Source organism: Ovis aries, chromosome 3 (assembly GCF_016772045.2).
Source record: "Ovis aries strain OAR_USU_Benz2616 breed Rambouillet chromosome 3, ARS-UI_Ramb_v3.0, whole genome shotgun sequence".
Taxonomy (NCBI): Eukaryota; Metazoa; Chordata; class Mammalia; order Artiodactyla; family Bovidae; genus Ovis; species Ovis aries.
The window spans coordinates 103,948,432-104,169,276 of record NC_056056.1 but is presented as its reverse complement, the minus strand read 5'-3'; the positions used below and the strand labels follow the sequence as shown (position 1 = coordinate 104,169,276).

At 49.9% G+C, this 220,845-nt stretch overlaps 7 protein-coding genes, 2 long non-coding RNA genes and 1 other non-coding gene across 18 annotated transcripts; 5 read left to right on the top strand and 5 right to left on the bottom strand.

Moving 5' to 3' along the window:
• Positions 1-21,067: 21,067 nt before the first annotated feature.
• Positions 21,068-41,403, bottom strand: STARD7 (StAR related lipid transfer domain containing 7). Of its 2 annotated transcripts, XM_060413977.1 has the most exons (9): positions 40,623-41,403; positions 32,225-32,433; positions 31,186-31,235; positions 29,849-29,959; positions 29,684-29,766; positions 29,177-29,276; positions 23,920-24,004; positions 23,710-23,781; positions 22,853-22,943 (listed from the first exon to the last, which is right to left on the bottom strand). In XM_060413977.1, exons 1-8 carry the CDS (start codon positions 40,952-40,954, stop codon positions 23,747-23,749), a joined length of 1,005 nt encoding a protein of 334 aa, XP_060269960.1. In that variant the 5' UTR covers positions 40,955-41,403; the 3' UTR covers positions 22,853-22,943; positions 23,710-23,746. The 2 variants fall into 2 exon arrangements, with proteins under 2 accessions (XP_014950006.2, XP_060269960.1); XM_015094520.4 differs by lacking the exon at positions 23,710-23,781 and having other exon boundaries at positions 21,068-22,943.
• A 79-nt stretch (positions 41,404-41,482) lies between these two features.
• LOC105614683 (uncharacterized) lies at positions 41,483-52,774 on the top strand. Its single transcript, XR_003588756.2, has 3 exons — positions 41,483-41,524; positions 43,256-43,393; positions 52,094-52,774. It is a non-coding gene; the product is annotated as an uncharacterized LOC105614683 (long non-coding RNA).
• Positions 52,775-57,586: 4,812 nt separating this feature from the next.
• Positions 57,587-70,316, bottom strand: TMEM127 (transmembrane protein 127). 2 transcript variants are annotated; one of them, XM_004006168.5, is made up of 4 exons: positions 70,171-70,316; positions 69,430-69,747; positions 60,686-60,850; positions 57,587-60,001 (listed from the first exon to the last, which is right to left on the bottom strand). In XM_004006168.5, exons 2-4 carry the CDS (start codon positions 69,671-69,673, stop codon positions 59,694-59,696), a joined length of 717 nt encoding a protein of 238 aa, XP_004006217.1. In that variant the 5' UTR covers positions 69,674-69,747; positions 70,171-70,316; the 3' UTR covers positions 57,587-59,693. The 2 variants fall into 2 exon arrangements, with proteins under 2 accessions (XP_004006217.1, XP_060269961.1); XM_060413978.1 differs by lacking the exon at positions 69,430-69,747.
• Positions 70,317-70,496: 180 nt separating this feature from the next.
• Positions 70,497-77,310, top strand: CIAO1 (cytosolic iron-sulfur assembly component 1). The gene is made up of 7 exons (XM_004006167.5): positions 70,497-70,777; positions 71,693-71,841; positions 72,291-72,402; positions 72,513-72,601; positions 72,846-73,047; positions 74,119-74,206; positions 75,005-77,310. Exons 1-7 carry the CDS (start codon positions 70,639-70,641, stop codon positions 75,243-75,245), a joined length of 1,020 nt encoding a protein of 339 aa, XP_004006216.1. The 5' UTR covers positions 70,497-70,638; the 3' UTR covers positions 75,246-77,310.
• Positions 77,311-78,290: 980 nt separating this feature from the next.
• On the bottom strand, positions 78,291-104,040 carry SNRNP200 (small nuclear ribonucleoprotein U5 subunit 200). Its single transcript, XM_027967104.2, has 45 exons — positions 103,866-104,040; positions 103,178-103,341; positions 101,484-101,655; positions 100,441-100,633; positions 99,907-99,962; positions 98,673-98,771; positions 97,884-98,036; positions 97,679-97,778; positions 97,342-97,478; positions 96,673-96,756; positions 96,402-96,575; positions 95,945-96,082; positions 95,579-95,734; positions 94,713-94,883; positions 93,447-93,640; positions 93,110-93,233; positions 91,974-92,123; positions 91,628-91,738; positions 90,716-90,847; positions 90,364-90,552; positions 89,868-90,065; positions 89,085-89,237; positions 88,892-88,972; positions 88,539-88,622; positions 87,830-87,936; positions 87,563-87,681; positions 87,129-87,283; positions 86,823-87,012; positions 86,477-86,650; positions 85,404-85,564; positions 84,909-85,136; positions 84,419-84,610; positions 84,159-84,337; positions 83,872-84,023; positions 82,923-83,031; positions 82,084-82,192; positions 81,409-81,598; positions 81,147-81,311; positions 80,853-80,974; positions 80,442-80,585; positions 80,173-80,349; positions 79,647-79,807; positions 79,484-79,565; positions 78,765-78,857; positions 78,291-78,682 (listed from the first exon to the last, which is right to left on the bottom strand). Exons 1-45 carry the CDS (start codon positions 103,908-103,910, stop codon positions 78,539-78,541), a joined length of 6,411 nt encoding a protein of 2,136 aa, XP_027822905.1. The 5' UTR covers positions 103,911-104,040; the 3' UTR covers positions 78,291-78,538.
• Positions 104,041-106,923: 2,883 nt separating this feature from the next.
• On the top strand, positions 106,924-106,996 carry TRNAR-CCU (transfer RNA arginine (anticodon CCU)). The gene has a single exon. It is a non-coding gene; the product is annotated as a tRNA-Arg (tRNA).
• A 9,526-nt stretch (positions 106,997-116,522) lies between these two features.
• Positions 116,523-118,600, bottom strand: LOC132659515 (uncharacterized). The gene is made up of 3 exons (XR_009600053.1): positions 118,427-118,600; positions 118,177-118,344; positions 116,523-117,150 (listed from the first exon to the last, which is right to left on the bottom strand). It is a non-coding gene; the product is annotated as an uncharacterized LOC132659515 (long non-coding RNA).
• A 9,334-nt stretch (positions 118,601-127,934) lies between these two features.
• Positions 127,935-132,637, top strand: ITPRIPL1 (ITPRIP like 1). 6 transcript variants are annotated; one of them, XM_042246489.2, is made up of 3 exons: positions 128,224-128,289; positions 128,479-128,583; positions 129,426-132,637. In XM_042246489.2, exon 3 carries the CDS (start codon positions 129,440-129,442, stop codon positions 131,081-131,083), a length of 1,644 nt encoding a protein of 547 aa, XP_042102423.1. In that variant the 5' UTR covers positions 128,224-128,289; positions 128,479-128,583; positions 129,426-129,439; the 3' UTR covers positions 131,084-132,637. The 6 variants fall into 6 exon arrangements, with proteins under 6 accessions (XP_042102424.1, XP_012029235.1, XP_042102423.1 ...); XM_042246491.2 differs by having other exon boundaries at positions 128,880-132,637; XM_042246490.1 differs by lacking the exons at positions 128,224-128,289; positions 128,479-128,583 and adding an exon at positions 127,935-127,953.
• Positions 132,638-136,325: 3,688 nt separating this feature from the next.
• On the top strand, positions 136,326-167,712 carry NCAPH (non-SMC condensin I complex subunit H). Of its 2 annotated transcripts, XM_012173847.5 has the most exons (18): positions 136,326-136,379; positions 143,720-143,963; positions 144,094-144,184; positions 144,871-144,963; positions 145,290-145,428; positions 145,912-146,036; positions 152,802-152,991; positions 154,331-154,422; positions 155,199-155,404; positions 159,123-159,271; positions 159,790-159,893; positions 160,200-160,322; positions 162,649-162,759; positions 163,907-164,080; positions 164,724-164,837; positions 165,162-165,250; positions 165,662-165,737; positions 167,233-167,712. In XM_012173847.5, the coding sequence occupies exons 1-18, from the start codon at positions 136,361-136,363 to the stop codon at positions 167,290-167,292; spliced, it is 2,199 nt and encodes a 732-aa protein (XP_012029237.1). In that variant the 5' UTR covers positions 136,326-136,360; the 3' UTR covers positions 167,293-167,712. The 2 variants fall into 2 exon arrangements, with proteins under 2 accessions (XP_012029237.1, XP_060269958.1); XM_060413975.1 differs by having other exon boundaries at positions 165,662-167,712.
• Positions 167,713-201,106: 33,394 nt separating this feature from the next.
• On the bottom strand, positions 201,107-208,749 carry NEURL3 (neuralized E3 ubiquitin protein ligase 3). The gene is made up of 4 exons (XM_027967102.3): positions 208,687-208,749; positions 204,814-205,299; positions 203,612-203,683; positions 201,107-202,721 (listed from the first exon to the last, which is right to left on the bottom strand). The coding sequence occupies exons 1-4, from the start codon at positions 208,712-208,714 to the stop codon at positions 202,513-202,515; spliced, it is 795 nt and encodes a 264-aa protein (XP_027822903.1). The 5' UTR covers positions 208,715-208,749; the 3' UTR covers positions 201,107-202,512.
• Positions 208,750-220,845: the final 12,096 nt, after the last annotated feature.

Here is a 220,845-nt window from a genome sequence, read left to right as displayed (position 1 = left end):
TCGAACTGACATCTCCTGCACTGACAGGCAGTTTCTTAACCACTGGGCCACCTGGAAAGCCAGGGCTCGGGTTAAGCTTAGGAACAGGCCCCATGGCCCCAGTCAGCGGATGAAACAGAAACTGCTCTTACAGCAACAATGCGGCGGGTGTCTTCCCCTTTGCAAAGAGCGCCGCGGGGCAGCCCCTTGAGGGCGCGCTGATGGGCAGACGCACTGAGTCACGCCACCCCAGTCTCAGCCGCCTCCTGGGGAAGGGCTCTCGTCCGGCTGTTGTGGGAACTGAATGAGCCACCATCCGAGAAAGCGATTTGGAAACTATGAAGGGCTGTCGCTGTGTAATAATGTAAATAATGAAGGGAGAGCAGGCTCCCGAGTGCGGGCGAGTGGGCTCCCTCTGCTCAGGCTCCCTTCTCTTCAGGGAAGTTGCAGTCACTTCTGCCGATACCCCAGTGGCCGGAGGTGGCCACCTGGACACACCGGACCGCCAGGAGGGCTTTGTCCATCCTGCGCAGACGTGGGCTCGGCTAACACCCCAGTCTACACCACACCCGGCAGACTTGTCAAAAACCTGATACCGGGCTTCCCTGGGACAGAGTCTGCCTGTCAAGGCAAGAGACCCGGGTTTGACCCCTGGTCTGGGAGGACCCTACGTGGCACAGAGAGGCTGAGCCTGTGCTCCAGGGCCCGGGGGCACAACCACTGAAGCCCTGTGCCCTGGAGCCAGTGCTCCACAGTGGGAGACCACCAGTGTGAGAAACTGCACGGCGAGAGAGCAGCCCCTGCTCGACTCGCTGGAGAAAAGCCGCGCAGCCACGAAGGCCCAGCACGGCGGCCCAGCACGGCCGCAAACGTGCAAATAAATCAAATGGTTACGACTGATACCATTTAACATTCGTCCTAAGTTACAGAAAATTCTTAGAACAATACAAATAGAAAACCAGAAGCCTTCGTAACTCCGGCAAGCCTCACAGGGAACAGTGAAACTTGGGATCATCTCCGCGAAGGAGGAGCAGGATAAGGGAGCCCACAAGAACGGGCACGGTGCCGTGTTCTGGGGGCACCCATGTTTCCACGCAGCAAGAGAGAGATGCAGGGGCTTCCCTGGTGGTCCAGTGGCTAAGACTCCGTGCTTCCAGTGCGACGGGCATGGGCTCGACCACTGGTCAGGGAACTAAGATCCTGCATGCTATGTAGCAAAAAAAAAAAAAAAAAAAGTAAAAAAGAAAGAGATACAGAAGCGAATGCATGCGTGCCTGCTCACTCTCTCTGTCGTGCCCAACTCTTTGTGACCCCACGGACTGTGGCCAGCCAGGCTCCTCTGTCTCTGGCATTTTTCAGGCAGGAATACTGGAATGGGTTGCTGTTTCCTCCTCCTCCAGGGGATCTTCCCGACCCAGAGATCCAACCTTCATCTCCTGTGTCTCCTGCATTGGTAGGCAGATTATTTACCACTGAGCCACCTGGGAAGCCCAGAGAAGAGAATAAATCATCATTATTTGCAGAAAATATGACACCTTGTCAGAAAATCCTAAGAGAATCATCTCACAAATACTGGGACCAAAAAGGGAAATCAATAAGGTAACTAGATACATGATCAGCATACAACAACTGTTTTTCTACACGCCAGACAAACCAGCGAGAAATTGTAACAGAATTTGGCCGTTCAAAATATTAACAAAAAACTGTAGGATACCTAGAACTGAGTCTAACAGGAATGTGTAAGACCTATATGAAGACAGCTATAAAATCTGGATGAAGGAGGTGATAAAGCTAATTATACAGATGATCACGTCATGCCCTGTAATAGGCATGTCTGACATAAAAATATTGGGCCCTACCTGACTGGATCTGTGAATGATCACAACACAATCAAAATCTCAAGATGTTCTCATGGGACCTAACAAGCTGGTTTTCATATTCACCTGAAAGAAAAATGTACAAAAATAGTGAAGAAAGTTTTAAAAATTAAAAGCAGAGAGGGGAGGACTTCTCTGGTGGTCCCATGGTTAAGACTCTAAGTTCCCAATGCAGGGGGCCTGGGTTCAATCCCTGGCAGGGAAACTAGGGTCCCACATGCTGCATGGTATGATCAAGAAAGGGAAAAAAAAAAGAACAGAGGTGGGAGACCTGTCTCACTTGATAGAAAAATAAACTAAAAAAGTCTAATGATTTTTAAAGAGTTGTTCTGGCCTCAGTTTAGTTCAATTCAGTCGCTCAGTCGTGTCCGACTCTTTGTGACCCCATGAATTGCAGCACGCCAGGCCTCCCTGTCCATCACCAACTCCTGCGGTTCACTCAGACTCACGTCCATCAAGTCAGTGATGCCATCCAGGCATCTCATCCTCTGTCGTCCCCTTCTCCTCCTGCCCCCAGTCCCTCCCAGCATCAGAGTCTTTTCCAATGAGTCAACTCTTCTCATGAATTGGCCAAAGTACTGGAGTTTCAGCTTGAGCATCATTCCTTCCAAAGAAATCCCAGGGCTGATCTCCTTTAGGATGGACTGGCTGGATCTCCTTGCAGTCCAAGGGACTCTCAAGAGTCTTCTCCAACACCACAGTTCAAAAGCATCAATTCTTCAGTGCTCAGCTTTCTTCACAGTCCAACTCTCACATCCATTCATGACCACAGGAAAAACCATAGCCTTGACTAGACGGACCTTTGTTGGCAAAGTAATGTCTCTGTTTTTGAATATACTATCTAGGTTGGTCATAACTTTCCTTCCAAGGAGTAAGCATCTTTTAATTTCATGGCTGTAGTCACCATCTGCAGTGATTTTGGAGCCCAGAAAAATAAAGTCTGATACTGTTTCTACTGTTTCCCCATCTATTTCCCATGAAGTGATGGGACCAGATGCCATGATCTTCGTTTTCTGAATGTTGAGCTTTAAGCCAACTTTTTCACTCTCCTCTTTCACTTTCATCAAAAGGCTTTTTAGTTCCTCTTCACTTTCTGCCATAAGGGTGGTGTCATCTACCAATCTGAGGTTATTGATATTTCTCCCGGCAATCTTGATTCCAGCTTGTGCTTCTTCCAACCCAGCGTTTCTGCCTCTTGATGGAAGTGAAAGAGCAGAGTGAAAAAGTTGGCTTAAAGCTTAACATTCAGAAAACTAAGATCATGGCATCTGGTCCCATCACTTCGTGGGAAATAGATGGAGAAACAATGGAAACAGTGGCAGACTTTATTTTTGGGGGCTCCAAAATCACTGCAGATGGTGATTGCAGCCATGAAATTAAAAGACACTTACTCCTTGGAAGGAAAGTTATGACCAACCTAGATAGCATATTCAAAAACAGAGACATTACTTTGCCAACAAAGGTCCATCTAGGCATAGTAATATACAAAAGGAACCAGTTAGAAATTCAAAGACCCAGTAATGATAAAGGCAACATTTCAAACCAACAGAGTGAAGACTGGCCTTTTTAACGTACAGCAAGAGTATATTGTTCATTAAAAAAAATTTTACCTATATCTCCTATCAGTCACAAAAATATACTTCATGGGAAATAAACCATTTAAATAAGATCCAAAAATACAAGCCTTAAGGAAAATATATACCACAATGTGTTTATAACTTGGGGTAAAAAAAAAAGCTTGAAGCAAAATTCAGAACACAAAAGCCACGTGTGAAAAAACCAAAAGATCTGACCTCACATTTACTAAAATTTTCTGTACAATTAAACTTTACCATAAATGAAGCTAAAGAGCAAGTGACAGTCATGGAGAAAGTATTTGAAAAACAAATAACAGACAAAAGATTATTATTCATTCATTCATAGGCTAATTAGGCATGCATACTGTGGCCAGGCACTGTTCTGGACGCTGGAAATGCTGGCATGGAAAACGGCAGAACCAGTGCTCTCCTGGTTCTGACATTTTCTAGGGGGTGAGGAGGGACCGGCATGAGGAAATAGACATACAGCAAGTCAGATGGTGGTTATGGAAAAAAATAATACAGGGAAGGAGAAAAGGGAGTGTGGGGAAGGCGAGGCACACGTCTTTATGTGAGCGTCTCCACAAGTGAGCAAGAACAGGCAAAGAACTGCAGCATAGGATTCTCAGACGAAGGGGACTTCCCCAGAGGCCCAGCGGCTGAGACACTGCGCTCCCCATGCAGGGGCCCAGGCGTGATCCCGGGTCAGGGAACTAAGGCCCCCATGCCAAACTGACAGAGATCAAAGGTCTCATATGCCAAAACTAAGACCCTGCACAGCTAAATAATTTTTTTAAATTTTTAAATAAAATTTTCAAAAATAAAATAAAGTAATTCAGGGGCTAAGAAGTGCAAATGCCCAAGAGGCATGAGAAACCCGCTGTCCCCACGGAAAGGGTGTCAGGGCACATTCTTCCACCAGCTTGGCACACATTCAGTGCTGGGAGTGGGGTGGGTAGATGAGTAACCTAGTGCCTTCTTGGGGGAGCGCAGCTTGGTATTTTCAGAGGGTGACTGGGCAGAACCTATCCAAATGTGGGAAGCACATGCCCTTTGACTCCAACCCCTCTTCTGGATGTCACTCTGAAAAGAGAGAACGGTACAAAGATTTCCAGCTCAGCGAGTATCTATACTGGGTGAAGCGGGACACTCAGCTTGTATGATTGCTAAGCACTGAAAGACCAGTGAGGTTAATCTACCACAGTAATACGGAACAAGCTTCCAGGGACTTCCCTGGTGGTCTAATAATTGAGTCTGCCTTCCAATGTATGGGACATGGGTTCGATCCCTGGCCAGGGAGCCAGGATCCCACATGCCAGGGGGTAACTAAGACATCGTGCCACAACCAGAGCGCCCACTGGCTTCACAGAAAACCCTCGCACGCCACAACGAAGAGATTCGTCGCCCACCACTAAACCTAACACAGCCAAGAATCAAATAAACAGGTAAGAAGGAGCAAGCTCCAAGACGACGTGAAACAAGTGAATTGCAAATGAAGGGTCATGCAACATGATACCATTTCTATAAAAAAACGAGAAAGTTCTGTATGCTCTATGAACATAAATATGTACGAAACACTCTAGGAGCCAAAGTGTGGTTATAAACCAAGGAAAGGCGCTGAGCCACCAGGAGGCTGATGCGGCTTAGCAGGAGCCTCAGAGATGACACTCCCACGGCTGCCAAGTGGAGTGGTGGGTGGGGCAGTACGTGCTGGGGGGAGGCCCAGGGTTTGCTAGGGTTTGCCGGGGTATGCGGGAGTGGGCAAAGAGAATGCTGGTGTTAATGCTAGCGAGTGACCAGGCCAGAGAGGAGCCCGAAGGCCCTGAGCAGGCCAAGCAGGGAGACTCTGGCCACATGGGCAGAAAGAGGCCCCCGGTGACACTGAGCCACACAGCTCCGCGCCCTGTGTGGGCTGACCCTGCCTGGGATGCCTCTAACCTGCCTTCCAGACGCCTCTGAGCTCTCACCTCTTCCAGGAAGCCTTCCCAGATCCTCAGGCTAAACCCAGGGTCTCACAGAGCCGGAGCTCACTTCTGCCCTCCCAACGCCTGGGCCTCCCTGGAATCAGGGAAGCCCTGCAGCTTCACCTTCCCTGCTCCCTGCTCAGGCCTGGCCCTGGCGGGTCCTCCATCAGTGTGGGCTGGGGGGACCAGTGAGCTGTCTGCCCTGTTCTGCCTTCATTTTTGCTTTTACCATTGGATACCAGGCCTCCCTGGGGATCTAGGAGCCCTTGTTAAGACTGAATCCCCATCTCTCCACAGGGCAAGGCCCTGTCCTTTGCCCGCAGGCCCCCTACCCCCAGCCGAGGAGCCAGGTGGGCGGGGGAGGCCTGGCAGGGAGCAGGATGTGACCACTCCCACACAGCCCAGGCTCTTTTTCCGTGATCAGAACACAGTGCGCCAGGTGGCTGCTTTTGCTGGGAGCCACCTTGCTTCTCACAGCCCCCTCTCTGCTCACATCCTGTTTCCACCCGCTGACACCCGGGGCCCCAAGCACTGGGCCCCCACCCCCGCTGCCTGGGTTTTCACATCGCGTTTCCTGGGTTGCTCTAGGGGCACAGGGCCTCTTGTTTTCCCCTTCTGGGGGCTTGAGGGATTTTACACTTGATTTTGCTCTCCTGACAGTGTCCACTGTGGCAGGCTCAGCTGAGGACACGCCAAGGTGGAGGGGGTGGAGCCAGTGACCTTGGGCCAGGCCCTTCAATGACCCAAGCCCCACTTTCCTCAGCTACCAAGTGGGAATCCAAGGGGGTGACCTCACATGGAAAAGCCAGTGACAACAGGGCCGGCAGGGGGGGGGGTCCTGGCAACCCCAAGTCCTGTCTCCCCAGGGACAGGGGCCTCGTCCCCCACACCCACCCTGCACACACTTAGCACACACCATTTGTTACTTTCCTGATGGCCCCAGATACCCACCCACACTGTACAGAACATGGGATGAACAGAAGAGAAGGGAGAAGTCGGTGAAACATTGCCCCCAACCCATCTTGGTTCGTTCTTAGGGTCCCTTCCTCTCTCTGGGTGGGTCTTTTGCAAAGCTCTTAGTGAGAAGGGGCAGGAAGGGAAACTCACTGCAGCTACAAGGCATGGAGGGGGCCCAGAGTGGCGTGTGGCCCCTCCTCAGGCAGCGTGGGGGCCCCTAACCCTCCTCCCCCTCTCTCATCCCTAGTCAGTCCTGCCAGCCCCACAGTGCACCTGCAGTCTCCCCTCCTCCAGGGCAGGCCCGGGGGGCAGCCAGTCCTGAATGGGGACACAGCCCCTCACACCCTGCGTGGATAAGCCCTGCCCGCCAGGTGCCCTCCAGCCCGCCCCACCCCTCCCCTTTCCCTCTGCCTCCCCCTCCCTGGAGGCAGAGCCACGTGACTCCACGCAGACAAAGAAATGTCACTTCTGGGTGAAGGCGGGACTTTCCAGTCTCGCCCTCTCTTCCTCTGCCTCTCCCTGGTGGAGATGTTCTCCGGCAGCGTCACCACACAAGGCAGTCTTCGAGGAGCCCAGCCTGTCTGTCACCATGTCATCTCCTGAGCAGCCAGGCAGCCAGCCACAGCTGGCGAGCTCACCATCCGCTTCCACTGGGACAAACCCACTCTGGGTGGCTCCCCTGCCCAATCCCTGATCTCCATCCCAGGGTGGGATCTATCCAATCCCTCTGCTTCCTGCCCCTGGCCACTGTGGCCTGGGGTGAAGGGGCTCCACCTGCCTGACCTGAGAGGCCCGTTCAGGACAACCCAAGCTTCCCCTGTGGAAGGGCGGCTGCCGCTGGACCTAACTCCAACAGGCATCCCAAGCACCTCCTCTGCCATCAGGCTGACCTGGCCTGTGTGTGAGCGTCACACTCACACTGGGTGAGAGCCCACACACTCAGCTGCCCACTCACAGTGTCACTTATTATAACCGAAGTCTGTTCCTGTGTCTCCAGCACCTGCCCACACCTGTAGGAACCAAAGACCCTTGCTTCCGCCCCGCAGCACTGCGGGCCCAGCCGGCGCACTTCCGCCCCTGCAAAGCCCTGAACACCCTTCCCTCCTGGCCCTTCCAACTCCGACACCTGAAAAGTCCTCATGTCCTCTTTATCCAGCTCTCAGCCCTGGCAGCTAAGGGTTGCTGGAGAAAACCGCCACCAGGTCAGACTCAGGGGCCCCCAACCCCCGCGGCCCTCTGCTGATCCCTGGCCTCCTTGCTGCCATGCTGGTGACTTTTAGCACCTAGAGCTGGGAAACCAGGGTAGGAAATTTCAGGTCGGATCTCCATCCCACAGCCCTTACCTAACAGTAAATTGTTGCGGTTTAGTCGCTCAGCCGTGTCCGACCCTCTGCAACCCCATGGACTGTAGGCTTCCAGGCTCCTCTGTCCAAGGGATTTCCCAGGTAAGGATACTGGAATGGGTTGCCATTTCCTTCTCCAGGGGATCTACATGTGTAAAATAAAACTCTAAAGCCAAGAGATGAATATGTAGGAGACATCTTTTTTACTTTGAGGGAGTAACGGTTTAAAAGTATAGATTATAGGTGAAAAAATTATAGATTCAACCACATAAAAATGAAAGCACTCAGGACTTCCCTGATGATTCAGTGGTTAGGGCTCAGCAATTCCACTGCCGTGGCCCCGGGTTCAATCCCTGATCAGGGAACTAAGATCTTGCAAGCTGCATGGCACAGCGAGAAAAAGAGACTTTTGTTTAATAAACAAGACCATTAACAGACGGGGGAGAAGTTGGGAGAAAGTATTTGCAATGTCTAAAACTGATAAGAATTGGAACTTCCCTGGCAGTCCAGTGGTTAAGATCACATCCAATGCAGGGGTTATGATAAGGGAATTAAGATCCCACGTGCTGTGTAGCACAAAGATAAAAATTAAAAAATAAAGCTGACAAACTGAAATTGACTATAATATTTAATTTCATGAATAAAATAATCAATTAAGGAATTCTAATGTAGCATATACAAGGAATTTTTGCAAAGCAGGGAGAAAAATAGAGGAATTATAGAAAAATGTCAATAGAGAAATGTATACAGCCATGATTGGCAACTCATACAAGGGTAATCTGAATGGTTAACAAGTCTGTGAAGAAACACTTAAACTCTCTAGCAATTAGAGAAATCAAAAATAAAATGATGACACATTCTTTTACAGGTTGGCCAAAAAAATTAAAATCAAAATCAAAGTTAGATAATACCAATTGTTGGCAAGGATATAGGGAAAGCAATGTGGCAGGATTGAGTCAAAAGTATATTCTGTATTAACAAAATCTCTATGTATCTTTTCTCTCAAAAAAAAAGAAAGAAAGAAAGAAAAGGACAGAAAACAAAAGCCATAAAACCATTCCTATAAGGGGTATAGGATAGTGTGGAATAGAGTGGAGAGGAGGGAAAAAAGCAGGGAAAGAAGGGGAATGACATTCCCACTCTTCCTCATACGAAATATGAAATGAACATGAAGCATGGGTCTATATGCAATAATACAGAACAAAACAATAATTGGAAATATACTCAGTGTCAAACATGACTCGTACCACATACCTTATATAAAAATTAACCTGAGCAGATCACAATCCTAAATGTAAACACCTGAGACCATAAAAAGTCTAGAAGAACACACGGGAGAACACCTCTGCATCCTTGCCTTAGGCAAAGGTTTCTTAGAACATAAGAGCACGAAATGCAAAAGAGAAAACTGATACACTGGGTTACAGCAACACTATAAGCTTGTGTCTTCTTTCAGAGACACCATTACAAAAAACAGAAGGCCAGTCACAGACAAGGACAAAATACTCCCAACAGACGCGTCAGACAAAGGACTCCATCTAAAGTAAGCAAATACACAGCTTACCAGTAAAGTGACAAATAATCCAATTAAAAGTGAGCAAAGGTTTCTGATAGACATTCCTCCAAAGAAGATATGCAGATGGCCAATAAGCATTAGAAAGAATGCTCAACATCCTCAGTCACCGAGGCGAGGCACACCAGAACCACAATGAGATCCCACATCGCACCCACCGGGATGGCTAACATTAAAAAACCATAACAAGTGCTGTTCAGCATGTGAAGAAATTGGAACTCTCAGAAGCTGCTAGTGGGAATACAAAATGGTACAGCTGCTTTCGGAAACCATTTGGTGGTTTCTCAAAAAGTTAAACATAGAATTACCGCATGACCCACCAATTCCACTACAAGGTACATACTCAGGAGAACTGTAAACATAGGTTCATATAAAAACTTGTACCTGGATGCTCATAACCCCATTGTTTATAAGAGCCAAAAAGTGAGAGGGGGGATATTCCAAGTGTCCAGCAGCTGATGAGCAGATAAATAAAATGCAGTATATCCATGAAGTGGAATACTACTCGGGCATAAGACGGAATGAAGGGACTTGCCTGGTGGTCCAGTGGCCAAGACCCATACTCACAATACAAAGGACCCAGACTTGATTCCTGGGCGAGGAACTAGATCCCCCATGCCACAACTAATACCAGGCACAGCCAAATAAGCAAAGGAAAATAAATATTTTTTTAAAAAGGGAATGAGGTGCTGATTCATATGATAGCATAGCTGAAACTTGAAAACATTATGCTAAATGGAAGGAGCCAGTCACAAGATATCACATACTGTATGATTCCATTTATATAAAAGGTCCATTTGATATAGTAGACACAGGAAGTAGATTACTGATTGGTTGTCTGGGGTTGGGAGGAAGAGGATGGGGGAGTGCTTGCTAATGAGTCTGGGAATTTTTTTTGCAGGGTAATGAAAACATTTCGAGTTAAATAGTGGTGACAGTTTCCACAACTTTGTGAATATGCTAAAAACCACTGAACTGTACTCATTAAAAGTGTGAATTTGATGATATAAGTATAATGATTCAATTATTAAAGGGAAAAAATAAATGTCTTACATTGCAAAAACTCCTATAGTGTAACAAGAAGACAAAAAACCCCCCAAAAAAATGAGCAAAAGATTTCAAATAGTACTTTACAGAAGACTCATGGATGCCAGTAAACACATAAAGATGCTAAATATCATTACTTATTCAGTTCAGTTCAGTTCAGTCGTGTCTGACTCTTTGTGACCCTATGAACCACAGCACACCAGGCCTCCCTGTCCATCACCAACTCCCGAAGTCCACATGAAGCCACGTTCATCGAGTCGGTGACGCCATCCAACCATCTCATCCTCTGTCGTCCCCTTCTCCTCCTGCCCTCAATCTTTCCCAGCATCAGGGTCTTCTCAAGTGAGTCAGCTCTTCGCATCAGGTGGCCAAAGTATTGGAGTTTCAGCTTCAACATCAGTCCTTCCAATGAACACCCAGGACTGATCTCCTTTAGGATGGACTGGCTGGATGTCCTTGCAGTCCAAGGGACTCTCAAGAGTAAAGCATAATAAAAAGACTGGCCACAACAAGTGTTAGCAAGAAAATGGAGCACCTAGAATGCTTATACACTGCTGTTGGGAATATAAAATGTTACGACCACTTTGGACAACGGTCTGGTGGTTACCTAAGCATATTTAAACATGCAACTACCATTTGACTCAGCCATTCCTCTCCCAGGCATTTACCTAAAAGAAAAAAAAAAAAAGAAAACAAACCTTGAGAACATATTCACACAAAGACTCATACACAGGGACTTCCCTGGTGGTCCAGTGGCTAAGAATCTGCCTGCCAATGTAGGGGACACGGGCTCCACCCCGGTTCAGGAATTGAGATCCCACATGCCTTGGGGCAACTAGGCCAGTGTGCCTCAGCGACTGAGCCCACGCACTTCCAGGGTCTGCATGCCGCAGCCGCTGAAGCCCATGCTCCACAACAGAGAAGCCACCGCAACGAGAAGCCTGAGACCGCAGCTAGAGCGTAGCCCTCGCTTCCTGCAGCTGGAGAAAGCCCAGGCACAGGAACAAAGAGCCTCTGCGCCTCATCAAAGACTCACCACTGCCGACACTTTTTTCAAATTTTGAAGACTTGCACATAAATGTTTATAGGAGCTCTATTTGTAACAGCCAAAACCTGGGAGCAATCCAAATGCTCCTCAGCAGGTGAACAAACTGATCCATCCGTTCAATGAACTAATTCTCAGTAATTTAAAGAAATGAACCATTAATAAGTGCAACACAGACAAATCTCAGAATCATTATGGTGAATAAAAGGAAAAAGCAGTACTTACGGTATGATTTCATTTATGAAAAATCCTAGACAACATAGTCTACTTTATGGACACAGCAGGTCAGTGGTTGCTTGGGGATGGGGGAAGTAACAAGGGACACAAGGAAACTTTTGTGGATGATGAAATATTCATTATCTTAATTGTGGCAATGATGTCACAGGTGTATCAGTTCAATTTAGTCGCTCAGTCGTGTCCAACTCTTTGCGACCCCATGAGTCACAGCACACCAGGCCTCCCTGTCCATCACCAACTCCCAGAGTTCACTCAGACTCACGTCCATCGAGTCAGTGATGCCATCCAGCCATCTCATCCTCTGTCATCCCCTTGTTCTCCTGCCCCCAATCCCTCCCAGCATCACAGTCTTTTCCAATGAGTCAACTCTTTGCATGAGGTGGCCAAAGTACTGGAGTTTCAGCTTTAGCATCATTCCTTCCAAAGAAATCCCAGGGTTGATCTCCTTCAGAATGGACTGGTTGGATCTCCTTGCAGTCCAAGGGACTCTCAAGAGTCTTCTCCAACACCACAGTTCAAAAGCATCAATTCTTCAGCACTCAGCTTTCTTCACAGTCCAACTCTCACATCCATACATGACCACTGGAAAAACAATAACCTTGACTTTGTTGGCAAAGTAATGTCTCTGCTTTTGAATATGCTATCTAGGTTGGTCATAACTTTCCTTCCAAGGAGTAACCATCTTTTAATTTCATGGCTGCAATCACCATCTGCAGTGATTTTGGAGCCCCCAAAATAAAGTCTGCCACTGTTTTCACTGTTTCGCCATCTATTTCCCATGAAGTGATGGGACCAGATGCCATGATCTTAGTTTTCTGAATGTTGAGCTTTAAGCAGTTCACTGTACTTTGATTACATTTCAGTGAAGTGCCAGCAGGAGGAAATACGTAACGAAACAAAAACAGACCAGGTAAAGATGTCACAGACTGAAACACGTTTACCTTTTTTTTTTTTTTAAAGGGTCTCACATTTATGTGATTTTTTAAATACAGATTTTTAGAACTATTATTTGGCTGTGTCAGGCCTTAGCGGCAGCAAGCAGGGTCTTCCTTGTGCCATGTGGGGTCTTTCGTTGCGGTCCACAGCCTCAGTGGCTGTAGCACACAGGCTTTAGTTGCCCCACAGCCTGTGGGATCTTAGTTCCCTGATCAGGAATCGAACCCATGTTCCCTGCAGTGGAAGTATACAGCCTTAATCCAGGGAAGTCCCTGGAATTTTTTTTTTTTTTCTTACATTTTCAATCCATTGTTGATTGATTCCATGGTTGTGGAACCCTGGCGATGTGGAGGACCAAGTGTAATGCCTAAATGAAAAATCAGGGTATGGTAATATAAGCCCATTATTTAGAGACCTGGAGGAAAATACCAACATAATCCGCTGTGAGAGATGAGCCTGGCTGTTCCTAGATAGAGGGAAATGGTAGGAGAGAGGTTTTCACAACAAACTTGGTAAGAACTATTTTTGATTCTTTATATATGCAAACAACCTACGAATCCACTGATGGATTGATGGATAAGGAAGATGTGGTATATTCATACAATGGATTATGATTATTCAGCCATTACTGATATCATTCATCCATAAAGAAGAATGAAATCCTGCCATTTGCAATAACTTGAATGGACTTTGAAGGTGTTATGCTAGGTGAAATGTCAGATGGAGAAAGACAAATACCGTATGATCTCACTCATACATGGAAACTAAAAAAAAAATCAGCAACAAACTGATACAGAGAACAGCTTGCTGTTTATCAGAGGAGAGAGCCTGGGAGGCGGTGAAATGGATAAAAGGGTCATCTGGATGGGGAGAGATCATTCTGGAGTACAGACAGATGTTGAACTACAATACTGTACACCTGAAACTTATACAATAAGAATTTCAAAAGCAAAAAAGAGAAGAATTATTTGACTTTTTAAACTATATGCATGAAAGCTTTAGATAAAACTACAAAAAATTATAATGTAGAGATACAAGTAAGCAGGGAAGAGACACTGAACCTTTGACTTGTAAGGATTCTAGATAATTTTTCTTCATAGTTTCATGTATAAAATAAATTCAATATCTTTTTAGTCACATAGTTATTGCTTTGGAAAATAAAAGAGTATGAAGGCAAAACCCAAAGCGTGTCAAGAATAGTCTGTGGGGGAAGGGGATAACTGGGAGGTTGGAATTGCCATATGCACTGTTACACATAAAATGGATAACTGATAAGAACCTCCTGTATAGCATAGGGAACTCTATTCAATCTGCAATGAAAGAGTGGATATATGTATGTATATATGTATATATATATGACTGAATCAGTGTGCTCCAAAGTGGAAACTAATACACTGTAAATCAACTGTACTCCAATGAAAGTTTTTATTTATTCATTTATTTTTATTTATTTTTTTTTTCAATGAAAGTTTTTAAAAAGAACAGGCCACACAGAGGGGCAGACCCTTGGTCCTCGGTGCTGAGCTGTTTAATTCTGTCCACTCCAGTGCAGTGGCCATGTACAGGTATAAGAGCTGGACCACAAAGAAGGCTGAGCACCAAAGAACTGATGCTTTCAACCTGTGTGGTGCTGGAGAAGACTCTTGAGAGTTCCTTGGACTTCGAGGAGCTCAAACTAGTCAATCCTAAAGGAAACCAGTACTGAATATTCATTATAAGGACTGATGCTGAAGCTCCAATACTTTGGCTACCTGATGCCACCTGAGCCGACTCACTGGCAAAAAACCCTGATGCTGGGAAAAAACGAGGGCAAGGGGAGAAGGAGGTGGCAGAGGATGAGATGGTTGGATGGCATCACTGACTCAACGGACGTAAGTCTGAGCAAACTCAGGAAGATAGTGAAGGACACGGAAGGCTGGCGAGCTGCAGCTCACTGGGCTGGAAAGAGTTGGACAGGAACTTAGCGACTGAACAACTAGCAGTGGCGTCTGCCCGGCCGCTTCACAGTTCTTTTGAAAGTCACAGCACACAGCGGGCCTTCAGCAATTCCTTGCTAACTATCTCCACACCCTGCCTTCTTTCTAGGTGCAGAAAAACAGCGATCGCACAAGAATCATAACAGGAAATGCAGGAATGATGGCTGGAAGCTGGGACATCCAGCAGTTGGGCCCTCCATCAGCCTGCCCACCCGGCTGGGTCTGGGGGAGCCGAGCCTCCTCCTAGACTGGGACCAGGATTGGCCCCTCGAAGCAGAAAGGCTGGAGGGAGCTGGCAGCAAAGCTGAGCTCAGCCCCCTTTATCTGCCCTCCCCTCCCCCCCACCTTCCGTCTCTCCCGGGCACTCTCCTCCCCAGAGCTGGGGCCCTAAGAAGCCCTCCTTCCTCCTCGGCCTCCTCTTCTCACCAACCTGCTGTACACACCCACGCAGCCGTGCTTGTCTGACCCACTTCCTCTCTCCTTGATTCATAGGTCTTGATGCCAGTGAAGGCTCTGAGGAGGGGTGGGGATGCCCAAGGAGACCGCAGGGAACCTTCCGCGGTTTTGATGGGCTTCCAGCAGCCATGGGTGGCCTGAGCGCGAGCTCCAGCAGGCGGTGCAGCCCTGCCCCCTGCTGCCGCTACAGTGACGTGCAGGGCAGGTGACCCGGGCCAGGCAGGGCAGTCGCTCTGGACGCCCTAAGGGGCCATTGCTTTCCCATGGGTTGTGTTTAAGATTTCCTTTTCTTGGCGTGGACCATTTTAAAAGACTTGTTGAATTTGTTACAATATTGCTTCTGCTTTATGTTTCGGTTTTGTGGCCGAGAGGCACGTGGGACCTTATTTTCCTGACCAGGGATCAAACCCACACCCTGCCCGCACTGGAAGGCACTGGACCGTCAGGGAAGCCCCCGGAGGGCCGCTGATTTTGAAAAGTCATTCTGAAGTTGAGTTCTCTGCAATCTTCCCTTGTTTGGGGTTGAACTGCGGCCCCTCAAGGTTCCAATGTTGACGTCCTAACCCGCAGCACCAGGGAAGGTGATCCCCTGTGGAAATAGTGCCATTGAGATGTCCTCAGTTAGGTTAAGATGAGATCATACTGGAACAGAATGGGCCTGCCACCAATACGACCCGTGTCCTTACAAAAAGGGGAAATCTGGACCTGGACACACGCACAGGGAGGAGGGAACACGAACATGAGGGCCAAGCGAGGCGGGGGGTGGGAGGGTTGCATCTTCAAGCCCAAGGAGGCCAGAGAGGGCCGCTGACCACCAGGGCCCGGGAGAGGCCCACCCTCCTGACACCTTGCTCCCAGACTTCTGGCCTCTTGAGCTGGGAGGCCATGCCTTTCTTGTTGTTTAAGCCACTAGCTCGTGATACCTTTTTTTCTTTTTTTGAGGTTGGGGGCGGGTTAGGATTTTTTTTTAGATTTACTTATTTTTTGGCTGCGGTGGGTCTTCGTTGCTATACACGGGCCTTCTTTAGTTGCGTGAGTGAGGACTATTCTCCAGGTGGGTGCACAGGCTTCTCATTGCGGTGGCTTCTCTTGCTGCGAAACAGTCTCTAGGCCCTCGTGCTTCAACAGTTGCGGCACATGGGCTCAACTGACGCGCAGGCATGTGGGATCTTCCCGGACCAGGGATCGAACCGGTGTGCCTTGCACTGTAAGGCAGATTCTCAACCACCAGACCACCAGGGAAGCCCGATACTCTGCTTGTTTGCTTTGCTTTGGTTTGTTTCTTTGGCCACACTGAAAGGCGTGCAGGACCTTAGTGCCGTGGGATCTTGTGAGGATAAACAAGGATGGCTCTAATTCTTTTGTGCGGCAAAGGGATCTCAGTTCACCAACCAGGGATCAAACTGGGGTCCTCTGCAGTGGAAGCATGGAGTCCGAACCACTGGCCTGCCAGGGATTTCCGTGGTTACTTTGTTAGAGCAGCCTTAGCAAACTAGAATATCTCCTGCCATTATTGCCTTTTTAACAAAGTCCTGAGTCTTGGGAGTGACTGTAGCTCTATTTCAGCTATAAATTGGCAAAGCCTGCCAAATGCCCCCATTTCCGCTCACTCCTTTTTCCTCAGCAAAATGACCTCTGAATTTTTACTGGGCACATGGCTGCTCAAAGAATAGCCTACTTGTCAGCAGTGGGGCGTGGTCTTTGGCCTAAGTTCTGGTCCCCAGCCTGTAAGTAGAAATGGTGTGCCACCCTGGAAAGTGTCCTCAGGGAAAAGATGGTCTCTTTTGCCCCTGCTGCCTCCTGCTGGCAGAGCACAGCCACAGTGGCTGGAGGAGGAACGGGCCTACAGGCAGTGAGCAGAGGCAGCCCCCTGCTCTAGCAATGCCCCTCTGCTAGGGAAGAGACTCGCGCCATTCTGGACTCCTCCTTTTACGATGAGCACTGACAAACTGTAATACATTCAGAAGGATAACACAATACTCGGCCTCACCCTCCAGATTCTGACGTAACTGATTTCAACCCCCTGTGAGGCAGGAGCCTGGGTCTGGGAGGACCCACGGGACTCACGGGGAGTCACCGTGTCTGGACCAGCGACATTCAGAAAAGAATATCAACATCAGTCTTTTCCCTCAAACCTGAACATAATGCTAACTCATGTGCTCAGCAGAGTTTTAAGACATGATAAAATGTGTTAACCATAAAAACATCCACACACTACTGCTTTCAAACAACCATGCTCTTTTTAGGTGAGGTTAGGCTCTTTAAAAATTAGGCTTCCCTGGTGGCTCAGATGATAAAGAATCTGTCTGCAATGCAGGAGATCCCCTGAAGAAGGGAATAGCAACCCACTCCCGTATTCCTGCCTGGAGAATCCCGTGGACAGAGGAGCCTGGAGGGCTACAGTCCATGGGGTCCCAAAGAGTTGGACACAACTGTGTGACTAACACTTTTCACTTTCAGGCTCTTTAAAAATAGATGATAAAGTTAGATCATTTGTAAGTTATCTGTCTGAAAAAGTTTTTAAGTTCATCTGCGGACCAGAATCAACTAGAATGAGGTCATTAAAGCAGCTATGAGTGTGTGTAGCCTGGGAGTTCCTTTGAAATGACACTCTTCCAAGTACTACTGAGGTTTATAAAAATAAGCACATTTTACATCAAAATCACTTCCATACAGAGCTCGTAATTTTTAAAATTTATTTATGGCTACACTGGGTCTTCATCGCTGCACACAGGCTTCTCATTGCAGTGGCTTCTCTGGTTGTGGACCACGGGATCTAAGCGCGAGGGCTTCAGGAGCTGTGGCCCACAGACTCAGTTGCTCCAAGGCATATGAGACCTTCCCCAACCAGGGATCAAACCTGGGTCCCCCGCACTCGCCGGCGGATTCCCAACCACTGGACTACCAGGAAGTCCCTTTCTTTAATTTTTAAAGATACTTCTTAAGGCTATTTGTTAGAAATCAGAGTTCTCAGGTTTTGTGAAGGAGGTTTTCATTTTGAAAAGAATTTCCAAACTCCTGTCATACTACGCTGGATTCAGAGACTAGTTTCTTTGCGAGTAGACATTTTTAGAAAATGCTACCTCACAAGGACCCCAAGAAAACTGCCCCACCTCTTCATATTAACCCATGTCTCACCCTAGTGGTGTACGTCCTGAAATTTCCAGAGGAGAAATTACATTTATTGCTTCTAATACTCATAGAAAGAGCACCATCAAACAACTGGTAACTGGATAATGGAGCTGACGGTAGGGCAAGACTAAAACCACATAAAATTGAACACAGGGGGATGAAAAGAAAGCCCACAATCCAGGTTCCAAGGTAAGTCAACAGCCCTGGGAAGGATTCGAACATGCCACCTATGAGAACCAGCCCAGTTTGAAGCCATTTGCCAGAGGAGTCTTTGTAGGGTCAAAATTAGGTCCACACCCTGGCTCTGTCACTTCCTGTGCGACTTTGAGCAGGGAAATTACTTAACCTCTGACGCCATTTCCTGCTTATAAAACAGGGACACCTACATCCTCGCAGAGCTGTCCTAGGTAGATTATAAGGGATCTTGCACGAAAGCATGGAGCACCGTGCTGGGCACAGCAGGTGCTCAGCAACCGTGCTATCCCAGCACAGCAGAAGCCAGCGGCGTGGCGAGGCAGGTTGACAAGCTAACGGCACTTTAGCTTGTTAGTAGCGTGCAGACCAAGGGAGCTTCCGCCCATGCCGCGTCCTCTGGGCTGCGTGACGGCTGTCAGCACCTGCAGTTCTGGGGCAAGTAGCCCGGGGTGGGGGCCAGCTATGGGAGTTCCCCAACAATTTGAAAACTACATTTCACTAAGGATTTCCCAGTGGGCGCGGTGGTTAAGAATCCGCCTGCCAGTGCAGAAGACACAGGAGACACGGGTTCAGTCCCTGGGTAGGGAAGATGCCCTGGAGGAGGAAATGGCAACCCTCTCCAGTATTCTTGCCTGGAGAATTTTCAAGGACAGAGGAGCCTGGGGGGTCTACAGCCCACAGGGTCACAAAAAGTTGGACGGGACTCAGCATGGGACAGGCAGGCACTGAATTATCTTAAGCACCCATGAAACTACATTACAAAGGGCAGACTGCCAACTTAGCTACTTAGCTGCTCTTGACAAAGGGCACAAATGCAACAGATACTTAACAGGATACTGATCTGGAGGGTGGGTTGCTAGAGTCATTTAGGGAGCAACCAAGGAAACTCTAATATGAACTATTAGATATTATGTACAACAGTTGATCTGTATGCTATCTGCAACGTAGTTTACACAGAGTATCTTTATTATTTAAAAAAAAGGCATGCTCAGGCGCTTCCCGGGCAGTCCAGTGGTTAGAACCCCATGCTTCCACTGCATGGGGCACAGGTTCAATCCCCGGTCCGGAAACTAAGACGCGGCATGCTGCACAGCAAGGCCAAAAAAAAACACCCATGCTCAAGTATTTAATGAAGTGTCTGCAATTTACTTTCAGATGGTCATGAAAAAGTGCTAGTCTAATCGGGCCACTGTAATGAAATGCCACAGACAAGAGTGACTTAGACAAGATTTCTCACAACTCCGGAGGCTCAACCATCGAGACTGAGATGCTGTTCTATTCTGTCCCTGGTGAGAGCTCTCCGGCTTTTCATGTTCCTCACACGGTGGAGAGGGAGATCACCTTTGGCAGCAATTAGCATAAAGGGTACCAATCCCATCACGGGGACCCACCCTCATGACCTCATCTAAACTAATCACTTCCCAAAGACCTGTCCCCATCACTGTTGAGGGTTAGGGCCCCGGCATGCACACACATTTTAGGACACAGTCCAGTCATAGCCAAGTGTATACAAGGAAGATAAAGCACACACTACGATAGGGCTAACAACCAGCAAAGGCAAGCGAAGGGTATACCAGGTTTTATTATTAGTTCTCTTTCAACTTTTCTGTATGTATAGAATTGTTCAAAATAAAAAGTTGAATTTTTAAAAACATTTTTTTGATGTGGACCATTTTCAAAGTCTCTAATGAATTGTTGCAAAACTGCTTCTGCCTCTGTTTCATGTTTTTTGGTTATAAGGTGTGGGGGATCTTAGCTCCCCACCAGGCATCAAATCCACACGCCCTGCATTGGAAGGCAGAGTCGACCACTGGACCACCAGAGAAGTACTCAGAAAGTTGGAGGAATTTTAAAGTTCTGGTGACATAAAGCCTCAGAAAAGCCGGCACATGAGCACCGCTTTCAAGAAAATGAAGGGTTCTTCCGCGGGAGTTTTCCAGTGTTGCTTCAAGCTCAGGGCTTGACCCTTCAGTAGACAGGATGAGGCCCACTTGGCGTCAATGTAAAGAACTTCCTGAAAGCTGGAGCTGTCTGGCAGCACAAATGCTGCTCTCAGTTAGGAACCCAACCACTTCTCCGTGCAAGTGTTCATGCGTAGCCTGGACAGCGGGCAGGGTGCCAAGCAGGGCGCAGGCCAGCACCCAGCTCTGTACGTGAGCGTTGCAGAGGCCCGCGTGTACCCACAGTCCATGCCCTCTAACAGGAGGCCTGCTAGCTGAGGGCTTCCCAGCACTGTGGAGGAGCCGCCACAGTCTTGGGCGTGCATTCGTGTTCACCTCATTGTCTCCCACAGGCAACATCACACACACACTCAAAACTCATCGTGTGCTCGGAGTCTTCAATGGAGCTGTCACCCGCACCAACCGGCATCCCAGCAGAACCGCCTGTGACCTCACTTCCCACCACGCCCTGGGCTTTGGGGCCCACTGCCCCTCTTCGGCTCCAGGGCTCCAGACCCAGGCCAGAGGCCCTGACGCTCTTCTACCACTGCTCCCACCAAGTCCATCCTTTTAAAGCAGAGGGTGTGGGCTACCAGTGGGCCCAGACAAGGAAGTGGAAATGGGTGGTTTGTTTTCAACTGCCAATCTGGTCACCTGGAAAGGCCTTACAGTCTATAGACAAGGTGGTGGGTGGTGTGCCAGTTACTGCCAGGGAAGACCGAACCTTGCTGCTTCCATATGCCAACTCTGCTGGCGGGAATACTCTTTCTGATCAGGAGAAATAACAAGCCCAGTATGCAAGACTTCCTTGACAATGTACGTCCGAAGACACATTGTTTCATACCAATCCTTATGTATTTATTCACGCATTTGGTAAAAACGTCAGTCAGGAGTGAAATCATTACAATGACGTAAGTACTGTACAAACCAACACCAAGTGCAGAGTCAAACTGCCAAAAAGCACATGAGCAACGCACAGCTCCTTTGCTCAAGTGTACTCACGGCACTCGCCCATTACCACCCGTCCCAACAGTCACAGGCGCTCAGTTCCAACGCAACCAGGGACTCATCCCTGGGGATGAGGAGGGAGACACAACCGATGAAGAGAAGCGGGACTGTCCGAGGCACCCCTCTGGTCTGCCAACGATGCAGAGACTGCAAGACGTCAAAGAGTGGGGCAGGCATTTCCTTGGCACAAAACTTAGGCCACAAAAAGGTTAAGGGGCTTAATCTCCGCTTTTGCTCCTCTTTCAGCAACACAAAAGGGTAGCAAGTGGGGGTGGGGGAAATCTAGTCATTCATATTCTAAGAAATAAGGGGGAGGAGGAGGATCTGAAGCCCTGAAGCCCATCCCGATGCTCCAAGTCAGACTGCAGCATGACCATAAGCCCCATTAGCCAGGCCAGGCTGATCCCATCTGATTGTGACTTTATCGGAACAGCGTGGTTTGCCTTAATTTTAGCTCAGAAGACGACGAAAAGTTTTTCACAGGGTCACATTAAGTCACATCCCCCTTATATGAGCATTTGGGACCGACTGCATCTGTCTGCTCACACAGCTTGTCTGTAGCTCTGAGAGCTTCCAGGGAGGTGCCCAACCCCCACCCCTCTGCCTTCAGCCTTCCAAGATGGCCTATTTGCAGGCATCAAATCAAACCCAAAGTGTAAAAATAATGCTTGAATCAAAACGGTGCTGTCTATACAGTCCAGACTATGGGAAAAAAATCCTATTCCATTCCCTAATTCCACCCCCCGTCTTTAACACAAAAGTTAAAAAAAACACAACACACAAAGCTAAACTGGATAATGTTTTGAGCATCTCCACTGATCCTATCAAAAACATTGATGACAGAGTCACTGTCTGACAGCGTTAGCTTCCCGGCGTTCTTGGCAAATGGGCTACAGGGGAGGCAGTGGCCCAGACGGACACAGCACATGAACACCGAAGAACTGGCTGACTCAGGGAAACTGCTTTGCGTGGGAACGGCAACGGGAGGCGGAGATCGACATTTCTTGGAACAAACTTTATGTCCCTAGAGACGGGAAGGTGAGGACAAGGCACTTACGCTGCCAAGCGACAGTTCACACCCCCCTCGACACCAGGACTGTGGCCCAGAGTGCCCCTGGCCACGACCCCTCACTGGAGACTCAACCATCCATGTAGTCCAGCTGGACCATCAGAACCAAAGGAAACCCACCCAAAGTGCTGCAGAACCGAGGATGAGAACGGAATGTGGGCAGAGAAAGCAAAGGATGCTGTCCCCTCTGGCCTGAGGCAAGGCTGGCTCCAGAGGAGCTCCAGGAAACACCAGTTTCAAAACGCGCGGCCCAAGACTGTGACCAGGCCCTTTCGATGCCTCCTCCTTCTGTCCCGATACAGAGCAGCAGGGCTCTGAGCAGTACTGAATCAGCCCGCAGTGGTGGCCACAGCAGACCCCTTCAAACCCACCCTGTTTCACAGCAGAGGGCGTGATGACGCCGAGACAGGACTGGAACCCGCCTGGCCCCGCTTCCCCCAGGGCCTGTCAAGCGTACTCGATGCGGGCAGGCCCACAGCTGCCCTCACTCTTGCGCTCAGAAGATGGGGCGGCAGCTTTGGCCTCATTCCCCACTTCCAAAGGCTTAGATGAAATATAGTCCTTCACTTTGATCTCCATGTTCTTGGCTTTCAGAGTGGCCGTGTGCAGCTTCTCCAGGAAATCTGGCATGCCTGTTGGGAGAGAGGGCAATCTGGGTGGGCGAGCACACAAACCAGCAGGCTCACTATGTTTTCACTGTTCTAGTCACTCAGTCGTGTCTGACTCTTTGCAACCCCATGGACTGTAAGTCTGTCCGTGGGATTTCCAGGCAAGAACACTGGAGTGAGTTTCCGTTTCCCCATCTCCTTCTCTAGGGGATCTTCCAGACCAGGGATCAAGCCTGAGTCTCGGACTCTCTACCGCTGAGCCACAGGCTCAAAGTGAGCAGGGCCTGCTTCTTTCCAGGTAGGAAGTCAGTGCCTCCTTATAGAGATCACAGCCTCGCTGATAAACAACCAACGTACAGGAAGTGAAAACCACCCAGGACCTCTGGGATCCTTTGAAAAGGGCTATTGATCAAGCCACCTAAGTCCCCAAAGGCTCTCTTTTATGTGATTCAAACATCACTTATCAGTGGCACAGCCAATTTTGCTGAAAAAATGTCGAACAGTAGAAATACCTAATCTCCTCTCCATTCCCCGCTGAAGGGTAAGACACCGCTTACAGAGAACAAGAGAGAAAATCTCATGAAGCTGTTTCTAAGGGAAGAGACTGGCCAGGAAAAATGCAATCACAGCAGTCACGTGCTGTTGCCTTTGTTAAGAAGGGTGGTGGCCCCTTTCTCCAGTGGACTGTCCTATAACCACATGTTTTAAGGCTTCCAACACGACCTAAGAAGAAAGTTTGTAAATGCGTTAATGTACACAGTGTGTATTAAGCAAACGTTCTTCGATTCACCTCTGGGCATAGGTTTCATTTTGGGACTCCAGAATGCTCATCCCTCCAAACTGCAGCCGGAGGCTTCACTACCTTCAAGACAGTATTCAACAATGAACTTGGAAGGCCTCCCGGGAGATAAGTGTTAACCTCCCTGAAGCCACTGAGAAGCTAGAGAAAAATGACACGTTCAGCCCAGATACCCAGCCCCGTGCACAAGCACCCACTCACCACTGGAAACCATCCAACTAACGCAGTAGCGAGGAAACACGGTCTGGGGGTTGTCACTATATGTCAGCAAGTAGTCAAAGCCGTTCTGGAAAAGAAAAACAGCAAAGATGAAGGTACCCAAATTAGCCCTCACAGCCTCCGTACCCAGTGCCACAGAATAACCAAGATCGGACTCTGGGGTGGAGAGCGACATTTTTTTTTAACCCTGAGCAGAAAAGAGTTAACACTGAAGGCCTGAGAGGTTACTATCTAGTGAGGTTGGCCCAATGGTGTCCGGGAACTTGGTGCCTGCCTGACCCCGGTCAATAGTTAAGTACTCCAGGGCTCCCCGTGCCTCCTCTGTGCAAACAATGTGCTTCCTGCTGAGCCCCTGCTCTCCCGCTGTGGTCTGGGATTGTAGGACGTGCTAGGCCTGTGTTGGTGCCTGTGTGACCAGCGCCCAGTACGGACTTTGGGCGCCGAGTCTCCACTGGGCTTCTCCAGGCAGAATCATCACACGTGTTGCTGCTTTTCTGTGGCTGGAAGAGGGTGTATTCCAAGAGCCCTCAGGGGACAGGGAGTGTGGGGAGCCCGCAGGGACTCCTCCAGACCCTGCCTGCATCTACCCCTTTTCATCCAGCTGTGCATCCTCCCATCTCGGGGATAAATCTTATCCGTGAGTACACTGTCAGCTGGGTCCTATGTGTCTTTCTAGTCAATCTTAGAATGTGGGGGTAGACCTCAACACCTACCCCACCATGTTTAAATATCTTAATCTCTATCGAAACGACATTAACTCTTACTATTATCACTATTAACACTAGCATCAAACATTTACATGGCACTTTCAACTACGTGTGAGGAACTGCTTCAGCTCCTCACAACAATCCTATAATGTAGATGCTGCTAATCCCCATTTTACAGATGAGGAAACTGAGCACAAAAAGGCGAAGGGACTTTGCTCAAGCTCATCCACATATTCAACCAGAGCCAAGATGAACCCAGAATCCTGACCACAGGGCCAGGCACCCATTCTCGCTGACTCAGCCCTCTCACTGGTACTGAAGACAAAGATTAAGGAGATTTACAGGGGTCCTGATCCCCGGAGAGGTCTGAAGCAAATATGCTCCACCCAAAGGGTAAGAGAGAACCACTTTTAAAAACTTCTTATTAAATTTGTTATTGTTTCTGTTTTATGTTCTGGGTTTTTGGCTACAGGATCTTAGCTCTCCAGTCAGGGGTCAAACCCAAATCCCTTACATTGGAAGGCAAAATCTTAACCAACAGACTGCCACGGAGGCCCCAAGTTTGCACTTTTCAAAGCAGACTGGCCACAGCTGTAGACAGCAGCACTGTGACTCAAGCCTTTACACCAAAGCCCACCTCCTCATTCCCTGGGTGAAATGCTGAGTCCTTTATGCATCTACTCAACAGCTCTCTGAACGTCTGCTATGTGTCCGGGCACTGTGCTAGGCACTATACGGGAAATAAGAACACGCCAGTCCTTGCCCTCGGGAGCTTGCAATTAATAGGATAGACAGGTGCTGTAACAGAGATACAGACTGGACACCACAGAAGTAAAGGGGAAGGAGAGGTGAAGCCTGCACACTGGGAACAGTGGCTAGGAGACTGTCTGAGCTAATACACATAAAAAACTTGATATGATCCTTCCCATAAAACACTTGCACTGAAAAGTCGAAGTCCTCAGCTCTCACACACTACTGCCTATACTGGAAAAAGTCAAAACTGAAAACAGCTGCCATCAGGAAGAAGGAATTAAATGGGTAGAAAGAACAGGGATGTAAGCTAAATTCCTCTTGAGAGCGAACAGGCCCAGAAATATGAGAACTTCTAAACGCTGAAGAATGGTATTAAGACTCCTAGAAGCAATGCTCACTTTCAGATTCACACCTGAAACTATATAAGGTGAGCCTGAAATGCAGCACCAGGAGACAGGGGAATTCCCGAGATTAAGTCAGGACTCTGGCCAATAAGAGGGTCCTAGACAAAAGTGACTGTAAAACAAACCAGATATGCCTAAACTTTTGAGTTGCTAATAGCATCTCTTTTTTCTTTTGGCCATACCGCAGCACAGCACGCGGGACTGAATCCAGGCCTCTTGAATTGGAAGTATGAGTCTTAACCACTGGACCACCAGGCAAGCCCCATCATTCCTTTAAAAAATAAAAACTTTAACCTTTGGAGGACTGCTTGTTGAAAGAACCAATTCAATATTTTAAAAACTAGTAAAATGAAGGAAACAGATCAGCATCTTTCTTATTTCCCTCTCCTCTGTGAACTACAGGAAATCAGACAGTCAATGTATAAACTTTCAAGTACTGGCTTCCCTGGGGGCTCAGCTGGTCAAGAATCCGCCTGCAGTGCAGGAAACCTGCGTTCGATCTCTGGGTTGGGAAGATCCCCTGGAGAAGGGAAGGCTACCCATTCCAGTATTTTGGCCTGGAGAATTCCATGGACTATATAGGCCATGGGCTTGCAAAGAGTTGGACATGACTGAGTGACTTTCAAGTATGTCATCTAATAAATGGAAATAAGCGAAGAAAGAGTTCATACAAATAGTATTTTGTAACTTCTAATAGTTGAGCTGAGTAATATTCATCAATCACCTCCAAATTCACAAAGAAAGGGATCAGAGCCTTGTCGTGGCAAAGGGGCTTGCTAACTCAGTGAAGCTATGAGCCACGCCATGCAGGGCCGCAAGACCATCGGTTCACAGCGGAGAGTTCTGACAAAACGTGACCCACTGGAGGAGGGAACGGCAGAACACTCCAGTATACTTGCCGTGAGAACCCCGCGAACTGTATAAAAAGGCAGTATCAGACATTATGTGCCTTTCAATAAAGCAGTCTTGCTCCAAGCAAATAACCTAAATCTGTTCAAGCCTCTAGCTCTAAGTACCCACATGCAGGGAACACAGGGGACAGAAAAACACGTTAGACGACACTATGAGAACATAACCAGCAAAATCCAGGACAAAGAAACTGCTTCTTCAATAAACACAATTCCAAGGGGGGGAAGAAGGAGGGAGAACTCAAGATATAGATGCAAAGCTATGGTGTGAACACATTTCAGTATCTGGATCTCATCTGAAATCCGGATTCAAATAAATACAAAAAAATTCATGGATCATCAGGAAAGCTTGAACACTACAGATATTAGATATTAGGGAATACGACATTATGTTTTCAAAAAAATCTCTCTTCTTTTTGAGATAAATACTAAAATATGTATAGAGGAATTCTTTGGTTCTTGTACAGCAAAACCAGAATCTGCTTCAAAAAAAATCAGGGTTGTGGCAAAGTGACCAGAAAGAGTGCAGATAAAACAAGTCTGGCCAAGAGTGTGGTCACGGCCGGAGTCGGAGGAGGACAGGGTCCGTGGTGTTGCTCTCTCCACTTCTCCATCTTTCGTCTACATCTCAAATTTTCCGTGATAAAAAGAGAAACTGGGGAGTTCCATGCTGGCCCGGCAGTGAGCATTCCAGGCTTTCACTGCCGTGGCCTGGGTTCAATCCTGGTCAGCGAACTGAGGTCCAGCAGAGCCACAGAGCACCACACCCTAGCTCAGGATCTACTTTCCATCTGGCAAATCCAAGCTCAGCTGCCTGGCTCTCAAGTATCTTCTAAACCCGGTCAAGGTACTCACCACTCCTCCCTGAACTCTGCCTTCCTCTCTAAGCACTGAGTCTCTCAACATCCAAGCGTCCCTCCTTCCTTCGCCTGCGGCTGAATCGTACACTCTTGCCTTCTACCTCCAGGGTCCATCCTGTTTTCCTCTACCTAGAGGCTGCTTTTTTACAAGAACCAACTCAAGTCTTACCTTTCTCCTAAGAGCTTGTCACAACGTGCTACAATACTTACACAGATAATTCATACTGTTCCCCCACCTCAGCTGAAAGAAGCTATTTACTGGTACAACACACTCCGCTGGGGGCCCAACTCTGCCTTAGCTATTTCACGGTCAGGGTTTCCAAAGGCAGTAAGGCTGGGACTCGAGGCACTTTTTTCCCCCCAAATAGGAAATACAAGGACAAGGTTCAAATTTCGCAGCAACATCAAAGAAAAGCATGAGGCATAACTCTAACTCCCACAGTCCCCAGCCTGCCCAGCAAGAGCAACATTATTGCTTCTAATGCAAGGACTTTGAAACACGTTTAACTGTACTTACTACACACTGGAAACAACACTTTCTACATTGCCAACCAAGTGCTTTCTCTCTCAGCCTCTCTCTCACATACACTTGTACATATGTAATCAAACAACAGTTCCATAACATATGCGTACATTCAGTTTTTATTTATTCCTTTTCAAGCACTAATTAAGGCTGTCTTCCACTGGCAGGTAGCAACTCATGGTTTGAAGAACACTGCTCTATGGAACTTCACCAGTGGTCCACTGGTTAAGACTCTGAGCTTCCAATGTAGGGGTTTGATCCCTGGTGGTGAAGATCCCATGTGCAAAAAGAAACCCACATTGCTCTAAAACAGTACAAACGTCAACATACAGCTCCCCGTAAACCACCACACTGACTGAGGCAAACCACGGTTTCTGTCACACTTAGAAGAGTCCCATTATATAGGTGGTGTGAATAAAACAAGTTGCTGAAAACAAAAGCATGGCTAAGAGAACAGTCATACAGCTCTAAAACACAAGTAACTGATGGGGAGAAACAGTGATTTCAAAGTAAACAGGACTAAAAACAGTAACCACCACAATCAATATGTACGCTCAACAGAGGTTTGGCTAAAACATCAAAACGCCACACTAAGCTGAAGAAAATATTCTTTGCAAAGAAAGGTCATAAAATGTTTGAGAGAGCAGACAGCATTGATAAGGAAACAGGAGTCCAGAAACGTGTCACGTGTTCTGCCCACTGCGGGGAAATTCTGACGGAACGGTCGCTCACTCTGGCTCCTCAGAATGCTGCCAACAAGCCTGTATGAGTCAGGGCCGCCGTCTTCTCATGACTGCCCCCCAGGTAACAGGAGCCAAGGGGTCATCACTACTTTGTCTCAAGGGTTTTCCAGGTACACCACTCCACAGGAGGGGTCCTGAAGTGTGGTTCCCAGGCCAGCAGCACCAGCCTCCCCTGGGAGCTTAAGACATGCAAATTCTCAGGCCACAGCCCAGCACTGTTTAAGCAAGCTCCAGTGGATCCGATGCAAGCCAAGCTGGAGATGCCCTCCCCAGTTCAGACAAAAGGCATTCCTTGAGAAAATCCCACTAACCCATCACATCTCGGACGATGCACGACTCACCTCATCAAATGACTTGTGTGGACGGATAACCATCTGGGACTCGTACGATCGGACCCTGACAAATTCCGGAGACTCTGGCACACTCGGGTGCTCCACAGCACTGGCAAGGAGAGAAGAGAGAGAAACTGAGGACCGTCTATACACAGGACCACCGGAGCTGGAGCCACGAAGTAAAGGCAGCCTCTTGACTTTTAAATGGCTACATCAGAAAAGGCATGAATGAACACACACCAGCTTCTAAAAACAGAGTGCGTTAACTCAGTGTTTCCTGCCTCAGCAGGCCTTGTGTTGAAGAGGACAGTGTCTCTTTAATTATCAGCATTAAGGAACCCAAGGATTACTCTGATGAAAGGTTTGCATCCCTTCAACCCTCTGAGACAGTCACATTCTCACTGGGACGCACGGCGCCCCGGCTTCACTCACAAGACAAGCAGACTCCCACCAGACACGTGTGAATGAAGGCCAAGCTGCAGGAACTTGGCAGGAGCCCCCGCTCAGCACGCGTACCGTGACACCAACACCATCACGTTGTTTTCCTCATCCACGCTGTACCGCCGAACGTACACATAATCCCGTGAGTACATCGGGTACTAAAGAAGAGGAGAGGTGGGAGGATCAGGGCTCTGTCTCATGTGGGCGCGATCAAAGCAAAACCAGAGGGACAATACTCACAGGAAAATGGGTCACCCAGTGAAGAACCTCAGAGCCACTGACCACATCCCTCTCAATCACTTCCAGCTTGATCACCAGGGCGTCCCACTTTTTCCTATATTCTGTATCCAGCTACAGAAAGAGCAAAGACCATGAAGACCCAAGAAATCCAAAACAAAGCTACAGAAGACTTCTCCGGAAGAGCGGGCCTCTTACCCAAGAGCCTTCTGAAACAGTGATCTGACCTAAGGGCGGTGCCCAAGTGTCAAAGACACAGCTGTGTTACTACTACAGATGAGTCCTTTAATAAAATCCCTTCCTGTAGGCCAATCCCATTACTTTGAAAGTGAATCTTAAAAAAAAAACAAAAACCCACAAGTGTAAGAAAAAAATATTGTCATAGACATGTCTAGAGAAAATACAGTAGACAGTGATAGAAATTTGTAAGGGTGAATTAATTCCAAAAGGTTTTAAACAGACAAAAAGTCCAAAAGTACGGGCAGACACCTCACACAAATACCAGTTTCATTATTTTTAAAATCTCTAACATCACTAAGAACCAAGGAATCTCAAAGTAAGACACGTCATACACATTCAAATCAACAAAAATTCAATACAGATTGACAGAATTCAGTGCTTAGCAGAAAAGCACGCACTTGTGTGTTAGCAGTGGGTATTGTAATCACCAAACTAGTTACCCAAAGTCCAGTAAAACATGAGAACTCCAGGAAGGAAAAAACAATTTTTGTAGAACTCTAGGTGATCCCAGCTCCCCTTTTCTGTATTTCCCCGCAAGGAAGAACAGTTTTGAACACATACTCTTATCTTTATTAAACAAACACCTTTACTATGGACAAGTTCCAGACTGCTAAGTCTTGACTGCATCTGTACACGGCAGGGGAAGGACATTGCTAAGCCAACAGGTAAAACTGGAATACAAAGATTCTATCAGAGTTGCATCAGTTAAATTTGCTGACTTTGTTATAATGGTACCATGGCTAGTTAGGAGAATATGTCCAGTTTTTTAGGAAATACACACTGAAGGGTTTTGGAATAAAGGGTATGTAACTTCCCCTCAAATTGTTTAGGGGGAAAAAACTATAAAGTCTTATAAAATATATTAAAGCACTCAAATCCTTCCTCTATTTGATCTTCCCAACAGTGAGCAGAACTGGCCTCATCCCCAGCAGGCAAACTGTAAGTCAAAGGCTCACCCAGAGGCTATCTGACGTGAAATGAGGGGCAGAGGGATGGACTGAAGCCAACATCTTGTAAGTCAGAGAAATCACTCATGTGGACGATGGCAAGAGGACTTCTAGGCTTAGCCGCTCCTCATCTGGGAGGAGAAACGTTCTCACCTGAACATTGAAGAACTGCCGTGGTGTCACGTCCGTGTAGGTTCCGAACACTAGGACAGAGAACAAGCAAGGTTTGCCACACTCATCACCGGCTCTATTCCTATCACATGACTGCATTCCAACGGCAGAGTACTGACGTGCACATCTTAAAGGCAGATTCAGAAACCAGAAGTCACACCGGGGCAGCGAAGTATGACAGAGACAGTCGTTAGCAGAGCGTAACAAAGACAAGGAGACGCTTGTCATCAGTGCAGTCGCTCAGTCGTGTCTGACTCTCCGCGACCCCATGAACCAGCACGCCAGGCCTCCCTGTCCATCACCAACTCCCGGAGTCCAACCGAACTCATGTCCATTGAGTTGGTGATGCCATCCAGCCATCTCACCCTCTCTCGTCCCCTTCTCCTCCTGCCCTCAATCTTTCCCAGCATCAGGGTCTTTTCAAACAAGTCAGTTCTTTGCATCAGGTGGCCAAAGTACTGGAGTCTCAGCTTCAACATCAGTCTCTCCAATGAACACCCAAGACTGATCTCCTTTAGGATGGACTGGTTGGATCTCCTTGCAGTCCAAGGGACTCTCAGGAGTCTTCTCCAACACCACAGTACAAAAGCATCAATTCTTTGGCGCTCAGCCTTTATAGTCCAACTCTCACATCCATACATGACCACTGGAAAAACCATAGCCTTGACTAGACAGACCTCTGTTGGCAAAGTAATAGCTCTGCTTTTCAATATCCTGTCTAGGTTGGTCATAACTTTCCTTCCAAGGAGTAAGCGTCTTTTAAATTCATGGCTGCGATCACCATCTGCAGTGATTTTGGAGCCCAGAAAAATAAAGTCAGCCACTGTGTCCACTGTTTCCCCATCTATTTGCCATGAAGTGATGGGACCGGATGCCATGATCCCTGTCATCAGGGAGAGGAAAAACAGCAGCACACCAGGGCAGTGCTCCCGGGACAAAACCAGAATGGAGAGTGTACGAGAACAGAGTGCCGGGCACCTGCCGGGGCGAAACACAGCCCCAGCAGCCGGGCGGGACTCACCTCGGTACTGGTAAAGGTGGGTGCCTGAAATGGGACGCCGCCACAGCTTGAAGTGTTTCTTATCCATCACCATCTCCCACGGCTGCTCTTTGCCTCCTGAATCTTCAACCCCTTCTGTCTGGGATTTTGGTTCTGGGGGGTGGCGCTCAGCTCCAGAGCTCCGAAACATACCTGACATTTCCTCCAACCGTTTCATCTCATCAATGGATCTGGACAGGAGAAAAACAACAGGCATGGTGGGGTGGTTGGAGTCAGCCCTAAAAAATGAACTAGCCACACAAAGACTTACACAGAGCGGTGTGGGTTTGAAACAGTATAAAGTGTAAGGAATAAAAATACGAGTTCCTGAGTCTGAATCCCAGTCTAACATTCATCAATGAGAATATTAAATCACTTAACAATCCCTATTTCTTAACCTATAAATTGAGGATGATAATAGTACCTACACTTCAAAGGTTGATTATAAAAATTAAATTTACGTGTAAAGTGCTTAATACTAGCCATATAATTAGCCCTCACATTTTATGCCTATGAAATGTCATTTGATATCCTTTGCCAGGTTTTAAATTCGGTTGTCTTCCTATCACATTGTAAGAGTACCCACATATTTTTCCTGCTTTATTTTAAAGAGAGATAATTCACTTGCTATAAAAAATTCTACTTTTACTGTATGGATATATCCTATGGATATATCACACTTTGTTTACCCATTCACCAGCTGATGGACATGCGGGTATTTTCTATTTTTTGGCTATTATGCATAATACTGCTACAGATATCTGCATACACCTTGCATACAGATGAAAGCTTTCAGTTTCTTTGGTAAATTCCTAGGGGCAGATTTACTGGGTCTGGGAAACTAACTTTTTGAGCAAGTGCCAAATTATTTTCCAAAGCAGTTTTTCCATTTCTAAATTCACACCAGCAATGTACGAAGGTTCCAACGGCTTCACATCATTGCCAACACTTGTTAATGTCCATATTTGTGATTCCAGCAATCCTAGTGAGTATAATGACTAATGACGTTGAGCATATTTTTATGTGCTTATGGACTATTTGTGTATCTTCTTCGGAGAAAAGATCTATTGAAATCTTTGTTTTAAATTGGGTTGTCTTTACTGTCAAGTTTTATTTATTTATTTTTTTGAACAGAAGCGATGATTTATTGGTAATGGAAATGAGTGAAATATTGAAAGTCTCTGGCGAGAATCAAGCAATTATCCAGGAGCTGTAGATCTGACTGCAATATGGTCTTCCAGTGTCTTTTGTACCTTTAGTGGCTTTCTCCTTTTTTGCCAACTACTCATTTGAAGTCATGCATATTTGTTGCCTGGACTGGAGTCCCAATAAAAGTAAAATATGAAATTCTTGTTGTTGGCAGGACATTTACATATGTAAGCTCTGCATGATTTGGCATGATAATGTTGAAGGGTCAAAATTAAATTATTTACAGGGAATACTGAAAGAGTATGAAAATCAAGATTACAATGGGCAGAATGTCACTGAAATTTTACTAAAATTCTAATTTTTACTGAGGAAAATCTTGGCAGTTATATTTTCTGATACTCCATCATTCATTCTATTCCTTAAAATGTTAAAAGAAAACAAGGGCACGCTGGAAATCAGTCCCCAAAACTACCCTGCGCTTGGCATGTTTTTTTAAGCTCGTCTCTGTATGTGTTCAGTAGCTTCAATCGTGTCCAACTCTCTGCAACCCCGTAGACTGTAGTCCACCAGGCTCCTCTGTCCATGGGAGTCTCCAGGCAAGAGCCCAGGAGTGGGCTGCCATGTCCTTCTCCATACTGTCAAGTTTTAAAAGTTCTTCATATATGCTGAACCAAAGTCTCCTGTTAAATATTTACAAATATTTTCTGACTTTGTGGGCTGTCTTTCCACTTTCTTAAGAGTAACTTTTGCTGTACAGAAGTTTTCAATCTTGATGAAATCAAATTAATCTATTTTTTCTTTGACTGTTCACATTCTTGGTGTTATATCTAAGAAACCACTGCCTAGTCCAGTATCTTAAGAACTTATGCCTATATTTTCTTCCACAAGTTTTAGTTTACATTTAGGTCTTTGACACATTTTAATTTTCGTGTAGAGTGTGAAGTATGGGGTGTAAATTCACTATTTCGCAAATGCATCTCCAGTTGTCCCAGCACCATTTAAAAAAAAAAAAAACACGGTTTTCCCTTTAATCTTTAAACAGCAGTTAGCAAAGCAAGACTGCTGGCTGACTCTGTCACTTTTACAATTCAAGACTGAAGATACCACCTACTGATACGTTCTGTCTGAAACGCCCTTTCTTACTCCTCTTTAACCTTCAAAACCCGCACAAAGGGATTTGCCTGGTGGTGCAGCGGCTAAGTCTCTGTGCTCCCAATGCCAAGGGACACAGTTCAATCCCCGGCCAGGGAACTAGGTCCCACATATGAGTTCGTATGGCACAACTAAAGATCCCATGTGCCGTAACCGAGACACAGTGCAGTCAATAACTAAAAATATTTAAAAAAAAAAACAAACCAAAAACATAAAGTTCAAGGTTAACTCCAAGAAAGGGGTAACCACACACATTTCCTTTTGTTCCTCTACAGAAGCACACGCACTATATTATAATTAATCTATCTTTATGCCTATCCTCCTTACTAGAATGGCTCCTAGCAAGCAACTGGTAAACATTACACACTCAGTAAGCGTTTGCAGAATAAACTGAGTAAAATAAATGTGCAGGGAGCAACTTCACTTTCACTTTTCACTCTCATGCATTGGAGAAGGAAATGGCAACCCACTCCGGTTTCTTGCCTGGAGAATCCCAGGGACAGAAGAGCCTGGTAGGCTGCCATCTCTGGGGTCACACAGAGTCGGACACGACTGAAGCGACTTAGCCGCAGCAGCAGGCCTCAATAATTCAAATTCTTATTAAAAGATTACATTAATACACTGCTTTAGAAGTCGAAAATTCAAAATCATACCAGTAACCCCCGATTAAAACTTTAGAGCCATCCAGACGGCAGTGCAGAGATCTGGGTTCTAGTCCCAGCTCTGTCAACTCAAGCTGTGATTTACAAGTCATTTTACCTCCAAAGGCTCCCCCGTTCCACCTGTAACATGAACACATTATTCCTTGAAGGTTTATTCCAATTCTCTGATTTTTTAACTTTGAACTTCAATGAAAAGTATTTATGTACGAGGACATTTGTGTTTTGACCTCCTGAAATCTTTTCCTACTGAGGAGAACCCCCAAATAGGTGAGATACAGCCCAGTCTCTTCTGCCCTAGCAGTGATCACGTTAACGCCTAATCCAATGAGGTTAATCAGAGGCTTCTGGTAAGTCTTGAGGAAATCACCCGAGGCACAAGACCTTTCAGATTTCCTCACTCATCTGGAGGGAGAAATGCAACTGATCTGGGGAAACAAAGCCAGCAACACTGCCCACAGCAAGGCATTCCTGTAGCGGGCCTTGGCTATCCTCCAAGCCAACTTGGGTCCTCTTTGGCCTTGCAGCAATGCTCTGTGTGTCCTAACACCTTTCTGATTAAACCCTTTTTGAAGAAAGTTAACCAGTATCAGTTTCTCTGTTTGCAACTGATAACCCTAGCCAGTCCATTTATATTGATGTTCTGATGAAAAATGTTTAACCATTTTTTTAAAGTTTCAATGTGAATTAAACATTGCAAAACAGGACTGACTGCTACCGTTGCAAAAACCATAGAGAAATAGGGAAGGAAATTTAGAGTAGGCAATAAGGTCTTACAGAGGAGAAAGCAAAAGTAAAGACACAGCTAGCTTTGGCTGTGAGAACAAGAATGCAGGCATCACGTAGACCAATCATGGCCTGCTGAGGACTAGTAAAGCACCCTTCAACGAAAGTTAAGCTGGACTCTTGAATGTCCTTACCACATAATGAAGAGGGACAGGAACGTCTTGAGAAAAATACATCAGAGGCTCATAAAATTATATAGTAATATGGTTTTAAGAAAATTAAACTATATGACTACAGGCAATATTTTTAATGGCCTTCTAAGACTTAAAGTGGTATGGAGTTTCTGACCCACTGCTTAATCAGCCTCTTAAGATTAAAGGTCACTAGGTGACCCTGAAAAAATCATGAGACTGAGTCCCTAGAGGGGATAGCAATGTCCTGGGAAGGCATGACACTCACTCTTTGTACAGCACAATAAAAACGCTAGAAGAAGGCTGCATCATGAAAACGTCAGTGATCACTGTCCCAGGTTTAAGAATCTCAGAGGGGTCTCAATTTCTAAATGCTGACATGCATTTAGCACATGCAACATCATCAGCACAGTCACTATTATTTGTGTGAAGGAAAAAAAAAAACAAAACCTCTATGTATCCCATTATTCTGCTGTGTCAAATCTCATTTGGAGGGGATGGTTGCCTACACCTTGTTATCTAAGAGGCTTAAGTAACAAGGGAGAAGTAAGGACAAAAGAGATTAAACCCAGAATAGCAGCAGAACCAGATTAGTAAGAGGATCAAAGAAAGATAGTCAATGCCTTCCTTTCTTCAAAACAGTCATTTCAACATTTAAGAAAGGCTGTATGGAAAGCTATGGAAACTGAAGGCATAAAATCATGAAAACAGAAAAAGAAGTATAATTATATTAGGCTCATCTAGGGGAATCCTACCCTAAGTGTAGAGTTTAATATAAGGCCCCAAAATGACTCACATGAAGCCATTCCTGTAATGAGTAATTTACCAAAGTAACACTGCTGTGTTTCAATGATCCCCTCCTCAAATTCCCAACTTACTGGGAATTCCCAATAATTCTCAAATTACTGTCAAAGTTAAAGACCTTGAAGAACAACTGTCATGGGACAAACCCAGAAATGAGACATCAGTAGCTCCTTGCAATTCTGACCCAACTGGATAACCATCAGATAATGAAGACAATCTCAAAAAAAAACAACCAACACCTCAGCTTTTACATAGTTCTGATTATCTAAGAACGTATGAGAGTAAAAACATCCTTAAGTGACAGTGGGGGGGGGGGGAGTCCCTTTAAGTCAAAAGGACTTTTTCTTGATCATTATTTATCTAATTAATAGCACAGTGAAAAGTTTAAAGGCTGAAATAGGAAAATGGCCAATTTTCTTCATGCAACTTTACTGGTACATATTTATTCAAATTTCTAGAGCAATGAATTGTAAGTTTTTTTAAAAAGAAGAGGGAAATTAACGGAACATCTTCCGCTAGTCTTTCGTATTTCTTAACTTGCTTTTCGTTCCTGTAATTTTTTTTAATGTTCCAAAATAATAAAAGAAATTACTATTAATATTTTTCCATAAGATTTGCCCTGTGCTCACAGAATGCCAGTCAACAGCAAACACAGTGGTTAAAAGTTATTTGTCTGGTCATTTAATTAAAGTCAATCAGGTAAGAAAGCATTAAAATAAGCGTTAAAATACCTGATTTCTATAGCTGGACCATCAATGAGCACAATTTACTTCTTTCCTCAAATTTTTGTGCTGATTCTCAATTAATGAGTTCCTATTTAAGATGTTCACATTCAAAAAGGGAGCCTTACAGCCCACCACTGCGTAACAGCCGCCGTATCAGAATGAGTGTGTACCAGGACAAGCTGGTACAGAAATGGCACAGAAGAGCCAAAGGCTGTGATTTAGGGGCCATGGGACAATCACGCTCTTCTTCCACGAACAATGAAAGAAATGCACATGTCCCGAAGCACAGTGGACTCTGCTCATTCTGGAGGCCACCCAAAATCATCTAACCAGCGCCAACAGAATCTAAGGTCTTCCAGCCTCAGCAGCGCATCCTGTAAAGCACCAAGCCTAAGCGCGGACGGGAAGGGAGTCTGGGGGGAGAATGGCTATGTGTATATGTATGTCTGAGTCCCTTTGCTGTTCACCTGAAACTACCGCCAACATTGTTAGTTGGCTATACCAATACGAAAGTTTAAAATATACATAAAAACCCCACCAAACCTAAAAAGGCTAACCGGTACCCAGAATATCTTATTCAATAAAATACTGGGAATTCCCTAGTAGTCCAGTAGTTAAGATCCATTGCTTTCATTGCCAAGGGCGTGGTTTGGATCCCCTAAGACCCAGCAAGCCGCACACAGTGCGCTCAGAATTAATTAATAATAAAATACAAATATGACAAGCTAGGAGAACAAAGACCTTTGAAATCACCGTACAACCTACATACAGTTGACAGCATATCACCTGCCACCCCCCCAATCAAGATAACATTTTTTAAAATCCTCAAAATGGACTTGAACAAATTTTAAGTATATGACTGAACTCAAGCATGAACTGGACATGGAGAGTTAAATGAGGGCCTTTACTGGAACAAGGCTGGAGAGGGTCAAAAAGGGCACCTTAAATGCTCTTACTGGCCTTTGTCTAAGCTTCTGTATTAACCCCAAGTGGGTTAATACAGAACAATACCTCTTTAGGAGCTGGATTAGAATCAAGTGCTTCAACTGTCTGATTTCTTTCTCCCACAGCGGGTAGTTGACTATGGACTCAAATGTTTACCCCATCTATTTCTTATCCTATTTCTCCCCTCCAGCTCCTGGAAACGGGAGACCTACTGAACAGAGAGGTTCTAAAACATATCATCAATAAAAATACATGATGAAAAAGTATGAAACCTATCACCCGGGCCCCAACACTACTCAACTCCTATTCCCAACAGGGCACCCAGAGGCCCTTTCCTGGTCTTTCTTTCCCAAACCAAATCCAACTAGGAATTTTTCCCTCAAACTTCATGACTGTGGAACATGGGTATTCCATCATCATCAAAAAATTCCATCATCATCAAAAACAGAATGCAAATTCAAACAGTTGACTGGTAATTTTACAACTAAAAAGTTACCTTCCCATATTTCTCACACCTGAGAACAAAATACCCCAAAACACTAACAGAAACTAGGCAGATCACCTCTCATGCTTTGATACCTTCACGTTTTTGAGTAAGGTTGTTCATGGTTATGAGTTTAAAATGCATCTGTAAAACAGTCCTTTTTACTGCTAGGAAAATTATTACCAGCTCTAAAGATACACTTTGCATTTACCGACAACTCACAGTGTTGCCTGGCATCTGGGTGCTACACTTCCAGACAGATCACAGTATTAACTTTACTGAAATATTTCCACTTTCGCCTAACCAAAAGTGTGAAATAACATAAGAGAAGACTAGAACAGACTTGTATCGGAATTTATCTGAGGTAGGGGGACTATCCGAGGTTCTTGAAATCAGTTTCAGAGTTCAGGGGGCAGAATATGTGGAGAGACACACATTTTTTGTTAAAATATATATATATATATACACACAGCAACACTGTAAAGCAAGACCCAAAGCAAGGTTTCCTCATGATTTTACATGAAAACTGTAAGGGCTCAGTTTAGAACCATAGATTAACAAATTCAACTAATGGTACCATACTTCTCACAGAAGTTTTTGATGATGACAACGTGATTACAGAGCCTAAGAAAACTGTCGGAGTTCTAGTGGAAGTAGCAAGAAAAACTGACCTAATTCTTCCAGGTTAAACTGTGTGGGTTACTGGTTTGTCCCCGGAGGGCAGAATCTCCAGTCTCATAATCCTGCCATGAGTCACAATGACAGAAGCGCTCTCCTGGCATTTCTCACGAAATCCCATTTGGAACAATGTAACTTTGTAAATTGGTTATCTACATCCTCAGGTCCATTTTAAAACCTGTTTGGTTTTTGCACCTTCTGTGCATGGGTGCTTGCTCAGTAGTCCTAATCTCTGCGACCCCAGGCCCCTCTGTCCATGCAATTTTCCAAGCAAGAATACTGGAGTGGGTTGCCATTTCCTCCTCCAGGGGATCTTCCCCAACCAGGGATCGAACCCACGTCTCATGCATTGGCAGGCGGATCTTTTACCACTGTGCCACCTGGGCAGCCTTTGCATCTTCCTGAAAGAATGAAAGATTACGTGAGCAATAGCTTACATGTCTTCAATACCAACTTCCCACGTTATTTTTAATTAGTAAAAAAAAAAAAAAAAAAATTGGCCGCACCCTGCGGCATATGAGATTTTAGTTCCCTGACCAGGGATGGAACCTGCGCCTCCCTGCATTAGAAACGCATTCTTCTTAATCACTGGACCACCAGGGAAGTCCCCTAAACGTTATTTCTATAGTGGCACGCTCCCCCAAAGTCCCCCTCTCCACTAGCCTACACCTGCAGTTATTTCTAATTCAACAAATCAAGTTAACCCGCAGAGGCAATGTAGAACGTAACTTGCATCGTCACTTCCAGTACCACCCGGTCAACGGGAGACAGTGATCACCAAGGCCGGCCCCAGGTTTCAAGGTTTCCACCTCCCAGCCCCCCCGCCCCCACCCCAGAGAGGAAGCACGACCTCGCCACCAAGCCCACCTCTGCAACTCCTCCTCCCGGATCCTCTCCTCGTCCCACACGAACACGCCGGCGAGCGCCGCCATCAAAGCAGAGGCATGGCCCGGGCGTCCACGCAGCCGGCGCCAGAGGCGACCGAGGAGGACGCGGCGCGAGCTCTCCGAGTACAGGCGGCCGTAGAGCTGCGCGATCTGCTGCGCGCGCCGCACGCGCAGGCCCGTCACGAAGCGGCACTGATTGGCTAGCAGGGCGAGCAGGCCCCCACCCCGCGCGCCCGCGCGCCCGGCCGCCGCCGCCGCCGCCGCGCCCACCAGCCAGGCGGCCAGGCCGGCCGGCGGCCTACGCGGGAACATGCCGCCCGCTCACCCCGCCGGGGCCCCGTGCACACGCCGCGCGCCCGGCGGAGCGCGACACCTCGCTCACGGCGCCAAAGGCACAAGGCCGGGAGGGTGCGGGCGCCCTCTCGCCGAGTCCTCCTAGTTGGCCGGCCCCGAAGTCGCCTCGCGGTCTAACAGGTCCTTCATCTCCCTCTGCAGCAACCGCTGGGGAGAAGTCTCCTTCAAGAGAGAGTCGGTCGAGGCACCGGCCGCGGCGTGGGCCCGCGACCACTGCAGCAGGCTCTCCGCGGTTCCGGCTGCAACGCTGGAGGGCCGACAGCGGGACAGCCCTTTCGGCCCCTGCCTCCTCGGCCTCCCCAGGCCGGCGCCAGGGGCCGGGGTACAGAGCGCGCGAAAAGCGAAGAAGCTGGCGCAGAGATCCCAAGCGTTCCGCGTTCACCACATGCGCGGCCAACTTGCACCCTACACCCAGTCTCCGCCTCCCGGCCCTGATTGGGCGCGGCCCTGACTCCGGGTTTTGATTGGTGGGTCCAGGTGCTCGTCACTGCCCCCTAGCGCGGCGAGCCTGGAACCCTCGCTAGCAAGGTAGGTGGCGCGGCGGCGAGAACTAGTCAAGGGCGGCTCGGAGAGTGACCGGCGGTCCCCGCCGCCGCCGCCATCTTCCGGCCGCCCGACCCCGCCCCGCTAAGGTCGGTGGCCAGGTGCCGGTTAGAACCCGGCTCAGTGCCCTCTCGATTGTTTTAAGAGGCTTGCGATCGTCGCCTCTAATTTGAGTCTAGGGGGAGGGTGGGATCTTGGCTTTGCGTCCGCGAGGCTCTGGAGATATCCAGATTGGGGACTGGGGGCGGGACAGTGTAGACGCCTTCGGTGGATGGAGACCCTGCCGAGCCTTCCTCGGCCTCCCCGCTAGCCTTCCCGGAAGCGCTGAACGTGCCAAGACCGCTGAGCACCGACCCTCTCTCTGCGGCACCTCGACCGAGAGCGGGCCAGTGGGACATCCTTCGAGCCTAGGACACTGTCAGGAGAGCGCGTGGGCAGGTGACCCACCTCAGTGTGGAAATGCAGTAGCCCTTTCTAAAAGGGCAGCAGAATGGAGTTACTTGGGCCAGATGGCCCTGGTCGCTTAGTAGCTGTCCTTCAGTCTTTGACCCGAAGGTGACAGCGTGAGAAGGTAAACAAGGTTCCTAAAACCTACTTGGCACCACCCAAGAACAGCCTGGCTAAATGATCTTGAAGAGTACTAAATGACTATTCTGTGCAGAACCTCATTAAAGCGAAAGGGCTGGGTGTCCAGTAGGAAAACCTACACGAAATTGTTTTATTTTTTTTAACTTATTTTAAGCTTATATGTTACAGTACTGTAAAAGGAAGTCATCATTTAAAATTTAAAAGAAAAAAAAAGGAAGTCTTCATGTGAGACACTGCTCATTCCAAGGCAGTGAGTGCATTTAGAAATTTCACACTTAATGTACCTACATGAGCAGTTTTATGTGGTCTTAATAAAAGATATTTCTCCAAAAAGAAAAAAATTGCTTTACTGGGAGCTGAAATTTAGATCCATCCAGACTGTCTGCTTTTACTCTGGGGATTGTTACTGATGTTTATTTTCTGTTGAAATAAGGAGAAATGGGTATATAATAGAAAATGGTATTTGATGCTTTGTGGAGCCAAACTTTTCTCACTGGTGGTAGGATAGCTGGAAGCGGATGTGAGGGTGTATGGTTAGGCCACTCAGGATGGTGGTTCACCTCTCTGTGCATGCCGGGCGAGACCTACATCCTACTCACATGATTGACCTTCCTACACACCTCCTAGGTACTTGCCCCAGGCCCAAGCTAGTGATAGCTTATCAAAGGGGTGGTGAAGGGCACGTCCTTTTGCTGTTTTCCCTGAAACACCTGAAATCAGTTCCCCTGCACCCGGCCGTCTCCCCTTCTCTTCAACAGCAAAGCCTGCCGCCATGTCCTGCACTGCATTTCACAGTGTGGGGTGTCGCTTCAGATCCTTGCTTGTGTAAGCTCCCCCATCCATTAAACCAATGATGTCTCTGTTGCTGACTCCGTGCTCTTCCGTTTGGAAGCTGGGCAAGCACAGAAGCCTTGTGGGTGCAGTCCAACAAAGGGGAAAGGCTGGATTTTCCTTCTCTCCGGCTTCCTTTGATTTAAAGGAGCTTAGGGCTTCTGCTTTTGTTCTTTTGGGTTTGTTTTTTTTTTGCGGGGGGGGTTGTTTTCTGTTTACCAAAATGAGTTCTCAGGAACACAAGCTGAGCCACTCCGATCCAGCCATTTTTCCCCTTTGTTGCCTCTTTCTGCTCAGTACGTAAACACTGTCAAGATCACTGTGAAGAATGGGACCTGAACTCTTCCTTTTTCCAGACACCACCCATCTCCTTCCTTTTGCAACTGTGGTTTGTTTTTGAAAGTGACGCCAAGCTGGACCCTATGGGGCTCCCAGGTGAGTAGGCTTTTTTGGTCTTCAGCTTCCAGGACCTTCTCTGAGTTCCAAAGGGGAAAAGACTTGCTAATCAAGGGAGGAGCAGTCACAAAAGGACCTGGGGCAAAATTAAAGGGACCAGAGAGATTCACCAAGATTAGCAGACTGGACCACCTCAGACCTTGTGTTGTTTTCAGTTGCTAAGCCGTGTCCGACTCTTTATAACCCCACGTGGACTGCACCGTGCCAGGCTTCCCTGTCCTTCACTGTCTCCCCAAGTTTGCCCAAATTCATGCCTAATGAGTCAGGGATGCTATCTGACCATCTCATGCTCTGCCAGCCTCTTTTGCCTTCAATCTTCCCTAGCACAGACCCTAATTTTGTCAGCAACCTCGCCCTTTTTGAAGCTTCCCGGAAGGATGGGAGACTGTTACTGCTTTGATCCCTATCACATTCTTTGCCTGACTGTATGGCCTCTCCCTGTTGGCCAGGGAGGGGAGCACAATTCTTGAAGTGCCAGCCTACTGCGTTCCCCCTTTGCCTGGCAAAGTAATGAAGCCACTTTTCCCTTCTCCTCCCTGTAACTCTTTCTCCATATTTCTGTTTGGTCTTGGTGCACAGAGAGCCAAGATTTTGGCATCAAAAGGACGACATGAACATGCTTGCTGTCTCCATTGCTGTACCTACCTATCCATTCAGCTTTAGAAGTTTCAAAATCCATTTCTCTACACCATTTTCTCTACCACTTTGTTGTTCAGACCCTAACAGCACTCTCTAGCCTAACCTCTCTTCCAGTCCCTCAACAAACTTTGTTTTGCCTGTGTATTCCCAGAGCAACGTTGAAAAAATATATTCCCTTGGTATATTTTTGACTTGATCCAAAATTCTTCATCATTAGCTTGTCTTATATAAGTTAGGTTCTGCCTATTAGACCCACCAAAACATAAAGCTGAGTAGGCATAATAATCCATAGTAAGTGGTGCATCCAGAATTGGGATGCGAGGCCAGGGGCACAGTAAGCCACACAAGCAGATGACCTAGACATCCGTGTCACCTAGCATTTCGGCACTGAAAACAGGAAGACACAGGGTACTACCTTCCAAAGAGTAACATAGCCGTTGAGGACACAACATAAACTGGTTAGAACTAACAAGATCCAACACAGCAGACAAGTCGACTTCCACTTGAGCCTCAGTGTACCCTCCTAACACATTAGCTAAATGACACACCCACAAGTGCCGTAACAGTTCCTAGGCCCAGCACAAAAGACCAAAAAGCGGGTGGTGACCCAATTCTGGGGCCCCTCTCCAGAAATAGTAGGAATCATCCTCCCACCTCATTAGCCTATGAAATTACCCAGCCCATAAAAACCACCCCTCCCCCCATATTTCAGGGCCTCTCAGCTGAGATGGCCCACCCTCCGGTCTATGGAGTATCTCCCTGAATAAGCCTGCTTTCACTTCACTATGACTCGATCTTGAATTCTTGCCTGCATGAAGCCAAAAACCCACCCTGGTGGCCATCCCGAGGACTCGCCTGGTGTCTGGGACGTGAGCATCCTTTCACCTACACCTTCTCTTTCCTGATACACATTGATGCCCCTCCCTCAGCCCTGCCTATGGCTGCGTAGAAGGTGGAGTCTCCTTAAGACCACCTGACCAAGGAGGAAAGAAAGCAAAGCTTGGGCTTCTCTGGTAGTACAGGGGCTAAGGCTCTATGCTTCCACTGCAGGGAGCGCAGGTTTGACCCCCTGGTCCCAGAAGTTCCACATGCCACTTGATGCGGAAAAAAAAAAGCTTGATTTGCTTATAGGTCAAAGTGTTGTGTGGGGGCAAGCTGAAAAAGAACCGCAGCTGCACTGCAGCCCCACCCTAGGGTGATCTTGAAAGATGGTGCCAAGGGAAATTGTCCCAGTGAATAATCCCTCTCACACTTGGTGTAAACAGAAATGCAGGCAAGGTTGGAATATATATGGACTTAAGGCACTAGCAATAACCTCAGCTACGCAGATGACACCACCCGTATGTCAGAAAGCAAAGAGGAACTGAAGAGCCTCTTGATGAAAGTGAAAGAGGACAGTGAAAAAGCTGGCTCTTAAAATTCAACATTCAAAAAATGAAGATCATGGCAAATAGATGGGGAAACAAGGGAAACTGTGACAGACTTTATTTTCTTGGGCTCCAAAATCACTGCAGATGGTGACTGCAGCCGTGAAATTAAAAGACGCTTGCTCCTTGGAAGAAAAGCTATGACCAACCTAGACAGCATATTAAAAAGCAGAGACATTGCTTTGCCAATGGAGGTCCGTCTAGTCAAAGCTATGGTTTTTCCAGTGGTCATGTATGGATGTTAGAGCTGGACTGTAAAGAAAGCTGAGAACCGAAGAATTGATGCTTTTGAACTGTGGTGTTGGAGAAGACTCTCGAGAGTCCCTTGGACTGCAAGGAGATCAAACCAGTCAATCCTAAAGGAAATCAGTCCTGAATATTCATTGGAAGGACTGATGTTGAAGCTGAAGCTTCAGTACTTTTGGCCACCTGATGTGAAGAACTGACTCGTTGGAAAAGATCCTAAAGCTGGAAAAGATTGAAGGCAGGAGGAGAACGGGACAACAGAGGATGAGATGGTTGGATAGCATCACCAACTCGATGGACATGAGTTTGAGTAAGCTCCCGGAGTTGGTGAAGGACAGGGAAGCCTGGCATGCTGTGTAGTCCATGGGGTCGCAGAGTGGACAGGACCAAGCGACTGAACTGAACTGATGGTACTAGCGCGGCTTGGCTGGTTGCACAGGAGGAGCCCAGGAGGAGAAAGAAGACCAAGGACAAGAAGGTGTTGGATACAGGTATGTGGACGGATTATGTGTTAGGGCAAGAAGTGAGCAGATGCCCACCAGAGGGCACCTACCGTGCAAGAGGCAGTAAATAACCAAATAGAAAGAATGACTCACCGATCGAGATCAGCCAGATGCCGTGACCACCTCATTCTGGCAATGAATGGAGTAGGCACAGGGGCAGGGATGGGAGCAACACGTGGACCCCAGAACACGGGCTCCCACTCACAAAGGCTGCTAAAGTTCCTGCCATTGCTGAACGTCCAGTCTACCAGCAACGAAATCAATGCTGAGCCCCTAGAATCAGTATTCCTCCTAGAACACAGTCAGCTGCTTGATGCCAAGTTGACTACAATAGATAACTTCCATCCTGGGAATGGGCCGCGATTCATTTTGATTGGAGTTGCTGTGTTCTGGGTATGGTCGGCCTTTTTTCGCCTGCCAGGTCTCAGCCAGCACCGCTATCTTGAGTGTTTACTGAGTGTCAGACACATTGTCACAGGGCCCCACATATCATCGAATCCAGACCAAAGGACCCACTGCACAGCCAAGGAGGTGTGTGACTGACACACGACCATGGGCCTCACTGGCCCTGCTGCATTCTGTACCACCCAAAAGACACCAGCCTGAACAGAGAGGGAGTAGCCTGTGAGGGCAGAGCTGGGTGCCAGCGCAGAGATGCTGCCAACTAAGGGTGGAGCAGCACCTTCCAGGACACAGCTGGCACTCTGTCGGTCAGTCAGTATGGCGCTGTGTCCCAACAGGAAGGATAGAGAGGCTCAGGAACCAAGGGGTTGAAGCAGGAGTGGTTCCATTTCCCATTAATCCCATTATTCCACTCGGGTATTTATGTCAGCAGAACTCTGAACTTTGAGGATTTTGAGGTCCTCTTTCCCAAAGAGGAAGTATTTCCATCAGGAGATACAGCAAAAGTCCCATGGAACTCATTCACAGTTGGCACCAGGCACTTTGAGCCAAAGGACCAGCAGGCAAGAAGCAGGAGTCGCCATCCTGACAGCAATGCCACATAGGCAAGTGCAGCAGCCGTGACCTAGAAAGGGCATGGTGACCAGGAGCTCAGCAGAGGTGCTTCCTGCCAGTGAGAAGAATAGGAAATGGGGAGTAGGGGAGGAAGACGATGAGTATTAGTTGGGGCCTCAAGCCCAGCTGCAGGGCTGTGGTTCGTCCCATTAACCATCCATTTCTGCTCCCAGAACTTACACAAATTGGGCCTGAGAGGCGTGAGGAGCAGCAGACGCGAGGATGCACGACCCGGGTTGTCCTTCATGGTGGAAGGTCTTCTGCCGCTTGCTGCTGAGAAGGGGCTGGCTTCTAGCCCCCACTTATCAGCCCTCTCCAGGAATTCCCCTCAAGTGAAAGGAGAACTTCACCCAAAGTCACACCCTCCACCCTGGGGATAGCATGCATCCAATGACTGGCTGAAGCTGGAATATAAAGGCCTGGGCCCCTCACCCCAACTCAGGACAACTCAAAAAGCCATCCCAGGACTCCCCTGGAAGTCCAGTGGTTAAGAATCCACACTTCTATTGCAGGGGTCACAGGTTTGATCCCTGGGTCAAGGAACTAAGATCCTACAAGCTGTGGGTGTGGCCAAAAAAAAAAAAAAAATGGTGATCCCAGCTTCAGAACTCTGTGGTCAGCTAAGGTCTTTATTAGAGCCCACCTTCTCCATCTGACAAAAGCTGCTTCCTCCCCTTCCTCCGTAGGTGTGAAACTCCCAATCCACATGCTAGTCTCTGTCTCCAAGCCTGCTGCCCAGGGAACCCTGCCTGAATCAGGCTCTGTCATGGAGCTCAGTAGAGTACACCTCTCCAGAGAATGGGCTTCCTAGGTGGCTAAGTGGTAAAAGAATCCGCCTGCCAGTGCAGGAGACGCAGGAGATGCGGGTTCAATCCCTAGGTCAGGAAGATCCCCCGGAGAAGGTGATGGAAACCCACTCCAGTACTCTTGCTGGGAAATCCCGTGGGCAGAGGAGCCTGGTGGGCTACAGTCCGTGGGTCACAAAAGAGTCAGGTGATTGAGCACACACCACGCACGGACGTCCTGAGAGCTGGTATGGGGAGTTAGGCCGTGGGCCCTCTCTCTGCCTGGCTGGGGCACTGAAACGCCCATCCAGCGGTCCTTCCGTGGTGTCCCTTAGCACACGCCCTTACCCCTGTTCTGTGCTTCCTTAGGTCCTAAACGGCATCATCCTAATTTCAGGATGTGGCAGAGAGACAGAAAGCACCTATTTATTGGCTTAGTGGTGGTGTGTGTGGAATTCAGTACACCTGAGGACAGGCATTCCTGGAGGTTTAATGGACCCACTCTAAGTGGATTAGGGTTGTTGCTGTTCAGTCACTAAGTCTTGTCTGACTCTCTGCGACCCCACGGACTGCAGCACGCCAGGCTTCCCTGTCCTTTACCATCTCCTGGAGCTTGCTCAAACTCATGTGCATTGAGTCAGTGATGCCATCCAACCATCTCGTCCACTGTCGTCCCCTTCTCCTCCTGCCCTCAGTCTTTCCCAGCATCAGGGTCATTTCCAATGAGTCGGCTCTTCGTATCAGGTGGTCAAAGGATTGGAGCTTCAGCTTCAGCATCAGTCCTTCCAATGAATATTTCAGGGTTTATTTTCTTTAGGATGGACTGGTTTGATCTCCTTGCTGTCCAAGGGACTCTCAAGAGTCTTTCCCAGCACCACAATTGGAAAGCATCACTTCTTCGGCACTCAGCCTTCTTTATGGTCCAACTCTCATATCTGTACGTGACTACTGGAAAAACCATAGCTTTGACTAGAAGGACCTTTGTCCCAAAGTGATGTCTCTGCTTTTTACTACACTGTCCAGGTTTGTCATAGCTTTTCTTGCAAGGAGCAAGCGTCTTTTAATTTCATGGCTGCAGTCACCCTCTGCAGTGATTTTGGAACCCAAGAAAATAAAATCTGTCACTTTTCCCTCATCTGTTTGCCATGCAGTGATGGGACCAGATGCCAGGATCTTAGTTTTGAATCTTGAGTTTTAAACCAGATTTTTCACTCTCCTCTCTCACCCTCATCAAGAGGCTCTCAGTTCCTCTTCGCTTTCTGCCGTTAGAGTGGTATCATCTGCATATCTGAGGTTGTTGAAAGAGTTAGCTTTTTTTTTTTAGGCTGTGCCGGGTCTCAGTTGCAGCATGCAGGATCATCAGTCTTCATGGCAGCATGCAGGATCTCTTAACTGTACCATATAGGATCTAATTCCCTGACTAGGCATGGAGCCCGGGCCCCCTGCATTGGGAACTCGGAGTCTTACCCACTGGACCACCAGGGAAGTTCCGAGGGTTAGCTCTGATGCCTGTGCTTTAGTCCCTTTCCCCCAAGAACTTGGAAATTAATTTGCTTGAATCTGATGCAACCCCTGGGCTCCAACTGTCAGGCCAAAAGATAGCAGTAATTACCTTCTTTCCCTTCAAAATGATGTGTAACCCAAAGCTCTATTCATCTACTATTTAGAATGGAGAGTGTTTACCGTATTCACCCACTTATTCATCAGTATGTGAAATCTTCTCAGGGCAGGCAATTTCCCCCTAATTCATAACCTAAAAGCAGTGCATGAAAGCATCTCTTTGTGTCATCAAGATGGGGCTGCACATGGAACTCTAAGACCAAAGACATCTCAGATCAACTCGTCCCAGAAGCACATCAAAATCCCTGAGGAGCATCATGCTCAGGCAACCTCCAGGAAGCCTTCCTTTGGAGCAAGCCCTCCCTGCCTCGTGGAGGCAAGAATCGCTCCCCTTTTCCCAGCTGGACCGTGGAGGGCTTGGAGCCCAGGCAGTGAAGTGGCACGTGACTCCTACTGCTGCCTGCCCTCCTAGCAACCCGTGCTTTTCTGGCTCAGCTCAGGTTGCCCTCATCGTCAGCCTGGCCCAGTTCACGGCGGGAAGAAACCCAACTACCGGGGCTGCTGCCCCTGGGAACAGACTGCTCACTGCAGTGTAGGGCTGGGATGGGACCAGAGGTGCACAACCGTGTGCAAGCAAGCCAAGCCCCGAGTAGCCCAGCTGGAAGGCCAGCAGGAGAGCAGTCACTTAGGACCATGAGACAGAGAGGCGACTAGAAACTGCATCTTAGCTTCCCTGGTGGTCCACTGGCTGACTGCCCCCTCCCAGGGCAGGGGGCCCAGGGTTTGATCCCTGGTCGGGGAACTAGAGCCCACATGCTGCAACTGAGAGTTTGCACACCACAGCTAAAGGTCCTGCGTGCTGCAGCGGGGGCCTGGAGCAACCAAATAGGTAAATGTGAAAGACAGAAAGAAACTGCGTCGAAGAGTGCTGGCCTGAAGCCTCTCCAGTGCCTCCTGCTCGGAACCCAGTGCAGTTCAGTGCAGTTCAGTTCAGTCGCTCAGTCGTGTCCGACTCTTTGCGACCCCATGAATCGCAGCACGCCAGGCCTCCCTGTCCATCACCAACTCTCGGAGTTCACTCAGGCTCACGTCCATCAAGTCAGTGATGCCATCCAGCCATCTCATCCTCTGTCGTCCCCTTCTCCTCCTGCCCCCAATCCCTCCCAGCATCAGAGCCTTTTCCAATGAGTCAACTCTTCGCATGAGGTGGCCAAAGTACTGGAATTTCAGCTTTAGCATCATTCCTTCCAGAGAAATCCCAGGGTTGATTTCCTTCAGAATGGACTGGTTGGATCTCCTTGAAGTCCAAGGGACTCTCAAGAGTCTTCTCCAACATCACAGTTCAAAAGCATCAATTCTTCAGCGCTCAGCCTTCTTCACAGTCCAACTCTCACATCCATACATGACAACAGGAAAAACCATAGCCTTGACTAGACAGACCTTAGTTGGCAAAGTAATGTCTCTGCTTTTGAATATGCTATCTAGGTTGGTCATAACTTTTCTTCTAAGGAGTAAGCATCTTTTAATTTCATGGCTACAGTCACCATCTGCAGTGATTTTGGAGCCCCCAAAAATAAAGTCTGACACTGTTTCCACTGTTTCCCATCTATTTCCCATGAAGTGATGGGACCGGATGCCATGATCTTCGTTTTCTGAATGTTAAGCTTTAAGCCAACTTTTTCACTCTCCACTTTCACTTTCATCAAGAGGCTTTTTACTTCCTTTTCACGAACCCAGTAGACCATCTTAAATACCACCTTCCATAAGGCCATTTCCACCTTAGGAAAACTTACCTGTTTATTTCCATGTGCAAGGAACTCCACTAGGGGTCATATTCCTGTCCTGTCTCTACCCTTTATTTACCTTCAATGAAAGTAAAAGATGACCATTCTGAGGACTTCCCTGGCAGCCCAGTGGTTAAGACTCTGAGCTTCCAGTGCAGGGGGTTGAGTTTGATCCCTAGTCAAGGAACTAAGATCCCACATGCTGCACAGCACAGCCGAAAAAAAAAAATAAAGACAAATTTTCAAAGTCCGTAAAGCTGCCTGTTGTGGTGGAGGTATGGGGTAAAGAGGGGCACTGGGCATGCATCGGGCAGCCCACCCCTCCTTCGTCTTGGAAGTGAGCTGCCTGCATTGTACAGAACCCCACTGCTCTTGCTGACGAGGCTCTACCCTCCAGAGCTCAAGGGCCAGGGCAGGCTTTCTCTTGGTCTCCTGCTGCCCTGACTGAGTGGGTCAGTTAGCCTCATTACAGGATCTGTAGTAACAGCCCACTTAGCAAACAAACCTAAAACCATATCCTCCAACTCAGCCTCTCTACCAGTAAAAAAGGAGATATTTTGGCCTCTGTTGGCCACTCCTTTATTCCTTAGACCCGCAGAGACACCTTAGTACAGCTTTCCTGACCCCATCATCTTGCCCTTCTCTGAATTCCCACTGCACTGTTTTGTTGTAACTCTAGAATGACCTTCCATCACTTGGGTTTCCCTTCCCTTCCCAGCTGAGAAGATCTCAGAGAAGACACTCGAGATCAGCTGGGGAAACAAAGATGAATAAGGTGAAAAGCTGGAGGCAGACACGGAAACAAACAATGAGGAGGCCATGTCATGAGGATGCTCAAGGGGACTTTGGACAGGGGTGCTGAGGAATGGAGCCTGACCCTGCAGGGGAGGGAAGGTTCAGCATGCAGCTCACCAGTTCAGCATCCTCTCCATTTCTGGGAACCACTGTGTCTCAGCTGCTCAGCCTCCATCCCACCTTCTCTTAGTGAGATACTTTGGTTTCCTTTTCATGGAACCACCCCTCCCTACCCCTCCTTCCTTTCATTCATATGATCCTATTCCCAGCATCGGGGCTTGACGAGTGACCCTCGACCAAGCCAGTCAGGGCATCCAATCCTCCTGGCCAGGAGTGTGAACCCTGGGTCCTAAAGCGTGAACCCTGAGACATTTGTAAATGGCAGGAAAGAAAAGCTCGCTGTGTCTTCAGCTGGACTTGGTGCTCGGAGGAAAGCCTGAAGCTAGCCGGTCCCTGTATCACCATCAGGGAAAAGCCCGGCTGGGGAACGAGTGGGGCCGAGAGGGAGAGAGGTGGTCCAGAGAGCCCCTGTGGAGCCCCAAATTCACTGCATTACTTGACTTTCCTGGTCCTCAGCCAGTAAATTCCTTTCTTGCATGACCAATTTGAATTTTGAGTCATTTTTTCAACTTAGGTAATATCAGAAAAAAGGTTTCAACATGAAGAAGGAAAAACAAGTGTTGGCGAGAATGTGGAGACATTAGAAACTTCATATGTTGCTGATAGGAACATGAAATGGTGTGGCTACTTTAGAAAACAGCCTGGCAGTTCCTCAAAGTCTTCAGCAGGAGAGTCAGCGTGACCCAGCAGTTCCTCTCCTAGGCATGCATAAAGGAGGGCTGAGAACATGCTCACAGCAAGGCCTGGACAGAAATGTGCATGGCAGCACTATCTACAGTAGCCAAAACCAGAAACCTGGGGCCCTTGCCTGACTGATGGATAAGCCAAGCGTGGTGGGTAACTATGGTGGAACACTCGCCACACCAATCAGTGAAGGCGTGCCATATGTTACAACGTGGATGAGCCTTGAAAACACTGTGCTGAGTGACAGAGTGAGTGAGTGAAGTCGCTCAGTCGTGTCCAACTGTTTGCAACCCTGTGGACTGTAGCCTGCCAGGTCCCTCCATCCATGGGATTTTCCCGACAAGCATACTGGAGTGCGTTGCCATCTCCTTCTCCAGGGGATCTTCCCGACCAGATACAGAAGGACACATAGCCCACTTACACTAAATGTCCAGAACAGGCAAATCCATTGAGACAGAAAAGAGATTAGTGGCTGTAAAGGGCTGGGGCAGGGACAGGAATGGGAAGTGACTGCTGATAGCCACAGGTTTCTCTGGGGGGTGATAAAGATGTTCTGGAATTAGTGGTGATGATTGCATAACCTTGTGAATATATTAAAAAGTACCGAATTATACTTCACGAGGGTGCATTTCACGGTATGTGAATTATGTTGCCATTTAGTCACTTCAGTCATGTCCGACTCTTTGGGACTCCACAGACTGTAGCCTGCCAGGCTTCTCTGTCCATGGGATTCTCCAGGCAAGAATACTGGAGTGGGTTGCCATCCCCTTCTCCAGGGGATCACTCCGACCCAGGGATTGAACCCATGTCTCTTGCATCTCCTGCATTGGCAGGTGGATTCTTTATCACTGGGCCACCTGGGAAGTCAGGTGTGTTAATTTTATCTTAATAAAAATTAAATATGACAAGAATGTTGCCATTTGGTACATCTAGCTGAAAGGTATATGGGAATTCCTTGTCCCATCCTTGCAACTTTTCAGCAAGTGCACATTTTTTTTCAAAACAGAGGTTTGTTTTTTTTTAATGTACATTTTTTAAATGTACATACTTTTTTTTAAAGTACATTCAAAGTCATTCTGTCTTGATTCCCCCAGAGTGGATATAGAAGGTGGCACCTCCTTCTGAGGAAGCTGGAGATTAGGATGACAAGAACATTAAAGTTATTCAGTTCTGCTCCTCATTTACAGATAAGGAAACTGAGTCCCAGAGGGCAGTGCTGACTCTGTGCAACCCCATGGACTGTAGCCCACCAGGCTCTGTCCATGGACTTCTCCAGGCAAGAATACTGGTGTGGGTTGCCTTTCCCACCTCCAGGGGATCTTCCTGACCGAGGGATCAAACTCCAGGTCTCCGGCACTGCAAACAGATTCTTAAACTGTCTGAGCCACCAGGGAAACCCTTTTAAGGTCCCACATCTTTTTTTTTTTAATTGGCTACAAGATGTGGCACGTGGGTCTCAGTTCCCTGGCCAGGGATGGAACCTGCGCCCCCTGCAGTAGAAGGCAAAGCCTTAACCACTGGACTGCCGAGGAAGTCCCAAAGGTCACACATCTCCTTGGTAACTATCTCCTCACAGGATGCAGATTGTTATTGCATCCTTTTTTCTAGAGCTGTTTATTTTTCTCCCAGTCTTTCATCCATGTAGGATGCTTACCTTGACTCTCTCCAATTTCTCATCATCTTTCTGAAGTACGTAGGTCCCAGGTTAGGGGATGGAAACCCACCACACAGACATGTGTATTAGCTGTTGAACATGTGTCAAAGAAGGCATCATTCCTTCAGAATGGCATTTCAGGACCTCTGAGTTATTCACGCAGGAATGCACACACCCCGGTGGCGCATGGTGTCAGCTCCCTGCCTGTGCCCTGGAGCCTGCTCCCTCCCCATCCCACTGGGGTGGGACTGGGGTGAGGTAGGTGGTTCCCCCAAACAGCCGGATGCACGCAGGCGGTGTGTGTCTTCAGGGGTGCCAGGCACTACTCAAGCAGAGCACTGAGCTCAAAGTAGACAAGAACAAAGTTGGGAAAGTCAGAAGCCAGGTGGACCCAGGAGTGGAGCTGAAAGAACAGGGCAGAGCATCAGAGAGAAGGGAAAGTAACTTCCTGAGAACAGAGCCGGGGTGATCCAGGCCGTTGGCCTGTCTGAGTGTGGGCCAGCCTGATTTCAAGGCTCAGCCCTGTTCGAAGATGGGACGCACAGAACTTCTGCAAGAGAGCAGAGCTGGCCGGTGGCCACCTGTCGCAGCGTCCGTCAGGAGGGCTGGGGGCCAGGGGGCGGGGGCGATTCCAGGCATTTCATCTTGTGTAGGCCGGTGCCAGCAAGGGTCTCTTCACTGGTGTAGGCCTCATACATGCCAACCAGCACTGTGGTGCCATTGCTGAACCCAAGATCCCAAATGTCACCATCCCCATCCGACCATTGGATAGAGCTCCAAACCCTCAGCCACACTGGAGGGGAAGGGCCATGATCTCGGATGGGCAAGAGAGACTCATCCTGGTCTTTAAACAAGAGGTTAGTGTGCACCAGCGGCTGCCATCTTCACTGTCGTTGGAGGGAGACTGCCTGAGCACGGAGCAGAGGCATGGAGAGCAATCACACCTCCACGTCATTGTCTGAGTCCCCTCGCCACCAGCCCTGCTGGCTCAGATGGTAAAGAACCTGCCTGCAGTGCAGGAGACCCAGGTTCAATCCCTGGGTCGGGAAGATACCCTGGAGGAGGAAATGGCAACCCACTCCAGTACTCTTGTCTGGAGGATCCCTGGCAGACTACAGTCTGTGGGGTTGCAGAGTCGGACACGACTGAGCGACTAACACACACACAGTCACCAGCCACCTAGTCATCCAGCCAAGTCACCTTTCAGTTATGGAACCAACAAATTCCATTTAATTATGATGGCTCTGTGTTAAGGGTTCGGTATCTCACAACCATGTTCTGACAATAAGGTTAACATTCCAGACCCACACAGGCTGGGTCCAGCCACTAACCAGCCCCCTCTGTGGCCGTCTCAGAACACCAGCTCGCTGTTCCCTAAAAGCCCTGTCCCTCTCTGCTGACTACCGCGTTCTCTCAGGAAAGCCTACCCATTCCTCAAGGACCATGTTAAGTGTCTCTGTCTCTATAAGCGCTTCCGTCTCAAGGCTGAGCCTACAGTCTCAAGGGGCATCCAGTGCCCCTTGCCAGGTTTCTGCCTTCCTGACAGCTGGGTAGGAGGGCCTTGGTGGGGACAGAAGCTTGTGACCCATTTAGTGGCTGAGACACCTGTGGGCAAGATGTCAGCTGGAAAGACTTTCTAGTTGAGTAAACTGCTCTCCCACAAGATGCAACAGCCTCTTCCTCTTGTCCCCAAGTCCTCTCCTTGCTGCCCTTCACCTCACACACACAGCCTTCTAGCTGTGATGGGTCAGCAGGAACTGGGGCTCCCGTGTTCCCTACCCCGGGGGCCCTGCCTTTCAGGGTCCCAGCCTCCACATGCTCTCAGATTCTCCCACTTGCCAGGCTGACCCTCCTTCCGTCACCAGTCATTCAGATAAACCCTCTTTTCTCTTCACAAAATCCTCCCAGGGCTCCCACTGCTCCTGGCCCCTGCAATGGGCCCCCATGCCTTTCTGGCCTCTTCTCACCACATCCGGGCCGCCAGTTGCTCCTCGGTGCTTTCCCTCAGCAGCAGTCCCCCCACCCCACTTCCAACACCCCCTCACACGAAGCTGCCTCACCCAGCCTCCCCTCTGGGCCGGCACTTCCCCAGCTGTCCATTAGTCACTTACTTGTCTTTCCACGGATGAGTCCATCTCCTAGACTAAGAATGTAAAATCTTTGGTGAACGGCCTCTGAATGTCATCACATTTCACTCACGGAGACTAAACAGTGCTTTTTATGCAAAGCACCTTTCATTAAGTGTCTGAAATGCAATGAGAGAAGAACACACTCCCAGCTCCTGAGAGACATGTGTACTCTCCCCAGTAATAATAATAATAATACTAATAAAAAGGCCAAGTGGGCTGCTCCTTCCAGGGAGCCCTGAGCTCTGTCACTGTGATGCACACTGGGGCCCAGGTTCCAGCTGTCACTGTGAATGGATAAAGGGAACGTGGGGAGCCCTCAGGGATTTCTATGGCTTCTAAAGAACGTGCATCTTCCTCTGCAAGTCCTGGCCCTGAAGTCTGTGCACACAAGGGCTGGACTTGTGAAGCCATGCTCTTCTGCAGCTCACGGGGTATAGAGGGAAGGGCTCAGGGTCTGCAGTCAAGACCTGGGGGGAGGCATCCTTGGTTCCCAGCCTTGGAACCTTGGGGTGGAAGTTGTCAGGGTTAGAGGGCTGTTTAGGTGCGGACGCCTCGCACAGAGCAAGCAGGTTCCAGTTCCCTCTAACCTTTTAAACGCTGTGGCACACTTCCTCAATTTGTGTGTGTGTGTGTGTGTGGCCATGCCCCAGAGGATCTTAGCCTCCTGACCAGGGACTGAACTTGTGCCCGCTGCCGTGGAAGCGCGGAGTCCCAGTCACTGGACCGCCAGGGAACTCCCTTCTGCAATTTCTCCTGCTTCTCCAGCAGGCAGGGAGCAAACCAAATTGGGGAAACTGGGACAGAAAAATGACAGGGAGCCATTGGCAACTGCATTCTTATTCGTGGTTTCTGGCTTTTTTGCTTTGTTTTGCTTTTTAATTTTTTTTTTCTAGGAAAAAAAAAAAAGAACACAACCAGGGGCATTTATATGACAACTATCAGTGTCAGGAGGGCAAGGGAAAAGAGAAAGAAAGGCTGGAGGCTTGGGGAGCGAATAAAAACTGGAATCTGAACCACGTGGAATGGCTCACAGGGTCCTGGGAGTGGGTCCTCGTGAGATGACCGGTCACTTTGGCATGCGTGTTCAGTGCCCGGTCTCCTGTCTGCCAGCTCAGACCCCCAGGGTCAGAGAGAGCTGTCCGCACCCTGGAAATCTTCCAAAGACAAACTCGCACGTTACAGCAAGATGAGACTGATTTGAGCTGCATGGCTGTGCTTAGGTATCACACATTCTTGCCTGAGAAGAGTCCAGAAGAGTCACCATGGGACGCTTTGGCATCACACTGAGCCCCAGGAGGCCGCTCACTCAGGCACAGGCACGGCTTTCACCGCCCACACGGACATCTGTCCAGACCCCCTTGGGCAGCCTGGCCACGGAAGGACAGGGGGCATGACAGTCCCTTCGAGCCACAGGTCAACAATGGTGTCCGTTCTCCAGTCTTACTCTATGGCCTGTGAAGGACACGAAGATCTGTGTGCTTTTCTGCTCAACCCTGGACACTGATTCCCAAGAAGCGTGGCCATCTGGATCCGCACCGAAGCGCTCAGGTTTCTCCCACTCGATGCCCTAGGTCTCAGGGCAGAAAACTCAGCTGATCCAGGGCCACGTGTGGCAAATAGCACAGCCGGTGACGGCCAGGCAAGAAAGAGCTGGTAGCGCACTATGAGACCAGAGCACATTCAAGAAGGGGAGGGGGTGTGCAGCAAGCCGCCGCCCCGAGTCACAGTCCAGGGGACCCGCCGAGCCTGAAGGACACAGGCAGGTCTGCTCGTCTTGACCAGGCGGTTCCAACGCCTCAGGCGGCAGGGGTCCCCTGGTTGTGGTCCTATGTGGAGGGCAGTAGGCTTCCTGCCCTGCTGCAGCCCCTGCTTCTACACGGAGGCCAGATTATGTCTCAGCGCTGCAGTTCTGAGGAGCACCACGCTGGCCAGCCAGCCAGGCCACAGTCCTCAGCCTGCCGCCGGGCAACGATGCAGCTCTGGGTCCCACAGGAAGGCCCCCAGGAGCCACGGTCACGGGGAGGGAGGGAGGGAGGGACGGAGGAGGGCTGCATTCTGCCGGGAGAGATTCAGGGAGCAGCGGCCAGGGACTGGAAGGGACAGCGGCCCCAAACACTGCAGGGCCGGAAGGAACGGGATCAACAGACGACGTTCTCGTCACTAGTTTAAAAAGAGAGTATTGGTGGTGCTGCTTGGCTGTTTTTCCCTTTTAAAACCACTCACATTTTAAAAGGTGATGGGGCTGGGGAGATGCGGCCCTCGTCACACTGGTCCTTTCCGGGCCTCAGGAGACCCACTGTCCCCACCGGGTCTCGGGGCACCAGCCAGGGATGGGGCGGGGCGGGCACGTGCTCTGCTTCCTGGAGGCCACCCCTTCTTCCCGCAAATACAGGACCCATGTGATGGGCAGTCCAAAGACTAAAGTGCAGAGAAATCCACAGAGCGGGCGGCCCCGTGCTGGGTTTTCCCAGAAGGGGCGGGAGAGGGGCTCAGTCCAGAGTTACCACTGGGGCACATATGGGGACAGCTATGAGGCGAGCCTGCGGGGCATGGTCCCCTTTCCCTTGGGCTCCAGGGATGCTTCTTCCATCAGGGACTGTCCACTGTCAACAGCACCCCAGGGAAAACCTCAGCCTCAGAGATCAGGCCTACAAAGGGAGGAACGTGTATGACCGTCCCTGGTTGGTAATGACCAGTGACCGTGGAGGGAGAGGCAGGTTCAAGAGGGAAAAGAGTGTGTTATCTAAAGTCAGTGAACCCCAGGTTTCGAGAGCGGGGATCCAGGAACAGCCCTAAAGTAGAGCTTCTCCCGGGGAAGGTTGGTGGCGGTGGTCAGGATCCTACCAGTGAGACCTGCTGGGAAAAGGAGCACCTCTGGGTGGGGGCGGCACTGTCGAGTGGGGAGGGCAGCCCAGGACCAAAGCCCACGGTGGGCACTAGGGTGTATAGGCCGGGGGCGGCTGGAACTGGTTGATGACCTCGTACTCTGCCGGGTAGGGCTCGTTCTCTTCCATCTCCGAGAGCAGCTCCAGCGCTTGCTCCTCCTCCTCTGTGGGGTAGTGGCGCAGGAGATTGGCCGCTGTGGCCAGGATGGAGGCCCCGCCAGCGCCAGCCACCAGGTAGAAGCTAACAGCAAAGGTGACGTAAACCTGGGACCCGTGGTACTTCTTATGTTGCTGCTGCTGGGCCAGGATGAGTTCGGAAGCCCAGTAAGAGAAGCCAATGACTGTGGCACACTGCAGGACTGGGGGGACAAGGGGAAAAGAGGGTTAGCAGGCACCCCGCAGCCTGGATGCTTGAGGAACCAGCTGCAGCCTTCCCACCCAAACCCAATTCTCAGAGGACCTGCCTGGCTCCACACCCTGTGCCGGGGAGCTTATATGGCCAGGGTGGGGGACAGAGGCCTGACCCTGCCCAGGCCGGTTAGATTCTCTCTGTCTTAAGAATTTGGAAATGGGCTACTAGGCCTGCTGGAGGTCACTGGATGCCTAAGAGGAATAGGTATCCGGAGTCAGTACTAACCCAAGTCAAATCAACACAGCAGCCCCGTCATGAGGGACGAGAGAAGCCTTTTACCAGCAGAGCAGCCTGGTCTACAGGAATGGGGAGGAGAGGGAATCTAAGACCATGCATTTCGGGGAGACACAGTGTTTCCTCTCTGGCTCCTCCTGGGCCCCATGAGCCCAGCCAAGCTTCAGATCCCGTTCTTGGAGAATGATGACAGTTCTTAGAAGTTCTAACATTTGCTCCCTCCAGCTCGGCCGAGTGGGTCTGCCCTGCCACCCCAGTGCTCTGTGAAAGGCCAGAGCTGGAACGAGCAATAGGAACTGTCTGCGCGTGGAAAGCCCTCGGTCCCCACTTGCAACTCCAGACAGGATGCCCCGGCCCCGTGGCAGTCGCTCCCGCACTGGAAGTGGCCTGGGCTTACCCGTGAGGATGTGGGCGAAGGCATAGCGACGGGTGATTTTCAGGGCGGGGTGCTTGGGCCCGAAGACATCCAGAAGGAACGCAGAGAGGCTGCACAGGATGCCCAGGAAGCAGAAGGCAGCAATGACCCGCAGGAGCAGGACTGTCTGGGGATTCATGCAGAAGTCTACAGGGGAAGAACCAAATCCTCAGGGCTCCCGGGAACACCCTGGGGCAGGAAGTCCCCACCTGGGAGGAGTTCTCCCCACACCACAGTCCAGGAGAGTTAGGAGAGGACCCAGGGGGTCTGCAGAGAAGGGGGCGGACCCTCTATTAGCAGACAGGACCCCTGGGTCACTGCTCCCACGAGCCTCAAGTCCTCCCCACTCCCCATCGGGACCAGTCCAAGCGCAGCACCCCACTTCAGTGGAGAGTGGACCCTTGAGCAATACGAGGGTCCACTCATATGTGGATTGTTTCTCAAGAGTACTATATGATCAGAGTTGGTTAAATCTGAGATGTGGAATCATGGATCCAGAGGCCAACTATAAATTACATAAATCATACACAATTTTCAACTGCTGGGAGGGTCACCATCCCTAACCCCACTGTTGTTCAGGGTTAACTGTACTTGCCACGCTCTTCTAATCATCTTTAAAGACCCTGAGGATTAATGTGACACACTAACCCATTCTGCGAAAGCGTGCTTCCAGCTGGCAGGAGAAGCCCCTTGACTTCTGAGCTGAGACAGCCAAAGGGACAGGGCCAGAGTCCCACTTGAGTCCAATCTCTATCCAGTCACTCATTCGTCCCCCTTTTCACTCAAAAAGACACTGAAGGGACTTCCCTGTCTGTCTAGCAGTTAAGACTCTGTGCTTTCACTGCAGGGGGCAGGGGTTTGATCCCTAGTTAGGGGACTAAGATCCCACATGCCACACAGGGTGGCCAAAACAAGTACATAAATAAAAAAGAAGCTGAAGCAGTTTAGAGAACCAAAGAATTACAAGCGAGAACTAAATACGCGGGGAAAGCTGGTAGACTGGACCTCCTTTTATATAACCCAGAAATGGGAAAACTAAGAAGCAATCAGATTTATACCACAAAAGCATGAAAGGTTCGGAAACTGACAGCACCAAATACCTTCTAAAATGAGGGCAAAGCCTTTGGGGGCTGCTCGCTCTAGCAAAAACGAGGGAAGGGACCAAGAAAAAGGAAGACGCTAAAACAGGAGATCCAACGTTCAAAGAGTAAGGAGTCCCCAGGGTCCTGGTGAGAGACCCCAGGACGACAACCGCACACCAGACACAGCGAGCAACCTACATGTTCTTCTGGGACTTTAATATCGTTCTTGCTTTCTTTAAAAAAAATTTTTTTTTATTCCATCTAGACTGCACTGTCAGCTCCCTTTGATATCTACACAACTTGCCGTAGTTCTAGAGACACAGACAGGATAAAGGCTGATCCGAAAAGAAATCATTTTAAGCTTTGATAAAAAGGAGAAAATGGGCCTTAACTTCCCCTATTTAGCCACCAGCAAGCTCTTCTTTTATTTAGACCTTGGATCACCAAAATGGATTTGGAAAATTTTGAAAAGGGCTGACGAGATTTACACTGTCCACTCCTTTCCTGAGTTTGGATCTCAGGCCAACAGGCTGTGGGATGGTGGTTATCCCGCTCAGGTGCACAGAGAAACAGCAGAGTGCTGGCTGAGAGCATGTGCCCAAGCTGCAGAGGATCTGAGCTCTTGGTTTGGAGCAGGGCCTGGGAATCTGAAATGCCACAAGCGGCATGGGCGGCTTGAGCCTTACAATCCAGGAAACACTGGATCCAAAGGAAGAGCTCAAAAGCTGGGGAGGGCACCTGAGCTCAGGCAAGCTGCCTCGAATCACCAGCTGTTGACTAGCCTCATGGGGTCACCTGGACTGAGGCCTGGCCTCCCACACGGAAGAACCAGACCAGATACCCAGGGGCCCTGGGCCTTTGCGACAGCGCATACTTCTGCCTCAGGCACAGAATTCACCAGGCAGATGTTGGCCGAGCCCACGTGACTCATATGCCTTGATCTGGCTTCAGGTCACCTGCCAAGCTGCCCTCAGAGCTATCTGTCACTCTCATGTCAGCTGACCATCTGTTTGGAGCCCACTCATCCAGCCTGGGTGATCGCCTGCTGCCAGGAGGCGGCCTGTGCCTAAGCTCTGCCAGCAACAAGGCCCAGCCTTCATTTAATCTGGCCCTGAGGGCCTGAAGGAGTCTAGAAGCCCACAGGGCCTCTCTGAAACAAAAGCTCCCAGAGACAGGCTGTGTCCTGGCTACACTGTGAACGTTGCTACAAGCTCTATGCCACAGTTCTGGGGGCCCACGCAGCACACGGCAGGGACCCGGCAGGACGCAAGTATTCTTCTAGTGTCTCCAAGAATAACTTCTGAGCGGCAGGGTCCACATCACACTCCGCTCTGCAGCAGGCCGAGTTCAGACTCCTCCCACGTCACTCAGCACGGCCAGGCCCTCTGAGCGATGCTTCAATCGTGCCACTCGGTTTTAATTCGACAGCTAGTTTTAACTGGAAAATGGAGCACCCAAGGCTTCAGAGGCCCTTTCTTTGGTGGCACAGTGACTACAGGATGTCCATATACTAGCATCCTTTTACAATGTCAAGGATCCTTTACACACGTCCAGGGGTCGTATGTTTCGGAATATCCTTATTTCAGTCACAAGGAAGACTTCCACAGATGCCCCTCCCAAGAGATAAACATCTTTTTTTTAAATTTAATTTTATTTTGGCCACACCACATGGCATGCAGGATCTTAGTTCCCCAACCAGGGATTGAATCCAAGCCCCCTCCAGTGGAAGTGCAGCGTCTTAACCCCTGGACCTCCAGGGAAGCTCTGAGAGACAACCTTGTTGGCAGTTTCTTGTGTTTCCCTCCAGGCATGCCTGCCTGTGCACATAGGTGCGGCAAATGTCATCTTGTTAAGCCTCACTCCACTCCAGGGGATTCATCATCTGGTTCAGATGAGGACTCAGAGGCCCCAGGAGGTTGTGACTTCCTGCAGGTCACACACAGCACAGAGCTAGGCTCCAAACCAGTGTCAGGCTCCCTTGCACTGTGATGCTCACCATCACCAAGCACCAGAGTCAGCCGCTTTACATTTCCCCGATGGAGCTAATCGATCAAATCCTGAAGAGCTGGATTTGAGTGAGAAGTCAAAAGGGACCGTGGATGCTGGCAGAGCCCCGTCAGCACCAGTGGCCGCTGAGCTCACTACGGAAACAGCTGGAGCATGAAATCTCTTGTAGGCCAAAAAGGTTCGGGTTGTTAAGCGATAAATGGAGCTCCTCCTGGGAATTATTGGGCCAAACCTGTTGGGTGTGATCTAAGCTTCAGCAACCATCAGAGCTGGTATTTTAATTAAAAAAATACATATACTGTGTAATTTTATTTATTTGTTTTTGGTTGCTCTGGGTCTTCGTTGCCATGTGTGGGCTTTTCTCTGCTTGTAGCAAGCAGGGGCTACTTGAGTTGTGGCGCCTGGGCTTTTCTCATTGCAGAGCCTTCTCGTGTTGCAGGGCACGGGCCTAAGGCCTTGGGTTTCAGCAGATGCAGCTCCCGGGCTCCAGAGCGCAGGCTCAGTAGTTGTGGCACATGGCAGGTGGGATCTTCCCGGATCAGGGATCAGGTGGATTCTTTTCCACTGGGCCACCAGGGAAGGCCAGAGTCTTGACTCTTACAAGCAGAAGGCAGGGGACTTCCTTGGTGGCCCAGTGGCTAAGACCTCGAGCTCCCACCACAGGGGGCCTGGGTTCAGTTCCTGGTCAGGGAACTAGATCCCACATGCCACGACTTAAAAGACGTGCATGCTGCAACTAAGACCTGGTGCAGCCAAATAAAGAAATTAAAAAAAAAAAAAAGCAGAAGACATATAAACTGGGCACCCAGTCTCAGTCCCACCACAGGTTACGCATCACCTCGAGCAAGTTGCCCTTCACATCTGCCTGCTCACCTGTCAATGGAAGCAATAACACCTGCGCCATCCGCACAGGGGCCCTTGAGGGCAGCCAGACCCCAAAGTGCCAGGAAGGAGCAGCCCCACTCCCTCTGTGCTGGGCGGCCACAGCAGTGTCTTCCTTGGCTGCCTTTCCTGCCAACACCAGGAACTGCCCCATCCACGCACCTCAGCCAGTGGGGGCTAGAGGATCAGCGCCACAGGGGTGATGACACGGCCCAGAGAAGGGGCTTTGCACCCACAGCTCAAATAGGTTTTGTTTTCACCTGACTGCCTTATGCCTTTCTCCACTCCAAAGTTCTGAGCAAACCTTCCGGGTCAAGGGGGAAAGCCAAATGGGAACTTCCCTTGGAGTAATGCTGATAGATATCCGAGAACCCTGCCCCACGTCCCCGGTGTGCTCTCATCAGAGGGTCTCAGAGCACACAGCAGAGACAGGCAGCGTTACGCCAGCCCTGCTTAGAACCCTGCTCAGGCTCTCCTGGGGTCGGGATCTCAATGTCTCTTTCTCTCCTCCCCTGCAATGAATATCTGCTTTGTTGAGAGGGCTGCCTAAGAGAAGCCCATCCTCAAATGCTGTGTGTATGTTATTTTATTTGTGAAGAGAAGTGGCAGGTGGAGCTGAATTTAAATTCCACCAGCGCTGCACGCACTACGCCCTGGTCAGACTGAACGCACCCTGTGCTCCAGTTGCGCTGTGGCCTGTTTACTTCGGTAACCATTGCTTGCCTGTCCCCTCCAGCGACTGGGGAAGAAGGCAGCTGCTGTGTAATAGGATCCCACAGACCTGACTTTGCCCAAGGTCACTGGTGAGTCACTGGGCTGGATTTGTTTGGAAGGCCCCTGCTCTTCCTGTCTACCTGCCCACGGCTCTCATCCCCTCCTGACCCAGAGAGGCAGCAGGCAGGAAGCCACTAGTGGCGTCTCGCCAGCTCCCTTCTGTTCCTTCTCCTATTCCCCCCTCACTGGCGTCCTTGAGTCAGTCCTTCCAGCATTCATCCACCCACTTTATACAGCTGCACCCTACTCTTGACTTTTTAGCTTCCAGACAAGACTTCTGACACAAGACTCCAAGAGGGCCCTCCAGTGCCAGGCCGGGTCGTCCCGCAGATCCCAAGGATCCTGGCCAAGCTGCCTGCAAGGACACGCCCCTACAGGATCTGGAAACGCCAGCTGCATTGGCCGCCACCCTTCAGACACGCTGGCCCTTCCCAGAAGGCCCTTGACCTTCCCATGGCTTGCTGTCAATCGTGATTCCCTCGACTTCACATCCTACACTCCCTTATTCTCCAGAGATGCTTCCTGAGCCTGTGGTCCCTGCTGCCCCCTTGCTAGGCGCACTTGAGGGGCAGAGAGGGGTTGAGGCTCAGAAGGAATGGCTTCTGGGGGCCCCTTGTCCCAGGCTGAAGAGCTGTGTGAGAAGGGGGCAGCCCTGGGGAGCAGAGGAATTCCCAACAGGATCTTTTGAGCCGCGGCTTTTGTAAAAGCCTTCAGGGCTCTGGGAATGAGGAAGGATGATGGGCTTTGACTCAGCCCGGCAGTGAGAGGGGAAGAGGAATAAAAAGCGTAGTTTTGCTGGGCTTGTGAGGAAAAACTCGGCCAGAATGGGGAAGTAAGAGGCCCGGGACAGCTTGGATGGAGGAACAGTCTAGTGTGCACTGAGGCGCAGCGGTGAGGGTGGAGTCCGTGCCACTCGGAGCAGCTGGGTGCCCCTCAGCAAGAGACCAGCCTGGGCCCAAGACCTGCGAGTGTGTGTGCGTACGGCGGGGGTGAGGACAGTCACCTACCAAATAAAGAAGTCGTCTAGGTGACACCACAGCCAGGCATGAAGGGTGCTTAGCGCGATGCCCGGTACTCAGGCAAGGGGCCAAGAAACGGAAAGGCATCATGCCAAAGCCTGTTGGCCCGCTCCACTCCCCATCACCTGCAGAGACCTGGCAGGGTCTGCCCTCCCTCTGGAAGCGCCTACAGGCACGAGGCCTGTACCCCACAGCTCTGCCCTCTCCTGAGATGGGGAATAGCCAGGCTTCCACACTAGGATATCTGCTAGACCCTGAGGCTTGGCACAGCCCTACAGAGTAGCAAATGACTGAAGGCCCAGCAGGCACCCAAAAGCCAACTGGTACACAGAAGAAGGGGGCTTCCCTGGTGGACCAGAAGGTAAAGACTCCACCTGCAACGCAGGAGACCTGGGTTCAATCCCTGGGTTGGGAAGATCCCCTGGAGAAGGAAATGGCAACCCACTCCAGTATTCTTGCCTGGAGAATCCCAGGGACGGAGGAGCCTGGTCGGTTACAGTCCATGGGGTCACAAAAGAGTCGGACACGACTGAGCAACTAAGCACGGACAAAGAAGAAGAAGAGAAGCAATCAGGGACCTTCAGATCCTTTACCACCTTCTGTGACAGCTCACGAGGCAGCACTGTCAGCTTTGTTACAGGACACCAAGCGCTCCCAGCTTGCAATGGTGGAGGAGACCAAGGAAGACCAGGCTGAAACCATTCGTGGGCTGAGAGCCCTAAACACATGGACAGGCAGGCACCATGTGAAGGTGAAGGCGACCTGCCTTATAAAAGACAAAATCCAGCTTGGATAATTTCTCCGAAAAGGTAGATACGTGTGTGAACAAAGGAGAACAGAACCAAGAATTTATTTCTGATGTGCCTTTGACAAGGATGTGGGCCAAAGTGGGATAAGCCACCATGAGGTCGTTGCTTATGACAGCTGGAGGAAAGCAAACGTAAACGAGACGGCATCACTTTACACTGGTGCCAAAAGTGAGGTGCACTCAACCCTGCCGTTCCCTGCTGTGTGCCCCTGCAGAGGTCATTTCACTTCTCCGAGACACAGTTTCCTGGACCTTTGGAATGAAGACATGGAATCAGATGGGCCCCTCCCTCCATTGCAGGAATTTTAGAAGCCTTCCTAGGAATAACCTGAAATAGAGCGGCATCATGAATTCCCTTTCAGCTTGGGGGCTTTCCAGGAAGCTAGCGGTAAAGAGTCCGCCTGCCACTGGAGAAGACGCAGGAGATTCGGGTTCGATCCCTGGGTCGGGAAGATTCCCTAGAGAAGGAAATGGCAACCCACCCCAGTATTCTTGAGGAGCCTGGCAGGCTACAGTCCGTGGGGTTACAGAGAGTAGGACAAAACTGAGCATGCACGCACACTCCCGGTTTTGATACGACATCAAGCACTTGAAATACCGACCACCAAGGGCATCAGCCGCCAAGGTCTGGATGAAGCAGCCCAAAGTGGCAGCTGTGCCTCAAAGAAGGCAAGTTCTGAGGAGCGTGCTACCAGAAAAGTCACCCTGACTCAACTCAAGCTTGATGGGCTTTTTGCCACAGAGAAAGCTGCATAGCACGTGGTCTCCATCCAGTGGGTAAGTGTTAGTGTTAGTTGCTAAGTCGTGTCTCTCTGTGACCCCAGGAACTGTAGCCTGTGAGGCTTCTCTGTCCATGGTATTTCCCAGGCAGGAATACTGGAGTGGGCTGCCCTTTCCCTCTCCAGGGGATGTTCCCCATCCAGGAATCGAACCAGGGTCTCCTGGATTGCAGGTGGATTCTTTACCATCTGAGCCACCAGGGAAGCCCATAGGTCTTAGTGAGCCAACACAGTGAAAGTTATCATCACAGTGATATCTGGAAACAAACCAGAAGCCCCCATCCTGTTCTCCACAAAATCATCCGAAAGCTTTGAAAACTCAAGAGAAATGCAAACCAGCGAGAGAACTCTCAGAGAAAGATAACATTAGGCCACAGGACAGGGTTTTTCAGCCTCGACCTGCACAAGTGGTGTATGATCCAAGGCACTCAAAGAGAACTTGTCCTTTTCACCAAACCCCAGGCAACATGAATCCTTAAACAGACAATGGGGCAACACACATCTGGAATGAATTACAGCCAGGAGTGGCACAAGGAGAAAACCTTCAGGAATGGTTCAAAAGGCCTTGGGGGTAATGAACTCTGCTGTTAATCAGGGCTGTTTGCAATCCACTGACCACTTTCCCTGTAAAAATCAGGCAGTGCAATACTGCCCCCATACCACACAGCCTGTACCTTCATCACCAGAGAGGAGGGCTGGGAAGGATGGGCCACAGACCTCCCCTGCATCCAGTAAAGATGATGGTCTGGTTCCTCTTTCTTCTGCTTCCCTGCCCAGGAAGCACCATAATGAACAAAGCAACCTTACCTCATTCCCTCACACTTGTGAGGGTTCCACGGGCCAAATTCCTATTGTTTTACTGAGGGTGGCAATGGAACTGACTTCTGGTTATTGAAAATACCGTAGACTCCCCTTTTCTCTAACAACAATCCAAAGACTGCAGAACTCACAAACATCTTTTAAAATCTGGCCGTATTTTAAAGTTCCTTTTTCTCAAGCTGACCACCCCACCCCCCGACAAAAAAACAACAAAAAAAATCTTCCTGTATCTCGGGCTCCTTAGAAGGAGACAGGTAATTGTGATGCCTAGCACCCTTATCTTCTCTCTGATATACTGCGCCCTTCCCCCAGCAGAAGCCGAAAATAGCAGTCCAGATTACCATGGCGTTGAGGAGTGGGTGCTTGGCTGAATAACATCAGAATTAATAAGGGGCCGGACCCCAAACAGAGCCACCTGGTGGGCAAGAACATCAGGCAGCAATGGGCTGTTTCCTTCAACCAGGTGCCTACCCCAGGCTATCTCAGCTCCAGTCCGCACCCTGCCAAGGAGGCCCGGGCGCCTAGAAAGAAGAGGGCTGGCGCGCAGCGCCCTCACCTTTCAGCAGGTCCGGGTGCACGTAGCCTAGGACGTCGGAGACCCCCAGCTCTTGGCGGGAACAGGTGCCACCGTGGATGTGCAGCCAGGCAGGCTCGGCGAGCGCGGTGCACAGCGCGGTGATGGACAGGGCACCCGGCAGGGCCGAGGCCAGACTACGCTCCGGCTGCTTGGGCAGAGCGCTGCCTCCCGGGCTCCTCCGCCGGCGCCCGCCGGGCAGCCCTGCGCCTCCGGGGGCGTACATGTCCGGGGCCGCCCGCCGTCGCTCCGCGGTCGCTGCTGGTAGCCGCCGACCTCCGCGGGGCGCACAGAGCCTGCCTGTCCAGGGGGAGGAGAGCAACGTACTGGGTTCGTAGCAGGTGAGGCTGGAGGAAGGCGGTCAGGGCCGACCCCAGGGGATGGGGGTGGGACCAAGGGCCGAGCAGAGACTGGAGAGCTGCAGAGGTTCGGGGGGCGGGGACGGGGTCCCCGGAGTGGAGCTGCGGAGGTGCGGGACGAAGACCCGGAGAGGGCTGGGGGCCCGCTGGACCTCGGCAGAATACAGTAGGGAGAGGGGCTCGGGCGGAGGTATCCGTTACTGGTGGAAGAAAGAGCCGGACTCGGGGTCCTGGCCAGAAGGTGCCCAGGGGCGGAGGGCCAAGCTGGGCCGCAAGGATCGGGGAACCAGGATCTGGGAACGGCGCTCTGCGGTGCGATCCCTGCCCAGATACGACCCACCCCTCAGCGACTTCTGATCCTCACCAGTCAGCAGGCTTCAGTGCCGGTATGGCGTCGCTCCGTCCCGGTCACGGGCTCCTCAGTTACCCCGACCCGAGCGATCTCAGGGCCCAAACCCGCAACGCCCGGACAGACCCCGGCCCGATCCACTTCCGGCTTCCTCCACCTCTGACCCCGCCTCCTCCGGCTCCCCGCCCCGTTCCCAGCGCGCGACACAGCCCGAGCGCGCCGCCGGCTCCCTGCGCAAGGCCTCATGGGACTGGTAGTTCCAGGCCGTGCCGTGATGCTGTTCGTTGGAGGTGGAGCCGCGGCTGGGGGAGTGGGGTGGGGAAAGGACGACTACAACTCCCAGAAGGCAGCGCAGCCGAAGCAGCGGGCGCTTCGTTTCCAGGGTGGACCCTGGCAGTCGGGCGCGAGGGGGTTTGCTCCGTGAGAACCGCTGTCGGAGCGGCTGGCTCTGCTCATTTTTGTCTCCTCCTGCGCCGGGCAGCCATGAAGGACTCGCTGGTGCTGCTTAGCCGTATCCTGGCGCACCCGGACTCCCGCTGCTGGTTCCTGGCCTGGAACCCCGCGGGAACCTTGCTGGCCTCGTGCGGTGGCGACCGCAGCGTCCGAATCTGGGGCAGGGAGGGTAAGCCCCGATCCGGCTGCACGACCCCTGCCGCCAAGGGGTCTCCTTGCGCTTGATGTGGGTGCCAGTCTCGGGGAGTACGCAGCCTGCGGGGCAGGCAGACCCTGGACGAGGGTCACGGGCCGAGGGAGAGGATGGAGGGGTTCTCTTCGAGTTGAACCTTAGCCACTTTGAGAATGGGTTTTCCGGTGAAGGAGTCAGCAACTACTAGAAGCTAAAATGTCAATAGTGAGTGAAGTGAAGTCGCTCAGTCGTCTCCGACTCTTTGCGACCCCATGGACTGTAGCCTACCAGGCTCCTCTGTCCATGGGATTTTCCAGGCAAGAGTGCTGGAGTGGATTGCCATTTCCTTCTCCAATAGAGAGAGTCAATAGAGAGACTGAAACTGTTAGGGAAATTGTGATAGTTGCTGAGGCAGGAAAATGAGAAGAGAAGGAAGAAAGTAGGCTTCAAAATAATTTGCAACAGTTGAAGAAGTTTAAATTTTATCCCAAGGGCATTTACCAGGTGGCGACTGCCAACACAAGAGAGGCCAGTTGGATCCCTGAGTCAGGAAGATCCCTTGAAGGCGGGAATGGCTACCCACTCCAGTATTCTTGCCTGGAAAATGCCATGGACAGAGGAGCCTGGCAGGCTGTGGTCCATGGGGTCGCAAAGAGTGAGAGGTGACTGAAGTGACTTAGGGCGGTCGCGCGCACACGCACACACACATGTAGGTGCTCTTAACAATGTTAAATCAGGAGGGTGATTCCTCAGATTTGTTTCAGAAGGATGCCTCCAGCTTTCTGTAACTTTGCTGAGCTCCGCCTCCCAGCCGGGCTCTGATGCTGGACCCTATTACCCAATGGCATGGCTCCTGCTTCAGTACATTCTTGTGGGCCCAGCTCCAGAACTTGACCTGTCCTCTGTTTTTAGGTGACAGCTGGGTCTGCAAATCTGTCCTTTGTGAAGGCCACCAGCGCACCGTGCGGAAGGTGGCCTGGTCTCCATGCGGAAATTACCTGGCCTCGGCCAGCTTTGATGCCACCACTTGCATTTGGAAGAAGAATGAGGATGACTTTGAGGTAAATAGATGGGACCAGGATTGTTGCCTGTTTGATCCCCAGGGCTGGTTTAGGAACTTTTTTTATTCTAGTGTTTATTTTTGGCTGTGCTGAGTCTCCGCTGCTTTGCGTGGGCCTTCTCCAGTTGTGGCAAGTGCAGGCTACTCTTTGTTGCGGTGCATGGGCTTCCTGTGGTGGCTTCTCTTGTTCTGGAGTGAAGGCTGCAGAGCTCCTGGGCTTCAGTAGTTGTGGTGGACGGGCTTGGTTGCTCCAGGGCGTGCGGAGTCTTCCTGGGGACCAGTGTTGGAACCTGTGTGCGTTGCACTGGCAGTTTTGATTCTTAACCACTGGACCACCAGGGATGTTCCTGGTTTAGGAACCTGAGCCAGCCTGGGTCAGTGGGACTGGACTTGCAAGGACCACAGGGGTCTTAGCTGGCACTGATTCCTGTCCCTCTTCACTGTTCGCAGTGTGTAACCACTCTGGAGGGCCATGAAAATGAGGTCAAATCAGTGGCCTGGGCTCCGTCTGGCAACCTCCTTGCCACCTGCAGCCGAGACAAGAGTGTGTGGGTCTGGGAAGGTGAGTCCAGATCCCTCCAGGTGCACTGGAGAGCCTGCCACCCGATCTCCGCGCCCCGCCCTGTGTCCCTGACGGTCAGCTTGTGTGCCCCCTTCTTTTCTTCTCCACAGTTGATGAAGAGGATGAGTATGAGTGTGTCAGTGTCCTCAACTCCCACACACAGGATGTCAAGCATGTGGTTTGGCACCCGAGCCAGGAGGTAAGAGCCGGCTATCTCGGTGGGAAGTAATGTAACGTGGAGGGTTGTACCCAGCCGCCTTCTGCTCTTCAGCCTCAACCTGGCTTTCCCAGGAATCTCTGTCTGTGACCAGAAGATGTCAGTGAGTCCCTTTATAAAAGCACATCCCTGGGACTGTCCTGTCCCGGGAGGGAGAAGTCTTGGAACCGAAGACACTCCCGGGCCCTACACACACTTACTGCGCTGTCCTTGGCCTCCCCCACAGCTGCTGGCCTCCGCCAGCTATGACGACACAGTGAAGCTCTACCGGGAGGAAGAGGATGACTGGGTGTGCCGTGCCACCCTCGAAGGCCACGAGTCCACCGTGTGGAGCTTGGCCTTTGACCCCAGTGGCCAGCGCCTGGCGTCTTGCAGTGACGACCGCACCGTGCGCATCTGGCGCCAGTATCTTCCAGGCAACGAGCAAGGTGAGGGCCCAGCCTAGGAGCTAAAGACCCATCTCTGCTGAGGGGCTGAGACACATGGATGAGTCACAGAAAGCTGGGCCCTTCATAAATGTGCATGGGAGGGCTCCAGGGAGAGTGCTGGAAGAGTCCAGAGAGGCTCTGGGGAAGGGGGGCCGTTTCATCCAGACTGAAAGGAGTTTTTAACATAAGAAGAGACTTCTGTGACTTCCGCTGGTTAAGACTCCATGCTTCCAATGCAGGGGGCACTGGTTTGATCCCTGGTCAGGGAACTAAGCTCCCAGACATAGCCACAAAAGAAAAAGCGGAAATTCTAGATGCAAAGACGACCACGTGAGCAAAGGCATTGAAAGTAAAGGCGGCCTAGGTTTACACCAGGAACAGGGATTTTCTTAGGGTAGATGGAGCATAGGGCATAAGGAGTTTGGAGAGAAATAAGGTAGGTTGGGCTGGGTAGCTGATGTTTAGTCACTAAGTCGTGTCCAACTCTTTGCAACTCAATGAACTGTAGCACATGAGACTTCCCTGTCCTTCACCATCTCCCAGAGCTTGCTGAAACTCATGTCCATTGAGTCAGTGATGCCATCCAGCCATCTCATCCTCTGTCGTCCCCTTCTCCTCCTGCCCTCAGTCTTTCCCAGTGTCAGGTCTTTTCCAGCGAGTCAGTTCTTCGCCTCAGGTGGCCAAAATACTGGAGCTTCACCTTCAGCATCAGTCTTTCCAATGACCATTCAGGGTTGATTTCCTTTAGGATTGACTGATTAGATCTCCTTGCTATCCAAAGGACTCTCGAGTCTTCTCCAAAAAGGCAGGATAAGTTGTCAGACATAGTGTGTAGCAAAAGGGATTTTGAGGAGCAGGACGTCTCCTTCTCAGAATCCTGCTGTGAAAATGCCAGTCTGGCTGCAGTGTCTAAGGCAGATCAGGGCAGATGGGGACAGAGGCGTGAGCATGAGGCCTCAGATGTGCGGATAGGGGAGGGCAAGTTAGGGTCTCTGCTGCGGTGGGGCAGGTTCTGCCTGAGGTGCCCAGGGCATGGATACGCCCAAGGCTCAAGAGAAGTCTGTCACACAGGGGTGGCGTGCAGCGGCTCCGAGGCCAGCTGGAAGTGTATCTGCACCTTGTCAGGCTTCCACTCCAGGACCATTTATGACGTCGCTTGGTAAGACCTCCACCCTACCCAACCATTCTAGAGATTTTCTGGAAGTCAGGGCGCTCTTTCATCTTTGGGAATACATGGGGATATAGAGCAGCCACCCTCATGTCATCAGATCAGGCTAGACTGTCTCCATGCTGGTTTAGCACTGGCTGGCCCAGGGTTCACAGGAGCAGGGGACAGACTTAGACCCAGGCTGAGGGTAGCTCCATACCATCCACAGCATCAAACCATTCAGAAATATGTATTCTTGAAACTGTGGCTTCATGGCTGGGGTTTTATGGTTTGGTAACACAACTTCTACCTTAGGGAGTCTAGGAAAGCCATACCATTCACATAGGAAAATCGGTCAGAGGGCAGTTCTTGCCCTGAGAATCTGTCCTTAGGAAATAACCCTAAATAACTGAAAAAGTTGACGTGCATCTAAGTTTTACTTATACTGTCAAACATTTGGAAATAGCAAAAATGGACTCAAGTAAAAGTATGGTAAAATTAAGTGACCTGTTGTATCAGTTTAAAAAAACGGTCAGGAACACTTGATTTCAGGGCAACTGCTTGTGCCAAGTGAGAAAAGTACAGTTCAGTTCTATGTAGGTTTTTAGGTTAATGACGTGGAAAGAAACCTAGATGGCAGCACTTGAAGCTTGGGGTGATGTTTGCAGCTACATGTTTGTTAGAGAGGCTCTAGGCTGAGACTTGGAGCTGCGTCGAGTTTGGGACTAGAACCAGCCCCTCGCCCCTGACTTGCCAGGTGGGGAGGGAGGAGCCACCTGCACGCTCACGGCCGTTCCCCCCGCCCCCTAGGTGTCAGCTGACAGGGGCCCTGGCTACCGCCTGTGGGGATGACGCCATCCGAGTGTTTGAGGAGGATCCCAGCTCAGACCCGCAGCAGCCCACCTTCTCCCTGACAGCCCACGTGCCTCAGGCCCACTCCCAGGATGTCAACTGCGTGGCCTGGAACCCCAAGGAACGGGGGCTTCTGGCCTCCTGCAGTGACGATGGAGAGTTGGCCTTCTGGAAGTATCAGCCGTCTGAAGCCATCTGAGCCACTTTGGCTTTGGACAGAATTGTGCTTCCCCAGAAAACATCCTCAGACTTCCCCAGCACCCAAGAGGACCAGGAGGAGCATCCTTGACCTTCCTTTATTTGGCCCTCCTGCATTCAGACTTGGGGAGAGGCTCAGGGCCACCGGACCATTCACTCTTCCCCCTCCTTCACACGGAGCCCCTTGTAAAGAGCTGCAGAGCATCTGTGCGTTGCACTTCAGATTTTGCTTTAGGGCAGTGTTCAGTTTGAGAGCAGAGGTTAAGTATACTATTTATAATCATCATATCTTTATGTAGCTCAGCCCTTTCTGAGACTATAAGCTTTATAAAATTATCCAAGTCCCAAGTTCTATTTTATGTTATAGGGACATTCACAATTTAAAAGAATTTCATGGCGAGTCCTTCTCTGAAGTAGGCCCTGTCTTCCCATTTTCTGGGTAAATCCTTGAGTTTAAGACATGCAGTCAGTACTGAAATGAATTCCTTAATGTAGGTTTATTAGAATAAGAGACCCCTCTGCTTTCCCTTAGAAACGCTTGCATACCTTCTGTGCCAGGTGCTGTGGTGACAGCGAGGGAGTGCTGAGAAATAAATGGAGAGAATGTCAACCCCAGCAGGGAGTTACCGTTGGCCACAGGTCATACATTCTTGGTGGGGGTGAAAATTGGGTCTTGGGCGAGGGGCAAAAAAATCCTAAAGGGACAGTATGTGCCCTCTCAAGAACCACAGTACCTAAATACTCTGGTCTGTCCTGTTAGATTTCCATAGTGGAGGTAAGCAGCAGCCCCTTAGGGAAATAATGCTGAAGAGAGGTAGAGAAACACGGGCACAGGCCGGGGGCGCTGGGGTCTCAGGCTGTCCTCGGACAGGCACGGCCAAATGGGTTTGACTTGAGGACCATCCTCAAGGCCATGGCCTTCAGTTCAGTTTCATACCACAGAAATCATGACCTTAGATTCTGAAGACAGCTGGGGCAGTATCTAGAGCTGTGGTTCTCGAGATGTGCCTGCCACTGGGCTTCCCTAGAGTGCTTCAGGGCAGGCAGAGAGCTCAGCACCTCCAGAGCAAGGGGATGGCACCAGATGCTGCAGTTGCATCTCCACGCCTTGCCCTCAGTGAGAATACTGCCGACTCCACTGAGAAGCCTCCTCAGTAGAACCAGTACAAATAAATTGCATTAATCCCCACCCTTGGGCATACAGCACTCTGTCGGAAGCCGGCGTACAGCAGCCGTGCTGCGCGTGGAGGTGAGGCTGTCCTGAGGAAAAGCAGGTGTGCAGTTGCGTGCTCCATCAGCCGTGTCCACGGCGTAACCATTTCTACTTGGAAGAAGTAGCAAACTGTAGTGTTTAGACTTGGCTATTTGGGAGACATTTTCTGGGAGATGAATGGAATGAGCCTGTCACTTCAAGGGAAACTGATCGTGTTGCCAATGATAAACAAGCTTTCCAGCAAAAATTCAAATTTGTGAAAACTCGTATTGACATCAGGAGCTTGACATCTTCTCGATGCTTAGGCTTTTCTGCGGGGATTGGTGGTGATAGGAACACATGATTTATGATGAAGTGTATTAACATTTGAAAGATTTGCATAATTTTGTGAATGAGCATTTTCCAAATGACTAAGGCATGTTACAAAGACACTCGTGGGCAAGACTCCTTAAAAGTGTGAGAGGTAAGTGGGTTTTAATGCAAGTGTTGCTCTTGATAAGTATGCTCATTGATAAGGTTTCATACCCACATCACCTTTTAAGAAACTACCACCTGTGTAGTGACGTAGTTATCTCATAGCCCCTATTACCTGAGAAGCCTGTTTAGAAACTTCTTCCAACTTCCTGTGTGAAGTCAGCTTTACATCAATTCACACAACAGGTTTTGGAAACAGCTGTGAGAATCCAACTGTCTTATTAAGCTGGACATGAAAGAGACTTACAAAAATGTAAAATGCTGTTCTCCCCGAATTTGTTTTTGAAGTTGTTCTTTATAAAATGTTAACATAATTAAGTTACTGTTATTTTAAAATGCGTTTACTCTAGTAAATAAACATCAGTGGCTATAACCCAAATGATAAAAGCTGTTTGGTTCATTTTTGTAGTGTAGAGGGGTCCTAAGACTAGAAAATTGCCAACCTAGGGAAATTACCCATCAGAATCATCTTCCAGTTTTATGCACATTTATTCCTAAAAAGGGGCTTTTCAGGTGGCTCAGTGGCAAAGAATACACTGGCCAATGCAGGAATTGTGGGTTTGACCCCTGGGTTGGGGGAGGAAATGGCTGCTGCTGCTGCTACGTCACTTCAGTCGTGTCCGACTCTGCGACCCCATAGACGGCAGCCCACCAGGCTCCCTCATCCCTGGGATTCTCCAGGCAAGAACACTGGAGTGGGTTGCCATTGCCTTCTCCAATGCATGAAAGTGAAAAGTGAAAGTGAAGTCGCTCAGTTGTGTCCGACTCTTAGCGACCCCATGGACTGCAGCCCACCAGGCTCCTCCGTCCATGGGATTCTCCAGGCAAGAATACTGGAGTGGGTTGCCATTGCCTTCTCCAGGAAATGGCTACCCATTCCAGTATTCTTGCCTGGAGAATTTCACGGACAGAGGAGCCTGGAGAGCTACAGTCCATGGGGTCACAAGGAGTCAGACACGACTTAACACACACAAAACAATATTCCCAGAAAACAACTGAAGGCAAGAATCTAGAAGAAAATTTATAGATCTAAATCTTGCAACTGCTTTAAGCACCCAGCTGGCACTGCCTCCTTATGGGAGGGAACACTGCCGATCTTGAGAAAGCGCTAACCTGCTGGTTTCCACCAAAGTTCAGGGTTAGCTCTGCAGCGATGCCGGCACAGAAGGGCCCACAGGCAGTCCTGACAGCACAGGGCACCAACACTGCCCTCTGCTGGCTGAACGGGTGCAGCCCAACTGAAGAGCAGCCTCCGCCTCGAACTGGCGTTCACTCTTAAGCAAGCTCACAGGCTGAAAAACCAATCCTTCGATTGGGGAAAGGAAACTTTTAATTTGGAATCACTGCAAAGACACATGGTTTCTCCAAGTCATTTTATTAGAACATGTGACTCAAAAGGAACTACAAAGAACATGCCTCAAAATGCTGTACAGGGTTTGTGCTCGACACCTACAGACACTAGAGCCAGGGTGTGGATGGCAAGGGAGCCAGGGGAAAGCAGGAGGGCGGGGTGGGCCCAGATCTCCTCCACTGAGGTCCCATACGCTGCACACGCCCCTAACTCGGGCTCAGCGCTCCTCTCTGTGCAAGAGGGAATGCCTCTGGACTCAATCTGAGTCACTGTCTGTCTCTGCTTCTTTCACATCCACGCTGAATTTGTACTCCTGGTCACACCCCATGTAAGCGTCACTCATGAAATACAGGGTGTAGTTGTGGGCGCCAGTGGCCGGGGCCACGAAGTCGAGTTTCACCTGGAGAGAGCAAGCACAACTCAGGGCCCGCTCAGATACCTGCCCCCTCTCGCAACCCGCTGGGGCCAGCGGACACACTCACCTTGGCCTTCTGCTGCAGGGTCAGCCTCTTGATGGAGATGAGACTGTTGGACTTGGCGTCTCCGATCACCACCCACCAACCCTCTTCACGTTTCTGTAGTGACCAAAACCCAACAAAGTCAGTGTGTAAAACCTGATGGCTGTGACACCAGGCAAAAAGTTACAAAGACAGGAAACCAAAAAGCAAGCTTCCAGAATTTTCGTACCAAAAGACAACTGGATACAGGGTTTTAAACTAAGGCTTCTCATGTGGACTCAAGTTTTAAGCAGACAAGTGAACTCATGTGTTGGTTCTGGCTCACTTCCTTGTCCCAGAGTGCCTCCTCCCGCTTAGTGCCCAACACTAGGTCCAAGACTCCACTATCAGACATCTAGTCTTTGAGGCCGGCAGCTGTGAGTTCCTCAGAGACCCTTTTAGGTAAAAGGCAGCCATGTCAGAGGACAAGAACATGTCAACGTGAGGTGAGCCTGCCAGCAGGGTGGATCCAAAGTAGGCCTTGTGCCAGGACTTCCCTCAGGAGCCAGTCACCTGAATTGCCTCAAAGCAAGAAAACTAGACTTCCACAAAAAGCACTCACAGCCCCCAAATCAACCCCCAGCCTTGTGGCATCATCACTGCTCTAGACCTCCCCACGCGGACGCCTAGGTGCCAACGCAGCACAGACCCTAGCCAGTGGCAGGGCCTCGAGGGGACCGCAGGAGGCCAGTCCCAGCACGTACCTGCGGGAAAAGAGGCGCGATCACAGGGCCCGTGACTTCCTCCTCCCGCTCCAGCTGCACCAGCACAACGACCGGCCCGCCACTGTGGGGAGACACCCGGGCCCATCACAGCTGTGCCCGCCGGGGCGCACCTGGGGCGGCGCACCTGGCCCGCGCAGCTCACCTGCGGATGGCGTCCTTGTCCACCACCTCGTAGGACAGCTCGATGTTGGGGTAGCGGTTACAGAAGCGGGCCACGTCCGCGATCTGGCTGTCCGACAGCTGGAGCAAGGCGTTGCGCTCTTCGTCCTCCATTTCCATGATGTCGAAAACACTCTCCACCCCCTTGGGTGGGCATCAGAGAGGTCAGGGAAGGAGAAGGCAGAAGACCGCAGAGGAAACTGGCTCTGGTGACTCATCCTCGGCCAGGTGACTCCGTGAGTACTCTAAACTTCCCTCCCCAGTGACTCCAGGCCAGACTCCAGCCAATGGAGCGAGTCCACTGGCTCCACAGAGTGGCCATTTTTATTCCCATGCTATCAGATCATCCAAAGAACACAGCTCACAACAGTCAGGCTCCCTGGCGCCTTCTTGGGTAACACCTTCAGAGAAGCCAAAACGAGACACCTCCCCTCCCACAACCAACCCCAGTGCAGGATGCCTGGCCTCCAGACTTGGCCACCCAACACTGCGATGCAGGCCCAGCTCACCTTGTCTGTGCAACGTTTGATGTGCTCGGAGGTGAAGTGCGGCAGCTGTTTCAGGTAGGAGTCCTTGGACCACATGGCTTGGGTGGCCATCTGGGCCAGCTCCATGGCCGCCAGGGCCGGGCTGAGCCACCCGTTGCTGGAGAGGACGTCCACACAGGCCTGGATGAGCCGGATGGCCTGCAGAGGGCCCAGAGAGCAAGAGCAGGCGTGGGCACTGCTGCCGCATGGGCCGCCCAGGCCTCCATGCCCGCGGCGCCCTGCCTCCATACCTTGCTGAGGATCTCCTCTGTATCCGACTGCAGCTCAGCACTCAGCTGCATGCGGGACAGGTGAGCCTGCAGAAGCAGGTTGGTCTTGACGTGCGGGTCGTTGAACTTAGGGTTATTCAGTTTGTGGGGGACCTTCTGGGCCAGCTGGAAAGCAGAAGAAAGAGCGGTTGGTGAAGAGACCCGCACTCAGGGCCAAAGCACCACCCGCCCCAGGCCCACAACCATTCCACGCTAAGGAGGAGACGACGGCTGTGGGTGGTGGGGGTTGAGATGTGTGTGGAGTGTGTGAGGGAGCTCGGGGCAGGGGAGTAGGAGTTTTCCTGACCCAAGAGCGGGATCCTGTGCTCTGGGTATGGGGGCCGAGTTTCACGCGGCTCGGAAGACGCACTCCAGAAGCCAAGACGCGCTCACCTGCCGCAGGAGGTTGTCCTCGTGGTGCCGGATGGGGATGTTCTCATACTCGGCCGCGTTGGAGATGATCTCGATGAGCCCTCGCACCTTGGTCTTGGCGTTCAGGGACATACTGAAGAGCTCTGAGAGAGGAAAGAAAGGACATTTGGAGGAGTCAAAGCAGGCAGAGGAGGAGCAGAGTTAACTGCTGGGCTAGCCCGGCTCCACCCTGCAATGCGTCCCTCTGACAAGCACACGAGGCCCTGAAAGCCTCGTCATGTCGTCCCCGTGGCTGCAGGCCCTGCCGGCCCTCACCGATGGTGGTGTAATTGATGTAATAGTAGGCGGCGATCATGCCCAGGTTCAGGGGCGCCACATCCATCTCGTCCTCGACGCTGATGCACTTGGACTGCTCCAGGTCACTCAGGGTCTGCTCCACGAGCTCCGACAAGTGGTCAGACAGGTGACGATGGGAGATGCCTGTGAAGGTGACAGGTAAGCAGGGGTGTCCCGAGGAGACGGTGAATGAGGGCTGTGCCAACCACCAGAGGATGATGCGTGCAGTGCCGCCACCGACCCTGCAGGTTGTAGTAATTGGGGTTCTGCGTCATGCGGCGGTACAGGAAGGTCCAGGTGAGGTAGTCCACAGCATCCTGCTTGTTCTCAATGGTCTTGGTGACGATCTCGGCATTGAAGTGGTCATGCATACAGTGGTCCAGGTGAGACTCCACCGGCAAAGGCTCATACAAGAACTTCTTGAAGAAATCCTACGGGAAAAAATGTCAATGACGGTACAGCACACAGTCAATGACAGTACGGTCAGAGAAAGGCCAAGGGCAAATACGGCCGCCGTGCAACAGGCACGGCTCGTACGAAACGGAAGAGACCAGCTGCACAGACAAGGTGAGCTGGGTCTGGACCTGGAGAGCTGGGTGTGTATGCCGGTTCCCCCGGCATCACTGGTTATTTCTACCACGGAGGAAGGTACACTGAGCCCCAAGGGCTGAGCAAGGCATGAGGAAGACAGACCCAGCCAGAGGGTTAAGATCTCAATACACAGAGTCAACAGCAGCAACAAAAATCAAAGGCTACAAAATTCTACACAGGGAAAGGCTTGTTACAAAGGCAATGTGGAAAGAAAAGAAGACAGAGAGAACATGAGGAAGTAAGTAAAGACGCCTATGGAGAGAGAGATTAAAGAATCTGTTCCGAGGCCCAGGCTCGGAAGCCCGCGCCAGAGGCCGGGGCTGACCTTCTTGGAGCCCTGGCACATGATGACGCAGCGGCCCTCGTCATCCTGCAGAGGGCGGTTGGCGTGGCCCACCATCTGCAGAACGTCGTAGATGGGGTAATCTACGTACCTGGAGACAGAGGGAGAAGAGGACTCAGGACACTGCCTCCCTGAAAGTCGAAGAATAAAATGCAGATACAGGGAGACATGGAGAATCCCAGCAAACCTCTGTGAGTGTGCTCAGGCCCTAGTGTCACAGGTTATCTACAGACCAGTTTAGTTTTCAAGTGTTAAGAGTCAGGACTTTGTTGCTCAGGGTCTGTGAACCAAAGGTGTTAATCCATCTAATGTGTGTGTGTGTCTGTTCCCTCACGTCCACCTCCTTGCAACCCCATGGACTACAGCCCGCCAGGCCCCTCTGTCCATGACATTTTCCAGGCAAGAACACTGGAGAGGGCCAACATGTCCTCTTCCAGGGGATCTTCCCGACCCGGGATGGAACCTGCGTCTCCTGCATTGGCAGGTGGGTTCTCCACTGCGCCACCTGGGAAGCCAACCCATCTAACGGCGATAGCCAGATGACTCCATGTTAAAGCATTTCGTATGTCAGGCAGGCTCCCAGACCTCACAGCCATATGGTTCATGAGTGATCAAGCCCACCCCACTCAAATCCAAACCTAGGAGCAGCTTCAAGCATCAGAAATAAGTCTGCACAAATAAAACCCTGGCTGGGGTGGAATCTCAGCTAGCTATTTATTTCCCTAACACCTTTTCTTCACAACAGTGGCCTTCCGGATCTGCAGAGGTTACACTCATCTTAGGAGAGAGGGGCCCGTGAACGCACAGCACACTGGACTCACGCGTGGATCTTGCCGTTGTAGTACTGGGTGTCCATGATGATCACCAGGTGGGCGGCCACGTTCATGCCCCAGCAGAGACTCCGAGAAGCGACCACCACCTGGATGGCCCCTGAGCGGCAGAGGGGAGGAGCAGACTGAGCACAGGGCCCCCCGAGTGGGGCAGGACCCGCTGCCTCTGGGGCAAGCAGTGGCGCACCCTGCTCTATACTTCAGAACTCAGTGCAACGCTGGGCAGGGATAAGGTTTCAGGACTAAGAGGCTAACGCGGTACTACAGGAGGGTCTGCCTGTCACTGCTGCTCTGCTGGGGGGCTACCCTGCAGGAGACGAGGTCACCCTGGAACAGACCCCCAAGCCCAGAGAAAGTCAGGCTCACACTCCTGCCTGACAGGCAGGCTGTGCCGACTGGAACATGCTTCCACCAACTCAGCCACAGGCTGGCCAGTCCATGGCAGCAGATCGAGCTCTGAGGGTGCCCCACACGAGGCAGATTCAGGCCTGAGTGACAGCAAGTGATTCTGGCAGGAGCACTGCCACTGCGGCTCCCTAAGCACCGTCAAAATACTACTCTGCACGAAATGCCTAACGTCAACGAGACTCACCAGCACACAGCCACCCCAGGGAGACACAGAATGGGCTCCACCTCTAAAGCCCAACCACCCTGCTGAGTCTGCATCCACGGAAAGTTAGGTCTAGAGGCCAAAGGCCCAGATGTAAAAGCCCAGATTCTAAAGGAGCACGACTTCACGTGCCCGCCTGCTTTCTCCTCTACCAAGTAGGTGGTTCCACCTTCATCTCAAGGACATTAAGTTCAAATGAAAGATGAGAAGCATTATGAGAATGACGGGTGTGCCTGCTGCCGAGAAACATCACCCACACGGGAAGCGTGCTCCACACCCCGCTGACCCCTGGAGCTGGTCTCACTCTGCTCCTCAAGGCCTGCTCTCTACCTGAGCTGAAGAGCTGCTCCACCAGGCGCCGCTCCAGGGGGCTCAGCCCCTCGTGCAGGTAGCCCACCCCGTTCAGCAGCGTCTCCTTGAGCGTGCTGTCACTGAGCTTCTCCAGGTATGGGATCAGGTCCTTCTCAGTGCAGTGCAGGAATCTGGGTGGCAGGAGCGCTGACTCAGACCGGAGCAGGGCCACTCCCCCAGAGCCCCTCCCAGGGGTGCTCGCTCAGGACCCAGCCAGGCGGGGGCTGCCCCACCGCACACACGGCACCTGGCAGTGGGCCGCCCACCTCTGGCGCTGGATGTCGGCTGCGCATGTGGTGAGGATGTCGATGGCGGTGAGGCGCGTCTGCTTGCGGGAGGGCACGAAGACGATGACGGGCTTCTTGGGTGAATGCTTGGTGATGGCGTGGTACACGGGCTTGGCCATGGACAGCAGGCGAGTCTGCGTGTGGCTGATGTTGAAGCCCTGAGGCCGGGGAGGGAGAGGTTAGGAGCCCGGGGAAGCTGGGCGGTGGGGCCGCGCGGGAGCCGGAAGCGTGGGCCCCACCTGGATGTGCAGCTCCAAGGGCACGGGGCGCACGTTCGGGTGGAAGTTGAAGGTGGAGGTGGCGCTGCAGCCCAGCCAGTGGGCCACATCCTTCGCGTTGGAGAGCGAGGAGCTGAGAGCCACGATGCGGATGGGCCGCTCGATCTGGGAGGAGATGTAGCGCATCCGGGAACAGATGACCTCCAGGACAGGCTGCGGAGAGGGGCGACTGATCACTGCAGGCCTGGGTGCTCCGGCCTCAGCCCTGAGCGCCTCCGTGGGCAGCCCAGCGTCCTCGAGAGGATCTCCTAACTCCCCCTTCTGATGAGGGCTCTCCCATCTCTGGGGGCACCTCTCCCCAGCCAATCTCCACTAAGCTATGCTGGTCTCAAAAGCAGCTACTAAAAAATCTCAGGTCCTCCTTTTGAGACAAGGGGACAAGCAGCAGCAGCCCCCATCTGTGGTGCACACAGGAGGCCCAGGGGCTGGGCCACAGCGAGGCCCGCCGTACCCCGTTCTCGCCCCCGATGAGGTGGACCTCGTCCACCACGAAGAGGCTGATGTTCTGCACGTTCTTGCGCTGCTTCCACCGCCGGGAGAGGATGTCCCACTTCTCGGGCGTGCTGATGATGATGTTGCCTTTGCCCAGGAGCTTCAGGTCCGTGCTGGTCTCCCCCGTCAGCAGCACCACCTTCTTGCTGAGCCTGTCCTGGAACTTCTCGTACCAGTCCATGTACACCTGGCAGAAAGACGTCAGGGCTTCAGCATCAGCTCGTTCATCTGGAGAAAAACCCGAGAGGCCGAACACAGAGACCTGTCGCCCTTTAGATCTCAACCGACTACACCAAGTGACCGGAGAGCTTTCCTTTAGAGTGCAAACCGAGGAAGACGGCCCCCAGCAGGTAAAGCCTGGCCCCAGGCAGTGCTGCAAATTTTAGGGCTCTGAAAGACCTCAGTCTGGACTCGAGATGAGGACGGCTTCTGGGAAAACGCACACAGGACGCACCTGTTCGGCCAGGGCCTCCATGGGGGTGATGTAGACACAGCGGCCCTCCGAGTTCTGAAGCAGCATCCGCAGGATGGCAAACTCCGCACAGATGGTCTTCCCGCTGCCCGTGGGGGCCCCCACAAACACGTTGTCATCGCTGTTGTACACTGTGTTGAACACTGAGAACCGACAGAAAGGCAGTGAGACCCCGAGGGAGGCTCGACGGAGGCCATGTGGGAAAACTCTGCCCACAGGTCCAGAGGCAGCCAGCAGAGGCGAGGGAATGGCACCCCCGCTGCAGGCAGGCCTGCGCCTTCTCTCCCTCTCACCTGCCTCTCCCAACATGAGGAGGAATGAGACCCCGGTAAGGAGCTCAGGTCTCCTGGAGGTCTGCCGGAGGACGCAGGAGCGAAGGAGGCCGGGGCTCCCTCCTCGCTTCTCCATTGGTCTTCTCAGCGACCGGGGTGCCAAACTGGAGGGGCCCGGCTCCCCACCTCTGGCCCTCCGAGCCCTGCCCACGCCTCCTGGGAAGCAGCTAATACAGAGCGAAGCTAAACATCTAACCCCAGCCCTCACACTGGATAAAGCCCAATCCCACTATTTACTAGGGTCTCCACTGGGGCACCTCTCTTGTTCTCCATTCCTCACCCACAGAACAGGACCAAGACAGCAGTGTCTCCAAAGGAGAACCATGCGTAGCATCGGTGGGAGGAGGGAACCACTCGGGCTGCACCCAGCCCAGAGAACCTGAACACGGGGCATGCTCTGGGAACACAGCTGTCATTTCAAGCAGTGAAGCGGAGGTGGCCTCAAAGCCTTCCCACTCTGGCTCAATACTGGAACCTCCCAAGCCTTAAGACCTGCTCGACCAACCCTCTGCAGGGAGACGTACAATGACGTGAAGCAAATCTAAGTCACCAAGGCCAGCTGAGGACAGAAGACGCCCTGGCTGCTCCACGGTTGACGCTGAGCTCCCACACCTGCCAAGCCCCTGGGCGCCCCCTCCCTCTCTTCCTGCAGAACCTACCTGTCTCCAGGGGCCCTTTAAGTGTCCCCAAAGGAACTGCCCACCTGGAAATGCAAACACCTACCCTGGGTCTGGATGGGGTTGAAAAAAGGAAATTTATCCTGGTAGAGGCTCTCAAAGGCACTGTTTCTCAGGGCAGACACAGGCAAGGGCTGAAGGTCTAGCAGCTCAGTTGGGGGCGGGTACTTCTCTGGCAGGATCAGGTGCCGGAAAGAGACGGGCAGCTGGGTCTCACAAGCTGCCAGGAGAGAAACGCGAAGGGCTGAGTGCGCTGGAAACCCCAAGGCAGCTCGTGTGTCACTCTCCCCAGCTAAGGCCAGCCCAGCACAAGGGGCTAGATCTCCTCTAAGAGCCCCAGGGGGAACCTGGCCCTGGGGACCCCACGGGCCCCGTGGAGCAGGCGTACTCACAAAGCCAGCGGTCAGACACCACACGGATGAAGTACTGAGGGGGCAGCGGCTCAAAGACGGGCACGAAGAACGTGATGAGGTGCTCGTCCTGGGCGTACTTGGCCTTGAGCAGGAAGTACTCGTGGTGCAGGATCACCTCGCTATCTACGTCTTCCACAAGAATCCAGAAGGCCTCCGACGAACCGTGGACCTGCGCACCCAAGCACGAGGGACGGGAACATGAGCCGAGGGGTGGGCAAGGGGGACGCAGCCTCCCGCCCCACCCGCCAGGCCCCGAGGCCGGCCCCCTGGCGCTCCCGGCCGGACCTTCTCGTCCCACTGGAAGTCGGGCGTGACGGTGAGCTCCACCTTCAGGGTGGAGCGCGTGATCGGCTGCAGGTGCACCGACAGCTCCAGCTTGGGGAAGAGGTGGACGTACTTGTGGATGGTCTTCCCCATCTTGGGCATGCGGATGAGCTCGCCTGCGAGGACACGAGGGCGCACACAGCTGCAGCCCAGCCGCATGGCCGGTCTGGCAAACCCAGCCCTGAGGGAAATGGGGGGGTTCCACTCCAGGCACGGGCTCTTCCCTCCACTCAGTGGGGCTCAGCGGATTCAAAACTCCGAGACCAAGGGCAAGGAGCCCAGCACTAATGGCACAAGACACGCAAGCGCAGGGCTTGGGGCCAGGAACAGGGAAGCGGGCGCAGGAAGACATCCGAGCTGTGCAGATGAGGAGGGAAAGACGGCTCCCCACACACCTATCTCATTGTGATTCAGGTCGTACAGACGCTCAAAGGGAAAGTTCTTCTTCTCAATCTTCTTCACAACCTCCTCAGGGAGTTTCCGGAACTGGCGCAGAGGGCACATGGACTGCCACCTGTCCAGGAAGGAAACGGGACCTTCTTGGTCTCAACTTCTACCCTGGTGCCCACATCACACATCAGGGTGTGCTCTAAGGCTGTCCCAGCAGGCCCTCAGCCTGAGGACCCCAACCCAGGACCAGCTTCCAGCCCGCTGGGACTTACATGCGTTTGTCGATCATCTTGCAGAGGTTCAGGGTCTTATCTGTAAGCTGCGCCCAGCCTCGGTTCAGGACAATTTCAAAGATGGCCCGCATCAAGCGGCCAGCCGACTGGGGAAAGAGGAAGCATCTCCTCTGTTGAGTATCCACTGTCCCCAGACCTAATGAAGCCGCTCTACACACAGTGTAATCACCTCGAGCTCTGATGTAATCAGACACATCAACTCAAAAACCAAGGCCCCCAGAGATGCTCGGGGACACGACAGAAATGGGGCTCGAGCTCACAACCCAGTATCTAACACACTGTTCACTGAGTGACTTTACAGTTTTTGGCCCATTTAGCATTTAGGATTCTAGCAAGTGTAAAGATGCTAGTGACTTGCCCTGAGGAAAAGACAGAGTAGCTAACAAAGCCTTTGGCCATTTCTAGGTTTATTTAGGAGCCCAGCAGTTATAGTGGGAAGTGCGTCTCTGCAGAGAAGCAGACATGTGGAGCCTCTCAGATCTCTCTGATGGCCTCACCTTCCCAAGAGCTCAAGATGAGCAAAACAGAGTATCCACACCATGCACACAGCAGCCAACAAGCCAGCTGAGGCACAACTCGGCATTCTTCTCCCTCGCTAGTATCGGCCTCCTTTCTACCAGACACACGCAGCACACAGGGGATCGTAACCTATCAGGGCAGTATCAGGGCAGCACAACCCCACCCTCACCTGAGTAACGTAGACCATGTCGGCCATCAGTGCAAAGCCCTCCAGCTTCAGCTGCGAGATGAAAGCCTGGAGAAGCACGTTGATCTGGAAAAAAGCAAGAAGGAGGGCAATCACTGAACCATCCAAGGTGAGTAACGCTGCTGCTCCGGGCCTCCGTGCCAGGTAGGATCTAAAGCTCTTCATCTGCAGACACTGAGTAACTGATATTCCATGCAAAAAGAAGATGTGAGAAAGACGCAGAGACTGGGAGAAGGGAGCAAGTTACAAAGCACAAGCCCAAGTTCCAGGCTCATCTTTCAGAAGATGAGGAGAATCACCTGACTCTGTCCCGAGCAGAGAGGAGCTGGGCTCACCTTTGCACTGGGCTCCTCAATGCTCTCCTTAACGGGGATGGGCACCCTCTCCAGCAACTTCTGCAGCTCCAGTTTCTCCTCCTGCCACAAGCAGGACGCAGGTCAAGGAAAAGCCCAGAGATCAAGGAGAGAACCATCTGGCAACCTGGTGGTGAGCACCAGCTTCCCGCTTCCACATGCTGGGTGGACTCACCTCTCTCACAGTGATGTTCTTGAACTCTGAAGACAACGAGAAGACTCTGAAGAGCTCAATCTCGCTCAGGGTCGGCTTTAGAAGCTGGTTGTAAGTCTGCACCGTATCGTTGGTGATGTAGTAGTGGCTGGCTATACGGCCCAGTTCTGTCACCTAAGAAGGAGGAAGACTCAATTCAAGGCCGATCGTTAACAAACAGTAACCTCTCACTGTGGACAAGAGAATGAACTCAGAGCAATACAAGTGCCTGGCTCGTGTGCGAGAAGAAAGAGGGCACAGGGATTTCCCTGGTGGTCCAGTGGCTAAGACGCTGAGCTCCCAACGCAGGGGGACTGGGTTCAGTCCCTGGTCAGGGAACTAGATCCTGCAAACCCCAGCTAAAAGATCCCCCGAGCCACCACTGAACAGACGCTACATGCTGCAATGAAGAGCACAGATCCCGCGTGCTGCAGCCAAGACCTGGCACAGCCAAATAAAGGGATTTATTTTTGAAGAAAGATGGCCCAATAAGCTGACCTACAGTGACCTGATGCCCACCGAGAAAAGAGCAGAATCACCTACCACAGCTCAAGATGTAGAAAGGAGGCACCAGCAGGTGGTACAGCACTTTAGAAGCTCCTAAGTTCAAAGAGCACAGTCCAATACTGCCTGTTTTTCCGCCCTTCCAAGCAAAGGGTAAGTAGACAGGCAGGCCTCCAATCAAAAAGGAAGCCGTCTGAAAGGCTGTCTCCAGGGGCTGCAACTTTCGTGGGGATCTGTGCCTCCCTCCCGGGGCCCACTCACCTGGAAGTTGCCCGTCTTCTTGTCGTACTTGACCAGGTTGTTCTTATCCAGCATCAAGGCAGCAGTGTGAACCAGATCCAGTCGGCGCTGGTCTAGCAGTGGGTCTCCCTTGAGGTCGTCGTGAGAGATGCCATAGAGGGTCGGGGACCGGAGCATTCGGATGTACAGGTAGGCGTAGCCCAGCCAGTTTACTGCATCCTATCAGAGACAGAACGCGGGTCTCTGCATGCAGAACTGATGTCCACATGAAAAGCTCCCGTGGAGGACTTCAGAATTAATTCCCAACTATGAAACTACGTCTTATGCTGCCTCATGAATGTTCATGATGTTTCGTTCTTTAAGAACACAGTCCTTACTGAGATTTTGGCAACAAGGGGAACCTGTCGCAGACCCGAGAAGCCTGAAAGCACGCTTACACGGAGGATGTGGCGCCCAGGGCTGGAGGGCCCGGGTGCCGACGCCCCGGCCCCTCTGGAAAAGGCCAGAGGCTGCCCACCTTTGCGTTCTGCACATTCCCCAGCACGACCTCGGCGTTGAGCATGTCGGGCAGCTTGGACACCATCTGGCTCTCAATGGGAAGCTGCTGGTTGAGCAGCGACAGGTAGTACTGCAGTTCCCCATGGGAGGTGATGAGGATGCCTTCGCCCTTGGTGTCGTACTGCGGCCGGCCTGCTCGTCCCAGCATCTGGGTGGAGACAGCAACCAGAGGGCCATGGCTCAGAGCTTCCAGCTCCTGACTCCAGGCTCCTACACCACAAACCTCACCCTCCACCTGCCACCTTTGGGGTATGCTGGCATCTTATACACAGCATGCTTTTCCCGTAAGAATAAACTCAGAAGCTCCATACTTGCAGGATGTCCAGCGCGCCTAGTTCAGTCCAGCGGCCCTTCTCCGGACTGTACACCTGGGTGCCTTTGATGATGACGGTGTGGGCAGGGAGATTCACACCCCAAGCCAGGGTTGCTGTGGAAACTAAAACCTACAGACCCAAGGCAAGGCAATAAGAAAATCAGACCTTGCCACCAAGGGTACCTATCCTCAACTTCTCTAGGCACCTGACTCAGGGCGTCTAGTAGGACTGAGGTTGGTCCCGTACTTGTCAATGAAACATCAGAGTGAAGAGGAAAGGAGTCTTTGGGTTCCTCATCTCTTCCAGAATCAACATTTCAAGGCTCTAGAGACACTTAAAGAGGCAGTAATGCAGACCTATCTGAATCAAGGTTGTGCTTAGTCACTCAGTCGTATCCAATTCTTTGTGACCCGATGGACTGCAGCCCGCCAGGCTCCTCTGTCCATGAGTTTCTCCAGGCAAGAATACTGAAGTGGGTTGCCATGCCCTCCACCAGGGGATCTTCCCAACTCAGGGACTGAACCCAGGTCTCCCACATTGTGGGTGGATTCTTTACCATCTGAGCCACCAGGGAAGCCCAAATCAAGGTTACTAGACAATTAAAACTACAGACTCTCCTGAGAGAAGGAATGAACAAGGTCCTGACTTTATGGGCCTTGTGTGACAGTATCTGGAGTCACCCACATCCTGGCTTTGCTGTGCTTCTCAGACGCTTTCCTAAACTTCCTCAGCTTCCCTCACGTATGATGGGAAGAGCTGGGAGAGGCGGTGTGAAGTTCCACTGACTGTACCTACCATAGCCCTCTGACCTGGGCCACCCGGGCCAGAAACAACAAAGCGCCAGGCATGAGCACGCGGCCCAGTGCCCAGCGTTTCCAGTCTCCTCGCCTGAGCTCTGCCCACCCTCACCTGGATGTGTTTATCCGCGAAGAGGTCCTCGACAAGTGTCCGGTCAACTCTGGTCATGCCCGCGTGATGGATAGCAAAGCCATAGGGCAGCAGGTCCTTCAGCTCCAGGTTCTGGGCAGAAGAGAAAGAACAGGTGAGGAAGTGAGCCTGCCAGAGGGGACTCTCCTGGAGAGGAAGCAAATCTCCTCAGCCAAGACGCTGCTCCTCGCACAGTCCACAGAGACACAGGCAGTCACACTCTGCCCCGTGAAGCAGTACCGCCAGGCAGCCCTGGAGGACGGCCCGGCCGATGCGGACTGAGCCAGCGACCGGGGAGGAATGAGGGACCCGGGCCTAACCCCCTCACCTTGCACTGCTCAGCTTCTGTCCGGAGAACCTCTGTGGAGGCCGAGCCCTCTCTCAGAAAGAGACCCAGCGTGTCCTTCTCCAGGCACATGTCCCGGATGGCCCTGGCCGTCTTCCCGGTCTCCTTCCGGGAGTGCACAAACACCAGCACCTGCAGAGGGGCCACAGTCAAGGGGCACCGCTCCAACAGCCACCCCCCACCCCCGGCCCGGGGAGTCGGCAGCAGGGAGCAGAGGCTGCACCACTAGCAGGCCAGAGACTGAGGTCTTGAAGTGGGGAGATGGCAGGAGCGCATGGAAGCCTAACGGAGCCCTCAAGACCCTAAGCAAACAAATCTGGCTCATGACGAGGACCCTGTTGCTAGGAAACCCAACTAACTCCTAACACTTTGTCTTTAATAACAAGTTTAAATATACTATAGATGAGAATTCAGGAGTCTCGATTAAAAATTTGTGTTCAGGTATCTGATGAGATTCTAAACAGTTAAGAAACATAACGGGCACTGGTCTATGTAAGTGGACTTAGTAGAAAACTAGCACCATTTGCAGGAAATAAAAGCCGTCCAAGTCTTTCTTGCCAAGGAAAGATTCGTCTCTTCCTCTAAATCCTTATGCTTCTTTCTTATGAGACAAAATACACAGTGTTCAACTAAAAAATTACATCACACTATCCAGCAAAATGCCCTTTCACTAAGTTTCCATTTTTATTTTGATTTTTAGAATATTTTTAGTGTAAGCCACTCAAATCTTTCATGGAAGAACCCCTGATGATCTAGATGGACAGACTGCTTATCTGTGCGAGGGGATTCCTTTTCTGGGCGTTTTATAACCACAGGCTCAGCTTAATGGTCATAGGACTATTCATGTTTTACCCACTTCTTCAAGGCTGTCTTGCTAATTGGTAGTTTCTGAGACTAGCCCACTTCTCCAAGGTTGTCAAATTTAAGTGCGAGGCTATTCACAGTATTCCTTTAGCAGCCTTTCAAAGTCAAAGGTAAGGGATTCTGTAGCAATATCCCATTGCATTTCTGGTACTGGTGATTTGCTTTGTTTTTTTCTTTGTCTCTATCAGCGCTGCCCAATTATCAGTAAGTCAAAAATTCAAAGAGGTCAGGAGTGACAAGAAACCATGACAGACCTGATTTTTTCCAGCATGTTCCATGATTTTCTCATAGACAATTTCATTCATGATTTGGAAACGCTTGATGGCTTTCTTCTCCGTGATGCCCACATATGTCTGTTCTAGAGGCACTGGGCGGAAGCTAGAAGTTGAACAGTCAAATCAGTAAGACTTTGGCACAAAGCACTGAATAAAAAGTCCTTTTCACTGCCAGGGAGTGACGGGCCTCTTTTAGGATTTGTACCACATCAAAACCAGGGCCATTCTAAAGCTCGAATCTAACAGAGCTCCTTGGCAGAGAAGCAAGACATCAGGAAGGCCACCCTGCTTAACTTCTTCCCGTCTCCTCTTTCACCTGTTGTCAAAGTAGAAGAGGCCCTTGGCAGGATCTACACGCAGAAAGGTGGCCACGTCTTCATAGTTGGGGAGGGTGGCGCTGAGGCCAATGAGGCGGACATCCTCCTGGGTCATCTCGATGTTCCGGATGGCCCTGGCCACCAGCGCTTCTAGGACAGGACCTCTGTCATCGTGGAGAAGATGGATCTCATCCTGAGGGATGGGAGGGCGGCAAATTACCTTTGGGACCAGAGAAATGAGGGCCCCTTTCCTGAGAGTAGTCCCGTTTTCCAAGTACATAACTACCATTGCAAATGAAGAAGACAAGAAAAGGGATCCCAAGCCAGGGGACCTCAAAGGATGAGACAGCATTCACCGTGAAACATCCCAGCAAACGTGCTCTGAGCATGAGCCGCTTTGCTCCAGTTCAGTGAACAATGCGTTACGGTCAGAGAAATCTGACACTTGGGTAAATGAATTCCTAGCTCACCTCAAAGATAGATTTCTTTACTAAAAATGAAGCTTCTGATGAGACCAAATTTGTATCAGATTAAGTTTCACCTCTAGGCAGTTATCTTTACCAAGAGCAAACAATATGATGTATCAAATAAAGAATAAAGGCGGTGCATCCCAAATCTCAGCAGGCATTCAAAGCATATGGAGACCTTACTGAAATGCAGACTGTATTTCAGTAGGTGGGAGCACGGCAAGGGACTTTGAATTTCTAACAAGACTTTGAGTAGCAGGCTCTTAGGTGGGAGCACGGCAAGGGACTTTGAATTTCTAACAAGACTTTGAGTAGCAAGCTCTAAGCAGGGGTCGGCCAACTTTTTCTTGAAGGCCAGAGAGTCAGCATGTAAGGTCTCCTTTCTGCTTCCCGGAAAAACCTAAAGAAACTACTCTCAGACTGTCGCTCCTCCCTGGGGGCTTCTGAGTATTCAGAACACCATATTCTGACTTCTACTCATTCCCTCTGAGAAGGGATTACTTATAAAGCCCTTTTAGTTCTGGGAATATGCAAGCAGCTTTCTAAATTGTCTGTTTACATTTATTTCAAAATATTCCAGATATAAAAAGCCACAAACGACACGGCAGACATCATGCCCCTGCTGGGAAGTGTTTCCACTTCGTGCAGACCCTCACTTCGCAGAAAGAGCAACACTGACAGCAGCTGCCGTTACAAAGGCCAGTGACTGGGGACAGGCCCTGAGGAACCCAGCGTGAGAGCCCGGCAAGCCCTCCTTGCTGGGCGGTCTCCACAGCCGCACCAGGGCGCCCTGCTCACCAGGATGACGAGCCGCACGAGCTGGGTGTAGGTGCGTTCCCCGCCCTTGCGGGTAATGATGTCCCACTTCTCGGGGGTGCAGACGATGATCTGGGTGGCGCTGATCTCCTCCTTACACAGCTGGTGGTCGCCAGTCAGCTCCGCAACGGTGATGCCATATGTGGCCAGGCGCTGGGTGAAGGAAAGGCACGTCAGGCAAGAATGCTGGGGGGCGGGGTGGGGGCCGGACTCCACAGTCTCTATGGAGTCTGAGTGCTGGGTGTTAGAGGCAGGCATCGGCCCTTCAGAGAAATATCAAGTGTATGAGATCAGTGATATGAACGCTCATTTCTAAAACAAATCTGGACTTCCCTAGTGGTCCAGTGGTTTTGACTCTGTGGTTCCACTGCAGGGGGGCTAGGTTTGATCCTGGTCGGGGAACTAAGATCCCACATATCACACAGCATGGCCAAAAGATAAAAATTACTAACATTAAATAAAGATTATCTCGGAGCTCTACACACAAGAGGGGGAAATGGAAGCTTACAGAAAACAGACCTGGAGTAACATCAGGTCTGTTACCAAGCACTCATGTGAGCGTTTCATAAATATTCCAATAATGCAAATGAATCCAGCTGCAGAAAATGGCTAAGAGGAAGAGTAAAAAAATAGTAAACCCTTGTTAAAGCCCAAAATAGACCCAAGACTTTCTTATTTCATCAACACTCTATATCGGTCAAGCTCCACCTTTGAAGGAAGAAAAATACCACGTGAAGTGTTCTAGAAATGCAACAAGAATGTAAGGCGAGAAGCAGAGAAGCACCAGAGCTGTCCCTAGGACTTTGAGAGCTGCACCCAACACCTGGAGGGAAGTTCTACCCTCTTACCTTTCCAAAACTGCCCACCATCTCCTGCACCAGAGACCGCATGGGGGCGATGTAGATGATCTTGAAGTCGTCCACGTTGATGGTGCCGTCCATGTTAATGTGCTTCCCTATCTCTCGGAGCATACACATCAGGGCCACGTTGGTCTTCCCGGCACCCTAGAGATAGGGACCAGAAGGCCTGGTACCTAGTATACTCACTGCCCCAACTTCCAAGGGCTTATCACCAAAACAGAGTGTCCGGGGAATTTTATCTTACCATTTAACACCTCTTCCGCCAAAGGATACAAAATTAAGGCGTAAGGATGGAGAAGAACCTAAAACATATATCGCTCTCCACAAGAAAAAGGCAGGCAGGGCAGTGCTTACTGTAGGAGCGCAGAGCAGCAGATTTTCATCCGTCTCCAGGGCGGCACGGTAGAGCTTACTCTGGATCCGATTCAGCGTTTTGAAGCCCTCAAAGCCAGCCTGGGCATACTTGGGCAGCTTCTCCACTGGAAGAAGTTGCTAGAAAAAAGAAAGGTTGTGTGCATCATATTAGCAACATTCCTGAGCAGACCGTGCCTTTGCAAGATTACACTTCCTGGAAAGCTCTGTGTGTTAACTCTCCTCTGGAGGTCAGACCAGAGAGACCAATACTGTCCCCTGGGCTCAAAATCAAAATGGGAAACCCAGCAGCAGCTTCCACCTCTGAAATAAACCTACAAGACAAGTAAAACCTACAAGACAAGTAAAACCTACAAGACAAGGCTACGCGGAATGGGTTGAAATACAAACTAGAAGGGAGGCCAAGTGAGCAAAAAACTAAGAACAGCAATTCCCTCACTTCTTCAGAGCCGAAGGGCTTGGGCTTCAGGGCAGGCACGTGCACCTCTTCATAGCCCTTGCGCTGGCGCCGGAAGGACCCGTCAGGAAGCTGGCAGCGTTTGTTGGCCATAAAGTGGCTCCCCTGGGTAAATACAAGGTCCTCCAAGTCCAGAACCTGCCGTGGAGCCAGTGCCTGGGAGTATGTGAAGAACAAGAACACACAGGAAGTGAGCAAGCTGCGCAAACGAGTCTCCACCCTCCACGGCCTTGGACATGACCCTGGTCCCTACCTCTCCGCCCTGGTCCAGATCCATGGTTTCCAGGTCAGTGTCCATCCGGGACTGACGTACTCGCTCTCTGCGGGACCGTTCCTCCTGGGGTGGGGAAGACAGAAACAATAGCAACAGTTCATCACCACCCCAGCTTCTTGTCCTTTTCAGTCCCTTAGCTGAACTTGACTCACAGGTACTGACTAGCAAGTCCTAAAACAGACAGATGGCCCTTTATGTTCAGACATCTGCCATGGGGACCACCAGAATGATGATATCGAACCACTTTCAAGGGACTATACATAGTCTAGAGGTCTCAAAAGTCAACATTCAACATCCAGCACCAAGGGCTACCCGTGAGGGGCAGAGTGTGGGTTCTGTGTTCAGCAAACACGTGTTGTGTTACTGTGCTGTCGCAGACACGACTTATCATGTGAACAAAAAGAGGAAGATCCAGGTGCTGGTGATGACAGCAACTGGTCAGCGGTCTCTCAACCACACCAGCGTGAAGTCACTGGTTCCATTCTGCACAGATGACCACACTCAGAGCATCTGGAGAATTACGTCACTTCTTCAACTTCCTCCTTTAATAGGAATTTGGCTTTATGCTATAATCTTCTAACTGGTGTCTCTTTTCCAAAGTGAACACTCTAGCTCAGCAACTGGAGAGACAAACAACCCAGCCCTTACCCGGATCAGATCCTCCTTCTCCGTTTCGTGCAGCTGGTAGAGGAACTTGGACAGCTCTGGGTCAGCCTCCATCTTTCCCATGATCCTCTCCTTTTCAGCTTCACTCTGGGCACTGGCCAGCAAGGTACAGTACAAAACTGCCAACAACAAGAGGGAAAAAGGAAGATGAGATATAAAAACAACCTTCAACCTCGGGGTAGAAAGGAAAATAACCAAGTGGGCTGTGAGAGCAACACAACCTCCATCTCTCTCTCTCTCTCTCTCTCTCTCTCTCACACACACACACACACACACACACACACACACACACAGGCAGAAGGGTCCACGATCTACTCACTCATCATCCTGTGCTGCCGCAACACCTTGATAAAATCGAAAGTGTTGAAACCGAGGAGCAGAACCAGCTGGTTCTCACACTCCCGGTCGTCGCTGGCCGTCTGCAGAGAGAAGGTAATACCACGATTAAGGCCACAGCCACCCGCTTCCTACACTGCCCCATCTCCTAAGCTACATGGGACACAAAAATGGAATCCTGGCCATACCTTCAAAATCTCCAACACCTCATCTGCTTTCTTCTGGGACACAATAGCATCATCGTAGAAGCGACTGAGCTGCCGCTGAAGCCAAAAGGCATCAATGTCCCGAGGGTGCAGATCCTTCTTCTTGGAACTCATCAGTTCCCCTGAGGCCACAAGCTGCGAAGGAACCAGGCACTGGGCTCACCCTGTTGCCCTCTGCCCCAAGCGCTTTCTCTCCGTCCTGCAATAAAGCTCTGCAGCCTACTCACAGCCTAGCCTCTTCTGAGGGCTTTCTGATGAGAAGCACGGGATGGGGGGGAACTCTGCTATATTGAATTCAGAAGCACACCAACCCAAGATTTCATCAACACATGCCTCTCAGAAGCAGGCCGCATCGACACACATACAATACGTGGGTAAAACAGACAGCTAGTGGGACGCTGCTGCCGAGCACAGGGAGCTCGCTCTGTGAGGGCCTAGAGGGGGTGGGAGGGGATGCAGGGTGGGAGCAAGGCTCAGGGAGGGGATACATGTGCACGTGTAGCTGATTCACGCTACTGTGTAGCAGAAATGAATACAACGTTGTAGAGCGATTATCTTTCAACTAAAATAAATAAACCACTTACACAGCGGGCGGGGGGGGGGGGGGGGACTGAAATCTTCCGAAAATCAAGACACTACACACTTATTACAGCTCACCCTATAAAAGGGTAGCTCAATAAACACTACCTAAGAGGACCAAGGTACGGGAAAAAGTGCTACACCCAGAATTCACCCACACGGCGGCAACAGGCAAGAGTCATCTACACTCACATTAGCTGAGAGGGTGCAGCGCACCACGGCCTCATCCCCTTCCATGTCGTCGTCAGATGCCTCTTCACGAACCTCCCCGTACACATCTTCATCACCTTCCTGTGGAAACAGCCCCAACCCCAGCGCATGATCTGAAGCTGATCCCGGCATCCCCAAAGAACCTCTCCCTTGCGTCTCACTTAAAAGTGCACTCCAGGGTTACAGCAAAGGCGTCTGCGGTGAAACCAAGCTTACCGGAAGCAGGGTCAGCCTCACCTCAGGGCACACTTAATGGAAGGATAACACAGAAGCACGCACGGGAAACCACACAGTGACCAGGAGTGTGGAGACCACACTTCACGTGCTCACCACTGTCTTTACTCACACTGTACTGTGTACTGAGCACAGGGTCATGTTCAAAGCAAGTCCTTGATAATAAGCGTTTACTCTATGAATAAATGCTCTCAGCAACGCATTCTTTCAATTTGTTGCTACTTGAAATCATAAAATCCTACTACTGCAGGAGGGGGCTTGGCAGTCTTCTGTTTCAATCATCTCATCTGACAGATGGAGACACTGAGGCAAAATGACCTCCCTGAGATCCAAGACCAAAACTCAGCCCTCTCGGCTCCCAGGTCAATGCTCCTTCCTGACTCTCCTGTGCAATCCCTTCAACCTGTCCTAGTTTATGACACTGCAAAGTCAGCATTAATGATCAGGAGCCAAACGCACCCGCTGAGAACTCAAATGCAACTCTGCACATTTTTGTCCAGTATTCCACTGGTTCCTATTTTTATTTATAGTCAAGAAATCCTAATTAGATGGTAAACCTCAGTCGCTGCTGCAACTGTTACTGAAACCACCACGCACAAAACACAGGCACGTTTCTGGACAACGTGCACTTTAGAAACGGGCAGTAGTGCTGAAAAGAAGAAAAGCAGCACGATGCGGTGAAAAGGCACTAAAACGTGACAGCGTATTCCGCAATGAAATATACACTGTACTTATTTTTTTTTGCTGATCCACTTTGTTTATTGTCAATTATCATGCAATTAATATAAGTTCAAATTTGCTTTACAGTATCAAAAGATAACCACAACAATTTCTCAGCAAAATACTATTGATGCCCAAGTCTGACATCCATACAACACCATAAAACTTATCTGGCTTAAGTTAGGTAGCTTCTTTACACTAGAAGTGGTCCCCTCACCATAACAATTTAAAAAAGACTAGTCTGAGTTTGTTGATCACTTACCTCCTCATCAGACTCAAACTGTACATTCACACCATACGTCTCATCAATGTTGTCGTCTGAAATAGTGAGGGATTAGAAAAAGACAACAAGGAACAGTTAGTGAAATGAGGCACTCGGGAGCTAATTTCCCCCCTAACTGCCTGACGTGCCTCCCCTCAGGACAGAGCTAAGGTCTAAAGACTCACAAATGATCAACAACAGAGGGTCTTCTGCGCTGCCACCTTGAGGCTTGCTCCAACCTGCCAGCTTCAGACACAGCTCTGCCTCCTCAGCCACGTGCAGCCCACCCCCATCCAGGCGCTATCCAAGTTTTCTCCCACATCCCATACAATAAAAGGGTTTCAGAGTAAGAAATGGTGGCTGGAATCTAGGGATTCTGATCTCCACCAATCATAACTCCTCCAAAAACACCAAATAGGATATGGGACCCTTTTAAGGCATCTTTCAGCTGCTTTAATGACTGAGGCTAGAAGATCATGTTGAGGGGTCAACAAGCAGCCATGTAACACAGTCTGGACACCAAGAGCTCCTTACCCATATTCTGGATCTCCTTGTCTCCACCATAGTCTGTGATCTTTTTGCCCAAATTTACTAGCACATGGTATCTGGTATCATCTGTCTGACCGAGCAGCAGATCAATCTCCTTTCTCCTTTCCTTGTCCCGAAGCTTTTCATTCTTTAAAACAGCGAGAACTTCATCTGCTGCCCCACAAAGAATATCACGTGGCTGGAGGCAAAAGAAAAACAACTTAGACGAGACCAAGAACATGACTGATGGGCTTCACACAACAACAGGATGTGGAGAGCCATATGTCTCTTAAAGCCTGCATACCAGGTTCTGATTATTTTCACTAAAGTTAATGTAAAAATGCCACCAAGGGTCACACAATTGAAGGGAGACCCCTCTGCTTCAAAAAAAGATTACAATCAAAAAAAGAAGGGGGACTTCCTGGTGGTCGAGTGGTTGGGACTCCACACTTCCACAGCAAAGAGAAAGGGTTCAACCCCTGGCTGGGGAACTAAGATCCCACAAGCCGTACAACGTAGCAAAAAAATAATTTTTTTTTAAAAAAGAGCTTGCACAGCCATCTGCCACATTCCTCTAGATGACAGAGGCACTTGGCAGTCCCACCCTGGCCCACCGAGCTTTTGGTAATTCTTTCTCCTCACCTCCTCTAGCAACCACCTCACCAGAGTCTCTCGGAGACTCACAGAGAGCCTTAATCTAATCACAGACAATCTTAAGACTGTAGATTCCAAATACAGACTACCTGGGCTCATACCCTAGCTCTGCCAAACACTACTTCCATGACTTGAGAAAGTTACTTAAGTATCCTTTGCCGCACATCCCTCCAGCAAAATAAAAAATGAATATTAATAGCACCAGGTCAGAGTTAACAAGACTGAAAGAGAGAACACACAAAAAGTGCTACGTCACGTAAAGTGAACACCAGCCACTTCCGCATATTGGTATGGCCCACACAGGAAAAATCCACAAACAAGGTTCCTCTGGGGCCTCCTAGCTATGACTTCCTCCCTCTCCAAAAACGCGTGGCTCCACCCTCTGGCTGCCTTACCTGGTCCCCAAGGGCAGCCTGGATGAAACTCAGCAGCACTTCATAGGTCTCCCGGGTCTCCTTGGTCTTGGGCTTGTAGATGATGCCCACCATCTCGTCGATGCCCTCTGAGAGCAGAGTGTAACCCTTCATCTTGTTGATGTCGTGCCGGTCCTCATCACGCTTTCTTCGCCTAACAAACACACAGTATGACACTGAACAGGTAGAACCTTCCCTGTTAATGGTAAGACTAAGGCAAGCCCACGCTCCCCTTCTCAGCTGCATGATTCACAGGCAGTATTTAAAACCACAAATGTGTGCCTCAGCAAATGATGCCCATCGGGCCTCAGTCACTTGCGGCAGTATCTCTACGGGAACACGGTAAGAGCAAGGGAATCCCGTCATCCTCTCACTAGATGCACTGCATGCTGAGACATCCCCCCCGTTCATTTAAAAAGACAACCCTTTCTACTTTGTATCACAACATTATATGATCGGATTTGACTAGTTTTCATCCCTCAGACACATCTTCCTTTCCCTGCCAGAGAACTGAAGCTCCAAAGGAATCTACTGCCATTGATTCCTGGAAAAGAAGTCATACTCTGCAAAATGGAGGACCAATGATAAGTAACTCATCTCAAATATAACTGCTTTAATCAAAACTGGACCTATGAATTTTTGAGACTTCATCATGGGACAGATGATGATCAGGCTCAAAGGATAACCATGAGATAAAGTTCAATGATTCTTTAAAGTCTGGAAAAATATCCCCCTTCCCCAAGGTAAAAAACCAACTAAAAAGCAAAACAAAACACCAGCCTTTCACGCTCAAATGGTAGTTTATAACAACAAAAGAAAAAGCAGGCAACAGCAAGCCAAAGAAGTAGCGGAAAGTCAGTAATAGAAGGAAAGACTTACTCTGACAAGAGTTTACCAAGAGTCTTGAAAATACCATCAAGAAAATTAAGATCTCTCTATGGATGTTATGACCAACCTAGATAGTATATTCAAAAGCAGAGACATTACTTTGCCGACCAAGGTCCGTCTAGTCAAGGCTATGGTTTTTCCTGTGGTCATGTATGGATCTGAGAGTTGGACTGTGAAGGCTGAGCGCCGAAGAACTGATGCTTTTGAACTGTGGTGTTGGAGAAGACTCTTGAGAGTCCCTTGGACTGCAAGGAGATCCAACCAGTCCATCCTGCAGGAGATCAACCCTGGGATTTCCTTGGAAGGAATGATGCTAAAGCTGAAACTCCAGTACTTTGGGACCTCATGAGAAGAGTTGACTCAACGGAAAAGACTCTGATGCTGGGAGGGATTGGGGGCAGGAGGAGAAGGGAACAACCAAGGATGAGATGGCTGGATGGCATCACGGACTCGATGGAGGTGAGTCTGAGTGAACTCCAGGAGATGATGATGGACAGGGAGGCCTGGTGTGCTGCGATTCATGGGGTCGCAAAGAGTCGGACACAACTGAGCGGCTGATGGATGAGAAACACATGCTGGAAAAGGGTCTAAAAGCTGTTTTCCACTTCAGGTACACTTGTTAAGGCCAAAGAATCTTTCCATTCTTATGTTGTTACCTTCACTGAGTTGTCTTAATGCCACTGATGGCTCATCCTGCACCAAGCAATTCAGCAAAAGCACTGCTCAAATACCAAGGGAAAATGGATTCTGCATCTGAGGAAAAATCATTTTTTCCCTTTGATACTCACTTAGCTCTTCTTTCCTCTTGCATCTGTGGTTTGGTTCGTTGAGCCTTATCTCCCATCCGGGTGCCCTCCAGCTTCCCCACCAGGGACAGCACTTCTCCTGTGGGTTCATCCCGGCGGGTCCGGTCAATGAGAGAGCGATCAGCTTGGAGGACAAGATTCGAGTTCTGAAAAGACCACAATATTATTGAAGCTCTGAGGTAAGCAGGACTCAACTATATCACAGGGTTGCCAGCTGACAGCAAAGGAAGAATCTGAGCGACTAAGTGTCGATAATCACTAGTCGAAATAAAAAGATGTTTTCCTTGAGAAGCGCATCGTATGATCGCGCATGAGCAAAGGGCAAACAAATCAACATAACAATCACTGCTTCTAATACTGCTCGTAATAACTCCCACGTGGGAAAAGTGTCGGGCACGTTGGGGATGATACATGGAAGGGGGCGGGAAGAGCGCTGCCGGGACTGGGACAAACACTCCTCGCAGAGCTCTTGGCCCACGCCGGTAAGAGCTGAGCCCCAATCACCAGTGGGGTCATTCACATCGCCGTGTACCCCCACCTTCGCCAGGTTCTGACTTCTCCTCTGCTTTCGCGGTTCTCGCGTTTACCTTTAGACTGAAACCCCCTTCCTCAGCCTCCCGCTCCCTATCAGACTCCCCCGCCCGGAGCCCTCTGCCGAGCCCATACGCACCGCTTTGTACTCGTACTGCAGGCTACGGGCGGTTACATCCGCCATGGCCGCGGCTGCTCAAGAGTCTCAGAACTCCGCTCCCAGGACCACACGCTAACAAACGGTGCCGGAACGAAGCAGGCGGGACGCACTTCGGCCGAAAGAGAGAGAGCAAGATGGTTTCCCTTCCACTTCCGGGTCGGACGCCGGAAGTGCAGGCGGGAAATAGACCGGGCGCTTGCGCTCCGGTTTGGGACCGGCGAATCCTGGTACCCTCGAACGATGGTTCCGGAACCACGGCCCGTACTCTCCTGGGCTCTGGCCTGCGGCTCCCAAAGACTTCCCACATCAAGCGAAACGTACGCCTGCTTAGCACCCTATCCTGTCCCAAGTGCTTTTTTAACCCCTTCTTCCTCTGGTAACAGTCCTATGAGCTATGCAGGCTAATGAGCCGGATTTCTGGCTGAGGGAACTCGCACCTTGCAACAGACTGAACCGCGCGTGTGCGCGTGCGTGCGTATGTGTGTTATCTTCCTTTCGGTTTTTCCTCTGTATTAAACAATTGATAACAAAGCTCTGTTCCTCACCTACCCCCACCTAGAACCCATGCTTCCGCGACCTTCGTTCTGGGCACCCAGGCGACTCCCCTTTGCCCCTAAATGCCTGTCACGTTCTGCAGGAGGGCCCTTTCCAAGGCCCCGGGAACATCAGGGAAGGAAGTAGCTGCCCTCCCGCCGGGGCCAACTCGTCGAAGACAGTGACTTAATTTCTTCTCCAACAATGAAGCGCCCCGCACCCCCATCCCCCGCCATGGAGAGGGGCAAGAGGCACCTCTGCCCTCCTACCACTAGTCAACCAGTTCTACTCTGTAAAAAAGACCCTGATGCTGGGAAGGATTGAGGGCAGGAGGAGAAGGGTTAGCTACACAGGATGAGATGGTTCGACGGCATCACCAACTCAATGGACATGAGTGTGCGCAAACTCAGGGACATAGTGAAGTGTAAGGTCGGACCCCGGGGGCCGTGATGGGCCGCCCCTCCGCTCCCTCCTGTCAGCGAGAAGGTCCCTAACGCAACGATCCTCCCAGATCCCGGGGACCATGACAGCACACTTCGCTGGTTGCCGTGATGAGCCGCCCCTGTTCTTCCCGGCCGGCGGGGGAAGTCCCGAAGGGAGGGCGCCTCCCGGATCCCGGGGACCAATGACAGCACACCTCGCCGGCTAAAGCCGCCCCACCCCAGCCACGCAGAAGGACCTGTCAGCCCGCGACGCCTCGCCCTGGCGACCTATCCAAACCCCCATCCATCTAGCCTGACCATCCCTCGCAACTAGCGTACAAAAGCCACCCGCAGCACGGTCGGGCGCGGACTTCCTCGACCTGCCTCCTTCCGGTCCGGGAACCCCGCCCGGGAGCGCTTCGCCATTAAAAAGCCTGTTAGACACTCTTTTCAGGGTCCTGGTCGTCTTTTACCTAACATGAAGGATAGGGAAGCCTGGCACGCTGCTGTCCATGGGATCACAAAGAGTCAGACACGAAGAAGACTAAGTAAGAACAATTAAAGACTGAACAATAACAGTTACGTGGAATGGTGATGAAGAGCTGAATGGTTACTTGGAGCCTGTTTGCTTTTTTTTTTTAATTGCTTTATTAACTACATTTTTTTCATGCAAATGGGTGAAACTTTACTGTTGACAGATACTTAGATTGTGTGCTAAGGCAATCTCCAGTTAGAGGCTGGTAACACAGAACCCACCTGACACATGGAAATTACATAAGGGTCACAGAAAACAGATCAGTAAAGGCATTATCAGGACAATGCAAGGAAAAAGAACAACAGTGGGAGGAACCACAGTGATAATCTCATGGAAATGGCAGGAGCCAGGGCATTAGGCAAAATTCATCAAGATGGTCACGGTGATTAGAGAGCGCCCCCAGGAGCATATGCAGACTATTCCTGAATTGCAGCTCCCAAAGTTTTCTCCTGATTTCTCTCATCTCTTCCATGAACACTTCCATATCATCTCCATCTCCACCCATCCCATTGTTGACCTGCCTGTTGGGTACGGCCCATCAGGCTGCCCAGGTGGCACTAGTGGTAAAGAACCCTCCTGCCAATTCAGGAGACATAAGGGACATGAGTTCGATCCTTGGGTCAGGAAGATCCCCTGGAGGAGAGCATGGAAAGCCACTCCAGTGTTCTTGCCTGGAGAATCCCATGGACAGAGGAGCCTGGCAGGCTACGGTCCATAGGGTTGCAAAGAGTTGGACATGACAGCATGCTCGCACATTGGGAATTAGAGGCAAGTCTGCAAGCCTGTCCCCATCTGTGATTTCTTTCTGGCTCGTGGCCTTCACCCTCTCCCAAAGGGTGGCCTTCTCTCCATTCTGCACAGGCTGCTCCATTTCTCCATTTCCCTGGTGGATATTTGCCATGATGAGATTTTTTTCCCCTTGGTTATTTTTCTGGGCCTATCTTCACTGTCTCCTGCTCCTTCCAATTCTTGCCTCAAGCGTGCTGCTATCACGTTTAGTTTCGTAGACCTGCTCAGCTTGCCCCGGGGCCTGATGCCATCCCACTGTGTGCAGGGCAGTGCGGAGCTTGTACCCAGACAGGAATTGCCTGTTTGCTTTTGAAAAATGAATTAAAGGAGGCTTAAGGAATTTATCCTGAATGGCCATCTGGTGGGCCAAAATTGGACCTATGGAGATACTTTGACTCCAATATTGGTGCCTTATTTAAAAATTGCGATAGTTCATACCATGTTCATACCAGAAAAGAGTCAGAATACCAGCCACATGAGACCCACATCCAGCAGCTGCCACCCTTAGTAGGTGCACATGCGTCTCTCACAGAACCTGTTTTCTTTCTCCTGAATCCCTCACTCCTTGGTGTTAGCTGCCTGGCCCCCGGAGGCAAGGAATTTGCAGCCCTGACTGTGTTGGTATATCTAACTAGGCCTTCCAAGAGACAGTCAGATCCTGTGACAGCTCTGCTCCTCAGCAGCTGTGTGACTTGTAGCTCCCTTGTCTCTTTAGGTGAGTGGCATTTTGTCATCCTTAAAATTCAGGCAAGGGCCTTCCCTGGTGGTCCAATGGCTAAGACTCTGCCCTCCTGATGCAGTGGGCCCAGGTTCGATCCCTGGACAGGGAACTGGATCACTAAGAATTTGAATGCCATAACTAAAAAAAAAAAAAAATATCCCACATGCCGCAACTAAGACAGCCATTTGGAAACTCACATATTGGATCATGGGGTGGCTCCTGAGCGAACTTTTTGGCCAACCCAATAAATGAATGGTTGTCGATAAGGTGGGAATAGAGTGAGGGAGATAGGTGCGGTGTAGGAGAGGATGCATGGTGGGTAACTGCTAATGGGAAAACAGTTTCTCGTTGTGATAAAAATATTCTAAAATGCAACTGTGGTGATTAGTGCACTTTTTTTTTTTTTTTTTTTTTTGGCCACACCATGTGCCATGTGTGATCTTAGTTCCCTGACCAGGGAATGAAAGTTGTTTTGAAAAAATTCAAAATAAATTTTAAATTTATTTGAAAAAGAAAGATTTTTTTGAAAAAATTTAAAAACAGAATTATTCCCAGGAAGCTGAAGGACCTGGAAGCACTCCGAAAGGCACACACCGTTGAGGGGACGTTAGTTAGCAAGTGGCTCAGCTCTAGCCTTATTTCAGTTTGTGTGGGCCCCATTGTGTGGCCTCTCTCCAAAGATGACCTTCAGGATTCACTACTTCTTAAGCCCGAAACCAGACATAGGGTTACTCAGGCTCCTAGGCCCTGTATTTCTGCACCGTAAGACCTGTCACCTCATTTAGTTACCTCTGAAATATGTATATGTGCAGTAAACTCCATGAGCATTTGTGGGTACACAGAGAAAAATGAGATACAACTAGAAACCTTGAGAATCAGTCTTACAGGAAAAAGTAAACCTGAGGAACTGCAAATAAAAAGCAGAGTGCAGTCAGTGCCACAAGGGGGCGCTGGACAGTCAGCGCTCACTTCTGATTTAGGAGTCAGTGAGGCTTTGTATCCCAGGGACCGGGGAGCCTGGTGGGCTGCCGTCTATGGGGTCGCACAGAGTCGGACACCACTGAAGCGACTTAGCAGCAGCAGCAGCAGAGGCTTTGTAGTTGTGATGTAAAAATGCCCACCAGGATTTCAGTAGAGACAGCGAGTGGGAAAGATTTCAGGGAGACACAGAGAAAGCAACAGCACAGAGGCAGAAAGACAGAGGCAAGTCCCAAGTGTTAACAGCTCGAGTCAGCTGCGTGGGCGCCTGCTCAGTTATGTCCAATTCTTTGTGACCCTGTGGACTGTAGCTCGGCAGGCTTTGTCCATGGGATTTCCCAGGCAAGAATACTGGAGTGGGTTGCCATTTCCTCCTCCAGGGGATCTTTCTGACCCAGGGGTCAAACCTGCATCTATTGCGTCTCCTGCATTGCAGGCAGATTCTTTACCTGCTAAGCCACGGAGGAATTCAGCTGAGTGCAGGGTAAATGTAAGGAATGGAACAATGAGACATAATTTGGGTGGTTCAAACACTGAGTGGCTTTGGAAATTAGTTTTTGTTGCAGACTTGATATTGTTTCATAGTGAGGTCAACCTAAAATTACAAGGCAAAATGGCATATGTGAAATTTATTCTGTGGTAAAGTCATTTCAACAAACTGAATCACAAGTAATAGCAAGCCGCTCAATACACTTCCCATGCTGTCAAAAGGTAAAGCAAGAAGCAGGATGTCCATTCCCACATAAATCTGCACTAGATGTATTTTCTGAATTATTTCTGAACTGCAGTTCCAGCAGTTTGCCAGATATTGGTGCAAGTGGAAAGAACAGTTCCATATTTCAAAATCCATTTAACTTTGTTGTTAACTTTTACTTGAGGATCTTCCAGGTAAACTCTAATGAGTGATTAATCTGCAGTGTAATGACATACTAAAAGTCAAATATCGAGATAAATCTAATTATATAAGAATGCTGCTGCTGCTGCTGCTGAGTCACTTCAGTCGTGTCTGACTCTGTGTGACCCCATGGACAGCAGCCCACCAGGCTCCTCTGTCCACGGAATTCTCTAGGCAAGAATACTGGAGTGGGTTGCCATTTTCTTCTCCATATAAAAATAAAAATGCTCAATTAAAATCATAAATTGTGGATTAGTATCAATTCACAATCTTTATCTGTGTTGAAAAATATTTTCAAAGAATTACTATGCACAACACAGGGAATATAGCTAATATTTTACGATAACTGTAAATGAAATGTTGCCTTTAGAATGAATCGCTGTATCATACACCTGAAACATATGATACTGCACGTCCACCACGCCTCAACAGGAAAAGAAGCGACGTGTAACATTTCATTACAGATCAGCACTTACAGATGAAATTTGCAATCAATTTGGATGACAGGGAACACTAACTTTGAGCCCCAGCTCATTGACATGTTTTTTATTTCAAATTCCATTATTCCATTCAGTTCAGTTGCTCAGTCGAGTCTGACTCTTTGCGACCTCATGGACTGCAGCACACAAGTCTTCCCTGTCCATCACCAACTCCTGGAGCTTGCTCACTCATGTCCATCGAGTCAGTGGTGCTATCTGTTTCCTCCTCTGTCGTCCCCTTCTCCTCCTGCCTTCAATCTTTCCCAGCATCGGGGTCTTTTCCAATGAGTCAGTTCTTCGCATCAGGTGGCCAAAGTATTGGAGTTTCAGCTTCAGCATCAGTCCTTCCAATGAATATTCAGGACTGATTTCCTTTAGGATGGACTGGTTGGATCTCCTTCCAGTCCAAGGGATTCTCAAGAGTCTTCTCCAACACCACAGTTCAAAAACATCAATTCTTCAGTGCTCAGCTTTCTTTATAGTCCAGCTCTCAGATCCATACATGACTACTGGAAAAACCGTAGCTTTAACTAGATGGACCTTTGTCGGCAAAGTAATGTCTCTGCTTTTTAGTATGCTGTCTAGGTTGGTCATAGCTTTTCTTCCAAGGAGCAAGTATCTTTTAATTTCATGGCTGCAGTCACCATCTGCAGTGATTTTGGAATCCAAGAAAATAAAATCTGTCACTGTTTCCATTGTTTCCCCATCTATTTCCCATGAAGTGGTGGGACAAGATGCCATGATCTTAGTTTTATAAATGTTGAGTTTTAAGCCAGCCTTTTCATACTCCTCTTTCACTTTCATCAAGAGGCTCTTTAGTTCCTCTTTACTTTCTGCCATAAGGATGATATTATCTGCATATCTAAAGTTATTGTTATTTCTCCTGGGAATCTTGATTCCAACTTATGCTTCATTCAGCTTGGCATCTCGCATGATGTACTCTGCATACAAGTTAAATTAGCAGGGTGACAATATACAGCCTTGACGTACTCCTTTCCTGATTTGGAACCAGTCTATTGTTCCATGTCCAGTTCTAACTGTTGCTTCTTGACCTGTATACAGGTTTCTCAGGAAGCAGATAAGGTGGTCTGGAATTCCCATCTCTTGAAGAATTTTCCAGTTTGCTGTGATCCACACAGTCAAAGGCTTTGGTGTAATCAACACAACAGAAGTAGAGTTTTTCTGGAACTCTCTTGCTTTTTCTGTGGTCCAACAGATGTTGGCAATTTGATCTCCGATTCCTCTGCCTTTTTCTAAATCCAGCTTGAACATATGGAAGTTCACAGTTCATGTACTGTTGAGTCCTCTCAGAGAATTTTGAGCATTACTTTGCTAGCATGTGAGATGAGTGCAATTGAGTGGTAATTTGAACATTCTTTGGCATTGCCCTTCTTTGGGATTGAAATGAAAACTGACTTTCCAGTCCTGTGGTCACTGCTAAGTTTCTAAATTTGCTGGCATATTGAGTGCAGCACTTTCACAGCATCATCTTTTAGGATTTGAAATAGCTCAACTGGAATTCCATCACCTCCACTAACTTTGTTCATGGTGATGCTTCCTAAGGCCCACTTGACTTCACATTCCAGGATGTCTGGCTCTAGGTGAGTGATTACACCATCATGGTTATCTGGGTCGTGAAGATCTTTTTTGTATAGTTCTTCTGTGTATTCTTGCCACCTTTTCTTAATATCTTCTGATTCTGTTAGGTCCATACCATTTCTGTCCTTCATCGAGCCCATCTTTGTATGAAACGTTCCCTTGGTATCTCTAATTTTCTTGAAGAGATCTCTAGTATTTGCCATTCTATTGTTTTCCTTTATTTCTTTGCACTGATCACTGAGGAAGGCTTTCTCATTTCTCCTTGCTATTCTTTGGAACTCTGCATTCAGATGGGCATATCTTTCCTTTTCTCCTTTGCCTTTAGCTTTTCTTCTTTTCTCAGCTATTTTTAAGGCCTCCTCAGACAACCATTTTGCCTTTTTGCATTTCTTTTTCTTGGGGATGGTCTTGATCACTGCTTCCTGTACAATGTTACGAACCTCCATCCATAGTTCTTCGGGTATCTATCGGATCTAACCCCTTGAATCTAGTTGTCACTTCCACTGTATAATCATGGAATAATTCTTCCATTAGTAGGCCCATATTACCAAAAACAATGCACTTGATTATTTTTATTATGAACTTTATAGAAAATTTCATGGAAATTTATTTTCTCTCTGATTATGTAAGCACTTAGATAATATTCTCCATTTTGCCTCTTGGCGAGCAACACTAAAACATTTACCACCTGGTCATTTACAGAAAAAGTTAACTCACTTTCGCTTTTAAGCTTCAAAATATACACATTTCCCTAGAAATTTTTCAAGTTTTTATCTTTTTGTAAAAATAACACATGCTCATTGTAAATATATATAGAAGGAATAGAATAAAGAAGCTGCCCTCACACCCCCTGACCCAGAGATAAATGTTAGGGATTTTGGGAGTAACTTCTAGAAGTGATTTGTGCTAATATTTCCAAAAATGTGCCCTTCGGAACACCAGTTGCTCAAGATGACCCTCAAAAAAGAATGTGTATGATGTTTCTGGATAATATTTTAACAACTCATAAGTGCAAACCATGATAATTTTGAAAAGCTTGGAAAATATAGAGAAGTTTTAAAACATCAGTTGTTCTTTTAAAAAGTAAGTCCTGAAGCTGTGGTGTCAGGGTTCCCAGAGGGATTTGATGGTATCCTCATGCTGGGTAATTGAGAAGAATTTAAGAAAGGAACAAAAAGGGTGGGGATTTGGGGAAAGCTGCACGTGATAATGGGCTTCCCAGGTGGTGCTAGTGGTAAAGAACCTGCCTGCCAATACCGGAAACCTAAGAGACTTGGAGTCGATGCCTGGGTCGGGAAGATCGCCTGGAGGAGGGCATGGCAACACGCTCAAGTATTCTTGCCTGGAGAATCCCATGAACAGAAGAGCCTGGCAGGCCACAGTCCATAGTGTTGAACACAGTCATGGACGACTAAAGTGACTTAGCATGCATGCGTGCAAGGGATGGCTATTGTTCCTGGAGCCAGCCCAGCTCTGGGTAAGGGTTAGGAGGGTGCAGTGATTTGTTACTAGAGCTTGAGAAGAGTAGTTACTTGGAGAAAATCTGATTTAAAAAAAAATAAATGTGGCCTTCAGTTGAGAGGATGAAACTGTACCTCTGGGACCCCATAGGAAAAGAGCTGAGTTCTCTCAAGACTGATTTCTGACTGATGTTTCCTACTGGCCAAAACCAGTTGGAAGCCAGTGGACAGGCGAGTCTCTGATTTAATCCTTCAGGGCCAGTTCCCCAGGGCACAGAGCTGGGAGAGAAAGGTGAGAGAGGGTGGGCAGGGGCAGACAGAGAAGACGCACGTCACTGCCAAAGGCACCCAAGTTTGTCCCAAACAAGAGCCGGTCTGTGAATTTGCACTGCAACCCGCCACCTCAGCCACATACAGGCGAATGAAACCACACTCTACACCCTGTAGCTGAAGGTGGCAACAAGATAGAAACAAGATGATGCACCAGGAGCACCAAGCTTGTTTTGCAGAGTACCAGCTTCCCAGGTGGCGCTAGTGGCAAAGAACCCACCTGCCAACTCAGGTAGTGTAAGAGATCTGGGTTCGATACCTGGGTTGGGAAGATCCCCTGGAGAAGGGCATGGCCACCCACTCCAGTATCCTTGCCTCGACAATCCCATGGACAGAGTTGCCCGGGGGGGCTACGGTCCGTAGGGTCACAAAGAGTTGGACGCGACTGAAGTGACAGCGCACAGAGAAAGCTAAGCAAACAGCTTGCTGACAGCTCCTCCTGACAGCACCGTGCAGATGAGCTGAGGGCCTAGAATGACTGCTAGTGAACTTGGGGGGTCACAGGCCAAAAATCCACCGTGTGTTATGCAGGAGGTGCTCCCTGCAAGCTGCATATGCAATCTGTGAAGAGGCTTAAAGGACCTGCATAGAGAACTGTTCTTTAAAGATTTTTTTATATGGACCATTTTAAAAGTCTGTATTGAATTTATTACAATATTGTTTCTGTTTTTTATGTTTTGGCTTTTTGGCTATGAGGCGCGTGGGATCTGAGCTCCCTGACCAGGGATCCAGCCGTACCCCCTGCATTGGAAGGTGAAGTCTTAACCACTGGACCACCAGGATGTCCCCGTAGAGAACTCTTGAAATTTACGTAGAAAGTTAAACATACTTTCCACCAGTCATTTCCCAGCCCCCTCCATTTATAAGTTGCCACTTTCAGAATAAACATCCCAGTCACAAGGCATGGGAGAGACAGATCTGAACTTTGCCTCCTATCTCCCTGCTTGTTGTTGTTCAGTCACTAAGCGTGTTCAACACTTTGCAACCCCGTGGACTACAGAATGCCATGCTTCCCTGTCCTTCACTACCTCCCAGGGTTTGCTGAAACTCATGTCCACTGAGTTGATGATGCTATCTAATCGTCTCATCCTCTGTTGCACTCTTCTTTTGCTTTCAATATTTCCCAGCGTTAAAGGCTTTCCCAGTGAGTTGGCTCTTCCCATCAGGTGTCCAAAGTACTGGAGCTTCAGCTTCAGCATCAGTCCTTCCAATGAATATTCAAGGTTGACTTCCTTTAGGATGGACTGATTTCACTCCCTGCTTGGCTGCCCTGCAATAAAGCCTTTTTCTTTCAGCAAAAAAAAATTGCCCAATATGATATTTGGGCTTTCGTGTGCAGTGGGCAACAAGCCCAGTTACTCTGTTACACAAACACGTTTGAATCCACGATTTTTTTTTTTTTTTTTGCTGTGCTATGCAGTATGTGGGATTTTAGTTCCCTGACCAGGAATTGAACCCACAGCCCCTAGATCGGAAACACAGAGACTTAACTACTGGACCACCAAGGAAGTCCCTGAATCCATATGTTTAAGACCAGCTTTGGGTTCACCGTCCTGCTGCTGCTGCTTAGTCATTTCAGTTGTGTCCTGTGGTCTGCAGACTGCCAGGGTCCTCTGTCCATAGGATTCTCTAGGCAAGAATACTGGAGTGGGTTGCCATGCACTCCTCCAGGGGATCTTCCTGACCCAGGGATCAAACCTGGATCTCGTACATTGCAGGCAGATTCTTTACCGCTGAGCCACCAGGGAAGCCCAGTGTGCTGCTGTTCTTCTCTAAAGAGTCAGAATTCTTTGGAGGGTGACAGCACAATTTGTCAGGATATCCAAAACGGTGGGGGCAAGCCTAGAACATCTTGCTGATCTTTAAAAGTGAGGGAGCCATCAGTAGACTGTCTCAGATGACGTTAGGGAAAGTGCCAAGAGGCCGCACAAAGACTCCCACAGCTGAGTGAACGGCAGATTATGCATGAAAAGATAATTATGATCATTGGGATAAGCTCAGCCACAGATCTGTGAAGATTTTTTTAAATGATAAAGTTTTTGTAAAAAGGTCTTGTCATGAACCCATGTATCTGAAATATTGTTTACCAAAATTAATTCACTACATAAGTCTTATGCTTTGATCATCACACAATATGCCTATTAAAAACATAGAAAAATACTGTATATATGAAAAATAGAATGTAAATCTATATTAACATGGAAAATAAATCATAAAATATTAAATGGGGTGGTGTGTCTTGGTTGGATGGCGTTCAAAATGAATTTTCTAGATGGGGAAACAGTGGAAACAGTGACAGCCTTTATTTTGTGGGGCTCTAAAATTACTGCAGGTGGTGACTGCAGCCATGAAATTAAAAGATGCTTGCTCCTTGAAAGAAAAGTTATGACCAACCTAGACAACATATTAAAAAGCAGAGAGACAATACTTTACCAACAAAGGTCTGTCTAGTCAAAGCTATGGTTTTTCCAGTAGTTGTGTATGGATGTGATAGCTGGACTGTAAAGAAAGCTGAGCGCCAAAGAATTGATGCTTTTGAACTGTGGTGTTGGAGAAGGCTCTTGAGAGTCCCTTGGACTGCAAGGAGTTCCAACCAGTCCATCCTAAAGGAGATTAGTCCTGGATGTTCATTGGAAGGAGTGATGCTGAAGCTGAAACTCCAATACTTTGGCCACCTCGTGAGAAGAACTGACTCATTGGAAAAGACCGTGATGCTGGGAAAGACTGAAGGCGGGAGCAGAAGGGGATGACAGAGGATGAGATGGTTAGATGGCATCACCGACTGGATGGACTTGAGTTTGAGTAAACTCCGGGAGTTGGTGATGGACAGGGAGGCCTGGTGTGCTGCAGTCCATGGGGTCATGAAGAGTCGGACATGACTGAGGGACTGAACTGAACTGAGAGAAACAAGTGCACCCACATTGGCCCGTGTAACCCTGGGCTTGATTTGTCTGCTTGGTTCCGGAGACTCAGGAAGGGGCTTCCTCCTCCGGGTCAGTGTTGGGGCTCCATGAGCACTCTCCCTTCAGCCCTTCACTGCCAACTGTGGCTCCTGCACTCTCCCAGGAGCCATCCCTCCACCTCTACACTCTCTCCGCGGAGTCTGCCCATCAGTACTTTGAGGTCACCTCGGGAGAGTATAGGGGCACACAGTGCCTGGGGCGTGTGGTTGAGAGAAGCTCGCAACCCCAACCCCCATCCTCCCCACCCCAAGGTGTAGAGCCTGTAAATGAACGTCTTAGACAGTAGTTCCCAGAGTTGCACTTATGAGCAGAGTACTGTTGCAAGGGGAATGTTGGCACTTTCCTGGAACTCCAGCCCACCCCAGCCCCACCCCACCCATCACCCCCAGCCCAGTATTCTTGCCTGGAGAATTCTGTGGACAGAGGAGCCTGGTGGGCTACAGCCTAAAGGGTCTCAAAAAGTCAGACAGGACTGACTGCCTGACACTTGGCATGATCCGTTCTTCGCCCATGGACGCAGATTGGTGCGGCAGGAGAAAAGGAACAGAACCAAGACTCAGAGCCCTGTCTTGCTGCCTGTTGTCTGAGGCCTAAAAAGTTCCAACCCTCCCAGAGCCCCAGCTTCCTCATCTGATAAACACGATGATAAAACTCCTTTTCTCTTAAGGTTAGTGTGAGTAAAGGAGGAAACAGAACAGGCTCTATCTTGGAAGCAGGACTCCATCTTGGGCCAGACTCTGGACTTTGAGCTATATGCCCAGTAACTACGGAAACAACATACCAACTGGAAAACCAGGCCCCCGCAAGGAAGAGCCCCAGGGCTCTCTATCGCCTCAAAGAATACCCTAATTATCTGTGTAACCAAATAGAATCATACATCCTATTATGCTTATTGGGGTATGACCACAAGCCTATTGATAATTGTCCAGTGTTAACTACCTAGGCTTAAGACATATGAATCACAGGTTAACTTTGATTGTATTTTTCTTTTTCCTTTGCTCAGACTAGTTTCAGGGAATTTGGGGAGGTGGGTTTGGGCACGTACGCTTAGGGTATGTAAGGTTTTCATAAAAACTGGTCGGGGTCCTGGGCTAAGAGGAGACTCTGCCTTGGGCGCGCTGGCGTAACAGACTGTACTCCACTATCTGCGCTGTCCTTCTGAGTGAGTTTGTTTCCTGGAACGCGTGGCTACAACCTGAGGATTAAATAACCCCATATATGTAGAGCGCCTTGCTCAGGGAGTAGCCACCCACCCGTCCTGGGTGTTGGTATCTGTCATCCAAATTCACATTGCAAAACATGGTACTTACCACAGAAAGCTGCACCTTGCTTAGTCGTGTGCGTGTGTGTGAATGGCACCCCACTCCAGTACTCTTGCCTGGAAAATCCCGTGGACGGAGGAGCCTGGTGGGCTGCAGTCCATGGAGTCGCTAGGAGTCGTATAGACTGAGCGACTTCATTTTCACGCATTGGAGAAGGCAATGGCACCCCACTCCAGTGCTCTTGCCAGGAAAATCCCGTGGACGGAGGAGCCTGGTGGGCTGCAGTCCATGGGGTCACTAGGAGTCGGACACAATTGAGCAATTTCACTTTCACTTTTCACTTTCATGCATTGGAAAAGGAAATGGCAACTCACTCCAGTGTTCTTGCCTGGAGAATCCCAGGGATGGGGAGCCTGGTGGGCTGCTGTCTCTGGGGTCGCACAGAGTCGGACACGACTGAAGTGACTTAGCAGCAGCAGCAGCAGCAGCAGTGTGTCTGTGTGCTCCGTCGTGTCAGACTCTGTGACTCCACGGACGGCAGTCCGCCAGGCTCCTCTGTCCATGGAATTTTCCAGGCAATAATACTTGAGTGGGTTGCTATTTCCTTCTCCAGGGGATCTTCCCTACCCAAGGATCAAACCTGAATCTCTTGCGTCTCCTTCATTGGCAGGTGGACACCTAGAGAAGACCCACTAAGTTGTTGGTGTCACTAATGAAATTCTGGGACTCTTGAGGGCAAAGACTAAAATTAAGCTTAGTTCTATGCTGGTTTTGCAACAGCTGTGTCTTGGAATGAATGAATGGAATAAATGAATGACATTTATTCATTATCCCGAGTGTTCCAGCTATGAAGAATAGGAGATTGTTTGGATAGGTATCTTTGTGTTTTTATAGGCTTTTTGGAAGTTGGGGATAATTTACAGGAAACATGCCTAGGATCCACACAGAATCCTGACCAGGATGATGTAGAAATTGAGTCTATGGCTAAGAATTGGATAAGCAAATAAACATTTATTTTTAAATTTATTTACTAATTTATTTGGCTGCGCTGGATCTTAGATATGGCTTGTGGGGCATAGCTCCCTGACCAGGGATTGAGCCCAGGCCTCCTGCATTGGAAGCAAGGAGTCTTAATCAGTGAAACCAGGGAGGTGTCTAAATAAACATTTGGATCTTAAATAAAATACTTGGTTTGGGCTATGGGTGGTACACCAAGGAAGCCAAGGAAAAATAATCATGATACAGTAAAAAACATTTTTTCTCAACCAGAGATTTCAAAAAAATCAATTTTTTCAACAGCTGCAAGGTTTTCATCGAACTAACCTCTTGTTATCATGAGCTGGAAGAGTTAGCTTGCTCTGGTGAGAAACATTTTTCGAAGCTTGCTGTGCAGTCAAAGCCTGTGTGGACAGGCTTGTACGTTGCTGATGCTGCTGAACATGGCGGGAAAGTCACAATTTGCAGCCTTGTTTCCAATCAGCCAGGAATGCCCTGAGAAGGGGGAGAATCACTAATAGAATGATTATAATCATTAAGAGAATAATCATTAATAGAGGAGCTGCATGGAACGCACCTCCTGCTTCATCAGTCTGAACGGCATCTCGTCGCACACTGAACACCAGGCTCTCTCCTCTCAGATGTAGCGCTTGCACTGCTGGGAGGACAGCAAATAGATGCTGACGATTAAATGGAGATTTCAGAAATATAAGCAGACTCTACTGATTCCAAGACGCTGAGCACATCTATTGAAACTCTACGCTTAATTTCAAGAAGAGCAAACTCAGAAACCTTGCTGAATGAGTCACTTCCTGTCTCTGGCCCACCCGCGTTCACATGTCAACAATAGACGTAGTTCTTATGTGACACCAGATGTCTGCTTGTTCTTTGGTTGAAATGATCAAATAAGTGAACGTTGGAAAGACACACTGGTGCAGAAAGTGACCATACTTCAGCCTGTCGATATTCAAGGGTTTGGCTGTGAGTGTGAAGAGAGATCAGGTGAGGGGGTGTCATGACTTAGAAAAGAGTAGTGTTGGGACATGTTGAGAATATTTTATTTTTTTAACACATCAAGGATTACTTTTATTTAAAAACAAATATTTATATGTATGTATATGTTGCAGCCCTCAAGGAAAAATAACAAAGTCCCTTAATTGGAAATTCAGTGTAAACAGGTATACAATTTTAAACTATAAATTCATAGTTTTTTTCTTTCCTATTTAAATGATGTAAAAGCTTTTGTTCTCTTCAAAGGCATCTGTGTCTTGGGATTACAGTAACTTCTCAGTAATTTCTTCACTAGTCTGTTTCATGTAATATATGTTCATTGAAGAAATCTTAGAAAATGTTGTTGTTCAGTTGCCCAGTCATTTCTGATTCTTATTCAGTGACACTGATTCTGATTCAGTAACGCCATGGACTGTAGCACGCCAAACCTCCCTGACCCTCACTCTGTCCTGGAGTTTGCCCAAGTTCATGTCCGTTGCATCAGTGATGCCATCTAGCCATCTCATCCTCTGACACCCTCTTCTCCTGCCCTCAATCTTTCCCAGTATTAGGGTCTTTTCCAGTGAGTTCGCATCAGTTGACCAAAATATTGGAGCTTCCACTTCAGCATCAGTCCCTCCAAAGATTATTCAGGGCTTAGAAAATACAGGTAAGCAAAAGGAAGGAAACAAAAGCCACCCGCAACCCTACTACCCAAGAGAACCGCTGTCAGCATTTTGAAGTTGATGTAGGTCTGAAAGATGTTCGCACAGAGGCTGATGTGTGGTTAACAGTGCAGACTGTGGGGCCCAAGCCCTGCTCCTCAGTAATGAGGCATTGATTAAGCTATTTGGCTACTTTACATCTCGGTTTCTTTAGCTGTAAAATGGAGAAAATAATACTACCTTGCTCCAAGTGTGGATATGGGTAGGTGAGTTCCTCTTTCTAAAGCACTTAGAATAAGTGCTGGCACATGCCAGCCATATGGTAAAACAACATGCCTATTGCATAATTTTCTTTTTCTCTTCTTTTTTTAAAACTGAAATAACAGGCAAAACAACCTAAGGTAGAAAAAAATCAAAGCAATGATTCCCCCTGGGGACAGACATTGAATAAGAAGGGTATGAGGGTACTTTCTGGTGTAATGTATAATGTTTACACCTTGGTAGGCATTTGACTTGACACAGATATGTTAGTTTGTCTAAAGTCTGAAAATTTTACATTTTTAAGGTTTATGTATTTCATTATATGTAAATTTTATTTTAGATGAATAAGCACTGGAAGTAAATATTGAAATATGGTTAATGATATTCATGCTAAAGTATTTAGGGGAGAGTATACTGGTGTGGAGAAGGGGGCAGCAGAGGATGAGATGGTCAGATGGCATCACTGACTCAATGGACATGAATCTGAGCAAACTCCGGGAGACGGTGAAGGACAGAGGAGCCTGGCATGCTGCAGTCCATGGGGTTGCACAGAGTTGGACCTGATTTAGTGACCGAACAATGACAACAATACTGGCGTGTGTAATTTACTTTGAAATGCATCGAAAAATGAGGTAGACTGATGGATGGATAGAGGGTTGCACAGATGGATAGAAAAACAATGAAGCAAGTATACTAAAATGTTAGTGTTAGAATTGAAGTAGTGTTCATCGTAAAATTCTTTCAACTTTTGGTGTTTTTCACAATAAAAATTTTTATAATAATATATAAAGTATGGGGAAAAGAATATATAATACTGTGGTACTGTTTAACTTGCTCTTTTTGCTCTAAGATGTATCATGATAGTCCTCTGTTATTAGTCTTTTCTACAAATATAATCATTATACTATCATATTCTATAGATTAATGACATTAACTCAACCACTGTTATATATTTCAATCAATTCTGAATTCATTACAAAGCAGTGAGAAGAATGCTTCATAAATGAACTATCATTAATACCCTCAAAGACTTTTGAGAAAACATTTTATCCATGAAACTAAAATAAGACACCCTTAAAAAAATAAAGAGTCCTTGGTAGGGAGGGATAAACTAGGAGTCTGGGATTAACAGATCCACACTAGTATATATAAAACAAACAAAAAGAGCCTACTGTAGAGCATGCTGCTGCTGCCGCTGCTAAGTCGCTTCAGTCGTGTCCGACTCTGTGCGACCCCATAGACGGCAGCCCACCAGGCTCCCCCGTCCCTGGGATTCTCCAGGCAAGAACACTGGAGTGGGTTGCCATTTCCTTCTCCAGTGCATGAAAATGAAAAGTGAAAGTGAAGTCGCTCAGTCCGGGCTGACTCTTAGCGACCCCATTGCCTGCAGCCTACCAGGCTCCTCCGTCCACGGGACTCTCCAGGCAAGAGTACTGGAGTGGGGTGCCATTGCCTTCTCCAACTGTAGAGCATAGGGAACTATATTCAATATCTTGTAATAACCTATAAAGAATATATATGTATGTTTATGTCTATATATATGGGGCTTCTCTGGTGGCCCAGTGATCTCGAGATACATTGATTAGAGATCATACATAAGTAGTAAATTTCTAAAGAAAAGCAAAAGAATAGCTAACATAAAATTCAGGGAAGTGGTTGCTTTCGGTAGGGGGATGGTAGGAGGAACCATTGGGCCCCCACGGGGTTTCTGAGGTGCCAGGGTGATGGGCATATAGGTGTATAATCTCTTTTCCTGTTTCCTTGGCACGCTGGTCTCAGGCAGCAGTTTGTATTCCAAGCCTTCCTGAAGCCTGCCCTCAGCTGTGTGTCTGCCTCTGAGAAGAGCTTGGTGATCCCCATCACACCGGGCCCAGTCATGCCGATGTTGTGTCCATGCTTGTTGGCTTGCTAAAGAGTTGGCTGGGGACTTCCCTGGCGGTCCAGTGGTTAGGACTCTGAGCTTCCATTGCAGGGCGTGCAGGTTCTATCCCTGGTCAGGGAACTAAAATTCTGCACAGCGAGGCTGAAATAATAATAATAATAGCCGGTTGGATACACAGTTGGGAAAATTATGGTGCCTGGGGAAAAAAAAGTGATTAGAACTTGGGACTGCTCCGAACCAGCAGTCTGTGCTAGGGGGGATTAATAGGCAAGAATTGGAGCTGCCGAGTTGAAACCAAAATCAGACTCTAGAGAGAAAGTTGGGCAGGAGTGCAGTGCAGGTTTCTTTCTTTCTTTCTTTCTTTCTTTTTTTTTTGGCCATAGAAATTGCAGGGGATGGCATGGTCCGGACTGGAAGCCTAACGGAGGATCTACCCAGTATAAGGAGGAGATAAGCTGGTCATGAAGAGTCTCTCCTTCATCTGTGGCAGGAGTCAGTCCTCAAAATGGCAAGTCACCCCCCACCTGGCTTGGGATGGATCTGTCATGGAGTCAGTATTGTTCCAATGCCAAGCCATGCCTTGACACATGACTGCCTTAGCAGGAGTCTACATTTACGCATAGTTATGATATTATCTCATTTTAAAATGAGCATATGGAAACCTGCAGGCCAAGATGAATTCTCAGTCCCTACAAATCAGCCACCTGGTGAGGTGGGGCTGCATAGTCAGCCTCACAATGCATCCCGGCACAGCCACCCAACCTACAGCCACGCTGCTAGACACACTAAATGCCAGCAACCCGTTATCTTTGTGAGTGCTAGAATGTGGGGAAGAGCCGACAGTCGTTCAGAACCAGGTGGACTGAGGCATTCCTTGAGAAACCGGTGATTAGGACTCAGTGTTTTCACTGCAGAGACCCAACTCCTGGTCGGGAGCCAGGATCCCACAAACGGCTCAGTATGGAGGAAAAAAATAAAGGAAAAACCAAGTGTGTTGTGTCGAAGGGCCATCAGGTTTCATAGGGCCATTTGGGATAAGAAAAGAAGGATATGACAAAGAATGAGACAGTCTTCCTGTGTTTATGTTACAAACTGCCTCCAAATACAGCGTTCCATAGATGCTTTCGAGAAACAATGCTTCCTGCACTGTTCCAGGCGCCCAGCAGGCCTATCGAGTAGGTAAAACTACGCTGTTACACAGACAATGCACCCGAGGCCCAGAGTCACTAAGAACTTACCCAGATTGCACAGCTAGTAAGGGGTGAAATTTGGATTTGAACCTAGGCAGTCTGACACAAGACTCCATGCTTAAAAAAAAATTTTTTTTAATTTATTTTTGGCTGCGCTGGTCTCTGCTGCTGTGTGCGGGCTTTCTCTAGTTGCAGTGAGCAGGGGGCTTCTCTTGGGTTGAGCACAGGCTCTAGGCACCTGGGTCTTCAGTAGTCGCAGTACGCAGGCTCAGTAGTTGGGGCTTGAAGGCTCTGGAGCACAGGCTCAGTAATTGTGATACATGGGCTGAGTTGCCTCCCTGCTAGGATGTGGGATCTTCCTGGACTAGGTATTGAACCTGCGTCCCCTGCATTGCAAGGTGGATTCTTAACCTCTGGGCCACCAGGAAAGCCCAAGACTCCATGCTTTTAATCACTACAAGTTGCCTCTTGGTTAAAACAAGGGCATTGCCTCTTAAGGTGAAGACTCGGAAGAGAACAAATCTTTCTTAGAAAGATACACCAAGTGAAAGGGTTAGAAAATCAATTTTGCCTCTACATATCTAAACCATATATTTATATATACATTATATACAAATGTTATGTGTAATGTATATGCATTATATATAAATATATTACATATATAATGTATATTTATATGTATAAAATCTGTCTGGTTTACTGGTACAGCCCTGGAACCTAGTACAGCGACTGGCACATAGGAGACAATATATTTTGCTAAATGAAGATGTGAGTGAAGGAATAAAGTAGTTCAAGGTGCTCATTAATGGGTGAATGGGTGTTCTAGGCAAAGAGGGAGATACCATTTATTGAGTCTCTTCTCCTTGTAGAAGGGAATCAATAAATAATAAATGTCCTTGGGAATCAATAAGTGTCCTTGTAGGACACTGTGTTTTCTGAAGTCACTTGATTTAACCTCACTCTAACTGTATAAGGTGTATGTTCAATTCCAGGTCAAGACCCATTTCACCATCCAACATGCAAGTTACCAAAGGGCTTTTGGGTAACCCAGAACTCCTCTTTACCAGCCCCCAGAGTTTGGGGCTCCCTGGTGTTTCAATGCCATTTCCAGCATTCCATGATCCCTGCCCATGGTCCCTCCATCAGACACCCCTAGTCTCCTGCCCCGCCTCCTGCGATAGCCTCCCAGCTGCACTCCCTGTCTCTGGTTCCCCACCCCGACCCTTCCACTATCCATCCAAGTATCACCTTCCCCATAACTAGCTCTGCCAGGAAACCCCTCTAAAGAGCATTTGGAGTGAGATGGCCTGGCAAGGGAGGCCAGGCAAGTCAGTTATCTTCTCTGGGCCTCAGTTTCTTCCTTGGTATAATGGGGAAAAATCAATATATTTCATAGGACTTTGTGGGAATTAAATGAGATAATGTATGCTAAAATGGTACTTTGCAAATGCTTGCCAAAGGCATGATACATAGTATGGTTTCATTTTTGCTTAATCTAAATGTTGGTCCTTCTAATCAAACACCTGCTATAAAGTTCCTCCCAAACCAGAAATCTGCTCTGACTTCCCATTGTCTGCTGTGTGTGCTTAGTTGCTCAGTCGTGTCTGACTCTGTAGCCCGCCAGGCTCCTCTGCTCATGGAATTTTCTGGGTAAGAGTACTGGAATGGGATGCCATTTCCTACTCCAGGGGATCTTCCTGACCCAGAGATCAAACCTGCATCTCTTGCACTGGCAGGTGGGTGCTCTGCCACTGAGCCACCTGGGAAGCGCCAAGCATGCTGGAGAGGTTGCCGTTTCCTTCTCCAGTGGATCTTCCCAACCCAGGGATTGAATCTGTGTCTCTTATGTCTCCTGCATTGGCAAGTGGATTCTTTACCACTATTGCCACCTGGGAAGCCCCATTGTCTCCCAGGAAAAAGCAAAATCTCTTTACGATGGCATTGTTTTTTCAAGAGATTCTAAGTTGTAACAACAACATAAGTCTCTCAGTCATGTCTGACCCCATGGACTATAGCCTGCCAGGCTCCTCTGTCCATGGGGATTCTCCAGGCAAGAATACTGGAGTGGGTAGGGTATCCCTTTTCCAGGGGATCTTCCCGACCCAGAAATCGAACCAGGGCCTCCTGCATTGCAGGGGATTCTTTACCAGCTGAGCCACTAGGGAAGCAAAGTAGTTGAGGACAGTTTCAGAGAGAAAAATGTTAATCTCAGCTCCAATCTTGAAAAAATTGCAAACTGCTGTGCGGTAGGGCAAGTCAGTATATTCAGCTTCTATTTCTGAAGAAAATTCGCAGAACTGATGGTTTTTAAGTCCATGAGAATAAACTGAGTTCACTGTTGACACTGTTGATCACTGAAACATGATGGATTCAAATATTTTCCACAAAGTACCTGCCGATGAATAATAGGATGAATAACCATGGACTTGAAATATCTTTTCACTAGTTTTGTAAATTTGTTCATCAAAGGCTTTCCCTGTTCCACAGATATTTTTCCCACCATCAGATGTAACACATATTAGCAGATTCTACTTCAGGTTATGCTGAGTGAGTGTTTTCTCAACTTTGAAATATTCTTACCTCTAGCTGTTCCATGCAGATACTCATGAAGCCTACTTCTTCAGTAACTACAAACTTTGCTCTGGCTTCCTGAATAAACAGCAACAATTGAACAGTATCAATAATACCTGTAGGTCCATCAGTTCTGGGAAGACCACTCAAAATCGTTTGCCTTGTTTTTCAATTATTGATCTCTCTGCGAATGTTTTCAAGTCTTTGAGCAACTGTTCTCATTGGTACAACAGTTTTCAGTAAATTTTAGATTTTACAGGCTAGGAGGCAGAATCGAATAAATTATTTAGGTACTTTCTGCATATTTATTTTTTAATGATGAAAATAAATTTATTAAATATACTTTGGGGGAAAGCTACTATATATATATATATTTTTTTACTATGTATTTTTAAAATGAGTGACTGCTGCTACAGTTTACTCTTGTGCCATTTGTGTGCAATCACCAGTTAGTGTGACTGACAAGGCGTCCAGACAACTTGGTTTCCTACCAATCCCACTGACTAAAGCCAACTTCATCATGTTGAAGAAGAAAAATCACTAGAAATCAGACCAAGAAGTGTTCACCGCTAGAGGGCTTTTTGTTGATGTGCAATCTATGGAATTCTCCAGGCAAGAATACCAGAGTGGGTTGCTATTCACTTCTCCAGGGGATCTTCCCAAAATAGGGATCAAACATGCATGTCTTGCATTGGCAGGGCCTTCTTTACCATCTGAGCCACCAGGGAAGCTCTTAAATGGATTAGTAGGTCTCTAATTTGGAGTCTCTAATTTGGTATAACATCTAACTTCGTTTCTGTGCAGACCATCAATTAGCAAATGTCTTCTAACCTGACAATCATTTTAAAAACAAACCCTTAGCTGATCATGAAAACACACCTTTAAACACATGACTTTAAAACCCATTGTTTTGCCCACTTTGAAATGTATTTTTTTCACCCTGACATTGTCATGTCATCAATTTTAAAATAATAATTTCCTTATCACTGATTGATTGCACTGATGCTTAGTAGCAGGAGCCTGTGGTCTATTCTTCATCATGAAAGTTTATAAAGAGTAACTTTGGAACTTCAATAATGGCCAGTGAGAAGAATCTTTCCCCCTCCACCATAAGTCAGTATTTTTGGAAGTACCGTCCAAGCTGTTTGACATCCCTTCTGCCTAGGGACATTCTGCATCCCTAGCCACTGGCTAGGAGGTGTGAAATTTATCTTTCAGCAGAAGGATTTCAACTGGTAATTATGGAGAGATTATGAAATCTTCCTTTTCTCCTTGGACAGCCAACACAAGACAGAAAGGCTAAGATTCCTTCTGAGTCTCTAAAGATCCTTTTCTTTATTTTTAAAAATTTTTGGCCACGCTGTGAAGCATACAGGATCTAACCCCAACCAGGAATTGAACCTGTATGCCCTGCAATGGAAGCACAGAGTCTCAACCACTGGACCACCCAGAAAGCCCCTAAAGATCCTTTCTAAAAAGCCCATTCCATTGGCGAATCATAGGCTCGTCTGGTCTTGACACTTTGTAAAGATCTCTTTCACCCACTCATCTCACCAGCTGAACTACTTGGTATAGATTTAGGATTCTTATTCCAAGTGGCTAGTGAGTGGTGAGTAAGGCCTCCCGCCAAGTCTTTGGGTGAGGTCTGGGCCTTTCATAAGTTACTTTGATAAGAAAGAGGAGTTGTAGAGACACCCGAGTCTGGGTGTTGGCTGGGAGTGAGGCATACTAAGGATGTTGACAACAAACCTCCGGTGCTGTACTGACTCAGGCTAGGAGCTGGGACCCTTTGCTGCAGTGCTTGCATCTGGAGAAACATCTCCTCTGGCAACAGAATACAAAGAAACTATAAGCGACTAAAAATAGCTACATGCATGCTGCAGTTGGGACAATTTACAAACAGCAAGACACAAGAAGACCAACAACCCAGCTGCCACTTCTGAGGTTCCCCAGCAAGTACAGTGTCCTGGGCATGATTTCTGCACGTGGTGCCACCGGGCCACCACTCTCCCCAGAGCCCTGGACCTGCCCCTACCCTCATCCATTCAAAGAACCAGCTTGCCGCTACCCCCGCCGCTACCCCCGGCGCTACCCCCCACCGCCATGGAAGGAGTAAGGGAACCTGTTTTCTCTCTCCTGCTGCAGCAGAAGTCCCGATACAGCCTTGCCTAAATTTCTCATCTGGCCTCATTAATTTCTATTGATTAGAGTTCAAGGACCCAGGTTGGTAGCTACCATTTTGCTCAGCGCCAGCTGCAAGTGGAAATGCTAAACCCCCTCCCCCCTCGCCCCCCGCCAGCCCTTCCTGGTTATGCCCCCATCATCCTTGCTGTACGCATATTCTAAATTCCCATTAAGGGTATTCTCCATTGAACCCCGCTGAGTGGAGTTGACAGCCGGCCCTGCAGTGCCCCCTAGCGCCACCTTAGGGAGGCTGACCGGCCAAGACGTGAGGGCCCCTCAGCTGCGAGTCTGGGGCCACAGCCCCTCCGCAGGGCCTGAGCAGCGGAGGCGGCGGACAGAAAGCTCCGGTTTCGACGGCGAGGTGGGTCCGCGGGCCCCGCTCCCGCCGCGAGGTCGCCGGGCGGCCAGGCACTGGGGGGGCGGGGCTGGGCGGGGCTGGGCGGAGCCTGGACGGCGGGAGCGCCTAGGCCGGCTGGCGCCCTCGGAGCCGCCCGAGGCACCGTGGGGTCTCGAGGCCTGCGGCTCACCGGCTATCGGACACTCGGGCGAACACGATGCGCTCCCCGGGAGAGGGCAGCGGGACCACTCCCGCGGGCGGACTCGGCGAGGAACCCGGAGCCCCCGCCGCGCGGGGAAGAGGGCGGGGACCGTCAGGCCGCGCGGGCTCTTTAAGACCGTATCCGTGCTAACACCGACTGTGAGTAACCTGGCCCCGGGTCCCGGGAGAAACCGTGAGTTGGCTTGGAAAAAATAGACGGATGGGAGTTCAGATCTCTGGGCGTGGAGTTTGGGGAAGTTATGAATGGCGGCCCGGGGCGGGGGAAGGGGCGTGGGTGGTGGTGTACGACTTTGATCCAGACCCTAGGTACCTTGTAAATGTTAACAGGGCTCCTGGAGAGGGCGGTGAGACTAAGCAAGGACAAGTTCCAAAGGGAGGAGAGCCCCCCCACCTGGCTTCAGGGCCCACACGTTGTAGTCCTTCAAGATCTCGGTAAGGCCTATAGCTTGTGAACAGGTGGGGTGGATTCAAGATCCAGGAAGTGTTAGGCCACTGCGGTGGATGGAGAGGCAGAGGAATCCACCACCGTGGGCTGTTGGGAGGCCTGGGGCTTCTGGTCTTCAGGAAGTTTCCTGGGCTGAGAGATGGAGCTGCGCCTGCCTTTGGGCCTGGCTCACCAATGGGGCATCCCGCAGCCCCCTAAGGATCTCAGAGAGCACAAGGGCAGGGGTGGAGAGGTGACTGGTGGCTCTGTGTCTCCTTGGCTCCCACTGGGGGTTGGTCTACAGGGCCCTGGGAAGAGGAGAAGCTGAGTGGTCTGATGACACAGGGTGTGCCGAATGAGGATTGTGAAGTCACAGAGGAAGTGGGGTGCTACAGCCGGGCCTGGGGCTGACCTGGGGCAAGAGGAGGAAAGGTGTTGCCCAGGCAGATCTGTGGAAGGGACTCTGGGATCAGCGGGGCACACCTGGTGCCCACGGTGGACTGATGAGTCGGGTGAGGCCACCCTGGCGCAAGGGTCCCCCTCCCCCTCCTCCTCAGGAACGCAGACGGTTCTGTGGTCCACGTTCTGGAAACCTTAACCGCCACCCACACCATGTGGAAGGAAAGCAGTTGAGAGACGGGGTGGCACATCTGGTTGCTCCCCTCTCCCTCCTCCAGACTCCTCCCGGGCACACCGCCCTTGCTCTGCCTAGCCCCAGCTCTGTGAGCTTTCTGTTCCTCCTGAGTAGCTGACCTCCAGGACCTGGGGTTCCCGGACTCCGGGGAGTGTGCGCCGGAGAGCAGAGGCGTCCTGAAGAGCAGCACTGACCCCCACCCTCCTACTTCTCCAGATGCAGGGGCCTCCATGGCTGTGATAAGCCTTCTGTTCTTGGCAGTGATGTACGTCGTCCACCACCCCTTGCTGGTCAGTGACCGGATGGACTTGGACACGCTAGCCAGAAGCCGGCAGCTGGAAAAGCGGATGAGCGAGGAGATGCGTCAGTTGGAGCTGGAGTTTGAAGAGAGGAAGCGAGCAGCGGAGGAGAAGCAGAAGGCAGAGAACTTCTGGAGAGGGGACACTTCTGGTGACCAGCTAGTGCTGGGGAAGAAGGACAGGGGGTGGCCGTTCCAGGTGGACGGCCAGGAGGGCCCCCTGGGCTGGATGCTAGGAAATCTGTGGAACGCTGGCCTCTTTTGCATTTTTCTCATTTTTGAGCTCCTGCGACAGAACATGCAGCACGAGCCAGCCTTTGAGTCCAGCAGTGACGACGACGACGAGGAGGTCCGGGTGGTGCCCATCACCTCCTACAACTGGCTCACTGACTTCCCCTCCAGGGAGGCCCTGGAATCTTTCCACAAACACCACGTCCAGAACGTCACCCGGGACCTGCCCTGCACCTGCGAGTTTGTGGAGAGCTTTGTGGATGACCTCATTGAGGCCTGTAGGGTGCTCAGCCGCCGGGAGGCTCACCCACAGCTGGAGGACTGCCTGGGCATCGGGGCGGCTTTCGAGAAATGGGGAACCCTCCATGAGACCCAGAAGTTTGACATCCTGGTGCCCCTCGTCCCCCCACAGGGCACAATGTTTGTGCTGGAGATGAGGGATCCGGCCCTCGGCCGCCGCTGTGGCTGCGTGCTGGTGGAGTCAGAATGCGTGTGCAAGCGTGAGAAGCTGCTGGGGGACGTGCTGTGCCTGGTGCACCACCACAGGGACCACTCGGCCCTCGTGGGTACGTCTAACAGCTCCATCAAGGCGGCGCTCTGCACCGGCTCCCACCTGGACGTGTACAAGACTGTACAATGGTTCCGGAACATGGTGGGCAATGCCTGGGCCCTTGTGGCCCACAAGTATGACTTCAAGCTCAGCTTGCCACCGTCCACCACCTGCTGCAAGCTCAGGCTGGACTACCGCTCGGGCCGCTTCCTCTCCATCCGCCTGGTCCTAGGGGTGCAACGGGAAGACACCTTGGTCTACCTGGTGAGTCAGGCCCCCAACCAGGAACAGGTCACCAGTGTGGACTGGCCCGAGTCCTTTGCGGCCTGTGAACACCTGTTCCTAAAGCTGGTCGGGCGTTTTGCTCCCGAGAACACCTGTCACCTCAAGTGCCTCCAGATCATTTTGAGTCTCCGGGACCTTCAGAGTTTACCCCAGGGAGCGTCCTGCCCCATCCTCACCTCTTACCACTTCAAGACAGCCCTCATGCACTTGTTACTGCGGCTCCCCCTCACAGACTGGCAACACGACATGCTCTCCCAACGACTCCAGGACATCCTCTGGTTCCTGGGCCGAGGCCTCCAGCAGAGGTCTCTCCATCACTTCCTCATCGGCAACAACTTTCTGCCCCTGACCATCCCGATTCCCAAGACATTTCGGAATGCTGAGCCTGTCAATCTCTTCCAACACCTGGTGCTAAACCCCATGGCACATTCACAGGCAGTGGAAGAGTTCCATAACCTTCTGGCCCAGGTGAAAGCTCTGCCCTGTTCCTCGCTGGCCGGGGCAGATTGACTCATATACAGGCCATTAAAAAGGGGGAGACGGTATTTCTGATTCCTCAGGCGGCAAAAAGAGTTTTATTTCTCAGACACATCAGTGATATGTGTGACCTTCACCTTGCCAGTAGGGGGTTATGATAGATTAAAACACTTAGGTATACATGAAGCGGTTATGAGGGGTCCAGCCTGCAGGGGCTAATCTAGGGTAGGTCTTTTGAAGTTTTCTTCTCCTGACTTAGCTTTCATCATGATCCAAAGAGGGCCCAGGGAAATGGATGTTATGGGATTGCCTTGCTGCTAAAGAGTTGAGATCTGGAGGGGACCTGTGAAGTTGGGATGTGTAGTAACACTGGAAGTGAAAGAACCAGAGAAAATACCTCCATTCCAGCTTATTTGTGTGTGTGTGTGAATGACTCCACACACATCCCTTGTAAACTGGCTTCCTTACTGAACTCAGCCCAATTCACAGCCAAGCTGGTAGCACCCTGTTTTATCCCAAATACTGTTATGGTAGCTTCTTGTTATTTTAGGATCAGAGTTTTCAGACCTTCATTATTTGAAGATGTTTATTTGCCATTTTCTTCATTTAGCCCTTTCTTCATGTTATGTGAAATGCAGCTGTTTTATGCATCTGAAAAAAACTTCAATGCTACCCAAATAACTTATTAGCATTGATTCACAAATATTAAGTCGACAATGGCCTGTCCCATAATTGAGATGATGTGTATTCTAAAGTTAATGACATTGCCAACATCTGATGGCCAACTTTGGGCCTGGAAACATCAAAAAACCCTTAAGGAGGACAGTCTCTTGGGAGGCTTGGAGATGAACAATTCCTGTTTCTGAGGGGAGTCACTTGTTTGTTAAATGGAAAGAAGGTTTAGCTACTACATGTAGCTGTCCTTTTCAGTCTGGTAATGCCTTTGTATTCTCTCTTCAAAGATGACAAGGTATTATTTGAACTATGTTTGTGGGTTTGCAAAGCGGGGTCATTGCAATCCAGGCCCATTGCCAGGGCTGGACAGGAAGGGGCTGTGAAGCTGATCAGCTCTAACAAAGCCATGATTCCAGAGATGTGATTGGTATATTTCCCCATCTTTCAAAACCCTGGGTATCCTGGGGAGGAGCATTAAGAAATGTGAGACTCTAGCTGTGGGTGTGGTTGTTTTGGAAATACCAGTGCTATTCCTAGCCAGCACACCAGCACTGCCAGAACTGGGCCCCACGTTTACCTTGACCTTGGGTGGGGTGACCTCTGGGGGGGTTAGATGCTGGCCGCAGAGGCTGTGCTTATAGAATCCACACCCTCCCTTCCACAAAAATAAATGACAGGGGTCCCAGATGCTGATGCCAGCCAATATTTAGGGCCCCCACTGCTGCACAATAGCTGCTGTGTTCTCACGCTGTCTGTTGGTATCGGCCAGGTACTGCTTTCAAGTTCAAATGCAGTGATGTTGGTCCTCTGCTGGTGGGATTCTGGTGTTTTAAAAACATCCATATGCTTTTGTTGAGAAAGTAATTTGCTGATGTTTTACTTCCAAATCAATAAAGGAGACTGTTTTCTGTATCAGCTGGAATCTGGCGCAGTAACACACAGCAGATCAGCCTGTTTCTTTCATCCAGGGCCTCCTGGTGTTTCTCAGTGTATGGGGAGCCAGCCGGCCCTGTTTCTTCCCATCGGCGCGGCCAGTATCCAGGAAAGAATAATTCAGAATCTTAAGGAACACCTAAGTTGCATATTTTCAGGATGCCCACACCAAAATAGTCAGCCACATTGAAAGGTCTTAATGTCTACAAGCAATATATATAAACTCCATAAGGCATATGTCTGTCAGGTGGAAAGAAGGTGGATCCAGGACTGGGTGGTTTCTGGTCTAGGAGGAGACACGGAAGAAAATGTAAAGTTGTGAGTGGGCAGAAGAATACAAAGGGAATAGTCAGCAAAGCTTGGGTGGGGCAGAGTGTGTAAGAAAGAGTATAGGAAAAACAAGCAGTAATGAGAAGAACAGAGCTGTTGTGTTCTGGGAATATTTCTACAATAAAAGGGGACACTTCCAGATATTTAGGAAGCTAAGTTTTATTCTCAAACAATATCTGGCTAGTACCCAGGATACAACAGCAGTTATAGTAATGGGAATACTTAGTGTTCATTGAGCATTGCCAATGGCCCAGACACATCTGGTAATTCATTTAATCCTCACACTATAACCCCGTGAAATGGGTGCTTTAACCCCTCATCTTACCTAGAAGGAAGCTGAGACTCAGAAGGAATACACAGGGACTTTCCTGGTGGTCCAGTGGTTAAGACCCAATGCTCTCAATGCAGGGGGCCTAGGTTTGATCCCTTGTCAGGGAACTAGATCCCACATGCTGTGCCTGAGCGTTCACATGTCACAACTAAAGATCGTGCATGCCACAGCGAAGAACCCAAGTACCACAGCCAAATACATTTTTTTTTAAGAGTATACAACTTCTCCCCATAGCTCGTAAGTGGCAGAGGCTCAAAGAAAGTACCCATCCTACCACCTTCCAGCATAGTCTTGGGAATAAATCAAGATGTAGGGTTTACAGAGTTTTGAAAAGCAAAAAGGGCTATATTAAGATAAAAAGGTGGTATATTATTGTCTGGGAATTCTGGAAGACAGAAATTGTTGGTTCTTCGTTCAGTCTTTAGGTCAGGAATTTCATTCCACATAGAAAAAGGCATTTGCTCAGAGCCATTTCAGCTACGTGTTGAACCCCAGTGACTTGGTGGTTTATACCAGGAACTACATTATGTACATTACATTATGATATGAGCCAGCTGCAGGCTGGAAGGTCTGGGCAAATTTAAGCTGAAAGGTTGTTGGTACAGGTAGCCAACTGACAACACTATTATTCCTCACCTAAACTAAGGCTGTTTGGCATTCGGTTTGAGGAAGCAGAATCTGGGTGAGGAGTGAAAAATAGGAAAGGGGAAATGGCTCCAGCAAGTCTCTGGCCGGTGAGGGGTGGGGGAGGGGCCCCAGTACTTTCACTCTTGTAGACAGCAGAGCTGAGTCTCTTTGGCACACCATTGATGAATCCATCTCTTGGCACCCGCTGTAGTCCTAATGCCCCCAAACAAAGACGGCATTCACAACAGGAGGTGCAAGACCTGTCTGCAGCAGGCGGGCCTGGCTCAGAGATGCAGGCGGTGGAGCTGGCGTTGCCTCCCTGCATGTGGAGCCCCAAGCAGTCTGCTCAAGAGCTCCATTATAACCAGCAGACAGCTTTATGGGTCTGCTAGGAGCCTTCCTCTGCCACACGTTCCAAGCCAGTTCTTCAGAGGCTCTAGGTTCAGTACCACCTGCCAGCCTCCCAACCCCCCCTGCTCTTAGATGGTGCACGCAGGGAATCCAGAGGATCACACCCATTCCCACTTCCTCTCACAAATGCACATAGAGAAGGATAGCTGGGACCCTAGTGTATCCTGAGTCCATGTGCTCACAGGATCTATTGTCTAATTCCTCATAAAGCCTAGTGAAAGGGGGGTATTGGCATCACTGCTTTATAAATGGGGAAGAACATGTGGCCCAGAGGTGAAGATGCCCACCCCAGGATTTTAAATTGTCTTCCAACTTTGCTCATTCAATATGTATTTAAGCGCTTGCTGTGTCCAGGGCTAGCACCAAGCTCTGGGGAAACAATGGTGAGCAAAGACACGCTTTGACCTCATGGAGACGACAGTCTATAGAGGAGACAGATACAAAACAGTCACCCCAGCAGATGTAAAATTAACAAAGGTAGGGACTTCCCGGAAGTCCAGTGTATAAGAATCCGTGCTTTCACTGCAGGGGGCACGCGGTTCCATCCCTGGTCAGGGAACTAAGATCCCGCATGCTGCGTGGCACATGGCACAGCGCAGCCAAAGAAAAACACAAAAACAAAAAACCACAAGGGTGACAAGTTCTACTGATGCCTCCAATAAGGACGCTTGAGTGTATCAGGGAAGGCCTCCCTGAGGAAGTGACATGAGCTGAAACCTGATGGGAGTTAACTGGGTGAAGATGAAGATGAAAAGGATCCTGAACTTAGGAAACATCACCCTGGGCCCCAGGAGAAGGGGGTCAGAGCAGGTTTGTGGCTGCTGTGGACCAGCAGGAAGGAAACATGGATGAAAAGAGATGTAGGATTGAAGAGACTTTTAGCAACTAAAGAGAGTCCAGCAATGGATCCAGCAGATAGAATGAGGGAGAGGGAGGTGCCCAGCATGGCTCCTGGGTGCTGATTTCGGTTCCTGGGTAAACTCATTTTATTTCTTCTATCGAACATTGCCTTATACGAAAGATTTGAAGGTGGTCACTGGGAGCACAAGTTTGTGCAAAAAGTAAATCGGCCTAAAAAAGTCGTTTTCAACGGGTAGTACTTTTTTTTGGTTACCAAAATGACTGAAGGGCATTCAGTGAGCAGATGGTGTCAGAGACACTGGACAGTCCTACAAAGAGGGCAAGAGTGTCACACGCTAAGAACTGTTTCACCCTGAATGCCAACAGCACCCTTGCAAAGAAGCACTGTATAAAATGTCACGTGTTAAGAAATTAAAGGATGCTTTAGGAATATTTGAGGGAACAGTCTTTTCTCCCATAATACAATTCTTTGGTTGCAATGAGTGGAATTAACAGGCAGCACAAAATCACCTGTCTCACTTCCAATCTTAACCTTACTTTTTTGGGGATAAGATATCTAGGAATCTTTTCGCATGAATATATACTAGCGAAAGTCTTCATTAAAGCACACACAACATCTTGCATCAGTTCCCCGGCCTGTAAACGCTCTGCATTCCGGCGTCCGCTCCCTCTCACCTCCATCCCACACCCAGTCCATCACTTTCGCCCTCCTTAGTGAGTGTTCTGCTGCCCTCACAGCACAGGTCGCGATGGCCAAATCAACCTTTGTTTCCTTGGTCACCTGCCTCCTCCCTTAGTGAATTTCGTGAAAGCAAAGGTGCCGCCCGCTCAGCTCCACGCTCGGTTCTTAGGGCCCAGTTTCGCGTCTAGCGCTTGACAGGACGGAGTCTCCATACTATTTCGTGAGGTGGGGGCGTGCGCCACGGATCCACTACAGTCCACCCTCACGACTCGAGCCGAGAGCCCTCAATACTGATTTCCCCCTTCCACGCGGCTGGGCCGACACTCCTCGCGCGGAGGACCAAAGCGGTCTGCGCAGGCGCGCCTCCGGCCCCGCCCACGTTGGCGTCATCACGGCCGTTACGGCGACCTGGCGTCTCGGCGCGCAATTTAAAACCAGCTCCGGCGACGCGGAGGACAAGATGAGACCTCCCTGCCCTGGTGAGGCTGTGCGGCGGGGAGGCGAGGCGGGAAGGGCGCGGTGCGAAGCGGTGCGAAGCGGGCGGGTCTGAGCGGGGAGTGCGGTATTCTCGGCCTTGTTGGTTTTGTTTTCCCGGGGCTGAGCGAGAGGCCGGCAGGCTGGGAGAGGAGGGCCGGCGCGGGGTGGGCAGGCGGGCAGGTCCGGCCAATCAGGACGCGGCGTCGGCCCGGGCTGCTCTTCCGGCCTTGAGCCGGATACCAGACGCCTTTTCCTCGGGCTCTTACACCTTGGGTGGTGTCTCTTCGTTAAAAAATGAGGTTTTCCCGGAGTGCACGTTTGTTCAGGGCCATAGGAGTATGGCGGTTACCGCTATGTGGTTATTAGGCTTGCATTTCTGTTTACATCCTTTCAACAAGTCCCCAGTGTCCTCATTGGGCCAGACCCTCTCTCAGATGTAGAGATCGATTACAATAAAGAACAAAACAGATAAGATCCCATCCTCTTAGAGCGCGTGTTTTAGTTCGGAAGAGAGGGAACTAAATAGTTACAGATGAGGCTGAGTGCTCACTTTGAGAAGAGCAGACTCGGGGGAGGAACTCAGAGATCTTTAAGATTCTGGAAAACGGGTTCCAGGCAGAAGGAGCAAGCACACAGAAAAGAGTAAGCGAGAAAGAGCCTTACACGGGCAAGGACCATGACATTGTAACTGAACATCGAGTGACGTCCGACCGGTCAGCAGGGGCTTTGTAGGTCTTGTGACGAGGTTTGGAAATTGAGAGTTACTTTTTTTGGACGTGGTAAGTGACTTACCTGAGTGGGTCAGGTAATCACTTGGATAAGAGTTTGACGCTAGGGGCAGTGATACGAACTGCTCAGGGAAGTGGCCTATGGACCAAGAAGTAAATTTGGTCATCATTACTGTATAGCTCCCAGCTCGTTGGTGGCTCCGATGGTAAAGAATCTGCCTGCAGTGTAGGAGAGGCAGGTTCGATCCCTAGATCAGGAAGATCCCCTGGAGAAAAGAATGGCTACCCATTCCAATATTCTTGCCTGGAGAATCCCATGGACAGAGGAGCCTGGCGGGCTACAGTCCGTCAGGTCACAAAGAGTCTAAGCTACAGGCCTGAGCGACTAACACTTTCACTTTCATTGTATAGCTGGCAAAACCATGGAAATAGGTGAGAACACCAGGAACACCCTGTAGAGAAAACACTTGCCACCAATGTTTAGAAGCTGATTAGAAAAGGAAGGGCTGGCAAAACTCAGAGAAGAGTGGTATAGAAGCCAAGAAGCCTCGGAAATCTCAGAGGCAGAGTGTTGTCAGCTCTTTCAGGTGCCGTTGACTCTCAAGAGGGACGAGGCCTGAAAAGTGACCATTGGGTTTGGCAGCATGAAAGTTGTGGGTGATGATGACGAGACAGTTTTCATACAGTGGTGGGCATGGGAGCCACACCAGAGGGGTTGAAAAATGAGTAGGAGGTGACGAAGTGGATATACAGTGTTTTTGAGCTCAGTAATCCATCTGTTGAAAGAATGGATGTATAATGTTAAAGGGAAGGAGAGAAATTTGAGGAAAGACAATTCTGAGAAATAAGGTGTGGCTCAAATTTCCGTTTTAAGTTTCCCTCTTAGACAGATTCCTCCTTTAATGCTTTCTATATCTGTTTTTCTTCTGAGGTCCAGCTTCCTTCCTTACATTGGTTGCAGTGCCCACATTCAAGTAGTCACAAGTCCTCTTGATTTAGCTTCTAAAACTGTCTATTGCCTCCTTCATATTTTTACTTTCTTTTGTTTTGCCCTCAGCTGAAGGTTCTGCTAATCATACTCTTTAGCTTGTGGGACGCTATCAGGGAAACTTATAAAGCTGTATTTTTAATTCTCTTTGATCCCCAGTCATCATTCCTTTCCTTCCTCTTGCTTGGGCAGCCTTCTAAATTTATATCTTTATTTTCTTTTTGGATGTGCTGGGTCTTCGTTGCTGCGCAGGCTCTCTGCTTGCAGCGAGCAGCAGCTGCCCTTTGTTGTGGCGTGCGGGCTCAGTCATGTGGCTCCCGGGCCCTAGAGCCAGGGCTCAGTGGTGTGGCACAGGGCTTCACTGCCACTTGGCGTTGGGATCCTCCCGAGCCAGGGATCACAGCTGTGTCCTCCATCGGCAGGCGGGTTCTTCACCACTGAGCCACCAGAGAAGCCCGTGGGCAGCCTTTTAGTGTTTGCTGTGTGTCACTGATGTGTTTTTATGAAACTAATGTGTTCTTATCTAACGTGTGTTATATTGTGGGGTTTTTTCACATCACCAGTTCTGAACCAGCCGAGGTATACATTCTTATTCTCATTTGGAGGATGAGGAAGCAAACCTTTAGAGCATTTACTTAAAATTTCTCCAGCTAGTAAGTGATGGAGCTGGAATTTGAAGCCAAGTCTTCTGATTCTTAAATCTGAAAACTGCCCCCAGGTTCCTTCACCTCTCCCCTCCAGTGATCGCTTCTTGGCCTGCTCTCCTCGGCGGTGGCTATTCACCCTGTGGTACCCTAGACCTTATCATCATCAAGAACTCTGCCGCTCTCATCCCAGTGCGCCCTGCCTCTCAGGCCTGTTGTTCCAGCTTGCTCCTCGCCCTCCGGCTCCAGCAGCCCTTCGACCCGGCAGACCTGTCTGCTGCGCTCTGCTCCTCCCTGTCTCACCTCTCTCATGCCCTCGCTCCCTTCCAACATAGCTTGCATTCCGTGGTCAATCTGTGTGATCACTTCCCTTCTTAACGCCCGTAACCCCTTACCCTCTTCTTGCCTCTCACACTTGCTTGTGACAGAATCACAACTCTGATTAATCCCTACTCTGCCCCAGGCCCCTTGCACCCTGTCCTCCCAAGGGGACCCTAAGGATGCCCAGCAGCCGTGCTGTATTCCCTGGCTCACCCAGTGCCCTAGATGATGACTTTCTCTCTGTTCTGGCACTCTGGGAAAGCTGCTCTTGTCAGCAGCAACCTCCAGGTCGCTGAATCTAACGGTCGGTTCTCCGTCCTCGCTTAGTTTGGCCTGTCAGGTGCGTCTGATGTAGTGCTTCACCCCTCCCACCCCTGAAATATTTTCTTCGCCTGGCTTGTAGAACACCACCCTCTCCTTCACTTGTTGTACGTTACCCATCTCTTCACTGACTCCTTGTGGTTTCCTTCTCTTTAAACTTGGAAGTAGTCTAGGACTTAGCCTTTGGCTTTTTTCTAACTGTCCTCATGTTTTTGGTCTTCTCATCCCCCACAGCTTTGAATATCCTCTCTGTGCTTACAGCATCCACATATATATTAATATATCCAGCCCAAAACTTTTCCCTAAACTCTACATGTAAATATCTGACTCTCTACCCCAGTTGAATGACTAGTAAGCCTCTGAAGCCCAGCAGGCACCAGACTGAGCCCCAGTCTTGCCTCCTTTCCCCGCAGATATGCTTCTTCTGTAGTCCTACTCTCTCAGGCCCTGGTAACTCCCTTCCATCGGTTGTTTAGAGCGGTGTTGTCGTTACCCTTTATTCTTCTGTTTCCTCTCGTGCCGCACATGTAATCCATCAGGAAATCATTTTGGCTCTACTTTGAGACTATATCTTGTTTGACCTCTGCCTACCACCTCCACGGGCTTCCCTGGTGGCTCAGACGGTAAAGAATCTGCCTGCAATGAGGAAGGCCTGAGTTTGATTTCTGGGTCCGGAAGATCCCCTGGGGAAGGAAATTGCAACCCACTCAGGTATTCTTACCTAGAAAATCCCATGGACGGAGGAGCCTGGCGGGCTACAGTCCATAGGGTTGCAAAGAGTTGGATACATTTGGGCAGCTACACTTGCTTGCTTGCTTGCTTGCTTGCTTGCTTTCTCTCTCTCTACCACCTCCACCATCCCCTCTCTGGTCTGAGCCACCAGCCTCTGTTGTCCTGGGGTTGGTTGTTGTTTAGTCGCTCAGTCACGCCTGGCTCTTTCAGCTCCATGGACTGTAGCCCACCAGGCTCCTCTGTCCATGGGATTTCCCAGGTAAGAATACTGGAGTGGCTTGCATTTCCTTCCCCAGGGGATCTTCCCGACCCAGGAATCAAACTCGTGTCTGCTGAGGAAGGCTTTCTTATCTCTCCTTGCTCTTCTTTGGAACTCTGCGTTCAAATGGGTATATCTTTCCTTTTCTCCTTTGCTTTTTGCTTCTCTTCTTTTCACAGCTATTTGTAAGGCCTCCTCAGCCAGCCATTTTGCTTTTTTGCGTTTCTTTTTTTGGGGGATGTTCTTGATCCCTGTCTCCTGTACAGTGTCACAGACCTCCGTCCATAGTTCTTCAGGCACTCTATCAGATCTAGTCCCTTAAATCTTTCTCATTTCCACTGTATAATCATAAGGGATTTGATTTAGGTCATACCTGAATGGTCTAGTGGTTTTCCCCACTTTCTTCAATTTAAGTCTGAATTTGGCAATAAGGAGTTCATGATCTGAGCCACAGTCAGCTCCTGGTCTTGTTTTTGCTGACTGTATAGAGCGTCTCCATCTTTGGCTGCAAAGAATATAATCAGTCTGATTTCGGTGTTGACCATCTGGTGATGTCCATGTGTAGAGTCTTCTCTTGTGTTGGAAGAGGGTGTTTGCTATGACAGTGCGTTCTCTTGGCAAAACTCTATTAGCCTTTGCCCTGCTTCATTCCGTACTCCAAGGCCAAATTTGACTGTTACTCCAGGTGTTTCTTGACTTCCCACTTCTGCATTCCAGTCCCCTTTAGTAAAAAGGACATCTTTTTTGGGTGTTAGTTCTAAAAGGTCTTGTAGGTCTTCATAAGACCGTTCAACTTCAGCTTCTTCAGTGTTACTGGTCAGGGCATAGACTTGGATTACCATGATATTGAATGGTTTGCCTTGGAAATGAACAGAGATCATTCTGTCGTTTTTGAGATTGCATCCACGTACTGCATTTCGGACTCTTGTTGACCATGATGGCTATTCCATTTCTTCTAAGGGGCTCCTGCCCACAGTAGTAGATATAGTGGTCATCTGAGTTCAATTCACCCATTGCAGTCCATCTTAATTCGCTGATTCCTAGAATGTCGATGTTCACTCTTGCCATCTCCTGTTTGACCACTTCCAATTTGCCTTGATTCATGGACCTAACATTCCAGGTTCCTGTGCAATATTGTTCTTTATAGCATCGGACCTTGCTTCGATCACCAGTCACATCTACAGCTGGGTGTTGTTTTTGCTTTGGCTCCATCTCTTCATTCTTTCTGGAGTTATTTCTCTGCTGATCTCCAGTAGCATACTGGGCACCTACTGACCTGGGGAGTTCCTCTCTCAGTGTCCTATCTTTTGCCTTTTCATACTGTTGATGGGGTTCTCAAGGCAAGAATACCGAAGTGGTTTGCCATTCCCTACTCCAGTGGGTACATTTTGTGAGACCTCTCCACCACGAGCCGTCCGTTTTGGGTGGCCCCACACAGCTTGGCTTAGTTTCATTGAGTTAGACAAGGCTGTGGTCCATGTGATCAGACTGGCTACTTATCTGTGATTGTGGTTTCAGTCTGTCTGCCCTCTGATGCCCTCTCTGATGTCTGCAGGTGGGTCCTTTGCCACTGAGCCAACAGCGGAGCCCCTGGTTGTTGGTAGTTCCCTACTAATTGGTCTTCCTGCTCGTCCTTTCGGTCTGTTTTCCGCAGAACAGCCATAGGGATCTTCATGAAGCATAAGTTAGATCACTTTATGCCTTTTCTCACCATGTTCAATCACTTCCCTTCTCACGGAGGCCAAAGCCTTTACAGTGGCCCATAAGTAAGGCTCCTACACCCCTACCCGTTGTCCCAGCCTTACTCTGTTGGGTGCTCCTGAGCTACCAGGCCTCGCAAGCGTGACACCCCGTGACCTCGCTCACCTCCCCCGCATTCCTCTTGCGCCACACTGGCCCCCAGGTGCACCAGGCATGTTCCTGCCTCTGCTCGCCGTTCCCCTGCTTCCACGTGACCTCCACAGACGTCCGCATGGTCTTGATTCTGATGTCATGTTCTCACTGAAACAGTTCCTTGACCACTATATTAAAAATGACCTCCCACCTCCATTCCCCAGTCCTGTTCCCTTTCCATGCTTTGCTTTTCTCCAGAGCTTGTATCCCCATCTAACATGCCATCCGTTTTCTAACTTCCTATCATGAAAATGTTCAAACATACCAGGGACATGGAAAGACTAAGACAGTAAATAGTCTCACGCTCACAGCCTAAACCCCACAGTTGTTAACATTCTGCCACGTTTACTTTTCTTCCCTGTCACATGGTACTTCATTGTAGGGGCACAAGTTCAATCCCTGGTCGGGGAACTAAGATCCTGCATGCCCAGAGAAAAGAGACATTTTTCCCTTTGCAGTTAGTAAGTAATCTGTGGGTGACTCCTTGGAATATTCTATTTATTTTACATATTTGTATTTTTTTTTGTCTCCCTGCTGGGATTAGAACCCAGTCTGTCTGACATGATAGCGTGTACCTCACCCTTGTCTCAGCCTCTCATCTTCTCTGTCTTGCCTGGCGCTGGGGTTGAACATGTCTGTTCTGCTAGTCTGTGGGCTTCTCAGAGGCAGCGACTTATTTTTACATCCCGTGCGATGCTTTAGGCTCACAGTAACTGCCCAGTGAGTATATGTCCAGACTGGCAGGAAGCGTCAGAACCCCTCACTTGCCAAGTAACTCGAACTATAGAAGTTCTCTGTGTGTGTGTGTGTGTGTGTGTGTGTGTGCGCGCGCGTGCTCAGTCGTGTCTGACTCTTTGAGACTCCATGGGCTGTAGCCCGCCAGGCTCCTCTGTCCATGGAATTTCCCAAGCAGGAAGACTGGAGTGGGTTACCATTTCCTTCTCCAGGGTTCTTCCTAGCTCAGGGATTGAACCCACATCTCCTGCACTGGCAGGCGGATTCTTTACCGCTGCACCACCTGGGAAGCCCATAGAGGTTCTGCTGCTGCTGCTAAGTCACTTCAGCCGTGTCCAACTCTGTGCGACCCCATAGACGGCAGCCCACCAGGCTCCCCTGTCCCTGGGATTCTCCAGGCAAGAACACTGGGGTGGGTGCCATTTCCTTCTCCAGTGCGTGAAAGTGAAGACGTTCAGTTGTGTCCGACTCTTAGTGACCCCATGGACTGCAGCCCACCAGGCTCCTCCGTCTGTGGGATTTTCCAGGCACGAGTACTGGAGTGGGGTGCCACTGCCTTCTCCGATAGAGGTTCTAGCCATAGAATATTGGAATTGGGAAAGATCTTGGTGGGAAATGCGCAGTGGACGTCCGCCCTGGGACAGGCTGCGGCCCCCCTTTAGACATGGGGAGTGTCCTGCTGAAGGCTTCCTGAGCCAGTGTTTCGTTCCCTCGTCCTCAGCCACGATGAAGAACTCTCCTTCAGGGCCCCGTGGATGCCACCACGGCACCGCGTCACCTGCAGAGTGGGCGTTCCCCACGGCCCTGCCCCGGAAGGCCCCTCTCAACACTCCTGGCACGCCAGTCCTTGAGGACTTCCCTCAGAACGATGATGAGAAGGAGAAGCTGCAGCGGAGGCGCTCCAGGGTCTTTGACCTGCAGTTCAGCACGGACTCCCCACGTTTGCTGGCCTCCCCCTCCGGCAGGTGAGTGGGCACCAGGCTGCCTCGTTGTGGCAGCCACCGCATCGTGGGTTGCGCGCGTTTGCATCACCACAGTACCTCATGGTTTCTAGGTCTGGATTCTCAGCGCCCACTTCGTTTGTTTTTCCTTTAGGAATGTTGAAGTTTCAGCTACAATGCCCAAGTTTACGAACACACAGATTACTGAACATTACTCTACCTGTATCAAACTGTCTACTGAAAATGTGAGTATCTGCTGGTTTAATCAGTGAAGATTTTGCAGCCTGGTCAGAGAGGAGATCTAGCCTTCCTGGTGCTGTAGAGGATGCACGGTCGGTGATGGCGCACTTACATTTCCAGTGACTCTTTGAAGCTGGTGTTTTCAGTGTGGTTTTACTGTTTCTTATAGACCATTGCCACCCCTGTGACAAGTTGCCTGACCCCTCTAGTGTGACTCGAGAGGCAGCATACTAGAGTTAGTAGTGTAGTTCTGGAGCTAAACAGTAGATAGATCCTAGGCTTGTGGGCTTGTTGTGAGTCCCAGAATTAGCCTGAGTTGAAATTCTGTCTCAGCCATTTACACGCTGTGTGGCCTTGGCAGGTCACCCAACCGTTGTGCCACAGGGTCCTGCTCTGTAAAACGAGAGTGAGACTGTCCCTACCTCAGAGGTGTTCTGAGGGGGCACTGAGCCCCTCTGTGTCAGCGCCTAGAACAGGGCTTGCACACGGGATCACTCAGGAATGGTGCTGTCGCTCCAGACCTCGAGAACGAAGAAGCGCACACAGGGACTTCGCTGCATCCACCCGGTGCTGGTGGGGTTGAGATGTGGGCTATTCCTGTTACAAACTTAGCTTCCCCTCGTCAGGGCAGCGTTGCCTACATGAGCCTAGGCTCTCAGTGACAGGCCTTTCTGCAATTTTCTGTTTTCAGAAAATCACCACCAAGAATGCTTTCGGCTTGCACTTGATTGATTTTATGTCAGAGATTCTTAAACAGAAAGATGCCGAACCGACCAACTTTAAGGTAAGAAGGATGTCCACCTGCTCTTGCATCTGAGTGAATGCTGATGATGACCAGTATTTAACACAGCACCATAATTGGATTCTACAAATACACACACGAGGCTTCCTTGTTTAGAACACTTTATTACCTACTTTACTTTCTTTCTTAAACTGATGAAGAGCTGATATCTTTCCATTATGTTCTGTTTATTCCCTATCAGTTTTAGGGGGATCTTTGTCATTGTTTTCTTAAGGGCAAGTAAATGTTTGATGCAGGTTACTGTGTTCTGCCAGTTCAGCTGCTCCTTTCTCTGATCCCCATGCGTTCACCTCTGCTTGTTTGACCAGGTAGCTGCCGGCACTTTGGATGCCAGCACCAAGATCTATGCTGTGCGTGTGGATGCCGTCCATGCCGATGTATACAAAGTCCTTGGGGGGCTGGGCAAGGATGCGCCACCTGCAGAAGAAGCAGAGGACCATGGGGCAGGTATATGGGCTGGGATCTGAGTATAAGGGGCTTTTTAAAGGGCGTAGCAGGTAGCATTGGAGTAACATACTGGAATGAAGTCACAGGAAGTCAGTTCCCATTCTATTGAAGACACGGACATTTTTCAGAATTGTGTTTCAGAAGATAATCAAACACTAGATTTGCTTGTTTGTTTTGGAAAAGAAAAGGGCCTTATAAAGCTTTTTTATTTTATTTAGAAAAGATTTAGTAAACATCACCAACTAGGGAGCTTCTGATCTGGGGGGATGTGTCTTTGGAAATTGACTTGTATCAGAAGCCAGATACTTAATCTAGTAGCTGGGTTTCTCCCTCACCTGAGGATTAGATGTGCCTGCTGCTTTGAGGGGATGGTGTGTGTTGCAGTGATGATCACTCTTTAGAGTTTGAAGAGCCTGTATTGATAGATTCAGTCACATGCTCCAAAGCAGCCCCTACAGTGCACAGTCTTACTCCTTCTCACAGATGGAAGTGCAACTGAAACAGGAACAGCCAAGAAGGCCCCAAAGCCAAGGAAGAAGCACTCGTGCAAAACCATCGAGCAGAATGTAAACAACCTCAATGTCTCCAGCGCTGATCGAAAGTGCGAGGTGAGGAACTGTGTGCCCAGTGTGGTCTCTGACTAATTCAGAACCTCAGAGGTGGAAGTGCGCTGGTCTGTGCTTGTTCAGCCCTCAGGGTAGTAAAACATTCAGCTGGTCTCTCTGCATTGTCATTCTTCAGCTTTTCAGTGAAGACAGAAGAGGGCAGGTCCCTGTTTTCCCCCATTTTCAGAATGATTGAGCACAAGGACATGGCAAATGCCTGAGAAAGCCAATTGACTAAAACATGTATTTTCTTCTGTAGTACATGCAGCAGCGGTGATGACAGCTGACGTTTATTGTGTGTCTGCTGGGCACATCTTGCTGCCCTAGGCCTGTGACAGCCCACTCAGTCCTTACAACACCCTTGCTCCATTTTATGAAGAGGTAATTAAGGTGCATGAACCTAAGCGGTCTGCCTCCAGAGTCCTTGCTGTAAACAACCTTACCCGATATAGCAAATCCAAGGAATCTGCTTAAAGGAATGATTCCAGAGGCTTCTTTTTAAATTAGCAATAAATTTAAAGCAAACAGATGTTGCTACAAATTTTTAAAAAAATTTTGCGTTAAATTTTTTAAAAATTTGTTATTGAAAACAATTTCAGTGAACATTCTTGTACATATTTTCATTCTTCTGGGAGTATATTTGTAAAAAAAATTCTGAGACGTGGAATTTCTGTTGCCCTCAGAAATGGTTGCATCAATTTACTCTCCCACCAACAATGGGCTCAGTTATTTCTCTTACCTGCAACGCTAGTAACTGGTGATTAATGTCCCGAGAGTGGAGTTGATCACCAGGGGAGCAAGTGGACTTGGAGAAAGGACCAGGGCTCTGGGGTGCCCCTGTCTTAAGAGTTCAGAAAGCTGACTAAGAAGCGCCCAGTGGCTGGGGGAAACTAGGAGAGTGTGGAATTGAAGTAGAGTTTCAAGGAGGAGGAAATGGCCAACTGTGTCAGATGTGGCGACCTTAGGCCTTGGTGAGCTCGGAGAAGGGGCCCTGGGGAGGTGCAGCTCAGGCCTCCAAGGAAGAGGAACTCCTTGGCTGAGTTTGAAGGAGGGGCCTGGGGCTCAGGACCCAGACCTCTGAGGAGGGCGTCCCTGCTGGTGCCGGTGTCTCTTACTGGCTCTGGATAAGGTTGGTCCCGTGAGTGTCAGTAGAAAGCTCAGGCGAAGTTCGGCTGCTGCCACAGGTGGGCCTGCTGCTGCTGGGGCGGGGCATCACTGCTAGCTGACACCCCCAGGAACGGGAGTCCTGCCGAGAGAAGCGGTTCCTCTCCTCCTCCCAGCCCTGCCGCCTCCGTCTAGTGCCTCCTTTCGGTGGAGCCCAGTAGGGAGCTGCTGACACAACTGAGATGTGGCCTCTGACCCAGCATCACGGGGCAGAGCATAGGTGGTAGGGTTGGAGCTGAGTGGCAATAGTTTAATAACTGGCAGAGAGCCAGAGTCTTGTAATACTCACTTTCAAGAAGATTCTGTTGGTCAGGGGACAGGGAGAAAGGAAATGTGAAAAAGGTCACCTGTTGAGGAATTTAGGTGAAAGTTAAACAGAGATTCTTACGACTACTTCAACATCCTTGTAGGTCTGAAAATTTTTTCGTAAAAAATTGGGAGAGGAAAACAAGTGGGGAGAGAGGCAGTTTTTTGGAAGAGTTTTGCCGTAAATTGGGGCAGAGTAATAGCACGGCAAATGCAGGGAAAGTAAGGTCCAGAGTTTGTGTGGGTTTTTTTTCTTTTCTTTCCTAAACGGTGATGTAGGATGTATTGACATGGGAATATTTGCAGAATATATTCTTTTTTAATTTTTAAAAACTATCTTTCAGGTATAATTTATTTACAGTGTTGTATTAGTTTTGAGTGTACAACACAGTGATTCAGGATTTTCGCAGGTTACACTTTAAAGTTGCTGTGCAATGTTGGCTGTTCCTTGTGCTGGGCGTTGTGTTCTTTTGGCTCATTTATTTTGTGCGTAGCATTTTGTACCGCTTGGTCCTCCACCTCTCGTGTCCCTCCCTCCTCTCCACTGGGAAACACTCGTCTGTTCACTATATCTTTGAGTCTGTTTCTATTTTGTTATGTGCATGCTTTGTTTCATTTTTCAGATTCCATATATAAGTGCTAACACAGTATTTGTCTTTGTCTGGCCTATTTCACTAAGCGTAATGACCTCCAGGTCCAGCCGTGTTGCTGCAAATGGCGGGTCATCTTTTTTTTTGTTAATGGCTGAGTAGTATTCCATTGTGTGTATGTGTGTGTGAGTAAATGTGTTTATACACACGTGCATACACACACACACAGCCTCTCTTTATCCGTTCATCTGTTGATGGATGCTTAAGGTGCTTCCATATCTCAGCGACTGTAAGTAATGCCACTGTGAACACTGAGATGCATGCATCTATCTTTTCAAGTCAGCGTTTTCATTGTCTTCAGACGTATACCCAGGAGTGGAGTTACTGGATTATGTGGTAGTTCGGTTTTCAGTTCTATGAGGAACCTCTATACTGTTCTCCACAGTGGCTGCTAATGGCCCTACAGTCTCACCAGCCATATGCAAGGGTCTCCGTCTCTCCACAGAGCATCTGTTGTTTGTGGTCTTTCCGGTGGCAGCAACCCTGACGGGTGAGAGGTGATGCTTCACTGTTTGGACTTGCATCTCTCTGATGGTTGGCAGTGTTGCACACCTCTTCATGTGTCTGCTCGGCATCTGGGTGTCTTCTCTGGGAAAATGTCTGTTTACATCTTCCGCATAGTTTTTGATTAAGTCTTGTGGTTTTTTGATTATTGAGTTGTATGAGCTATTTATAGATTTTGGATTTTAACCCCTTATCAGTCGTATCATTTGCAGTTATTTCCTCCCATTCAGTAGATCGTCTCTTCATTTTGTCAGTGGTTTCCTTCGCTGTGCAAAGCTTTTAAGTTTAACTGGGTCTCATTTGTTTATTTTTGCTTTTGTTTCCTTTGTCTTAGGAGACAGATCCAAAAAATAATGTTATGATTTATATGAAAGAGTGTCTGCCTATGTTTTCTTCTAGGAGTTTCATGGTTTCCAGTCTCACGCCTAGGTCTTCAGTCCATTTTGTTTATCTCTGTGTATGGTGTTAGAGTGTTCTGACTTCATCCTTTTGTATGTAGCTGTCCAGTTTTCCCAGCACCATTTGTTAAAGAGGCTGTCTTCTTCTCATTGTTGGTTCTTGCTTCCTTTGTCATAGATGAATTGACCATAAGTGCATGCGTGCCTTTCTGGGCTTTTTATCATGTTCCATTGATCTCTGTGTCTTGTCTCTTTCTTTTTTAGTCTTACTTCTTTTACTTTTGGCTGCAGTGGGTCAGACAGTGGAGCGTGGGCTTTCTCTAGTTGGTGGCGAGAGGCAGCTGCTCCAGGTGCAGCGCGTGGGTTCTCACTGCAGCTCGCTGCTGTGCGTGGGCTCTGGGGCCCATCGGCTTCAGTAGTTGTGGCTTGCAGGCTCAGTAGCTCCGTGGCCTGTGGAATCTTCCCAGACCAGGGGTTGAACCCATGTCCCCTGCGTCGGCAGGCAGATTCTTAACCACCGGCCTACCTGTGAAGTCCCTATGGGTCTGTATTTTGTGCCAGTACCATAGTGTCTTGCTTACTGTAGTTTTGTAGTGTACTCTGGGAGCACGGGTCCTCTAGCTCCGTTATTTCTCAGGATCATTCTGGCTATTCAGGGTCTTTTGTGTTTCCGTACAAATTTTATGTGTTCTAATTCTGTGAAAATTACCCTTTCTTAAAAAAATGGGAGAATTAGCAGCGTGTTTACTTGTTGATGGCACCCATCTAGTGGAGAGGGAGTTATTGATGATGCAGAAAGGGAGGATAAATGCTAGGGTGGTGTTTGAGTGGGTGAAGAGGTCAAGGGGTGGACAGCTTGGATGGGGCTTGGCAGAGGAGCACAGAGGCTGATGCGCAGTGGGGCTTGAGTGTGTGCACGTGGGCACCTTCTGGGTATTCTCCTCTGGCTGTGTCTCCCCGTCCACCCACTCCTGCCCCCGTCAGTGAAGTGAGCCAGGTCTTCTGCTGACAGCGAGCATAGAGGAGCGTGCTGGAGATTGGAGGAGAGAACTGGGTAGGAGAGACTCGTCCAGGAGGGTGTTGAGTGGAGGGGCTCGGGAAACATAGTCTGATGGCCAGTCAACACTTTGGGTCTCCTTGAGATCTTCCTGGACCAGGGATGGAACTGGTGTCCCCAGTATTGGCAGTGGATTCTTAACCACTGACCACCAGGGAAGTCCCTCACCGTCATTCTTGCTCGTGCTTCTGCTTCTACACAGAAATGCTCAGCGGCATGGCTGGACATTCTCTTTTCCGACCACCTTCTTTGTTCCCAGCTGAACCCGATTCTGGGGAGGCTGAGGACACGCACACTGGCCTCTCCATTGTCCTAGAGAGAGCACAGGAGCGAGCAGTGCTGCTCCCTGCAAGCCGCAGCTGTCGGGCTGTGGTCTGTTTATGCGAGTGAATCGACAGGGTGTTGAAGAAACACCGAGCTCCCCCACACCGGAAAGCCTTTTTCACTCTGTTACCTTCAGCAAACTTGTAATAACTGAAAGAATGGAAAATACAGGAGGAGGAGGGGATGCACACAAACCTAAAATTTGAAGTGTCAACGGAACTTCCAGTTTATTGAACCCACATTCTCCGGATGGTGGCAGAAGATGGGGAGGCAGATGTTCTGTGGGTGGGTCTGGACCAACTGAGAACCCTTGTTTGCGTGTGAGCTGATCTGGTTTGGACAGAATTCTCCTGTGTGCAGAATTCTTGCTGCCACGGGGGTCCAGCCTGCTTAAGTTCCAGTTCTTCAGGCCAGGACAGCACAAACAGAGTGTGTGAGGAAGGTCAAGGCTCCTACTCAGGAGACCAGAGTGGATGGAGGTCAGAGGTTTCGGAAGAGGTGAGGTTTGACTTGGGCCATGAAGGATGGGTAGGTGTTTGCCAGGTGGTGACAGGAAGGGGACTCCGGGCAGAAGCACAAGCAGAGGTCACAAAGCAGAGAACGTTCTGGTTCCTTCAGCAGCTGGACAGTGTCCAAGTTGGACTAGAGGGGAGGATTTACTCCTGAAATGACTCTAGACTTCATCCTGCAGTCTGCTGTCCACCAAGGCCTGTTTTTACTGCTTCTCTCCCCTGCTAGGACCCTTATTTCAAAGAGTCCCTTTCTCCAGACTGCACAGCCGGCAGCGATTCATTTTCCCATCCAGTCAGTCACTCAGAGATGTAAGTCCAATCTAATTCACGTGAAAGAACCATTGTTCTTACACTGATGGGATCTAATTCTAGGCAAAAGGGAGGAAAGTTGTCTTAGTGTTTTCAGCTGTTAATGTGGGTCGATGTGCAGATTTCGTGTTGACTCTTTGAAATGCTGAGTTTCGGTAACTACCTGCTGAAGACCTTGGAGGTGTGGGATCCAGGAGGAAACCCATTGCTGTGGTGAGCCTTTGAGGAAGGGCATGGGAGTAGCACCTCTGGTATTTTTAGGATAAGGAATAGGAGAGAGCAGAGACAAGGGTTAACTCAGGCAGGGGTTATATTAATGGCAATGAGGGTGGGAAGGAAGAGGTAGGTGGTAGAGACAGGCCCACCAGGAAAGCCCACCAAGCCTTGTACTGACTGGGTGAGGGGTGAGGAGGCAGGACGCAGAGGTGCCACGTGTGCTGTCCTGGGACTCGCTTATCAGGAAGTGAGAGCAGAATCTCAGTTCTGGTGAGGTTGGGCTCAGGGCTGAGGGGGCCAGTAGAGAGCCGGAGAGCCATGTCCACCCTTATAATTAAGGGCCCTCTCTGCAGAGTAGCCTTGTCCTAAGCCGTCAGGAAGACCTGTGAACCCAGTACCTGGCCTCTTCCCTGTCACTGGCCTCCTGGAGAGTCGGAGGCGCTCCTGCCCTCTGGCCAGGCATGCCTGTGTGCCTGTGCCTGGCCCTGTCCTCCCTGCCCCATTCTGCTGTGGGGCTTGATGACACATGGTTATGCCCCTCCTGCACCCTGACCTCAGCCTTGGGGGGTCTTCTGACCTCCTCTCCCCTGATGACTGCCTGTCCTTTGCCTGGATCTCTTGCTTGGGTTCTTTCTTCCACATCTTTGAAAATATTGTTCAGAGGATTGATGGGATTCTGTGAATCCCTCACACAAACTTTTTATAAGTCAGCGGAATTTGTTGTGATAGCATTCTACTAGAGATAGATGTTCAAAAAGGGGCGGTGGAGGGGCGTCCCTTGTGACCCAGGGGTTGAGAGTGTGCCTGTCAATGCAGGGGACGTGAGTTCGATCCCCAGTCCGGGAAGATCCTGTATGCCGCGGGGCAGCTGAGCCCGTGCGCCGTGACTGCTGAGCCAGTGCTCTGGAGCTCTCCAGTCACCACCACTGAAGCCTGCTCACCTAGAGCCCACGCTCCAGAATAAGAGAAACCACTGCAATGAGAAGCCTGCGTGCAGCATTGAGGACCCAGCACAGCCAAATAAATAAAATCTTCACAGGGCCCACACCTGACTGTGGAGAGACCAGCAGAAGGTCCCTGTCCAGGACTACTGTAGGCAAGCACGCTGGCGTGGTGTCAGCTTGTCACCACTTACTGTGTGCCTTTCTCCCTTGAGCGCGCACAGCCCTTTGAAGCAGGTGGGCTTTTACCTGGTCAGTTGATCAGGTGCAGAGACATTTTGATCCCGTAGATGCAGCTGTGAACGAGCAGGGTCCAGTGAATGGGGTTTCCTGTTTCCTTTGGCTGTGTCCCGTAACCCTGGGGGTCCCCTCTGTTTCTGCACTCAGGTCGACCCCATGTTCCAGAAGACGGCAGCCTCGTTTGACGAGTGCAGCACAGCAGGCGTGTTTCTCTCCACCCTCCACTGCCCAGACTACAGGAGCAAGCTGCTCTTCCCTGCTGACATCCAGACCCTCTCCAGCGGGGAGCCTCCCGAGCTGCCGGATTTGGGCTGGGTGGAAATGACCGACTTAAAAGGTGAGTCCAGTGCAGCCTCTTACCAGAGCAGTTCAGTCATCAGAGAGGTATCTGTATATAACCATGGCTAGCAAACCCGCTGTGCTCTTGTGTTGCTTATTTACCCAGAAGTTTCCTCTGGAAAGACAAAGTGGGCTTTTTTTTTTCCAGGAGAAACTCACTTTTAGCCTCGCTGCAGTGTGGAGTCTTGCACAGTAGTAGCCAGTGCTCATGGTTATGTGTCCTAAGGCCTTCTGTGCGCTGTGGGCAGCTGGTTCTCTGGAGGGTGGGAGTTTGGACTGGGGAAAGGGGCTCTAAGAGACTAGTTGCGCCAGAGGCCTTGTGTGCACTTGTTATCAACCCAGGGGGCCCTGAGGGGAAAAGGGCTGTGTGAACTGTCTTCAGAGTCCGCCACGGTGGTCTGAGAGCAGACCTGTCCTGCTGGCAGTCCCTTACACTGGCTTGCCAGTGATTTCCACCGCCCCCTGCCGCCCATCCAGCCTGTCCCCTGCCACTGCTGGGGGACCCTCTGAGGACGTGGTAGGCAGTGTGAAGGCCAGGCACTGGCGTGGGACAGTTTTGTGGTACATGGAATTTATCCTCCCCTCTGCAGGACCACACCGATATTATGGTGCCCGTCCTCCTCCTGTCCTTGTCTAGAATTTGCTAAGAATTACTGTTTAGTACTAACAGTTGTCCAGGGGTGTGCACGCAAATGAGGCTCTAATCCTGTGAGGGTAATCTGTACCTGGTCTGGTTGTTGTTTAGTCGCTCAGTCATGTTCAACTCCTTTGGGACCCCACGGACTGCAGCCTGTCAGGCTTCTCTGTTCATGGAATTTTCCAGGCAAGAGTACTGGAATGGGTAGCCATTCCCTTCTCCAGGGGTCTTCCCGACCCAGGGATCAAACCCACGTCTCCTGCGTTGCAGGCAGATTCCTTACCACTGAGCCACCAGGGAAGCCCATATCTAGTTTATTTTGGGGCTAAAATAAGTGACGTTGCACAATTGTCTGTGCAGTTAGTACGCTTTAAGGATGGGTTTTTGGTTTCCCAGCTCCAGCATGGGACACAGAGTCCATTTCAGAATCAAAAAGTCTGTGCTTCAGGCTTCTGCTCTGGTGTTTTCCCCGATTCCTGGAACACCAGTGTGGAGCCTACCTCTGGCACCGGTGTGTGCCTGAGCACACGTCCTCTCCTGGGAGAGCAGTCAGCACACAGGTGGGCGGCCGGCCAGCCTCTCTCCGAGGACGGGAGGTGGCCGCGCCTCCCCCTCCACAGGGCTGCTCTGTCATCTCCAGGGGCTGAGGCATGTCTCCAGCCTGTTCTGATCCTTCTTTGTGATCTTCCTGTCCTCCCAGCGGCCCTGCAGCAGTGTGCAGAAGATCGCCAAATCTGCCCTTCCTTGGCCGGCTTCCAGTTCACTAAATGGGACAGTGAAGCACATAACGAGGTGGGGTCAATTTCTGGGCTTCTGAGGGCCCTGGGCACTTCTCCAGCAGCTCGTGGTTTCAGTGAGATGCCCTGAGAGGAGTTCTGCCCGCTGGGAACCACGCCTGTGGCACCATCTCTCTTCAGCCGGCAGTAGCACAGGAAGCATTTGCTGTGGCTCCTCTGCAGGGACTGAACACTGGGGCAGGGCTGGGAGTGGGCTGCGCGCTGCCCTCTGCAGGCCCGTTAGGCAGCTGGAGTAGCGTGTGGGGATCAGCTTCATGTTTCTTCCTGTCTGCCCCCCAGGGGAAGGCAGTCCTTCCATTCCTGGGTGCACAGTCTTAACAGATTTACTCTGAAACATGGCTGTCCCAGTGGCCTCTGGTCTCTTAGGCTGCTGTCAAGCGCAAGGAATTTCCTGCTCTTCAGAGTTCAGTCCCTTGGCACAGAGTTTCCTGAGAAATTGTCATGTGTGAAGTTTTCCTCTATTTTTAGCCTGACCCCCTCTAGTCTACTTACTACAACCTCCAAAATAAATGGTCTCCATGGAAAACTGTTTAAACATGGGGTTAAAGGATGCAGATTCTGGTTTTGTGTTTTACAAAACGCGCCCGATGACAACCCAGCTCCATCCTGTGCCGCACAATATAAACTTCCTCAGCGCTCTGCTGTTGAGAGAACGCTGGCTCCGGGGAGGCGGGCGTGGGGCGGAAGGCACCTCCAGTGGGGCAGGTCTCCCTGCAGTGGCGGGGTGGTGATGGGCGTGTGCGGGACTGGGGAGCTCTCTGTCTCTTGCAGTCAGTGTCGGCCCTGGTGGACAAGTTTAAGAAGAACGATCAGGTGTTCGATCTCGATGCCGAGGTGGAGGACAGTGACTGCGAGGACTTCCCCAACGGGCCCTTGGAGGATGACTTCGATGCCAATGATGAGGCAGACCAGACCGCCGCTGGGGATCGCACCATGCTCCGGAGCTGGAAGGAGCCCTGCCAGGTTCAAAGCTGCCAGTAAGGCGCTCAGGGCCGCGGGAAGCGTTCCCATAGCAGTTCTCCCAGATGTCCTGCTGGGACAGTCCGATTTCGTCTCTGTGGTCTGCTGGGCTGGCGTGTCTTGTTACACAGGCTGAGCCATTCTGACTCATGGAAGCAGTCTGCCTCTGAATATCGGCTCAGCCACTTACTGGTCATAAGCCTGGCGTTGCAGGAGTCGATAAGCATGCGACTGCGACATAAAAAGCTGGGCTAGAGTAGCTCCTTCAGCGGCGGCAGTCATCACCACTTCCGTTTTGGTAGCACGGACCGTGCTCCCTTTCAAGACCCTGGACATGGTCTGGCTTTTGGCTGAATCACTCCATCTCAGTTATAGGCAGAAAACAGGCTTACGTATTGATTACTGAGAAAACGTGGGCCCCACCTAAAGGGCAGAGGGGTCTGAGCAGAGTTAGTTATCAGATTGGTAGACTGGGGGTGAGCAAAGTAAGGAAAACTAAGGCAGCAGGTAAAATTGAGCATGTGAGGTTGAGGAGATGGTAGAATTGGTCTCTGATAATTAAGAGTTTTGATTACTCTAGTAAGCATGGTAGGGACATCTGAACTTCCTTAATCTTTATTATGTGTACTTAGTAGGTTAGGTTACGTTAATTTTGAGTGTGATCTGGGAGCAGGATCCCACAGTCCTGCTGTGTGAGGGCCTCTAACGGTCTTGAATGGGCCTGGGTATACCAGATTCCACGAGACTAGAACAGACAGACCTTCTGATGGCCCTGTGCCCACAGCAGCAGCTTGGCAACTCTGGGGTCTGGGACAGCCCAGCTGGTTCAGTGTGGGTGAAACTGTAGAAGCTGTCCAGCGTAATTTCCCACCAAGACAAAATTCCTTCAAGAACCTTGCTGAGTGTGTCCAGGCTGAGAGTGCTTTCTTGACTCCCTTTGTTTGCCCACGTGGGGAATGATTAGATCAACAGTGCCTCTTCAAATCTGAGTAGAAGTCAGGGGGCTTTGTGGACTTAAAGGAAAAATTACCTCCACCCCCCAGACCCTTTAGAAACCACCTCTCTTGGTGTGTGTATTACCAGCCTGTGGTTTTGTCCCTGTTCCCATCCTGTCTTCTGAGAAGTGAGCGATGGTGGGCAGGTTGGTGGGATGGGCCCTTTTAATGTCATTTTCAAATGTCAGAGAAGAGCTGTCACTTTTTGTAAACAGTGAGGTGGCATCTGGGGAACTGAGGTAGCGAGGGTTTTTGTCACTTCCGTTGTTATAACCGTATAACCCGTAGATGGTTATTTTGAACACATCTTGAACAATTGTCTCCATTTCTCTCCCCAGTTGGACAGAATAAAAGTTTAGACTCCGTCCTGCCGAGTGCCTGCATTAGGGACACAGGGCTTAGGTCCTAGTCCAGGGTCTCGTCTGCCTTGAAATGCCTGCCCCTGGTCTGGTGCTGGCCTTTCCTGGGAGCTCAGCAAGTGTGTGACTGAACTAGGCCCGACCCTGCCGTGGATGGCTGGAGATGTGGGGCAAGCATCCTCATCTTTGGGGCCTTTGTTTTCTCACCTGTGAAGTGAGTGATTGGGGCCTGATGATAATAGTACTGTAGTATCTGATGTTTCCTGAGCTCCTGATGAGTCTGATTGTGCCAGAAACTCTGCCGGGTTCTTTACCTGCAAATTCCGCACAATTTATATAGTATATAAAAATAATGTCTTAATCCTTACAAGAACCCTATAGGTCCTGTTACTCCATTTTACAGGTGAGGAAACAGGCTCAGAGAGGGTGAATAAGGGTGGAGCTGGGAGTTACCCAGCACCCTCGACCAGTCTGGCCATGTGTGATGACCTCTGGGTGGAAGGCTCCACCCCGGGGCGCTAACTCAGGAGTATCTGGGGCCAGGAATGCCTCGTGACTTTCCCAGAGCTGCTGGAGCTTGTGCTGTACGCAGGGCTGACAACGCTGTACTGAACTGCAAGGCCTTTAAGAGCTTCTCTAGTTCAAGGTGGGGTGGAGCGATGCCTGATTATAAACACCAGTGCTTGCAGGAAGCCCTGTGCTACTGGCCCCTGGATGGCAGCCCTTTGACCGCCGTGCACATCATACATTAGTAAGGACGTGACTGAGAAAGCGCTTGGTGACCTAGGGCGGCTCAGTTGCCCTCCATCTTCTGCAGCGGCGGGCTGTGTGCGCTCTCTGATCTCCTGGGTGCAGGCGCTCACTGTGGTTAGAGGCCTCGCCCGTGGTCCAGCCCAGACCGCAGCCTGCTCTGTGCTCGCAAGCCTGAGGCCTGCTGCTGCATGCTGGCTGAGGTGCTAGGAGACAGCTGAGAGAGAGGAGACTTCAACCTGCAGGTGTTCGTGCAGCACGACTGAGCTGGTGCCGAATTGAAGGAAGGACTGTGGTTGCGGTGGGCTGGGTGGGGGTAGGAGGAATAAACACTTCCTCCAGAGGGGATGAGAGAAGCCTGACGGAGGGCAGACTGGATTGGGCTGGCTGCTGAGCTGGGGAGTCGGGGGCCTGCCACATAGCACTGTATTGTATTGAAGAATGATTAAAAGTCTCCAGGGCCTCAGTCCAGTCCTGGCCCTCAGAAGCCCGACTCTCAGAAGATAGGAGCCAAACTCTTTATAGCTTTGCCTCTAAGTTCCCAACAAACTGCCAGCTTAGCTGCCAGCATTTTGACAGACGAGTACCCGAGAATTTGAGTGGGGATACTCCGAAAGCCACCTTCTCTCTCGCCCGGGAAAATACAGCAGAGTGCATGCAGTGCAGTTATTATTTAACATAGGAAGGCACTTACAGACTAGACGTGGGGATTTTTTAGTATATTTTAATTTTAAAAATTGTTTCCATTACACCTTAAATGTACAGGTACAGTTTAAAAAAGATTCCATAGATGAAAGCAAAGTCCTTTTAAAGCTCTTATCTTATACCATAAGGTTTGATATAAAGGGGATTTATAGGTATGGCTCAGTACAGGTGAAAAGGTCGTCATTGTCTTTACCTTTAGAGGGCAGTACAGCAGCGCTAACAGGCTTTCTGACCTGGCGGGGCCTGTAGGTGAAACCTACCCGACACGTTTTAGTTACCTTGCAGAAAGGGCAAAACACCAATCCAAAACTGCCATGCTGGACGGGCCAGTTAGACCCTTCATACACAGCAAGAAATACAAGCTAGATGGTTTAACGGATAGGTTATCGTCCCCCAGTCACGTGGGAGACATAAATCAGTTGTTTTCACTTTCGGTAGGAACTACAGCAGTGTTAGCGGAGCCCTCGTTTATGGAAAGATGGTGAAGAAGAAACGTGACGATCATGTCACGTGGCAGGAAGCCTTGTGTGTGGAAAGGCCCTGAGGCTGGCGTTCAGGGAATGGTGTCCAGTCCCCAGCTCTGGCATTTTGCTGGCCATGCAGTCTCATACAAAAGCTCAGCTTCTCTCTGTTTTCTCAACTCTCAAGTGGGGAAACTTGCGTTTTATGAAGCACTTTGAAACGTCTGAAGTACTTGCATAGATATGATCGTGTTGTGACAAATGAAGAGAAGCAAAGCCCGGGCTGAGTAAACTAGAGGATTACTAGCGACGTATGTATGTTGGACTCACTCTTCGCAGTGCTGCTCATTTGTGGGAAAGTAGTGTCTTCAGCTGGGTCGCATTCTGCTTTTCGTGTAAATGCACGCTTGTATTGTCTACATCGACACACATGACTGCGTATAAGAACGGCTCTATGCATTGCAGAGACGAAGTGATTCCCCTCGGGGACGGAGACATTTGGACCTTGTGTCCCCTTCTGTCCATGAAACCTGGAGAGTACTCCTACTTCAGCCCCCGCACCATGTCGATGTGGGCTGGCCCGGATCACTGGCGCTTTAGACCTCGACACAAACGTACGTACTTCTAGACAGAGCTGTTAAGAAGAGAGAGTGCAGATAAGCAGCCAGGCAGCCTGTCAGCTCAGGAAGGGGAAATGCTCATCACAGTCTTGTACCTCCCAACAAGCTGTAGGAAATACACAAGATTAGCAGCCTCCTGGTTGGACAGTCAGTTGACCTGGCCCGGGATGAGGGGTCAGTTAAGACTGAAGCCTCTACGTGGGAAGGGTCTGGAGGTGTGAGTTACTGCACGGGCGGCACGCTGCAGCCCCCTGAAGGGCTATGCCAGCATTGTGTGTTCTGCATTCTCCCTCTGAAAAGAAGTGATTAATTAGCATACCTTTCATTGAGTTTTCTCAGCAGAAACGGATCGTAAGGGTAGACTAGGTATGAGATTTGCCTTCCTAGTGCTGTTCTGACACTGACACAGATGCACTCTCGCGGTCAGTAAGGCTGTCAAGTGGAGTCGCAGGATGGGTAAACGAACGGGCCAGAGGGGTGAGCAGTGCTGACATCTGACCTCATTTCTGCAGGTGACACCGCTTCACAATCAGAGCACAGAAAGAAGAGCTCAAAGGACTTTAAGATTGACTTTGACGATGATATTGACTTTGATGTACATTTTAAAAAAACAAAGGTTTGTGCCAGATTCACTATCCTTTGTGCTTTCACAGATTCTTTGCACTCCTCTTCCCCTTTCATCTGTGTTTAAGAATTCAGTGTAAATTTAACTCTTGGAGTAAATGGATAGTTTCATTCTCCCTCAGTCCCCGAAGGAATTGAAATGGTCCCAGACTCAGTGGCAGAGAGACTCACTATGAATAATGTCTCGCAGAATCACTCCTTTATACAGAAGGGGGAAGACGGTTGCAGTTGTATGTATATAGACCATTTTTATTAAAGATGCATAAAAACTGCTTTTCTTTTTCTTTAAAATCAATAGGCTGTTACTGTTCTGACCAAGTTCACTTTGGAGAACCAGAATTGGAGAGCCACTACTCTTCCTACAGATTTCCAGTATGAGACTGAAAATCTGGTCCAGCTGCATCTCAAACCAGGCACCAGGGTAAAGCTGCTCTTTGGTTCCCTGAGGTCATGCTGTCGTTGCGCCCCTTCTTAGCGTCGGAGGTATCACTGGCCGGTAGTGTGACCATTGGTGCCTCTGAGGAGGAGAGTGTGAGGAGGGGCTCGTCTGAGCGCAGGGCAGTTGCCAGGAGATGGTGTGGGGAGGGCAGAGCTGGAGGGTAACGCTTGCAGGACAGATGACCTCCGGACACTCTGGCCCACCTCCTCACGGGGAAGAGGGATGAGCAGCGCTTTGTCCAGGCTTTACGCGGCGTTGGCTATTCCTTGATTCTTCGATTCTGATTAGAGTTGTGGATTCAGAAGCCAGGTGTGCTCTCCAGCGCTCACAGCCTCCCCGCGATCACGCCATACACCCGAGCCTCCTGTGATGTGGGGGGGTGCAGCTGCCAGTCCTCGGGCGCCCAGTGCTGCACAGCCTGCCCGCACTCCTTCCATGCCTGCTCAGATGAGCGCTCTGGCCCCGCCGGTGTGCACTGCAGCCGCTGTTCGCTGCACTTGCCCGTGGCCCCCGGTGATGCTAAGCAGCGAGCCTGCACCCCTGTGGCTGGGTAGCCGGGCAGTGGGTCGTGCTCAGTCCCCTTCACCCGGACCCTCTGCTCATTTGCAGTCCTGGTTGCTTTCGTCTTTGGTGTCAAGTCTACAAACAGTTGACAGTTTCCTCTGCCTTATTTTACCTGTCTCGCCACAGTCTTAATGAGACATATACAGTTCCCTGAATTCACTCACATTGCGCATTCTGTTTCTATAATTTAACACTGGCCATTTTCTTTCTGATCAATACTGTTCAGTTAACAGAAGTGCTTAAAAATGCAGAAAGAATGAATATAATGTTATATGTCAGTTACACCTCAGTTTAAAAAATGCAGGAGGAGAGACAGAGTTGCAGAGGCAGCCACGGCCACGGCCAGTGTCAGATGCAGCAGCTGCTTGCTCGAGTCAGGAAACAGCCCTGAGGTGCAGGGGCAGAGCCAGGCTGCGGGGGGCCGGAAGGAAGGCAGTGGGACACCCCACCAAACTGACCCGGCCTCAGCCACTGTCCTAGCCACAAGCCACCTTCTCCTCTCTCAAGCCCTTACTGTGAACATTGAAGAGCGTGGCTTAGGTGGTAATTTGCATTTTCAGATGTGAAAATGGTTGAAACAAGGTCATTGCATCACTGCACTCCAGGAATTGTCTTTTTTGTATTTTGTGTGTTTTTTTCCATCATTGTTTCTTAGAGAGGAAAGAATTCTTGCTTCTGATTATCCACAGGAACAAGTTTCCCTTCATGTTTATCAGGGCGGGCAGGCAGGAGCCCAGGATTCCTCACCTCTTCCTTCCAGGAGAGCAGCACTAGAAAAGTGACTCTTAAATAGCAGAAAGTGGACACCCAATCTGGCTAGAGACGATACAGGTCAACCACCCATTCTCTTTAATACCTTAAAGAGCGACGTTAATAGCAGTCAGTGAATACATGAGGGGTCTCACACACCCTTCCTGAAACATTTCTAATAGACTATGGGCAATTTAGAGTGTGTCGAGAGTGTTCCACACGGAGAGGGATTTAGAAATCACCATATGAAGAAAAGTGGGAGAAAGTGGGCATTTCTTAATAAAAATCTGTTTTTTTGGATTTGTGTTATAAAAACACTGAGGTTTGGGGGCTGCTTTTGGAGTATGTAATTATGTTACATTATACTAAAATATTCAGTGCGCTTCTATAAACTGTACACACCTTTAATCCCATTTCATCCACCCCAGAGACACACCCTAGATGACCATCAGTGCCCTCAAGGCCTGCAAATCTGGAGGGCTGTGGTGGACAGGCACTCCCAGGAGAGGAGGCAGGCTTGTTCTGTGAGACCCCTCGAAGGCAGTTTGTGGGCCGCGGGTGCGGTGCAGAACGGGGGGCTGCTGGGGCGCCGTCACGGCCCAGGAGTGGGGCCGGCTGCCTGAGAGACAACAGGGAGTGAGTGTTCTGTCAAAACTGGTCAATAAGCAACCACAAGTAGACTTCCTTTCAGATAGGCGTAGGTGGTTCTGTTTTTAGTGAAGGAACATGTTTTCAAATAAATTTGTGGGCAGACCTAATTGTGGCCTGGCTGCTCCGGCATCTTTGGGATAGCTGGCGGCTAGGAGCCCCGCTGCCCTGGGCTTGCTCTAGAGTGGAGTTGGGCGGTGAGTTAGAAGTCGACTGGGTGAGATGATTTTCCAGGACCCTAATGTTCTGGGACATGCATCGTTGGAACTAAGGTCATCTCCCCAGCCTAGTTTACTAGCTGCTTTTCTAGAAATTGCTCTCTGAAGCTGTACTTTGCTCCATTCAGTTACTGAAGATGGCCCGAGGTCAGAAGGCAGGGACCGAGCATTGTGAAGAAATTGGAGGCTACGACTACAACAACCCCAACGACACCTCCAACTTCTGCCCTGGGTTGCAGGTAGGCCGGGGCAAGCGCTCTGTCCTCTTCCCAGCAGGTCTCTGCCTCCCTTGTCCTTGCTGTGGGGCGGAAGGCTGCAGACATTCCGATCCGGTGGGCGTCTGTGTGAGCTCGCCCTGCCCCAGGCCTCAGAACCGAGCAGATCCGGGGGGCAGCCAGACCTCGGCCTGCCTCACACTGAGCTCTGCACGCAGGAGGAAAGCAGAGACGGTCCAGTAAACCATCAACATGTAGACGGAGTGTTTAGCCTGTACAAAGCGCTTACCTTGGCTATTTTGAGATTTCGGAGGAAAAGAAACGCTCTTCCCACTCAGGAGCTAGAGTTTTGGGTGGGGAGACAGAACGCATGGGCATGTGATGCCAGTGTGTTCTAATGGGGAAAGAGGTGTATGGAGCGGACCTCAGGAGACCACGTTTCTAGCCCTGATTTTGGTTCACACAAAATTTTTCAATTTTGGTTCTGTGAACTTGTACAGACTGCTCCCCCCTTTAGACCTTGCTTAGACTAAATAATCTCAGAACCCCTTCTGTGACTCTGTGAATGGGATAGCCTGACAGAGGGGGAGGTATTAGGCCCCATGTGTTCCTGAAAGTGAGGAGAGGAGGAAGAATAGTTAATTTACTGTATTTTCTTACTTGGAAGAGAGTTAGCTGTTATTTATATTTTAGTGAAAATCTAGTTAGCCACTTGACCAGTGCTCCTCAAACTTAGTGTACGTAAGAATCAGTGAGAGAGCCTATTAAAAATCACCTCCTAGGCCCCACCCAGAGATCTGGTCTGTTTCTGCTGGGCTCAGTCCAAGAATGTCTTTGTCACCAGCTTCCAGCAGGACCCCTGCCACTGGCCAGCCGGCAGGTCACGTCTCTGGGGTTTCAGGAATGCTTTCTGTAAAAGGAGATCCTAAACTGTTTAGAGGCAAAGGACGCTGTGGTGATGACCGTGTTCCTTTGAACTCTCACTGCGGAGGTCTTAGTTAGCAGATGCCTCCCTAGTACCATCTTTGTGCAACAGGAAGATGATGAGAGGACCTCGAAGCCCATGAACTCTCAGGTGCTCTGTTCTTGCTGGGTATGGGATCTGTTGCAAAGCTATTTCTAAGCCCCTCACACAGCTCTGCCTAACTTGAAGAGCTATTTCCTTGCCCAGGCCGCTGACAGCGATTATGAAGAGTCTGATGACTTATTTGTGGGACCAGGTGGAACCCTTGACCATTCTGACCATCCACCTGCAACAACGCAAGACAGCAGTGAGGCAGCTGAAGTCCACGGGTTGGACATCACCACTTACAGGGAGTCAAATCTGGTAGCTGAGCCTCAGAAGGTAAAGACGAAGCCAGGAGTTACAGCTGATGTTGTTTGCTTGAGAGCTGCTTAATTTGCCTCTTTTATGAGAATCCTATTAGTCTGAGCTTGATTTTTTTTTTCCTTTTTGATTTTAACCCGTTACTCTCCAAGTGGCTGCTTGTTAAATAAGGCTGTAGAGAATGGGCTGATGCTGATCATGCTTGTGTGGAACCAGCCATCTCTCCAAAGACTGTGATAAACCAAATGACTAGGGACAGGCCTGCTATGCACGTGCAGTGTGTGAGTGAAGCCTGCAGCAAGAGAGGTGGGCTGGGTTAGGTGTTAGCTCTGGGAAATACAGGCCAGATTCAGCTCATATGAAGTTAACATGTCTCAAGCATCTGTTCCATACCAAAGTGGCAGGCTTATATATATTTGATTCATTTCTCTCTTTTACACTGCAGTTCCAGGATACCCTTAATGAAGACTGTACTTGATCAAAAAGAAATTATCAGTAGATTGAAATGAGGGACTCTATTTTAATACATCCAAAGAAAGCTCAAACTTGGTAGTGTAAACTAGGTTTATTCATTATTTCATCTCCAGACGTTTTTTTCAAAGAGCCGATGGTAAATGCTTCTTTCTTCTGCTTAGTTTTATTTGTCGCATACCGTTTTCAGGTAAATAAAATTGAAATTCAGTATGCCAAGACTGCCAAAAAGATGGACATGAAGAAGCTGAAGCAGAGCATGTGGAGTCTGCTGACGGAGATCCCCAGGCGGGCAGATGCAGAGGTAACGGGTTCCCCTCGCTGGTGCCCAGCACCAGGGCGGGCGTGGCTCGCGCCTGTGCTCCAGCGTCAGGAGCGCGAACCTTGTTCAGTAATACAAGGACAGCATCAGACCTCCGAAGCAGAAGTGGACCAGGTGTGTGAACTGGCGGGTCACACAGAAGGTGGTGCCGATGGATCTTTTTTCTTCAAGATGAACCAGAGAAATTGTTTTGGTTTCATTCCAACCCAGGCTTTCCTTTTTCAAGTTGCAGCGTCATAGCTTTACGTTGCTGACAAGAAGTAAACTGGGCCCGTTCTGATCCCGGAGTGTTCTTTCCTCTGTCAGGTAAACCACAGTGAGGATGGAGAAGCAGGACCCCTTGAGGAGGGGGCTGACAAGAAACTCAGCAGCCTCACAAAGGACCTGCAGAAGAGGTGTGTGCATGCCAGCAGCCTCGGCCCTGCCCCCCTTCTCACCTCTCCTCACCCCTCCCGTCCTCACCCCTCCCACTCCTCCCCAAGTTGTTGGTGTAACAGAGCCCCCTCCGCACAGGACCTGCCATTTCACACTTCTTGCAGTTTTTCCATCCCTTCTCTGCACTGATAAGTGAGTTACAGTAGCCCACCTTTAAAAAGGCATTTTTCTGTACCAGTGACTGGAACAGAACAGGAAAGATTTCCAAATAAGAAACTGGAAAACCCTGCTTCTTCTAAAAGGCATCTAAAATATTTCTTTGTTTCCCATTAGTGTATTCATTGGGCATGTGTATTCATACTTGATGAAAGCGCCTTTGTCCCTGGAGTTGCAGTGACAGCTGAATACTTCTTGGCCTTTCTCTTTCACAGCCTGCCTCCCCTTATGGCCCAGAACCTCTCCATTCCTCTGGCCTTTGCGTGTCTCCTACATTTAGCCAATGAAAAGGTAGGTAGACCTGGGAAGCACAGGGTATTACAGGCTGCCTATAGGAGCTTTTCATTAGTCTTCTCAGTGGACGCTTCCGGGAGGCAGGCACCCCAGGGAAGCAGCCTGCAAGCCCGGGAGATTGGTGCTGCCTGAAACGTGGTGTCCTTTCGTGTGCCCAGGACGGGGCTGGGCTGTAGCACAAGCCGTGAGCATCGCCAGGGCTGGAGCTGGACGCCTTCATGGTGGCACTGCCAGCTTCCCTCGTGGATGTCGGTGCTGTGGGCTCCCCCTTGGGTGTGTTCTCCCAGCCCAGCCAGGCCCCCAAAACACAGTGCCACCCCCGAAGCTCAGAAGCACCCTGAGTCCAGATTCTGAAGGTGTGAGCGACTCCACCACTGAGCCAGCTGGAGGGTCAGCGCTGGCTGGGGCCTCGTGTCTGCTTGAGAGCGAGGCTCCATTACCCTCCCTCGACTCCCAGGCGGCCAGGGGCCAGGCAGACACTGCGGGGAACTGTGAGTGACTGCAGGCTTCACTGGGTCCGCGTGCTCTGCCACCACGTCACCTCCCACAGCAGCAGAGACAGCTTTGCTTGCTTTGCTATGATCAGATTTCTCTAAGGGGCCCTGGAGTGCTCAGCATTGGGAGAATCAGGAGATGTTCCCAGACCAGGACCTGCTGGGCTGACCTTTGGACTGTTTGAGGAGATCTCACTGGTAGCACTGGCTGACAGTTACCAGATAATCCACTGGGACCCACAGTGACTCAGAGATTAAGTGCCACCAAGACAAATCTCACACAACACCTTGTGCCAGAGCATGGCGCTTAGGCTGGTCCACCTTCTCCCAGCTTTTCATTCCCATCTGGACTCCTCACCAACCCCTGGTAACGAGCTGCCCCTCAGCCGTCATGCGGGAGGCGAGGTGTGCGCTCTCCGTCTTTCTCGGGAAGGTGTGCCAGCACACGTGCCTACCTCCAGTGCCTAGAGAGGGGCGTGTGGTCCCAGCACAGTTAGGCCTCTGTGTGCCAAGCGGCTTCTGACAGCTGTTTACCCTGAGGGGACAGCTGCCTAGGGTTGGTGGAGGTCCATGAGGTGGGAGGGTCCAAGAGGAAGTGGGAGGCAGGGAAAAAGGCCTGTGCAGAGATGGGGGGGAGAGAGCGGGTGTCAGGGCATCACCCAGGGGGAGGTTTCGGGCAGGGCAGGAAGGCCACGCATGGGTGGGGCTGACGTACATGTGCTGTGGCCCCTGGTGGGCTCCCTGTCACTTCCCCCAGTCTCCCAGCTCAGCCGTTGGTCCTTGACAGAGATTGTCGCGGGAGCCAAGCTTGCATTTCGCTTTCCTTCCAGCAATCGACAGGTTTGGAGCCAGCTTTATCATGCAGGTTATATTTGCTGTTGACAGTGTCGCTTATAATCATGGGACAAGCCTGGTCCTTTGTAGTTGCCACCAAGTTTGTTTTCTGGTTCCTGTGTCTTCTGTACACTAGCGTTCACCTGTGTTTGATCTTCCTTCAGAACCTGAAGCTGGAAGGAACCGAGGATCTTTCGGATGTTCTGGTGCGGCAGGAGGACTGAGCTTGTGGGGGCGGTCCTCACTCCCACAGTGACCAGGATGCCCACACTCAGGGCTGAGATGCCAGGGGTTCGAGGCGAGGCTGCCGTGGCTGCCTTCTCCCAGCGCACCTTCTCTCCTTCACTGTCTGCGAACCAGCTCCCTGACCAGCTCTGTCCTCGATAGAAACTTTCTGTTCTGTGGTGACCTCCTAGGAGGGAAGAGAGGGCAAGGATACTGTCCCTGATTACGGAGGCAGTGTCCGCTCTTCGTACCCTCCATTGCTCTGTTCCCATACTTTATTCTTGTAGGAAAGAGCTCCCCAGTAGGCACTTGTCCTCTAATAGCTGCCAAAACCTTGTATATAAAATACGCCATATACGTGCTTATGAATGTGTATATAAGCTTAAAAATAAAATCCTTTGGGTAATTGGTTTGACAAACTAGCTGAATGCCCACTACATAAGTATCAGACCTGGTTTTTACACTCAGGGATGCGGACTTGGTATCAGGCAGGAAATCCTTAAGGGCTGAGGTGATCTGTCTTGTCACAGAGTAGGGGTTTCAAGATTGGGCGCATCGGGAGGCTTCCCTCGTGGTCCAGTGGTTGAGAATCTGCCTTCCAGCATAAGGGACACTGGTTTGGTTCCTGGTCCAGGAAGATCCCACATGCCGTGGGGCACCTGAGCCTGTGCACCACAACTCCTGAGCCCCCGACCACAGCTGAAGCCCACACGCCCAGAGCCCGTGCTCCACGGTGAGAAGCCCAGGCCCTGCAGTGACGGATAGTCCCTGCTTGCTGCAACGAGAGAAGCCCAGTGCAGCAACAAAGACCCAGCACAGCCACAAGTAAAACAGATTTTCTTTAAAAAAAAAAAAAACAATTGGTTCTCTTGGGCCTATAGTTCTGCTAGAGGGTGATAAGAGTAAAAATTTCCAACATTTACTAAGTGACTACTAAGTACCTTCTGTGGATGACTTTTTTCAGCCTTTTCAGCATCCCCTGTGAGGAACATACTGTTAAGTATTATCCTTCCCATTTACAAGAGGAGAAACAGGTACACGAAGGGAAAGTAACACACATAGGAGCAGATGGCCAACTGCCAAGACCTTGGCCTTGAACCAGGAAGTCTGCTTTTAGATCTTTATTATTAGCTACTGTGCTCGACAGGCTCAAGTCACAGGCTCCATACTTGGAGATGTTGATCCGAATATTTCTATCCTTGGCAGGTCCTGGGTCTCTGCCAGAGCATCCTGTCACCATCCACTGGGTAAACAGCTTGGATGTTAGGTCAGAAGCAGTGAAGGGTGTGGCTGGTGACTACTCCTGATAATAACTTGCTCCTAAACCCCAAAGCACACAAAACAAAAGCCAGTCCCAGGATTTCCCTGGCAGTCCTGTGGTTAAGACCACCTTCTAATGCAGAGGGCGCAGGTTTGATCCCTGGTGGGGGAGCTGAGATTCCACATGCCTCATAACCAAGAAACCAAAACAAGATAGAAACAATATTGTTAACAAATTCAGTAAAGACTTTAAAAACGGTCCACATAAAAAATCTTAACCCAATCCCGTCTCCTGAGGAATGTACTTTCCAAATTGTGTCCAAGATGCCATCCAGGCTGCTGTATGGAGAGGTTTAGACCCATGGACGTGCTTCAGGAGGAACAGCAGTGCTGCTGAGTGAGAATCCACACCTGCCCTGGGGCTGGAGCCGCAGCACCTCTCTCCAGGTCGGGGGAGCGCTGGTCTTGCTGCGATCGCCAGCCAAGCCCCTTTTCTGTCCAGCACACGTCTGTTGTGGGGCCTGGCCAGGGCCTGTCGTTCAGTTGCTAAGTTGTGTCCGACTCTGCAACCCCGTGGATTGCAGCATGCCAAGCCTCCCTGTCCCTCACGGAGTTTGCCCAAGTTCATGTCCATTGAATTGGTCTGCCAATAAAACTGGCAGGGATGGTAACAGCTTCTTCAATGAATTCCCCTTCTCTCCACCCTGCTTCTTGCAGGCTTCTCCCCCTCCTTCACATGGTTGCTTTGCCAGGATTCATTTGGCCACTGGAGTTACTCTTCATGTGGGTTTCTCCCCCATGCAGGCTAATACACTTTTTCTTTGTTAATCTGTTTTTTGTTTGTTTGTTTGTTTGTTAAAAAAGATCTCAGATCAAAAGAGCTGTTGGGAAAGTTGGGCAACTGCATATAGAAATAAAAGCAAATATAAATAGGACCTAATCAAAGACTTGGGCTTCCCTGGTGGCTCAGACTGAAGAATCTGCCTGCAGTGCAGGAGACCCTGGTTTGATCCCTGGGTGGGGAAGGTCCCCCGGAGAAGGGAATGGCAACCACTCCAGTATTCTTGCCTGGAGAATCCCACGGACAGAGGAGCCTGGAAGGCTATGTAGTCCACGGGGTAGCAAAGAGTTGGACACAACTGAGCAGCTAACACTTTCATTTTCAAAGATTTATGAAATAAAATGTTGGGATTGTATTTGTGTCCCTTTGTAAGATTTTCACAGGAATAAATCCTCAAATCCAGGAGAAAAAAAAAACGCTTTCAGATTAAATGGGACAATATGGCACTTGTACCTGTCATCCCACAGGCCGTGGAGGGCCTCTCTCTTAGCGGGTTGATGTCTCAATCCTGTTCATTCTGGATTAAATGTCTCTGCTTGTTTGTAATTTCACCGCCCCATCTTGGCAGTGACGGTTCAGACTTTGTGGTGCTGCAGTGGGCAGTTGGGGGTGCATTTCCAATAAAGATAAACTTCCTTTGTTCTTTGGGGATGGTCAGTTGGAAGGTTGCCTTGTGGAGCTCTGCTAGACAAGCTTATTTTATTTCCCCTGGAAGGAAACAACAGTCTCCCAAATTTCCCTGCTTATCTGGGGTCTCTGGGGGCAAACGTCAACGATTTCTGAATACAAGCCCAGAGTATCTTTCCTAACAGACATCTTTTTCCTAGGGAGAGTTTTCCTTGGATGAGAATGAGTGGAATTCACATACGACTGGGTTTCCCAAAGTGGGATCTGGTGACCGTTCCTTAGGAATTAAAATATTGCAGAAGCAGGGAGCAGAGAGACCAAGCCCTGGAGGGACAGGAGATGAGGAGAGTCTGAGCTTGCAGAAAGAGCGATGAGGCAGGAACCAAGGTCGTGGGGAGGCAGGAAGGCGGAAAGTTCCCATGTGCCAGGAGAGTAGGTTAGTGAGGAAAGGAGACACTAGGTGGACACGCTGCTACAATGTGGGTGTCTTGGCCAAAACACAACTGCTACACTGTGTCAATATGGAGGCCTAGGATGGAAAAGAATAAACTGAGGGTTGGGGTTGACTATACTCACTGCTATATACAAAATAGACAATACGAACATACTGTATACAATGCGTGTGTGTGTGCTGTCCAGTCAGACTCTTTGTGACCCCATGGACTGCAGTGCTCCAGGATCCTCTGTCCATGGGATTCTCCAGGCACGAATACTGGTGTGGGTTGCCATTTCTTCCAACAAGGGATCTTCCCAACCCAGGGGTCAAACCTATGTCTCTTGTGTCTCCTGCGTTGGCAGGCGGATTCTCTTACCCTAGCACCACCCGCGAAGCCCAACTGTATAGCATGGGGAATTCTATTCAATAGTCCGTAATAAAACGTACATTTACAACTGATCCACTTTGCTGTACAGCAGAGATTAACACAGTATAAATCAATTATATTCCAACAAAATTAATTTTTTTAAAAAAGGGAATCCCAGTTGGAAGACCGTCTCTCTGTTCTTACAGATGTATGAGAGTGCTAAACCTATGGTACTGCCTCTGGGTCTCAGTCACCCCTTATGTTAAAATCAAGACGGGAGTTGTGCCAGCAGGAGACTAGTCAGGAGATAGAAATCCGATACACGAACACAGAAATTGTAGTGAGGACTGCTTACTGGGTATAAAGAATTGTTGATCCTGAAAGGGTAAGAGGAGAACTCATTCTAAGGTGTCCGGTAAGTAAGTAGCAACTGCCAGAAGCAACCAGGCATGGACTGGGAAAGAAAGCCATGGGAACCATGGACACGAAGAGAAAAACTTAAGAGACTTTGAACAGGAGTTCCTCAGAGCAGAAACTGACCTGGGCTGATGGCGACACAGCGAGGCCGGGTCTCAGTGTTGGGAAATGTGCAAACTGCAGCCTCAGGGAGGAATAACTGCTGCTGGGGGGTGGGAGTCGCTGGGAACCCTCACAGGATGGGGAAGCAAGTGACAGCGGCAGGTCCCTTTTCCGCCAGCCCTGTAGTCTTCCTCACATGCCTCTCCTTGGCATCAACTGACAAGGAGCGGCTGGCAAGGTGGAAACGTGGTTTGCAGTGCGCTGGACGCAGCATTGCCCAAAAGAGAACAGGTGGTGGGTTTGGAGCTGAGGATGGTTACTTAAAGGACTTCCCAGGCGATGCCAGTGGTAAAGAACCCTCCTGGCAATGCAGGAGACCTAAGAAACGGGAGTTCGGTCTCTGGGTTGGGAAGATCCTCTGGAGAAGGACGTGGTAACCCACTCCAGTATTCTTTCCTGGAGAATTCCATGGACAGAGGAGCCTGGTGGGGTACAGATCATAAGAGTCTCAAAGAGTCAGACACGACTGAAGCTACTTAGCCTGCATGCACACAATATTCCCAGAAACGTTTTTTTTTAAGAGAGCCTCTCTTCTATTTCCTTCTAACCACTGTTGAGACTGGGAGTGCAAGGTGAGCAGGAGGCAACCTTGAGCATGGAAGCCACATCCCAGGGATGCAGAAGATACAGACAGACAGAAGGAGTCCAGGTGACCCCAGAGCGGCCAGGCCAGTCCCCCACAGCCTATGGCAGAGTCCCTCTAATCTGAAAACAAGAGCACTATGTGTTGAAACCACAGGGACGTTGCCCTTTCTGTTAGATGAAGCTGAGTCTCATCCTCAGTGACACAGATGGAGTCAGGCAGCTCACCCTTGAGGACGCACCAAGAGCAGGCGAGAAGATGCGGGCCAGCAGGGAAAAGCAAGTCAAGGCGGCGAAGGGACCGAACAGCAGGGAATGAAAGATCTTGTGGAGGGTTTGCAAGACTGGGGAAACTGGTTCTCTCTCCCCATTGCTGGTGGAAGTAGACGTTGCTGCAGCCTCTTTGGAGAACAATTAGGCAGAAGATATTTCATAACAAACATATGCACCCTCCAACTCAATAATGACATTTCTAGATCTTTCTTTTAGAGACATACTCAACTAGGTACACAGAGAGGCTTGTAAAGAACATTCTTTACAGCATTAATTAAAATATCTAAATAGCTAAATGTCTACCATTGATGAAGTTATTAAATATAAATAAACAGCCATAATTAATTAAAAAATTAAAGCTAGAAGTACCAAATCATCCAGTCATCCTTCTGGGTATGTGTCCCACAGAAGTGAAAGCAAGCTCTCTAGGAGATATTTGCATATCCATGTTCACTGCAGTATTATTCGCTATAGCCCAAAGGGGAGGCACGCCAGTACCCACTGGGGACGGCCACACTGCAAGCTACCGCAGTTGCAGGGTGGAGGGAGTTGCCTGGGCAGTGGGCTGAGATCCGCAGGCAGGCCTCGAGTCTGCCAGCAGCTCATTCTGCGATGTGGGCAAGGCGCTTCCTGTCGCTCTGGCCCTTGGCTCTTCACGTGTAAACACTGGGGTTGAATGGACCTTTTCCAGCTGGCCTGGTTTTCATCTGCTGAGAACAATGATCCCAGTGTGCCAGCCGGGCAGACGCACTCAGTCGGCCTCAGGAACTGCGGGCCTGGAGCAGCGCAGGGACACTGATGTCAGATCGCGGACGTCAGCACCCACAGCTGGCTGAAAAGAACCGTGCCCTCCAGGCGCGAGTTACAATGAACTGGTTATCTGAAAGGACACATGACGCTGGATGAGGGTCCCTTCTCTGCTTTTCTGCTCACACTGAGGTCAACTGTGTGCCCCCTGCCCCCCAGGTCCTGCCCCTGTGTCTCTCGGCTCAGCTGACCCTGGCTGGCCCCTCCCACAGGGCACTGAGGGTCCGAGGGCCTCCAAGCCTGGCTGGCGCTGGCCTCAACTTGGCCTCGTGGAGTCCAGCCTCCCGCCGCTTTGTCCTGTCCTCTTGCGCTCAAGCATGACCCCATCTGCTGTCCCTGGTTTCCACTTGGCCGCTCTATCCTGGAGTGCACCCGGAACTCTCGAGCCCAGAGCCTGTGCTCAGGGCCTGCCCGAGCCGCCAGCTGGGGTCAGCGCGCCAAGCGGTGGGAGGGCTCCCCACAAGAGCCCCTCAAGGGCAGCCTCGGAGAAGAGAGGTGTTGGGGAAAAACAATAAAGAGCACGATCTTCTCCAAACCCGTTAAACTCCACAGAGGTAGCAGGAAAATGGTTTTATTATAGCTTAAGCATGAAGCCAGTGAAGGAAATCAAAACATCACCCCAAAATATGCCTTTGGGCATAAACGTGCTTCAGAGTTGAAGGCAATGAAGAGGCAGAAGTGCAGAAAAGCTGCCTCTATCCTCCCCTTCTTTCACTTAAAGGCAGGTTGTAAATTCTCCTCTTACTGGAGACAGACTCTGACTAGCCCAGAGACGGCACCAGAGGAGTCCACTGTGAGCAAAGCTCACCCCTTATCCGTTATCTCCTCCCATAAGCTTACCTTCCCATGTCTGGCTCCCTGGGCCGGCTTTCCTTTGTCCTGTCATCCTTCCAGGCATTGACTGTTCTTTGTTGAGGATGCTTTATGAGCCAGAGTCCAAGCCACCGCTGTGCGTTGCTTTCCGTGTGGTTGTCTCCCCCAGCACGTGCACTGTGCCTTTTGCTTCTCTCTTATTCCGTCCTCCCTTCCCATGCAGGGTGTGTGGGAGGTGACTGGGAAACATCAAGGCCTCGCGTGTGGTCAGCGTCTGCTCTCTCCTTTCATTAATTACTTGGGGGACACTTGTATTAGGCAGGCAACTTGAGTTTGTCTCTGAGTGGCTAGAAGGGTGAAGGCAGGGCTGTTTTCATTAATTTTGACTAAAATGGTCCCTTGGGTAGAACTAGCACTTTACTGAGTTGAGTTTTCCTCTTACACAGAACCTAACAGAAGATAGATTAGCAGGAGAAAATGCATACAATTTTAATTTTATGTGTATAGGAGTTTCCGAGAAAAGGAGTGAAAAACCCAAAAAGCAGTTAAGACACTGGCGCTCATACACTTAATAAGGGGGGATAAATTGTGGAGGAGTGACTGGACAGAGAGAGTGGGTTTGAGTTCTTAGGGGCTATAATTGTGGGAAGGTGACTGGGAAAACTAAAGGTTCGTTTATTTCCTGACCGATGCAGCCACAGCGCCTCCTTTGGGCTTCCCAGGTGGCACAGTGGTGAAGAATCCGCCTGCTGATGCAGGAAGGCGCAGGAGAGATGGGTCAGGAAGATTCCCTGGGGGAGGGCACGGCAACCCACTCCAGCAGCCTTGCCTGGGAAATCCCATGGACAGAGGAGCCTGGCCGGCTCCAGTCCATGGGGCTGTAAAACTGTTATTTTAGACTTAGTGACTAAGCAACAAGTGAGGTCACCAAATTTCTTATTATGGGAAGAGAACACCTTTACAAATGAAAATTTACATCCTGCCTTTTGGCAGAAAGGGTTAGGGCAGAGAATAGTTCCTGCCTGTGCTGTTTCTCACTTGCCTTCAGGTCAAAAGGATCCTTACTCTAAACTGGCATATTTTGGGGTGGCGTATTCTAAATCCCTCCAGCTCCCTTAGCTGGACAAATGATCACCAACCCCATATATTCTTGGCTCCTGGTTTTCATACAGTATAGAAAAGCTAAACATATTTGGGTCTATGAAAAACATGAAAAACTGAACTATAAAGAAATGTTTGTCTCTGAAGATTGTGAGATGGGGAGCATCCCTAATGGTTCAGTGGTTACGGTTTTGTGCTCCCACTCCAGAAGCGAGAGTTTGATCCCTGGTCTGGGAACTAAAATCCCACATACTGTGCAGTGCAGCCAAGAAAAATAAATGAAAGAAAAAAAAGAAAAATACATGAATTTTTTTAAAAAGATGGTATATAAAGCGAAGTTCTAAACACCTCTTTGAGTCCCTCATTTCTGAGTGCTCCCATGTGTATGTGTGACACTTATGTTAATAAACGTTAACAAAAGATTGTGAGATGGTCTGTGTTTTAAAAATTTGCTAGTCTGCTCGTAGAACGCTGGTGTGTGAGAAATAGTTCATTATTGTCCACTTCCTAGTTTTCTTTGTAAAAGAAAGTTTATAAATGGTTAACAATTGTAATTACTATATGCAATTAAAACTACTGGAAACAATATGATTGAAGGGAAACAGTTATGCATAAAAAGTATGCGAGGAAAGTATGATGTGCTTTCTGTAAGGAAATGTATGAGGAATGAATGTGTTTTAGTTAAAGTTACTTTATAACTTTATTATAAAGTAGTATGACTGGTTTTTCCAGAATGAAAAGAGGAAATTAAACAAAGGGCTGAATGAACAGAAGAAAGCTGCGAAAGTTTTGCAGAAAAGAGATCTGATCTCATGTAGTCAAACCGAATAAGATTTGAGCGGATTTATTTATAAGGTTAAAAAAATGAGCCTTAAGGATAAAGCCGTGACACCATAAAATTCCTAGAAGAGAACATAGACAAATTATTCTGTGACATAAATCGCACCAATGTTTTCCTTAGGTCTCCCAAGGCAATAGCAGTACAGGCAAAAGTAAACAAACGGGACCTAACCCAACTTACAAGCTCTCGCACAGCAAAGGAAACCATAAACAAGTGAAAAGACAGCCTGCAGACTGGGAGTAAATATTTGCAAATGATGAGACCAACAAGGGATCAGCTTCCAAAACATACAGGCAGCTCCTTCCATAACAAAAAAACCAACTCAATCAAAAGATATGCAGAAGACCTAAACGGACATTTCTCCAAAGAAGGTGTACAGACGGCCAATAGGCACATGAAAAGATGCTCTACATCACCAATCATTAGAGAAATGCAAGTCGAAACCACTATAAGGTACCACCTCACACCAGTCAGCACGGCCGCCATTCAGAAATCTGAAATCAATAAGCACTGGAGAGGCCGTGGAGAAAAGGGAATCCTCCTACACTGTTGGTGGGGATGTAAATCGGTGCAGCCACTATGGAAGACAGTATGAAGATCTCTCAAAAAATGAAATCCAGCAATCCCATTCCTGGGCATATATTCAGACAAAACTGTAATTCAAAAAGGTACATGCACCCCTATGTTCATAACAGCACAGTCACAGTAGCCAAGACATGGAAACACCCTAAATGCCCATCAGCAGAGGAACGGATAACGGAGGCGTGGTGTGTGTGCACACCACAGGAAACCCCACTCGGCCACTAAGAAGAGTGAACGCAGCCCATGGGCGGCAGCATGGATGGGCCTGGAGATTACCATCCTAAACAAACGCCAGATGTTATAACTTACACGCGGAATCTATACAGCACAAATGAACCTGTCTACGAAACAGACTCACGACATGGGGAAGAAACGTGTGACTGCCAAGGGGGAGGGGTGGAAGGAAAAGGGTGGACTGGAAACTCGGGGCTGGCGGAGGCAGCTCTTCCATTTGGAATGGATGAATGATAACGTCCTACTGTGCACCACGGGGAACTATATCCAACCTTCTGGGATAACCATACTGGAAAAGAATATTTAAAAAAAAGAACGTACGTATGTGTAAACCAGAGTCACTTTGCTGTACAGCAGAGACTGGCACAGCATTGTAAGTCAACTATACTTCAATTTAAAAAAAAAGAAATAAGAATATCAATACACGAAACAACAACAAAATAAAACACTGTCAAAAATTTTTTTAATTGAGTTGAAATAAAAAAGATTAAGCGCTGCAGAAAGATACCCTTAAAAGAGACCGTATATTTTAAAGCTGGAGGCCCTCAGCAGCATCCAACCACTCTTCAGTAAATTCCTAAAACAGATTCATTAGGCCCTGCCAGGCCCCTTGCTACAGCCCTCGTCTCCCCATTTAGAGACCTGATGGGGAGTGTCCGTTTATGCAAGACTTACGAGCAGTAAATGAGATTATCATCCCTATTCACCCACTGGTGCCGGACCCTGTACCCTCCTCACCCGAATGCTGGGGACACCCAATATTTCTCTGTTTTGGACCACAGAGATGCATTTTTCTGTATTGCCCTACAACCAGACTCTCAATATCTTTTTACCTTTAAATGAAGGGACCCGAGGCTACCCAAGACACTCCAAGACTTGCAAAGGGAACTCTGCATGGCTTCTCACCGCGGGGGCTTCTCTCTCTGTGGAGCACCAGCTCTGGGGCGCACGGGCTGCAGGAGTTGCAGCCTGTGGGCTCAGTGGTTGCAGCCTGCAGGCTCTAGACCGCAGGCTCAGCAGCTGTGCCACGCACACTCAGCCGCTCTGCAGCCTGTGGGCTCTCCCCAGGCCGGGGATTGAACCAGTGTCTCCCTGTACTGGCAAGCAGATTCTTATCCACTGCACCGCCAGGGAAGTCCAAAATACATCCTTCCTTTCTGACCTTGATAAACACGTCCTCAGCCAGCCTGGAAGGCCGAGTCCAGTCTAAAATTCTTGGTCTCCTTGGATTTCCTTATTGAAACCTTTGGCCATGGCCCAGCCCCTGCTGTCTCCTGCACCACAAGGGGTCCCAGGCATGCATGTGAACACGCAGCCCACTCATCACACGGCAGCCACCCTGCAAATAGCAGTCCTTGGCCCAGGGACATGTTTGCTGGCATCACAGTCTACATTGGAGGATGGTTGCTGAGCAGAGGTCTGCAAGGACCTGGCAGAAAGCACTAGGCTGCTTGGTTATTTTTGTTTTTTTCTAGAGGAAAGTCAAAGTTTTATCGCTTTAGGAATCCTAAAAGGATTGTGCACAATAGCTTACGGTGAATAATGTCGGATTCGTGATCTCCAAAGAAGATTTAGCTTTGGGACCAGGGACCAGGCTTGATGGACCACTCAAGAGCTTTTGTGCAGCGGAGTTTATTAAAGTAACAAAAGGGACAGAGAGAGCTTCTGACACAGACATCAGAAGGGGGATGAGAGTGCCCCCCTCACTAGTGTTAGCAAGGGAATTATATACTTTTTAAATTAGTTATTACAATAAATCAAAAGAATGTCTCAAGGTTGTAAAAATTTTACCAGACCTGCTCCCACAATTTACACTTTAAGATAACAGGACTAGAACATAATAGCGAAATTTTACCAGACCCATTCCCGCAATATACTTTCTAAGATATCAGAATTAGTCAGAAGGTTTTCAGGAAGGAGAAACTCTCCTCAAGCAGGATACATTGTTGCTATATAATCCTTAGTACAGAGTTTAAGCGGAGTTGTCTGTTGTGTAATCAGCAGTTCCGGGCTTAAAGAAAAAAACGTTTTATGTGACTAAGATTAAGGAATGCAGAGAAAAAGAAAAGACATTTGTCCTTTCCTCCTCCTTGAGAATTCCAGACCCCTGTCTCCTCCTCAGGGCACCCGGACTTCTTATCAACATGACTAGGAACTGACCCTCTCATTCTCCCCCTTTTCTTTTAGGAGAATTATGTTGCCAAGGGAAAGGGGAGTTGTTTTCATTCCATAACTACTTCCTGCTGTTGAGGGGTGCTGTCCCTAGATTGTTGAGGCAACATATTCTCCTAACCCTCATATTGAGGGTCTCTGATCCAGGGGGCCCCAAGTAATAGCTGGAGGAGGCTGTGGCTCTCTTAGGAGCCTGGACAACCGTTTGTAACCTAAAAGCTTTCAAACGGTTAGAAACAAACCCCGTCATACAGTTACAGATGTGAGGCAAAATAGTCATTAAACCAGGTTAGAACACAATCGAAATTAAAAGTTGCATTATGTCCAAAGCTATATCAGTCCATCTTGGGACTGCTAGATGCCATCAGATCAAGAGGCGTCACATACAACTGTTGTTGGTGAAGGTATTCTCAGAGTTGCGGAAAGACCTTTCCTTGAAGTGGAGAAACCCACCATGGGAAGCCTTCAGTTGAAGAGAAGGTTGAAAAGCTGAAAGCTGAGTCACATACTTAGCTAATTCCAAGGCTTCAGGGTCTATAACCATGTCTGTGAGTAAGAAGGGTCTTCCATAGATACATTCAAAGGGGGACAGTCACTCCTTTTGGGGGGCAGTCCGAGCCCTCATTAAAGCTATGGGTAGAACTTTAAGCCAATCGTCCTGAGTGTCTTGAGTCAACTTATGCAGACGTCTCTTAAGAATGTCGCTAGCCTTTTCTACCTCGCCTGAAGACTGGGGTGTCCGGGAACAGTGTAAGTGATATTCTGTCCCTGGCGCTTTTGACGCCCCTTGAGTTACAGCAGCTTTAAAGGCAGAGCCGTTGTGGCTCTGGAGGCTCTGTGGCAGCCCAAACCTGGGAACAATTTCACGCGTTAAAATTTTTATAACTTCCTTAGCCTGTTCATTACAGTAGGGAAAGGCCTCAATCCATTCAGTAAAGTGTCTACCCAGACCTGTAAGCAAGAAAAATCCGTTTGTTTTTGGCTTATGAGTAAAAGGAACCACAGCCTCCTTTATTATTTGTAAATCTTGAACTAGTCTCCATTTATTGTTTGACTTTTTCACACAAAAAATAGGAGTGCTGCCTGGACTATTACAGGGAATTAACAACCCCTGCTCCCTTAAATTCCCAATGATGGGTTTTGACCCGTCCTTACGGGCTTTAGTGGGTACTGCTTTTGATGTGGAAATAGGCGAGGGTCTTTGAGCTTGATAATGACAGGAAAAACATTTTGTGCTCGACCACTGTTTTTCCATCAGCCCACACTTTAGGATTTACATTTTGTTCAATTAATGGGAGAGAAAGAGTAGGCTCCATACTCATGAAAATAGAGACTTGGACCTTGCTCAGTATATCCCTTCCCAGAAGGGGTGAGGGAGACTCCGGCACGATCAGAAACTCGTGAGAAAACAGCGCAGAGTCCCAGACACAGCTTAAGGGATGACTGATATAATAGCGTTTGGCGTGTCCTGACAGCCCCATTATGGTAGGGGATCAGGAGGAAAGCAGACCAGGGGCTTCAGTGAGCACAGAGAAAGTCGCCCCAGCATCCAAAAGGAAATCAACGGATTGGCCCCCACAGTTATTCATGCCCTGGGTTCCTGGGGTGTTATATAATCCTTAGTACAGAGTTTAAACTGAGCTGTTTGTTGTGTGATCATCAGTTCTGGTCTTAAAGGAAAAAACATTTTATGTGACTACGACTAAGGAATGTAGAGAAAAAAAAAGATGATTTTCCTTTTCTCCTTGAGAATTCCAGACCCCTGTCTCCTCTTTGAGGACCCCAGACCCCTCTCTCCTCCTCGGGGAACCTGGACTTATCAACCTGCCTAGGAACTGACTCTCATACATGGACAAGAGGGTAGAAATACTGAAATGTACAAATGTATTTTCCATGATCAATGTTGATTTCATTACTTTGCAGACAACAGTTTTCTTCTATGGGTTTCTGAAAATATAGCAATCTTCTTATTGACGTGTTCTCAATCTTTCTCTTTATATTTTAGAAACCAGAAAGATTTTGACATTTCTTGTTGCTGTTGTTTAATTGTGCAGTTGTGTCCGACTCTTTATGACCCCATGGACTGTAGCCCAGGTTTCTCTGTCCATGAGATTTTTCAGGCAGGAATACTGGAGTGGGTTGCCATTTCCTTCTCCTCATGAGGCTGTTTGATCTTAAACTTCCAGCATCCAGGGACGGGCCCTGGGGGGACATGTCTCTCTGTCCCTGCAGAGAGGCTGGCAGAGGCAGCCCCCTGAGGCTTAGGTCCATGGTCTAGCTACGGGTGATTGACATGGCATGCCTGTCTAACGTCAAACTATCTTTGAATTCCTGCTATAAATGCAATTTGATATATGTTTTTAGTCTGCTTAGGTTTCCATAACAAAATATCACACACTGGATGGCTTTAAAGACAGAAATTTATTTTAGTAGAGTTCTGGGGCCTAGAAGTCTGAGATCAGAGGGTCACGGTCAGCCTCTTGTGTGGACCGGGTTCCTGGCTTGCAGACTCCAGCACTTAACAGAATCTCACTGCGAGAGTGAGATGGGCAGACACAGAGAAAGAACCTCTCTTCTCAAAAGCCCACACTTCTGTTGGCTTAGGACCTCATCCTTAACAACCTCACTTAACCTTACTTACCTCCTAAGGACCCCATCTCCAGGTACAGTCACATGAGCAGTGAGGGCTTCAACATATGAACTCAAGGGAGATACAGTCCAGTCCAGAACTCTAAACTGAGAAGTTGTGAGGGTGAACTGTTTCAGAATTTGAACTTTTTTTTTTTTTTTTTTTTTTCAGAATTCTCTGGTGGTCCAGTTAAGACTCCCATGATTCCACTGCTGGGCATGAAAGTTTGCTGCTACGAGCCAAGAACACGCCGGGATTTATGGCCTCCAGAGGAGATGAATTTGATCCAGGGCCAGAGATGAGGCTTGATCACTCGGAGCTTTTTGTGTAGCAAAGTTTTATTGAAGTATAAAAAGAGATAGAGAAAGCTTCTGACATAGACATCAGAAAGGGGAAGAAAAAGTGCCCCCCTGATAGTTTTTAGCAAGGCGTTATATGCCTGTTCATGATGATGTGATCACTAATCTAGAGCCAGACATCCTGGAATGTGAAGTCAAGTGGGCCTTAGAAAGCATCACTACGAACAAAGCTAGTGGAGGTGATGGAATTCCAGTTCAGCTGTTTCAAATCCTGAAAGATGATGCTGTGAAAGTTCTGCACTCAATATGCCAGCAAATTTGGAAAACTCAGCAGTGGCCACAGGACTGGAAAAGGTCAGTTTTCATTACAATTCCAAAGAAAGGCAATGCCAAAGAATGCTCAAACTACCGCATAATTGCACTCATCTCACATGCTAGTAAAGTAATGCTCAAAATTCTCCAAGCCAGGCTTCAGCAATACGTGAACTGTGAACTTCCGGATGTTCAAGCTAGTTTAGAAAAGGCAGAAGAACCAGAGATCAAATTGCCAACATCTGTTGGATCATAGCAAAAGCAAGAGAGTTTCAGAAAAACATCTATTTCTGCTTTATTGACTATGCCAAAGCCTTTGACTGTGTGGATCACAATAAACTGTGGAAAATTCTTCAAGAGATGGGAATACCAGACCACCTGACCTGCCTCTTGAGAAACCTATAAGCAGGTCAGGAAGCAACAGTTAGAACTGGACATGGAACAACAGACTGGTTCCAAATAGGAAAAGGAGTACGTCAAGGCTGTATATTGTCACCCTGCTTATTTAACTTATATGCAGAGTACATCATGAGAAACGCTGGATGGGAAGAAAGGCAAGCTGGAATCAAGATTGCTGGGAGAAATATCAATAACCTCAGATATGCAGATGACACCACCCTTATGGCAGAAAGTGAAGAGGAACTAAAAAGCCTCTTGATGAAAGTGAAAGAGGAGAGCGAAAAAGTTGGCCTAAAGCTCAACATTCAGAAAACGAAGATCATGGCATCCAGTCCCATCACTTCATGGGAAATAGATGGGGAAACAGTGGAAATAGTGTCAGACTTTATTTTTTGGGGCTCCAAAATCACTGCAGATGGTGACTGCAGCCATGAAATTAAAAGACGCTCACTCCTTGGAAGAAAAGTTACGACCAACCTATATAGTATATTCAAAAGCAGAGACATTACTTTGTCGACTCAGGTCCGTCTAGTCAAGGCTATGGTTTTTCCAGTGGTCATGTATGGATGTGAGAGTTGGACTGTGAAGAAGGCTGAGTGCCGAAGAATTGATGCTTTTGAACTGTGGTGTTGGAGAAGACTCTTGAGAGTCCCTTGGACTGCAAGGAGATCAACCCTGGGATTTCTTTGGAGGGAATGATGCTAAAGCTGAAGCTCCAGTACTTTGGCCACCTCATGCAAAGAATTGACTCATTGGAAAAGACTGTGATGCTGGGAGGGATTGGAGGCAGGAGAAAAAGGGGACGACAGAGGATGAGATGGCTGGGTGGCATCACTGACTCAATGGATGTGAGTCTGAGTGAACTCCAGGAGTTGGTGATGGACCGGGAGGCCTGGCATGCTGCGATTCATGGGGTCGCAAAGAGTCGGACAGGACTGAGCAACTGAACTGAACTGAACTGAACTGAATATGCCTGTTATCAGGTTGCTAATCAGATAAAGAACTGCCTCAAAACTGAGAGAGTTGCACCAGGCCCTTGCCCACAACACACATATTGAGATAGCATTGGCACAAGGTGAGTCCCCCCCCGCCCCGCAATAAAACAGTTGACATGAATCCTGGAGAAGGCCACATTTCCAAGCAAATAGGTAGCTCCGCTAGCATAGTCTAAGAGAAGACCCCAGGAGTGAGAAGTACTGGTTTGCTGTGAGCCATTATCAGTTCAAGTGTTGAGTCTTAGGCAGAACTGATTTGAAAAAAGGCAGATTCCAAGGCAAATACATAGTTTCATTAACATAGCTTAAGAAAAATATTTCCATAGGAAAAACGTGTTGGTTAGCTCAAGGGTTGAGAGAAGGTAAGTTCAGGTGGAACCAGGTGTCGCCATGACAACACAGGATTAGAAGAGAAAAGAAAGGAAAAAGGGTCTGCCACTTGCAGCTCATTTCCTCCCGCTGCCTGGGGACCTCTGGTCTCCCTACCGAGGCTATTAACCCTCTCAGGGGCATGCGTTCGATCCCTGGTCAGGAAAATTCACAGGCTGCACAGTGCAACCAGAATTTCAATGTTTTTGGATCTCAGAAAGGGAAAATAACGGATATACCACATACTCTGTTAACACGCAAATCTAGAGAAGATCGCTGTAATTAAACATCATAAAATTTCTGCCACAAACTTTTGAAAATTAACCTATGTGGGAAAAATAAGGTGTGTAATTGGCCTCTCTTCACTTCAAGTTCTGCCTCCAAATGACTTATGGGAGATACTGCAGTTTCAGAGCTTTTTAGATTTCAGAACCTTGAATAACAGGTTATGGACCTGTGTTTTATTTAGGACATCATATCTGTGTTCACAAGTGAGATAGGCGTATGGTTTTCTATTCTCATCTGCTTTTAGAATCTAGCTAACGATAATCTCAGTGGTAAAGAATCAGCCTGGCAATGCAGGAGATTCAGGTTCAATCTGTAGGTTGGGAAGATCCCCTGGAGAAGGTAATGGCAACCCACTCTGGTATTCTTGCCTGGAAAATCCCATGGACAAAGGAACCTGGAGGGTTGCAGTCCATGGGGTCGCAAAGAATTGGACACAGCCAGGTGACTGAGCATGCAATATTATTCTTACAAATAAGAGTTACTTCCTTTCTGTTGCCTCTGTTCTAACTTCACCAACAGCCAAAAATGTGCAGGGTTATCGAGAACCTCTTGGGTCCTTCGTGCACTGCAAATCTGCCCATCAGAACTCCACCCCAGGTAGACTAGGTGTGTGACCAGGGCCCCATCTGTACAGGGAAGACAGCAGAGAGCACAGCCTTTTTCATAGAGAGACCCTGGACCCTCCCAGCCACCAGCACAGCCCCTGGGTGGGCACCTCCAAAGTAGGGGTGTTGGTCCCTGGAGGTGGGTACAGTTCCCACCCAAAGGAGCTGTTGGAGGGCACAGGCTAGGCAGAAGTGAAATTCCATCTCCTACCATTTTCAGCACCGGTTTTTTTTTTGGCTGTGCTGGGTCTTCGTTGTTTCGCTTGGGTTTTTTCTAGTTGCAATGCATGGGCTTCCCATTGTGGTGGCCCCTCCGGTTGAGGCTCACGGGGCACGCGGCCCCAGGAGCTGTAGCACCCAGGCTCAGCAGCTGCAGCTCTAGAGCGCTGTCTCAGTAGTCGTGGCGCAGGGGCTTGGTTCTCGCGGCATGTGGGTCTTCTCAGACCAGGGATGGAACCTGTGTCCCCCGCAGTGGCAGCCGTCACCAGGGGAGTCCTCACAGCGCCCTTTTGCATCCATGGTGAGCAGCAGCAGCTCCTGGCAGAGGTCAAGGCGAAGGTCCAGAGGAGCGTGAAGAGGAAGCCGGTCAGGCCCTGGGGAAGTGGCGGGCAGCCCCTGACATTTTCCTTTCAGTAGCCGGTCCCCCTCCCCCACTCTACCCTCACCCCAGCGTCAGATATGGTCAAAGTCCTTTGACTGCCTGGCACTCCTCCTTGGCAACCTTTTCCTGGAATATGACAGCTCAGAGCTGGGCCCCTAGCAATGTCACCAGGAAAACCCCTGGATTCCTGGAACTCTCCCCAGGCTCCCTGCTAAGTATAACCCTTTCCAAAGGCTTAAGGGAGGCGTGCACTTCTGTGACCCAATTTATTTCCGATTGCCGCCGTGTACCCTACTGAGCTGGGCATTACTGTACACAGCGGGGCACTGGGTCCCTCCAGCTTTGCTAAGCTATGCACTCTGGCTACACAGCAGTTGTCCAGCTGGAGGTCAGGGGCCTTGGAGGGGGGCCCAGAGTGTGTGAGGCTTAAACCAGCAGTGAAGGCAGGAGGGCCTGACCTCCCAGTGCACACGTACCCACTGAGTCGTTCCAGAAAGTTGTTACGAAGGCCACTGCTGTGTGTCCGGCGCTGCACTGCGAGGACACCGGAGCCTGGGGCTTGGCCTGCTGGAGGCTGGCCGGAGAACAGATGCAGGAGAAGCAGGAGCCTGGGTGGAAGCCGGTCTGGGAAGGGCAGCCAAGGCTCCACGGCTCAGGCGTCAGGGATTCCGATGAGGGGCGGTGGGCGCTGCGTTCTGGCTTTCGGAGGGGGTGAGAAGCCTCCGGGAGTGCAGGAGTGAAACAAGAGTGGAAAGTTTCCGAAGAGAAGGTGGTTCTGCCGTCAGGGAGGGAGGTACCCACGTTACCCACGCAGGTCCTTGGCCTCTGCGTGCATGCGGGCTCAGTTGTGTCTGGCTCTGTGATCCCCTGGACTGTAGCCCGCCAGGCTCCTCTGTCCGTGAAATTTTCTAGACAGGAATAATGGAGTGAGTTGTCATTTCCTTCTTCAGGACATCTTCCTGACCCAGGGATCGAACCCTGCGTCTCTTGCATCTCCTGCACTGGCAGGCGGATTCTTACCACTGAGCATCCTGGGAAGCCCAGGTCTTTGTTTACCTTTGGCCAATTATCTTGGTTCTTTCTACACACCTGACTGGTCCTTGAACCCTCCCCAAGATGCGTGGGCAACTTTTTCTAAGATGGATCCCATCACAGAGGCCTGTGGGTCCATGTTCATACTTATTATGGGGTGGGGGCCCCTCCCTTTTTGACCCCCAAGAAGCCTTCCTGCACATGTGCAGACAGGGAGGTCTTCCTTGACCTCAGGAGACCTTATCTCTTAACTTTAGCAGAGCTCAGCTTTTACCACCAACTTTGTCCTTGGAGTGTCTGAGTGAGAACAAAGCTTGAATTTTACTCCACTTGACAAACATGTGTCCAGCCCAGGGGCCCATCTACCTCCCACCTCATGGCCTCTTATCAATTTCTGTTGATTAAAGAGTGCAAGGACCCAGGTTGGTAACAGAATCCAGCCAAACCAGTGTTAGTTATTGTTGATTATTATGCAGATTCATTTATGAATTTCAAACACTGACATCACTGAGCCCTTGAAATGGAACTTCAAGGAGGCAGCAGCTGAAGATGGAGCAGAAGGGAGCTTTGGAGGCATGTTTTCCAGACCAGAAGGTTTCCATGACCAATGGGATTATTTATTTGCACCTGAAATCATTTCTTTTCAAGTCTAGTTGACTTGATTAAAACCAACCAGTGAAGACTTATGTGCTTCCAAGAGTAACAAGAACTAAATTAGGTTACCCTCCTAGATGAAACAACTGGAAAAAAAAAAGACACAATATATAAAATAATGGTTTTTCAAGATGTTGGCTAGCAGACAGTAACAGACAGTAATCCTCGAGAAATGGAAAATGAAAGATGTTGCCCCACCAGCCACTCAAGCTAGGCAGTCAAGAACCATACCCTAGGAGGTTTCCCTGGTGGTTAAGAACCCACCTTACAGGGACTTTCCTGGTGGTCCAGTGGTTGGGAGTCGTCCTGCCAATGCAGGGGACATGGGTTCAATCCCTGGTCAGGGAACTAGGATCCCACATACCTCAGAGCAGCTAAGCCCACATGCCACAACTACTGAGCCTGCATACTCCAGAGCCTGTGAGCTACAACCAAAGATCCCGATGCAGCCAAATAAATAAAATAGAAAAGGAAAAAAAGAAGAATCCACCTTACAGTGCAGGGGACACGGGTTCGACTCTTGGTCTAGGGGTAGGATCCCACATGCTTCGGGGCAACTAAGACTGCTAAGAAGCCCACGAGCTCTGGAGTCTCAGCCACAAGGGATACGAGCCACCTGGAGTGAGGCAGAGGGAGAATGCGAAGATGGTGCCCACCTGCCTCTGTCTTTGGAGTGTATTTCAACTGGCCCCAGATCTCAGGCCAAAGCTTCAAAATCAGCAAATAAGCCCCTTTGGCAGGAAGTCTGGGCACTTTTCAGTTGGCTGCCTCTGCTCTGCTCCTTGGTGCTGGTGAGTTCCCACTCGAGCCCTCTAAGAATCGTCTCTCTGCACTGCAGCCGTGCAGGGCTTGCGAAATAAGCTTTTAAAGCTAGCTGTTTGGGGGGCTTGCCTCTCAGGGCCAGGTCTTAACAGATGGGAATGCTTGATGTGGGGTTCAAGCCCTTCACTCAGAGGGGAGAAGCTCCGGATTTCGAGTTTCCTTCTGCCTGTGGGTCTCCATGCAGGGAGGGGCTTTATCACAAGACAGGGTCTAAGCCTTCCCTACTGGCTTCCATGTGAGGTTTTATTTTATTTTTAAATTATTTTTTGGCTGCACTGTGAGGTAAGTGGGATCTTCATTCCCTGACCAGGGATTGAACTTCACCCCTTGCGGTGGAAGTGCAGTGTTAACCACTGGGCCACCAGGGAAGCCCCCTGTGAGTTTTCTCCTTGTTTATCCTATGTGCAGGAGTTAAGCCTCTTTCACAGGAGAATGTTCCCTATGTAGCTGCAGATTCGGTGTTTCCGTGGGAGGAGGGCTTCCCTGGCGGCTCAGCTGGTAAAGAATCTGTGATTCCTGGGTTGGGAGAATCCGCTAGAGAAGGGATGGGCTGCCCACTCCAGGATTCTGACACGACTGAGCGACCTTCACCTTCATGGGAGGAGGTGAGTTCAGGACCCTCCCAGCTTGGCATTTTGTTTACAAGTTAGATCCACACAGCCTTCAGATCCAGAGAGTCCACTCCTCCAGAGGAGAGCAAACGGCCACCAGAGACTTGGGCATGAATCCTCCTCAGGGCAGCTTCATCTGTAATTGCCCCAAACAACTTGCATGTCCATCTACAGGTGAACAGTAGGCAAATTAAGGTATATCCACACATGGGAATAATACTGGGCCAAAAAAAAATAAGAAAAACTATTATAAAAGCAACCACAGGGATGAATCTCTAATTATGGCAAGTGAAAGAAGACAAAATAATTTAGAAAATGGAAACAAACCTGTGAGGGGTGAGGACAGGCTGGGGGGACCTTTGGGGAGTAATGGCTGTGCTCATGACCTTAATTGCAGTAGTAGATTTATAGGTACACACGGACGTCAAAAGTTGTCAAACTGTCGTTTAGTCACCAAGTTGTATCTGATTCTTTCGCGACTCCGTGGACTGTAGCCCACCAGTCTCCTCTGTTCCTGGGAGTTTTCAGGCAAGAATACTGGAGTGGGTTGCCATTTCCTCCTCCAGGGGATCTTCCCGACCCAGGGGTCATGCATTGCAGGCAGACTCTTTACCACTGAGTCACCAGGAAAGCCCATTGTCAAATAGCACAGTGTAAATATATGCAGTGAACTTCTTGTCAGCTATACCTCAAAGGTCTTTCTGAAAATCCAGCAGTGAGTACTCCTCACCTGAGGGGAAGCTGCTTTGCAGCCTGGGTGGGAATGAGCCTGCCCAGGGCCCTGCCAACCAGGGACAGAGGTGGAGGACCCTTTGTCGTGGGCTGCAGCCCAGAATGCCATTCCATACACCACACTGCCACCCTCTGGCCAGGGCCAGGCTTCAGTGCTGGGCAGGTGGGGCAGCCTGACAGGGAGCCCTCCGTCGGGCTCAGAAAGCCCTGCCCAAGGGGATGTCTTAAGGGGATGTCTCCTTAAGCGTTGTGGGTGCTGCCACCGTAACTGGGGCCCCAGCTGCAGCAGCAAACCCAGATGCCGCAAGGGCCAGGTGGTGGTGCAGCTGAGTGGGGACCTGTGGGGACTCCAAGGACAGCCACTGCCCAACTCCACACCCTGTTGCCAGAGTCAGGGCCCACTGTTGCCAAACCTTTTAAAGAAGAGCTAGAGGTCCAGGGTTATACGGAAAATCCTCCAGTTGTTTTGACGGCAAATTTATTCACTGCTTGGACTAGTGCAAACCTATTACAACAAGTCCATGGGCCATAATCAGCCTGGGGGCGGCCAGTGTGCAGCCTCTGTGTGAGTGCCTTATAGTTTCCTCCCCAGAGCCAGCCGAGAGGCAGGCGGCCGTGCTCACCCTTTCTTTACAGCCACCTGGGGTCTTTGTTGCTGCCCAGCTTTCCTCTAGTTGCAACAAGCAGGGGCTGCTCTCTAGCTGTGGGGCACAGGCTTCTCGTGGGCTCTGGAGCTCGGGTTCAGCAGCTGGGACCCGCAGGCTTGGCTGCTCTGGCATGCAGGATTTCCCCTGACCAGGGAGCCCGTGTCCCCTGCACTGGCAGGTGGATTCTTATCCAGTGCACCATCAGGGAAGCCCCGTGCTCACTCGTGTAATAATGCAACAAAGACGAGGAGCCCAGGGCCGGGACAGCAGGACATCCTTTTATCTATCAAAAGTTACCGACCTGGGTCCTTGGACTCTTTTATCAGTAGAAATTGAGGAGAGGCCGTTGGAGGAATTCAGATAAGACTTTCCTGCGACTTGTGCTGCAGGAGGGAGTGAAAACAAGTAACAGGCACCCTGGCTCGCTCCCTGAGGGGTGTCAAGCTGGTCTCGTAAATTGGGTGATGGTGGGATTGGATCAGTAGGTGCAGCTGGAGGGGTGGCTTAGGTGGTCTGGCTGCCCCCTTGATGGTGCTGTGTGCAGGGACCACGCACAGGACCCTGTTTTTGCTCCCGACACCTCAAAAGTGGCAGTTGAGCGTTTTGGTCTTTTTGTGTCCTGTTCACCGTTTGCCCCAGCTGCACACACGTGCAGTTATTTTCAGTCCCTTGCAGTTTCTTTGATTTTGTTGCTGGAGGAGACATTTGTCCAGGGGCAAGCGCTGCAGCAAAGGGCCCCAGGTCCCAGCCTCAGCCCCCACTGAGGGATTCTATACCCCTGGACTGAATTGTCCTGAGTAATGAAGGGAGGATTGGATGGGCCTGTGGGTTCTTACAGGCATGCAAATCACAGGCAAGGGTTACTTGTTTAACTGTCCTTTTAAGCCCCTTCCCTGAAAAGCCTTTTGCATCAAGCCCCATGCTGCATCCCTCCCATAGTGGGTGGCATCACACAAGCTCTTAGTGAGTGTCGGTTGTTGGCCTCAGGGATTACAGCCTTGTTATCCTTCCAAGACCAGCCTGTGCTTCCTCTCTCATCCCCCCATTTCTCAGCATTTTCTTTTCTGTGGGGACTACTGAGGCACACGAGGGAGTTCAGGGGCAGCCGGTCACTAGGACCATAACTTGCTCAGGCTCCTGTAGTAGAGCCGCCTGCTTTGCACTTCAGTCTTTGCTCTTCCCTTGGCTCCCCAAAGATCCACCCCCCTGATGGCCCCTGAAGTGGGTCACTGCCACCTGGGTCAGGAGCAGCCCTCCTGTTTAGAGTCAGAATTAAATCTTTGTTTCATGGGAGAATTTTCAATAGTTAACATTCCTCTTTCTTTCTTAATGGCAGCATACTGTGGAGCACATGGAATCCATATTCATTTTATCTATTTAAATGGAATATAATTGCTTTACAATGTTGTATTAGTTCTGCTGTACAACAACGTGAATCAGTTATCTTATTGTTGTTTGGTTGCTAAGTCGTGTCTGACTCTCCTTGTGACTCCATAGACTGTAGCTCACCAGGCTCCTCTGTTCATGGGATTTCCCAGGCAAGAATATTGGAATGGTTTGCTCTTTCCTTCGGAGAAGGCAGCGGCACCCCACTCCAGTAGTCTTGCCTGGAAAATGCCACGGATGGAGGAGCCTGGTGGGCTGCCGTCTATGGGGTCGCACAGAGTTGGACACGACTGAAGCGACTTAGCAGCAGCAGCAGCAGCAGCAGCAGCTCTTGGCTTCTCTAGGGGATCTTCCCAACCCAGGGACTGAACCTGCGTGTTCTGCATTTGCAGGCAGTCTTTACCGGTGAACCAACAGGGAGCCTGAAGCCAGTGCCTTAGACCGCTCAGCCACAGCACCCTGAATCAGCCATAAGTATACATATGTCCGCTCCCTCATGAGCCTCCCTCCCCTCTCTACCCCTACACCCATATTAGAGTTGGTAAAAATATTTGATTTCTTATCCTTCCCTAATTGCAACGCTCTCATTCATGCAATTAGCTCAGCCTCCTGGGCCGATGTCTGGGGTGGCAGGGCTTCAGCTCCTATAACTTCAGCTAGACTAGGGCATATCCCACCTTTCGGGTTTCCATTTCTACAAAACCACTCCCATCGGTAAACCATCTGATCTCAGGGCTGTCAGGAGGTTCATCTAGAAGATCAGACCTGCTGGAGTAAGTTTGTTTGTCTCTACAATGAGGTAGTAAGTCTCCTCCTGGCTGCTGGAAGCAGAGTTGCCAGGTTCAGGGGTTGGCACACCTTTAAGGTAATGTTGGGGTCCATTAGGAGGGCCTGATATCTTGTTAACCTTCCCCCCGTCAACCAGTGATGTCCTTTGAGCACAGACTGTACCTGATGAAGCATTAATATATCTAGGTATTGTCCCCAGGGTAAACTCAGAAGCCTCATTAGCCATACGGGCTGTGGCTGCTACCGCCTGCAGCAGCCGGGCCATCCCAAGACTACTGAATCCAGCTGTGCTGAAAAGTAAGTCATGGTCTTTGATCAGGTCCCAGCTTTTGGGTCAGGACTCCTAGCATTATCCCTGACATCTCAAGAACGTAAAGGGTAAAGGGCCTGTTCAGAACTGGGAGTCCCAGTACTGTTGCTCAGCTCAAAATCTTCAGAGTCTCAGAGGCCCGCTGGTGGTCCCTATTTCATTGAAGGGGACTTTTTCCCCCTTTAAGAGCCTAAAATAAGAGTTTGGCTTATTGTTATTCAGTCACTAAAATCGTGTTTGACTCTTTGCGACCCCATGGACTGCAACACGCCAGGCTTCCCTGTCCTTCACCATCTCCTGGAGTTTGCTCAAACTCATGTCCACTGAGTCAGTGATGCCATCCAAGCATCTCATCCTCTGTCGTCCCCTTCTCCTCTTGCCCTCAATTTTTCCCAGCATCATGGTCTTTTCCAATGAGTCAGCTCTTTGCATCAGGTGGCCAAAAGATTGGAGCTTCAGCATCAGTCCTTCCAATGAATATTTGGGGTTGATTTCCTTTAGGATTGACTGGTTTGATCTCCTTGCAGTCCAAGAGACTCTCAAGAGTCTTCTCCAACACCACAGTGCAAAAGCATCAATTCTTTGGTGTTCAGCCTTCCTTATGGTCCAACTCTCTCATAGCAGAGCCTGCAGCCTGCCCAACATCTGACTTCCAGGGACTGCCCTGGTGGATGTGGGATGCTGTCAGCCCAGGGGCCATAAAATTCTGCATGTGGGTGCACTGAGGGGAGGTGGGCACAGCAAGGTGGACTGGGGACAGCATGATGACAGGAAAACATAGAAAAGTATAGATTTAACTGGAACCGTTCCTTCCTTCCCTTATCTCTCATGGTGGGATAGAGAGGAGTTTTCCTTTCTCTGAAATGACAGCCTCAGTGATGCACTAGTCCCAACACACTGCTTGGCAGAACCTCATCCTCAGCACAGGCAGCTGCTGTCACCTGGGGGCTCACAGGATGTGAGATGAGAGGCATCTGTCCCCTTGATCAGGACAGTTCTCCCCAAAGTGCCTGCTAGTAAAACATTTACAGCCTTTGAAAGAGATGCTTACAAAAGATATTTTGTACCAATAAATACAGTCAACTCTCTGTAGTTCTAAAGTCACAGCCAATACTAAGTTGCTTCCTTGTTGTATGAAGTACAGGGTCAGGTTCCCAGGAGCCTCTGGTCACAGCGGTTTCATCAACTTATGGATGCATAACCTTGTTTGACGTGTGCTTGTATTTAGAGACCTCTTATCTAATACACAGTCGATTCATTAACACTGGATTCCCAGCCAGCTGCACTCTAGCTCACACCTGACCAAAGATTATCTACGGTGTATTTTCCCTGGGGAAATACAGCCCAGCCTTCCTGAGCCTAGGAGCGCCAGATGGCACTTTGGTATTAGTCTCAGGGCCACTGTAAACCGTGAAGGCACGATCAAAAAGCACAAAAATGAGAAGGAAAATATAGCCCCGCACAGACCATGAGAAGGATCGACTGTTGACAGTATGAAACAGGAAGGCAGACAACCGCCTTGTTTAAACTGGGAACACACCAGTCAAAATTTTCCCCCAGAACTGCTGGGGAAACTGAGGAATCGGGAAGGCATGATGTTTGAGCTCTTTACCACATATAAGCACACACAAACACAACTTGTTACTTTTCCTCTTATCATTCCATCCTATACCTTGTGGACATCTTCCTGTGTGTAAACACACTTATATTTTAGACCTTCTGATGTGGTTCTAACTTCTCTTTTCTCCATTTAAGGCAAGTGAAGTGGAGCCAAAATTTATATCTCACCATCACAAGAACAGTCTGGGGTGTGTGAATGGGAACGTTCCAGAAGCGAATTGTGGGAATGCTGAAGGGACTTTGACCCAAAGTACCCTCTTTGATCCAAATACCCTCCCTAAAGAATGTTTATATGTGTATGACTACTGTACAGTAGAGATTGATACAACATTGCAAGTTACACTTCAATTAAAATAAAAATTTTTTTTAAATCACAAATACCCCACCCTCTCTCCAAAGTGCACACTAAGTAAGCAAATCTCCAAACAGAAAAAGGTTTCTGCACCAAGAAAGCTCCTTTCAAGAGTGGTAGACAGTTGCTCACCGCAGTGCAAATCCAAATCCTGGAATATTGGCAGTAGTCTTAAATTTCAACAAATAATTGGGAAGATTCAATGGAAGATACACAGACCACTGTTGTTTTAGCGTAAGGTCAGCCAAACCCCAGTAATGCTGGTAGTGCCAACACTGGAGAATGTAAAGTTCGTGGTCAAATCCAAACATAAGAGACCCACACTTAGGTTCCCCCGGACACCCCCGCAAAGCTGCTTCTCTCAGCCCCTGCAGGCTCACGCCTTGGCTGCAGCATTCCCAGAGCGTGAAATGCTCAAAAATATTTGCCTAATGGAGGGAGCCCCTGTGCCGATAAACTTAGGTCCCTGTAGTAAGTCCCATGGGAGAAAGTGTGCTCACTGTCAGGCCCTGGAAACCTCACTTTCTGTGCAGCACCCAGGTTGCTACTGTGCCGTTGAACTTACCAACACTGGGGATCCCAGGGCTGGCTGTGCAGAAATCGGGTGCCTCGAGGAAGTGGGAGGGGGCCGGCCACAGCATGGCTGGCGTGACAGAGGGAACCACCTGCCTCTGGGGAGCGGGGAGAACGCCAGACACTCACCTGGAGCGGGGAGAGGGGCAGGTGCAGCTGGCCTTTTTACTGGCATCAGGAGGATGGCTTACCCTTTTAATGTTCATTTATTTGGCTGAGCTGGGTCTTAGCTGTGGCATCCAGTTCCCTGTTGTAGTTCAGTCGCTCAGTCATGTCCAACTCTTTGCGACCCCACGGACTGCAGCACCCCAGGCTTCCCTGTCCTTCACCATCTCCCAGAGCTTGCTCAAACTCACGTCCATTGAGAGCGTGATGGCATCCAACCACCTCATCCTCTGTCACCCCCTTCTCCTCCTGCCCTCAATCTTTCCCAGCATCAGGGTCTTTTCCAATGAATCAGCTCCTTGCCTCAAGTGGCCTGATGTCGATTCCTTCCAGCGTATTTTTAGTTTCAGCTATTGTATGCTTCAGCTCTGTCGTTTGGTTCTTTACAGCATAACTTTTTGTTAAATCTCTCACTGTGCTCGTCATCTTTCTCCCGAGTTCACTGAGCATCTTTCTGATCATTATTTTGAATTTTTTAAAAAAAGTATTTATTTTTGGCTATATTGAGTCTTTGTTGCTTTGTGAGGGCTTTCTCTAGTTGTGGTTCTTTCCAGATGGCTCAGATGGTAAAGAATCTGCCTGCAATGTAGGGGACCCAGGTTCGATCCCTGGGTTGGGAAGAGCCCCTGGAGAAGGGAATGGCAACCCACCCCAGTATCCTTGCCTGGAGAATCGCATGGACAGATGAGCTTGGCTACAGTTCACGGGGTCACAGAGAGAGGGACACGACTGAGTGACAAGCACCTTCTCTTTCTCTAGCTGTGGCGAGCGAGGGCTGCCCTTTGCTGCAGGGCACAGGCAGTGCGGTGGTTTCTCTTGCTGCAGAGCAGGGCTCCAGGTGCCTGGGCCTCTGTTGCGGCATGCAGGCTCTGGAGTGTGGGCTCAGTAGTCGTGGCACAGGGCTTAGTTGCTCCACAGCACGTCGATCTTCCTGGACTAGGGATCAAACTTGTGTCCCACGTGTTGGCAGGCAGATTCCAATCCACTGCCCATCAGGGAAGTTTTCCACCTTGCTTAGTTCTTCTCCTGGGGTTTTATCTCGCCCCTTTATCTGGAGCGTAGTCCTCTGTTGGCTCAGTTTGCCTGAGTCTCTGTTCTTACTTCTATGTATCCGGTAGGCGGGCTCTGTTTCCTGATCCTGGAGAAGCTCTTATGCAGGACACACCCTCTGGTGTCCCGCAGCCTAGCTCCCTCCGCTCACCAGAGCTCCACGCGCTAGGAGTGCCCCTAGGCGGGCTGCACAGGCCCTTGCGTTGTGGTGGGCGGACCAGTGTGGGCACACAGGTACGCAAGGCTGGCTCCCAGGCCCTGCCTCCTGTGGGTGGGACTGGGCAAACTGTGCCCATTTTGTTGGGAACTTTGAGGGGATAAAGAGATGGTATTTACTAGGTGATCGACATTTATGTCTAACCATAAATGGTAAAGGTTGAGGCAGAGGAGTCCCTTGGCTGGGATCCAGGGGTTTGGGATCTAGTCCTGACCTCTGGGCCTCAGTTTTTCTAGCTGTAAAATGGGGACATTACCATTTGTCATGGCTTACTTCAAGTAGACTCGAGAGGGACAGGCAGGCTGACGCAGAGGATCAGAGTCACCACCTCCAGGCTCATGAGGGGACCCCTATTTTCTCCTCCTTCAAACAAAGGGGAGGGGGAGCAGGGCAGCTGGAAGACAGGACACAGGCGTGGCGTGCAGGTCCATGGAGAAGCGCTACGGCACCGCATTCTCCCCCCTCGGCCACAGGCTCGGGGATTCTCCCCACTGCCCTCCCTGCCTTTGCTCATGGACTCCTTCCAAGTGGAAGTTCCTGAGCAGATTACCAGCAGCCAGGAGGCCTCTGCTTGTGTGCGTGGAGCGGGGAAAGCAGGTATCACTTAGGCAATAATGCTGGGGCCCGGGGGGTGGGGGTGCTGTTGTGGCTAGCACTGAAGACCGCATGCTGGGGCTGTGTGAGGGGCTGGGGGCGGACAGGGGACGTGGTGGTCCTGGTCCCTGGAGAGAGGGCTTGTTATTACCCAGACTGCTGTCTCACACCTTACGTGGTCTAACAGGAAGCCATCTGAAAGTCACATGAGCAAGGGAATTTTTCTCAGTCCCTGGGAAAGCCCCATAGCGAGTCCAGCCCAGGCTGGTTTTTCGCTTCAGCACAGCGAACGCTGGCAATCCTTGGTTGTGCTTTTACTTTCCTTTCACTCTGTATCACCCTCGTGATGACGACTGATTACACATTCCCTCTTCTTTGAGCCAGTGGCCCCTTATCACCAGTACCTGCAAGTCCTGGACTTCCAGGAAAGGGAAACCTGGGCCTGTACCTCAGGTGCCTCGCAAGCAGAGTGTGTCTGAGGTGAGAGGGGCCCGCTGACACGTCCCCTTCCTGCAGCCAGCCTAGACCTCACGGGCGCCGGCGGCAGGCAGAGTGCGTGTGCTGTGCCCACTGTGTGGAATGCCTCTTTCCCCTCCTGTCTGCTTTCCAGCTCACTGTAAAACCAGCTTAAAAGCCACTTCCTGTTTGAAGCTTTTCCTCCCAGGGCTCATATTCCCTTCCTTTTCTTCTAGCACATCTTCATCCATCTATTTTGGTGTGGGGGTTTCTTTTTGCATAATTTAAAAATTGGATGCATCTCATACATCTGCCTCTTTAAAGTGCGCGGTCCAGTGGGTTTTGGTAAATTCACAAAGTGGTGCTGCTGCTGCTAAGTCACTTCAGTCGTGTCCGACTCTGTGCGACCCCATAGACGCCAGCCCACCAGGCTCCCCCGTCCCTGGGATTCTCCAGGCAAGAACACTGGAGTGGGTTGCCATTTCCTTCTCCAACGCACGTAAGTAAAGAGTGAAAGTGAAGTCGCTCAGCCATTTCCGACTCTTAGCGACCCCATGGACTGCAGCCCACCAGGCTCCTCCCTCCATGGGATCCTCCAGGCAAGAGTACTGGAGTCAACGTTGTGCAGCCATTAGCAAAATCAATTTTAGACCCCCAGAAGGAGCCCCACCGCTCAGGGGCCACTCCCATGCTTCCCCTCTCCAGCCCCCAGAAGGAGGTCCATCCCCAGCCCCCAGAAGGAGGTCCATCCCCAGCCCCCAGAAGGAGGTCCATCCCCAGCCCCCAGAAGGAGGTCCATCCCCAGCCCCCAGAAGGAGGTCCATCCCCAGCCCCCAGAAGGAGGTCCATCCCCAGCCCCCAGAAGGAACCCCACTCCCCTCAGGGGCCACTCCACCCCATCCCCTCAGAGGCCACTCCCATGCTTCCCCTCTCCAGCCCCTATACTAATCTACTTCCTGTCTCTGTGGATTTGCCTATTCTGGACATTTCACATGAATAAAATCATGCAACATGTGGCCGTTGTGACTGGCTTCCCACTCTTAGCATGTTTTCAGGCTTCATCCGTGCTGTAGCATGAATCAGCACTTCATCCCTCTGTTTACTGTCAAAACGCATCTCGTCGTGTGCACAGACCACATTTGCTCATTCATCAGCTGATGGACATTTGGATGGTTTCCCCTTTGGTGTTACTATGAATAATTCTTTTTTTAATCATGTTTTAAATTTTTTAAATTGAAGTATTCGCTGATTTACAATGGTGTGTGAATTACTGCTGTACAACAAAATGATTCAGTTATATGTGTATATATACACACACATTCTCTTAGGAATCTGATCCTCCTCCAGAATGAAATATTCCTTTCCACTGTGGTTTATCTTAGGATGTTGAACGTAGCGCTCTGCGCTGTACCCTATTGTTTATCTATCTACATATAAAAGCTTACCTCTGCTCTCTGCGACCTCCTGCTCCGTCCCTCCCCCACCCCCTCAGCTACCACTAGTCTGTTCTCTACACCTGTGTCTGTTCAAAGATAGGCTCATTTGTGTCATATTTTAGGTTCCACATAGTATATGTGGATAATATATAGTGGATAATTATATGTGGATAATATATATTCCAAGTGATATTATATGGTATTTGTCTTTCTCTTTCTGACTTACTTCACTTAGTACGATAATCTCTAGTTGGATTCTCTCTTTACCCCCTTTAATCTTTTTTTTTCCCTTGAATTCTAGTTTATCTGATACTAATATAGCTACACCTGAGTAGAAGAAGCCAAATCTGTCTTTTATGGTGAACAAGAATAATGACTTTAATCTAGCGTAAAGTCTAGTCACTCAGTCGTGTCCGACTCTTGGCGACCCCGTGGACTGCAGCCCACCAGGCTCCTCCGTCCATGGGATTTTCCAGGCAAGAGTACTGGAGTGGGGTGCCATTTCCTTCTCCAAAAATCTAGCTTAAGGAAACATTTACTTTTGGTTTATAAATAACTAGATCAAAGGATTTACACAGAATAAGGATTCAGGGGGTGAGGTGTCTCCTGGTTGCTCCCTTATGTCTCAGAGATATGCCCAAAGTTTAGTGGTTTTACACGGAGTAAGAAACACTGGAAATAGTGGCTGACTTTATTTAGGGTGGCTCCAAAATCACTGCAGATGGTGATTGCAGCCATGAAATTAAAAGACGCTTACTCCTTGGAAGGAAATTTTGACCAACCTAGACAGCATATTAATAAGCAGAGACATTACTTTGCCCACAAAGGTCCACCTAGTCAAGGCTATGGTTTTCCAGTAGTCATGTATGGATGTGAGAGTTGGACTATAAAGAAAGCTGAGCACCGAAGAATTGATGCTTTTGAACTGTGGTGTTGGAGAAGACTCTTGAGACTCCCCTGGACTGCAAGGAGATCCAGCCAGTCCATCCTAAAGGAGATCAGTCCTGGGTGTCCATTGGAAGGACTGATGCTGAAGCTGAAACTCCAATCCTTTGGCCATCTGATGCGAAGAGCTGACTCATTTGAAAAGACCCTGATGTTGCGAGGGATTCGGGGCAGGAGGAGAAGAGGACAACAGAGGATGAGGTGGTTGGATGGCATCACTGACTCGATGGACATGGGTTTGGGTGAACTCCGGGAGTTGGTGATGGACAGGGAGGCCTGGAGTGCTGCAGTTCATAGGGTCACAAAGAGTCAGACACGACTGAGCGGCTGGGCTGAACTGAAGAAGTATAAGTGTAGAGCTAGGGAGACATGGGGGCCTTCAGTGAAAGTCAGTGAGCTGTCAAGATTCATACCCGGTACCCTGACGGCCAGCCGCCTCTGGCTGCTTCCCCTGGGAGAGGCCTTTTCCAGAGAAAGAAAGTTGCCATATTCTGAGTACTTCCTCTAAGCTACAAGTTTCATTCATACCCATTTATCCTAACAACGTATCAGCAAACAAAATTATCTTATTTCCATGTTACAGATGAAGAAACTGAGGCTCCCAGATATCCAAGTCACATGACCAAGGTCAGAGCAACTCCTGAGCAGCAGAGAGGGGCTCCTACTCCAGAACGGAAGCTCTTCCGGGGGTCACCACACCCGAGCTTCCCTGGTGGCTCAGACGGTAAAGAACCTACCTGCAGCTAGGGAGACCCAGGTCAGGAAGATCGCCTGGAGAAGGGGATGGAAACCCACTCCAGTGTTCTTGCCTGGAGAGTTCCACGGACAAAGGAGCCTGGCAGGCTACAGTCCATGGGGTGGCAAAGAATTGCACATGACTGAGCAACTAACATTTCACTTTCCACACCCAAAGTCCTGACCCTCCGGCCGGCTGCAGCGTGGGGTCATGGCTTGCGGAGGTGCCCATCACCATGACTTGGGACATCATCTAGGTCCAGCTCCCTTTTCATGCTCTTTCACACCAGCCACAAAGCAGGAACACCAGCAATGTAACAGGTACAGCTTGTCCTCCCCGCCTGTCCCTACCACAGACAGCTGCTGATTGGGGTCCCCAAGTCAAGTCACCGCTACACTCAGGAGCAGAGACTCCAGGAAGGCCTCACAAGGCCAAGGTGGCAAGGGCAGGGCCTGGTTGTAACTTTAAGGCTGGATCTGTAGGCTCATCCTGTTCACCTGCTCCGCAGAACAGAGTCCGCAGGCCTGAGCGCCCAGGCCCCTCTCACTGCAAGCCCAGGGTGTGCCTGCGAGGGACAGGAAGGCATGGCCCCACGCCTCTGCATCCTGACCAGCTCGCAACCCTGCTCACTCCTGCTGATGGCAACAAAGGGGACATATATGTTACAAAATCACTCACGAGAGACAAGCTTTATTTTGATATCTCAGAAATCGCAAGGCAATATGCACAACAACAGTGCACTCTGAAGGGTCCGCTCGACTTCAGATGCACAGTTTTGCTGGGATCTCATGACTGCTGGGCCAGGAAGGTGGGGCAGCTGACTGCGGATCCCCTTTACAGAGGACTTGTTTTTAATTGATTTCTATTTATCTGTTTGCTTGTTTGTTTATGGCTGCGCTGGGGCTTTGTCGCAGGGCATGGGCTCTTGGCTGCTGCGAGCGGGCTTTCTCTATTTGCCGTGAGTTGGGGCTACTCTCTAGTTGCGATGCAGAGGCTTCTTGTTGCGGTAGCTTCTCTTGTGTGGAGCACGGGCTCTAGGGTGCACGGGCTTCAGCAGCTGTGGCTCATGGGTTCTAGAACATGCAGGCTCAGTAGTCACAGTCCAAGGGCTAAGTGGTCCCATGGCATGTGGGATCTTAATTCCCAGACCAGGGATCAAACTGGTGTCCCCTGCATGGGCAGGCAGATTCTTAACCACTGGACGACTAGGGAAGTCCTGCAGAGGACTTGTAGATGACCTGGCTTCCCTACAGACTGTGAACATTCTGCCAGGTAGACAGAAGCCGAGATATTGGAGTAGAAAGGCCCTGAGCTCCCCTCCCCTCAGGAGCACACCACAATGTGGGGTTGCTAGTGGGGAGAGGGAACGGGGGAGAGGCAATGTAGGGGGAGGGGATTGAGAGGTGCAAACTGCTAGATATAAAATAAGCTACAAGGATGCACTGTGCCACAGGGGAATATAGCCAACAGTCTTATAATAATGACAAATGGAGCATAGCCTTTAACAATTATGACTCAACAGCACATCAGTAACTTTTACAATATTGTACATCAACTATACAAAAAAAAAATTCCACCCAGCTGCTCCCCGCATCTGGTCCAGGCTCCTCAATACCCTGAGTGGGCAAGGCTTCACCAGACACGCACATATATCTTAACTTCCTCAGTCATAAAAGCAGGGGTCAAGCCGCCCTCTCTACACCAAGGCCCTTCTCACTGACACAGCTTCTTGGAGCTCCCGGGACTTAGGTGTACCACGGGTTGCTAGGTCCATGGTGGCTGAACCCCAAGGCTAGCTAAAAGCCTTGCCACATAGCAATGAACCTGGGACTAAGCAGAAGGGCGAGATCCTGGCTGGCCCATTGCTAGCCACCTTCTCCAGCCAGGGAGGCAGTTCCGGTGTGGGCAGAAAGGGGCGTCTCCTGGCTCCTCCGGCCCCAACCTGCTGAGGAGGAGCCATTGTGACCTTGAGCTGTCTCTCCACCACGCCTGCTGCTGACCAGCATTGCCGACTCTTCTCCAGAAGGATGGCAGAGCCGCACCTCCTCCGTCGGCAGGGGCCGGGCTCAGAGCTCTGCACCTATACCAGGAGGCCCTCTCCAGCACCCAGAAAGAGAGGGTCCCAAGCCGGGGCCACCGCCTTGATCTCCCAGCGACACACGGGGCATCTGGCCGTGTCCCTGAAGACCCTCCAGGCACAGGAGCTGCAGAAGTGCGTGTGGCCGCAGGGGACTAGGCAGGTGTTGGCAACCTGGTGGGAGCAGATGGCACACTCTTCTCCTGCTAGGGCTGGGGAAGGGGACAACACAGGTCAAGGGTACGAGGGGGCCACGAGGGGGCAGCCCACTCGTATCGCCACAGGACGGAGAAGCACGTGGTCCAAGGATGAAGAACACTGCCTCATAAGAGAATGCTCATAGTGCAATCAGTGAAAAAGGCTGGGAAGAGAATCGTCAGGTACATACATGCATAGCATCAGATTCCAATTTAGAAAAAAGGAAAACAGGCACAAATAACTCCCCATGTGTGGTGTGCTGTGCTTAGTCACTTCAGCGGTGTCTGACTCTGCAACCCCCTGGACCACGGCCTGCCAGGCTCCTCGGTCCACGGAATTCTCCAGTCAAGAACACTGGAATGGGTAGCCATGCCCTCCTCCAGGGGATCTTTCCAACCCAGGGATCAAATGCACATTTCTAACATCTCCTATATTGGCAGGCAGGTTCTTTACCACAAGCGCTACCTGGGAAACACCCCTCTCCACTCCTGCCCTTATATATATATGATTACAAAATACCAGGAGGAAATCTACCTAACAGGCAATGTGAAGTTTGGGAGGTGTGTGTTTTTTTTCACTTCCTTTTTTATCCTTGAATATGTATTTTATTTCTGCTTGGCAAAGGTTTTTTTTTTTTTTTTTTTTTTTCCTATGAACAGGGATTTCTCTTTTAAAAGCAGGCAGACAAAATAACATCTGTTCATGAGTGTGCCCGGTAACTTATGAAGCCAGCCAGTGTCCTAGAAGGCAAACTGTTACACGACTTTCAGGTTTCGACCTAGAGCCTGTGGGAGATTTGATGGTACTTGGGAAGACATAACTGAGTTCCCAGGGCTGGGGCCTTGCTCAGCTTCCCTAGCTCTGGAGCCCTGGGGAGAACCTGGTGCTCAGGGAAGCCACTCACCTTTGGGCCCAGGCAGAACCTCATCACGGAGGCCGCTTGGCATGGTTGTGGGGAAGCTGTTGGCTGTAGGATCTAAGGCAGAAAGGGAAAGTCAGGACCTGGGGAAAGCAGTCAGGGTGTTTCTGTTCAACCCATCTCCCCAGTCCCTGCCTCCAAAGCAGAGTGTCCACCTCCTTTCTTCTCTGGGTTGCAGTGCTGCAGCTCCAAGCCAGGGGTCCAGCCCTGTCCTGGCCACCCCCTTCCCAGTGGGACCCAGCAGAGAATTTGTGGACCTGCAGCTTTTCCATCCTAATCCACGCTTCCTTCAGACAGCTCCTCTCTGCCCCACTGCCTGAGCAGAGATCTTCAGCATTAGTCACCGGCCCCAAACCAGGTGTGTAACAGAATCCCCCAGGAGGTGGGGAAACAGGGCCTGAGCCGTCCGGGCCACCAAGTCAGGCTCCCCAGGGGTGAAGCTCAAGCAGAAGGCTTGTGCAGGCCCCTGGAATGCTGCCCAGGCATGCCAGCACTTCTTTTTATGAGTCTCCCTGTATCCCTTGCTCCTCTGAAGTCCACTCTCCTTCCAGGTGATCCTCATTTCCCCACTGGGTGCCTGAGCATCTCAGCTTTGCCCCCGCCAGGCTGCCTTCTTGCCCACCTCTAACTCGCACACTCATGTTCCCTTTGTTTCCGCCCCTGTCTGCAGCAAACTTCTACTTTGACTGCAAAACCCAGCATGCCCCGAATATATATATTTTTTGTAAATGAGACCAGCCCTCTAACACATAGGGGTCCCCAGCCTCCGGGATCTGTTGCCTGATGATCTGAGGTGGAGCTGATGGGATAATAATAGAAATAAAGAGCACAAGAAATGTAATGTGCTTGAGTCATCCCGAAACCATTTCCCTCCCCCCTCCTGTGGAAAAGCTGTCTCCCACGAAACTGGTCCCTGGTGCCAAAAAGGCTAGGGACCGCTGCTCCAACATATGTTTGGGGGTGCCGGGCATGCCTTCTCGTTCTTCAAAACAGGGTTGCCCTCCCTATGACTGGGTCTGGTCCCCAGCGAACATCTTCATGCCCGGACAGAAGCTGATAGAAAAACTCCATGTGAAAGAAACCACAGTTCTGCCCGACTCTGTATGCGGGTGAGGTACCACCGGGGCCGCCGCCTCCCCCGCCCGCATTCCCGGGGGCGGTGGCTGGGTCCCCAGCCCTGGCCTTACCTAGCAGCTCGATGGCCTTGGTGGTCCCGTACACGTCCATCACGGCCCAGAGCGGGGCGCCCATGAGCACGCCCTCGCGCAGCAGCCGCCGGGGCCCCGAGTTGACCTGGGCGAAGATCTGGCCCCGGCGGTTCACCCAGAAGCGCACCACGTCGCCTGGCCTCGCGCGGCCGTCAGGCAGCATGGCCGCCCAGGTGTGACTCTGCTGCTCCAGGTCCGGGCACAAGAAGGGCGGCAGGCTGGGCGCGGGCACGCGCGCGGGGTCCAGGCGCGTGAAGCCCACGCGGAGGCCGCCCAGCCAGCCGCGCTCCTGCAGCAGCAAGCGCAGCGCCACGCGCTCCCCTGGCCGCACCGGCCGCTGGCTGAACACGATGCCGTCGTGGAACGTGGCGCGCCTGCACGCGATGCTCCGCTGAGCATCCAGGCGCACCTGCGTGCCCACCGCCTGGGCGTGGAAGCGGAGCGCCTCTCGGGGAGGCTCAGCATCTGCGGCGGGGGCGGGGGGTCAATGCAGGTCGGCCGCACACACCGGCTGGGCTGCCCGGCCGCCTGGAGCCCTCCCCACCAGAGGAAGGGGGCATTTCCACCAACCCATGTCCCTGGGGCCACTGTCCCCGCTCTCCCCCCATCCCTGCTCCAGAGACCTTCTTAGAGCCAGTAGGGAACCCGCTTTGCCTGTCTGGGATCACAGTTCTCGCCTGACTCTTCCCAAGGCTCAGTTTCCCTCCCTTGCTGCTGCTGAGTCAGAGCCCTGTCCGACTCTTTGAGAGCTATGGACTGCAGCCTGCCCGGCGCCTCTGTCCATGGAATTTTCCAGGCAAGAATACTGGAGTTGGGTTGCGATGGGATCTTCCCAACCCGGGGATCCATTCCTGGTTTCCTGCATTACAGGCAGATTCTTTAGCACTTAAGCTACCGGGGAACCCCTCCCTCCCTTAGGGATGTTGTAAAAATTAAGGGAACTGTTGACAGTACCAGTTCTGGATACCTGGTGATGGTTGTTATTGCCATTAACTAAAGAGAGCAGGTTTTAGAACAGTCAACAGATGACCCTGCTTTTGCTTGACACATACATTTATACGTGTGTCACTCACATGTTTACACATGTATAGCCCGTCTGTATCTAGAAACAGGCTGAGAGGAGGTGGGCTGGCATGCTGTTTGTGGTCGGCTCTAATTCTGCAGTGGGCAGGGGTAGAGGCTGGTCGGGAAGGGGGCTGCGGCTGAGTATTCCCGTCTGAATTTCTGACTTTGCCACAGAGAACCAGCCTCACCCCCCAGTGAGGGTGACTTCTCTCATCCTGGGAGAGAAAGAAGGAGACTGGTAACTCCCAAAGTAGTGAGGGTGTGAAACCCGGAAAAGGGGTCCCAGCTCAGCCCCTCAGAATTGTGGGCTGGGCCCAGCCAAGGCCTGGGTAAGCTTTGAAAGCAGGGGACTTCCTGACTTGCCTCCACTTGGCAGCTGGGACGGGAAAGCTCCTTGCTGGGCAGCCCTTCCTCTCAGTCCCAGGGGCCTGAAGGAAGCTGGTGGAGCTTCCTGCCCCAGGAAGGGCGCTTAGCCAACTGCCCAGGTCTTAGCTCTCTCCCCCTCCCCTCCTGACCCTGTTTTTTCTGGGTTGGAGGAGGGAAGCTGAAAATACAAAGAGACGATCAATCAAAACTCGAGCCAGGGAACTTCCCAGGTGGTCCAGTGGCTAAGACTCCACGATTCCAGTCAATGCAGGGGGCACCCGTTCAACCCCTGCCCTCCTCCCTGATGCTCATATGCCTGCAAGGTGTCAGCCAGGCGCCAGGAGGGGAGGCTCGGTGTGGTCAGGCACAAGGCACATCCTCAAGGTCACAGCAAGTCCGTCCCTGACCTCCACCGGCTCTGGGAGCAGTGGGGCGGGAGCCAAAGACGCGGCTGATGGGATTGCTGGGTGCGTGAGTCCCTCGGCAGGGCAGGGGGCCCTGGGGACACTAGGAGGAGCAGACCTAGCCTCTACAGGAATTTGACAGTTTGCAAAGCTTACCCCTGTCTCGAGAGTTTCCCACTGGCCCGTGGGAGCTATGTCCTCATGCCCCAGTTAGAGGAGGGAGGCCGGGAGGGGTCACAGTGCCGCACAGGACACCAGGGCCCAGCCGACTGCTGCTTCTCCCAGCTGCCTGTCCGGGCTCCACTCACTGTCTCAGCAGTGGCCTGAGTGTGGCCCTCGCAAGGCACACAGGGCTCCCTGGGGGTCAGCCTGTCCACACGCAAGGTCCTGTATGGCTGTGTTAGTTGTTCACGGCAAAAGGTCAAGGTTGAGTGGCAATGACAGCCACCCACGTACCGCCAGTCAGGCAGAACTGCATCTGCCCACGGGGCCCCTTCCTCTGCTTTGCACGGGGCTCTGTGCCTGAGTTTCGGGCTGGCTCTGGATAGTACCCCCTTCTCCAAGGCTGGCTGGCAGGGCTCCTCCCGTCCTTTGACCCAGGTGACCCAGTCCAGCCTGCTCCTGGGTTGGGGCGAGGCAGAGGTGGGCACTGGCCAAGAGTGGCCCTCCAAGGAGGCTTGTCCCCAGCCAGCTGGGCAGGGAGTTCTGAGCACTTTATGCCTGCAGGTGGCTATTCTCATCAGCCCCACTTTCAGGCAGCATCCTGAGGCTCCTGAGGCGGAGTCGCCCACGGGGGACCCTCCCAAACTACTCCGCCGGCCTCCCCTAGCCCCACACTGTGCACTGGCTTGGCAACAAGGGCCCCCTGGGTGGCTGGGGAGCAGGGAGCACAGTCATGGCCTTTTGGATGTCCTGCCCTCTGGACAGGCGGATTCCAACCGGAGAATCTTTGCAGCAAGGCTCTTGGAATGTAAATGGCCAGGCTCAGTGAGGACCTCCCCAGGTCTTCATCTTCATCCTCAACACCCCTCCAGTCACCAAGCCTCTCCTGGCACCTACCAAGTGCCTTACAGACCCCCGGCCACCCCCCAGGGAAGCACTCGGAGGAAACTGAGCTCAGGGAGGTGGTCGTGCAGCTGGAAGTCAGGGAGCCCCAGCCCAGCCCCTCACCCTGCACTCCTGCGCGCCCTCCTTCGTGGCAGCAGCACTGCCCGGAAATCCAAACACTAGCTGCTGCTGGGCTTTGGCAGCGGCGGCTTGGCCCTGCGCCCGCCCCTGGATTCAGGTGCCCCCTGCTGCGGCCGCCCCCTGCTGCTGCCGCCCAGGAACCTAGGTTACTATGGAGCCAAGGGCTATGGGTCCTTCTGCTTGGGAAGGAGCAGAGTCCAGGCTCTGGGAGCAGGGATGCGTGGTCCAGATCTCTAGTCGTAAGAGACCCAGCTCTCCAATCCCTGCCCTGCACACTAAGGCAAAGTTGTGACCTCAGGTGAGACTGGCAAAGAACCATTGAGCCCGGTGACCCTGTGGTCTGTGCTTCTGGCAGCTCTGTAACCGGCAGGATGGGGGCATTGACCCCCAGCCTGCGGATGAGGAAACTGAGCCTCCAGGGAGAAGTGACTGGGCAGGAAAGGTCCCCACAGCTCTGTGAAGGCAGAGCTGGGACCCTGGTCTTCCACCAGGCCCCCTAAACTCTACCCTCTCTCCCACCCCAGCCAGTTTTCCCTCTGCACAACAGGCTCTGAAAGGCAAAAGAGTCATAAGGTCTTTGCATCACTACAGGGCTTGTGACCTGAGTTTCTCGGCCTCTATTGGGTTCTTGCAGAGAAAGGAAGTTTTCACTACCTCCCAGCCTCATAACAGCTCACTGCCGGGCAGCCCAGCCTGGATGAGAAACTCCCGAGCAATATTTCCACTGACTATACCTCTATCTCCTGAGTCTTCCACCCCAGAAAACACAGAGCACCCCTCTGCTTCTTGTCCTTCTGGTCCAGGCACAAAGCTCAGGGCTTGCACTTACCAGCCTGAGGGCAGATCTGGGACCCCATCCGCCTGGGCTCCTCAGGTGTGGGTCCCCGGGTCTGAAGAAGGCCAGGGGACAAGTTTCTCAAAGATATTGGGCAGGTCCTCTTATCGTGGAGCCAGGATCATATTACAGCGTTGATGATTAATTAGAGTTTGCAGTCACAAGTTACCATATCCAGGGAATTTCCTGATGACTTCTGGTTTGCAACAGTCCGGTGCAGCTGGTTGGCCCGGAGGAAGCGGGGACTCGGGAGATGGCTGAGGTCGGATGTGGAGGAGCCTTCTCTCTTACTTCTGACCAGTTGTGATCAACCAGCTGTGCGTTATCACTGCCCGAGTTGTGTGCATTAACACGACCTGTACCCAGACCTGCCCCAAGAGACCTTGACTCCAGTGGCCTGGGGTGGAGCCCAGCATCGGCCTTGTTTAAAAGCACCCCCAGGGACTTCCCTGGCCGTCCAGTGGTGAAGACTCTGTGCTTCCATTGCAGGAGACACAGGTTTGATCCCTTGTCAGGGAACTAAGATCCCACATGCCATACAGTGAGGCAAAAAAAAAAAAAAGTAAAATAAAATAAACAAAAACCAAAATAATAAAAGTACAAGCACCGCAGCTGACTCTAATGTACAGCCCAGGGTAGAGAGAGATTCACTGCTACTGACCCCGGTATACAGGAGGTGCTTAGTCAGTGTTGGTGAAGTGGGCTGAACTGAATTAACTGCATTCCAGGACCTTCAAAGCTGCCCCAGGCCCGGGTCTCTGGCCGAGAGGAGAAGGGCCAAGCAGAGGTGTCGACTGCGCCCCATCCTTGCTGAAGCTGGAATTCCACTGCCCAGAACCCCCTGTGGGACACAGAGAGCCCCGCAGGGGGTCACGCCCAAGGCCAAGCTCCCAGGGAGTTAGTGATGGCAAGAGGGGTCCGAGATCTTTCGCCCCTTTCATTCCTGTTAGAGAAACTGAGGCTGGTAGCAGGGAAAGTGGCTTGCTCTTAGTACTTCTCAGATCACAACACGTGAGTCTGCTGGGGTCTTACTAAGGTGCAGATTGAGTCAGAAGCTGGGGCAGGTGTGGGATTCAGCCTTTCTAACAAGATGGTTCTGTAGACCCCACTGCAGGTGGCAGGCCCTAGGTGAGTCTGGAGGCTTGTGGGTGTCCTGGCCCTTGACTTCCAGGCTAAGGCCCTCCCCAGACCCTAGACTGAGGCCATCAGCAGTGGCTACTCTGCTTTGGTTTCGTTTTCAACGTTTATTTATTTGGCTGCTCCGGGTCTTGGTTGCAGCATGTGGGGTCTAATTCCCAACTTGGAGTCTTAGCCCCTGGACCACCAGGCAAGCCCTCCGATCATCGACTACTTGGAACTCAGCTGAAGGGGTGGATATGCCCCATGCATTTCCCTGGGGACAGTGGTGCTGTGGGCTGGGCAGTTTGACTGGGGGTGAAGAAGGGAAAGGGTGGGTGTTTGGAGACCCAGGTTCTGTCTCCTGTGTTAGTTTAACCTCTCTTTCTCTCCCCAGGCCTTTGTGTTCCCCCTGTGTAGAATGGAAAACCAGGATGCCCTGGTCTGCGGGTCACTGCCAGCCCCAGTGTGCCAGGATTTTGGTCCTGGTGACAGCTGCTTGGCCTCGGTTGACTTCAGAAGGTGTTGCTGTGACTCTGGACCATCTCTTCCACGTCAAGCCCCTCTGCCAGGCTCTCTAGAAACTGTCTTTCAGGTCAAAGGCAAACTGGTGAGAAGTCAGGAGCAATCATAGTGAGTCCATGGCTGATGGTCCTGCTGGCCTAGTCGGAGAGATCCTGGCTTAGGGCTGGAGTCAGAGGCTGCCTTTCCCCCCAGCCCCCACCCTGACCCCGCCTGTAGGGCTGGCTGTTTGCCTTGGGTGAGCTGGAGCCAAGAGCACCTTTCTGATAAATCACATTCCTATAAAAGAGATAGTTATGGTATCTTATCAGGGCAATCAGGCCTTGAGCCTCAGCCCATCTGGAAAATTACTGGAGAGGCTATGGACGTTAGGCTGGCCAGTGCCAGCAGGCTGAGATGGTATGGCCTCCTCTTCAGGACCTCAGTGGGGTGGGCGTTCTGAGAATTCAAATCCAGGGCCTGGGGTGCTGAGGCCTTCCCTCCCATCACACATTCCCCAGGGTTTTTGTTTGAATGACTTTTATTTTTTCTAATTTTAATCTCTGGCTGCAGTGGGTCTTTGTTGCTGTGAGTCGGCTTTCTAGAGTTGCAGCGAGCATGGTGCTCAGGCTTCTCATTGCGGTGGCTTCTTTTGTCGCAGAGCTGGAGCTCTAGAGCACACACTCGATAGTTGTGGCACGGGCTTAGTTGCCCCGCGGCTTGTGGAATCTTCCTGGACCAGAGATCAAATTAATGTCCCCTGCACTGGTGGGCAGATTCTTAACCACTGAACCACCAGGAAGTCCCACCTCCAGTTTATTTATTTATTAATAACAAACACTACTGTTCTAAGTCCAGTACTGTATTAACTTGCTAATCCTCATGGCAACTTCTTGAAAACATTCTACTTATGGTAATCATTCTCATTTTACAAATGGGGAAACTGAGGCACAAGGAGGTGAAGCAACTTGTTCAGAGTCCGAAGTGAGAGGCCAGGGTGTGGCCGCAGCTGTCTGGCTGGAGAGCGGGTGCCTTATCCGCCATGCTGCGCAGCCTCCACGACCCTCGCCCAGGCCGTGGCCCCTCTGAGCACTCAGCTGCTGCTAACATCTTCCCCACCTCAGTGACCCTAGTAGGGGCTCGTAGATAGTCGCCGACTGGTTGCCTGAGTGTGAAGTGGAGGCCGCCTCACAATGGAGACTGCACCCTTCCCTCCAGGACACCTGCCTGGCCGCAAGGCTGTTGCAAATATTTGTTTTGGGAAGACATTGGCTGGCCCCTTCATGGATCGCAACCTTCTCCTGGCAAAGGGGCTTGCATTACTTGGAGAAGCTATGAGCCATGCCATTCGGGGCCACCCAAGACGAACGGGTCATTGTGAAGAGTTCTGACAAAACGTGGTCCACCGGAGGAGGGAACGGCAAACCACTGTAGTATTCTTGCTGCAAGAACCCCAAAACAGTATGAAAAGGCAAAAATACATGACAACAGAAGATGCACCCCCCCCAGGTTGGAATGTGTCCAATATCTACTGGGGAAGAGCAGAGGGCAATTTCTCATAGCTCCAGAAAGAATGATGTGGCTGGGGCAAAGCAGAAATGACACTCATTTATAGGTGTGTCTGGCGGTCCGATGCCATAAAGAACAATATTGCATGGGAGCCTGGAATGTTAGGTCCATGAACTTGAGCAGTATGTGAACCAAGAACTTTCAGATATACAAACTGGATTTAGAACAGGCAGAGGAACCAGAGATCAAATTGCCAACATCCATTGGATCATAGAAAAAGCAAGAGAGTTCCAATAAAACTTCTGCTTCATTGACTACATTAAAGCCTTTGACTGTGCACATCAAACTGGAAGATTCTCAAAGAGAGGGAATACCAGTCCACCTTCCCTGTCTCCTGAGAAACCTGTATGCTGGTCAAGAAGCAACAGTTAGAATGGGACAAGGGACAATGAACTGGTTATAAATTGGGAAAGAAATACCATAAGGTTGTATATTGTCATCCTGCTTATTTAACTTCTGTGCAGAGTACATCATGTGAAATGCCGGGCTGGATGAATCACAAGCCAAAATCGAGATTGCCAGGAGAAATACCAACAACTCCAGATATGCAGGTGATACCACTCTAATGGCAGAAAGTGAAGAGGAACTAAAGAGCCTCTTGATGAGGGTGAAAGAAGACAGTGAAAAAGCTGGATTAAAACTCAAATGTTCAAAAAACTAAGACCATGGCATCCGGTCCCATCACTTCATGGCAAATAGAAGGGGGAAAAGTGGAAAGAGTGACAGAATTTATTTTCTTGGGCTCCAAAATCACTGAGGACCATGACTGCAGCTATTAAAAAAAAAAAAAAAGATGCTTTCTCCTTGGAAGGAAAGCTATGACAAACCTAGATAATGTATTAAAAAGCAGAGACCTCACTTTGCTGGCAAAGGTCCATATATAGTCAAAGCTATGGCTTTTCCAGTAGTTTTGTATGGATGTGAGAGCTGGACCATAAAGAAGGCTGTGTACCCAAGAATTGATGCCTTCAAATTGTAGTGCTGGAGAAGACTCCTTAGAGTCCCTTGGACTGCAAGGAGATCAAACCAGTCAATCCTAAAGGAAATCAACCTTGAATATTCATTGGAAGGACTGATGTTGAAGCTGAAACTCCAATACTTTGGCCACCTGATGCGAAGAGCTGACTCGTTGGAAAAGACCCTGATTCTGGGAAAGACTGAAGGCAAACGGAGAAAGGGGAGGCAGAAGATGAGATGATTAGATAGTATCATCAACTCAATAAATATGAATCTGAGCAAACTCCAGGAGATAGTGAGGGACAGAGGAGTCTGAAGTGCTGCAATTGATGGGGTCACAGAGTCCGACTGGACCTAGCTACTGAACAGAGACAGGCCCTCTAAGAGGAGGGTGTCCTCTGAGGCGGCCCCTGCTGGCTATAACTGGTACTGCAGGAGGGGTGAGCCCACCAAGTCAAGAGTGGCATCCTCAAAGCCAGGAGGGGCGCTCCCAGGACTAGAGGTCAGAGGGGCTGAGGGCTCTGCCCCTCCTCCCTCACCTTGAAGCTCCCCAGACACTCTCCCTCCCCCCTCCAGGGTCCATTCACTGGCAATCAGTCATCAGTTTGCCCAGACCCTCATCATTACAAAGGGCTGTTCCCGGGTCATCTCCTAAGATGCCTCAAGTGCTCCGAGAAGCTTCTGGACAGGAGTGTCAGTCCCCATCACACAGCTAAGAGAGCTGGGGTCTTGCCTAGGGTTCACACCAGCCTGCCACCGAGCAGAAATAGGAAGCCACTGGAAATCCAGCCAATCTGAAACTCTGCTAGGCAGCCCAGCCTCTGTGTCTGCTGCTGGGGCTCCGAGGCCCCTTGCCTGTGCTCAGCTGTTACCTGACACGTGGAAATCTCAGAGACAAGGGGGCTGCCAGGCCGGAGACCAGCCCTTAGAATAATCAGGGCTGTCTACACGGCAGGTAGTCAGCAAGGATTTGTCAGTGCCAAACAGTACAATGTGGCCATTTCTTTAAAAATTGTCCATCAGCCAACCTCACCACCCAGCGATTCCACTACTGGGTGAATAACAGACTCTTGATTCTCAGTGAGAGGATGAACAGTGGAGGAAGCATCCACACCCCCTTGGAAAAAAAATCTGCCCTAAAATCAGAGAGCTTGGCTAGCACTGCCACCTGGTGGAGAGAAATGGAACTGACCGTGGAATACGCTGGAAGGAAATGGTCGGAACCACCAAGGCTCCCAGCTTTGTCCCCAGGCCCTGGCTGTCTCTGCCCACTTGCTTCCTGTCTATGAGCCGCCTAGAAATTCTTTGGAGTCCGCCAAATCCTTTTGGTGAGTAGCTGGACCCCCACCCAGAGGACAGGGAGGAAGGCGAGAGTTGCCAGCAAAATCATCAGCCCCTAGTTAAGTCTGTGCTCTTACTTTCACCCTGCTGCCCCGTCCAGACTTTCCTGGGTTCTGATTCTGCTGCAGCTTCCCCTGCCCTGGGCCGCCTCTGCCCTGTGGGTGTGGAGCCTGCCGGAGAGGGGGCCAGGGAGTGAGGCCTGGCTGAGGGGCAGGGCAGCTCAGAGGGGGGGGCAAGGGGCAGGCACACCCTCTCCCCTTTTGGGTTCCTGTCTCCCTTTTCCCTGTGCCCCATGCATCATACACACCTCTTCAGGGTGTCTGTGCTGGAAGACTGTGGCACTGCCCTGAGGATGTCATTTATGTCTGTGTATGTGTTCAACAGATATTTATTGAATACTTACTAAGTGCTAACTTTTTCACTCTCCTCTTTCACTTTCATCAAGAGGCTCTTTAGGTCTTCTTCGCTTTCTGCTATAAGGGTAGTGTCATCTGTATATCTGCATATATGAGGTTAATAATATTTCTCCCGGCAATCTTGATTCCAGCTTGTGCTTCATCCAGCCTGGCATTTTGCATGATGTACTCTGCATAAAGTTAAATAAGCAGCCTTGACATACTCCTTTCCTGATTTGGAACCAGTCTTGTTCCATGTCCAGTTCTAACTATTGCTTCCTGACCTGCATACAGGTTTCTCAAGAGGCAGGTCAGGTGGTCTGGTATTCCCATCTCTTGAAGAATTTTCCACAGTTTGTTGTGATCCACACACTCAAAGGCTTTGGCATAGTCAATAAAGCAAAAGTAGATGTTTTTCTGGAACTCTCTTGCTTTTTTGATGATCCAGTGGATGTTGGCAATTTGATCTCTGGTTCCTTTGCCTTTTCGAAATCCAGCTTGAACATCTGGAAGTTCATAGATCACATACTGTTGAAGCCTGGATCAGAGAATTTTTAGCATTACTTTGCTAGCATGTGAGATGAGTGCAATTTTGTGGTCGTTTGAACATTTTTGGCATTGCCCTTCTTTGGGATTGGAATGAAAGCTGACCTTTTCCAGTCCTGTGGCCACTGCTGAGTTTTCCAAATTTGCTGGCATATTGAGTGCAGCACTTTTGCAGCATCATCTTTTAGGATTTGAAATAGCTCAATGGGAATTCCATCACCTCCTCTAGCTTTGTTCATAATGATGCTTCCTTAGGCCTACTTGACTTCACATTCCAGGATGTCTGGCTCTAAGAGAGTGATCACACCGTCGTTATCTGGGTCATGAAGATCTTTTTCGTACAATTCTTCTGTGTATTGTTGCCACCTCTTCTTAATATATTCTGCTTCTGTTAGGTCCATACCATTTTGGTTGGCTTAAAACTCAACATTCAGAAAACTAAGATCATGGCATCCAGTCCTGTCACTACATGGCAAATAGATGGGGAAACAATGGGAACAGTGACAGACTTTATTTTGGGGGTTCCAAAATCACTGTAGATGGTGACTGCAGCCTTGAAATTAAAAGACGCTTGCTCCTTGGAAGAAAAGCTATGACCAACCTAGACAGCAGACTGAAAAGCAGAGACATTACTTTGTTAACAAAGGTCCGTCTAGTCGAGGCTGTGGTTTTCCCAGTGGTCATGTATGGATGTGAGAGTTGGACTATAAAGAAGGCTGAGTGCTGGAGAATTTATGCTTTTCAACTGTGGTGCTGGAGAAGACTCTTGAGAGTCCTTTGGACTGCAAGGAGATCAAACCAGTCAATCCTAAAGGAAATCAACCCTGAATATTCATTGGAAGGACTGATGTTGAAGCTGAAGCTCCAATATTTTGGCCAAGTGATGTGAAGAGCTGACTTGTTACAAAAGACCCTAATGCTGGGAAAGATTGAAGGCAGGAGGAGAAGGGGCCGACAGAGGATGAGATGGTTGAATGGCGTCACCGACTCAATGGACATGAGTTTGGGTAAACTCTGGGAGTTGGTGACGGACAGGGAGGCCTGCCGTGCTGTAGTCCATGGAGCCACAAAGAGTTGGACACGAATGAGCGACTGAACTGAACCACTAAGTGCCAAGCACTGTTCTTTTTTTTCCAAGTGACCAGAGAATGAAGAAAGCCTAGTACCTGACCTTTATTCAGTTCAAGTACACCCTGATACTTAAAGCAGTGCTACAAGAAGGCCAGATTGAGGGCTGGGGAAACCACAGGTTCAGTGAGGAGCTCTTATGCACAGGAAATGGGTGATTTTGCAAAGCAACAGATATTAAAAATTGATCCCTGAAAGATCACTAGACTTTAGACAACAGTAGGAGAAAGAAAACCACTCCGGGAAGAAGAAACCAGACATGTAAAGGCGCAGAAGTGTACTTGTGCACACCCAGTGCGCTCTGGTTGTATCGATTAAGATTAGGACTGCTTACATATGACAGGATACCCAAAAGAAGAGTGGCTTAAATGAGACGTGTTCATCCCTTTCTCACACAAAATAAGTTCCAAGAAATCGTGACAGCTCTATAGCCATAAGGAACCCAGGTTCTCTCTACTTTTCTTCTCCACTATTCAAGTGATAGCCTTCATACTCAAGGTCACTTTACGGATCAAAAAGGCTGCTGGAGCTCCAGCCAGCGCATCAGCATTCCAGGTAGCAGGAAGGGGAAAGATCGCCAAGACATTCCTCTCAGCTAAGTCAGCTCCTTGTTAAGCTGACATATGGGAGGATTTATGTAACACTCTTGTTGATACTTTATTGGCCAGAATTCTGTCATGTGGCCACAAATAGCTGCAAGGGAAACTGAGAGGTGCAGTCTTTATTGAGGGAGCAGATATACACAGGGTTCCATTATTAAGGAAGAAGGAGGGATGTAAGGAGAGGATAACATGGAAACATACATTATCAAATGTAAAATAGTCAGTGAGAATTTGCCCTATGACTCAGGGAACTCAAACTGGGGCTCTGTAACAACCGTGAGGGGTGGGATGGGGAGGGAGGTGGGAGGGAGGTTCAAAAGTGAGGGGACATATGTATACCTATGGCTGATTCATGTTGATGTCTGGCAGAAACCAACAAAATTCTGTAAAGCAATTATCCTTCAATTAAAAATAAATGAAATTTAAAAAACAGAAGAAGGAGAATATGGGCACCTAGCACTGTGCAGCCCAGGGACAGTGGGGCAGGGGCCCTCCAGGGTGTGGAGAGAAGCGAGAGCAGGGAACCAGCTCACAGAGGCCATGCTAAGGAGGGTATGGGCTTTATTCTGTAGAAAATAGGCACTCGCCAAAGGATTCCGAATGGGAGCTTTGGGTGAAGGGGTCTGGAGCAATTTCCTGTGGGGAAAGATTTAAACAGAAAAGAACAGTCCAAAGGCAGGCCAACAGAGGGCTGAAGGCGGGGGAGGAGAGCTGTTAGCAGGTGATGAGCTCGGATGGCAAGAAGAAGGTGACGAGAACAGGGATGGAGCCCCGGGGAAAGTGGAGGCACGGCCAGCTACAGGGGAGGGGCAGGGCGAGTTCAAGATATACGAGAGAGCTCCAGATGTGTGAGCCTTCAGGTCAGATGGCTCGAGGGCACCTGAGGATCCAGGCAGAAGTAGAAGCGAGAGGCCAGTGCTGGAGATTCAACTAGAGGAGTCACCAGTTCTCCCGTTGTGTGTGAGATGTGGCCAGCAGCGGTGCCGAGGTGTCGTGTGGAGCAGGGGGAATCTGATAAACCCTCCAGAGTTAGCAGGTAGGGAGGACAAGGAAGTGGGTGAGGGTAAGTGCGCACTATTTGGAGCCAGACAGGGCTGCTGCTTAACAACCGTAACCCTTTGGGCTAGCTGCTCGCCTTCCTGAGCCTTAGCTTTCTCAGCTGCAAGGTGGGGATGAAGACCCACCTCGAGGGGCTGATAGGAGGAGGCAATGGGTGAGTGCTTAGCCCCGGCAACAGCTCCATCAGTAAACACCAGCTCTCACCATTAAAGGGGCAGCTCTCTCCTCGCTGGAGGGACATCAGTGCCTTTCTCGGGGTCTTGAGTCTGCCCAATAGCCTTCCTGCTGCAGGGCAGGGTCCCCGGGGCCCCAGATGAGTTCACTGGGGAGTGAGTCACCAGTACTCTGCATCTCCAGGGCCCTGTCGAGCCCCAACCCAGCACGGCCAGGGCAGCCCCTGGCTCAGGCAGATCTCCCAGGCAGGGGCACCACCAGTCCAAGCCGCTGGTTTGGAAAAGGAGCTGTGTGTGTGCCAGGACACAGATGAGCAGAAAGGTGAGGGCCAGTCGTGAGCCCCATGGAGATGACTCCGAGGAGCCCAGTTTGGGAAACTGAGGAAGATAACTGGCAGGGCAGAGAGAGAGGCCCAGCCCGCCGTCATGAGTGGAGCAGTGGCCCACGCACATTTGCACGAGTTCAGCGTGTGGCATGGGCAATGTCCAACCAGGAGAAAATGCCCGGCTTGGAGTCTGGTAGACAGTGGTGGTTTAGCTGCCAAGTCGAGTCCGATTCGTTGCAACCCCAGGGACTGTAGCTAGCCAGGCTCCTCTGTCCGAGGGATTTCCCAGGCAAGAATACTGGAGTGAGTTGCCATAACAGTATCGCCTGCTTAACCCTTCCATTTAGAAGGTCAGTCTAGCCCTTATCCCCAAAATGACCCCAGACGGCATTTGGGAAAACCAACACGTCGGGGACAAGCACAGGAATAAGAGCCCTCAAAGGGCATGGAGAGGAACGTCAGAGACAAGGGAGGTGCCTGGCGTCCTGAAGCTAAGGATGAGCCCAGAGGGAGGAACTGGAGGTGGCCGAGCTCAGTCCAGGGGTCAGGTGGGATGACAGGTGGGAAGAGGCCATTGGGTTTGTTGGGAAGGAGGAGAGGAGAGGAGAGTGGAGAGGAGGTGCTGGAGGAGGAGAGGAGAGGAGGTCCGAGGTCAGGGGTGGAGGCAGAAGCCAGGGGGCAGCTGCGTCCAGTAGGCTGTGACAGAGGCTCAGAATTGCTTAAGATATGTTCCATTTCCTTCCAAGTCCAAGTGGAAGGGGACTTCCACTCTGTGAAGCCATCATGAGCCAGTCCACGTGTTTGTTGTTGTTTTTTGCCACGCCCCATACATGTGGGATCTCAGCTCCCCAAACAAGGAATGAGTCTATGCCCTTGCCAGTGGAAGCAAAGTGCCTTCACCCGCTGACCACCAGGGAAATCCCGGGCCAGGCCGCTTCTAACATGTGCTCTTCCTCGCTGGGATCCTGTCTCCTCCACATGGCCCAGAGTGCCTGCCCAGTAGCCACGTGCCAGCAGCTGGAGGAAAGGGCTCAGGCGAGGCACGGGCTCGCCCCCTCCTTTTTAGGGCAGAGCCAGGAAGGTTGCCACCTCTTCTTAGTATCTTCTGCTTCTGTTAGGCCCATACTGTTTCTGTCCATTATTGTGCCCATCTTTGCATGAAATGTTCCCTTGGTATCTCTAATTTTCTTGAAGAAATCTCTAGTATTTCCCATTCTATTAATGTCCATCCAGTCAAAGCTATGGTTTTTCCAGTAGTCATATATGGATGTGAGAGCTGGACCATAAAGAAGGCTGAGCACCAAAGAACTGATGCTTTTGAACTGTGGTGTTGGAGAAGACTCTGGAGAATCCCTTGAACTGCAAGGAGATCAAACCAGTAAATCTTAAAGGATATCAACCCTGAATATGCTCAAGCTGAAACTCCAATACTTTGGGCACCTGACGCAGAGAGTCAACTCGCTGGAAAAGACCCTGATTGGGAAAGATTGAGGGCAGGAGGAGAAGGGGCCGACAGAGGATGAGATGGTTGGACGGCATCACCGACTCAGTGGACATGAGTTTGAGCAAGCTCCGGGAGCTGGTGAAGGACAGAGAGCGGGTGTGGTGCAGCCCCTGGGGTCGCAGAGAGTCAGACAGGGCTGAGCGACTGAACAGCAGGAAGGCTCACCCAGGCCCTTACTCCAGCTCACATCCCACCGGCTCCACTACAGGGCCTAGGAAGGCAGCCTTTATTCTGGACAGCTCTGTGTCCAGGTGGAGTGGGGGCCGGCTGTTACCACAGGAGAGAAGGAGTATTGGAGTGAGAGAAGCGGTCATAGGGTGCCCGGCAAGAGGGGGCGGCAGCCAGGAGCACAGGGGGAGTGGAGGAGAGAGCTCTGCCCAGGGAGCCCCTGCCGAGCACAGGTGCACCCTGGGTCCCCAGCCGCGTGTATCCATGTGAGGGTGGGGGTGCAGGCGGGTGGGGAGGGGAGTCGGTGTTGCTGAGAACGCCCTCTGCTGACCAGGAAGACACACTCCAGAGCTTTCCAGAAGAATTTTTCAAGTTTCCCTCGGAGGGCCTTCTGGCCCCACACCAAAGCCAAAATAACACAGAGAGTAAGAAATGTCTTTCTTCTGGGACTTCCCTTATGGTCTCCCTCGTGGTCCCTCAGCTAAGACTCCGAGCCCCCAGTGCGGGAGGCCCTGGTCAAGGAAACTAGATCCCGTGTGCCACAACTAAGAGTGGTGAGCCAAATAAATGAATAATAAATAAATATATATATATTTTAAAAAGCTATTTTCCACTTGTTTGAGCTTTTGCCCAGTCACTGCTCGTGTTGGCCCTTGTCACTGTGTCCACTGCCCGGGCCATGGGCACAGCCATTAGACAAGGGGTGACCACCCTCCAGGCCCCCTGGCTCTCCTTCCACCCTGGCAGGGACACGACCCAAGATGTCCA

Coding starts and splice junctions, on each gene's coding strand:
- STARD7 (XM_015094520.4), bottom strand. CDS start 40,954: ATGTTCCCGCGTAGGCCGCCGGCCGGCCTGGCCGCCTGGCTGGTGGGC. Junction 31,236..32,224: donor CCACCTTTACCAGTACCGAG/GTGAGTCCCGCC, acceptor TCTCTGTCCTAG/TGTTCGGAACCTACACGGAC. Junction 29,960..31,185: donor GGCAGTTCTTCAATGTTCAG/GTGAGAACGTTT, acceptor CTCTTTCTGTAG/CTGGATACAGAATATAGGAA.
- TMEM127 (XM_004006168.5), bottom strand. CDS start 69,673: ATGTACGCCCCCGGAGGCGCAGGGCTGCCCGGCGGGCGCCGGCGGAGG. Junction 60,851..69,429: donor GCACCCGGACCTGCTGAAAG/GTGAGGGCGCTG, acceptor CTTCCCCTGTAG/ACTTCTGCATGAATCCCCAG. Junction 60,002..60,685: donor CTTCGCCCACATCCTCACGG/GTAAGCCCAGGC, acceptor TTGTCCCCCCAG/TCCTGCAGTGTGCCACAGTC.
- CIAO1 (XM_004006167.5), top strand. CDS start 70,639: ATGAAGGACTCGCTGGTGCTGCTTAGCCGTATCCTGGCGCACCCGGAC. Junction 70,778..71,692: donor CCGAATCTGGGGCAGGGAGG/GTAAGCCCCGAT, acceptor CTCTGTTTTTAG/GTGACAGCTGGGTCTGCAAA. Junction 74,207..75,004: donor ACCATTTATGACGTCGCTTG/GTAAGACCTCCA, acceptor CCCGCCCCCTAG/GTGTCAGCTGACAGGGGCCC.
- SNRNP200 (XM_027967104.2), bottom strand. CDS start 103,910: ATGGCGGATGTAACCGCCCGTAGCCTGCAGTACGAGTACAAAGCG. Junction 101,656..103,177: donor CAAGAGGAAAGAAGAGCTAA/GTGAGTATCAAA, acceptor TGTGTTTGTTAG/GCGAAGAAAGCGTGATGAGG. Junction 98,772..99,906: donor AGTTTGAGTCTGATGAGGAG/GTAAGTGATCAA, acceptor CTGTTTCCACAG/GAAGGTGATGAAGATGTGTA.
- ITPRIPL1 (XM_042246490.1), top strand. CDS start 129,440: ATGGCTGTGATAAGCCTTCTGTTCTTGGCAGTGATGTACGTCGTCCAC.
- NCAPH (XM_060413975.1), top strand. Junction 160,323..162,648: donor ATCTCAAACCAGGCACCAGG/GTAAAGCTGCTC, acceptor TGCTCCATTCAG/TTACTGAAGATGGCCCGAGG. Junction 164,081..164,723: donor TGGTAGCTGAGCCTCAGAAG/GTAAAGACGAAG, acceptor TACCGTTTTCAG/GTAAATAAAATTGAAATTCA.
- NEURL3 (XM_027967102.3), bottom strand. CDS start 208,714: ATGGGGTCCCAGATCTGCCCTCAGGCTG. Junction 203,684..204,813: donor CAAGGCCATCGAGCTGCTAG/GTAAGGCCAGGG, acceptor TTTCTGCCTTAG/ATCCTACAGCCAACAGCTTC. Junction 202,722..203,611: donor GGTTCTGCCTGGGCCCAAAG/GTGAGTGGCTTC, acceptor CCCCTTCCCCAG/CCCTAGCAGGAGAAGAGTGT.